Source organism: Myxocyprinus asiaticus, chromosome 13 (genome assembly GCF_019703515.2).
Source record: "Myxocyprinus asiaticus isolate MX2 ecotype Aquarium Trade chromosome 13, UBuf_Myxa_2, whole genome shotgun sequence".
Taxonomy (NCBI): domain Eukaryota; kingdom Metazoa; phylum Chordata; class Actinopteri; order Cypriniformes; family Catostomidae; genus Myxocyprinus; species Myxocyprinus asiaticus.
The window spans coordinates 23,947,835-24,174,787 of record NC_059356.1 but is presented as its reverse complement, the minus strand read 5'-3'; the positions used below and the strand labels follow the sequence as shown (position 1 = coordinate 24,174,787).

General features: G+C 38.9%; 2 protein-coding genes and 1 long non-coding RNA gene across 4 annotated transcripts; 2 read left to right on the top strand and 1 right to left on the bottom strand.

The window, feature by feature from the left end:
• Positions 1-4,857: 4,857 nt before the first annotated feature.
• LOC127450152 (formin-like protein 1) lies at positions 4,858-28,252 on the top strand. Its single transcript, XM_051713988.1, has 27 exons — positions 4,858-5,068; positions 5,441-5,741; positions 8,140-8,223; positions 11,240-11,326; positions 11,535-11,608; positions 11,930-12,013; positions 12,281-12,424; positions 12,691-12,802; positions 12,902-12,978; positions 13,086-13,179; positions 15,474-15,548; positions 15,638-15,748; positions 15,887-16,036; positions 16,153-16,254; positions 16,527-16,806; positions 17,600-17,845; positions 17,942-18,066; positions 18,528-18,730; positions 18,869-19,103; positions 19,209-19,277; positions 19,379-19,459; positions 23,612-23,741; positions 23,961-24,124; positions 24,228-24,329; positions 25,620-25,718; positions 25,838-25,943; positions 26,349-28,252. The coding sequence occupies exons 2-27, from the start codon at positions 5,577-5,579 to the stop codon at positions 26,411-26,413; spliced, it is 3,264 nt and encodes a 1,087-aa protein (XP_051569948.1). The 5' UTR covers positions 4,858-5,068; positions 5,441-5,576; the 3' UTR covers positions 26,414-28,252.
• An 859-nt stretch (positions 28,253-29,111) lies between these two features.
• On the bottom strand, positions 29,112-146,182 carry LOC127450151 (SRC kinase signaling inhibitor 1-like). Of its 2 annotated transcripts, XM_051713987.1 has the most exons (21): positions 146,108-146,182; positions 110,599-110,628; positions 108,689-109,005; positions 98,073-98,099; positions 93,644-93,839; positions 86,614-86,906; positions 78,971-79,776; positions 78,197-78,289; positions 76,659-76,786; positions 75,106-75,126; positions 68,664-68,824; positions 58,002-58,177; positions 55,864-55,994; positions 55,598-55,745; positions 54,440-54,755; positions 52,145-52,552; positions 50,233-50,382; positions 47,020-47,082; positions 46,091-46,915; positions 43,216-43,329; positions 29,112-33,849 (listed from the first exon to the last, which is right to left on the bottom strand). In XM_051713987.1, the coding sequence occupies exons 1-21, from the start codon at positions 146,133-146,135 to the stop codon at positions 33,385-33,387; spliced, it is 4,896 nt and encodes a 1,631-aa protein (XP_051569947.1). In that variant the 5' UTR covers positions 146,136-146,182; the 3' UTR covers positions 29,112-33,384. The 2 variants fall into 2 exon arrangements, with proteins under 2 accessions (XP_051569947.1, XP_051569946.1); XM_051713986.1 differs by lacking the exons at positions 29,112-33,849; positions 46,091-46,915; positions 47,020-47,082 and adding an exon at positions 33,898-34,202.
• A 28,448-nt stretch (positions 146,183-174,630) lies between these two features.
• Positions 174,631-179,410, top strand: LOC127450153 (uncharacterized). Its single transcript, XR_007898921.1, has 3 exons — positions 174,631-174,714; positions 177,297-177,333; positions 179,042-179,410. It is a non-coding gene; the product is annotated as an uncharacterized LOC127450153 (long non-coding RNA).
• Positions 179,411-226,953: the final 47,543 nt, after the last annotated feature.

The window sequence follows — 226,953 nt, the reverse complement described above, 5'->3', positions numbered from 1 at the left end:
AAAGTGATATCGTGTAGATACTGGGGCAATAGTTATAGTACACAATCTGTCAACTAATGCAAATAATTTTGAGACAGCAAGATGCTTTTTTGAGTAACAAATTAAGATGATGCTTACTCAAAATAACTACTTCAGAAAACATCAACCATTTCCTGTTAATATTAAACACATTTGGCATTTTGTTACATCTCAAGTATTATGTAAACAAACTAATCTCTATTATGATTGGATGAGTCAATGTGAGCCCACTTTAAAAAATAGGATAAAAAATAACATCTATTCACCCCACTTTAAGAAAAACAATGTGTTTTATAGGGGCCTTTAGCACCAGCAACAGGGGGACTTTTTACCCCAAATACTATCCTTTCACTTACTGGACAGTTACTGAAAACAGTTTGATTTAATGACCTTAAACAAAACTGAAAAGGATAAATAAGTATTTTGTCTCAGAAGAAATGTGTTTATTTCAAGGATTTTCATTAGCTACATAAATTTGCAACATTTAAAAAAAAATAACAAACATTGTATCAACCTATAGACACCACATGCAAAGATCTCATGGATCAGAAATATTTTGCCATTCATCGTCACAAACAGGTGTTTAGGAAAGTGATGTGGTAGTTTTTGTTGTTATTTAGTGTTTTTGGGAGAAATTAAAATCAATGGAGCCTTTTACTCCACTGGGCGCTCCACTTTTGCCCTGTTGTACCCTACTTCATTAACACAAACAAAATGTTTTGCACATTTTTGCAAGTTTTAAGGGGTTCTACCCATCAAAACTGTATACAATGCAATGTACAAACTAAAAAGCAAAAAAATCTATATTTACAAAATTTGACATTGAAAGAAATTCCAGAAATGATGAGGAAAAAGTTGATTGAAATACATCAGTCTGGGAAGGGTTACAAAGCTATTTCAAAGGCTCTGGGACTCCAAAGAACCACAGTGAGAGCCATTATCTCCAAATGGAGAAAACTTGGCACAGCAGTGAACCTTCCCAGAAGTGTGCGACCTTCCAAAATTCCTCCAAGAGCACAGCAACAACTCATCCAGGAAGTCACAAAAAAGCCAAGGACAACATCCAAGGAACTGCAGGCCTCTCTTGCATCAATAAAGGTCTGTTCATGATTCCACTATCAGAAAGACACTGGCCAAAAATGCCATCCATGGAAGAATGGTTAAAATGGAAACTACTGCTAACCCAGAAGAATATTAAAACTCATCTGAATTTTGCCAAAACACACCTTGATGATCCTGGACTGATGAGTCGAAAGTGGAACTGTTTGGAAGACCGGGGTCCCATTACATCTGGCATAAATCAAACACAGAATTCCACAAAAAGAACATCATACCTACGGTCAAGCATGGTGAGTGTAGGGTGATGGTGTGGGGATGCTTTGCTGCTTCAGGGTCAGGGTGTCTTGCAATAATTGAGGGAAACATGAATTCTGCTCTCTACCAGAAAATCCTAAAAGAGAACGTCCGGTCATCAATCTGTGAGTTGAAGCTCAAGCGCAACTGGATTATGCCGCAAGTCAATGATCCAACGCATAGGAGTAAGTCCACCTCTGAATGGCTCAAAATAATCTAAATTAAAGTTTTGGAGTGGCCTAGTCAAAGTCCTGACTTGAAAGCGATTGACATGCTGTGGCAGGAACTTAAACAGGCAGTTCATGCTTGAAAACCCTCCAGTGTGGCTGAACTAAAGCAGTTCTGCAAAGAAGAGTGGGCCAAAATTCCACCACAGCATTGTGAAAGACTGATCTCCAGTTATTGAAAGCATTTGGTTGCAGTTGTTGCTGCCAAAGGTGGCACAACTAGCTATTAAGTTTAAGGGGGCAGTTAGTTTTTCACATGGGTGTTATAGGTATTGGAAGACTTTTTTGCTTCAATAAAAAAATATACACTAGCAGCCAAAAGTTTGGAATAATGTACAGATTTTGCTCTTATGGAAAGAAATTGGTACTTTTAATCACTAAAGTGGCATTCAACTGATCTCAATGTGTAGTCAGGACATTAATAATGTGAAAAATTACTATTATAATTTCAGAACTTCTTAAACTACTTCAAAGAGTTCTCATCAAAAAATCCTCCATGTGCAGCAATGACAGCTTTGCAGATCCTTGGCATTCTAGCTGTCAGTTTGTCCAGATACTCAGGTGACATTTCACCCCACACTTCCTGTAGCACTTGCCATAGATGTGGCTGTCTTGTCGGGCACTTCTCATGCACCTTACAGTCTAGCTGATCCCACAAAAGCTGAATGGGGTTAAGATCCATAACACTTTTTTCCAATTATCTGTTGTTCAATGTCTGTTTCTTTGCCCACTCTAACCTTTCTTTTTTTTTTTTTTCTGTTTCAAAAGTGGCTTTTTCTTTGCAATTCTTCTCATAAGGCCTGCACCCCCGAGTCTTCTCTTTACTGTTGTACATGAAACTGCTGTTGAGCAGGTAGAATTCAATGAAGCTGTCAGCTGAGGACATTTGAGGCGTCTGAGACTCTGATGTACTTATCGTCTTGTTTAGTTGTACATCTGGCCTTCCACATCTCTTTCTGTCTTTGTTAGAGCCAGTTGTCTTTTGTCTTTGAAGATTGTAGTGTACACCTTTGAATGAAATCTTCAGTTTTTTTTTGGCAATTTCAAGCATTGTACAGCCTTCATACCTCAAAACAATGATTGACTGACAAGTTTCTAGAGAAAGCGGCTTCTATTTTGCCATTTTTGACCTAATGTTGATCTTAAGGCATGCCAGTCTATTGCATACTGTGGCAACTCAAAAACACAAAGACAATGTTAAGCTTCATTTAATGAACCAAATAGCTTTCAACTGTGTTTGATATAATGGCAAGTGATTTTCTAGTGCCAAATTATCAATTTAGCATGATTACTCAAGGATAATGTGTGGGAGTGATGGCAGCTGGAAATGGGGCCTGTCTAGATTTGATTAAAAATTACTTTTTCAAATAGTGATGGTGCTGTTTTTTACATCAATAATGTCCTGACTATACTTCGTGATCAGCTGAATGCCACTTTGGTGAATTAAAGTACCAATTTCCTTCCGAAACAGCAAAATCTGTACATTATTCCAAACTTTTGGCCGCCAGTGTATATTTTTGAAAACTGTATTTTGTGTTTACTCAGGCTGCCTTTGTTTTATGTTATATCTCGTTTGAAGATCTAAAACAATTTAGTATGAAAAATACACAAAAATAGAAGAAATCAAGATACTTTTTCACAGCACTGTACAAAAACTACTTTAATGTTCTAATAACAAACAATTTCCATTGAAAATGCATTGGACCTCTTGAACACATGACAGGCCAAAACGTTAGGAGAACCAAAATGGACGATAAATACCAGATAAAAAAGATTTAAAAAAATATATAAAATATAACAATTTATGTGGGGAAAAAAAGGTTATTTTGCACTTCTGTTTTTGCGGTTCTAAGCAATAGAAGTCACACTTTAAATATTATGATATTATGAATTATTATATTCGAATTCCTTTGATTTGTCAGATTTCATTTATTTTGGTAGGTATTTGTTTTATTTTACCCACAGAAAAATTATTATAAACTTAATGCAACACAATAAATGTATGTAATTAATTATAAATACATCATCGGTTTTTCACATCTGCCTTTTCATGCTTATGTGATCATATAAGCGGTTTATATCGGTGGTTATAGCTGATGGTTTTAGTTTGGTCAATAATTGGCCGATAAATATGGTGCATCCCTACAGATAATAAATATGGTGGCCGAAACATTGGTGCATCCTTTGATACAGATATAATTTTAACAAATTCTTTCTGCTTTGGTACAATAACAAAATAAAAGCGAATTATTTAAATTGTCTTTATAACATCACTTAAAAATTTTCTTAATTTGTTCTCTGGTTTTATACATAAAAATATACAGCATCTTTTATATTTTAGGAGGGGGTCCTTCGCAAGGTAATTGCCATATTTGGGGGTCCTTGGCATCAAAAATTTTGAGAACCCATGAACTAACATTGATGATGAAACAAGTTAAAATGAACATGAACTAATTAATTCCACATGGTGGTGTTCTAGTCTAACAAACAGAGAACCAAAGTTAATTTTAGGGTCCTCTCTAGAAGAGAATCCAGATGGACTGCTCTCTTTTTCATAACTTATTTTATTGTATTTTATTATTTTATTTTTTTATTGTGCAACTCTATGCACAATCACTGAACTTCAATTGGTATGGTATTTACTGTAAACATTTTGAAAGATTTGGTTTATTTCTTCCGGTGAGTTGATGGACTTCCCTGCTGTGTCTGTAATAACTGGGATTGTTGTTTTTTCCTTATTTCGGTTGATTTGATTTGCCAAATATTTACCAGATTTATTACTGTGATGGAAGTCTTCTTGTCTTAGCCTATGTATCAGGAATTGAGTATGTTTACTGATTATTTCATTTAGTTTAAATTTATATTTTCTTAGTTTATTCTGTGTTTCTTCTGTTGGGTTATTTATATTGATGTCTTCGAGTTGTTTGATGTTTTGTTCTAGTTCTACTTCTTGTTCCTTTTCTTTCTTTTTTTTTTTTTGGTAAATGGAAAATGAGATTATTTTCCCTCTTCGTACAGTATATACAGTAATAAAGGGTGGTAACATACAGTACACAACCTAAACTTGTGTTGTGTGACATCTTTCAGTAAAACACAAGGCCAAAGTATGTTTTCAAGTACAAACATTTTAGAATCTGTAACTACAAATGGACACACCTAGTTTTCTCTCTGTTTCTCTCTTGCTCTCTGTCTCTCTCTACTGCGAGGTGTCCAGGAAGCTGTGATGCTTCTGCTTTTTCGGTGGTTTCCTTCTGCTCATGCTTGCTTCTCATTTCTGTAACACACACTAGAGAGCTCGGACAGGTGCCTTTATGTCAACTTGCAAACATCTGCATTTTCTTTTGAAAGAAACTTTAGGCTTGATCAGAGGAAAGTGGTGGACATACAGACAGTTTTAGAAAGATGCTCCAACATCTGAGACCCTCACAAGACATGAGAGACAGACTGCTGGACAAAGACCTGTTAAACCGGTAATCAACAAGTTTAACACGTTCCCATACTGTGAGACTGGAGTAGCTAAGCTTTTTTTAAAGGACCTCTATTGTCTTTATTGTGAAAGTGTAAAGAGAGGCATTTCTTGTTCCATTTTTTTAACTAATCAAAGGTGCATGTGCGTTTTATTCTCCATTTTGAGATAGAAGGAGGTTTTCTGTTTGTGAGTTTGATAATTTTGAAGTCTCATTCTTATTGAGAACTTTTTCAAGACCAGTTGCACAATTCTGGAGTGGACGAGATTAAGAGCTTCACCAACTTGTGCTCAGTTGTTTTTTTCTAAACCCTAAACCTTGCAATACTAACAGCATGTCCTAAAGGAGAGAATCCATGTGCTTCCACTTACACAGGATCTGACTGGCTTGAGAACTGTGAACACTTCAGTGGATTGGATCGGGGAGCTGTGGACTGGGATTGGGCTTTTGGAATTGTCAGTGGTTGTTCCAGACTCAGTTCAGTGTCCTAGAATTCCTAAGGAAAGTTGTGATGGGTAACGCACCTGGTGGGATGGAGCAGGTGGAGGGGCAGGAGGCCAGAAGCTCAACAGGGGGGATTAACTCCACTCCCTCCATTCTAAAAAAGAAAAATGCCCCTTCTAAACTACCCATGCCCCCCGAGGAGGAGCTAGAAGAGCGCTTTAATGTGGTTTTGGTGAGTGCTTTATATACAGACATGTAAACATTCTATTGTGGGTATTGCAACACACCATTTAACTCCAAAACAGTTAAGCTCCATGTCAGCCAGTCATGACACTTCCTGTTCTGATATAAATAAGAGCCACCATGTTAGGAAGTACATTAACAGTTTGTCAATATTTATTTTCTCTTTTTGTATCTTACATACACACAAACAGACTCATATAGTGGCTGTACCAACAAAAACAAGGAACATCTTTTATTTGCAACGCAGAAACTGTAAGCCCTTTTGCAGAAAAGACTCATGTAAAAAAAAAAAAAAAAAATGCATTTGCCATTTAATTATCAGCATTTCAAAACTCACACACTGCCACCTGAAACATCCAATGTTGCATATGGATATGCAAATTTTGTAACATGGGAAAACACTGCTGACATCCATCTGTTTCAGCATTCTTACAAAGACTGGACAAAACGCAGTCCAATAACTGTCACATTAGTTTCACATGGGCTTTTCATTCAGAAAATGGCAGTGGTGGGATGACAAATTAGGCATTCTCTTAAGAGAAGTCATCAGACAAAAAGATGTCCTATGTATTCTTAGTGACAGCTGACCTTTGATTCGTCTTTCAATTCAGCACAAGACACCAGTGACATGTCATCTTATCAGTTTCATGAACTCACAATGAACAATATATTTTTAGACCATGCGTTAATCTTGGTTATTATAATACAGTGGTTAATTCATAATGTAATAACAAATATTTATTCATTTTAATTAGAAAAATTAATCAGTTATCATGTATTAGTTAAATTAACATTACCCAAGATTAGTAAGTGCTGTAAAAACATTGCTTATTGTTAGATCATGTTGTTTACTAATATTAACAGTATAACCTTATTGTAAAGTGTTACTGTGTAATTTAATTAATCATTAGTGGAAGATAAGATATCTTTTATTTGTTCCACTTCAGCAACAAATGGCCTTTTGATCCTTTTGAGATTATTATTATTTTTTTAAATACACAAAATATCATTAGTCAATTTCAAATTGCCATTACTTTGGTCTGTTTCTGCTCAGTTGCAACCATTTGTTCATACATGTACTATATGCTTATTAGAATATTAGAAGAAGGCAAACATGCAAAAGCATTGTATGTCATTGGATACATTCATCACACTTAGAGCCACACTTTTAGGATTCCTTAGTCATGAGTTTACGGAGATTTCCATATTAAAGTCCATAAGCCCAGAAATGTGCATTTGGTGCATTATATTAAGCAACATCAATACATTTCAGCCTCTACATTATTCACTCTTTTGTTCAGTACCAGTAGACCACAGTGGGCCCCCACCCGACACCACCCTAAACTTCTCATTCTTCCTCCAGTAACCGCCAAGTCTTTCTAAAAGCACTTTCATTATTTTTGCACACAACTTTTTTAAGAAAAAAAGAAGACCATGCTCAGAGCGGAAGCTTCTGTCTGCTTCAGGAGGAAACACCCAAGAACGCAAATTTTCTAGCCTGAACTTTACACCCATTTCCACAAACCTCACCCTCTTAATTTGGTTAACAGATGCAATTAGAGATGTTAGATGAAAGTATAAAACATAAAGCACAGGAGGATGGATATTAAATTGTTGCTAAAGTGTATTAAGAAATTTAACCCAGTGCCGGTCATTTCAGGAAGTGTCATTGCATCAGACTAATGACTGACATAGCATATGATCTACAAAAACTCTAAAGGGTAAATTAAGAAATGGGTTAAGCACAAAGAATCTATAAACAATACAAAGTCTAAAGAGGAACAAAAAGTGCTATAGAACACATTTGGTAATGACACAGGTCATATCTGATGTCAAGCATCAGTAATAAATAGTAAGTGGTTCCTTGGTTCCTTGTTCATAACATGAACTGCAGCCCAAATTTTAAATCAGAAACTGTGGAAGAGTTTAAATTACATCAGCAATACACACTTTGATAAAAGACACACCATACAGTATCTCATTCTCAAATCTTGCCAGAAGTTGCTAGTTGCGACAGAACCAAAAACATTAGCATCACGTAATTACTGACAAACGTCTTTTATTATTTTCATGCATTTGAGCTAAGTTCTGGATTTCATTCCACTGGCTGCAGCGATTAAAAGTTTTTAACGTCCACATTTAGGTTTAATCTGTCTATTGAAATCCAGCATTGTGTGATGGGTGCATATCTGCCAATACAAAAACAATATTTCATTACTCAAAGCAAATCCCACAATGTTTTTCCATATGTTCACATACAAGTTTATATTCAAAGCCTTAACACTCATACTGAAATCATTCAAATGCACAGATCTGCTAACATGTTTGTACTGCTTGAGGAGATTTCATCTGATGTCCAGGTCATCCCTCTCTCTCTCTCTTCCCAGAGCTCCATGAATCTGCCTCCAGATAAGATGAAGCTTCTGAGTCAGTATGACAATGAGAAGAAATGGGAGCTGGTTTGTGATCAGGTAAGATGCCACAGAGAGCTTTCTACTACCAATGCCATATAAAGATGAACTTTAACTTGATATAAATTTGAATAATTACTGTTAAGGTGAACTGAGAGTTTGCCTCATCAGACTCTTAGTTTGACTTGTAACGTTCCTATTCCTCTCATTTACTTTTTCAATATTAATTAGTCAAAATACGTTTTTCAGTTGTCTCTGTGCAGTTTCATGATATTGCACGTCTGCAGTATATGTGTGACTTCTAAGGGGTTGATTTCTGGTGGACTGTGTTTAGACATACCATAAGCTTTATAGTGCAGTGACTAGCTGAAATGTATACTAAAAAGATGTTAAGCACCTAAAAATGTGCTTCATGTGGAAACATCTAAATTAATTGGTTTGTTTCTGGGGTTAGATTAAGTAGAAACAGCTCCTTAAGGAAACAATTTCTGGTTACCACTTTTTACAATTTATTGTGACCAAGGCATATACAGATGTCCTTTAAAAGGACAAAGTGTATTTTTTTTATGTCATTTTATAATTTTTATACATTTTTATTGTGGATATTCTATTTTGCTGTCACTGTGTCTAATCTATATTAGTGTCTGAAAATCAAATAGAAATAAAAAAAAAATGTACACTGTAAAAAATGTCCGTAATTTTAACAGTAAAAGACTGTAAAAATAATAGTGAAAAAAAAAACGTAAATTTAAGTAATTACCATAATATATACGTAAAAAAATGTTTATATATTTGAAAAGACAATATGTAGTTTTGCTGTAAAATGTAAATGTAATTTAAAAGATGTAAAAAGTATTATTGTCCTTGTATAATTAACAGTAAAAATTATATTATATTATTAAGAGAGTACATGTATTTTACGGTAAAAAACAGTAATCGGGCATTCCCACAATTCCCTGCATGACCCATTACATTTCATTATATTTTATGGGAATAGTTATGTTTCTTCTAATTTTTAATATTAGTTACGTATTAAATACATTATATTTAATGTAGTTTAGTTAATGTTTATTGCATACTTTTATTATGGTGTTATCCTGATGGTGTTTAGTGTTTGTGTGAGTGACATGGAGCACTGTCTCTACATGTTTATTGGTCATTGCTCCTGGAAGAGCCACTATTGGTGAATTTCATGTCATTATGTCATCGCGACTCTGTAAAGTATCGGCACTGTGGAGCCACATGATTTATTTATTTTTTTTTACTGTTTTAACAAATTGTATACATTATTATCCACTGAGAAAATTTGCCGATGTGAGTAACAATGCTGGAGACCGGAAAACGAAAACAGGCTTCCGTTATGAATCATGGAACATTTATGCATTCAGGAAAAGGTGATCAGTGATCTGTTTAAGAGAATTCAACTTTATTAGGTTTAATACATTTACCAAGAAAAAAAGGTTGAAAAATAAAATTACTGGTATGATATTGAACTTATCTGAGCACTGACAAAATTACACTGACAAATCGGGGATTTTTGCAATAGAAGTGTGTGTTTATGTTATGCATTTAATTTAATCTTTTAATGACAGTATTGAAGAAATAATGTAGGGTACTAAAGGCACACCTTAAGGAAAATGTGATTTTTTTTCTGGTCACAAAGTGTCTCAAGATTCAAGAAATACATTATTATTAAATATTGATGGAGCACATAATTTATGGGAAAATAAATAACAACAGAAGGGGGCTTTCTATTGGGGCCAAATCTATTCGGCCCACTTAAGAAAAACAATGTGCTTAAAAGGGACATTTAGCCCCTGAAATAAGGGTGCTTTTTAGCCCAAATACTATCCTTTCACATATTGGACAGTTTATATAATCACCTTGAGCAAAACTGAAAATTCAAAATGAGTGTGATAATTTCCAGGATATTCATTAGCTACATAAATGTACAACATTTAAAAAAAAATTAAATATTAGATCAAATTGCTGCAAAATCAACCTATAGACATTACACACAAAGCTCTCATGGAAGAGGAACATTTTGCAGAGCATAGTGTCAAACAGGTGTTTAGGAAAGTGCTGTGGTAGTTTTTGATGCTTATTTAGTGTTTTGGGAAAAAATTCAATCAAGGGAGCCTTTTACCTCACAGAGCCTTTAGCCCTGTTGTACCCTATGATGCAAATGCTTAAAGAATTGTAAGTGAGGTAATATCAGAGCTGTGATGGTAGTGAGTAGGCAACTGCAAAAGACAGAAGACAGAGGGGGAAAACCACTGAGATATGAGGTCAAACTCTTAAGGTGATGGTGAAACCGTGGCTATACGCACTTCCTGTGTTAATATTTGTGTCTCTATGACAACTACGGAATGCAAGCGTTGTAGCTTTGCTTGCAAAGAATTACATTTGTTATGGCAACAGAGGCACAGAGCTCTAGGTTATATACCACCTTTAGAGGTATGTGTATAAATACAACCAAGTAAACATAAATAAATGCCAATGGAAAGAAATATGCTTTAGCAGCCATATAAACATAAATATCTCCATCCCATAAACTGTACATATACAGTATCTGAGGTCTAATCTAAAATAGAATCTAGTACTGATTAGAAATGACATAACTAAAATAGTAATGTTATCTTTTAGATGACACTTTTTAGGTAACCTAATCTGATTACTTTTGGATTACCCGCATGTTTTGATGAAAATCTTATTTTAAGTGTATTGTCTTATTTTAATTTACTTTTTCGCAGTTCCTAATTCTGTATATATATAAACAGTGCATTCATAAAGTATCCAGTCCCCTTCATTTATTTCACATTTTATGTTGTGTTTTGTTATTTTTTCACATCAATCTACACTCCATACCCCATAATGACAAAGCAAAAACCAGATTTTTGATAACTTTGCAAATATATTAAAAAGAAATACTGAAATATCACATTGACAAAAGTATTCAGAACCTTTGCTAGGACACTTGAAATTTAGCTCAGGTGCATCCCATTTATCTGGATCATCTTTGAGATGTTTCTCAAAGAGTCCATTCATTGTTTTTCTTCCTCCCTCTGTCCATCAGGAGCGATTCCAGGTGAAGAACCCTCCTTCAGCATACCTGACTAAAATCAGGAGCTTCTACCAGGACCAGGGTGGAGTGACACGCAGAGTTAGTACCATTACTCTTTACATCGCTCAATTTTTGTTCTTTCCCTCACACCTCCATACTCTCTCTCATTTCTGTTTCTGCATCATCAGTGCTGACACCCACCTTTAGAAAGGGCAGGTGGAAACACAGTTTGAAGTCTTGATGTGAGGCGAGTTATTTTCTTTTACCCATTCAATGAGCTCATCTCTCTGTGATCCCTTCTCTACAGTTCAAGAAGCGTGTGCAGGAGTCAACTCAAGTTCTGAGAGAGCTGGAGATTTCTCTGAGAACCAATCACATAGGGTTAGTGTGCATCTTTATAACAACCATTTTGCATTATTGAAACATTATGTGCTGATATCCAGTATGTCAAGGAAAACTCATTCAAAAGCAACTAGGTTTTTCATCTAAGCAGTTTCACCAGTTGTCTAATCGTGGGCAATCTCTGAAACTAAAACTAAATTAAATGTTTTATTTTGGTGAATTTGTGCTAAGATGACCTGAATTACCATAACCTTCATAAGACCCTTCATATTTCCTTATATAACTGCTTTTCTCTTTTTTATTCTTATTCCTTCATATTACATCCTTATCTCTTCTCTCTGTTTTCCTTTCTCACTGTAGGTGGGCTCAGGAGTTTCTGAATGAGGAAAACCAAGGCTTAGATGTCCTGGTGGACTATTTGTCCTATGCTCAGAGTGATGTGCCGTAAGTTTATCCTTTTGATTACTAACATCAACACCATTGCAGTCATATAATGAGTCTACAGTCATTCTCCATAAATACCTTATAACCAGCTCCAAGCTTTAAACTCTCAAGAAGTAAACAGAATTCACTCCTCACATTAACATTAAGTCTGTTAACTGCCTGAATAAATCGAAACAAAAATTGAGTTCAAATCGCTTTGGATAAAAGCATCTGCTGAATGAATAAATGTAAATGTAAATGTAAATCCTGTACTGACATGTTTCCCAGGTTTGAGGTGGAATCTGTGGAAAATGGTGTCTCAGTATCAGACAACAGGAGACTCTCGGAGAGATCGCTGGAGGATCTGGCCAAAAACGTGAACCATTCTCCCACACATGGAGTGTCCAAAGCGGCACGTGCATTCACTGTCAGGTGAGTCTCTATCAACACATTACACATACAAGGATCATTCAGTACAGAGAGATGACTGGTTCACCCTGCATTTCGCCTAAGGATTTATGGTCATGTTTGGCATGTTCTAAATTCACCTTGCACGGCTTCATGCACATGCGCTGCTTCATGGACTGAAATATTAGTCAAACAATGGTACAAGAGGTTCTGCATGTCATTCTTAGGTAGATGGGCATGTTTGTTCCCATTTTCATACTCATCTTTTGTTCATTCTGTGTCCATTTCAGAATAACCTCCTTGGCCAATAGCAGAAAAACTCTGCGAAATGCTCGTTTGGCCACCCAGAGGGATGATGTTCACTTATGCATTATGTGTCTGCGTGCTATCATGAATTATCAGGTATGTGAAATGTGGAGCGCATACAGACACAAGACAAAGCTACTTTAAATGTCATTTAAGGAGAATTTTATGTGACTCAGTTGTTCTTTTTTTTAAAAGTCTGGCTTCAACTTAGTCATGAATCACTCCAGATGTGTCAATGAAATCACACTTGGTCTCAACAACAAAAACCCCAGGTACAGTAAACAGTGCTTTTCTGTGATATGTGTGTGGGTCCTATGTGCTTGCGTCAGTGTTTGTGAATTCATAACACACTTTGATACACTGTGTATATATCATGCAGGACTAAAGCTCTTGTATTAGAGTTGTTGGCGGCAGTGTGTCTAGTTAGAGGTGGACATGACATCATCATCTCAGCCTTTGACAACTTTAAAGAGGTAAGATGATTGGCCGAACACACACACACACACACACGTTGGTGCAGCTATCATTATGAGGACTCTCCATAGACATAATGATTTTTATACTGTACGAACTATAGATTCTATCCCCTAACCCTACCCCTAAACCCTCACAAAAAACTTTCTATATTTTTACATTTTCAATAAAACATCATTTAGTATGTTTTTTTAAGCGATTTGAATTATGGGGACACTAGAAATGTCCTCATAAACCACATTTATAGCATAATACCCTTGTAATTACCAGTTTGTAACCTAAAAAAAAAAAGTCCTCGTAAACCACTTAAACCTGCCCACACACACACACACACACACACACACACATACACCATCTGCCTAATATTGTGTAGGTGCTCCTCGTGCCACCAAAACAGAACCAATCCGCGTCTCAGAATAGCATTCTGAGATTATATTCTTCTCACCACAATTGTACAGAGTGGTTATCTGAGTTACCATATAGTTTGTCAGTTCAAACCAGTCTGGCCATCTCCGTTGACCTCTCTCATCAACAAGACATTTCCATCCACAGAACTGTCGCTCACTGAAAGTTTTTTGTTTTTGGCACCATTCAGAGTAAATTCTAGAGACTGTTGTGTGTGAAAATCCCAGGAGATCAGCAGTTACAGAAATACTCAAACCAGCCCATCTGGCACCAACAATCATACATGCGATTATCTAATCAGTCAATCGTGTGGCAGCAGTGCAGTGCATAAAATCATTCAGATATGGGTCAGGAGCTTCAGTTAATGTTCACATCAACTATCAGAATGCGGAAAAATGTGATCTCAGTGATATGGACCATGGCATGATTGTTGGTGCCAGATGGGCTGGTTTGAGTATTTCTGTAACTGCTGATCTCCTGGGATTTTCACACACAACAGTCTCTAGAATTTATTCAGAATGGTGCCAAAAACCAAAAACATCCAGTGAGTCAGTTCTGTGGACAGAAATGCCTTGTTGATGAGAGAGGTCAACAGAGAATGGTCAGACTTGTTCGAACTGCTGAAGAATGCTATTCTGAGATGCGGGTTGGTGCTGTTTTTGTAGCACAATACCCTTGGGGGGGGACCTACAAAATATTAAGCTGGTGGTTTTGGGGGCCTGGGTATCTCAGTGGTAAAAGACTCTGGCTACCACCCCTGGAGTTCGCTAGTTCGAATCCCAGGGCATGCTGAATGACTCCAGCCAGGTCTCCTAAGCAACCAAATTAGCCCGGTTGCTAGGGAGGGTAGAGTCACATGGGGTAACCTCCTCATGGTCGCTATAATGTGGTTTGTTCTCGGTGGGATGCGTGATGGGTTGAGTGTGGATGCCGCGGTGGTTGGCGTGAAGCCTCCACACGCGCTATGTCTCCGTGGCAACGCGCTCAACAAGCCAAGTGATAAGATGCGTGGGTTGGCGGTCTCAGAAGCGGAGGCAGCTGGGATTCATCCTCCGCCACCCGGATTGAGGCGAATTACTACGCGACCACAAGGACTTAAAAGTGCATTGGGAATTGGGCATTCCAAATTGGGTGAAAAAGGGGAAAAATCCACAAAAAAAAGCAGGTGGTTTTAATGTTGTGGCTGATCGGTGTATATATACATATATATATATATATATATATATATATAAACTGCCTGTATATTATTGTCAATAATTTACTGTAGTTCTTGCTGAAAGTTTGTTATATGTTTGCAGTGTAGTTTCCTGAGGGAACCAATTTGTTTTTCTCCATTGTTTGGAAATTTTAGATGTGAATTAAGACATTATTAAGGTACTTTATGAACCTTTTGTACTTGTGGGTGTAATGGTTGCAAGCTGGTATGTGATAGCTGTGCGGTTATGTGTAAACTTCACTCCCCTGGCCTCAAGAGGCACACTAGCGACTGATGCTAGAGGCTGTAGCCTTTAGCCTCCTCGTTAGCACGCCCACCTCCCATGCCGGAGACGCCGGTTCGAATCCCACTTGGAGTGGGTCGAGCAGGACCGGTTACATAGGGAGGTCCCCACAAAATGGTTTGGTCAGGTCTTGCATTCATTCTTGGGCCATTGTTTTAATAGCACAGCCATGCAAATCTTCTCTTTTCCTTCCACTTCATCAATATCTGTGTCATCTATGACACACAGACATTAATACTTTCACCATCCCACAAATCGTGCGGGCTTTAACTACACAAATCCCCTCATACACAAATGGAAGTCTATGAATCCTTTCCTAGTTATAGAATAGGTTTGTGAATAGAGTATCATGCTAAACACTCACCTGTATGTGTGGCCCCCTTGGTCAGGTGAGTGGAGAGAAGAACCGCTTTGAGAAGCTCATGGAGTGCTTCATGAATGACGACAGCAACATAGACTTCATGGTGAGCTCTGACCTCTCAGCTAAATCACGCTCAGTATCACCTATGAATCAGATGAAAATAATCCTGCTAATCAACCATTTTGTTCATAGGTGGCTTGTATGCAGTTCATTAACATTGTGGTCCACTCAGTTGAGAACATGAACTTCCGTGTACATCTTCAGTATGAGTTTACACAGCTGGGCCTCGACCAGTATTTAGAAGTGAGTCTTCAACTGTACATTAATTTAAAAAAGCATAATAACCACTACATAACATACATAAATATATCCTAATAATAAAGCAAAAAATATCCTTCTATAGTAACAAAAAACTGTGCGTTTTTATGTGTGTGGCATCAGTCCTTAAAAAAGATGGAAAGTGAGAAGTTGCAAGTGCAGATCCAGGCATACTTGGATAATGTATTTGATGTTGGAGCTCTGCTCGAAGATGCAGAGAATAAAGCAGAAATAGTGGAGCATGTAACGGAACTGCAGGAAAGCAATGCCCAGGTCAGAAACACACATGCACTGTACACACAAACAGTTTTGCATGTAATCACCCATGGCACATATACTGTAAAACATAGCTGAAAGTATTGTAAGTAGGCTGTATTCTTGTATTATAGCTGAATGCTAGACTGCAAGAATATGAAAATGGAGCTGTGGAGAAAATGGCAGAACTGGAGCAACAACTAATGCAGGCCACTAAAGAGTCAGCATTGTTGAAGGTACCACACTGAATTTCCTTCTCATTCTTTCTTTCTCCATGTTCTAGCCCTGGCTGAATTGCAATTTAGGATTAGGATTGGTTTGCAAACCCATTAGGACTGGTTTGCAACAGTTGTCTGATGTACATCAAGACGCCATTGACACTGTAGTAGATCCAAATGCTGCCTAAATATACCACTTGATACCTAAAAGTATGTATTTTTTTTCCCCATCACATACTTTTTGTACTTGGAAGTGTGTCTCACTCTAAACCTTTATGTGTGTGTGGCAGGAGAGCTTGCGAGAGTCCTGCACCCAGGTGAGCACCCTGCAGCAGAGAGAACGGGAACGAGAGATTCAGAGAGAGAGAGAAAGAGAGCAGGAGTGGCTGTCAAAACCCTCACAGGTAGAAAGAGATAGAGACAGAGAGAAGGTGAGCGAGGAGTCCAAACTGGAGCTGAAGTTGAAGGAACTAGAGGAGAAGGGTTTAGTCCGACTGGAACGCACAGCCTCTGGAAGCCTGGACATTAAAGTCATTCCAGTCACCGTAGAGAAAATTGTCACTCAAACAGGTACAGTACGAGAACTTGTTCACAAAATCATAATTATATATTTACAGTATGTGTTTGAGTAAAATGAACATTTTTGTTTTATTCTATAAAGTACTAACAACATTTCTCCCAAATTTTCAATAAAAATATTGCAATTTAAAGCATTTATTTGCAGAAAATGACAACTGGACAAAATAACGATGCAGTGTTTTCAGACCTCGAATAATGCAAAGAAAACAAGTTCATATTCATTTTAAAAAACCAACAACACAATACTAATGTTTTAACTTAGGAAGAGTTCAGAAGTAAATATTTGGTGGAATAACCCTGATTTTCAATCACAGCTTTCATGCGTCTTGCCATGCTCTCTACCAGTCTTTCACATTGCTGTTGGGTGACTTTATGCTTTATGTTGTCAGTACTTTATAGAATAAAACAAAAATTTTCATTTTACTCAAACACATACCTATAGTTAGTAAATCCATAGAAACTGATCATTTTGCAGTGGTCTCATATTTTTTTGCACATTAGCTATACAAGCCAGGAAACATTTGGCCTTTTTTCTTTGCATAATATGAGGAGAAGAAGCACCATTTATGATACCAGTTTTGTCAGATTTTACTGTTCTTTGATTATAATCTTGACCAACCGTTTTTGAGATTTCAGTGTTCCTCCATTCAAGTAGACAGGAGCTGCACTGGCATGACTGGAAGTAGCCTCCCGAGATCGTTCCAAAGATGGCCGACAGTGGACTGACTTGCTATCATGATATCATGTCAGTGCAACACAAAAACTCTGTTTTTAATATTCACAGTGTCAGTGTCAGCACTAGCTCCTCAAGCCCCACCACCTCCAGCAGCAGCACCACCCCCACCTCCGCCCCTACCTGATGCAACCGTACCCCCACCTCCACCACCACCCCCTCTTCCTGGATCTGAAGCTCCTCCTCCTCCCCCTCCTCCTCCACCTCCTGGTGGAGGCCCACCACCACCCCCACCCCCACCTGGCTGTGGGCCACCGCCCCCTCCCGGAGCTCCTCCTGCCCCTGGGGCTGAGACAGGTGAAGGGACAAAACTTTTACAATTAAAGAGAGTATACAGAGACTTGCAGTAAGCTTGGAGGACCTTGTAAAAATTTTCTTGATTCTTTTACACAGAAGCGAAGAGTCGTAAGCCAATTCAAACAAAGTTCAGAATGCCTCTGTTGAACTGGCAGGCTCTGAAGCCCAATCAGGTGACAGGAACTGTGTTCAGCGAGCTGGATGATGAGCAAGTGTTAGGGGTAAGAGCAATTAAATCCTTCCATCCATCCAGGGCCGTTTCTAAGCATAGGCAAACTGCTGGGGGGGTTGCCAAAGAGGAGGCCGCCGCCATGCACCCCAATAACCCCCCCACCCCAACCCAATAGGGATCTCATCTAGGGCACCAGAATAGTCAGAAACGGCCCTGCATCCATCCTGCAGAAAAGACCAGCATTGCTTGTCACCAGCTAAATGTTGTGTTTTGGGCGCCGTTCTCCCAACAAGGGATGCCGGTGTACTGGTGATCCTAACAGGCTTTTAAACTAGTTTAACCATAAGAAAGAACATGCTTGTCAAACAGCTTCACCAGCTAGGTTTTGCTGGTGAAAAGCATGACTATGTTGGTCCCCTAATTAGACCTGCATTGGAATTGCATGCTGGCTAAGCTGGTCTGTGCAGCAGGGATATCTATCTACGTACCTAACATGCATTCCTTTCTCAGGAGCTGAATATGGACCTGTTTGCGGAGCAGTTTAAGACCAAGGCTCAGGGTCCTCCAACAAATCTTTCTAAGCTCAAAGTAAAGGTGGCTGAGAAGGCCCCCAGTAAGGTGTCTCTGCTGGAGGCGAACAAAGCCAAGAACCTTGCCATCACCCTCCGCAAGGGAGGCATGAGCCCCAATGACATCTGCACCGCTATTGAGAAGTATGTATCTCTCCTGATCGTTGACACATTCAGAGCTGTGCAGCTCAAGTTTTGCTGGTAAACAGCAAGCTAAGATAATAAAACAATCTGGAGCATTATGGAAATGCATGGATTTCTCACTTGCTTGTTTTTCTACAGATATGACCAACAGTCTCTGAGTCTAGACTTTCTGGAGCTGCTGGAACGTTTTATCCCATCAGAGTATGAGATGAAGCTACTCCAGAACTACGAGAAGGAAGGGCGCTCACTTGAGGACTTGAGTGAGGAGGACCGTTTCATGAGCCGCTTTGGCAAAATCCCACGCCTTGCTCAGCGAATCAACACCCTCACCTTCATGGGCAACTTCCCTGAGACTGTAAAACGTCTGCAGCCGGTCAGTTCGAATAACGGTTCAGGTGTTCTACAATCCCACAAAAATGCATGAGTTTTGGAACTGTTTTATTCAAAAACCATCCATTTGTCCCATTTGTTTCCATAGCAATTGGATGCCATCATTGCAGCATCTATGTCCCTCAAGTCTTCATCTAAGCTGAAAAAGATGTTAGAGGTGAGTAGCCCAGTCATCTGTCCCTCACATTTGGACTCAAAGGTATTAATGCTGTGCTCCTTCAATGCAGTTAAAGCTCACTTATCAATCTCCTTCTTCAGATCATCCTGGCATTTGGGAACTACATGAACAGCAGTAAAAAAGGAGCAGCATATGGGTTCCGTCTGCAGAGTCTTGACCTGGTGAGTGTGTTTGACAGTAACTAGAAAAAATGGCTGTTTTTTAGTTACATTAATAGTTCACCCAAAAATGAAATTCAGTCATTACTAACTCAAGCTGTTGTTGTACACCTGTATGACTTTCTTTCTTCCATGGAACACGAAAAAAGAGATGTTAGGTAGAATGTTAGACTCAGTCACCATTCCCTTTCATTGAATCTTTTTTTCTCCATGCAATGAAAGTGAATGGTGACTGGAGCTAACATTCTGCCTTGTATCTACTTTTGTGTTCAACAGAACAAAGAAAGTAATATGGTTATAAATGGGTAAAGTAAATATTGACAGAATTTACATTTTTTGGGGGAACCGTCCTTTTAAGAGTCATATTTTGTTCTGTAGGACTTCAGCATTATGTGCAACATACTATATTTTACAAGAGAAAGTTAAGTGCCCTGGGTAGGTTTGCACCAGCTGTGCGTAAGGTCTCACTTAAGCTGACACTAAGGGCTTAGTAACTACTAGTTAGTTTGTAACTAAGTCAGTACTTATTTTGGTTGCACCACCTGTTCTTAAGGCAAGACTTATCTAGTAGGTCGTAAGCTCTCCGTAAAGTAATGTTTATTCGCATAATAGGATGTTTACCTGTATTGATCCAATAAACAGCCTTCAAGTTTGTACACTGAAGTGTTAAAGGTGCAATATGTAAAATTTTTCATGTAATACTTGCCTTTTTTTTGCCAGTGTGTGAACAGCTTGTAACGCAACTTAAAAAATTAGCCCTTCCCGGACTTCCTAGGTTGCCTATTAAAGCCTGTAGACTGATTTTCATGTGAAGGGAGCGGGTCGCTTTTGCCGGGAAAATCCAAAGGATGTGACATTTATGCACGCTCCCGAGAGCTTTGCCTCAGACAGTAGCATCTCTTACGCTATTCAACAGCGACAACAAATTGCAACACTAGGTAACGTTACCTTAGAGATGGAATCCAGCAAACGTCCAACTCCTACACAAACTCAGAGTAAGCCAAAAAATGTAAAAAATAAATTATCTACTGAATCCCGTCTGACTAAGCGGAAATGTGATTGTGGTCGAGGGATAACTAGAGTGAACATCGGCAGGGCATTTGATTCCTGGAGGGACCTTCGTTTGGTTTTGGGGATCAAAAACCGACCCTGAATTGGTGTTCTTCTTATTGGACAGGTAAGCTTACATAACAGCAAAGCATGTGAAATATAGTGCCATAAGGATTGATCTGTGTAATTTGAGCTAACTTGATCTTGCATGCTAACGCTGATGAATTGCAAGCTACCTTGCTTCATAACTTTCAAATAATTTCAACGATCTTCTCTTCATACTAAAAGTCAGGTTAATGTCAATGTTAATCTGTAATTATTCAGCAAGGTAAACTACAATAACACATGAAATGAATGCTAGACAGTGTTCAAGATAATGCAAAAAGCTCTATTCATTAGTGTAAAGTAACTTGGTTATACAGAAAATATATACATTCTATTATTATAAAACAATAGCGCATCGATATATCAAAATGACTTGTGTCAACATATTTATAACGTACAGTCTATTTTATAAACAGCTACTGTCATCATCCACCAAATTTAGCTAACAGCTATTGATAAAGCTGGCTAGCAAGCTAACGCCGACATAGGCTATCGTATAAATGCAGTCAATGTATCATGCAAAGAAAAGTGATTACTTCAAACTACAGTCTTGCATAGCCAGACCTATATCCACACTTTGTTTTAGCCCTGTTCCAGCATTGGAGAGTCAAATATAATATACAGTCTCAAAGTTTGTAGTAAAACAATCATAACTGTGTAATTTTAATTATGCTACCTCATCTGTCAGCATGATGCCGGTGAATCATGTTCAGTCTCTTTGTACGTTACGTCATTGTTTTGGTCGATGCTCGTGTCCCTATGGAATGTGTGCACGAGCACGAGCAACAGGTAGCTGGCTGCAGTTCACTTAACGGCCACAGGTGTCATTAATAACAAGGGTTTCTGAATCTTACATACTGCACCTTTAAAAAGCCGTCAGTTTCAGTTTTATCTCGTTACGGTTGATGTTCAAACCTGGTTTGCTCACGTAACTGTCAGCTGTAATAAATAATATCCCCATTAAAATACGATACATAATAAAACAAAATTTCATTAATGATATAGGCTATTTATCTTATGTAAATAACAATATTCAATAACTGTATCTAAAATGAATAAGGGACAATAAATAAATACTAATACAACAGGCTGGAAAAATAGACATTTATTAATTTTAATACCTTATATTTTTCGTATATGTTGAAACTTGACACCGGGCGGCGTACACAGGAAAGTGCACCATTAGATCGGTTTCATGCTGAAGAGGTCATTTTTTTACATAATATGTTCTCCCGTAAATGTAAATGCCAACATCATCATATATGTTGAAAGGATTGAAGCCTGCCAAGCAAAACATGAGGTCACTGATGTCATTAAGTGAGTCTGCTTTTTTATTCCATCAGTTACTCCTGGTCAGAGGCTTCCGTAAATATTTAGTTTATACGTAGGGTTACATTCTACCTAAGTTTAATGGTGCAACGCTCAAACATTTAGTAGTGCGTAAATTGTGACTTAGTGCCCATTAATGCCACAACTTGGCTAAGTTGTAACGTACGTATAGATGGTGCAACCGGCCCCTGGTGAAAAAAAAATATTTTTGGAAAGCTAACTTTGTATAAGTTATGAAAGTAATGGCTAAACTGGTAAAACATTCTATCCTGAAGTCACATAAGGTATTGGCAGAGGGCTTTAATGAAGACATCATTGGGCTCTTGAGGTTTTTAGTAGAAACAAAAGTTAAACAAAAAGTCCTATGGGTTTTGAAAAGAAATAGGGACTGACTCTAAACTTTGCTTGTTGAGTGATTATTAATGTGTTCAGGGTTGGGGAGTAACAGAATACATGTATAGCGATTACGTATTTAAAATACTAAATATAAGTAACTGTATTCCACTACAGTTACAATTTAAATCATTGATAATTAGAATACAGTTACATTCAAAAAGTATTTTGATTACTGAACAGATTACTTTGCATTTTATTGTCATTTGTTTCATTTAATATTTAGTCCTTTCAGATGGAAAACATTTATCCATATAAATGATACGATCCAAAGTGCATTTGAACAGCAGTGAAACACTTTCTTATGATGTGTTACATTCATATGAGCAGACAGAGAAGTATGTTTGAAGTTTGGAGCAGAAGAAATAGAAATAAACCTTGTGTAAATTGTCAGCTTTACACTAAGCTAAAATGCTATTTCTAGCCATTTTACATGCACGTTCCAGGCACAATCATATTCACGTTAGATCATAATTTCTTTTTTCTAGTAAGATCTTTGATATTAGGGCAAAAATCATATTCTTGATAATAATTTTGTGTATTGTTTTCCTGTAAAAATATCTAAAAAATTGTTAAAACAAGATCAATTAGATTTATCTTGTTTTAGAAACAACACTGCATAAGATATTTGTGTTTTTCAGAGAATGTATTTTTAACATGTGTATATTGTATTACTGTACTGGTAGAGTTTTCATAGTCAAAACAAGTGAAAAAATCTACCAGTACTGAAGAAGTAATCCAAAGTATTTAGAATACGTTACTGACCTTGAGTAATCTAACGAAATATGTTACAAATGACATTTTACAGCATGTAATCTGTAATCTATAGTGGAATACATTTCAAAAGTATCCCTCCCAACCCTGAATGTGTTTTATTTGCCCATAAATTCCCTGTTTGGTCTAGCACTTCTAGCACTACATCTGCATCTATATGCTTACCAGGATTTCACCAAGTATAAGACATGTTCCTTGTTCAACATCCTGATTTAACCTGGAACTGCCTTCCTACTAACCAATCAGATTTTAGGATTGGGTTTAGGGGTTAGAGTAAGGCTTAAGACTGGGGTCGGGACTTCAACATTGCTCTTGAACCAATCAATTCCCTCTCATTTCAAGGATAGTTAATGGAATAGGGTTGGATTTAGGGATAGAGTTAAGAGACTATGTTTTTTTTAAAGGCCAAAATAACTATGACCATATGTACCTCTACATCTGCCTTTTGTGGCCACAGTAGAACTTACATGTGTCTTCACTCTCTCACTTTCTTGTGTTTTTCAGCTGTTGGACACAAAGTCCACAGACCGCTCCCAGACTTTGCTGCACTTTATTGTGACTGTGTTGCAGGAGAAATATCCAGAGCTTACCTCTTTCCACACTGAACTCCGCTTTGTAGACAAGGCTGGTCTGGGTATGACATACAGTGCATAGAGTATACATTACAATTAACTCCCACTACATACATACTAATGTTAGTAATATATTTATTGTAAAACACAAAAATAAATGTATAGATTAATATCTATAGCTATATAATAAAATACATAGATAATAAAGTAAACATAGTTTACAAATATACATTTTCAATTTAGTTTCCTCTTTCTCCTTTCTCACTCCATTGCTCCCTCAGTCTCTTTGGACGGTGTGCTGCAGGATGTGAGATCTCTGGAGAGAGGGATGGAAGGGACCAAGAAGGAATTCCTGGTGCAGGATGACATTCCAGCACTAAAAGAGTTTGTTAAAGCTAACAGTGACATACTAGATTCACTTGTTAAAGATGGCAAGACAGCACAGGTGAGACCACAGGAGTGTGCATTCACACAAATGCATTACATTTGCATGGCTGGTAATTATTTATTCTAATAGTCTTGCTGTCATTTTCTTTTCTGCAAACAAGGAGGCATACATTTCTGTAGTGGAGTACTTTGGAGAGAACCCCAAAACAACACAGCCTTCCATGTTCTTTCCACTCTTTGTCAGGTTCATCAAAGCTTATAAGGTGAACGTTATAGTAACATTTACATACAGTACACCTTTACACTGCTTATTCTGATACCATTGAAAATATTCATATCAAGATGTACACATTTTGATACATGCTTATGGAAGTTGTTTGAAGTATAAGAATAGAACGTTAAAGGATTATTTCACCCAAAAATGAAAATTATCTCATAATTTACTCACCCTCATGCCATCCCATATGTGTATGACTTTCTGTCTTCTTCAGAACACAAATGAAGATTTTTCGAAGAATATTTCTGCTCTGTAGTTCCATAAAATGCAAGTGACTGGGTGCCAAATTTTTGAAGCTCCAAAAAGCACATAAAGCCATCATAAATGTAATCTGTCTGACTCCTGTGGATTAATTAATGTCTTCTGAAGCGAATCGCTTGGTGTGTGTAAGAAATAGATCAATATTTAAAACTTTTTTTACAAAAAATTCACAAGGGTCGAGGTTAAGCACGTTGGCAAGTTCACGCGAGAACTGACGCGTGAAATACGGGAAAAATTGAAGCGCAGTGTTGTTTACAACAGAGGAGCATAGATAGTCATACATACACTATATGCCTCATTCAGCTGGTCTGAATACGTCAACTGTGGCGCCATCTTGGAACGGTGAACAAGGAGAACTGTTTGAATCGGTTTGAATGCAAGTGAGTGAATGGAGGAGATTCCTCAGACCGACCTCCTTGCTCAGACCGCTGCATAAACTGCTTTTGTGGAAACAGTATTGTGGTCTATAGAAACAGCTGTAATAAGGTATCTACGGATGAATATCTATGCAGAGGAGGCTTACGCGCTTATGTCACGCGAGAGGCAGTTTGAACTCCACCCTCCTCAATGTACAAACCTCAAGTTGGCCGGGGGTGAACATTTTTTGTAAAAAATGTTTTAAATATTGATCTATTTCTTAAACACACCAAGCGTTTCACTTCAGAGGACATTAATAAGACTACTGGAATCATATGGAGTATTTTTATGATGACTATATGTACCTTTTGGAGCTTCAAAAATGTGGCACCCATTCACTTGCATTTTATGGACCTACAGAGCAGAAATATTCTTCTAAAAATCTTAATTTGTGTTCTACTGAAGAAAGACAATCATACACACCTTGGATGGCATGAGGGTGAGTAAATTATGAGAGAATTATAATTTTTGGGTGAAATATTCCTTTAATTTGGCATGTTAAAGAAACTGAGATCTATACAAAGAGCAATGATAACGAGAGATTTACTGTTTGATTATTAATTACTGTGATGGTGTATATTTTTCTGTCACACAACAGCAAGCAGAACAGGATAACGAACTGAGGAAGAAACAGGAGAGTGCAGCAGAAGAACAGACAGCCCCCTCACCAAAGAAGAAAAATAGCTCTCCTCAAAAGGTGAGAAAAATCACTGAAATGTATTTTTATTTGTCCTGCATGACTAAATATATGACATTATCAATGGAACAGCACAACTGAAGTGAATCCTCTGAAATGCTTTGCTTTTCTCTGGTCAGGGCCCCATGATGCCCAAAATGCCTCAGATGGACATGATCGCAGAGCTGAAGAAGAGACAAGTGAAGCCCCAAATCACAGATGGAGCCATTGATGACATCATTACAGGTAAAGATGTGGTATTGATTGCCAAGATGAGAATTATTAAAGCATGGCAAAATAGGTAAAAAGGCATATTCACATTATTTTAATCTAGATTACAGCTACTTGTTACAGTTTAAACTGGCAAGGTAGATTTGCCACCTATTTAATGTTTATCCAGGTTCTTTTTACCCAGAAATATTATGCAAATTATGCATTAGGCTGTTCCATTGTTGACCTTAAGACAACATTAAATGCTGCAGTTTTTAATATTGAGTCATACTGTATTCCTGAAATCAGATCACAGACAAAATGTACTGTAATCTTCTGTTAGTGTCTGGAAATCATTCAGGCTTCATAAAAAAATAAATAAACAGAAAATAATCTGAATGATATAACCCCTAACTTGTGCATGTGTATGTGTGTTGTCAGATTTGAGAAATTCACCTTACAGAAGAGCTGATGGGCGGAGAACAGCGCCACGACAAGACAACTGAGTGTTACATGAAGAGACATTTCTTCTGTCCAGTCCACTGCACAGCCCTGTACATACATACTTACAGTGCATTCAGAAAGTATTCAGACCTTCATTTCATCCACCTGTGGCAAATTCAATTGATTAGACATGATTTGGAAAGGCACACACCTATTTATATAAGGTCTCACAGCTGAAAATGTATATCAGAGCAAAACCCAAGCCATGGGGTCAAAGGAACTGCCTGCAGAGCTCAGAGACAGGATTGTGGCGAGGCACAGAAAAAAATTTCAGCTGCATTGAAGGTTCTCCATAATTCTTAAATGGAAGAAGTTTGGAACAACCAGGACTCTTCCTAGAGCCGGCCGCCCAGCCAAACTGAGCAATCGGTGGAGAAGGGCCTTGGTAAGAGAGGTGACCAAGAACCTAATGGTCACTCTGGTTGAGCTCCAGAGATCATGTGTGGAGATGGGAGAAACTTGCAGAAGGACAACCATCACTGCAACACTCCACCGATCTGGGCTTTATGGCAGAGTGGCCAGATGAAAGTCTCTCCTCAGTGCAAGACACATGAAAACCCGCTTGGAATTTGCAAAAATGCACCATAAGAACTCTCAGACTGTGAGAAACAAGATTCTCTGGTCTGATGAAAGGAAGATTGAACTGTTTGGCCTCAATTCCAAATGTCATGTCTGGAGGAACCCAGGCACCGCTCATCACCTGCGCAATACCATCCCAACGTTGAAGCATGGTGGTGGTAGAATCATGCTGTGAGGGTGTTTTTCAGCGGCAGGGACTGGAGGACTGGTCAGGGTTGAAGGAAAGCCGAACGCAGCAATATACAGAGATATCCTTAATAAAAACCTGGTCCAGAGCACTCAGGACCTCAGACTGGGCCAAAGGTTCACCTTCCAACAGGACAATGACCCTAAGCACACAGCCAAGACAATGCAAGAGTGGCTTAGGGACAACTCTGTGAATGTCCAGCCAAAGCCAGGACTTGAACCCAATCGAACATCTCTGGAGAGACCTGAAAATGGCTGTCCACCAACGGTCCCCATCCAGCCTGACAGAGCTTGAGAGGATCTGCAGACAAGAATGGCAGAAACTCCCCAAATTCAGGTGTGCAAAGCTTGTCACATCATACCCAAAAAGACTTGAGGCTGTAATCGCTGCCAAAGGTGCTTCAACTAAGTACTGAGTTAAGGGTCTGAATACTTATGTCAATGTGATATTTCAGTTATTTTCTTTTTAATAAATTTGAAAAGTTATCAAAAATCTGTATTTTGCTTTGTCATTATGGGGTATGGAGTGTAGATTGATGTGAAAAATAAATAAATAATTTAAAGCATTTTAGCATAAGGCTGCAACATAACAAAATGTGAAAAAAATTAAGGTGTCTGAATACTTTCTGAATGCACTGTATAACCTTTCTACTCTTTATATAGTAAACATAAAGAACAACTCAATGCACAGCACCAGCAAACTCATTTACACATACATACAACCACATTGACAGATACGCAACAACAGATGGTGCACAAACACAAAAGAGTCACACTAACAAACACCCATCACACATGCTTACATATGCTTAGATGTGATTTAACCTTTGGACAGTCTGTTAAAACCATCCTGTGGAAACTGTACATAAGGCATAACATTTTTTACCATCACATTAGATCTTAAACATGCAAACAACTCTATTGGATTCCATGAACTTCAATTACTATTACTTTGTTTTTGCTGCGTGTTTATATTGCTAATGAAATTGTAAAAAAAATACAACAACTGTACTTTTATAATAATAAATAAAAAGAGTTTGCTTTGTGTTTTAATGATAAAAAAAAGTGAGAACATTGACACGTGTTTGATATTTTTTGTTCCCTGAAACAAGGAATGTTTCTAAAAAAGACAGTGGAACTTTTGTTGTAGAAGAGAGCTGTACTTTATTAGACACACAACCACAGCAAATATGTACAAAAGGTCTCAGCTCTCAATGTTTTCTCACAGGAAAAAAATGATAATAATAAAGTCACATTTCTCACAAAGTTATCATGGCATTCACCCTGATAAATTAATTTCTTTTTCTTCTGTTTCTATAGGTGTTTATATTTCTATGTCTTATTTGTATATAGAGCTATTCTCAGTTGGTATATTACTCTACTCTAGAGATGGGAGGGTCACAGCATGGGTAAAAGGGCTCACACCATTACTGCTGTGTTGATGGTTAGAGCTGTTCTATCTGCTCAATCACTCAGTAATACACACTCAGAGCTTGCCAATCAAGTCTGGTTACCACATCACCACAGATTACAGTAAGACATGCCTGAGCCACGAAGATATCAGACATATAAAAGCCACTTTTTCCTACTTAAACTCTACAGCTGTGAACGTCTTAAATCAGTATATTTGACCACACTATCTCTCCTTTGACTCTTTAAAAAAACAAAACAAAAAAAAACAGGTATATAACTTTGTTTTTAAAATTATCTGCACCGTGCAATTGTTTTTAGAATGTACATGCATTGTTATAATTGTTTTTTATTATTTTTGACATTTTAATATATACCTTATAACTCCCATCTTTTAAATAATTTTTTTCTTTTTTTTTCCTTTTCTGGACAGTATTTTTGTAGGACTCTCTAATAATAACGGTTTTTATTTACATGTTAAAGTCTTATTATTTATATTTTTATTTTATCTTTTTTCTCTTGTATTGTGTGTATATATATATATATATATATATATATATATATATATATATATATATATATTTCGTTTTTTAGTTCTATGATGCCAAAATTCACCCACAAATTCATGTATAAAAATCTCACATAAGGGACTAAAGAGCTCTGGTAAAATACATAATACATTTGACAGTTGTTCTAGCATTTAAAGAAGAATGTGCTTTCTTCAAAGGACTCTCAGTGTGCCATTTCTTTGCCTTATACACCAGACGTAACTAGCCAATAGCAGAAACATCCAGCAACTCTTCGTATTTATGTCTTTTTGGTAAACACTCAGAGGTCCCAAAACCTTCAACTCAAAATTAGCATTGCTGAGTGTAAAATAAGCATTAAAGTTGCGATTTGATTTACCAAGGCATTTGTACATTGACTCAGTTTGAACGAACAGTTGTTTATCAGTAGCGTTTTCATGAGGAACTAGCGTTAGCAATGCAGCTACGGTATTACTCGCTTCCACTAGAGGGCAGCCGAGTGACGTGCCTTCAAACTGTCAACATTTACATTACCTTCAGAGCCTTCTCTATTCCCGCCAAAACAACAAATGAACAACAGCTTGTAAATTACATTCTCAAGTCACAGTAGAGATTTAGAGCTTCATAAACATTGGCACTGGATCATAAATAACCTGATTTCACATAAATTCATCCAGTTACCTCGAAGATCAGAATAATTTGTCTGGATAGAGGCCCTTTTGGGTTATCCCAACACTTTACACTCAAAGTAAAACCACTCATAAAAATTATAATTAACAAAACTATTAATCTGTCCTTGGTTAAGATGCAGCTATATATTACAAATCAACTGGGCTGTACAGATTAATATTTTCAACTCAATATACAAAACACTTTCCTCGTGAATAAATAATTTTCTAGTATACTCTATGCATTACAAAAACAAAAATATGCAATATACAAAGAAATCTCAATATATATAAAATCATCAAAAAAATAAAAAAAATAAAAAAAATAAATAATACAAATGCAAAAATCGCATCATACATTTTTGACCAACCATGTTGAGTGAAAAATACAGTTTATGCCTAACTTTAATGAGCTGATATCTTACCATTTTTTTCTGAGAGCAAGATCCTACTTACATTTTTTTTTTAATTTCAGCACCTTCCTACTCACCCATACAGCCTCAGAAGGGTCAATGATTTTAAACATGTCTTTTCTTAGCTCTTATTTGCTTTACTTAAGAGGATGGAGTGTACCTTGACAGGAGGTGATGTATTTTCTCAGTTACTCCATCCGAGCATCAAACCCAATTCTGCTTTCTGAGAAACCTTAGCCATGATGGTAACAGTTTATTCATTTATGCTGCATGAATTGCTAAATTTGTCTCATTTGTTAGTTTTTCAAAAGTGGTTTTGGGTTCTTAAATAGGCCTTCAGCAATAGAGCTATAAATTTAAAGCTTGCTGGAATCTTTCCATTTGTCAAATATATTTGAACCTTGCATTTTTAGGGAATTAGTAATAGTGTATGGGTGCTTTGTATTCATCACAAAGTCAACAACACAGAAGCAAACCCAAGCCATGAACATAAAAAATTGCATTAAGCTGCTCAACTTTTTTGTGTAACCAAATCCACATTTTAAAAACAATGAATGAGTGGACAGAGTTTTAAATGAGTAACACAGTCATGCTTCATATGAAAGCATTGCCTTTCTCTTTCACTAAGATATGTTAACACATTTAAACAACACCATAGTCAAGCAAAGACATTAAGACTTGGTGCCTTAAATTAAGAAGATTCCATGCATGTAACAGCTAAAGCTCGACCTTTCTACCTCTCGCCAGGCCACCCACTTAAATCACTGAGCATTCCTGACATGAATTTCTGGCTGATTTGGCCAAAAGACACGGAGTTACACATCTAATCTCTCCTCTGGCCATATACTCTAGACATGACCCAGTGCTTAAACCATTATTTTAAACCCTGCACCACGAGCAATCAATTTCATGCATTCGTTTTTTTCAAAGCTGGAAAAATCTCCCCTCTCTCCCTATTCATCTTATTCTGTTCTAATCTCTCACACCTTTTCAAATTTAAATTCTCTGGACTTATTAGAAAATTGTCAGGTTGCGGCATCGACAGATCCAAAACATAGGAATACCCCTGTGAGAAAAAAACTGTGTGTGGTTGTGTTTATATATGTCATAGGGGCTGGAATGAGAATAGAAGAAGAGTGGGCCTAAACAGAGCCTCATTGTCAACAAACTCTACCCTACAGATATTCTCAGTATCATGACTGTGCTGCTGTGCAAAGGTAAAAAGCATAAACTTTATTTATTTTTTTCAAAATTGAGAAATCAGGTCTCTCAGACTATGATTTTGTCCTGCGTCAGATGGGTTTGGCTAAACTTTGCTCAGATTCAGGGACAACGGAGCATGCAGTTTGCATGAACTTAAAAAAAAAAAAAAGTGTTAGCATACTTATTACATTTTCCTTTGTAGTGTGGAGAACAATGAAACTACATGTGCTTATGTGCTTGTAACTGTTGCCATATTCATCTATTCATATTCATCTGGTCGCTAGTTTTGATACTAGTATGCTTATGTCCCTACCAGACTTCTTAACTAGCCACCATTGGTCAGACAGCTTTATCAGAAAGACCATGCTAAACTGCATGTCTACAGCTACACCAGCACCAAATCAGCATAAACCAGCTTGGACCAGCATGAAAATTCATGCTTGTTTAAGCTAATCTTATTAGCAGGATTTGGATCCACATTCTGGGTAATTGTACACAAATACCTAATTATGCAGTTCAAAATAACAAAAGTTGAACTTATGGTGCCTACTGGAAATGAATCTAAATATGAGAATCTGTGGTTTTGATAGCACTGTATGTGGAAGATATGATCGGCTCATTAGGTGAGAGGATGAGTTGGAATGTTCTACTGCACCGATGTCTTCCACTCGGTGGATCACTTCCACTGGCTCAGTCATCATGCCTTTATAACCCCTACATGGTGAACCTAACCATCTGTTTGTGCATTTCAAATCTGACTTAATTTTCTCAGTCTGGGAGTCCCAGAGTTTTTGTTTGTACAGTTTGTGCAGAAATTTTCATGATTGTCAGATCACTGTACTTTTTCATTCAAACACATTTCAGGCTCTTGGAATCCTCTCTAGTCTGAACAACCTGCCGTGCTTTTTAAATGATCTACCTGCAACTAGAAAGTAGCCTAAATATCTTTAAATAGCATTTGGGAAAACTGCGACTCTTAAGAATTTAAGAACAATAGCCTCAATACCAACCCATTAAGAAGTAAGCAGTCCTCCACTTTCCCATAATTCCTCTGCTGCCATGACAACATCCTAAGTTACAGAAAATATATGAAAATTGCTGTATGAAGACCTATTTGAGAGTTAATGAGAACAAGAATGGATTCTTAGGCAGTGTATGTGCATTGAGGGACTCAATAACTCAATAACCTGTAACCACATGTGATTTTTCTGTTCAAAAATGTTACTATAATCATAGCACCAATTTCAGTTATGCTCCTTAAGTAGTACAGCTGTTAGCCAGAAAACCTACATCAGAACAAGTGATACTGCTTTCCATTAAGGTTTTACTGTATTTTTTTAAACATTCTATTTGTTAATATAGATATATGAGCAATAAAAACTCTGAACAAACACAGACTACTACAGTACTCACTTCTCGATTATTGCAACTCTACTTGGTTTAACATAGTCTTACAGTCTTGATTTTACACTTGATGGACATCTACTGGACTCAGCTAGATCTCCAACATGTGAGATTTGGCAAACAAATGAGGGTTTGGGAAAAGAGTCCTTCCCCAGGCCTCCCGTGGGTGTTGTGATGCTGGCTGTATGGTGGAGCTGGAAACAAGCTTGTGGTGAGTGTCCAAGCCCATCTGTTGGCTCTCTGTTTGAGGAACTGCCAGGTCTGCAGGGTGGGTAAGGTTAAAAGTGTAGATCTGCTCACAAACTGGAGAAAATTAAACCTGGGATGGAGAATGGTAAATAAGATTGTTTGCTGTCTCCATGCACTACGTCACAGCTGTCCATATAGCATCTTGGAGAGGATGTCCAGGGAAATGTTGAGAGAACAAACTGCTACAAAACCTAAATCAATTTTTTTTCTTTTAACCAAGTGTTTAAATCAAATGTTCTTTCTCTTCTTCTCTCTTGAAGTTATCCTCTTTGTACTTGTTCTCCCAGCATCCTTTAAATATGTAGCATTTTCAACCATGTCTTCTTTTCTCTCCTTACTCACTGTCATTGGGGGTCACTGGCTTGGGTTCGGTCTTGTTCCGCTCCTTTTCAAACTCCAGGCTGCGGATAGTGGAAGGTTTCAGGGCTAGTGAGGATAGACTGAGGGAGGTGAGAGTAGAAGGGGAGGAAGGAGAGGAAGTGGGTGAGGTGGGGGAGGTAGGGGAGTGGCCGTTGGAGATGTGGAGAGGAAGGGTGGCGGAATTGATGCTCTGCTCTCGTAGTAAACGATGGTGTCTGATGGTGGAGGAGAGGAGTAGGGCCTCGGCCGAGAGGCTGGATGCAGAGAGGCTAGCAAGCAGTGCTTTGGCCTGGTTGGAGGAAGCAGTCAGGGAGGACAGTGCCCCCTCCTGGCGGTACTTGCGCAGCCTGGAGGGCAGCTGGCCGGAGAAGCTGGCAGCTCTGGTGCTTGTGAGGAGTGACTCGGTTGCTCTGGCTCTGCTGATGTTCAGACTCAGAGCCTGCAGGCCAGATGGTAAGGACAGGAGAGTGGGCAGAAAAGAAAAAGAATAAAGACACTGAAGTTTATGGAGGTGTTTAAGGTTTGGTTTGTCTTTGTTGTCTATGGTTTGTCTTCCCACACTTACTCTCAAAAACACAGACCTGAGGAATGAATGACACTCCAGTGAATATTGGCGACTGGATGATGTTAGAGGCTATTTAATTCCCTTAACGTATAAAGAACCATAGTAGGGGGGACAAGGGGAACCAGGTAAACTATTGTGGGCTTCAGTCAGGAGATGCTGATGAAGATGTGGTGAAAACGGAGGACAAGCCTTGGTCAGGTCAGGTTCGGGTTGCTCACTGCTGCTCACTGGGTCGTGGGTCAGACGTGATGGTTGCCACGGTGACACAGGGGGACAGAAAGGTGAGTGCATCAGGCCAACCAACAATGGCAGGTAACACGCAGGCAGGTAATGGTGAAGAAAAGGAAGAGGAAATGCAAAAGGTAGGGTAGGAGGGGGAGAAAGGGATGGAAGGATGAAGACAGGAGACAAACACAGGACAACGTTATTCAGGTTAGGATCATTCATGTATGATGAATGATAGCCAGGTACAGAACTCTATAGCTGTGTTCCAAAACCATGTGAGTTGCCTCGCTGTCTACTGCCTACACAGACAGCTGCCTTCTAAGAGGCTGTGCACAGTGAAAGCATATTTGCATCCATCTGTGCTGCTTTCCCATTGTTTTTCTATGTAAACATGCACTAGACGGACGTCTTTGTCAGCGATGTCTCGCTGTTCTTTCATCATCTCGCACAGAAGAGCCATATTTTTTTAGACGCAATGTCAGGTTAAAAAGACCACCAACTTTTAAAAGCATGTCTCAAGACACCTGCATTCTGTTATTTTTGTTGCTCTGCACCTAACTTTTTTGTGTAGTGCAAGGTCTGAATGGACCCTAAGGCAGCATCCGAACCATCATGGAACCTTATAAGTGACTAATCTGGAAAACTATACTCAGACAACAACTGTATGCACCACAATTGATTTCAATAGATTTAGCATGTTGCTAAATCTATTGCTAAACTGATTTAACATCTTTAATGTAAGCATTTTGCTAAGCCAACAGCACAATGCTTTAATGAGCATAAAAGCAGGCTAAACAGTACACAAATATTAGGTAAAATAGTAATTTTTTATTACCCTAAACTATTTGTATCTATACTTTTCATTACTTAATGTAATATAAGTCTCTCACTCTCAAATCTTGGATTTATTTTTTCATTTCGGAATGCATTCTGGGATTGCCTTCTACACAAACGATACAAGCGATGATGGCTTTAATTTTGGCTAAAATGAGGTATCTTAGGATCTTAGGCATTATTCACTTGCTTACCTTCAGCTATTAGGAGTGTGCAATTGATGCTTTAATATGCTGCCTCCTTAGGTAGCTCACTAGGTTTTGGAACAGAGCATATGTGTGGATTTCACCTCATGAGGGCAAATCCACCTTACATCAGAGACAAACATTACGTTTTTAACACTTACAAAGCTACAGTATATGCAAGAGGACTGTGGCGCCAGCAACTGACCATTCACCAAGAGCTTGGCAAGGATAATGAATGTAAGCATATACACGTCTCTATTTCCCTCAGTCACTCACAAACACCTTTTCGGTCTTTCCATATGACAGGATAAAAGAACAAAAGTTCAAACAAGTATTCCTCAGAGATCCAATCAAACTCTACTCTGTTTTGAGAGAGTTAGATGGACAGCACAGAGTGAAAGAGTGAACTGAGAGAGACAGGGTGAAGAAAGAGCCCAGAGAGCCAGGTCTTTCCACATGAAGTGCCAATTATTCCACCCTGATAGAGCAGAAAAAGACTCTCCATCTCTCTCGCCCATATCTCTCTTTCCTTTAACCTTCTCCCTCTCTTTTATTTCACTTACACTTTTCCAAACCCACTGGCCTATGGCCTTTTCACCCAGCCTTGTCAAAAAGCCACTGGAGAAAATAAAATGGATACTGCCTTTGCACAGTCAAAAGGAAACAATTTCTCATTGGGCCATTTCACATTTATGTTTTTTGAATTTTTGTAATTTCTCATTTGCCCTTTATAAAGTTGCCACAAACCAATGTAACTGAGTATAACAAAGCAGTTCAAAGAGGTCCTGCTCTGATCTGAGTTAGCCTATATGTTAAATGAACATTAGCATCTTCTTATTAATGTACCAAATGGGAGAGAGGAGATCCACAACAACACTTAGCAACAGTAGAAATAAAGGATCTGCCTGAGTGAGAGCTGAGGGTCTAACTAAGAGTGATCTGGGTCTCTGTCAAATGTATATCCTAAATGTCATGTATCCACAGTTTTCCTGAGCAACCACTGGGCGCCAAAGATGGGTAGAAACACGATACATTTACTTGAGTAACTTTTTGAAAAAACTTTTAGAGTAGGTTTAAAAGTGGGTACGTTTTACTCTCACTCAAGTAAATTTCTAATGAATCTGTTTTACTTTTACTTCTTTACAATGGGCGGCGTCCCTGTTGTGACATTACTGGGTTTAATTTTAGTTAATGTGTAATTTATTGAGAGATTATTGAATGGGACTTTTACAAGAGCAGAATTTCACACAGCTGCACGTGCTGACACAGACTCAAGTCATCAATGCTGCAGCATCAAGCTCTTTAAGGTGAAACAATTTCTTCGCTCTGCACAGTGAAAAAAGATTAGTTTCATCATGCAATGCCTTCTTTTAACAACAAGACAAGCGGATATTTCAAGATTAAAATCTCAGCTTCAATTTAAGGCAGCACACTGAGGTAAGTTTTGGCTCTAATGCTAACACGGGCTTTTCTGTGTAATGTGATGGTCATTTTCAGGGTGATAATGTAACTGGGCTCTTATGACATCAGTTTTCATCATTCAGCATTCACACGGTTCCACGACCGGGGTTGGTGCCCTACGCACTAGGCTGCATACTCTGCATTTAGAGAGCGGCGGTACTGCTGTACAGAACTAAAGATCTAAATTCTTTCAACACTGAAAACTGTAACTACACTGAAATAAGAATCCACGAAGGACTGTAAAAGCTATGAAATAGCAAAAGTAGGCATTAATAAAGCATGATCTTGCTTTGGTTTATATTTCAGCATTACATATAATGTCCTTGTGGGACATTTTCACGTTTTCACTGTAATAATTACTAGAAGTGTTTCCAAACCTCTCTTCTTATTGACAAATTCATCCAGATCTGACAAGAGCCCTTAAAGGGATAGTTCACCCAAAAATTTAAATTCTCATTATTTACTCACCCTCATGCCACCCCAGATGTGTATGACTTTCTTTCATCTGCTGAACTCAAATGAAGATTTTTAGAAGAATTTCTCAGCTCTGTAAATCCATACAATGCAAGTGAATGGGTGGCAACATTTTAAAGCTAAACAAATCACATAAACCAGCATAAAGTAATCCATAAGACTCCAGTGGTTAAATCAGTATCTTCAGAAGTGATTTGATAGGTGTGGATGAGAAACAGAGAAACAGATTACCTTCACATTCTTCTTCTTGTGTTTATGATGATTCACATTCTTCTCTGCATATCACACCCTGCTTGGCAGGGAGAAGAATGTCTAGCAAAAAAATGACAAATATTGATCTGTTTCTCACTCACACCTATTATGTCACTTCTGAAGATTTGGATTTAACTACTGGAGTCTTATGGATTACTTTTATGCTGCCTTTATGTGCTTTTTGGAGCATCAAATTTTAACCTACAGAGCTAAAATATTCTTCTGAAAATCTTAATTTGTGTTCTGCAGAAGAAAGGAAGTCATACATATCTGAGATGGCATGAGGGTGAGTAATTGATGAGAGAATATTCATTTTTGGGTGAACTATCCCTTTAAAGTGATAGCTCAGCCATAATTTAATGTTCTGTCATCCCGTGTGACCCTTTGTATTATGTAGAACACAAAATATGTTAGACAGAATGTTAGGGACTGACAGACTCGGTCAACATTCACTTTCAAAATATGGAGATAAAAAACATTCACTGAAAGTAAATAGTGACTATTAGACATTCTGTCTAAAATCTCCTTATTGTGTTGCATAGAAGAAAGAAAGTCATATGGGTTTGGAGCAACATGATGGTGAATGATGACAGAATTTCCATTAATAATAATAATAATTCTGTAATACATGTTAAATGTGTATTATGTAATGGAATATAGGGGAGTTAACGTCCATTATGTAATTTGTGAAAGTAAAGAGTTACTCACTACTTGAGTACTTTTTTAATTGGATGCTTTCTTACTCTTACTCAAGTAATTATTTATGTTAGTACTTTTAATTCTACTTGAATAATTTTTTTTTTTTTTAAGTAATTGTACTTCTACTTGAGTACAGTTTTTGGCTACTCTGCCCACCTCTGCTGGGCGCTGCCATTATGATTGTAATTGACTGTTTTCTGTTTCTGGTCTCGAGACGCAATGTAAAATATACCAGATGGAGAACAACAACCATTTAAGTTTTTATTGGAGTAAAAATGAATTTCAGACTCAAATTGTGCTGTTGTTGGCTGTCATAACAACTCAAAGTAGTTAATGATATCAACATAACTAACCTCAGACCATCTTTTCATGTCATCTACACACTCAGTTGAGGCACTGTCAATAAAAAAACAGTCATCTCAACTCTGTGAAGTATCGGTACTATACAGCCACATGTTTTTTGACAATTTTTACAAATGTAATACCTTAAACATAACATTACCTGCTAAGAATATAAGCTGATGCGAGTGAAAACACTGGAGACCGGAAATTGAAAACAGTTAGGAAAAAGGTGGATAGGTAACTACAAGTGGAGTTGAATAAACAGATTATATAGAATAAACTAAACATAAACTCAACATATAATGTACATGATGAGAGAGACAGGTTCTCTTTAATTTGTATTCTTATTTTTTACAGAGAGTGTTGAAAGAACCAGTGCAGTACACAGTTAAGCATATGGCCCTCTCTTAATCTAATTCAGATTGTCAAGTATTCACATTTAATTTGTACACAGTTCAGATTCAGTCAGATGAATTAAACAAAGTGAGAGAGAGAATGCGGTGAAATGGAGAGAGTCAGACAATAGAGATTATCTAAAGTCTTTGTGGAGATGATGTGTTGATTTATTTTCCATCTATGTGGGCAGCCAGGGAGAGCACTCTATTGTAAGATAAATACATTTAAGAGAGAAAGCTTGAAGAGAAATGAAATACAAAACGAAAGACCAAGAGGGGCAGTGAAAAGCACAGAAAGTAGAAAAAAGCATAAATAAAACAAGAGACTAAGCGAAAAGTGACTAGATTAAGACTAAGACTAGACTAAGATCAAGATGAAGGCTAGATCAAGACTAAGGCAAGAGCTAGACTAAGGCTTGACTGAGACTAAACTATGACCAAGTCTACGGCCAAGACTAAGACCAGAATAAGACTTACACTATCACCAAAACTAAGGCTAGACTAAGACCAAGATCAGACTAAGACTAAATCAAGACTAAGGCTTGACTATAACTAGATCAAAGCTAGTAAGACGAAGATGAAAACTAGATTAAGACTAAGTCTAGACTAAGACCAAGATGAAAGAAAGACCAAGACTAAGACCAGAACAAGACCAGACAGATAGACCATCCTTTGTTTGTCTCCTGCCTTCATCCTTCCATCAATTGTGACTATGTGTGCATAAATGTGTATGTTTTAGAGTGTTTGTATCCATTTGCTGCTATCAGAGTTAAGAGAAAAAGAATGCATATGCTGTCCACTTCAAAGGGAATAATTAGTGGTTGCACTGTCAAGACTAAGCTCTAATCATATCCATCTTAGCAGGAGTGCCTATAACAGCAGATATGCTCTTCTGTAATTATAGCTGCAATGAACTCTCTGATCTCTTTCTCTCTTGCCAATATCAGCCTCACTTTTCCTTCCCCATAAAAGACATTCTTGTCTAATATTCATGGCCTGTTGAACAGGGGCCAGATTTATTAAACACAGATTGAAGAGATTTACAGAGCATCAGCATATCTATCTTCAATTAACCTACAGCACTGAGGCCCTCAGCAGTCCATGTATGTGCAGCTTTTTCTTCCTGTAATCTATCTTTAAAACCTTCCTGTTTTCTCCACCGGTCTCTTTTACTTCAGTTATGTTTAAGCGCTCAAATTTTCCTTTACATTTCCTCTCCCCACCTTCTCCTGAGACCCTTCCATCTCTGGATTCTTTCTTCTGTTAGGGAATTTAAAGTGCACTTTAGAGTCTCAAATGTTCTGCGATTGGCACACCAAAAGCTTTTTCAAAGCACCACTCCCATCACTGTTATAAGTTCTCTCCTGGCCTCACTTCGCTTGTGACCTACATTCACGCACCTTTCCTATGAGAGAGCGCTTTGTACTAGTCTGAGCTGTGGGATGTTATTGAAATGCCCTTAGACAGACATTTTGAATCGGTTTCATTTTATATATGGATACAGATAATGATCTTCCTAGTTTCAGGAAAACACTAGACTTGGAAGACCAAGACTAAAATTACACTAAGACTAGACTAAAATTACTCTGTTAAAAATAAAACCAAGACCTAGACTGAGGCTAGACTAAGACTAAGACCAAGACTAAGACCAGACTATGACTAAACAAAAACTAAGACAAAAGTTAAACTAAGACTAGACTGGGACAAGACCACAACTAAGACCAGACTAAGACTAGACCAAGTCCAAGACTAAGTCCAAGATGAAGGCTAGACCAAGACTGTGACCAAGATAGAGACAGAGAAAGGTCTATTCACACCCAGACTGTAAAAAATAAAAACAAAAAACTATTAAACCCTTGTACAGTATGCGGCGCTTTTGCTGTTGTACAAACATTAATACTAGTTTCCTGCCTGGACCATTCAGCATTCAACAGTCAATGCTAGAGATTAATATATTGAATGATGTTAAAGCATTTATTTACCTAATCTGGCATAACTGTTTAGTGTTTCATTATGTTATTACCATGTTTTTGATGCATTTTGAGTAATATATAATCTGTGTTTTTCATGCACGTGTGATGAGTAAAGAGAGCTGTTGCATAAATATAGGCCTACATCCTGTGTCTTTATATTTGCACATCTATTTTGCCATGAGTATATTTCAAACGGATTCCAGAACACAAACTCTCTTTTAATAATGCCTGGTTTAATGCCTGGATAATATAACACAAGGTACAGTGTTATAAATACACATGGATGTACATTAAGAATAACAGGTATAGTATAAAATATTATACATAATATATATATATATATATATATATATATATATATACGTATATATACACACTACCGGTCAAAAGTTTTGAAACACTTGACTGAAATGTTTCTCATGATCTTAAAAATCTTTTGATCTGAAGGTGTATGCTTAAATGTTTGAAATTAGTTTAGTAGACAAAAATATATGTGTGCCAACATATTAATTGATTTAATTATAAAACTAAAATTGTATTACATTTTTTGTAAAAACAAATTTAAATGGATGACTTGGACCAAATAATAAAGAAAAGCAGCCAATAAGTGCCCAGTATATAGATGGGAACTCCTTCAATACTGTTTAAAAAGCATCCCAGGGTGATACCTCAAGAAGTTGGTTGAGAAAATGTCAAGAGTACATGTCTGCAGATTCTAGGCAAAGGGTGACTACTCTGAAGATGCTAAAATATAACACAGTTTTTATTTATTTTGGATTTTGTTTAGTCACAACATAATTCCCATAGTTCCATTTATGTTATTCCATAGTTTTAATGACTTTACTATTATTCTAAAATGTGAAAAAAAAAATAAAAATAAAAAATTATAATAAAGAATGAGTAAGTGTTTCAAAACTTTTGACTGGTAGTGTGTGTGTGTGTGTGTGTGTGTGTGTGTGTGTGTGTGTGTGTGTGTGTATATATATATATATATATATATATATATATATATATATATATATATATATATATATATTACAAGCAGACTTTCAAAAACAGACCAGGTTTATTTTTGCAGTACAAAGTGTTCATGAATTGCAACTATTTATTTTTAAGTATAGAATTCTCTGGGGTGTGTATCAGCTGCAAGTCAATGCCATTGTTTAAACTGCTGCAGACTCTGGAAAATTTACAAAAAGCTCATATCTCATTGGGCAGTCAGTTTTTATTGCAATCTGAAAAAGAAAAAAATTGTACTGCTCTCCGAAAAATGAACCTTCGGATTGTCAGCAGACGATTTGTCGGATCTGATGTGAATAGTGCCATATGAATCCATTGTTCCTATTCAACAGCTAACACACTTTCACTGAAAAAAGACTTTAGTTTTAGTTTAGTTCAGTTTGCAATTAAAGGTAGGGTTACAGGAATGCTTCACAAAAAAAAAAAAAAAAAACCCTGAAAGTTAAAATACAGAAACAATCAATAAATTAAGTCAACAAATAGAGAAGAGAAAATATAATTACACATAAAACACATAAATACACATAAAAAGTAAGTTAAAAGTCCATACTCGATAAATAAGTAAATACTGCTTTATCTATTACAATGGGGGATAGCCTCTGGCACAAAGGTGTATTTGTAGCGATTTGTAGATCTTTTACTCCATAATCGCTGCAAAAGGGCAACAGCTCCAACTGAGAATGTAAAGGATGTGTATCATCTTCCATAATACTCTAAGCCATCTTTGTCACCAACTGCTCATAAAATAAAGTTAAGCTACGCAAGGGTACACCAGTGATTTTTGAGCATGTTTTAACAATGCCTTGGAGGCTGTTCTTGTTCTTAAGGGACAGATGAAAACCAGCATACAAAAGAAAAACATACAACACTTTCAATAAATAAGGTACAGAGGGTTGTAAGGACAGACACTGAGTGAGTTGAGTTTCCTCAACAAATACAGTCTTTGTTGTGATTTTTTGAATAGAATTTGCTGGACTTGGTGTGAAACAGCCGTAAGACTAGACTAGGTTAAAAATACTAAGTCTGGACTGAGACTAGACTTAGACTATGACTACACTAAAACCAAGACAGAGTCTAGACCAAGACTAAGACTAAACTGGAACTAGACCACAACTAGGATTAAATCAAGTCAAAGACTAAGTCCAAGATGAAGGATAGATCGATCACATCACTTAAACTGAGACAGAGTCTATTCTACTCTAAACTAGACAAAGACAGGACTAAGACTAGACCAGGATTAAACCAAGAGTACGAATAGAGCAATGAACAGACAGACAGACAGAGAGAAAGATAGATAGACGGACAGATAGCTAGAAAGGAAGACAGCAAGACAGACAGATAGATAGATAGACAGACAGACAGAAAGACAGATACTCATACCTGCTGTTGACCCTGGCTCTTAAGGAAGTCATCTCTCTGTTTGCTTGTTTTGCTCTTGTCCGATCCACTTTGCTGCAGATGCTTCAGATGAAAGAGTGCTTTACCACCACCAGTCTCAGATAGAACAGAGAGGAGAGACAGATGTTATGTGCATGTTTTGTCATTTCCATCCAGATTTCATTTGCTAGCACAGTCAGAGGAAGTGCTGGAGGAAAACAGGATGCAGGCAGACAGGTTAATAGTGAAGTATTTTTAACAGAACACATGCAAGCATCTCCGAGGAATTCTCTCTTTCTTTCTCAGACACACAGATGTGTATTACCTGTAATTTCTTGTATAAAATTCCAAGACAATAAATCACGGGGATCTGCACAAATTTGACAAAAGCTCTCTGCACAAAACTTGCTAATTAACTCTATCTCTCTCCTGTGCTCTCTTTGCATACATTATCTACACGAGAACAAGCACTAGACCAAAGTCTAGAGTCACAACCAGCCAACAGCCCTTTTAAAGCTTCAAGGAGGCCCATTAGCGGCATTTTATTTCAATGAGAGTTTCACTGAATGCATGGATCTCTGTTCAAGGATCTAATGCCTGCAATCAGGTGGACTTGCAGTTGCCAGACTCTATTTGTCCAACGAAAGGGGCGTGCAATAGCAACCAAGATTGAGGACTCGAACACGACGAGAACAACACCATTGCTAGGACGAATGATGCAATGTTGGTTTGTATACAAATGCGTGGGCTGAAAGCAGCTCGACGCAGTGGAAAACACAAGTGACATCGTCCAAATCCTTCCCTGCTGTCACTCAGGAAAATCTGCCCTGTTCTCAGAGGAGCCGAGTAATACACATGACGTCTGGTGGATTGCTGCTTCATAGCACACTCACACAGAGTCAGTTTTACCCTGACAACTAATCTCTAAAGACGAATGAGGCTACAAGGCAAATTCAAGTGTAGAAACACAATTCTGCATAAATTATACTATACAATCACATTTGTGTAGTTTGGTTGTGCAGAGACAAAGAACTTCCCTGTGCTTTATCTTTTTTATTATATGAGGAAACCACATAAAAATTGTTTTATTGTCAAATGTACCAGAGAATATAAGACCGGTGAAAGTAATGCAATTGCAAAGTCATTTTAAGAGAAAAAGAGAAGTGTAGTACTGAAAGAAGAAACATGAAATAAGAAAATTTATTGTCAGAAAACACAATGATAGGTACTGTCTACAGAATACAAACATTAAAAGCTGGAGGCAAACAATTCGTCAAAGCATCAGCAAAATACACAAAACTGATATAGTTGAGGTGCAAAAGACAAAGATATTAAAGACCTTTCTTCAGAGCAGAGAGATAAGAAATATAGCTGAGAAGAAGCTAAAGGAATGGTTTGCTCAAAACGAAAGTCCTGTCCTAATTTGCTCATCCTTATTCCATTCCAAATCCATGACTTTCATTCTTCTACAGAACACAAAAAGAGGAATTAAAAAAAGTAAAATACAATAGCAGCTGATATTGACTCACTTTAAAGCATTGTTATAGATAATGAAAAAAAATGAAAACATTTGCTAACTGAAATAAAAATAAAAACTGAATTAATTGGACTTTGAATTAATTTTAGTTTTACATAGATTTGTTTTGTGTCACTTTTATGATAAAAATGCCATAGAACCTGACATTATACCTTTATAGAAAGCTTAGGATGTCTTCTACCTTAGTCAAAAGCAAATATTAAGAAATACTCGAGACTGGGAAAAACAACCTCTTGATCAAATCCCAGATTTTCTTTAGGCAGTATTTGGTGTAGTGGGACAGAGGAAAAATTATTCTACAGAAAATATCTACAAATTATTTGGAATTAATTTGTATAGTTTCTTTTACACTTTCATATCATAAATCATAACATAACATTTACAAACATTAAATCTACTTGTACTTTTTTATTGTTTCAGAAAGATTTGCCTCAAATTTCTGTCATTTTCTTTAGTATTGCTTTTCCCACTGGTTGTCATGAAATGAGCTCTGCCACACATTCCGATATAAATTCATAAATGTAAACCCCCAAAAGTTAACTGTTTACTTCCCAAAGATTAGTTTAGTAATGGTTGTTAGCCATTTAAGGAAACACACATGGATACGATAGGGGCCAAGCTTACTGTAACTGTCCAACTTTACCCATCTTCACCCTATGTTGTAAAATTTTAAACATTGACAATCTACCTTAAAATGACAAATTGAATATAAAATAGAAATAAAAACTAAAAAAAAAAATCCAACACTATAATAACCCTGCTTTAAAGCACCCAAAAGTGTCATAAAAGTGGCCCATGTGAAACCAAAATTTAAGTTGTCATTTACTCTCAAAAATAAAATCACTGACCAACTTGTGTACACAGAGCCCAAATTAAATATATGACATAATGATGTTAGGTCATAAGACACACTAGGTCTGATGTATTTGCCATGTCACCATTTGAAATTAGCTCTGTATACATGAATGATAAATGGTTTGATTGGATTTGATAGTAAATGATCACTTAAATTTTGGTCTTTTCATCATACAAAGTTATCGCATGCTTTCAGAAGTCTTGGAATATGACACACAAGTGATATGGACAACATTTATAACACTTTTGGGTGCGATTAATTAATCGGCATGTCATGTAATTTATTTGATAAAAAAATTGTAATCAGTTGACAGGCCTAAAATATATCCTTTTGGGTTCCATAGAAGAAAGTAAGTCACATCAGTTTGACTGACATGAGGGTGAGTAAATAATGACAGATTTTCCATTTTTGGGTGAAGTATCCCTTTAAGATGCAAACGACAGAAAGGCCAAGGTTGAAAATTTTTTTGGAAGGCGAGGCTGAACCTTGGCTGTTGATGTATTGATGAAACAAGGTTTGGGTGGGACAAGGGGTCTGTTTATTTCGCCTCCCTCTTCAGGGCTATGTGCTGTTTGTCGAGTGCTGCTGGATATCTTGAGGGAGCTGCTGATGGTGGAGGAGCTCTCTGGCTGGGCAGCAATGGGGAAGATGTTCCCAGTTTGAGGGTCAGTGCTGTACTCCATCAAGCTAAGCTCCAGCTCACGAATGGTTTCCTCTAGACTGTCTAGCCGACGGTAGGTTCTGTGACAGATGTCTTCCTTCTCCCCTCCAATGCCCTGAGTGCGGATCAAACCCACTTGAGATGTCTCAGAGGGGCCATTTTCCTGCAAGACAGACAATGTAGTTTCCAACTTTTGGCAGATTGTCCCAGGCCTCTGATATCTCGATGCCTTGTCTTTCGGCTCTCTCTCCGCCTCAAGAGACTCCTTAACCCTTGGCTCCCTCCTCAGGGGCTGTTTAATTGCTCTCTGCCTTGTGTGGCATGGCCAGGACTGGGTCACATCCTGAACAGGAGTCTGCCTCATCTGAGGCTCAATCTGGGCCACATCCAAGTCTTGTATCCGAGAGACTTTTTGGCCGTTTGTCAAGTCTTTTTTCCATAGCGACAGACTGGGAGTCCTGACAATGTGACAAAAGTAACTTACTCTAGTGTCATTGTCTTGTATTGTCGGTACACTTTCAGAACACTGAACCTCTGGTACAACAGATGGACTGGCCTCAACCGAATCCTCTGAAGGGGACATGGGGAGTGAGTTACACTCAGTTAAGACTATCTGGGGGACCGGAGTGGGGGATATTCCATGCTGCATCTGGAATATAAAAGCAGTAATTTGATGTATAATTCATAATTTCCGATGGTTCCCCTCTTCATTATGTTCATTGGTTAAAATGACAATATCTAAAATGAACTTACTGAAGATTCCTCTGTAAAATTGCTGGACTGTTCATGAAAACCAAACCGAGATATGGTCAGCTGCTGGTATAGACATACATACAGATGGAAAATTAAACAGAAAACACACACACAAATATGCACCCTTATAGAGATACTGTATGCTTCGAACACAAATAAAAAAATCAGCATTGTTCAGATTAAATCTGGGCGAGTCTTACCACATCCCAAAGTGTCATGATATATCAAACCTCTTTAAAGTCTAGTAGAGGAAAACTGGGCATTTCAAAACACTCAACTCACACTTCCACACAAAGCAGACATGCACTGGCTGGTGCACACTCACACACTTTGTGTAGTGACAGGCGACTGTGTAGTTGTAATTGTGATCTTTGTTTCTTTGTTTTTTTTGTGACTAAGAGCATTAAAATGCACCACTGAAGGTCTTTCGATTTAGTGCAGTGAGGTTTTGTCTATATATGTGCATGTCTAAAGATCTCTTACAGAATTTGGGGCAAACAAGTGATGCATATGAGTATGTGTGTTCGTGCATGAGTGTGCAGAGGGCAGCAGTCCACACTAGCTTGCAGTACAGGCTGTTACCTGTCTTGGCGAGGGCACATGGGGCAACAGTTGTAAACTAGAGGGTGGAGGGTATTTCCTGGGAGAGGGCACGGGGAGGGTGGGAGTCAGTAATCGCTCAAAAAGCTGAGCAGTCAGGGAGATTAAAGAGAATAAAAAATAAATAAATGGGTGCTCAATTTTAGTCCAGACAAACTCCTTACAGGACTCATCATGACACATTCTAGACACTTTGAATCTAACAGGTAAAGCATTTAAGAAACAGACTACACATTTAACACTGTAAATCTCATAATGCATTTAATCAAATATTCAAAGTCTTATTGATTTACAAGGCCTATCTCTATAGCTGTAAGATAAGATTACTTGAGGCACAGCAATCATTATAACCAGGGGTAAGGGACATGTCTCACCATCATTTAGAAATGCCACCCATGATTTGCAGTTTTTAAATGAAGTAAATGACATTTCAAGCTCACATGATGTGTTGCCGCTAGCATGTGTCCAACATTTATATCTCAAATAATGTACATATCCACACAGTGTAGGGTGATGGTAAATCTTTCAGCTCACATTTGCAAAGTGCTGTCTTGATGAAAGTTTTGGTAGTTGCCAAATTTACCATTAATTACAATTGTTTAGTCAGGCCAGCATTACAGCCAGGCAACTCTGCCCCTTCCACTACGTAGAGCAAGCCATGGCCTCTGAATGCATGAACGGACCTTATGGTGCGTCCAAGTCCTCCTGGGAAATTCGTACTTACAAGGTCGGAAATCGTAAATAAGATTTGATGTGTGTCAGAAAGAACGGACCCGTTTTGCATTTCATATTTCTTTCACTCTTTCTCAGTCAAAATACTCAAGTCATTGCAGTGACTAAACTGTTACCAATAACAATTAGCTTCCGCCATGATTCATAAATTGACAAGCCCCCCAACTCAGAAGTTGGGGCTCAGAGAAAATCCTGAGTTTCCCACTCATAATTATGACTTTGTGGTGGCGTTCATGTGCGCTCAACTCATAGATATTATTATTCCGACATTACTTTAACGTAACAGGTGTTCTAAATGGGTTTTAGTGTGTTTCTGTGCAGTTGTTAAGGTGTTTTGGTGGTTGTTATGGTGTTCTTGCCTGAGTGAAAGTCTCTATTATATTCTGGTCCCTAGATATGGCTCTGGTCCCGCCCTTATTATAAATGTGATTATTTCACTTGTTTTATTGTCCACTTTGTAGAAATCATAAGTGTGATTAGAATTATCGAGCACCACTAATTATTATGGAGTGATAAACAATTCTTGATGTGAATTATTAAGGAGTAAAAACCCTATTGCATGGAAATTCATGCTGGTGTAAGCTAGACATTTCAACAGCGAAATCCCTTTTGATGTTATTTTAATGTTCAAGAATGGGTTTGTACAGTGCATGTCAGTACTGTGTGAGTTTGTTTTGAGAGGCAGCTTGTGAGCCCTATTAGTTTTGATAGAAGGGTCGGCATGGTGTCACTGCAACAGAGCTCTGATATCTGCAAGTCTCCACAGGGTTTCCAACAGAGACACACAGGGGCATGGGGGACAGGAGACACCTGCTTGCTTCACCCCGTCACTCACTCAACCAAGAGAACAAAATCTGTCTGCTTGTTGGTGTTAATGAGCCTTGTAGTGAGTGAGTGTGTGTGTGTGTGCGTGTGTGTGTGTTGCTGCCCTATAGCGGGTCAAGCAAGCCTAAAATCAACACCAGCTCAGCTCAAGTGGTGTCAGTCTGTTGAAGCACACTGTACTGACCCCAGGGCAAAAAGATGTTAACATGTAAACTGAGACAGCAAGATGGGTTAAAATCAAACTGTGCACCATTAAAGATCTTAGAAAGACATTTGGCATGCACTCTTAAGTTGTTAAAGTGTTAATGCATGTCTGATCTAGACATAAGGTGCATGTTTAAGGAAGTATATCAAAACTTTTTAAGTTGGTATTTTATATACCAACATTTTACAAATGGTATACCATAATGCACATTATGTCATTTCTGTAACATAATAATTATTTATTACTTTTGGAAAGGCAAAAAATCTGAACACAAACTCATATTTTCCTCCTTTCAGTATAACCCTTTGTAGAGACTGCCAAGGCATTATTTGAAAGAACTTTTTCAATGCTGGCTTATTATTACAGTGACCCTGCTCCTAAACGGCCAGTAAAGACAAAACGAACTGTGGTTGGTTGCTTTATGTGTCAATCAAATGGTCTGTTCCTGTCCAAGTGGGCGATTCATAGCAGAAAAAGCTGCAATGAGGACCAGACTCTATGGTGTGAGTCAAAAGACTAGTGTCTAACTAACAGCATGACATCACTTTACAACAGTACTAGACAAGACATTCTAAAACCACTCATTTGCGCTTAATTGGTCATAAGCCAAAGAGCACAGACAGATATTCAGATCTCCTGCCTGTTAATGTCTGCTTAATGAATGAGCAAACCAGCCAATCGGTGGCACCCACCAATGTGTGTGTATGTATGAACATAATTGTGTTGCTCAGTGGGTGTGCACCAGACACATCTGGTGCTTGTGACATATGGACATTAATCTTGAACATTAACACCTCTGCTGTTTGGGTACAGACGGCTGATGTGTTTCCTCAGGTAAGACATGTGCTCACCTCCAATTCAGCAGCTAACTTCTCCTCGTCCCCCTCCTCTCTTTCACTAGCGATGGTCGGAGGGGTAGAGGCCGGCCGGGGGGCTTCAGATACACTCCTCCTCAGCTTCACGTGGGGCTTCTGAGACTCGTTCTCCTCTGATTCAGATTTCTGTTTAGATATACGCATATAGTGAAAAGACAAATCTGTACATATATGCTTTTAAGGCATCATGCTATAGAAAACAGAATTATTCTTGCACTTTTAACATAAAAGGGTTCAATTCTTAAGAGATCTAATTTTTAAGCTCTAATGTTCACAATGTAAAGCTCTCTGCCCGGTCCAAAAACACTGTTTATTCAGTATTTAGTAACTTGGCCAATTATAACAGAGGTTATTTACATTCAATACTCTTAAAGGTAAAGCAGCAAAAACAGCCTTTAATGGGTGAAAATGGTCAAGAAAAACTACTTTAGGTTCAAAAAGCATTGACAGGTGGATAAGTGGATTTCAAATCCACAGAAAATGCTACATGTGTAGAACATGTCCCCTTAATTTTAAAGTCAGTGAATGTGAATGTAACTCAGTCTCCCTCAAATTCACCTGTGACCCACAGGTGATTTATCACCATGGGAACAGCTGAGACCAGAGGTTGCACTAGAAAAATCTTTAGCCGTCACTATGACAAACTAAGTTGTAAAATTTCTATCATGGTCTATTTTTATCCATCATACTTGTATAGCATATAAACGTTCAGGGGCGTAGCATCCATTATAATGGCATATACATGACGAATAGGCTTAAATGATATATTTTTTACTCGCCAAGTGCAAGTCTGGCAAAACCAAGGAGTTCTAGGGTGAAAGTTCCACAAGTCAATCAACAGCACTTAAACAAGTTTTTTAAAATTTGCCGGTTACGTGCTGCTTAAAAAGGAAATTTACGTCCGATCGGAAATTTTGAAAATGAGCATACATACAAGCACAAGTTCACTGAACTTTTTCAGTGTGCCTGATATCACAAAAAAGATGAGAAGCACACACATCTCTGAAACACTACTACAGGTACTCTAAAATGACTGACAATTCTGCCCTTAACGTATGCGCTTAGATTAAATGCAAGTAATTGGCAGAAATGACACACATCTTTTTTCATGCTTTTATTTTGTTATTATTCTTTTTTGCAATTTATTTTAATAAAGTAACACCCTAATCATGCAGTAACACTAACGTAATGACTGATGTATGCAATCATTGATTTAGAGACCCTCTCCTCGAAATCCGAACACAATTGGTCAAAAGAGACACATATTACCAGGTGTTAATGGTGATGGTGCCTATTAATACACATCTTAATACAACCAGGCAATAAACAGGGCACACACACCCAGCAGGCTTTTATACACAGTCGGCTTTTATGAGATGCTCAACCTAAGCTTGACATTACTGAGACCCTGCACTCAATTAAATGTGATGTAGTGTGTTCCCTTTATTCTACTGGGAGCCTCTGTTCTTCCCTTTCAGTAAGAGTTTGCATGTGTGTGTGTTTGTGTACATAGTCTAGTCTTTAAAGACCCAATAAAATCAAAATAATTGTGTGGCTTATTGTCCATGTCTTATAGTTTTTAGGCCATCTATGCTAGTGTAATCCTAAGAGTTGACAAAATTAGCTTTTAACAGATAATAACTTTTAAAAGTGCACAGTATTTCTTTTCTGGTAAAATAGACAAAACATGTTGATGACTCATCTTACAATCAGGGGTGTATACAAATGTTTGTATGGTAAAACGCACGCAATAGGAAAAACATCAACACCGGTAAGAAAACTGTGTTTGTCAAGTAATTTCATGGGGTCTTTTAAGAAATATTGCATACATAGATTCCCCGCACATGTATAATCATTTGTGCATTGCTGTGTGTACGTCACCAGTCACCTTTACACTCTTTCCTGGAATGATCGTCTCTCCGCTGCGTGTAGTAAGACCAGAGGAGGAGGGGAAACTCCTGCGAGGAGGTGGAGGAGGGGGGGATTTTGAGGGCTTCTCCGTTCGATACCTTGCCACCGTCAGCTCATCAGAGCCCCGTCTGGATCCGCCCTCTTTACTGGAGAGTTTATGCTGAGGTTTATTAGGCCTGTGGTCTAGTGTGGCATTGGTGCTAGATGGGCTCTGGTTCTGGTTTTGGTTCTGATTCTGAGCAGGTTTGATTTGCTTGGCGGCAAAGTCCAAGTCTGGAATGGCCTTCATGAGCTCAGCTTGGGTCTCTTCCAACAGTCGATTAATGTCCTGAGCACTGTACTGAGTTAGACTGGCTCTCTTCTCCTCCCAGTCCCTCTCTGCTGCCTGAAGAGAGACACAAATGAAAAAAATTTAAGGTTCAAAACAGCTAGTAACTAGCTGAACTTTTAAGGCCTATTTACACCAAGCTCAAATTTTCAGCACATACTCTATATAACAAGATTTAAAAACAAGAACAGTCCATCCCTTTGAACTCCTACCTGTGATGATTCAATGTTCTTTACTTTTACATTTATTCATTTAACAGATGCATTCACCCAAGGTTGATTTTTAATTGCTTGATTGCCAATCAATTCATTCAGGTTTCCAAACTTCATTTAGAGAAAGATGAAAATGTGGCATTTGAGTGAATAGTTTTGGTGAAAAATTGTTGCCAATATTTTGTGTCATTTAGTTATTCAGCACCAGACTTGGTGTAAACCGGCCTTTATAGTGTATATATAACTGCCAATACTAGATGCCATTTTAAGCATACTAACAAAGGTGTAGTGTGTAATTATGGAGCCACAAGCTTCAAGACTTTCTAGACAAGTTTTCACAAATTTCCAAACATTCCCCATTTTCTTTTGTTCAAGCAAAACAGGTAGTCTTGCCAAAATTCATTCCATTGATTGAGCCAGAAGTTGACAATGTTTTGAGTAGTGATGTGCACGGTAACCATTTGTAACATTCGGATAACTGCTAGGGTTTACGAACGGTTATTCGGTAATTCATCGGGTGTCTGGAATAAAGAATGTTTATTACAATGAATATTTGTCAAACACTAATCAAAATCAGGCCTGGCTCCAGCTCTAAGATGTAAGGTGGGCCACAGGACCCGCCGGGTGGGCGGAACAGTTGGAGGGATGGGTGTAGGTGTAGTTCTCAAGGTGGGTCAAGTTCATGATTGGGTGGGCCAGGCCCGCCCAGGCCCCCAGTGGAGCCGGGCCTGATCAAAATAGCAGGGAATAAAGTGCACAGTGAGCTATGAGCCCAAACAGCACAACACATAGATCTGCAACTCATAAAATCACTCACATTAAAGTACAAAAAAAAAAAAAAAACGTTATTTAAGTGCTAAACCTGATATGTGCTCTGCCCGGGCAGGTTCCTATTTCCATGACTCACTGAATGCTGGTTCGCAACTATGTACGCCACAGCGAAAGGGAATTAAACATGGGCTTACTGTTTATCAAACATTGATACTTTGCCAGGTGAACAACAATCTGGAATCATGTGTAACAGTGTAATAGTTACATTAAGTCCTGTTTTCAACCTGAACGTCTTCAGAATGTCGAATCTTTGTGACATCTGCACACACACACACACACACACACACACACACACACACACACAAAAAGACGCAGCGCAACAAATTAAATGGAACGCATGTGTTTCTAGATACGTTTAGAAAAGTTTTTTTTTTAGCTTGACACCGTCTAAAAAATATTTCTAAAAATGATTCTGTGCTAGACGCTGAAAAAAATTACATTTCAGATATTGCTCAAAGGTAAAAGCTGTCCGTCCATCACGAGTTTACACAAAAAAACAACTGAAAAAAAAATGCAGTCGCACGCAAAAACACGTGTGAACAGCCCCTTACTCGCCATTTACTTGAATATCTGACCGAACCCCGCTCAACACCTGACGGTTTTGTCGGGTCCCATCGGGCTCGGGTCGGGTTGAAGACCTCTCTTGCACATGTAGAATTACCGAATATTGATTTTGGTATTTGAATACACGAGCATCAAATGGTTAACAGAATAATTACTCTTTTTGAGTGCCACATTGTTCACACTCTTCACGGAAATGAACCTACAAATTGCTCATAGTTGTCTCGGTAGACTGAAAAAATGACATATCATTTAATACAACTTAAATTACAATTTAAAACTAAAATCTTCAACAGTTTTCACACAGTAACTATTGGTCACTTTAATGCTTATCGCTCACCAGTCTCACTTCCACTGACGAGGCCTTATCAGAACCGCTTCGCCCACCCAGGTCCTCCAGGCCCCGCCCCTTTAATGACCCCACTCCTTGAGAGTCTTTCTCACGCTGTGAGGAAGGGTTAGAATGGGAGTGGCTGTGGGCGTGGCCTTGACTGGAATGAGGGCTCCAATTCGCCAGACTGTTCTCACTGAGGCTGAGCGGTGGGCTGGTTGAAATGTCAAAGTCTGTGTTCTTCCTGTACTCTTCCCCTCCTCCGTGTTTAGGGGAGGAACTTGAATACTCATCCTGGTTATTCCACACTCCCTCATTCACCTGCCTGCAGGGACCAAAACAACATCAATCAGAAAGATGCAGAACGAGTTGAGTTAAATTGATTTATATAGCACTTTTCACAATACTGTTCTAAAGCAACTTAACAAACAAATTGCCTTACAAACCCCCCAGAGAGCCAAAGGTAAAAGTGCCAATGAGAGTCCAATCACAAACTCACTACATTGGTTGAGCCAATTGCTGCTGTGTCTGACTGAGTTGCTCAAACAAACAGAACTGTTTTGATTGACGCACACAAAAACACGTGTGAACAGCCCCTAACTTGCCTAATACTTGAAAAAACTGACCTGAACCCGCCCCGAAACCCATCAGTTTGTCTCGTTCCGTCAAGCTCAGATCAGGTTGAAGAGCTCTATTGCACATGTAGAATAACCGAATAGTGATTTAGGTATTCGAAAGGCACGTTAACCGAATAATGATTATCCGTACAGATCCCTAGCTTTGAGTGCCAGAGTGTTTACACTTTTCAGAGAAATCAGGTTACTAATGGATTACTTATAGTTGTCTCTGCATATTAAGTCGGGATAGGTTTAAGTTAAATGTTACATTTAAAAAATTGGTGGCACTTTATTTTACAGTACTGTTCTACATTTACGTTCTAAATAATTCCAACAACTATAGTATTCACTAGGTCCTAAACCTAATTCTAACCCTAACCTTAACCCATATTAAATCTATGCAATATTCAAACATTAGGGCTGCAGGCTGTGTTGGATGAGAGTGAATTAAATTTGAAACCCATTCAGAATGTGTGGGTGGACAGTAAAAGTAATCTTTCAACAAAAAGTGCTCTGATTAAATGACTGCCGTCAGTAAGTGTTTGTGTACCTCCTCAGCGTGGTGAGAGTGTCTGTGATTGATTTGCATCGTTTAAGCAGAGCATCCAGTCTGTGCGGCTCCTCTTTCAGAAACTTCACCGCTTCCACTTCCACTCTCAGAACCACCCGCATTTTACTCTGCAGCCCTGGAAATTGATCTGAATTAGAGAGACAAAGAAGCAGTGAAGTGAGCAAGCGTCATTGACCCTCTTCTGTAACTAAACAGAGCTGCGGTTCAAGTGTGTGCCTGTGAAGGACAGGAATGAGCTGTCTCACTCTTCAGCTCTGTGAGCGTCTCTCCCAGTTTCCTCAGCAGGGAGGTTTTCTCTTCCAATTCCTGTACTGTCACATGCCGGTGATTGACAGACATCTCCTTGTGGATCTCCTCCACTGACTTCTCTAGATCACTGCCAACACAAACTTACTCTCATTAGTTTTCTTATACAGTCACTTAATGTAATTTTTGACTGAATCAATTTCAGTGAAAAGGTGATTTGAGAAATTGAAAAAGTTGAAAAATATGAATTTCAGTATTTTTGTTGCATGTACTTGAGTTGGCATGGACTCCACAATTTTGTGCAAAACCAGATAAACCATGTTATCCAGCATAATTTGAGAAAAGAGCTTGTGTGCTTTAATGTAAGCAAGAAAATCTGACATTTTGTTTAAAAGAGTTAAAATTATCAATTTCATAAATTTGCTTATTAGATTACCTAAAAATAGTGCATAATCTTAAATGTTTATTTTCATTTTACATCATAACATTCCTTTTTCTTTCCTTTTTTGAAATCATAAAACTTATCTCCTTATATCTGCTTATTTCCAGGTATAAATTATATTTTGAATCCTAGATTCTCAGTGTGAACTTTTGATGTACTGTATATTGACTGCTTCAGAAAGAGCGATTTTATAAAACTGTATGATCTGTTAAATGTCACTTGGTCATTTTTAATTTGAACTAATAGGTCAATAACAAACATTATTACATTCTGAACTTCCAAACAGATCATTAGTTAATGTGCATAGAAATGTCTTGAATTTGATGAATATATTTTCTTTTATATTTAAATGGTTATGAACTACTAAAGTGCTAAGAATATTTGTTAATGACTAACAGAATTAATGAAAGTAATTATAAAGTATTACTCTTCATTTTGTTAAAAAAAATTAAATTCTGCCATCATTTACTCACCTTCATGCTGTTCCAAACCTTTATGATTTTTTTTATGTTAGATGTTAGGAAGAATGTTAGGGACTGACAGCCTCAGTCACCATTCACTTTCATTGTATAGATAAATAAATAAATGATCCTTTTGTGAACAAAGAAGAAAGTAAGTCATATGGGTTTTGAGCAGGTGACAGAATTGTAATTTTTTGGGTGCAAACTATTCCTTTATATAGAAGGGAAGCTTGCTCTCTCTGATGTTTAGACATTTATAGTTTCAGTAATATAGAACAAGATGAGTGTGGAAAATCCACAGAGCACCTCCCCGTGCCACAGCATCAGTGCCTATTTAAATAAGTGTCAGTGCGGCAGGGTGCATTAGAGTTAAACGACTGAGACACAGCCGGAATGTTTACACTCAAAATCCAATTTAACCACGTCAAATAAATCCACCCCCCACAAAATGGTTTGTTACAACACCACCCCGTTAATAATTGAATCACATCAACTGGCTGTTAACTATACTTAATAACCACTATCAATTAAAACCAACATGGCTGATCTGGCGGCGAGTTGAAGAGACTGATGTAGTCACCCCCGTTGCTTTTAATTGGAACAAAATAAATAAATTAAATGCTGTCCTTTTCCATACAAACTATCTTTAAGATGTGAGTCTGCAGTTTCATAACTGAATGAATGCAGTGCTGAGCTTGAAAGGGCAGCACTGTGTGTTTATATGCTAGTTCAGTATTTTATACATTTTCAGGTATATGCTTATGAGGTTTGAGTTGAAAACAAAGACTATTTAGAAACTTTTATGCATTATGAACCCATGGCACTTTAAAGGGTAGTCAACCCAAAATATAAAATTCTCTGGTCCCCATTCACTTTTATTGTATGTAAAAGAGCAGCTTGAACATAAAGATTGCTAAATATTTCCATTTGTGTTCAATGAAAAAGAAAGTTTTACAGTAAATATTTGGTACAACGTAAGGGCAAATGACATAAAACTGACTATTTTAGCATTATTACATTCATACATCTGGCAGATGCTTTTATCCAAACTGACTTGTTAGTATTTCCAAGCTATACATTTTATCAGTTTATGTGCTCCATGGCAATCAAACCCATGACCTTGCCGTTGCTAGAGGCATGCTGTACCAGTTGAGCTGCAGGAACTCTCACAAAAAACAACCAAATCAACATTAAGAAAAATATTTTGTGTATGTGTGTGTATGATGAGGCATACTGTAATTGCTGTATTATGAGTTCCTCCTCATTGAGGTATTTGAGTCTCTCCTCTTCCACTAGCAGGCGCTGTCTCTGAAGAGGATCTTCTTGTTTTCTCAGGGCATCAGATAGACGCAGACTCAGTTCTGTTTCAGTTCTCTTCAGCAGAGTGTGCATGGAGTCCTGGTTCTGTAACTACACACACACACACACACACACACACACACACACACACACACACACACACACACACACGCACACACACACACACATTTTAAGAATGATTAATCATTGCAGTCTGCATTGCGTGACTTACATAATATCTTTTGTTCCTGGAGCAGCATTTCTTTCTTTCTTTCTTTCTGCCTGCCATTCAGTCAGTCAGTCAGTCAATCAATCAATCAATCAATCAATCACAGCCTTTGATTGGATGATTAGAAGGGTAATCCAGCAACATGTCTGAATTTGTCCGAATACAGTACACTTCAGGTATATTGAGATTCACATGCAGTCTGAGGTGAGTGTGGTAACTGTATAGTAGCTGTTTTATGGGTGGCTGTGCTGTTTAGGAGTTCAGCAGTTTATAGAAGGTCAACTGTCACAATACATCAAAACTAAACCATCACTGTCAGACCACTCATACTGTATACAGGTAAGTGTACATCTGTGTATGTGTGTGTAACATTGACCTGACTTTGACCATATGCAGCTGTCATATTGTGAGTGACGGCATGATTTTTCTGAGTGCTGAATTGTCCTTGGTAGAGAATAAGTGTGTGTTGGCATATATAAGCATGAATCTATTAGTACTGCCTGTTCTTGATAGCAGTGATGGCTTGTATCTGTTCTTGATCTCTTGAGTGCTTGTGAATGCACAAGTGTCCTTGAGTTTATTTTCTAATACACAGCTATGCTTTTGTGCATATTTGTGTTGCTGTGCATGTTGGATTTTGTGTGTATCACAAACTACCTCACAATACAATAAAAATTGCGATACATACAATATGTCACGATTCAGCACATAAATTTGCCCACTGTCAAATTCAACTTTCAGATTTTGTGCTTTAGACATCCTGAGCTGTAGGAACTGATGCTGTATGAATGCACACATAAACACTTTTATACAACAGTTTGAGAGTCCGACAAATGGGAGTCTTTTATGATGTAAATGAGTGATTGAATAATTGACTCAAGTGATTCATAAAACACGTCATGTCGTTAAAGATCCAAAAAATGGAAGTGGACGAAAACAATTTATTCACTTTAAAGATTCATTTAAAAAGTTCAATTTATGAACAAAACACTTCTAACTTCAACTACATTCATAGAAAACAATGGTTTTGAATTTCAGGACACTCTCTATAGTCTGCCTGAAGTGTCTGGTGTACAAAAAGTTTTATTTAAATAGGGCCTTCCTAACACTCAAGTTTGCTTAAACAAGAGACAGAAATATGAAAGCAAAAGCAAAACAAGCAGACTAAATTAATGACAAACAAAACTAAGAAAATAACCAAAAGGAATACATAACAAGGACATGTCAAATAATCGTAGAATCACAAAACAAAACAAATAATCAGTGACATGAAGCATGAGAATAGCAAAAAGAAAAGAGATGTGTTTTCAAAATCTTTCAGAAGAATGAAAGGGAAAAGACCTCCCAAAGATTCTGAGGAAGGGAGTCTAGGTGCAACAACACTTAATGACCTACCACCCATGGAAGATAATCTAAACTTGGGAACAACCAAAAGACCACACTCAGAAGAGCTCAATGAGCAAGCAGGGGAGTAGGGCATAAGAAGCTCAGATAAATACTGAGGAGCGAAATTATGAAGAGCCTTGTAGGTAAGAATGAGAATCCTAAACTGTGTGTGACAGTAGCAGATCCAGGCATGGGCGATATAGGCAGGCGCCTAGGGCAGCAACACGCTCTGGGGCAGCAAGATCATGATGGGAGAAAGATGCCCCGAATTGTGCCATCCCGCCCCTGGCTCGCAATGGGTGAATGATGCCCCAAATTGTGCCAACCCGCCCCTGCCCCGAGCTCGTAAGATCGTGATGGGAGAGAGGTGCCTCAAATAATGCCACCCCCACCCCACACAGAGCTCGCAAGATCGCGATGGGGAAAGGTACCCCGAGTTGTTCCTGACAGGCAACTCAGCCTAAATCAAATCATATCACTTTATTGTCACACAGCCATATACACAAGTGCAGTGGTGTGTGAAATTCTTGGGTGCAGTTCCGATCAACATAGCAGTCGTGACAGTGATGAGACATATACCAATTTACAATAACATCAAATTAACACAACACAATTTAAACATCTGTTATACATAATTACACTCAACAATATACAAATAATAACATACACTGTACAGTATACAATACGCACTATATAGATACACATTATTCAATAAAAATAAAAAATAAAAATATATAAAAAAGTATATATATATATAGAATGTACAGTATTGTACTGTATTGACATTCAGGCTGTCGGTTGATAGTCAGTTGTTAAGAGAGAATATAATATAATAATAATATAATTTATGACAGTCCGGTGTGAGATATAAGAGTAAGGGTAATAAAGTGCAGTGCTGATGTATTTTGATCATGGGAGATCAAGAGTTCAGAAGTCTGATTGCTTGGGGGAAGAAGCTGTCATGGAGTCGGCTGGTGCGGGTCCTGAGGCTGCGATACCGCCTACCTGATGGTAGCAGTGAGAACAGCCCATGGCTCGGGTGGCTGGAGTCTCTGATGCTCTAAATAGTTAGGATTATAGATGTTCATAATGCATTCTTACATTCTGAACAAACATAATCAACAGTATAGGCACACCGTGAGACAGGATCAACTCAGTGGTCTTGAGAAAATAAGAATCAACCATGTGATTGCTGGGCAGATTTGACAAAATATAGGAGGAGAGGGTTAAATTTGAAATTAGGAATTATATGTAATAGGACAAGCAGCAGTCTGTGACTCTATAATATAACTGTGCAATTTAAGTTCTGTATATATAATGTACATGTTAATATAACTTGCCAAATATATATATATATATATATATATATATATATATATATATATATATATATATATATATATATATATATATAATATATATATACATACACACACTGGCGGCCAAAAGTTCGGAATAATGTACAGATTTTGCTCTTATGGAAAGAAATTGGTACTTTTATTCACCAAAGTGGCATTCAACTTATCACTATGAATAGTCAGGACATTAATAACGTGAAAAATTACTTTTACAATTTGAAAAAAAAAAAAATTCAGAACTTAAACTACTTAAAAGGGTTCTCATTAAAAAATCCTCCACGTGCAGCAATGACAGCTTTGCAGATCCTTGGCATTCTAGCTGTCAGTTTGTCCAGATACTCAGGTGACATTTTACCTCACACTTCCTGTAGCACTTGCCATAGATGTGGCTGTCTTGTCGGGCACTTCTCACACACCTTACAGTCCAGCTGATCCCACAAAAGCTCAATGGAGTTAAGATCCATAACACTCTTTTCCAATTATCTGTTGTCCAATGTCTGTTTCTTTGCCCACTCTAACCTTTCTTTTTTTTTTTTCTGTTTCAAAAGTGGCTTTTTCTTTGCAATTCTTCTCATAAGGCCTGCACCCCTGAGTCTTCTCTTCACTGTTGTACAAGAAACTGGTGTTGAGTGAGTAGAATTCAATGAAGCTGTCAGCTGAGGACATGTGAAGCGTCTATTTCTCAAACTAGAGACTCTGATGTACTTATCCTCTTGTTTAGTTGTACATCTGGCCATGCACATCTCTTTCTGTCCTTGTTAGAGCCAGTTGTCCTTTGTCTTTGAAGACTGTAGGGTACACCTTTGTAAGAAATCTTCAGCTTTTTTGGCAATTTCAAGCATTGTATAGCCTTCATTCCTCAAAACAATGGTTGACTGACGAGTTTCTAGAGAAAGCCTTTTCTTTTTTGCCATTTTTGACCTAATATTGACCTTAAGACATGCCAGTCTATTGCATACTGTGGCAACTCAAAAACAGACACAAAGACAATGTTAAGCTTCATTTAACGAACCAAATAGCTTTCAGCAGTGTTTGATATAATGGCAAGTGATTTTCTAGTGCCAAATAGCAATTTAGCATGATTACTCAAGGATAAGGTGTTGGAGTGATGGCAGCTGGAAATGGGGCTTGTCTAGATTTGATCAAAAATGACTTTTTTCAAATAGTGATGGTGCTGTTTTTTACATCAGTAATGTCCTGACTATACTTTGTGATCAGTTGAATGCCACTTTGGTGAATTAAAGTACCAATTTCCTTCCAAAACAGCAAAATCTGTACATTATTCCAAACTTTTGGCTGCCAGTGTGTGTGTGTGTGTGTGTGTGTGTGTGTGTGTATATATATATATATATATGGGGGGCCACGTTGGAACTCACCTAGGGCACCAAGTAAGCCAGAACCGCCACTGGTGTGTGGTGTACAACAGGTAGCCAATGCAGATGCTGGAGAATGGGAGGAATGTAAGCTGATCTTCTAGAATGTGTAAGGAGACGGCAAGTTCTGAACATATTGTAGTCGTGAAAGTGATTTATTAGAAAGACCAGTTAACAGTGAGTTGCAATAATCCAAGCGTGAGGTGACAAAGGCATAAATGACAGTTTCTGCATCCTGCAAACTAAGAGGGGAACAAATATGAGAAATCTTGCAAAGGTGAAAGAAAGCTGTTTTAACAACAGTGAAGCATGTTGTACAATATTTAAACAGTCCAGTATTGACTGCAAGCACAGGCAACATCAGTATCAACATGAATATTAAAGTTTTCTAGTAGAATAACAGTGGAGTAGTGCTGATTATTAAGAAAGCTTTCATATATCCAGGAAGGGTAATGAGGTTAGTGCAACAGAGTTTAAAACAGGAAGGAAAAAAGTAAGAGTCCAAGATATTTAAATGATATGAAATCCAATAGTATGAAGTCCAGAGCAGTAAACAGTAGACAGCCAAAGACAAAAAGCAAAAACAAACCCGTCTCTGAGAAGCGACAGCCAGCCACATACAGCGTTCTCTTACAAAGCGGAAGCCTTTGAATAAGTTATTCAATATTATATCCTTTTTTGTTGATTACGTGCAATCACAGCTATGCTGATATTCAGAACAACAGCACTCTTGCTTGTGTGATATTGCTTCATTAAAAATCAATACAATGATCTAAAGTATCAATGCATTAATAATTATAAAAAATATTTGCCAACATATGATTGAATCAACATAGTCCTACTGTGTATGTGCATGTGGGAGTTCGAGTGCCACACATTACCATCATTTTGTGATGTGTAAGCATTATGCAGACAGTGTTTGCTTGCCCTCAGAGAAATACAGGTTGGACTTTGTCACTTGCAGAGAGCCCATAATGAGAAAAGTGTGTGAAACAGTGCTTTTGCACAATGTATGTGTGTGTGTGTGTGTACATTCCAAAAGGTTTTCTAGTATCGTTTTGCGGTAGTTCCTCCTCAGGCTGAATAATTTATGAGTCTCATGCATTATTCAACATATCCATGTCTCCTAGGTAACGGGAAGGGGGCAAGGGCTGTGTCTCGAGCTCCGGCATTCAGGCAGGTAATTGTCTAACTCAGCAATCTGCTGTTGTCATGACACCAGAGACTTGCCTCTCAACACCAAACAACTGACACCAATCTAGCCATTCCCTGGTCTCCACGCTCCCAGACTGTCGCAACTTACCCTCTACTTCCATTTCTCCATCCAATTGCTGCTTTTTCTTCCATCCTCACTCCTTCCCAAAAATGCCTCCCATTTCCTTGCTCTTTCTACATCTGAAATGTTAATTTCCTTTTTTTATACTCTTGTTTATCAAGCGTTCACATTTGAGATGCAGGTGTTCACTCGTGAATCACACGAGCAGCTCTCATTTCACAGTCATTTTTTATTAAAGCACTGCTGACTGAAAGTTGACTTGATTTCAGACTAGGTCAGGAATTACTCAGTTCTCTCTCTCTCTCTCTGATATGTCCCTGCTGGCCCATACCAGCTCATCAATGGCTATAATATTAAGACTTATTGTCTGCCATGCAATTGCAGTGAAGGGGCAGAAACGAATGACTACTTGGAACACTTGTACACATGCACATAAACACCAGTGTTCCCACAAATTTTTTTCAATGATTTTCCCAAATGTTTTAGTTATTTGAGATTCTGGATAAAAAAAAATATAAAAAATAATTAAAAAATATATTTTATAAAGAATGTACTCACAAAGAGCAATTTAGTACCGATTAAATGTTAAGATCTGAGCATAAATAGAAAATAATTTATTCGCTACAGAAAATACCCTGAATTTCCAATGACTTGCTAGAGACTTCATTAATTTCCATGACTTTCCAATGCCTTGAATTTTAAATTCCCTGATATTTCCAGGTTTTCCATGATTGTTGGAATCCTGTTTATACAGGAAAAGAGAAAACAGGATGACTGACAGATAATCCAACAGGATCTGTCAGTCTAGTGTGTTACCATGCTGGTTTTTTGTGTTTGCTTTCAGCCTTCCAAAATCCTCTTTATCAACACACATTCAATAACACAAACATATTCCTTTATCATAGCACTAATTAACCTGTCACTTTCACTAAGTCGCCATGGCAATCTGATAGCTGTCTGTGCACTGGAACATCTTGCAATCCATACAGTATGTATTTATTTCTTATATTTTGCCCTATCTATTTCATCAGATTTTATATCCATCCTTCCTGTCAGACATGACTGCTGTCTTGGGATAGTTGGTCCATATCAGAAAAAAATTGACATTTTAACAGATACTGTATATTTGATTAATATACGAATGTTGCTGTTATACAGTTGTGCTCAAAAGTTTGCATACCCTGGCAGAAATTGTGAAATTTTGGCATTGATTTTGAAAATATGACTGATCATGCAAAAAAACATATTTTATTTAAAGATAGTGATCATATGAAACCATTTATCATCACATAGTTATTTGGCTCCTTTTTAAATCATAATAATAACACAAATCACCTAAATGGCCATGATCAAAAGTTTACATACCCTTGAATGTTTGGCCATGTTACAGACACACAAGGTGACACACAGGTTTAAATGGCAATTAAAAGTTAATTTCCCACACCTGTGGCTTTTTAAATTGCAATTAGTGTCTGTGTATAAATAGTCAATGAGTTTGTTAGCTCTCACGTGGATGCACTGAGCAGGCTAGATACTGAGCCATGGGGAGCAGAAAAGAACTGTCAAAAGACCTGCGTAACAAGGTAATGGAACTTTATAAAGATGGAAAAGGATATAAAAAGATATCCAAAGCCTTGAAAATGCCAGCCAGTACTGTTAAATCACTTATTAAGAAGTGGAAAATTCAGGGATCTCTTGATACCAAGCCAAGGTCAGGTAGACAAAGAAAGATTTCAGCCACAACTGCCAGAAGAATTGTTCGGGATACAAAGAAAAACCCACAGGTAACCTCGGGAGAAATACAGGCTGCTCTGGAAAAAGACGGTGTGGTTGTTTCAAGGAGCACAATATGACGATACTTGAACAAAAATGAGCTGCATGGTCGATTTGCCAGAAATAAGCCTTTACTGCACCAATGCCACAAAAAGCCCAGTTACAATATGCCCGACAACACCTTGACACACCTCACAGCTTCTGGCACACTGTAATTTGGAGTGACGAGACCAAAATATAGCTTTATGGTCACAACCATAAGCGCTATGTTTGGAGAGGGGTCAACAAGGCCTATAGTGAAAAGAATACCATCCCCACTGTGAAGCATGGTGGTGGCTCACTGATGTTTTGGGGGTGTGTGAGCTCTAAAGGCATGGGGAATCTTGTGAAAATTGATGGCAAGATGAATGCAGCATGTTAATACTGGCAGACAATTTGCATTCTTCTGCACGAAAGCTGCGGATGGGACGCTCTTGGACTTTCCAGCACGACAATGACCCTAAGCACAAGGCCAAGTTGACCCTCCAGTGGTTACAGAAGAAAAAGGTGAAGGTTCTGGAGTGGCCATCACAGTCTCCTGACCTTAATATCATTGAGCCACTCTGGGGAGATCTCAAACGTGTGGTTCATGCAAGACGACCAAAGACTTTGCATGACCTGGAGGCATTTTGCCAAGACGAATGGGCAGCTATATCACCTGCAAGAATTTGGGGCCTCATAGACAACTATTACAAAAGACTGCACGCTATCATTGATGCTAAAGGGGGCAATACACAGTATTAAGAACTAAGGGTATGCAGACTTTTGAACAGGGGTAATTTCATTTTTTTCTTTGTTGCCATGTTTTGTTTTATGATTGTGCCATTCTGTTATAACCTACAGTTGAATATGAATCCCATAAGAAATAAAAGAAATGTGTTTTGCCTGCTCACTCATGTTTTCTTTAAAAATGGTACATATATTACCAATTCTCCAAGGGTATGCAAACTTTTGAGCACAACTGAGGCTTTCCTTGTTTCCAATGGAGTAAACTTTTCAAAGATCTCTCCTTCTCTCTCTACTTCTGACCTATGCAATAAAAATAACAATACCTTTAGAAATTTGTATTAAAAACAGCTACGCAATCAAAGACATCTAAACTCAACAAAGTCCCTTAAACATGTTTGAACAGGTTTGATTTTGAACAAGTCCTCTTGTTTAGCTAAATGAAAGTTTGGCTATGCCAGAGTGTGTGATGCAGCGTTTCCTGCACCGCTCAGCAATGGAGCCGCCATTGAGTGTGATGAGATAAAAAGGATTGTATACTGCAAAACAATACAAAGACAATAAATAGACAACATGTCTGTTGCATGGTCCTTACTGGCTGCATGCAAACAAACTTACAGCATGACCAGTTTTGTCCAGTTAATGAATGAATGACTCTTCTGAGTCAGGTTTTTTTAATGAATCAGTCAAAAAGACTCACAAAGACACAAGTTATCATTCTAACAAATAGCTGAATGAATTAGAGTGGCTACTTGACATCTGACTCAATGACTGGATGTTTGAGAACATGCAGTTTTTTTTAAATAATGAATAGCTATAGTTTGCTTTAATAAATCATATTTATTTATTTGTTACATATATAGTATACATATATAGTAGTATTACATAAATAGTATTGTTTTATTTAGTATGTAGTTTGGACCAATTATTGGGGGGATTCAGCAAACACAGAATTCTGTAGGATTATGTGCTGTACAGTATAGTGATGCAACTAGCTCTAAACAGAACTGAGATCAGTGCATCTCCTCCTCCACACCACACAGAGTTAAACAGCATCAGGAGCAACCGATCCACAATAAATACCAGGAGAAGCCGTTCAGCACCCTGCTCTTTGTTGTCACTATTTTGTGTAAGTGAGACTGAGTGAGATATTGTGAAGACTACAAACTGATGCTGTTGTTCTTGCCATTTATGCCTTCAGCAGCACCTTCTGTGACACTTCCTTTAATCTTCCTCTCTGTCAAAAGCCAAGCATCTTAATGGCTCACTGAGGTCCAGGTTTATTACAATAATTTACACCATAGCATTGTTGAATTCCAACGTGCATGTTCCAAACACATTCCACATGTGCTGTTTAATTTTATACAACTACACAACTACAGTATGAAATAGTTCCAGGTTTGTTGACTCCATTACAGTAGTACTTAGCCATGTTATTTTCAATTAACAGATGTAATCAGAGGGATGAGAAAGTATTTCAACACACAAGATCATTTAAGGGACGAAACCTGAAAAACACCTTAAGATGTTCACGTGACTTACTGAGGTATAAGCAGAATAATGGACTCTAAACTGCTGAATCACTGCAATTTTAATGCACAGCCGAAGTGTAATGGCCAATTTGCTTCACATCGTGGCCACATTACAACCTTAGGTGTGCATTGCATTTTCAATAATTCAACAGTCCATTGTCACTTATTCCTTGCCAAATTGTAACCTGTGTATGTTTCCATGACTATAAAACCAAGTAGTTCAAAATAGTGCCATCATTATTTATAGCTATCACATTTTTGTAAAATGTGCATTTGTGTTGTACTTCCTCCATTAGTGCTGTGTCAAAAGACAGGAAACACCTTGTAATAACTACACTGTAAAAAATATTTTGTCAGATAACCTAAAAATGTGCTTGCTTCAGTAACAGCAAAACCAACTGGCTTTATTTAAGTCAAAAATTTTATTTAATCTGACTAAATCAACCTGACAAATTAGGTTACACCAACAAAAGTGAATTTTTGGGTTAAATCCAGTAGAAATAGATCCTTGAAGTTACCACTGACCAAGTTTCAAGCGTCAAGTAATTTTCATGTCCTCAGTGAAAGCTAAATGCTTCACAAAGTGACAAAATCATAGCCAAACAATGCACATTTGATTTTGTTTATCATGCTGTTTTATATAGAGCAAGATATTGGACCAATGAGATTTCACTGTGGGTGGGACTACCCAGAGCGATGCAACAAAATAGAAACTAAGCAACTGACAAATTGTCTTGACATGCCACACTGTTGACGGTCACCCCTGGTGAGGACAAAAACTCAGATTAACATGGAAGAGATGTGATTTATCGCTTGGCATCTAATCGCGGCATACCTGGTTAGCATGCAGTGTTACCTGCTGTGTATCAAGATGTACGAGAGTGTGTTTGTGCATAACATGCTACCTGCATTTTCCGGAGCTGTGCGAGCTGTTTGCGCAGATCAGTGGTGTTCTGTTGTAAGTCGTGTAGGTGGAGCTGCATCTGTAGTCTGGAGATGGTTGAGGCCTGAGAGCTGCTAGATGAAGGTGGAGGCATCAGAGCCAGTGGAGCCGATGGAGTCAGCGCTAACAATCACAATACAGGACAAAGTCAACACTCTAGGGTCTAAAGACATGATATTGGTACTACACACAAGCTGATATACTACTGACATGCTACACAATCTGATGTATTATATAATAGTGTTGGGTTTGAGTCCACCTTAGTCGAGTCTGAGTCAAGTCCGAGTCTTTAAACAATCGAGTCAGAGTCCAAAAGGGGCCGAGTTGGACTCAAGACCAAATGAGTCCGAATGAATCTGTTCATGAATCTGAATTCAAATTGTAACCGTAAACTCAACATCAATATTTTAAGCTTATTTTAACTTTCACAACTAAAAAAACAAAATTGTCAATATTCAATATAAAATATAAAATAAAAATATATTTTATGATTACTTTCCAGCTGAACAAACTTCAAAGTGGTTTCAGAATGAAAGCATATGCTTTAGGTGTATGAAGACAAAACTGTCCTTCAACACAATTCTTATTGCGTTCTGTTGACATTTCAGTTATTTGTTGCTTTCCCCCTCCACTCAAACATAGACTAAAGAAAGTGAAAGCTGCATTAGTCATTAAAACCAGAGTTATTGTTTCGATTGTATTGTTTTTTATTTCTACTTAATTTTCAGTTTGTCCTTTCAATTTACTTTATCTAAAATTATCCCTATCAAAAAAATAATATATACTGAGATTTCTTTTTTGTCTCTATCTGCCGACTGGTTTGGGAAAATAATGAGTCTACACAGTAGTAATTAGCACTCACTGAGAAGTTACATTGGTGGCCAAAAGTTTGGAATAATGTACAGATTTTGCTGTTTCGGAAGGAAATTGGTACTTTAATTCACCAAAGTGGCATTCAACTGATCACAAAGTATAGTCAGGACATTACTGATGTAAAAAACAGCACCATCACTATTTGAAAAGAGTCATTTTTGATCAAATCTAGACAGGCCCCATTTCCAGCAGCCATCACTCCAATACCATATCCTTGAGTAATCGTGCTAAATTACTAATTTGGTACTAGAAAATCACTTGCCATTATATCAAACACAGTTTAAAGCTATGTGGTTCGTTAAATGAAGCTTAACATTGTCTTTGTGTTTGTTTTTGAACTGCCACAGTATGCAATAGACTGGCATCTCTTAAGATCAATATTAGGTCAAAAATGGCAAAAAAGAAACCGCTTTCTCTAGAAACTCATCAGTCAATCATTGTTTTTAGGAATGAAGGCTATACAATGCATGAAATTGCCAAAAAACTGAAGATGTCTTACAAAGGTGTACACTACAGTCTTCAAAGACAAAAGACAACTGGCTCTAACAAGGACAGAAAGAGATGTGGAAGGTCAGATGTACAACTAAACAAGAGGATAAGTACATCAGAGTCTCTACTTTCAGAAATAGACGCCTCACATGTCCTCAGCTGACAGCTTCATTGAATTCTACCCGCTCAACACCAGTTTCATGTACAACAGTAAAGAGAAGACTCAGGGGTGCAGGCCTTATGGGAAGAATTGCAAAGAAAAAGCCACTTTTGAAACAGAAAAACAAAAAGAAAAGGTTAGAGTGGGCAAAGAAACAGACATTGGACAACAGATAATTGGAAAAGAGTGTTATGGATCTTAACCCCATTGAGCTTAAGACAGCCACATCTATGGCAAGTGCTACAGGAAGTGTGGGGTGAAATGTCACCTGAGTATCTGGACAAACTGACAGCTAGAATGCCAAGGATCTGCAAAGCTGTCATTGCTGCACGTGGAGGATTTTTTTTATGAGAACTCTTTGAAGTATTTTAAGAAGTTCTAAACATTTTTTTTCTCAAATTGTAATAGTAATTTTTCACATTATTAATGTACTGACTATACATTGTGATCAGCTGAATGCCACTTTGGTGAATAAATGTACCAATTTCTTTCCATAAGAGCAAAATCTGTACATTATTCCAAACTTTTGGCCACCAGTGTAAATCTTACGATATGACTGCAAATGCTATATCCGAAAACACTGGTAAAGCCCACTGCTAATATTAGGGCCATTTAACACGGACATGATTGTTAATTTGCAGAAAACCTGGGGCAGTTCTACGCATTGCTTGTGCACCTAAAATCCTGATGCGTCTGTGTGTTATCGTTAAAAAAAAATACGATGTATCATAAAAATTTATTTAGTACTACCTTGAAGACACTATTTGACAACAGATACTCTCATTTATTCCACAAGACAAAAATAGTAACTGAATTTAAATAAATGATCCAGTTCAAAAGTTTACATTCCCTTGGTTCTAAAAGGATTAGTTTACCCAAAAATGAAAATTCAGTCATTGTTTACTCACCACTGTGTTGTTATAACTCCATATGAGACATTGTGGAGAAAAAAAATTGTGCTCAGTGATGTCACACAATGACAGTTTATGGTGACCACTTCTTCAAGCTTTAAAAGGTGCAGAAGTATAATTCAGAAGTCTAACAAATTATTGTATGTGACTCATGTCTTGTTCTGAAGGAATATGATAAAGTTTGGTGAGAAACAAACCAAAATCTGATGTATTATTAAGTGAAACACTTCATCGACTGTTGATCTCCTGTGCGCGTTCATGAGATAGACTGCACACGAGCTTTAGAGCTGCTGGCATGAGAGCAAAGCCTTTAATATGGTGTGTTGCTTTCTCTGTGATTAATGACTGTTTGTGTAATAATTGTTCATGAGTCCCTGCTTTGTCCTGAGCTGTGAAGCTTCCCACTTTTCTTAAGAAAAATACTGTACATTCTTTGGTTTCCCAGCATCTTCTGCACATTTCGGTTCTTCCCAACAGTGGCTAAATGATATAGACATCCAGCTTTTGACACTTAGGACAATTGATGGACACATACACAACTATTACAAAAGTTGCAAACATTCATTGATGCTCAAGAAGGCAACACAAGAAACAAGAACCAACAGGATGTTGGATGAACAGGATGATTTGTGTAAATTACAGTACATTTTGTGTAATGTAGCTTTTGAAGGGAAGTACTACATTAAATATATATTACTTATATTTGCATACATTCTGAAAGGGATGTGAAAACATATAGGCCTAAAACAAAAGGGGTATGCAAACTTCTGCAATATATAGTTTGTGAAAATGTATATTTTATTTTATATTTTGTTTTTCACCATTTAACCACATTTTAGCTTTTTTTACTTTACAAATTCCACGTAGCCTATTCTATCCATATAATTTCATATTGCATGTGTAATTATGAGTAGACTTGTCATGTCAGGCACACATTTTAACACAAAATTTACAACATTGGAACCTAAAATTCAAAATACAATCCCCAGATCTCAACATTTAAAGGAATGCTCCAGGTTCAATGCAAGTTAAGCTCAATCAACAGCATTTGTGGCATAATGTTGATTATCACAAAAATGTATTTCGACACGTCTCTCCTCTTCTTTAACAAAAGCAAAAATCTGTGTTACAGTGAGGCACTTACAATAGAAGAGACTGGGGAAAATGAAAGTGAATGTGGCCAATTTTTAGAGGATTTAAACAAAGAAATGTGAAGCTTAAAATTTTATAATAGCACTTACATTCTTCTGTTAAAACTTGTGTATTATTTGAGCTGTAAATTGTTTAAATCGCCAGTCGTTTTAGGGTTTGCTGACATTACAACATCATGGCAAAGAAGTTGTAAAATTGAATATAACTTTACATAGAAAAGTTTAGTAAGCGATTTTATCACACTAAAATCATGTTTACACACATATCCTTTATGTCTTGTGGCTATACTTCTGAAACAGTGAGTATTTTAATGTTCACAAATTGGCCCCCATTCACTTCCATTTTAAGTAACTCACAGGAACACAGATTTATGCTTTTTTTTAAAGAAAAGGAGGGACGAGTAAAAATGTATTTTTGTGGTAATCAGCATTATGCCAGAAATGCTACTGATTGAGCTTAACTTGTATTGAACCCAGAATATTCCTTTAAGTGCTTGTACGAAGTGTAAAAAGTGCAGTTTAGCTGTCTGAATGTGACACTTGTCTGATTTACCTCCGTGCTCGTGGGGAAAATGAACATTCAGAAAACACCCGGCTTACATTTCACATGTTGCACGAATACATGGATCGGCTTTTCAGCACGTTGTTTTTTGTATTATTTTGGGCATTTGCGCTGACTGACAGGACGACATAGAGCGCGAGCGCTAAGCACATGACGTCATTGCCATGGTAACCAGACACATTTCAGCTGATTTGCTGAAGACTAGAATGAATGTATCGTCAAATCAACGTGCGATGAAACAAAATTGATTTTCTTCTCTGCAAACGATACCAGAGACAATAGCGAGAAGGACAATGAGGAGATTTAATTTAAGAAGCTGACAGCAAATCTGTTTATCTGTTAGTTGCAGTCTGCTTTAGCAATAAAAAAAAAATTCCCGACTATTTAAAAACGTACAGTTAATTCATCAAGGACCAGTTTAAGTAAACAACACTGCGTGGGACACAAGAGACTACAGATGCATACATGTGTGGATACATTACGTCTAAAAAGACTTAACAGCCCAATATTAATAATATTTTTCTGAATTTTTATTTTTATATGTTGTTTCAGTAAACTGTGAGACAAATGATGTGAGTGACTTGACTTAATGAAGTTCTTAACCAGGATGAAACCGTGATGCGAGCACTGTCTTGGCTGCACAAATGTCACGTGCGATTTTACCAGTTGTCAGGTCCCGTGCCATGTGAAACTACCTTGTAGTTTCTAGCACATTGGCTACATACCTGTCTTTATGTGTTCATCATACCAGCCACCTCGGTAATGATGTTATACAGCAGTCTCCGTAGTAACATCCAAGCGTATTGGTTGACCGAGTGCCGTTCTGCAGGTGTGTTTGCTTAACACGGTGAAACAAACTCTGGCTACGTCTACGACATCAGGAGGTTCTACAACTGCTTGCAGACAGTGTCCATTTATTTCTGTTTCGTTATTTTTATTTATTTATTTTATTCATTGCATCACAAATCAAATGCCATGGACTCTGAAAAAAATCCTGAGTCCCAAAGGCTCGAGTCTGAGTTAAGTCTGAGTAAAAATGCATCCGAGTCCGTGGCAAGTCCAAGTCCATTAAAATTGGACTTGTGACTCAGTCTCGAGTCAGAGTCTGAACTCGAGTACCCCAACTCTACTATATAATTATTCTCATTTAAATGTAAAAGCTTCCCATCTACACCTTCTACACCAGTATTGCAATCCTGCTCCACGAGGTCAAGCTTCCTATAGAATTTAGTTCCAGTCCTGCTCTAACACAGCTGCCTGAAATTTCTGAAAACAAACTTCAAAAACTTATTTAGCAGCTAACGATGTGTTTGATTAGAGAAGCATCCAGGGGGTCAAGGTTTGGCTAACTAGCATGGGCAGTTAGCCCCTGCTGGTAGATGCTGTAACTACACCATTCTGTTTGTCCTTTGATAGCTACTCAAAATTAACTGTGTAATCTTACAAAATAAAGCACATAAATTGCATTTTTGACATCACAGCTCATGCGCTGGCAGCATAATCGCTAGTGAAGGGCTTGGGATTGTAAGAATTCTTGTGGTGGCATTAGCCAGTCAGCATTGACAGGAAGTTTATTTCTTGTAATAATTAGTCACATGGCTTTTACACCTCAGGTGATTGGCTCAAAAACAATTGTGTTGAGAGCTGAGTGCCCATTTACAAAAATGGCAGCATGAAGGTTGCATACTTCCCTGGGTGCAGGCACCAGCCAAGCAACTGCCATTGAGATGAATGGGAATGCTAATGGAAACCTCACTCCAGGTCCTATAGACCTCCTTGGTTGGATCTTAACTCTGCAGGAAGGTAGATCTCCAGGAACCCATCCTTTCTTGTTTTGTTTTAGAGACAGAGATAAACTAACTTGCTCACTAACAAAGCCTTTCCAAGAGTGAGCATGCTGTTAGTGTGGCATACAGAGAGATCATCAATCTCCAGTCAGTCGTTTTTAACAAAAGGGTACACACTGATTCCCCAAGATTCCCCAAGATTCAGGAAACATGAAAACCAACATATCCTCCTCACACATCATTTTCAGTGTGTGAATGTGTCAACTTTAGGAGTGAAAACAGACTGAGGGAGAGAAATATCCAAAGTGCAAGCAAACCACAGAGCAGATATACCATAAAAAGCTATAGTGGGAACAGGCATCAATTAATTAGGAGGGTTAAAATTTGGTAAATATAGACACGCACACTACATACACTGGGAAAGGAACATCAATTCACATTAAATATGAGAGAGAGTAGAGACCAAGCTACCTTTCTTCTTCAGCCGGCCAGCTGTAACATACAATAGAAGCTGTCAGCTCCCAGTTTCTTATTTTTCAGAAAAAAGTTAAATGCGCAGTGTGTAATTTCTGTGCCACTAGCATCACCAATGACTGTTTTCAAACAGGTTTCCAGAATGCTCCAACAATTTACCATTGGTCAGACAAAAACAGATAGTCCTGCCCTAAATTCACATCTCTGGTTGAGCCAGAAGTTTACAAGTTGGACCACTTTAGATAACCAAAAAGAAAAACGTTGAAAGTGTCACAGAGCCTCATTACTATAAAAATTCTGGGAAATAAACCTACAAATGGCTTACTTTTAGTTGTCTCTGCATATTAAGCTGGGATTGCAGGAAGTATTTTACCATACATTTTTTTTTTTTTTTTTTTACAAACGTCACCTTCATTAGATTTAAGGGTGAGACTAGGACTCATGGGAATCGTTTGTGATGGCCCTTTTACTGAGGCATGAGTCCATTTAGACTCACCTCTCTAAACTGTGGAGAACCTTCAAAGACAAATCTAGAAAATCAAAACTCTGGCTACAGCCTTTGAAGGGAAGGCCACTCAAAGGCATTCTCTGAGGATGCTGTTACTGATTTGAGAGGGATGTCATGAGAAAGAGAGGACATTGGGGAATTTGTCAAACCACTATACCTTGGGCCAGCATAAACATCTAAAGCCTATCAAAGTCCCTTTAAGGCAAGTCAGTTTACTTGACGGCCATATTGGTAATGCCTTCGGGCAGATTCTTTTTATGTAGGAAGTAGGTATACAAGTGCAGCTCCTACTTGAATGGAGAAAGTCCAAAAAAAAAAATAAAAAAAAAATAATTTCTTAAGCCCTTTTCAGATGGTAATTGTTTTGCAGGGTAACGTCTGTAAAAGTACATTTTCATGGCTCCTCTGTGATCAAATTCATGCGTTTGGATGACAATTAATTCATGGTGGAGGAGCGAGTTTGTGATCCTATGAACCCAAAAATTTGCTTCTCACTTGGTCAGTCACTTGTAATATTTGTAGGGGTTGCACAGTCTAGTAGACCAGATGGCTAGTTCTGCCACTAGTCAACGCATTAGGGTCCATGTCTACTAGTCGTGGATGATATTTCATTTAAGCGTATTGGTTGACTGAGTGCCGCTCTGCAGGTGAATATTTTGGATTCATATGGCAATAAAATCACTGAATAACCCCTGTAAATGCTGGAATCACCTCACGTTCCCATGTAAAACAATTACCATCTGAATGGGTTTTAGGCTGGTCCAGTTGATGGGCATGTGTGTTCTAGATTAAACAAACTATTCAAAAAGGTGGTTGGGTCTTCTAAATGAAAGAAGCCGCCATATTGAGCGTTACAACTTCTCACATTCATTTTTCTACAAGTGGCCCATCTTCTTCCCATATATTGTCTCTGATCCAACTCAATTACTAAAAGCACATAGGTGCAACACAGTATTAGACCATATCAGACACAATATTAAAAGTTTTATAGCCTGCCTGCATGACTGCTCTGGACAACCAAAAAGAATGTATTTTGACTCACTTTCTGTGGCGGAGCCGTCGCTGGTGGATTCGGTCTTCTCGCTGGAAGAGAAAGGGAAGGGCCGTGAAAACTCCGCCCCCTGGTCCGGAGGGCAGCCGGCCATCATGCAGAGACGCAGCAGGCCGCATCTGAGGATCATATAGCCATGATACTACCACTGTACTACAGCACCTAACACTACACTAAAACTATCCTACACTACCGCACCTCACACTGCACTCACACTAGACTACCCCTCTCTGTACTACAGTAGCTAAAACTATGCTAACAATGGGCTTCACTATCTTGCAGTACAATACTTAAGAGTATACTTTCAGAGGACAATTGTTCTTTTAGCCAAACACTCAACTAAATTTTTTTTTATGTTACCTATATGTTATGTTACTTAACTAACAATTGTGCTTAACAATGAATTAGCACTGTCCTGTACAACCTAACACTGCACTAACAAATCACTAAACTTTTCTGGCAGTGCACTACAAAATTGTACACTGTGTACTACAGTGTGTTATGCTCGTTTTACAATCCACAACACTCCCAATACTGTACTCCACAAGTCACTGGCTCTGATAATGACTCAGAGTGATCTGGTGTAATACCAACTCTTTTTATTTAACTCTTACTGCCAACTGTCTATTTAAGGCCTATTCACACGAAGATTTTAAAACAAAACAATGCATCCCTATTACAATTCACATTGTATAAGGACTCGTGAATAATTTTGGTGTGAAAAATTGTTTGTAATTTTCATCTGCAATTCGTGACATTTTATCTTGTACTTGGTGTGAATAGGCCTTTGCTTAACACTTTCTTTAATTAATGGTCTCTTTATGCCAACATTTTGTTTCTCAAGACTAGCTAAACTCAACACTCTCTTTATTTAACGCTTTTGTTTCTCAACACTATCTTTACTCAGCACTCTCTTTAATAAGCTTTCTCTTTACTCAACAAACTCCTTTTTCAACTCAGTCTTTTCTCAACACTCTCTTTTAGTTGTGAGAATCTCAGTTACTTTTATTCTCTTGATATGAATGACCAGTCACATCAAATATGAATGACTGTAAATGACCAGCAACATCAAAAGCACCGATACAAAGTGGAAGAAAGAGGAATAACCACAAGCAGACACAATTACAATACAAGCACTTTACATTTAGCAAGTGAATAAATGTTTGCATACCAAGCTTACTGTATATCAAGCAAGCTTATGAAACACATAAATGTATAGCCGATGGCTGTATTGCAAACATGAGAACACAGGATATTATCGCATGACAGCAAAATGGTACCACGCTAACAACAGTGTGATGAGTGAAATAGTTGAATGCATTATGTAAACAGGTTAGATACAGTATTGGTGTTATGTGTCAAATGACGGAATGCTATACGTAAATGGGGTTACAGTGACTGGATATCAGAAGATTATGAGAACCAGGACAGGGCTTATGGTCCATATGAGTTGATTTTGGTAATGTCAGTGGGCTCTGGTTCAATGTGAATGAGTTGTAGATGGCTCTGTGAATGTAATGAGGTCTTACGTGCTGTCGCTGTCTGGTGCCCGAGTTAGGACACTCTGAACCAGTCCAGTCAGACTGGCTATTTGCTTCTCCATTGCCTCCATACGATCCCTGCTAACAAGAGATACAGACAATGTGTGTGTTTACTACACAGATAAACACAAATATACACTTATAGTGTTTGTTGGAATGCTCTAAATGTGCATAAACACATTTGTGTGATTACAACTGCAGTAGTCTGCTTAAAAGACCAGCTTGTACCAGCATGAATTTCCATGTAGGTTCATATTGGTTTATGCTGGTTTGTGCTGGTTTGGTGCTGGTCTAGCTGGTGGACAAGCTCAGTCAAGACTTTTCGCCAGCTGGTGAAACTTGTCGACCAGCTTGGTCTGTCTGCAAAGCCGGTTGACCTGCTGGTCAAACTGGCCTGGTGGGGATACCAGTACACCAGCATCCCAAAAACAACATATATTGCTGACCAGCATGAATTTTCACTCTGGTTCAGGCTGGTTAATGCTGGTTAGTGCTGGTTTGGTGCTGGTCTAGCTGGTGAACCAGCATAGCCATGCCAAATGTAGCTGGTGAAGCTGGTCAACCAGCATGGTGTTTCTGATGAATCTGGTTCACCAAGGAAGTCTTGCTGGTTAGCTCGTTAAAAAATCTGACAGGGACACCAGCATACTAGCATACCATGCTGGGGGACCAGCACAAAAATCACAAGATAATCTAATGACCAGCAATGCTAGTCTTTTCAACAAGGCTGTACATGAACAAACACACTTTGCCAGTGCTTACCGTGTGTCTGTCTCATTCCCAGACAATGACGACCCAAACCCAGGTCCCTTGCTCCCATCTCCTAGAGGTTCTGAACTAGAGCTGGGTCTGGACTTCGGGCTCTCCACAAACACAGATGAGGAGGTGGAGTCCTTGCGGAAGGTCTGTCTCACGGGCGTCCCTCGGCTCGGAGACACGGTGAATGAATCTCTGTCACGTAACTGTACGTCGGGAATCTTCTGTGGGGAGGAAGGTGGCAGACGAAACCCCATGCCAAGTGTGGAGCTGGGGCCATAGGTATCAGAGTATAGAGAACCACCAGGTTTATAAAGGGAATCCTCCAGGTCACCTTGTAGCGCTGCGGCTGAGTATGTACTAAGAGACCGCATCGAACCCCTGCGGTAGAGTCCTCCTGACACCGGGAAACCAAAGGGGTCGGCGATGGTGGCCAGAGATTGAGTAGAGGCAATGCTAAGTCGACCCTCATGTACCAGGCTGTAGGGGTCAGCATACAGACCCTCATTCTTCAGAAGAACCATGTTCTTACCAGACATCTCCTCGTCTGGTTTGACATCACGACGCTCCAGGATGGCGGAGGAGGGTGTAAGGCCTTGAGCTTGTCCGTGCGAGGGTGAAGGGTGGTGGGATGGATGCTGAGGGCCCTGGGGGTGAGGGTGACCTGGACCAGCAAAAGATGGGGGGCGACCCCCGCTGTAGGACAGACGGGATCGTGATGGGGAACTGGAGGAGGGCGAGGCAGTGGAAGGAGGGAGGGTGTTGAGGCGATGGGTAGGTGACGAGTCCCGCGATGAGTAAACCATCTCTCTCTAAAATAAAAATGACAGATAAGTGCTTATCATTTTATGAACACATCATTCTGTGCCACTCTTCCAAATTATAATTTTTAAGGCTAAAGTTTACTTCAGTTGTCCATGTGCCACTACGTCTCACACACAGTGTGCATGATGTAAACTTGACAAACAAACAGGCCACGCACCGCCGAGTAATTCTAGACAGTCCATGTCTGTGCACTGTCTACGCATGACCCTGGTGTTGACTCTCCTAAAAAGTATCACAAAGCAGTCTTAGTGCGTATGCGATGAACATGTCCATATGGTGTTGCGGTCAAAAGAGTATACTTTGAAAGGCTAAGCAGGCGGAACGGCACATGGAAAAAGAAAGTATACTCTAGCCTTTAATCAGTATTTTAGTCTCGTTATCCAGTACAAAATTTCTAAGACTCCTTAAAACAATATACATTGAGAATTTACTTGAGAAGCTAAGTTTTTTTTTTCCAGAGAAATCTTGTATTCTTTCTTAATTTTTTAAAACAGGACAAAAATAAAAATAAAATTATTTTTCCATTCATGTTTCTTGTTTACAGCCATGAGACACCAACACATTGCTTAAGTTATCGCTAAGCCAATCATCACAATTACAAGAGTGAATCTTGTATTCTCTACACATACAGAGTGATAATTTTAATTTGGTTGTTAAATGCAGCTGTCACTCCCAAATCTTTGGCCTCATATGAACAATGCCTGTTCAAGTCCTAACAGAGGAACAAGATTGAAAACATGAACACAGAAGTGATTCACAGTTACATTCGTCTTCTCAAAAAGAAGTAGTGAGGGTTAGGGCACAGTTAACTGGAAAAGTGAATATGTACCAAAATCATTCAGAAGTGAAAATATGGAGCAGGCAAATAAACCTCAATGACAGCAGAAGCAAGAGAGATGTACTGAGGTTTAGTGAAAATCCAAGACTGGAACTCTAGGACTCATTGTCCTCATTCTCTCCTTCTTTCTCACTCGTTCTTTTCATGTGTCTGTAATTCAATTCTGGGGAGCTCTATTCAACCTATTCACTGCTTTCACCCAGCCTAGCTAAAGCTACTGGCATAACATTGGATTACATGACACCCGTATTCAGATTCTACCGCCACTTCTGAGCACATATACTTTACATAGTTACAATGAGCAGAGGAAGAGAGCTTAAACACAAGGGAAACAACACTCATTTAATATCTCCTTTTCTATTCCTCAATATCTTCGGTTTTCTTTTCACCACTCCTTTCCTACTTCCTGCATATTAATTAATAACTTTTACATCTCCATGTCACTTTACTTGCATTTATGACCAAAACTTTTTTTTTATTTTTTATCTTGAGCCACTCATCCATCCTTTTCTTAAGGCTTGATTTAAAAAAAAAATGTTTTACCTCTTCCCTTCTCTGCTTTCTTTTGTTCCCCTTACGTTGTCTAACAGTAGTCAGACTTACTGAGGCATTACAGGGGATATAGCTTGTTAGCCTGCATACACATAAAGCAAGTACACACTCCAGGGATCAGTTGACATGTTCTATAAAACATTCTGTTGACGACAAAGAATTGGTCTTTGTGTGTTCAGACACACATAGGTATACACATACTACACAATCACACAGACCGGAACACACACATAAATACAAAAAACAAAACATTTAAAAAGCCAACAATATGTAAATTGTTCAGAGCCTTGGGCTCCTATAGTGGTCAATTATTTTTTTTTAAATCCCTCCAATAGGAGAGTTTTTATGCCGTAATTTTTATTTAGCTATTTATTTTTAAGTGGTGCTTGTTTAGGCAAAGTGGTGCCAAAGTTACGCCCTGCAGTTATAAGTTCATTGCACTTTTTCGACCACTTGGAATTTAATTACAGATGAAGACAATCAAGTTGAAACTCTGAATAAATTATTGTGATAAGTTAAATGGATGGAATTAAAGATGTAACATAATGAAAATATCTGTGCTGTGTACTTAGGATAAGGGATTTGAACAAACCTTAAGTGTTAAAAGTAGGGATTTGAACTATCTTTAGTGTAAAACTTCGGTGCGTTGCTCCAGGCAAAAATAAAATAAAAAATAAAAATCCCTTAGACACATTGAAGCACAGACCTAAGCCATATCTAAGGATCATAGAGATTTTTCCACCAAGTAACCAACCAGAACTCCCTTGCAACCACTTATAAATGGCCTGTCAAGCACCATTAACTCCCTAGCAACTAGCAATGTGCACACTTGCAAAAAAATGTATACAAAAAATGTAAAAATCTAGATTAATTTTACAATAGGGAACTGAAAAAAACAAAACAAAAAAACAGTATGAACTAAAGTTACAGACATCAAGGTGCACACATACACGCCACACAAACAGACAATAATTGAATCATTTGCATACATCAACAGACTCATATCTAATATTAGCTGATTGAGTTGGTTTGACACTCTCCGAGGTATGAATGGTACAGACATCTCAGAAAAGATGTGTAAAAACATTTGATTTGATCGACAGAGTGACGCAACATAATTGCATTTCAAAGTCAAAGCACATCAAGCTCCTCTGGTAACACTAGCTCCCAAGTGATAAAAAAAAAAAAAAAGAAAATCTGCATATTTCAAAAACATTTGAGTTCAAGAACATTCAAACAGAAAAGATGGTACTCAGTGGATCAAACAACGGCAGTTTTAAAGGGTTCTTCCCTTTAAACACTCAAAGAGGACTGTGATGTTGAACTCAAGGTTGGGTTTGTCTCTGATGTTGCCACATACTGGATTTTAAACTCGTAACCTTGTGATTCTTTTCTTATTTTGACTTGAAACAGAAAACATTGTATAAATATGGATGGCTTGGTGCCTTCTTATTCACTTAAAAAACCCATGCTGGGGCAATGTAAGATGTGGCTTATGGCAAACAAACTCGAGTTGGGAATCAGCAGGGACCTGGCAATACAATATTACATTTGATATACAGTATAGGTCGCAACAGGATAATATTACAATTATTTATGCTTGGTGTACTGTGATTCTTTATGTTTAGTTTTATTTATTTATAAGTTTAGTTTAACACATTTATAAGTGTTCTTTTTTTCCAGGTGGGAGAGAGCAGTGTGTATTGTAGATGCAATGGCATCATCAGTGGAGCGGTTGTTGCGGTAAGCAAACTGCAATGGGTCAAGAGAGAGAGGCAGCACAGAGCAGATGTAATCTCTGATTAGTCTCTCAAAGCATTTGCTGATGATGGGGGTCAGAGCAACAGGACGCCAGTCATTTAAGCAAGTTATTTTTGATTGTTTTGGAACAGGCACAATGGTGGATGTTTTAAAGCATGTGGGGACTACAGACAAAGAGAGGGAAAGGTTGAAAATGTCCGTAAAAACACCAGCCAGCTGGTTTGCGCACACTCTGATGACGCGGCCCGGAATGCCGTCTGGGAGTTTATTACAATCTTTTAATCACTTGTTTCTCATTCATCTCCATTGGACTTCGGTGCTTTGTGCAACAAGTGTTAAGCTTTCTGCTTTACTTCATCGTAGAGTCATAGAATTAGCGAAGAGCATTGGCACATCAGTGTCAGTAGATTGTATCATTACGTAAAAACCTTTGCAGCAATCTATGCCAATAGCTGCAGAATTTGTATTTTTCATTTTTATTCAACCATGTTTCTATATATAGCCAATAAAAAGCTTAATTTGATAAATACCTAAAGGAATATTAAGGTTTCAACACAAGTTAAGCTCAGTTGATAGCATTTGTGGCATAATGTTGAGGAGGACAAAAATGTATTTTGACCTGTCCCTCGTTTTCTTTAAAAAATAAATAGAAAATACAAAAAATTGAGGTTACAGTGAGGCACTCACAATGAAAGTGAATGTGGCCAATTTTTGGAGGGTTTAAAGGCAGAAATTTAAAGCTGATAATTTTATAAAAGCAATTACATTAATTCTTCTATTAAAACTCATGTATTATTTGAGCTGTAAAGTTGTTTAAATTGTAATTTTTACAGTCATTGTAGGGTTGTAGGGTTTGTTGACATTACATCATCAAATTGGCTATAACTCCACACTGAAAAGGTTGTTTTTTTTGTTTTTTTCCCCCACACTAAAATCATGTTTACACACATATTGTTTACATTTTGTGGCTAAACTTTGGAAACAGTGATTTTTTTATTTTATTTTTTTTATTAAAAAATTGGCTCTCAATTCACTTCCATTAAAAGTGCCTCACTGTAACCCAGATTTTTAGTTTATTTATTTATTTATTTAAAGACAAAGAGGGGCAAGTCAAAATAATGTTTTGTGGTAATCAATATTATGCCACAAATGCTGTCGATTGAGCTTAACTTGTATTGAACCCCGAATATTCCTTTAAAGCTACACTATGTAACTTTTTTTTTGTTAAAAATAACAAAATGTTATTAATGAGAGAGTGCAACAAAAATCCATCTTCCCAACCATGTCTTTACCCAAATACACTTCGATAAACCTATAATAATGATATTATATTATAAATATCGGGATGGATTTTGCAGGAAATTGCATACATACGTCATTCGCCAGTGCATGTTGACGTCATATTCGTACTGTAGCGCGTGTATGGTGTGTGAGTAGCTGAAGCTGAAAGTTTGTTGTCACAACGAATGAGAAAAACTGACCATGGATCATTCAAAACGGCAAACCTCCAGGGAATCACTTTGTAAAAACAAAGAAACCTCGAACAGAGCAGAGTCTAATCGGTGCTAGCAATTGTTATGTCTAATGTTAACAAACATTGCCTACCTTTTGTAAGGTTATTTATTTCAAAACATCAATGTTTCCAATAAGTCAAAACAACAGCATAAGATACAGCACTTATCTGCTCTGATGACATGTTTTCAGATATCTGTCTTTTTCTTTCTTTTGTTATTTATTTGTCCATTCACTCTGATAAGATATCCTGTATTCATGTGTACACCGGTGCCTCGAACCACATTCATCCACACAGAGGAGCAGAGCCGAAGCACAGCCAAAACAATGTCCTTCTGCAAGACTCATACAGTTTTATTTTTTAACCGCTAGAGGGCCACAAGTTACATAGTGTAGCTTTAATTTTAGAGCATTGTAACAGAGCTAAGTCTCCATTGTTTCTAGATAAAAGTCCCTTGTGTGTTTTGGGCTAGTTTATATTTAAAAGCAGGGTTGGGAGGGATACTTTTGAAATGTATTCCACTACAGATTACAGATTACATGCTGTAAAATGTAATTTGTAATGTATTTCGTTAGATTACTCAAGGTCAGTAACGTATTCTAAATACTTTGGATTACTTCTTCAGCACTGGTTGATTTTTTCACTTGTTTTGACTATAAAAACTCTGCCAGTACAGTAAGACAAAATACACGTTAAAAATACATTCTCTGAAAAACCTAAATATCTTATGCAGTGTTGCTTCTAAAACAAGATAAATCAAAATGATCTTGTTTTAAGGATTTTTAGATATTTTTACAGGAAAACAATACAAAAATTATCATCAAGAATATGATTTTTGACCTAATATCAAAGATCTTACTAGAAAAAAAGAAATTATGATCTAACGTGAATATGATCGTGCCTGGTAACATGTGCATGTAAAATGGCTAGAAATAGCATTTTAGCTTAGTGTAAAGCTGACAATTTACACAAGGTTTATTTCTATTTCTTCTGCTCCAAACTTCAAACGTACTTCTCTGTCTGCTCGTATGAATGTAACACATCATAAGAAAGTGTTTCACTTCTGTTCAAATGCACTTTGGATCACATCCTTTATATGTATAAATGTTTTCCATCTGAAAGCACTAAATATTAAATGAAACAAATTACAGTAAAATGCAAAGTAATCTGTTCAGTAATCAAAATACTTTTTGAATGTAACTGTATTCTAATTATCAATGATTTAAATTGTAACTGTAGTGGAATACAGTTACTAATATTTAGTATTTTAAATACGTATTCCAGTTACTTGTATTTCGTTACTCCCCAACCCTGGTTAAAAGTCCCACATTATGCACCTAATTATCATTTTCTGTTGTTGATGTTATTATTATGATTGAATAATAAACTGTATCTGGGATTTTATTTATTTTTGACTCTTGTAGCCTTTGTGTCTGTGCCCATCATAGTAAGGAAAGACTAAGAAAAAAGATAATAATAATACATTGATTTTAAAAAATATGGCCAATTAATCTGTTATCAGCCTTTTCCACCACTTATCAGTATCGGCAAAATCCACTATCGGTTGACCTCTAGTTACTACATCATATATGATGAAGTATGTTCAGGAATGTATTCATACTACTCACCTGCATACCTATAGAACATACTTAATTAACGGCAGAGTTGCTCATCAAATGCAGTACATACTTTGAAAGTATGCAAACTTGGACAATGGACATACATATAGATTAATATTCTAAGCTTGTTCTGAGTTTGCATTTTTGTGGGTTACAAATAAGTGAGTATTTGTTGACCTAATGCCACAGTCACAGTACAGCAGTTTCATCTACTTAATATTGTAACTAAGGCCATGTCCACTCTAATCTGTTTTGGTTTGAAAACTCTTTTTTCAGTTTCCTAACATCATCATTTTCCATAGTATTCAGTATTGGAGAATGTTTTCAAAATGCTCAGTTTTCAGTGGAGAAAAATGCTGTTCAAATGTGGATGAGAAGCGTAAACAGCAAAATCAATGCATCTTCATATTAGTGTGGATGTGGCCTTAAAATTTCACTTCTTGGCATTAGTTCATCAATAAAGTATCATAAAGTAAAATTTTAGATTTCATTTTCCACTTTTAAAATAACTGAGGTACTGAATGAGGAAAGAAACACTCACCCTGAGGTCTCCATTGGCCAGATGTGCAGCAGGGTAGGAGGCATAAATGGGCTCTTTGCGATAGATTTTGATGATGCTGCGGTCCTGTATGTCTCTCACATCCTCCAGCTCGTAGAAGACGTTTCTTGCTTCGTCTTTGATCAAGATTGCGGTGTTGGGAGACTTCAACATTCCCGCTGTCAGCTTCTGAGGGAACATGTGCACGATGAGCGCATGCAAGGTCTCCAAACTGTTGAGATCGTGAGTAATGTGAACACGCCTGGTCTCATCTCCAAACTGCAGGAAGAGGACACCTGAGGAGAGACAGAGAGGTAAGAAGAAAGGCAGGAAAGAAACAATGATCAAGTAGGAAACAGTGAAGCATACTAAACAACTGTGTGAGAGAGTGATGGACAGATTTTAAAGTAAGAGAGAATAGGGGATGTCAGTGACAGTAAGCCTTTTTTCTGCTGCTGAACTCCTGCAGACTTTCTGTCATAATTTTCTGCCAGTTTATTCTTTGTGCACTTTACCTAATAGGACAGCAGGCGATGTTGAGCCTCCTGCTAAATGAACAATAATCTCCCTGTGGGGAACAGCTCAAAAAGAATTACTTTCAGCAAATATTTAGTGCTTACAGCTAACAGGCACTGTGCAACCAAGCTCACAAGAACACTGTATCATCATTGCCAAGAGATACTTCACGCCATGGTAACCGAAACTAAAAAATTTTTAGGTCAACTAATATGAATGCATTTTACTGCTGTTAATAAATCACTGCAATGAACTGTCAACAAGTAGAAAAACAGTTCACAGAATTTAATTGCAGCAAAGCAAAATGTTATCTTCAGCCAGCAGCCAATTAGCCAAACATTTTAAAGACACGTGGAAAACACAAGTAATGGAAATCCTATACCAATAACTGAGATACAGTCTACTTCTTAACTCTATCGTGACTTTCATTTATCCTTCATATATTTCATGAGGTTAATAATGTAGCATCTGGACCAATCAGACACACAGTTATTCATTATTTAATGAATAATCCAACAGATGTCTCAAGACCATAACAAGCAAAGGTCCAAGTAGGCCCAAGCAGACTCCGAGATGTTGGCTCTCCCACTAATCATGAGCTTTTACTCCCCCTTTGCTGACACTAGTCCAGCAACTAGTGGACCTCAGAGACATTCCAGGTGGGGGAAGGTAGCCACATGCAAAGCAAAGGAATGTGGGAAGAAGTAACTCACACCATTCCCCCATAGGAAAGACACATAAAGCCCATAAAACAGACTTTTCTTCATTAATTTATAGACAAACTGTTCTATAAATGAACATGCATATCCTCAGGACATTGTGTGTATGATTATTACAGTCTCGTATAGTGTCTTTTGTACTGTATACCGTTTTGTGCATGCTTTATGACAGAACCACTAGATAATGTAAAATTATTGGTATCATGCGTCCTATCAAATTAATCCTTGTGTGATGCCCTAAACATTGGAGTATAGCACCCCCTTCTAGCATGCATTGTATGCTTGTTATATTAATCAGAGCATAAAGGGGCACAAACTACTGGCTTACTCCAATGATGCAAATGAGTCAGCTTCCAAACAAAGGAACTTTTCCCGCTGGAAAATTGCACCTTTCCCATTGGTCAAGCCAAACTCGAGAGGAGTGACCTCCCTCAGGCTTTAAAGGGCACTGTCGGAGTGACCTCCCTCCTCTTCTCTCTCTCTCTCTTCCCTCTTCTCTTTCTCCCTTCTGCTCATGGATGCTGCTCGTGTGGGACCGGAAACACTTGGTCCGACCGCGAGGTAACGGGCTGGCAGGCCTTAACACATCAAGCCATGTGTAACTTCCTCGACCATAACGGAGTCAAACTAACACCGCAAGTTCATCATAATTTCTTCATTCAACACGGAAGAAATTGATTGCAACTTCAACACCATCGACTCCATCAAGACTTTCGGAACCATCAAGACTTTCTCCTGAGACTACATCCAGGCACTCTCTCAACCGCCAAGGCATTGCAAGTATCGTACAATTAACTAACTAAACAGAGGTTTAGTATAAGCTGTGAACCCCTTTGTTAACAAAGGTGCTTTGAAGTAAGAAACTGATGGTTCTTTCAGATGGTTAAATGACTCTTTTCATAGCTTTATTCCCCTGTACTGTTCCGGTTTCATTCACTTTCACTTCTCCATTTCCCATGTATGCGTGATTTGTGTGTATGTGTTTGTTTAGATTAGTTATGTGTTCGTAATTTAGTTAAATAAAGCTTTTGTGTACATTCTTGCGAGTTGATTCTGGTCTGCTTGTAAATCAATGTCAATTTAACGATTCGATCACAGCTACATGCTAAGAAAGAGTTATTTTTCGGTGGCCATGAAAAATATCCATTCTGAGAGTTGATAGATGATCAATACTGAGTATTCGCTGGATGAACAGATTAATTGATTGTAATGTTAATTTAGCTACATCAAGTTAATTCTATTAACTGATCCAAATGTTTATAATTAATTATAACGAGTTATGATAAATTATTCATATTTCCATTTTAAAGATAATCTGACTGTGGTATATTTTGATAAATAATCTCATCCCTGTTTTTAAAAGATTTCACTTCAAAGCTGTACCTAAATATGTGTAATATTATTTTCAATAAGCCATGAGAATAATATTACTCCAATAAGTGAATTAATCATAATACCCTTATTAAAGCTAATTCCTTACAACAGAAATTGTGAGCGGATACAACGAGACGTTGTATTACGATTTTAGTGGTGGAGAATTTTATTCAGACAAATAATCTAGTTATTTGTAATTTATCTAATTTATAATGGTTGTCGAACGTGACTAATTCCATTATAAATTTCCTTACATAAAAATGTAGAATAAGGATAGTTTAATTTAATTCCTAGCTCACACATACTGTTTCCCTACATATAATGGTGGCGGTACGCGGGCACTTTAACCCATCCCGTGTACATTTATACTACCAAATTCGCTACAATAACATTATTTAATTCATCTAGACTTTAAAAACTATTATTGTATTGTAACTTTATTTACAAGAAAATAAGGACCAACTTAAAGGAAAAGTTCCCCAAAAAATTATAATTCTCTCATCATTTACTCACCTTTATGTCTTCTCAAACTCTTATGACTTTGTTTCTTCAGCTGAACACAAACGAAGATATTTTGATGGAGATATGAAGTGTTTTTGTCCATACAATGTAAGTCAATAAGGTCCAACACAAGCTCCAAAAAAGGACATAAAGTGGTTTAATTCATATCTTCTGAAGCGATATGATCTGCTTTGGGTGAGAAAAAGACCAAAATGTAACTTGACAAATGCATTCTCCTTTGCAGAATCGACAAGTGCTTGACGCATTCACAGAGCGCAAGTGTTGGACCCCATTGACTTGAATTGTATGGAAAAAACACATATCTCCATCATAAAATCTTAATTTGTGTTCCACAGAAGACAGAGCGTCATATTGTGAGCATGCACGCTACTGTTGCGCTACAGCCCTAATACTAGTAAAAATTTTAAATCTAAAGTGTGTATTTTCTGTGCCACTAAGGTTGGCAAATGGAATTGTTAAAGTAATGACTGTATTCAAACAAGTTTCCTGAAAGCTCCCCATCTCCCAAACTCATGCCATTGGTCGAGCCAATGTTGCTGTGTCTGGCTGATCAGGATTCTCAAACTAACAGAGCAATGTTTTGAGTCACAGTATTTAAATTTTTCTTGGAAATCAACCTACAAACTGTTTACTTATAGTTGACTCTGCACATAAAAATGGGAAAGGATTACTGTATTTAAACATCGGAAAAATGACACACTTCATTTTTAACTTCTTGTGAATGTGTACATAAATGAATAAATATATACTTGTGGTGGCGGGGACGTGGTGGAGACAGGTTTTAAGAGCGAGCCAGACGCCAGTGAAGGGAGAGAGAGCTACCCATGCACACACACACCCAGAGAGAGCGTGTGTTGACAGTCCGCTGAAAGTGAGTTTTTGAGTGTAAAATAAATTACCTTTTGAGTTGAATTTCGCCATCTCCCGCTTCCTCCTTGCCCCTGTCACGAACTTTGTTACAGTGAGTTTTGCTGAGTTATGTTAATAAACCACCTTTTGAGTTGAACTTCAATGTTCTCCGCTTCCTCTATACAAACATGCCTTGAACTTGTTACACTGTTGCTGAAACCTGGGAGTTTGGAGGAAGTACACACCGGCATGGAGTCCTCGCCATTGGTGGAAGTCATTCAGTCCCTCTCCAATATGCACCATTTACAACATTAGGCCCTGCTTGAGCTTCGCAAGGACCAGGATCGCCGGTTCCAGGAGGTGCTCCAGGATCAAGCAGAGGATCAGCAGGCGATCCGGAGCTTACTGCACCAGGAGAAAGCCCCAGCCACGGCCCTGGACACAGCAGCCACTATGCATCTGGTCGCCCTCATGAAAATGGGGACAGAAGATGATCCGGAGGCATTCTTGGACTTATTCGAGCGAACAGCCGAGATCTGGAGGTGGCCGCGTGGCAGCTGGTGAATCCGCCGGCCACCCCAAGAGCGCCTTTGTGCCTGCTTCCTTTGATTGAGGCCCCCTTCGAAAGAATTAGCATGGACCTCGTTGGGCCATTAGAGCAGACAGCACGCAGACATCGCTTTGAATTGGTTCTGGTGGACTATGCAACGTGACATCCGGAAGCTCTGTGCAACATCTCAGCACATAGTGTTGCGGAAGCACTATTCAGAATAATCTCCCGAGTGGGGATTCCGAAAGAAATCCTCACTAACTACCACCCCTGGAGTCGCGAGTTCGAATCCAGGGTGTGCTGAGTGACTCCAGCCAGGTCTCCTAAGCAACCAAATTGGCCCGGTTGCTAGGGAGGGTAGAGTCACATGGGGTAACCTCCTTATGGTCGCTATAATGTGTTGCTCTCACTCTCGGTGGGGCGCGTGGTGAATTGTGCGTGGATGCCGCGAAGAATAGCGTGGGGACTCCACACGCGCTACGTCTCCGCGGTAACGTGCTCAACAAGCCATGTGATAAAATGCGCAGACTGACAGTCTCAGACACGAAGGCAACTGAGATTCGTCCTCTGCCACCTGGATTGAGGCGAGTCACTATGCCACCACAAGGACTTAGAGCGCATTGGGAATTCCAAATTGGGGAGAAAAAGATATCCTCACTGATCAGGGCACTACATTCATGTCACGTACACTTAGCAAACTATATGAATTATTGGGTATTAAATCGATTCACACCAGTGTTTACCATGCACAGTCAGACAGGTTGGTGGAACGGTTTAATAAAACCCTGAAAAATATGATTAATACGTTCGTACACGAGGACGCTAGAAATTGGGACAAGTGGCTCGATCCCCTGTTACTTGTAGTTCGAGAGGTCCCAAAAGCCTCCACAGGGTTTTCCCCATTCGAGCTGCTGAATGGGCTTTGACCGCGTGGTGCGCTCGACATCCTGCGGAAAGCTTGGGAGGAGGGACCTTCAAACAGCAAAAATGAAATTCAGTACATTCTTGATCTTAGAGCAAATCTCCACACTTTGGGTCAACTAACACAGCAAAATTTGCTCCAAGCTCAAGAACGTCAAAGCCGACTGTATGACAGGGGCACTCGGCTATGGAAATTTTAACCCAGGAGATAAAGTGCTTGTATTACTCCCAACATCGAGCTCTAAATTACTTGCCAAGTGGCAAGGGCCCTTTGAGGTCACACGGCATGTAGGAGATCTCGATTATGAGGTAAGGCAGACAGATAGAGGTGAAGCATGTCAAATATACCATCTCAACCTCCTGAAATTGGACAGAGGTTATCCCTGTGACATTGGCGACGGTGGTTCCGGAGAGGGAGGAGCTTGGGCCGGAGGTGAACTTAAAAGCCAATAATTACGGCAAACCCAAAGAAGTGCGCAATTGGACGGGCGGAGGTACGGTATCTGGGCTTCCACTTGGGTCATGGACAGATGCGTCCCCAAATTGATAAGACTGCAGCGATTGCAGCCTGCCCAAGACCCAAGACCAAAGACAGTTGAGACAGGTCCTGGGGATGGCTGGCTATTATAGAAGGTTTGTGCCTAATTATTCGGCTGCCACCAGCGCGCTGACTGATCTCACTAAAAAGGGAGCACCAGATCCGGTCAGATGGACAGAGAAGTGTCAACAGGCATTCACGCAGGTGAAAGCTGCACTTTGTGGCGGACTGCTTTTACATTCACCTGATTTCTCTCTGCCTTTCATTGTACAGATGGACGCTTCAGACAGGGGGCTGGGGCCGGTGCTGTACATTAATCGCAAGCTCTCTCTGAGGGAGACTAAGTACAGCACTATTGAAAAAGAGTGTTTTGCCATTATATAAAAATACGGAGTGTCTATTTATACCCCGGTGCAGCTATTTGCACCCCAATAGTCTGGCGGAACCACAGAAATATATGACAAACTGAAGAGTAGATGTCACTGCAGTGGCCTGGGGTATAAAGACGGTGTGTGAATGTGAAGTGTTTTTCATAGCGACAGCAGTTTGAGTCCGCCTTTTGTCCCACGCATTTTCCCATCTGATTTCCTGTTTCCACTCTAAATATTTCCTTTAATACTACTTAAATAAGGTTACAGGTTAAAAGGTTAAAAAAAGGTTAGTTTTAGGAGAAGGGGTTAATGTATTGTGTCTCTGGGACTCTAAATAAACACAACAAACAAACTGCAGTGATGCTCATACTGTATGTTAGTATTTAAATACGGGTGCAAATAGTATTTTACACTATTTGCACCAGGGTGCAATTAGTATCTACCATTACTTGCACCGGGGGTGGGGTGCAAATACTATCTACCACTATTTGCACTGGGGCATGCAAATAAAAATATTATATTATGATATATTAATATATTTAGGAGTAAGTAATATATATATATATATATATATATATATATATATATATATATATATATGAGAGAGAGAGAGAGAGAGAGAGAGAGAGAGAGAGAGAGAGAGAGAGAGAATAATTTGATATGAGGGTATTACCTGGAGAGCGTAGTTTGTTCTGGCTTGCCGAGCGGGAGAGTGGAAGGCTCTGACGGAAACGGTTCATGCGGTTGAAGCCCAGCGGCATGTCAGCCTCAGACATGGTCTCCAGAGACTCAGCAGAGGCAAAGGACAGCTTAGATGCCTGATCTGCCAAACCTGACTGAGTCGACTGGGAGTGGCGTGGGCTACGGCTCTAAGAGACAGAGAAAGAGAGATTTTCAGCATTTTTCACAAACATATTTCAGTATCAGAAATTATCTTTTTCAATCTTTGCCCACTAGATTTTATTTTTCAGGGGCATTTTTTACATCTTTTTTTCTAACCATTGCCCCATCTTTTATGTCACTTGCTAAAATTTAAACCATTCATTAACACAAATTCTCATTCTAAATAATTACATTGCGAGTACATTATCTCTACACATAAAATTAAATCAACAGCAATTAGAGTAAGAGATAATGTATTAAATTAAAAATATGTGTAACTAGGCTTACAATACAATAATAAGAACTACATCAGATGTTACAAATAAAAAACAGATATTCATTACAGGGGGAATTTTTAATTTTGGGGGCACTTTTGACACTTTTGGAGACAATTCTGCCCCAAGCGCCCTTCAATTTCTGAACCTGAGAAATATACAGTAACAGAGAACAAGGAGAAACTAAGGCCAGCTGCCAATAATCAGAGTAAATTACACCTGCACTCCCTAAGTCTCCACAACAAAACACACAGAGGATATGACATCACTGCTCCTGCTCAGGGTGGACAAGTAAGGTGGTGAAAATGTACCTGCTCCTCTATTTGTGTAATATGCCCATGTGCAAAGACATGAAACCAGAAAAACCTGTCTCTGTGGATGTGAATCTCAGCAAACAGACTGAGATTGCTAATGATTATGTGGAATAAACATCTGTATTTTTCTCTTACTCACTATAGAATACACACTAATTGTGGAATTGCAGAATGGTGGAACTGTTGTCAAATGTGTATGGTTATTTAACAGCATTTAATGAAGAGGATTCACACAAGCGCATCATGGTGAGCTTTAAAAGCTCTGAGACACCTGTAATGAGATCCCAGGAAGTCCTGGTAAAAGAGTTGCAAGCTGGTTTACAGTGCAGGACATGCACAGAGCGGCATCACCATACATCAAATCAATTCTCCTCCTCCAAAACAGACAAAAGAAGCTCTTTAATAGCCCAAGAAATTACCAAAGTTCATCCATGCAACTATATGTTGTGTAAGCTGACTGGTTCTCTGACTTGTTATCAGGTAGCCAATCAACTTGAGACTCACTCTTTGCCTAACATTTAAATTGCTCAGTTTTGCTGATGAGCTTGTTTCTCTGCAGCACACTGCTAGAGATTTCTCTGAAAATGCTATTTGCTCAGGTGGTTTGCTGGGGTTTTTCTTCTATCAGCTTGTACGGGAAGATCTGCTTTTGGCCATGACACATAGAAGCATGTCTTTAACAAGGTAAGCCTTGGCCAAATTTGGCTGGCACACATCGCTATCTTAGGTTATTAGATTAAATAAATTCACATATAGCTAGTCTGTGATACTAGTTAAATATTCTTCTGGATTTTTTGGCTCAGGTACACATTATGGGTCTGTTCCAAAACCTAATGAGCTTCCTTTGGAGGCAGCATTTTAAGACATCACAGGCATGCTCCCGACGCAAAGGCTGTTCAAAAAGCAAGGTATCTTAATTTTGCTGCCTCATAAGATACCTTGTTTTGCCCGAATTCTAAGGTAGCATCGTATGCATCCTTCTTCGTGTAGGCGATCAGAATGCACTGTGAGGAGCTTGGTGGAAAAATAAATCCAAAATGGTGGACGAAGTGAGACAAATTTAGATTATAAACACTCATAATCCACTCAATCTGGAAAAGTATCGATAAACATAGTTTAATATCATAGAAAACTGACTATTTTACCCAAAATATGTGTGTGTATTTATGCTCATTAGAGGATCGCATCTTTCCTCTCGCGTCACCTGTGTTGAAATCCATTGCGAGCCATATCTCTTGTGCGCTGCACGTGAGGAGGGCTTTTTGAAAGACGTGTGGAGTTGCCGCCTATATAGAGCGTTCCAAATCGCTCTCTTATGAGGCACCATCTCAGTAAGTATGCTGCCACAGAAAACAGCTGCCTATGTAGGCAGGAGACAGCAAGGCAGCTCACTAAGTTTTGGAACTGACCCTATTAGCTGACCCTATGAGCTGTTTAAGCTATTCGGCTAAGCAGGCCGAGGCACACATAGAAATTAGTACATTAGCATTACATCATTGGCCTGTGTGCCGAGGCACACCTAGCTAGCATACACTCGGTGCACGTGGCTCTTCAGAGCAGCAGCAGTACATATGTCTTGTGTTTGTGTTTATGTGTTATGCATTTTGTGCCACTTCCCTGCTTTGTTGAGGGATAGTCTGTTATGTCTATTTGTGCAGCAGCAGCAGCAGCAGCACGTTCACATGCTAACTCAGTATTTCTTTGTATTTTCTAGGAGTAGCAAGTCTCCGTACATGCTCTGCAACAGCAGCAGCAGCGTGAGTAGATCTAGTCCGCCAAGACCAATATTCTATTAATCTGTCATTCCCACATTAACATGCTAAATCTTTGTGAGAGTTGTCATGACTGAATTCCTCTGTAATGCCTATTTGCATTTATATACTCTTATATTACAAAAGTTAATGAAAAGTTTAGAGAAAGAAAGAGATGTTCACAAGTCTCTGATGCACAGTCCAGGTCAATTCTCAAGTCCAAGGCAAGTCTTAAATCTCTTTTGGTAACAGTTTTTTTATAAGCTGCATGTTAGTTTTATAAACCCTGTATCAGGACAAATAATTTCATATAGAAAAAGTGAGCAAATGATTGTACATTTTCACAATAAAAAGCAACAGAGAGTGCATAAGAGGTTCCCTTGTATCTAAACAGTGTTTCAACATTCAGAGAAAATATTTCTCCCTGTAGACATATCTACATATCTAGACATGTTATATCTATTGTTTTAATTCAAAAATGACAAACTTCTTTTTGTTAAATATTGTGCTTGAAAAGAGTGTTTGTGCTATATTTATTGCACATAAATACCACTCGGTATGATATTTTGTTAATAATGCAGTTTTAAATGCAAATTGTGTCCAAATAATTTTTATGATTAGCTGTATGATTAGCACCTGTTGTATGATTAGCACCTGTTTTTTTTAGGACAAATACTTCTAATGTCAAATCTCAAAAAACACCATACAGTGAGAATGACTGTGTGTCTGTTGACAGGAGTTTAATCTGAGTAAATAAGTGTGAGAGTGAATGAATGAACAGACAGAATCGAGAGCATCAGATTACTGCGTCTCACTCTAATGGCCCTGTTTACCACAGCCCGAGGCCATTTCATGTGTCCTTGTACAATTACACACACTGTTCTACAGCACTAATCACATCACAATATAATAGACATTTTCTTCATCTAGGATAATATATTTTTCTACATACTACAGGTTGACCAAGTGAATTTAGTTAATTTAGTTAAGTATACACATCAGCATTGCCACTAATTGAGTATGTTTACGATCTTTTATTCTCACTCAACAACCACAGAAATGATAAATAAATGCACACTCTTTAAGTTTATTGTAATTTTATCATAACTATGTTATAAGCTCTCTGTAGAGACTTTATAACTAACTGGCCAATGTCATGAAAGCATCGGAGCTATAAAGCATCTTGAGAGGCTTGAGAGTTTTATGAGTGGATATATAAGAGAATGGACGCAAGTGAATCAAAGAGAGATAAAGAGATAAAGAATGGGGTCATGAGATTTAGAAGGTAAAAGTCAGTGATGCAGATCATAGTACATCACTCATCAGCCTCATGCCCCCATGATCCATACATCAGTGACCTTAACACTCTCCTCAGGACTGGGAAACTCTTCACACACGGCTAAATAAGGACATAAACTTCTATTATTTATATATAAAGCTAATTATAACTTTATTACTACAGACTAACCTCAAACCAAATTTGAATCCTACTCTAACCTTTTTGAATTTTTAGAATAATAATAAAACAAAAACATTTACTCATGATTCATATAATTTATGAACAATTTTTATTTGTGAAGACATCCCAAATGTCTCCAAAAGAGGAGTTTTGTCAGTTATGAACATCAGAAGACATTTAATACAGAACATCTAATATAAAACCCCTCATACAGACCATTTACAGTGCATACAACATAAGAACCTTTAAAACACAGTAAAATTAAAAAAAACATTTCTTTAATTAAATTAAATTAAATTCATCTTTATTGTCCACTCACATGGAAATTTGTCTTTGGCCCCCCACATGGTAGTAAAAAAACATGAAGAGAGCACATGTACTTAGACACACACATACAGAACATAGTAATCAAAGCACTGACCTTAAAGCTCCAGTAGTTTGGCTGTTGCTATGGAGAGAGAAAAGAAAAGAAAAGAGTAAGTGTTACTTTGACAGTTATCTCTGTGTGTGAACACACCTTATGCACAGCCACCTTCTCCAACCAATTGACATCTTTTGTGATAAAAAAAAAAGAATGTGAAGAGAGAGAGAGCGACAGAGAGCGACAGAGAGAGAGAGAGAGAGAGAGAGAGAGACTACAGCACAAATAGGCAGAATCAGTGAGATCTCAGTATATCTGTGACAATTTTCACAGAATTTACACAGGACATACACAGACTAATTGCAACTCACTCAATTATAAGTAATACTGCATAACTTAAAACACAAGGTGACACAGAGGCAAATAATTCCATCAGTCTGAGTCCCTTTTCTGTATTGGCTGGCCATCTAAATGAGGTATTTAGAGGATTTACCCTAATTCATCTTGCAGCCGTCCATCAGCTGCCCTGACAGACTGACTGGACTGCAGCAAACAAGAAAAAATGTATTAAAAATATCCCCTCTGTCTCATTCCTTGGCCTCCTGCCCAGACATATCAATCATACCAAAATTGGTAAGCTGTCTGCAGCGCTCTCACCTACGTACCTTTCCATTTAATCTGTGAATTTCACTTTTACACAAAGTCAGAGATGTTATTAGCAACATCAGGATTCTAATTGTATAGACTTTCTCTCTGTCCCATTTTCCTGTCGCTTTTCCTCTAACTGTCTCTCTCTCTCTTATTGTCTGTCTCACTTCCTCTAAAAATGTAGAATTTAATAGAATATGACTGGTCTTGTGTGTGCGCTGTTGAGTGTTTTGTCGAGACCTGGAGGGTCAGAGAAGATCTTGTCTTCACAGGGAAAACAGATATAGTAAAGCCCATGACTTCAGGTTGGCTACCTACATGGGGACACAACATAGAATTATATTGTTTTTGTAGAAAGCTAATGATAGTCACTATAGACTTACCCTAACCCACACCCTAACCCAAAGAAAACTTAAAGTGTCCACAGAAGAAAGGAGGTTTTGTCAGATTTAGCTCACTTTTGTGGGCAATTTTGTCGGCAAACTATACTGTAGATAAGTACACACACAGACACACACAAACTAAAATGACAAAGTGTTAAACCATGCAAACACTCACAGACAAACATGTATTCCTAGAATAAAACACACTGACACTTATTTTAAAGGAATAGTTCAACCAAAAATGAAAATTCTCTCATCATTTACTCCCCCTCATACCATCCTATATGTGTATGACTTTCTTTCTTCTGCAAAACACAAAATGAAGATATTTAAAAGAATGTCTCAGCTCTGTAGGTCCATACAATGCAAGCAAATGGGTACCGAATTTTGAAACCCCAAAAGCACATAAAGGCAGTATAAAAGTAATCCAGTTGACATCAGTGGTTAAATCTACTGTATATCTTTAGAAGCGATATGATTGGTATGGGTGAGTAACAGATCAATATTAAAGTTGTTTTCTTCCTATAAATCTCCACTTTCACTTCCACATTCTTCTTTTGTTTTTGGCAATTTGCATTGTGTATATTGCCACCTATTGGGCAAGGAGGACAATTTATAGTAAAAAAGGAATATTGATCTGTTTCTCATCCACACTTATCATATCGCTTTTGATGACATGGATTAAAACGCTGGAGTCTTATGGATTACTTTTATGTTGGCTTAATGTGATTTTTGGAGCTTAAAAATTTTGCTACCCATTCACTTGCATTGTGAGGACCAACAGAGCTGAAATATTCTTCTAAAAATCTTCGCTTGTGTTCAGCAGAAGAAAGAAAGTCAAACACATCTGAGATGGCATGAGGATGAGAGAATTTTCATTTTTGGGTGAACTATCCCTTTAAGAACTCTACTCTGATCAATACCTTTAATATTTCTTTTGCAAGTCTAGACTACATAGTGAACTGACTAAAAGAGTGTGCATGTGTGTATCTGTTTGTGCACATATACAGTACATATGGAGAGGAAGACGTATACAATAATTGAAAAGCTCTTGACATTTTCAAATTTAAGATCACACTCAGCTCTACACTGAAGGAAAACAATGATAAAACTTGCAAAAAACTGATGTAACCATGCCCATCTCTTCTTGGAGATGATCAAAGCCAAGTTTCAGAGTGTTTTACTACATTAAACACCTCATTAGAAGACGTCCAGCCAGAGGAATGCCTTGAACACATTATTGATTGTCTTATTAGTTCAAAGAGAGTTAAAAATGAAACATAAGCAAAATATATTTCTAAACAAGGTCAAAATGCTCTGTAACCCACTTACAAGAATGTAAGCATACAGTTTAAAGGTGAATAGTTTAGAACTCAGAACTCATATTGCAGTTGTTCAGCCTTACACTCCTAGTCAAATATATTCAGTGTACAAATATATTCAGTGTATTCACCTGCTTTCCCCTGTGTGCAATTCATGCACTGAAAATTGCCCAACAGATCCCCACTGATAGAAAAATAAATGCAGCCCTATGCAGCACTACTACAAACCTGTCCTTCCTAGTTGTTTGCAAACACACACTACTAACACACATACACACACACCAAACACAAAACACATTGCAAAAGCTAAGACACCATCATATACACACATTGCACCAGGGTCAACCTTCTCCTCTCCAAAAAAGGAAATATCTTACAGTAGTGGGTGTGCTACTGCCCTGCTGAAAATACAACTTAAACCAGCCTAAGGTGTGTTGCTGTTTTAGCTGGTCTCCTAGCCTGGATAACAGTGTTAAGGTGGTCTAGTTGGTCTCCCAGTCTGACCAGCTGACAAGTGCCCAAACCTCCTCTCAACAGACCAGCCTGACCAGCTTGGCTTGTCTGGGAGACCAGCTAACCACCTCAGGATAATTTTTGGGAAACTGATCTGCCCTTCTCAGATGACCCAGTCTTTATTCTGTTATAAAGCAGGCTAAACAGTTTTTTGTGCCCTGGCTCTTGTAATGGTTGATTTTCTGTGCTCCTGCAGATAAAAGTGGGTCAGATAGAAGGACAGGGTTTTATTCTAGGTTACCTGATGTCAGGTACTACTGAGCGGCAGATGGATCCATTGCATTGCTGCCAGGAGGTGTTCTGGAACTGAGCTTCAGCCTGGACCAAGCCAAGCCTTTTGTACAGTTTTCAAAAATGGCCAATCCAGGGGGAAAGAGTGCATCTTGGGAACAGCTTGGGATTTAAGTGTCGCTCAAGGACGTAATATTAATGTCCCCCTAGCAGGATTTTCAAACCAAAGCAAGCTCAAAATCTTAATATGTGGGACTTGGATGAAATGCACAGAAGTGTAGCCAGTCTGTACACTCCTTCATTACAAACATATTTTTAACAGCTATCCAAATTAAAGGTGCACTAAGTATTTTTTGTGAATAAAACACTAAATAATACACTAAATATATATATATATATATATATATATATATATATATATATATATATATATATATATATATATATATATATATTTTTTTTTTTTTTTTTTTTTGGTGTAAAAACTTTATCTGTAAAAACTTTTAAACTAAAAATAATTGCTATAGATCAACCTTAACCCCAATCCTATCCCCCAAAAGAGTATTTTTTCAGATTTAAATAATTTCTGTGGACATTCTTCAGCAATTTCTCCCAAAAAAACCCACATATTTACTTTATTTAAATAGGGCCATTTAAACAAAAGAAAATAACTGCAGACCAAACCTAACCTCAAGCCTAACCTCAACCCTAACCCTAAAAGAATACTTCTTGCATTTTATTAATTTTAGGAAATTTTAGAAACATTATTTACCAGTATGTCCCCAAAAGGAGAATTTGTTAGATCTAGTTAACTCCTGGGAACATTTGTCTAAAAAAGTATGGCTAGGTTACACACACACACACACACACACACACAGACACACACAGACACACAAACACACAGAAACACACACACAGACACACACAGACACACACACACACACACACACACACACACACACACACACACAAACACACAGAAACACACACACAGACACACACACACACACACACACACACACACACACAGACACACAAACACACAGAAACACACATACAGACACACACACACACACACACACACACACACACAGACACACAAAGACACACACACACACATAAACACACCTGCAGACACACACACACACACACACACACACACACACAGACACACACACATGTTGGTGCAGCTATCATTATGAGGACTCTCCATAGACATAATGATTTTTATACTGTACAAACTATAGATTCTATCCCCTAACCCTAACCCTACCCCTAAACCTAACCATCACAAAAAACTTTCTGCATTTTTACATCTTCAAAAAAACATAGTTTAGTATGTTTTTTAAGCGATTTGAATTATGGGGACACTAGAAATTTCCTCATAAACCACATTTATAGCATAATACCCTTGTAATTACCAGTTTGTAACCTAAAAAAAAGTCCTCGTAAACCACTTAAACCTGCCCACACGCACACACACACACAGACACACGCACACACAGACACACGCACACACAGACACACGCACACACGCACAGACACACAGACAGACACGCGCACAGACACACAGACACACAGACACACACACACACACACACACACCTTCACACCTTCACACCTTCATGGTCATTTAATTTGTGCTGTACTCTCTTGCCAAACCACAGAGAAAGTGTATCCTTCACAGCTATGTAAAGTAAGCTGATTGCCTCTAAATCGTTTTGATGTGACAGCCATGATCCAGCTCTAAATTTCTCACTCTGATATTGCTTTTGATAAATAACTTAAATAACACAACTACTGACACCATCATATTAGATAATAATTGAAGGGCGGCTTAGGCGTCTAATAGATTTATGCACAGCAAGGGCAGTGAATTGTGGTTTGGTGATGTAATAACAAGCAGAAGTCCATGTAGCGGAGTGAGGCCAGCGTCCTCAGTTGCTAAGAAACAATCCTAAATGGAGCATAATTGGCTGTCTAAGCTGTGGCTGCCTTTGCCAGCCGAAAATCAACAGCATGATTAAGGGTTAATAAATGTTACAGGTTTGGCTTAAAGTAAAATTTATAAGGAGTATATCATGAAAAAATTATTTTCTTACTCTTTTGAGATACTTCAATGTTCCAACCCAGACTGTTTTTTGTTTTTTTTTAACTAAGCTGCACAAATTGGTCAGTAACACTTAACAATGAGTTTGTATTTGTTTACATTAGTACATACTGTACATTAGGTATCATGAACTAAAACAAAAGCTATTTTTATAACAGCATTTATAAATCTTAATTAATGTTAATTTATTAAAAAAAATACAATTGTTGATTGTAAATACAAGTTAGTTCATAATGCATCAAATAATGTTAACATTTACAATTTTCTATTATAAAAATGTATTAGGTCTAGTATAAAAATTGAAAAGATTATTAGTGGAAACGAACATTAACCAAAATTAATACTTGCTATAAAAGTATTGTTCACTGTTCATGTTAACTAATGTAGACTAATGTTAACAAATTCAACCTTATTGTAAAGCGCTTCCAATGGGCCATTCAGAAACCATAAGCGCATTAAAGATGCACTCAGTATGTTTTTTTAAATTTGTTTATTACTATTAAAGTGGTCATAACATGAGGAATGTTTTGGTTATCAATGCCATTGTAGAAATCCCCCATTTGCAAGCATATTTGTGGGTGTATGATTAATTTATTCCTTAATTAAAAGTTGCATTGTCATGTTATCTCATTTAAGTGTTTAAAAATGTATATGAAAACAAAATGTTAGCCCATCACAACAGATAATTTACATAAAGAAGTTGTAAAGGTATAAACAGGCTGGTTAAATCTAAGCGTCAGCGAGAGGCTAGAAAACGTTCACATAATTCTAAATTACAACTATCGGTGCGAGAAACCTTGACTAGAATTAAAAGTGCTCTTTAGCGTGAAAAAGTAAAATTCTTGTAAAGTGTACAATACGGCCCCTTTGAATTTTATTTAATCTGACAACATCTACCTGAACAATTAGGCTTCACCAATAAAATATTTTGTTATGTGTTAGATCAAGTAGGAATAGATCTTTTAGGTAGATTACCAACTTTACAGTGTAGCTCAAATGCCATCATACAGTACATCATCATAACAACACACTAACTAAACCCTAATGTGCACTACACACAACACTCAGGCCTAAATACCAGTTGCATCTGGTCCTGTAACCAGCATTAGTCTCCACCTGAGAAACATGTGTCTGCCCAGCAAGACTACATCCAGTGTTCACTGGAGCTGCAGGTTAACTGACAGAAAGGACAGAAGCCTAGTGAAGCTATACGCCACCTGATCCGCATGCAAAACAGCCCTCTCTTTCTCTCTCACTCACACATGCATGCTTGCATACAAATACATCCATTCATACATACATACATACATACTCTCTCCCTTACTTCTCTCACTAACACACATTTCACACACATATACACAGATACATTGTTTACCGGCAGTGTAACACACAGATCCAAGCACACACACATAAACTCCTACAACCTACAGCCAAACACACCTGCAACACCAACACAGGTACTTTCCATCTGCATGTAGTCACCATGCTCACAATAGCCAAACAAATAAAGCCATCAGTGTAAATATCACCTGCACCTGCGTGCGTGAGTGTGTGTGCGTGCGTCCTCCCTGCACACACACATGCACACTAGCGAGATGCCTTCAGTTAGTCAGTGTTGCCAGCTGGCTGTCAGGTGTACAGAATACTCATTCTCTCAGTCCTGTTCTCTCTCCCTCTCTCTCTCTGTCTCTCCAGCACATGCAACTGCAGGTTTCTTTATTTAATTCATTACAGCATCGGCTGGCTACTGGCTGCCTGCTTTAACTCTTCAGTGCTGGAGTCTCAGGAAAAACTGGCAGAGGGTAATTAACTCTCTTGCCGCTGTTTGTGCACCATTGCACTCATCTTTTCCCTCTCTTCTCGTCCACTTCCCCTCCCCCTTTCCATTTTCCCCCTGTGCCGAAGGCAAAGGCTGCATATAGGTACAAAAATGAGGAATTCCAGTGATGCGTCACGCTTCAGAGGTGAGGATATTCCGAAACCCTTTCCGTTCTCTCTGATATCTCTTTGCATTTAGGTTTTCACCCTCTCCGTCTCTCTCTCTCTATTTCTTCCTTGTTCTCTCTCTCTTTCTCTCTCCAGTCTGACCTTTGCAATATGATATCACCAGTTTCCATATAAGGGCGGTGTTGCCTTAGCAACCATGGACTCCACCTGTCTCTCACCCAACCTCCCCGTCACTCTCTCTCTCATTTGATCATATCCTCTCTCTTTCTCGCACATTCACTGATCATTTATGTCAAGCACAGGTATATACTGTGATCAGAATCATAGATATAAGGATGAAAGACCTGTATAATAGGTGACGAACATACCAAAAGACAGAGTGTTGAAACAGAGAGGAAACAAAAGCAGAATTGTTTGAACATACCATGAACAGATCTTTAAAGGAATCGTTCACCAGAAAATGACAATTCTCCAAACCTGTGTGACTTTCTTTTTTTCAGTGGAACACAAAAGGAGATGTTAGGCAGAAATTTACCCTCAGTCACCATTCATTTTTATTGTACGGAAAAAAGATGCAGTGAAAGTAAATAGTGACAGAGGCTAACATTCCGCCAAACATCTCCTTTTGTGTTCCAAAGAAGAGAGAAAGTGATACGGGTCTGGATTAACTTGAAGATGTGTAAATGAGGACAGAACTGTCCTTTTTGGATAAACTATCCTTTTGATAGCACTTCAGGGTGTGATGTTATATCCAAACTGTCATGTGTACATGTGACTACATGACTGTCCTCTTTATATGTCATTGTGTTATGCATTTATGACAACAAAATGCAACTTGGCTGATAAAAGTGGTGATGCAACAAGAACCCCGGGAATATCTGTCAACATCTTCTTTTGTAATGGACAGATGTGTACACTGAAAAGAAAATGTTAACCTAAGGATGTGCTTCATGTAGTAGCATCTACATTAATTGGTTTAATTCCAAAATATTATTTAACATGACTGAATCAACCAAGATTTATAAGGTTACACCAACAAAACATATTTTAAGGGTTTGATCAGACAGACATAGCTCCTTAAGGTAACAATTGCAGGTTACCACTTTTTACAGTATAAAAGTATATTTTTGAGAGAGAGAAAAAAAAGATAGGGAATGACTGTTTGTTTTGAAGTGTTTTGAAGCAAAAATAAGCATTAAGACAATATTAAGAATGAATAACTCAGTTTCATGCTTCAGAGGGCTAAATACAGTAATTTCCAGAGGGGATATATAAATGTAGAGATAAAGGGATGATCGGTATAATTAGAGGACTGAAGTAATAAAGTTTTCTCTAAAAAACATCAGTACAGCAGCATTTGATTGACTTTAGTGCATGTTACCTGTGTCTCTCTCCCTTTCTCATGAACACAGCTGATTGGATGATATTGGCTTGATGCAGTGACATCATCCATATTTGGAATCAACATTACGTCACCCTCTTCCATAAGAACCAGTTGTTCCATTCACAGTGTGACTGTGCTTTCTCTATCCTCCTGCATGCGACTGGGTTTTTTGCATAGCGGTACAAAATGTTTGTGTGTGTCTGTTTCAACATCATTTTGACAGCTTCTCTTGAGCTGTGTGTAAGTCTATACCACCAGTCACTGAGGCTCTATGTATCTCTTTGCCAATGGCCCTCTCCTAAAGAACACTAAGATGGGTATAATTTCAAAGCTACATGTTGGTATCTTTGTTTGTGTAAGAGTGTGTCCATGCATGCTTAATGTAATTTACACAAGACTTTACTGGTTCAACATCTTTTGTTGTTCCTGGAATAACAATCTTATCAGGCAATCAGGATAGGCAGCCCTAACCCCTACACCATGTCCTAACTAGGCGCGATGCTAAGCAATTTGTCAGTCCACAATGAATGCGAAACTGCTGCAACACTATGCAATCACTGCCAAACTTAAGATTTAAGATGTTTATTGTACAGGTATAAGTGTGAGGACCTTGGACCAATGAGATATCACAGATGTTGGGGCAACCCAATGCAACACCATGAGAAATAGTCATATGTATCCACATATACATGTATTTATAATAAATAATATGTTTAATATATGTATCCGTTTAAATAATATTTATAAATGATATTATATATATCACTCATCGCTTGTCACAGTTGCTGTTGGTTGGGACAAATAAGGCCACATCCACACTAATACATTTTTGTTTGAAAACACATAATTTCTCTAAGTTTTGGCCTTCTGTCCACACTGAGACTGCCTTTTTGTCTGTGAAAACCAAACATTTTGAAAACGCCATCTTCATGTTATAGTGTGGACTGGGAAAATGGAGATATCTGATGACTTATTTGTTGTCATGTGACACAGTCATTTTATCCATTGAACCAAAACAATCAAGATGGCGGTCCGTGTGATAGCGGCGCTGTTGTGCCTGATATTCACTTTGATAGCATTGTTAAATATAAATGTTACTTTGTACAACATTCACATTGCATTCCTTCAAAGGCGACGGGAAGTTTACTCGGAATTGGTGTCCGGTGACGGAACAAAAGGACAATTGCTTTTCGGACCATACATGTAACATCGATTTTTCGCATGCGCAGTAAGGGGATTTAAGTGTTTTCATATGTTTCAGTGTGGACGAACATTTTTTGGAAAATGCTTGAAATCAGCAGTGTGGACAGAGTGCATTTCAAAAATGAAATGTTGTTTTTAAGTGTATCTGTATAAATGTAGACATAGCCTAAATCTGATTCACATGGAAGAGATTTAATTGCTTGTTGCTTTATTGCACCTGGTTAGGACACAGTGTACCCTTAAATCAGAGGGCAAAGAGCAACCAATCATAGCCCTTGCCATAACCCTAACCTTAAAGTCAGATTGCAGTCATTGGTTAATAAAAATGTTGTTCTAACTTCATCCAGCAAAATGCCCTTATTGTGACAAGTAGGACGTGTTCTTGGATTAACATCTTTTGTTGGTCCTGAAACAAAATCACTTTCCAACCAAAAATAGTCCTATCCATGTCTGTGATCAAAACACTTACAAAACCCTTCTGAAAGACCTGCATATGTTGTGTTTTGGATGCTGGTTCCCATAATGAGATGCTGGTGTCCCCCATCTGGCTTCTTAACTAGCTAAACCAGAAATATTTCTTTATACATTACGCCTCAAGAGAAAGACAAAGCTGGACATTCAGCTTCATCAGCTAAGATTTGCTGGTGAGCAGCATGGCAATGCTGGTATACTGTACAATATAGATCAGCACCGAACCAGCACTAACCAGCATAAACCAACATAGGCCAACATGGAAATTCTTGCTGGTCTTAGCTGTTTTTTTCAGAATTAACTACCCCTAAAATTAGAAGGATGACAGGTTAATGAGAATGTCGTTCAAGCTCCAACCGCAGCTACCCCTTATATTAACTCTAAAATATAAACTGATTGATGGATTGTTTTCTAGACAACAGACATGTTGATCCAGGAACACATCTACTTGGCGAATCACATACCTGTTCTCGAGCACTCCTCTCGGAGGTGCCCCTCATGCTGCTGTGTGAGGGTGATGGAGAGGGTGGCAAGGAGTGCTGGGGTGGGTACTTGTTCTTCAGATGGTCCATGAAGACATCCCGCTTGCGTTCCATGTCAGCCTTGTGCAGGTTGCTGAGGGCCTCCAGGCTCTGGGCAGCAATAACCGTGTGCCGGTGCTCGGAGGTGTGGACCAGCCCCACATTAGAAAAGCGGCGTGTGCTGTTCCCCAGCGTCCGATATTCGCGGGGGTACTCCAAATCATCGGTGGAGATCATGTGACCTCCGCCACGCTCTGGGTCTGCTTTGGGAGAGGGGGGGTGAAAGGGTGCGAGGAGGAGTTGAGGAACGTGAGGGGTGTGGCATCAACACACACACATTCATTCAATCATGCACAACCACACACACATACATACAACAATGCAAACGCATTCAGGCAAACAGTGGAGGAGAGAGTGGGGTAGAGGGGAGAAAGAGAGAGAGAGAGATGGGATGAGATGTTAGACTTATTACAACAGAAAGAAGCACAAGAGCAAGTGGCTGCTTCCTGCAGAGCTATTGATCTCAGGTTTAGAGGAAAAGAGGGAACTAAGAAAAAGTAAAAGCACTGAGCTATATATGCTTTCCGAGGACACATGCTGGATCACATCCCACAAGCACACATACCTCTGCATGCACAATCGCTTCTGCACACATTTTTATACAAGCTAGGAGAAAAAAGCACTGAAAATAAATAACTACAGAGGAGCACAAATATGCGTAAACATCTCTCGTTCTCTCACTCTCTCACACTCATGAAGCAAGGCTGGTATATCACACCGGTAAAAGCTGTGAGACATGGTGCACAGACCAGAGTCAGAAGTGAACCAGGGTTGAGGCAAAAATGCCAATGAATGTGACAAAAACGGCACAGATATTTAAAAAGTAGGGACAAACATAGTGAATTATTCTGATGTTTTATTTTATCCAACGTTTTATATGCTTCATAGTATTCTATTAGGCCTATAGTTGTGGGTTTAGTGCCTCTGCAGACACTGTAATGTCCTGAAGCTGGTCTCATAGGCAAGTGTTGTTGAATGTGTTGCTGATATGAAGTGGTTTTTCATGAAAAATAAAATAAAATAACAAAAGCTCTGAAAACACAGCGTAAAGAAAATGCTGTCAAATACTGCAAATGCATTCTTGCATTACTGTGGCAGTAACAATCCTCAGAAATCAATGGGGCGATATAGTCACCTTAGAGTTAAAGATAGAGTCTGTCCTATTAAACTGGATTTTCTATTATTCAGACATGTTGTTATAAATACTGTATATTGACTATACCTTACTTGCTCAGCAACACACTTTTCAAGTTGTTGATCTGCCATGACAATGCATAAAGTCAAGCTTGCATTGCTATGAGTGTCTGTGTTCACATACTTACGGCCATTTATTTGATAGAAAACCATAATAAGAAGATTGAGATTTTTTTTATTATTATTATTTGAAATTCAATTACAGTATTTCACATAAATCAACGAATTGTTTAAAACTGATTAAAAATATGCAATCAATTCCAGGGGGCAGTTACTCCATAAACACTTTAAGTGAAATTGCTCCAATTAAATATATACAGTATATATTTTCAGTATATATATATATATATATATATATATATATATATATATATATATATATATATATATATATATACATATATATATATATATACTTGAAAAAAAAAAGATAAGTTCTGACACTGATGGAAACAACACACAAACCATTCATTTTGCAGTATGCAGAGACAGGACTTTGACATACAAGTGACGGCGAAGATAAGTGAAACAGTGCAAGGCTCTGATTGGCCAGAGGTAGGCTGAAATGAGGGGAAATGGGATGGGCAGGGCATGGTTACCTTGCTTCAGAAAGCTGGCCCCAACATTAGCTGAAAAAAAAAAAAAAAAAAATTGGCCAGTTAATCTTCCCACTCTCTCTCTCTCACTCTCTCTCTCTCTCTCTCTCTCTCTCTCTCACTCTCTCTCTCTCTCATGTCTACACACACGATAATTGCCTTTGGTGCTGCTGGCAAGAATTGATTCCCAAATCATCTCTCTCTTTTGTTTTATGCAAAGGAATAAGGAACATTTCTCAATCAATAATACAAAATAAAAATTTAATCCTATACTGAGGCCTGATACCTCTGGCTGTTGTTCACAAAATACAAAAAAGCTGCTTCTGTCATTTCTGTGTAAACAGAATCTTTTGGTAAACAGCCCCTAAAATTTGAAATATCAAAAAGGGGTTGGTGGGGCCTGGGTAGCTTAGCAAGTAAAGACACTGACTACCATCCCTGGAGTCGTGAGTTCGAATCCAGGGCGTGCTAAGTGACTCCAGCCAGGCCTGGGTGGGTAGAGTTACATGGGGTAACCTCCTCGTGGTTGCTATAATGTGGTTTGCTCTCGGTGGGGTGCGTGGTGAGTTGTGCGTGGATGCTGAGGAGAATAGCGTGAAGCCTCCACACGTGCTATGTCTCTGCGGTAATGCGCTCAACAAGCCACATGATAAGATGCTTGGATTGATGGTCTCAGACGTGGAGGCAACTGAGATTTGCCACCCGGATTGAGGCGAGTCACAACGCCACCACAAGGAATTCAAGCGCATTGGGCATTCCAAGTTGGGGAGAAAAGGGGAGAGAAAAAAAAGGGGTTGGAAGCAGTGGTGTAGTCGGTGCCATACGCACGTATACACCGCATGCTTCCTTTTTTCCAAGGGCTGCGTACGTATCATGACTTCTAAGGAGCAATATTTGCATATACCCTCGATATACATGTTTTGCTGCTTCAAAATACCGTAATCTACTGTCATGCTAGTTTCCATTTATCTGTATTTGATGCTGTTTTGTGAAACTGGAGATTCTTTGTTGTAATTGGTGCACTTGAATTTATCACTTGAATTCTGCCATTCCCCGCCCCTGACAACCGTTGTCACCGCCATCATCGACTGAGTGAGTGGAGAGAGAGAGTCACCCTCACGCTGAAGCAGTATCAGGTCAAATTAATTAACAAAATATGCCAAACGTCCAGTAAAATAAGGAATCATCTCGTAATTAAGGGAAAAAATTGTGTTCCGTATGAAATCCATACGCAATGCTGTTTGTCCCGTATTTTAGCATTGCACACCCAAACTGCTGAGAATGTTTCACAAAAAGCAAGAAATGGACCTGAAACACACACACCTTTCGCGCGAGTTGTGTGAGATACTGGATGTATCGGACGCTACACTTGACAGAAACGGCTGGGGGAAAGATCAATGACAATCAGCGCACATCTTCTGTCATGTTTTCTATCAGAAGCAAGATAATTTTGTCAAAATCATAGTGCATGTTAATTGTTTCCCACCATTGGGATTTTAAAACACCAGTAAACGCACCAATTCATGACATGCCATTACATTTTATTGCATATGTCAGAGCTCATTCTAATAGAGAGAGAGACAGAGAGAGAGAGAGGTAAGAAAAGCTGCATTACTGCATTAATTCAAAATAAAAGTACAGTAGTACAGGTGTAGATAAAACACTTAACGTGATTTTCTTACATTTCCTTTATGATAAACACTATTTACTGCCAAAACAATGACACTAATCCAAGGAGAAATACACTATTTTCATGTTTTTTCTTTTCTCTCCCTTTCTCTCTTCTTCCCGGTCATTGTATTAAAGCATTTTTCATTTTAAGTTTAGTAGGGGATGTTCGCACTGAATGCGTTTTTGCGTCCGTCTCTGCTGTTTTTTACTGCAATGCAGCATCTCATGCAGGAACGCCGGTAAATATGGGTCATTCCTACACTTCGGTGACTTTTAAGTCCCCCATTACAAGTGTGTGTGTGGTATTTATATTGTTTAATTTCACCCAATTACAATTTTGATACGTGTGATGCTCCTGTTCTACCCACTCCGTACGGGACTCAAACCGGCGTCTCCGGCATGGGAGGCGGGTGCGCTAACAAGGAGGCTAAAGTCTACAGCCCCTAGCGTCAGTCGCTAGTGCACCTCTTGAGGTCAGGAGAGTGAGGTTTATACACATTGCACAGCTACCTATCAGCTGGCCACTATTACACTCACCCCAATAAACCTAACTCCCATCCAGGTCACGGCACCATTGTGACGCTCCTGTTCTACCCACTCTGTATGGGACTCGAACCGGCATCTCCGGCATGGGAGGCGGGTGCACTAACAAGGAGGCTAAAGGCTACAGCCCCTAGCATCAGTCGCTAGTGCACCTCTTGAGGTCAGGAGAGTGAGGCTTATACACATTGCACAGCTATCTTTCAGCTGACCACCATTACATAGGCTTGTTAAAAAGAATAAAGACTTATTATAATGTTACACACTTCTGTTGACTTAAAAGTTAAATGTTAAATAATTGAAATTTTTTGTACCGTGTCATTTCCTCATGTCTCCAAAACTGCATGTCACTGCATGTCAAACTGCACCTCAAAAATAAATGTTAAATCATTGGATTTAATTTTTTTCCCCCATACATTTAAGAGTTTAGTGTTACATTCTCTAACTAACAAGTATTCATTTCTGGTAAATGTGTAATTTTAACACTGATAGTGGAGGTTTTTTGTGTGTCCCTTGATTTATTGTCCACCCTGTTATGTCATACTATGACTTTTCATTGAAGATATATGTTAGGAAATTACATCACACAAACAAAAAATTTTATTTGAAGTTTACAACTCTATTGTTTTATTTATGTTTTCCTTTATTTTGTGGTGTTAGTCATATGTGGTCAAGCATAACATGTCCAGCCTGTTATGTGAAGATATATGAGAAATTAAAATAATTTAAAAATTTCAACATACAGTATTTATGTTAAAAGAAATAAAATCATAAATATTAGTTTACAAATATGCTTGCTAGATATAAATCACAGACCATGTAGTGGCTAATGTATCCACTGAATGTCCACCCTGGATGGACATCTGAATTTTTTTGTAATTTAGCTTGACTAGTATTACTAATACAATCTTTAATATGTCCCTGTTATGATGAAACATGAAAAAACGTATAAAAGTGTGCTTGATTTTTCAAAAGTTTCAAAGCCGGAATGTCACTTAATTGTAGGAATGACCCATATATGATATGTACAGAGTTGCAGTTCCACCACTCTCTGTTTGCAGATTACACAATCTACAGTAACAGTAAAGTACAGTCTATAGTAACAGACAGTTTGTGTAGAGAATTAGAAACGTTTTCGGCAGGGATTGAGGTCAGAAAATTAGGTATTTAGTCCTGATCATTGGTGTGGAGCAATTTCACTTATAAAATGTTTACGTAACTGCAAGTTTTAGCAGAATAAATTCTAGCCTTAGGGTGCTGGAATACTCCATTAAAAACCCTGAAGCCAGATTACAGAAACTCTGACCATAGCATCACTCTAATAACAGGTTACTGTACTGCAGGTGTCTACATTGGACATTCATTCATTCAGTATCTCATAAATGTATTATTTCACATATCAATTCATTCCAAAGTCCCTTGCAAAACCATTTATTTGTCATTTTTACTTGCAGTTAATGTATGGTGAATTATTGGCAAAGGCTTGCAGCACTTCTGCAATTTGCCACTATTTGCCAAACAGTTCTATGGTAAACATTTGGCAAATATAAATGTCTGCCACTACTGTTAAACTGTTCTGTGGCAAACAGTAGGCTTACTATGTGGCAAACCTTTGACAGATATAAATGGCTGGCCCTATTGGCAAATACTACTATAGCAGTTAACATTTGATAGGTTTAAATATGTGTCACACTAAAACTGGAATTAAGAAGCTCCAAAATGACTTCTCACTGACTGCACTGTCACCATGGTCTCTCCATTGGCCCTTAACCCCCTTTCAGCGAGCTTGGTGCTAAAAATATTTTTACCATTCAATAAATTATTCACAAATGATTAAAAGTATTGAATCTGAAAGCTGCAGGTATTTGATTAAGCATAGATGGTGCGTTAAACAAACATCAGGGTTGCACTGCAATAAGAGACAGCAGCAGAGCACCTGAGTAGTGGCTAAATTTAATGACCGTGTGGTTAATGTTGTTAGCATTGAATACTTTAATAGCACACACTCTCCTGAGAAGCAGCATGATCTTTCAGAGAGTGGCCTGTTGAAGGACAGATGCAACCGATACACACTTGCCATGATACTTGCTCAAGGGAGTTTTAACCACTAATTTACCCTGACAATCTGACTAAACTGTGTTAGCATTAGCAATAAGCAGCATCAATGGCAAAAAGGCGGACATAATCAATTCCCTTTAACAGGCTAGGCTGCAAAACTGAGCGATATCTCTGTGTTAGTGTCGTTGGTGTTTTGTTTGGAGATCAACTGCTTTTTTGTGTGATATCGACCCTTACAAAAATGTACCATGGTTTTACTGCAGTACCACTAACTGTCCTGTATCAACAACTGTATTTTGGTGAAAAAATGCTTTATATTCATGACACATAGTAAAAATTCCATTAGGGGAGTATGGAATCTACTTTTTTCATTACAACAATAGAGATCAAACCAGAGTAATGAGGAGGCATCAGGGATGTTTTATAACATTGACATGCATAGTACATACTATAGTTAAACTAATTCTGTTATAATGTACTCATCCTCGTGTTGTTGCAAACCTGTTCTGTATTTCTTATGCAAAACCCAAAGTGAAAAATTGTAAGGAATATTCTGGTCCATTAAATATTTTCATTGAAAAATGACTTAAATTTCAGATGTTTCTCAACAAAACCTATAGTCTTCAAAAGACTTGGAATATGATGCATGTGTTGCATGGACTATTTTGATGTTTCTTTTGGTTTCTTTTTTAATCTTTAAGTGAGTTACTATCAACTGCCATTATATTGAAAAGATGGAGTGGGATATCCATTAAAGCATCTACTTTTATGTTACGCAGTGAGAAAGTCATACAGGTTTTGAATGACATTAGGTTGAGAAAATAATGACATCATTTCATTTTTGGTGAACAATTCTTTTAAGACTCCTATTGTCTTAGGGTCATTTTTGACCCGGACAGATAATGAATAAGTTATAAATACCTAATAGTTTTTGGAACTGCGACCAAACGTTGTTACTTTGTCAACATCTTCAAAACAAAACATACAATTTTTTTTTTAATTTTGTACATAATTGTTTAAGAGAAATAACAATTTAAAACAAATTCCATTGTGACCTTTCACTTACAAACTTTCTGGAAGTTATGCAGTTTGAAATATTATTTTGTAATCCCCCCTAATGGTAAAGGACCTATTAAATATAATTTTTCCCTTAAACTTTAGATGGATAAAATAACTATTATGGAACCTTCCTAAACTGCTGTAACACTGCAATAAATGGTTTGATATTAGTGGGAAGCAATGGATTTGTTGCAATGGATGTGCAAATTGGGCCCATTTTGATTGCTGGAAAAGGCAATAGAGATTAATTTGTACTAAAATTGTAACTTTAAAATGTACACTATTGATTTTATACAAACAGACTAAATAAGAAATTGTTGTAATATAGCTAAGATATTATAAAATGCAAAAAGTTTTGAAAAATGCCAAAACTAATTGAAATAATAAATTCAAAATTGTATTAAATTATGTCAAAACATAATTCAAGTTATTAAATAATGTTACTCCATTAATATTCCATATGTATCATTATACAATTTGGGACAACAATAAAACAGTGTGGCAGCGGGGGCGTGGTCAAGCATCTCTCCGGAGAGAGAGAAAGCGGTAAGGGCGCTTACACCTGAGCTAAATTATGTCTAACACCTGTCTCTAATTTCAGTGAGCACGGGGAGAGCGGCATAAATAGAGCCATACAGCACTTAGTCGGGGAGAGAGCCTGGGCACGACAGACCCGAATAAGAAGTAAAGAGTTTTTATTACAAATGATGAGAGTTTATTTTGTGGGACGGTGTGTGATTGTGGGTTAACTTAGTGCATGACGCCAAGACCGTGAGACTGTAATTTGTGCTGCAGAGAGAGAAAATAAATCCCTACCTGAACCAGGAAAGCTGCTTCTCGCCTCCTCTTTACACTGGTGCCGAAACCCAGGATTGAAGTTGGGTTGAAAATGGATGGAAGTCATCCCATAGAGTCCTCCCAGTTGGTGGAGATCCTCCAAGCCCTCGCTAGCCTACATCAGAGCCACCAACAGATACTGCTTGAGCTCCAACAAGACCAAGATCGCCGGTTTGTCGAGCTCCTGCACGCTCAAGCCGAGGACCGGCAGGCGATCCGGAGCCTCCTCAGCCAGGAGGCATCCTCAGCCGCGACCCCGGACGCTCCCACGCCGTTACCCCTGCCAGCTTTACAGAAAATGGGGGCGGCGGACGACCCCGAGGCCTTCCTGGATTTGTTTGAGTGGACCGCCGAGATCTGGGGCTGGCCACTCGGCCAATGGGCGGCCCGACTGATCCCACTATTGTCCGGGGAAGCCCAGCTCGCGGCTCAACAACTGCCAGCAACGAGCCTCCTGGCCTACGGAGATTTGAAGAGAGCCATCTTGCAACAGGTTGGTCGCACTCCGGAGGAAAGTCGTCAACTCTTCCGGAGCTTGAAGTTGGAAAGCTCCGACCGCCGTTTGCCTTCGCCCAGCGGCTCCGTGACGCCTGCCGAAGATGGCTGCTAGTGGGGGACCGCGACGTCGATTGAGTTATCGACCAGGTGGTACTGGAGCAATTCACACATCAACTGCCAAAAGGGATGGCGGAGTGGGTCCAGTGCCACCGCCCGGCGTCGTTGGAGGAAGCCGTCCGGCTTGCGGAGGACCACATGGCAGCGATCCCGAGGGCGGAAGAGCCTTGCTACATTTTTTCTCCTCCCTCTGTTTCTTCCCCCTCCCCTCTCTCCTCTCGTTCTGCTCTCTCTCCAGGTCCCGTTCCTGCCCCACGCAGACGAGGAGGACTTCAGCCCCTGAGACCAGTTCCCCGGGTGTGGGAGGCGACACCTACCCCTATCCCTATGCCCCGCCGCTCTCCCCCTCAGGGGGGGGTGCCCGCCGACGCAGGTGCGGGCATAGCGCCTGGGCCGGCCTGCTGGAGGTGCGGAGACCCGAACCACTTCCGAGATCAATGCCCTCTGATGGAGCTGGGGACGGTGGTGTGAGTCTCTGACCTCCCACAGGCTGCCCCCGACCGGGCCGGAGCGTACCGGATACCGGTAAGTGTCAAGGGGGGTACTCACCAAGCGTTGGTGGACACAGGGTGTAATCAAACCACTATCCACCAACACCTGGCTCAACCCGAGGCATTGGTCACTACTAAAATGGTGAAGGTGAAATGTGTACACGGGGATATTCACAAGTATCCGGTGGTGACCCTGACGATTAAATTTCAGGGGAAAAAGCATAGAGTGGAGGCCGCGGTTAGTTCCCGCCTCACCCATCCGCTGATTTTGGGGACTGATTGGCCTGATTTTAGAGTTTTATTAAAGGGAATTTGCGCGGATGGGTCCTGTACGAAAATAGGGAGATGTGTGATGTGCGATGCTCTGGCAGGGGATGCGGAGCCGGGGCCGTCCTCGACAGCTCCACGTCATGATGACGAGAGAGGGGGAGAGGCTGCAGCCCCTCCCCTTCTCAGGGAATTCCCTGACGGGGATTTCCCTTTGGAGCAGTCGCGAGACGAAACCATCAAACACACCTTTGACCAAGTGAGAGTCATCGATGGTCAACGACTCCAGCCTGACATCGCCCTTTCATACCCCTATTTTGCAATTATAAATGAGCGGTTGTATCGAGTGACACAGGACACTCGGACCAAGGAGGATACAACCCAACTTTTGATTCCAAGGAGCCGTCGGGAAATGGTATTCCAGGCGGCTCATTATAATCCCATGGCGGGTCACCTAGGAGAAAGGAAAACACTGAACCGTCTAATAGCCCATTTCTATTGGCCGGGCATTGGTGGCGATGTCCGTAGGTGGTGTGCGGCATGCCGCGAATGCCAGTTGGTTAACCCACCAGCCACCCCAAAAGTGTCATTGTGCCCTCTCCCTCTGATCGAGGTTCCCTTTGAGAGAATTGGAATGGACCTCGTCGGGCCATTAGAACGGTCAGCACGCGGACATCGCTTTGTATTGGTCCTAGTGGACTATGCAACGCGATATCCGGAAGCAGTGCCACTTCGCAACATCTCAGCACGCAGTGTTGCGGAGGCACTCTTCAAAATAATCTCCCGGGTGGGGATTCCGAAAGAAATCCTCACCGATCAAGGCACAACATTTATGTCACGAACACTACGCAAATTGTACGAGTTGTTAAATATTAAATCGATTCGCACCAGTGTATACCATCCTCAAACGGATGGCCTGGTGGAACGATTTAATAAAACCCTCAAAAACATGATTCGTAAGTTCGTGCACGATGATTCTAGAAATTGGGATAAATGGCTCGACCCCCTGTTATTTGCAGTACGAGAGGTCCCACAAGCCTCCACTGGATTCTCCCCATTCGAGCTGCTGTATGGGCGAAGCCCACGCGGCGTGCTTGATGTATTACGAGAGGCCTGGGAGGAAGGACCTTCAAACAGTAAAAATGAAATTCAGTATGTTCTTGATCTTCGGGCAAAACTCCACACTTTGGGGCAACTAACACAGGAGAATTTGCTCCAAGCTCAAGAACGACAGCGCCGACTGTATGACAGGGGAACTCAGCTAAGGGAATTTGCACCGGGAGATAAAGTACTTGTATTGCTTCCCACATCGAGCTCTAAATTACTCGCCAAGTGGCAAGGACCCTCTGAGGTCACACGATGAGTGGGGGATCTCGATTATGAGGTTAAATGAACCGATAGAGGGGACGCTCGTCAAATATACCACCTCAATCTCCTGAAATTGTGAAGGGAGGCGGTTCCCATGACTTTGGCTACAGTAGTTCCCGAGAAGGCAGAGCTAGGACCGGAGGTGAGTTCAAAACATAAACAGTTCACCCCACTCATTTGCGGAGACCACCTCTCACCGAGCCAACTCGCAGAGGTTGCTAGGTTGCAACAGGAGTTTGTAGATGTGTTCTCCCCTCTACCGGGACGTACAAACCTCATCCATCACCACATCGAGACCGAGCCGGGGGTGGTGGTACGTAGCCGCCCCTATCGATTACCCGAACACAAAAAGAAAATTGTTCGGGAAGAATTGGATGCGATGCTTGATATGGGGGTAATAGAAGAATCCCACAGCGATTGGTCCAGCCCAGTTGTTCTAGTGCCTAAGAGCGACGGGTCTGTGTGATTCTGTGTGGATTATAGAAAAGTCAATGCGGTGTCTAAATTTGATGCATATCCAATGCCTCGCGTTGATGAGTTGCTCGATCGGTTGGGCACTGCTCGTTTTTATTCGACATTGGATTTGACGAAGGGTTATTGGCAGATCCCCTTGACACCAATTTCCCGTGAGAAAACCGCCTTCTCCACACCGTTTGGATTACACCAATTTGTGACACTTCTGTTCGGTTTGTTTGGGGCCCCGGCTACGTTTCAGTGTCTCATGGACCGAATCCTCAGACCGCATGCAGCTTACGCCGCTGCCTATTTAGATGACATCATTTATAGCAATGATTGGCAGCGGCATATGCAACATCTGAGGGCGGTTCTGAGATCGCTGCGCCGAGCGGGACTCACAGCGAATCCGAAGAAGTGCGCGATTGGGCGGGTGGAGGTATGGTATCTAGGGTTCCACTTGGGCCATGGGCAGGTGCGTCCCCAAATTGACAAGACAGCGGCGATTGCGACCTGCCCGAGACCCAAGACCAAAAAGGCGGTGAGACAGTTCCTGGGGCTGGCTGGCAATTATAGAAGGTTTGTACCTAATTATTCGGACGTCACCAGCCCGCTGACTGATCTCACTAAAAAGGGAGCTCCAGATCCGGTCTAGTGGACGGAGCAGTGTCAACGGGCGTTCACGCAGGTTAAAGCTGCACTTTGCGGGGGGCCGCTTTTACATTCACCTGACTTCTCTCTCCCTTTTATTTTACAGACAGATGCTTCAGACAGGGGGCTGGGGGCCGTACTCTCGCAGGTGGTGGAGGGGGAGGAGCGCCCGGTGCTGTACATTAGCCGTAAGCTCTCGTTAAGGGAAACTAAGTACAGCACCGTGGAAAAGGAGTGTCTCGCCATCAAGTGGGCGGTCCTCACTCTCCGATACTACCTGCTGGGGCGGGCCTTCACCCTCTGCTCGGATCACGCCCCACTCCAGTGGCTCCACCGCATGAAAGATACTAACGCCCGGATCACCCGTTGGTATCTGGCTCTTCAGCCATTTAAGTTCAAGGTGGTCCACAGGCCGGGGGCGCAGATGGCTGTCGCCGACTTCTTTTCCAGGAATGGAGGGGTAGTGGTAGGCAGGCCGGATGCTGCCCCGGCCTGAGTCGGGCGGTGGGGATATGTGGCAGCGGGGGCGTGGTCAAGCATCTCCCCAGAGAGATGAAAGCAGTAAGGGCACTTACACCTGAGCTAAATTATGTCTAACACCTGTCTCTAATTTCAGTGAGCACGGGGAGAGCGGCATAAATAGAGCCATACAGCACTTAGTCGGGGAGAGAGCCTGGGCACGACAGACCCGAATAAGAAGTAAAGGGTTTTTATTACAAATGATGAGTTTATTTTGTGGAACGGTGTGTGATTGTGGGTTAACTTAGTGCATGACGCCAAGACCGTGAGACTGTAATTTGTGCTGCAGAGAGAGAAAATAAATCCCTACCTGAACCAGGAAAGCTGCTTCTCGCCTCCTCTTTACAAACAGATTTTCGTTAAAGGGGATCTTTAGTGTTGTTGTACAATAATCAAGAATTTATGCATTTTAAATGGTTTTCAATACGGGTCAAAAATGACCCGAAGGACAAAAGGAGGGTGCAGTTTCTTAAGACAATAGGAGGGTTAAACAATGATTACTGTGTAAGATAAACAGCACAGCCACATGTAGTTCTGTTCTGAGATGTACTAAACACCATGCAGAAAGTATGGCTGCATACTCTTAGATGGCATTGGTGTCCACTCAGTGCCAGATTAATGCAATAAATGGGCAATGGCCCTCACCCACAGGCAATACTTTCAAGAAAATGACATACAGGAATTCTGTCTCTTTCTATCTCTTTCTCTCACCTCAGATCATTTACCCACAGCTAACTTATTCCCTTAATAAAGATAAAAATGCTGAAGCAAAATAATTGTATTCAGTTTAAGCTGGTGGAAAGTGTCTTCCAAGGATCGAGAAGGCATTGATTTGACATGTGCATGGAAGCAGATATCATGAGCGAAGACAGTTCACTCGCCTGATGTGCTAAAGCAGGTAACTAACACGGGCAGAGAGACAGAGGGCGGAGAGAGCGAGAACACAGAACGCCGGAAGTGTAGACGGGTTGTTTGCCTCCATCCATCACAGAAGCCGAGGTAGAATTACTCTGACAGGCAAAATCAATGCAAAATAACAGCCAGGGAACTTGTTAGCGAGACCTTTTTAAAAAGTACAAGAGAACATTGATGTTTGGCAAGCAAGAGAGACAGAGAGAGAGAGAGAGAGAGAGAGAGAGAGAGAGAGAGAGAGCAAGAAAATGAGAGCTAACAAACTAAACACTAAAGCCATTTTTATCCCACTGTTATGAAGATTTGTAAATAGGGCTGCAACTAACGAATATTTTGATTATCTATTAATCTAACAATTATTAGAACGATTATTTCAACCATTATTAATTCGCTCTTAACCGATTATTCAGCTTGTGCCATGACATAAAAGGTTGTATTAAACATGCTTGCAAACAATAAAGCGGACAAAATCATATTTAAAAAATACCTCTAAATGACATTCACTGAATTAAAGGGAAAAAATACTTTTTATTAAGTTTAATTCAGTAAAAAAATTCAATGCAAAACGTTATATTGTTATCAAGTGTTTTTGTCTTGATTTCCATTTAAAATTGTCTAAAAATCCTTAAAACAAGACAAATTTACTTGAGAAGCAACATATAAGATATTTAGATTTGCTTTAAGAGAATGTATCTTAAATATAAGTGTATTTTGTATATAAGTGTATTTTTTCACTTGGTTATACTTCTGTGAGTGCAGTAAAGACAAAATACACTTATATTCAAGATCTATTCTCTAAAAGCAAGTCTAAATATCTTATATGCTGCTTCTCAGGTGAATGCATCTTTTTTTAAAGGATTTTTAGATATTTTAAAATATTTGAATTGTTAATATTATATTAAACATTCTCAGATAACCATTTTTTCTTCTGCAGTATAGCTGCTAAATAAAATGTATGTTGTTTTAAAGGAGTTTTAGATATTTATATTGGAAAACAAGCAAAACAAAAACAAATCAAAAACATATTGTTGCAGTGTATAATGGGGTGAAGACTACCTCTCTCACCTTTCTGTTCACTTCAATCCATCTTTAACTCACAAAAAAAAAAAAAAACTCTCTCTTATTAATAAAGCTGTGTATTGCCAATTTTCTCCACGATAAGAAATGCACAGTGACATATATTATGATTCAATAAGTCGCGAGCCATCATGTTATAATCTAGCTGTATCAAGTGTGCGTGAGAGGGACGAGCATTCCCGTGACAGAGTGTTCATCAGCTGGGTGCAGTTTCAATCTCTCCCCCTCAGATCTGGTCACTTCACGCAACTCATAGAAGAGGAGCTTTACATGATCTGCTTCTGTATTTTTTAAACTTTAATAAAGCTATAACACATTAAATATTACTGCATTAAAGATGTAACGCCGGGGTGTTTCCTTTAAAGAGCTCCGGCACCGCTTATTCCACAACGAGTGCGCTTCTGTATTTACTTATTTGGTATTTTTGTATAATTCCCTCATACTTTGCGATTTACATCACCTGAAGCTGTTTGGAAAGTTTAGAGTGCATCTGGACTGTGAGCTGCGTAATTCTTCCTCTCCTCAGTCAGGCATGAACTGCAGTGCTGCTCTCACGCGTCATCATTAGAGTATAATGTGATCTCATGTTACTTTAAATGAGTTGTCTATAACGTCGACTAATCGTTTCAGCCCTATTTGTAACATTATTGTGTGCATACAGGCAATACTTGTGCTGAATACACTTAATATAGACAATGAGTGTGAATTGAGGGGCAACTTTACAAACCACACCACTTCATTTACTGCATATCCATTTAAAAGCAATTAAATGTTTTACCACAAGGTCTGAACTATATAATTTACAGTTCCTAATTATAGTATAGTTAAAGAAGCAATTAAAAATTAAATGTTGTAATGCATCTTTTTGGCAACAGTGACATGTTAACAAAAAAAATGGTTTTGTGAAGGTAGCATAACTTTTATTCAACACCCCATGAAATGGCTTGATGAATGTTGTTTAGTTTTCTTTCAGCTTTTGACATTTTTCCTTTTGAAACAAGTTGGGACAGCACATATTAAAGGGCTCGTTCCTCTTTCAAATAGCCAATAGCCTTTAGTGCAAGTCACATATGTGAACCATGATTTGCTGCTAGTCAGGTGTGGTAACAGGGAAGGGACTTTCTCAGTTTACAGAGCATTTGATTGGACAGAAATTAACATATGCCTGTGAGAACAAGGTTCAAGATTCATCTATAATTTTGGTCTGTTTTCCAAGAAGAGAAAGACAAAATTTTAAATATGTACACTGGCGGCCAAAACTTTGGAATAATGTACATATTTTGTTGTTTTGGAAGGAAATTGGTACTTTAATTCACCAAAGTGGCATTCAACTGATCAAAGTATAGTCAGGACATTACTGATGTAAAAAAACAGCACCATCACTATTTGAAAGTCATTTTTGATCAAATCTAGACAGGCCCCATTTCCAGCAGCCATTACTCCAGCACTTTATCCTTGAGTAATCATGCTAAATTGCAAATTTGGCACTAGAAAATCACTTTCCATTATATCAAAGACAGTTGAAAGCTATTTGGTTCATTAAATGAAGCTTAACATTGTCTTTGTGTTTGTTTTTGGGTTGCCACAGTATGCAATAGACTGACATGTCTTAAGGTCAATATTAGGTCAAAAATGACAAGAAAGAAACAGCTTTCTCTAGAAACTCGTCAGTCAACCATTGTTTTGAGGAATGAAGGCTATACAATGCTTGAAATTGCCAAAAAAAAACTGAAGATTTCATACAAAGGTGTACACTACAGTCTTCAAAGACAAAGGACAACTGGCTCTAACAAGGACAGAAAGAGATGTGGAAGGCCCAGATGTACAACTAAACAAGAAGATAAGTACATCAGAGTCTCTAAAAAAATAGACACCTCACATGTCCTCAGCTGACAGCTTCATTGAATTCTACCTGCTCAACACCAGTTTCATGTACAACAGTAAAGAGAAGACTCAGGGGTGCAGGCCTTATGAGAAGAATTGCAAAGAAAAAGCCACTTTTGAAACAGAAAAACAAAAAAGAAAGGTTAGAGTGGGCAAAGAAACAGACATTGGACAAAAGATAATTGGAAAAGAGTGTTATGGATCTTAACCCCATTGAGCTTAAGACAGCCACATCTATGGCAAGTGCTACAGGAAGTGTGGGGTGAAATGTCACCTGAGTATCTGGACAAACTGACAGCTAGAATGCCAAGGATCTGCAAAGCTGTCATTGCTGCACATGGAGGATTTTTTGATGAGAACTCTTTGAAGTATTTTAAGAAGTTCTGAAAAAATTTTTTTTTTCAAATTGTAATAGTAATTTTTCACATTATTAATGTCCTGACTATACATTGTGATCAGTTGAATGCCACTTTGGTGAATAAAAGTACCAATTTCTTTCCATAAGAGCAAAATCTGTACATTATTCCAAACTGCAAGTGTATATTTGCTAAAAGCTAAAAGTTTCAACTTTTAGGAGCACACTAATATATATATATATATATATATATATATATATATATATATATATATATATATATATATATATATATATGGTTTCAGAGTAAGTGACGAGAAAGTGAGTGACAGCAACAAAGCCCAATCACAACACTCCTGGAAAAAATCAATAACATTACATTCTAGAACACTGAACAGTGAAGAATGCTCTCAGACATATTGAGACACAAACCAAAACAAAAACAATGAAGAGCGTGATTATAACAAAACACACACAGACATAGTACCTTAGATTTAGCACCCTGATTGCACATCCTCTAATGCCTCCCTCCTCATTTCCCTCCTGTCTTCTCACACACTTTCTCTCTCACTCTCTTTCTCTCTCACACACATGCATGGGCGCACGCACGCACACACAAACACGCACTCAGCTACACGTAGCTACTGTAATACACTTAAAGGGATAGCTCACCCAAAAATGAAAATTCTCTCATCATTTACTCATCCTTACACCATCCCAGATGTGTGACTTTCTTTCTTCTGCAAAACACAAAGATTTTTTACTAGAATGTCACAGCTTCTAAAGAAATAGATTTAACGACTAGACTCTGGATTACTTTCATGCTGCCTTTATGTCCTTTTTGGACCTTCTGAGTTTTGGTCACCATTCACTTGTTTTATATGGACCTACAGAGCAGAGATATTCTTCTACAAATCTTTGTTTGTATTCTGCTGAAGAAAGAAAGTCATACATCTGGGATGGCATGAGTGTGAGTAAATGAGAATTTTCATTTTTTTCATTTTCATACTACTGTATCCCTTTAAACTCACATCCACACTTTAAGACAAACTCCAACAAATTCACTAATACAAACACAAATGAGAAACAACCATGCAGAAAAAAATAAATAAAATAAAAAAATCACTCATTACCAATGGAAATAAAGCATAAAATTGTATGTAATATAAAATGTCAAATGTGCTTATTGATAAGACAAATTTTAGGCCAATTCTATTTAAATGAGTCACTCATGAAAACCCAACCAGTTAAAGTTATGATAATTTCTCAATTCAATGAGTTAGATTCAGTGCTGAAATGAGACTCCCTAAAACGGCTCAGCTGAGACAAATACAGTAGTTTTCTTACATGTCACTTTTTGTTCACTGTTATACCTTTAGATTTGCAATAAAAGACAAAGGTCTACAAACACCCATAAAGACATTAGATCTGTTTATCAAACGTAAACACATATGCATAGACACAAACACAGTTTTAAGCTGCATTTCAAACAGACTGGAGAGGCACTTTATCATTTCTTCATTTTATCAGTGTTTTAATGTGCGCTCAAAAGCAACGGCCTGTTTAAAAGTGGCCTCTAGAGGCCAGCTCACCAACAACACTGGCTGCATTGCCTTTCATCCCCTTTCACCCCGGGACCCAAAGTGACTGCCCACCCTGCACTGCATGTAGTTACGCTACTATTCCGGCCACTAACATGCAGTTGGTTGACTCAGTGTTGCTGTGTCAGACTGGTCAGAATCCTCAAACAAACAGAGCAATGTTTTGATAACACTACAGAGCCAGAGTGTTACACTTTCTGGAGAATCCTGTTATGGGATGGAGACAGATGTAAGGACTCAAACGCAGAGTTCAAAAACCAGAGTACTTTAATAAACTCCCACGAGAGGGAACAAAAACATAAACAACCCCGAAGGGGACAAGGGAAAACCGGGGTGGAAACAGGGGTACAGGACTGAGCGTACCAAGCAGGCCAGAACCGGACTGACAGGATAAATGAACATGACTGAAATCAAGATGACCTGACAACAGACAGCAAACATGAGGAGTCTAATATAGGGAGAGAAATCAAGTGGGTTAACAGACGGGGCAGGTGTGACTAAAGAAACAATAATGAGCAAACAAGGAGGCGGGGTATGATGTCAGACAGAGAAACACGTGGTGATACAGAAACAATAAAAAAGCCTCGTATTCTCACAAGACAGCAAACAACCAAATGACATGAGCGCATATCGCCAAGACAATCGAGGCGATATACTCATGCCAATTGACAAACAGGATGCGAGAATGTGTAGCAACACTAAACAAAGTGATGCCACGCATTCTCACACAAAACAAAACCTGAGCCTACATCACGAGGCAAACACCACGCGATGTACACAACAGGCAACAAAACAAGACCGGACACGTGTGAGAGTTCGGCCACACATACCCCCAAAACTGAAGACCGAAGTGACCAAACCTCAGCACAACATGAAGACCGCTCACGACCTGGGTGTGCAGCGCAAAGCGCGTGCCCACGGCCACAAGAGACAGTCAAAAAGACAGACATAAGTTATTGATGCGAGAGCATGCAGCCAGATGACACAGTCGCAATGCACCCATGTCAATAACAGACAGACAAGGAGTATGGATGTCCGGGTCCCGACACAGACCGGAACCGAACTAGACAGGAAGTCAGGACCAGACACCATACTCCAGACATGAAACACAGACAGAAGAGCATGCGGCAGGAAATAAAACAGAGACCGCGCACTCACACAAAGACAGACATGGGCGGATAATGCCACGGTCCCGTCAGACCAAAACCAAGACTGACAAAGTGACAGGAACTGTGACAAAACCAACCTAACAATGGCTTATTTATCAGGGTTCAATGATAAGGATTTTTTTTGCTGGCCTGATCCTGTCCAGTAGTAAGGTTTTACTTACCTTGCCAACATTTTTGCTGGCCCTACCACAAAAACAAAAAAACAAAAAACAAAAAAAAAAGAAAGAAAGAAAGAAGAAAAAAAAACATTTACTATGCTTTTAATTTACAATAACAGCTGGACACTATGATGCTATAATTTATTTCCATGTAAGCTTTAAATGTACTAGCACACTTTTGCAGGAAAATGAGCTCATTTAGTTGGCTCTGCATATTAAACTGGAATAGGAGAAAGTATTTTAATATCAAAAAAATGTCACACTTCAACTTTAGTTTACCCAAAAATGAAAATTCTGAAAATTCACATTCTGGTGTGGAAGTGACTTTTATTTTCACATTCAGCCACCTATTTGTTGGGGCTGGTCAAAGGTGGAGATTTATAGTGAAAAAAAGGACATATATTGATCTGTTTCTCACCCACACCTATCATATCACTTCTGAAGACATGCATTTAACCACTGGAGTCTTATGGATTACTTTTATGCTGCCTTTTTTGACCTTCTGAGATCTGGTCACCATTCACTTGCATTGTGATGTCCAACAGAGCTTAAATATTCTTCTAAAAATCTTTGTGTTCTGCTGAAGAAAGAGTTTTTGGGTGAACTATCCCTTTAACAATCAAAAGATGGGAATTACTTAATCAAGCCAAAGGCATGTTGAAATGGACCCTATCAAGTGTAATGAGCAATTCAGGAGGAACAGAGTGAGTGAATCAGTCTGGTGGAAAAAAATGCAACAAATTGGCCAATCATAGGCTATATGAAAAATCCATCCTTTGGGAGGTATCAACGATCAGATGTTATTAAACAAAGCTAAACAACTGCAAATGTTCAATCATTTCACTTAATTCTCTCTCTCTTTCTCTCTCTCTCTCTCTCTCTCTCTCTCTCTTTGTCTTTCTGACAAATATATGACAAAGCATAGCAACCTTTCCTCGCTGCTGTATAATTGCTATTATCGCCTAGGGGCCATCAAACTGACTAAGAAACAACTCTTTCTCTAACAAGTCCATTATGGATGAGTCACACACACACACACACACACACACACACACACACACACACAGCCAACTCTATGTGTGGCATGCTCTTTTTCCTATCTCTCCTTAAGATCTTAACAAACATCTGATGTTTGAGAAGTGTTCATTGTTCAGCACTGCCTTTGAAAACTTGATTAAACTCACACAGTAAGATTGAAAAGCAATCTGGTTTTTGCCCTTGGTGTTCAGAATACACACTCTCACCTTTAGACACAAAAACACACACGCCATGGCTAGGGCAGATTGCTAGCTTGTTTGTTTCCCCTGGTGTTAACAGCATCATTTTTAATTAAACAACAAGAGATCGCCAACCCACCACCTCCCTCCCCTCTCTCTGACACAGTGGAGATGCATCCCATGTGTCTGTAATTACAATAAAAAGGCTGCTAACAATGTCAAAAGACAGAGTAAGCTAATGTTTTGTTAGACATATGTGTTTCTATGTGTGCTTTTGGCCTATGTGTGTGTATCAGTGTGTCACATTTTTCTTTAATGTGATTCTGGAAACCATAAGAGACATAATTAAAAGAGCTGAGAGACAGAGTGAGAAACACAACATCATCTGCTTGCAGTTCTGCTCGTTCCACAGGCCTTCAGTCTAGCAGAACATTTTCACTGTCAAATGCTTTTAGATAATTGCCAACATCAGAGATGAGCAGTAATGTCACATCAAATAAAACCTAACAGAAATTCCTGCTGAGCAAAAAAAAATAAAATAAAAAACAAAAAAGGCATAAAAGGAATATTTCACGCCAAAATGAAAATTATATAATTTACTCACTCTCATGCCATCCCAGATGAGTATGACTTTCTTTCTTCTGCTGAACACAAACAAAGATTTTTAGAAAAATATTTCAGCTCTGTTGGTCCATACAATGCAAGTGAATGGTGGCCAGAACTTTGAAGCTCCAAAAAGCACATAAGGCAGAATAAAAGTTATCCATATGACTCCAGTAGTTAAATCCATAACTTCAGAAGCAATATGATTGGTGCGGGTGAGAAACAGATCAATTTTAAGTCCTTTTTTACTATAAATATCCACCTTATACAAACCCCGACCAGTAGGTGGTGATATGCACGAAGAATGCGAATCAACCAAAAAAAAAAAAAAAAAGAAGGAAAGAAGTAGAATGTGGAAGTGAAAGTGGATATATATATATATATATATATCCACTTTCATAAAAATGATGTCCTTTATGATTTTTGGAGTTCTGGTCATATGGACCAACAGAGCTGAAATATTCTTCTAAAAATCTTTGTTTGTGTTCTGCAGAGTGGCCTGAGAGTGAACTATTCATTTAAACCGGCCTGGTCAGAGCTGGTTTAAGCTGGTCTCCAGGCCTGCCCTGCTGGAAAGTGCCCAAAACCCCTCTAAAACTAGCCAAATGATAAGGCTGGGAGACCAGCTAAAACCAGCCAACCAGCATCTAGTTTTAGTTTAGGAGGAAACATAATATAATGGTTTTGCTAACTATCTTGTTGAAAAGACCAGTTTAGACCAGCATTATTTACCATGCTGGTCCAGGCTTATACTGGTTTGGTGTTGTTCGGACTAGTGGACCAGCATAGCCATGTAGTTCAATAGCAATAAATAAATAAATAAATAAAGCTGCTCAACTATTTTTATTATAAATTATTTTTGTAAATATTTTATGTTTTAATTTAAGGTATACTTGCTTTGTGCCCACGAACACACCTTTATTCATCTTTGAAATCGAGCTTAGTGAGCTGTTGGCTTGCAGAATCAGTGCATCTAGGTCTATTTGCTTAGAGAGAAAATAAAACAAGAACAATTGCAGGTTTGGTCAAGCGATTTGACAGAACCGGTCAGGCTGGATCAGGTCACAGCCTTTGATGCCACTGAAGACCTTTTAATTCCTAACCCTATGACTAAAATCAGGGATAATAAAATTATGTGAGAGTAACATTTTTTATATTTTTATGTGCATTTTTTTCAAACACACATTTTTTTAGCCTTAGAGTTAATAAAGCCGTAGAGTTTGAGCAAAGAAATAGTGCTGCCTTTTGTGAATAAGGTGCATGCTGCAGAAGCCTCATTTGCCTGGAAATGAGGCATGTTTGCGATGAAAAGAATGACAGTGAATGCCTTTTTATGCACAATCTTACACCGCTTATGCTTAATAGACAAACAGACAAACTTAATATCAAACAGCTTTGCTTTATCAGGGTATGGTCATAAACGTTTAGGCTAAAACTGATCAGCATATGTAGATTTATGCCCATTTTGCATAGCTTGTAAACACCTTTACCGCCGTTCTTACTTCTTACCAGCTTATCCAATGTGCACTTTTGCTGTGTGCTGTGTGCATGCCTGTTTACGTTTTAAAGTCAAAAGCAGAGAATAATGTGATTTCATATCTCATGTAAACAAGTTTTTTTGCTTTGTCTGATTTTTGGAATATGCTGATTTTTGGTAGTTATCAGCATACTGGTGTGCTTGTAAACACACTTAGCATGTTTACATGCACGATCATACAGTACATCTATTATGTTTAAGCCGACAACATGTAAGGTCATGTAAATGTCTTAAAGGGTTTTCCTTTATTGGGGTAAGGTCATGAATAGTTTAAGCAAAAATGATTGAAACACAGATTTCAGCCCATTACCCCGATTTCGCTCTGCATGTAAACAACTTTACCGGCCTTCTTACAGGCTTACAGGCAACAAATGTTGTGCACATGCCTGTTTACCACCTGACATAAAAAGCAGAGAATAAATGGATGATTTCAAGTAAACACATTTTTCTTGCGTTTAACAGATGTATGTTTTATAAGCAGATTTTTGGAAGTCATCTGTGTTTTGGTTTGCATACAAATTCACTCAGTGCCTTAATTGAAATATGCCTGGTGCAGTGCTAAAGCTGGACTATGAGTGGTTAGTGAATAAGACTAAGGTTTTGTGCTTTATGTGGACAGATATCGGTGGATGGACAAAAAAAAAATGGTGAGGCTTTGGGTTGTTTTCCACAATTCACACATACTGTACAAGTTAAAGCAAAAGAAAAAGAATCTCGATCAATTCTTTAAACATCTTCAAAGATCACCTCCACAGATCATTTCTAAAGGTTCAAGAACAAAAGCAAAAAGCAGGATGGAAGGAGGCACAGGCATTTTTTTTTTATCCCAGCTGAGTCACACAGGATTTTGCATCTCCAGTTATTTAACTGTTATACAATACCAGCAAAGAGCAGGAGGGTCCAGCACAAAAACCTAGGTTTATTTTGGATGAGATTGCTACCAGCGGCAAAGTTTTTCATCTCTCTTTCTTTCGTTCTCTCTCTTTGTTGCATGCTGAAATAACAGGTTCAGCCAGGTCAGCTGTATTGGAGCTCTACGCGTGCTTTTCTACTCATCTCTGTACCTCACAGCAAAGAAGCAAGCAGAAGGATCGACCCACTTTCAAGTTCTCTCAAGAAAGACAAGCAGTCCTGCTCCACACTGACCACTATACACACACACACACACACACACACGAGAGAGAGAGAGAGAGAGAGAGAGAGAGAGAGAGAGAGAGAGAGAGAGAGAGAGAGAGAGAGAGAGAGCGAGAGAGGTTTAGGTCTTCATAATTCCTTTAAAAATCCTTAAGATTTCTATGAAACATGATTAGCTCTCAATTTAATTTAGCCATATATTGCTTTTCCATCCATTACATGATGGATTTAATTTCAAAACAGCCAAAATTAATGACTTAAGTGGATGATTATTCTATTCCTTCATTTGATTTGAGGCGGCAGATGTTAAGCCTGTTATTGTAAGGCTGCAGCTTTGAAATGATGATGTCATAATGATGTATAACTTGATGAAACCTGATTATGCTATTGATTGTTCAATTAAATTCAATTTGTCCTTTGAAACTATATAACAAAGCAATTGGAATATGCATATAAATCCATCAAACATCCTTTCACTGTTCAGCACACACTCACAATCCCCCACACATTTTCAGTTTCATGTAAACATAAACATGTAATATGTAAGCCAATGTCTCACAATTAGAGCTGAACAAGCCTTACATAAATTTGCATCATAAACCACCCTGCAGTTTTTTCTGGCTGACCTCTCTGCTGGCAGAGAAGAAAGGTTGCGCGACATTAGATTAAACCCAGATCTTACCTTTCCATATGCACACATGCTGTTTGCCATTATTAAATCCAGTCTATTTCTGCACACAGCCCAGAGTCATGACAAATGGCTGAATGTAAACAAAATACTGTAAATCCAAATTTAAAAACTTTAAAAAACAAGCAGAACAGGAGTTCAGCTCAGACTGAGTCATGGTGAACCCATGACAAGAAAGAGTAGGAAGAGTGTTCTGTATGAAAATGAAAGAAAAAAGTCAGTTCTAAATAGTGAAAGGTTGATGCAAATATTGCATACAGTGCAAAAGCGTGTGTGCAAAATGCTTGTGACCTCAGATTACATCTAATATCACTTGACAATGCTCTAGTAAACCTGTACGCACAAAAGAACAGTTTTGTCTGCACAGAATCATTACATGATGAGTAATGCATTCTGGGGAGAACAAATATTGGTACAGGGAAAAAGTAAAGGAGAAGAAGAGACTTGTTCGGTCACCATGACAACCCAGTGAATTCTGAAATAACTTTCTCTGTCCCTTTCTAGCTCATACACGTATAAAACAGAAAAGCTTGTTATGAACTATTATGAATTACAGTCTATGACTCAGGTTGACAAATAGGCCTGGTATATGTTACTGTAAGACTTAAAGATACCATAAAGACGACTGCAAAGAAGGACAAACAAATAGTGGATATTAATGGAGAAGTGTGACATTTCTGAAAATGGGAGTGGTGCTTGCTGTGGCAAAACTGGCTGACACAATGTCCCATCAAGGGCCTCGGCACACCATCCCGAGTCAAAAGAGCCAAACCCATGTCTCTACGTTGTTTTTGTGCCAAGATATGGTGTTCTGGGTGGTTGCTACGACATTGCTAGAAAGTGAAAAAAAAGGTACGGGCTAGTTAAGTGCCACATTTTGGAGGAAAAAGAAGAACTGGTTTAGGGATTTTTAAAAAAAACTAAACGAAAGTCAGATCAGTAATAGTAGTAGCTCCTTGCTAAAGCAAGCACCACTAACTACTGTTTCTCCCTGCATATTAAACTGAGATAGGAGAACAGCGATAGATTTCAACACGTACTAAATTAAACAATTAACCAGTACTGTAAGTACTTGCGTGAGGGGTAAAGTAATGGTTAAGGACCTTCGTTTCTAAGACAAAGTTCCCAGGTTTGGTCTCAGGTAGAGGTGACCTAGAATACAAGCTAAGAGTTAAATCCCCTAGTCTTATTTATGATCACTGTACCCTTGAATAGGACCCTTAACTCTTGGTTGCTCAAGGGGAGCTGTCCCTGCTATAAAATTTACAGTAATTCACTTTGGATAAGGTACATCAACTAAATGACAAGTTAGAGGAGATTAGTTTTTAAACAAGAGTCATCTCCCAAGGAAAAAAAAAACAGAGCAAGCTAAATTCTTTGTAATAAAGGGCCTTTCAATACATCTTCAAAATGACAGCTTTAGGAAAGATCTATGTCATTAACTTAAGTCGCATTTCCCAGATTTCCAGTGGAAACAGTGTTTCCCATTAATTACCTAGACTGTGGCGGCCTACCACAGTCTAATTTGTCCCACTACAGTTTCACAATGAACTCAAAATATTTTTTCACTTCTCATAATATCATAAAAGATCTCTAATGTTGTGTTTTGTGCTGTTACTTCGGCAAAGCATCTCTCACTCCCAGTCTGTCAGCATGCCCCCCCCCCAACGTTAACCGTTTGGTAACATTAACGTTAGCTAACGTTACCAAAGCATCAGCTGTCAGTCTCTTCGCTTATGTCGACTGACATATCTGGCTGCTTGTCGTGAAAAACTATGTATAACGGATGTAACGTTATATCTAGCTAGCTAACGTTAGCTAATTATCTAACGTTAACATTATTACCAGTGGCTCTGACAACGTAACTATTTTCAGCATCTGAGGAGCAAGTTGGCTCATCATATAACGTGAGGCTATTTGTAACGTTAACTAATCAATTTGAAGTAATGCTTCTGTTTTAAGCTTAATGTTTGTACTCTTGATTTTCAGATCATGAACATTTTTTAATATTTCAAGAAGAGAGAGCAAAATCCACCACCAGATGAGGAAGAAACAGCTAAAGAGGTAGCTAGCTAGGACAGCTAGCATAGTTAGATGGCAAGTCAATAGCCAAACAGATTATTCATAGGCTTTTGTCAAGAAATAAACTGGAGTAACAGTGGAATTTTAATGTTACTTGTTTCTTTGTGGCAGAAGAGACAGCTTCTCCAGGTAACAGAAGAGATAGCAGGGGCAGCAGGAGAGACAGCCTCAGCTGACTCTCATAGAGGGACAGACATTCAGAGAGGGGCAGCAGGGCAGGTACTTCCCATAGTGGCAGCAGGAGAGATAGCCTCCCCTGAAGGAGGGACAGCAGATGATTTTAATAGCAGAGAAAGGCGCAGTAGGTCAGAATATTTTCAGTAGTTGTTGGTGTATGTGGGAAATATTTATTTTGTTTATGCCATCTAGGTGCAGGCAAACACTGGAAATCAGGGTGGAATCCTGAATGGCTGCAATTGCCCCAGTTTAAACACTGGCTTTATGTTACTCCACATGGTAAGTTTAATTCAACCAATGTGTTTATGATTAAATTACTACTAGAGCACAAAATTGTTTACAAGAGCACAAAGTTCTTCATAGATCTAGCCTTTTAATTTTGCTCTCAAAGTGCACCAGATTGATGCATTTAACTTTAAAATGTACAAAATTTTCTTACGGGGGAGCATGTCCCTGGATCCCCCTAGAGGGTCCGAGGTTCATCCACCACAGTCTCACAAAATCCTGTGGGAAACACTGGGAAATGATCCGTCATTGATGTACTTGCTGATATAGTTTATCTAGAATGGGAGCATTGTGTTTTACCATGTGTGTTTGCTTATTTGTTTCTGGATAGAGTGCGTTTCCTCCATTGATCCGGCTGTATTGACTTTGGCTCAAAGACTCCCAGTTGTTATACATGAACACCTCATGTGAAGATATTATTGAGAGGTGAAGATTAAATTGAACAGAGGGCATTTTTTACACAGTGCGAGAGAGATGTGAAATATATTATGCACCCTTCTCTTCCTCTGCCAATTTAAATCTGCAACGAATTAAACATTATTTCTTTATAAAAGGTGGACAGAGGGCCACAACTCCCAAAGGTTAAACAGCAAATATTCCCCTTGGGGACTAATCAGAATCAGAATCAGCTTTACTGCCAAGTATGCTTACACATACAAGGGATTTGTCTTGGTGACAGGAGCTTCCAGTGTACATCAATACAAAAACAAAACAAAAACAGCAGCAAGACATAGATAATAATAAAAAATAAAAAATAGTTATACACATACGTACATACACACACAGACACACACATACATACATACACACATATACATACACACACGTAGTGCAATCTAATACAAATCTGTTATCTGTTATGTACAGTGCAAATACAAATCTGTTATGTACAGTGCAAATGTTTTTTTTTTTTTTTTTTTCAGAGGAATGAAATGGCAGAAGAGATTGGATGTGTTGGATAAATATATAAAAAAAGACTAAACTGTGTATTGCACATAGTTATTACTCAATGGGGCAGTTTAACTGTTCATGAGATGGATAGCCTGAGGGAAAAAACTGTTCCTGTGCCTGACGGTTCTGGTGCTCAGAGCTCTGAAGCGTCGGCCAGAAGGCAACAGTTCCAAAAGGTAATGGGCAGGGTGAGTGGGGTCCAGAGTGATTTTTCCAGCCTTTTTCCTCACTCTGGAAGTGTATAGTTCTTGAAGGGGGGCAGGGGGCAACCAATAATCCTCTCAGCAGTCCGAATTGTCCTTTGTAGTCTTCTGATGTCTGATTTCATAGCTGAACCAAACCAGACAGTTATTGAAGTGCAGAGGACAGACTCAATGACCGCTGAGTAGAACTGTATCAGCAACGCCTGTGGCAGGTTGAACTTCCTCAGCTGGCGAAGGAAGTACAACCTCTGCTGGGACTTTTTCACAATGGAGTCAATGTGGGTCTCCCACTTCAGGTCCTGTGAGATGGTAGTGCCCAGGAACCTGAATGACTCCACTGCTGCCACAGTGCTGTTTAGAATGGTGAGTGTTGGGGTGTTCACAAAGTCCACAATCAACTCCACCGTTTTGAGCGTGTTCAGCTCAATGTTGTTTTGACTGCACCAGACAGCCAGCTGTTTAACCTCCCTTCTGTATGCAGACTCATCGTCATCTCGGATGAGGCCGATGATAGTGGTGTCATCTGCAAACTTCAGGAGCTTGACAGAGGGGTCCTTGGCAATGCAGTCATTGGTGTAGAGGGAGAAGAGTAGTGGGGAGAGCACACATCCCTGGGGGGCACCAGTGCTGATTGTACAGGTGCTTGAAGTAAGTTTCCCCTGTCTCACAAGCTGCTGCCTGTCCGTCAGAAAGCTGGTAATCCACTGACAGATAGACAGGGAACAGAGAGTTGGTGTAATTTATTCTGGAGTATAGCTGGGATGATGGTGTTGAAAGCCGAACTGAAGTCCACAAAAAGGATCCTTGCATATGTCGCCGGTCTGTCCAGATGTTGCAGGATATGATGCAATCCCATGTTGACTGCATCATCCACAGACCTGTTTGCTCGATAAGCAAATTGAAGGGGATCTAGAAAGGGTCCAGTGATGTTCTTCAGGTGGGCCAACACCAGTCTCTCAAATGATTTCATGACCACAGACATCAGGGCGACAGGTCTGTAGTCATTAAGTCCTGTGATTTTTGGTGTCTTTGGGACAGGAATAATGATTGAGTGTTTGAAGCAGCATGGGACTTCACACTGCTCCAATGATCTTATGAAGATCTATTGAAGATGGGGGCCAGCTGGATAGCACAGAATCGAAGACATGCTGGTGAGATGGCATCTGGGCCTGAAGATTTCCTCGTCTTTTGTTTCCTCACATCATCTTCACAGATCTTAAGTGGAGGTTGAGTAGCAGGAGGGGGGAGGAAGGGGGTTGCAGGAGGTGTTGGTGTTTGTGAAAAGTGAAGGTCAGAGTGGGTGTGGGGTGTGAGATTGGGCCTTTCAAATCTGCAGTAGAATACATTCAGGTCGTCAGCCAGTTGTTGGTCAACCACAGGTTGGGGGAGTCCTGTAATTTGTGAGTTGTTTCATGCCACTCCACACTGATGCAGGGTCGTTAGCTGAAAACTTGTTTTTCAGCTTCTCAGAGTATCTTCTTTTAGCCACTCTGATTTCCTTGTTCAGTGTGTTCCTGGCCTGATTGTACAAGACTTTATCCCCACCCCTGTAAGCATCCTCTTTGGCCTGACGAAGCTGCCTGAGCTCTGCTGTAAACCACGGTTCATCGTTGTTGAACTTGAAATAAGTCCTAGTAGGAATGCACATATCCTCACATAAACTGATATATGATGTAACAGTATCTGTGAGCTTGTCCAGGTCCAGGTCTGTGGCTGCAGCCTCAAAAACACTCCAATCCATGCAATCGAAGCAGGCTTGTAGTTCCCGCTCTGCTTCATTGGTCCATCTCTTTACAGTCCTTACTACTGGCTTGGTTGATTTTAATTTCTGCCTGTAGGTTGGAAGAAGATGAACCAGACAGTGATCAGAGAGTCCCAAAGCTGCTCTAGGGACAGAGCGATATGCATCCTTTATTGTTGTTAATGATCCAGTATGTTCCTGTCTCTGATGGGGCATGTAATGTGCTGTTTGTATTTGGGCAGTTCATGTGTGAGATTTGCTTTGTTAAAATCCCCAAGAATAATAATAACTGAGTCTGGGTATTGTTGTTCCATGTCTGTGATTTGATCAGCCAGCTGTTGCAGGGCTGCATTCAAACACGCATTTGACGTGATATACACACTCACCAGAATAAACGAGGAAAACTCCTGCGGCGAGTAGAAAGGCTTACAGTTAATAAAGAGCGCTTCCAAATTAGGACAGCACATCCTCTTTAACGTTGTTACATCTGAACACCAACTTTCATTGATGTAAAAGCATGTTCCAAAGCCTCTCGTTTTCCCCATTAACTCCGCGATGCGATCCGCTCTGAACAGCTGGAAACCTGGCAGATGTAACACGCTGTCCGGAATGGCTTCACTCAACCAGGTTTCTGTGAAGCACAAGGCAACAGAGGTTGAAAAGTCCTTGTTTGTGCGGGTGAGGAGATGTAGTTCGTCCGTTTTGTTAGGAAGAGAGCGGAGATTCGCAAGATGAATGCTCAGCAGCGTTGTTCGAAAGCCCCGCCGACGGAGTTTGACCAGCGCACCGGCTCGTCGAACAACAAAGCCGTGCCTCCAACTAAAATGTCTAGCAAAACGTCTGAATATTCAAAAACCGGGAAAAGACTGTCTGGTATAAGCTGTTGAATGTTCAGCAGTTCGTCTCTGGTAAAACTAACTGGAAAAAGATTACTAAACACTGGACAAACAAACAAAAACAACAAAACAATAGGAGCGCTCCACACCGAGGCGGCCATCCACGGTGCCATCATGATATTTATATAATAAATTATTTATCAATCAATCAGGAAGGATTTAACAGAGCTTTAGTCCCCAGGAGCCCTCTCTAAATCTCATTCTTATTCTCATTCTCTCTGGATCATTTTCTCTCTTTCTCAGTCCCTCACTGTAGCCCATAGGGAGTGGTTGCATGGAAGGAGGAATGGGTGGGACAGCCTCACAGATGGGCTAGTGGGAAGGTTTCTGTGGTTACAGGCGAGGAAGACGAGGAAGAGGAGCCATCTGGCAGTGGTTTGTGAGATGACGTGTCTTGCTCCTCACCCACAAGACCCTCAACCGAAAAGGCAACTTGCCTACAGCTCCACCAACTGTCATACAAACTATAGGTTATAACAGTACAGATACAGCTACAGATAATTATACCACCTGCTATACCAACTGGATGGAATCACACCAATTAAACATAATCAGACCACAGTTATCCCACTACCTGTTTAATAAACTACAGCAAATATATAACTACTGGTAGTTTTGCCTATTATTATGTTGGCTTGCCAAAGCCAACATACTGATCTACTATTTAAGTTTCTTCTTCTTCTTCTTCTTCTGAGCCAAAATTTAAACAGTATCTCCTCCTAGAGCTTTCAAGCTACAAACACCAAACTCACCACATGCTTTCAGACTGGTCTGACTCGGGTTGCTATCTCTTTTCTAACTGATCGGACTTCCGATATTCCCGTATCAGACTTCCGAACAGGACTGATTTTAAATTGACTCCCATTCAAGGTGTGAAAACTTTTCCCTGTAATAACTCCTTTAGAGGATTCAATCTACTTACTATCACTCTACCACTCATACTTTCTATCTATCACTCTCTTTCTATCTTTCCACCACTCCACTCTTTTTATTCTTTCTTTCACTCCATCACTTTAACACCCTAGCAACTGCATACAACCTAGCAACTATTTAGTGCACCCTAGCAACCAAAACTAATTGACTGCCATTCAAAATGGCTTAGATGGATATCTTCAGATCAGAATGTCCTACAGACATGAGAGTTGGCTTGTTTGAATTGGGTGAGCAATCAGTCTTCAAGTATCATCATGGAAACTACTTAGCCACGCCCTTGCAACCATTTAGAGCACCCTAGCAACCAAACCCCTTTGACTTCCATTCAAAAAGGCTGCGTGTGATATATTCAGATCAGAATGTCCTACAGACATGAGAGTTGGCTTGTTTGAATTGGGTGAGCAATCAGTCTTCAAGTATCATTATATAAACTATTTAGCCACGCCCTAGCAACCATTTAGAGCACCCTAGCAACCAAACCCCACTGACTTCACCTGACCCCACCTACTTATATGGGTATCTCAGGATCAGAATGTCGTAGAGACTTCATTGTTGGCTTGTATGACTCAGAACAGCAAGCAGCCTTCTTGGTACCACACTGGTAACTGCTTAGCAACCACATGGGCATACCCTAGCAACCAAGTAACAAATCACATATCTCTGCATCAGAACATCGTGGAGACTTCCGGGTTGACTTATTTCACTGAGGATGGCAAGGAGCCATGTTAAGTATCCCCTTGGTAACTTCCTAGCAACCAGATGGGGTTACCCTAGCAACCAAGTAACAAATCACATATCTCTGCACCAGAGCATTGTAGAGACTTCCGGGTTGACTTATTTCACTCAGGATGGCAAGGAGCCTTGATAAGTATCATCCTGGTAACTGCTCAGCAACCAGATGGAGTTACCCTAGCAATCAAGTAACAAATCACATATCTCTGCATCAGAGCATCGTAGAGACTTCCGGGTTGACTTATTTCACTCAGGATGGCAAGGAGCCTTGATAAGTATCATCCTGGTAACTTCTTAGCAACCAGATGGAGTTACCCTAGCAACCAAGTAACAAATCACATATCTCTGCACCAGAACATCGTAGAGACATCCAGGTTGATTTATTTCACTGAGGATGGCAAGGAGCCTTGATAAGTATCACCCTGGTAACTTCTTAGCAACCAGATGGGGTTACCCTAGCAACCAAGTAACAAATCACATATCTCTGCACCAGAACATCGTAGAGACTTCCGGGTTGACTGATTTCACTCAGGATGGAAGGAGGCTTGATAAGTATCACCCTGGTAACTTCCTTGCAACCAGATGGTGTTATCCTAGCAACCAAGTAGCAAATAACATATCTCTGCATTAGAACATCATAGAGACTTCTGGGTTGACTTATTTCACTCAGGATGGCAAGGAGCCTTGCTAAGTATCACCTTGGTAAATGCCTAGCAACCATATGTGGTTACCCTAGCAACCATGTAACAAATCACATATCTCTGCACCAGAACATCGTAGAGATTTCTGGTTTCATTCATTTGACTCAGGGTAGCAAGGAGCCTTTTAAGTATCACCTTGGTAACTGCCTAGCAACCAAATGGGGTTACCCTAGCAACCAATTTGCCATTCAGGAAAACAAGCAAGGGGTAGGGTTGCATAGGACTTTTTGCAGCTGGCTGTCTATCTGTATGATGTTCCTTCTGTCTGTCTGACTGTAAGACCTTCAAACTTCCAACCTTTCAAACTATTTTAAACTTTCAGACAAGGCTTTGTCAAGCCAACATAAAGTTTGTCTTCAAACTTTACTATCTAGCTGTATTTATTAGGTGATTATAGCAACAGGTGTACGAAGAGTTAACCAGCATGCATTGTAACAGTAAATACTGCCAGCAACAGACATCACTTGTGACTTTCACTACAGCATGCACTTAACAGATATATATGACAAGTTTTAGCCTGCCCAATCCAAGGGGGTCGAGTTATGGCTGGTCAGCACGAGCAGTTTGCCCCTGGTGTTAGATGCTGTAACTATACCATTCTGCAGGTAAAATTTCTGTTTCTCTATTGATGGCCATTCTAAAGTTGAAGTTATTTAATTATTTATATTTTGCAATCAAAGTAAATGTTTTACCAGAGCCCAATTATTTTGGAGGGCTTTTAAAACCATGAAATAGAGTTGTTATTTCCCTGTCTACTACTCTTGATGTCACAGATTGTGCACCATCAGGATAGTCCCAAATGAAAGGCCTGGCACTGTGCATGTTCTTGTAGTGCCACCAGTCAATCAGTTTTTTCAGGACATCGTTTTCCAGAATAATTAGTCACATGGCATTTTTGGATTTATATCCGTCTTGAATCCTACTTGTAGGACATTTACACCTGGTCTTTTCATGATCGGATAGCAATCCGTTCAGCAAAAATGCATGAAGTGACCAAGTGTAAATACCCCCACGATAACTATCTGTATTTTTTCTTTAAAGTGGATATTCTATTATTGTGTGTGTGCATGTTGTAAGGAAAGATAAAAGGGATAGTTCATCCTGTAATTCTGTAATTTTTCACTCACCCTCATGTTGTTCCAAGCCTGTATGACTTTCCATAAAACACAAAAGGAGAGTTAGCTTCTGAAGTTGTCATTCTGTCAAACATCTCCTTTTGTGTTCCACATAAGAAATAAAGGCATATAGCTTTGGGAAAAAAACGGGGTTGAGTAATTATAGAATTTTCATTTTTGAGTGAACAATCCCTTTAACTGCTACTGTTGTGAGAGAGCAGTGGGTAAATCAATTTATATCGATTTAGGACCATCGTTCAATATCCAAATCCCAACCTCATTTTAAGTGAGATTCCAAAATTGGTCATGCATCTGTGTGTGGGACAGACAACAGTCCATGTTATCAAGAAATTTCAAATTGTCAGCTCTGAAACCACATGGCAGTTAGAAAGGGTGTACAAACACAGGGACAGAAAAACATAATGGATAGAACATAAAATTGGGGCAAGGGAAGAGGTGGTCAGAAGAGGAGAGTAGGAGGAAATCGGAAACAGAAGACAGTCATGAATTATGAGCAGCTCGAGCTGCTGGAATGAGGTGTGACCGAGGGAGGCTTGAGGGATTTTGTGGAGCACTTGATGTCTTGTTAGCCTTCACCTTCCTGACTCTGTGATTGGCTAAAAATATCACATAGCTCATGTTGAACAAGGTGCATTCTGGTATGTGGTACTGGACCATTTATCATAACATGGCCCCTAAAGTGCCAATGCAACCTTTCGTTCTTTGTCTCTCTTCGTCTCTCTTCGTCTCTCTCATTCCCCAAAACCAACACAGCCATATGCCTCCTCTTTTCCTGTCCATTTCTGCTGAAATCTAGCACAAACTCAAAATGCTAATCATACCATTCTATGCCCTAATATTCTGATATTCTTCATAAAGTACCTTCTACATTGCCTTAATGATCCACACTCTTCTTTTTATACTTGAACATAATTCATCAGGTCATAATCTGCATACATAAAGCATCCTTGACCCTTTTATAGCTACATATGACATCTACAGCAGTGTTGTTTTACGTATCCTATATATTTACGTATATTTACGTATATATATATATATATATATATATATATATATATATATATATACACACACACACACACACACACACACACAACCATTCAAAAGTTTAGGGTCACTTACTCATTCTTTATTTTATTTTTTATTTTTTTTACATTTTAGAATAATAGTAAAGTCATCACAACTATGGAATAATAGAAATGGAACTATGGGAATTCTGTTGTAACTAAAAAAATCCAAAATAAATCAAAACTGTGTTATATTTTAGCATCTTCAAAGTGGCCACACTTTGCCTAGATATATATATATATATCTCCTCTCTCCTCTTCTTTACACTACACATGTACTACCTCACTCTGACTCTCATAAACGCTCTTCCCCTTTTCTAGCCCATTTCCATTTTATTTTGTCCTTTCTTTCCCTCTAGATATAATCTCAAATACCTACACTCTATTATCAGGCTTCCATTTTTATTTGTCTCTCATGTTCTGTCCTTCCTTTTCTATTAATTTTTTCTGCCTCCAGCATCAATGCTACTTTGCTTCAGTTGTGTCTTTTATCTAATACACTGATTGGTAGGGTGGGGGAAATGCTCTCTCTCTTTCTACAGATACACATACAACCATAACAGGCACTTTGAGTCTCTTCCTCAACCCTTCAATTTAGGACAGCAAGTGAAATCTGCTGTTGTCTACCTTTTTCTAATATCAGAGGTTCCAAAACTTTTTTCAACTGAACCCCATTGAACATAATTATTTACTACTACCCCCTGCAATTCCGAGTAATGTGAGCCTATAAGCTTACAAAAAATAGAATGAATTTCACAAATATGCATGTTCAATTGGGAAATATTTTCTTACAACTACATATTAATGAACATTTTTACATTTATTTAAAAATCAAATTGGAATTGGAATTTCTATCACAATCTGGTAAACCTCCTGCAGTTCCCTCAGGAACCCTTCGATATGATCAAACAGGATATAGACATGCTTGCATACTAAAGTTCATGTACTGCACTCTGAAATAAACCCCATTCAACCGAATTTTGACAAGCGCCATGCCCCATCGGTCCTTTTTGTGAATACGTTCTCTAGTGTGGGCAACCTCAGAGACACCTGTTCTAATTTCAGGGATGGTAGTAATCGCTTTCACATAAACAATGTTGACCGCAATTTGAAGGTTACTTTCAGTTTGAAAGTATTTTTTTAATAAGTGAAAATTAAATGTATACTCCACTGAGGGCCTGGTTTAGGGTTGGGGTTTAGGGATTTAGTAAGTAAAATATGCATTCCTGTTGACTGTACATCATTTACAACTAAAAACACAACTCACTTTTGGTGCCATGTTTCACTTAGGAACTGGAGTTTACTCATGCCTATACATTCAACAGAACTTCCAGCTTCGGCCACTGGGGGCACTGATTAGAATTTCGATCAGTAGAGATCAATTTCAGCAGCAGAATTTTTGACATCCTGTTGTCAGATTCACAGTGTGATCAGTCTGAACCCCTAGAAGTTCACAAACCCTGGTTAGAAAAGCCTGGATTATATGATTACCAGTAAACCCTCAGTGAATTGAAGCTCCACTATCATCACACTGTGCATCAAAACTAAAGACTCTCAGAGCAAAATTCATAACTAGTAATTACATAAAAGACAAACCCAGGAAAAAAGCAAACATACAAAATACCATTATCCTCCCACTGGTAAAGACATACTGTGAGCTAAAAACCATTAAAAAAGGGAAAGAGGGAACGATTTGGGGGTAACTTGTTTAAAGATGAATAAGAAGAGAATTATTTAATCCAACCTGGCTCTTCATGTTCCTCATTTTTCATCACCTTCACAATCTCTTCTGTCCAGATTTAGTCCAACATCATTCCTTACATTTATCCATTCCCAAAATGGTAAACCGTGCCACTGAATACTTCTATGGCAATGACAGAACAGACAGAGAGAGAAGGATGGAAATAGAAAACTATGGTCCTAGTGTGTTGGGTTGGTTACAAAAACCTGCTACTTCCTGACTCTCTCTCTCTCTCTCTCTCTCTCTCTCTCTCTCTCTCTCTCTCTCTCTCTCTCTCTCTCTCTCTCGCTCTCTCTCTCTCTCTCTCTCTCTGTCTGACTGTGTGTTCCTTTCTGTCCATCTCTCTCACTTTCATTATCTACAGCTCACTGCATAGAGGACAGAACAGAGGGGGAAATAAGCCATTACCAACTTAAAACTCTGCTGCAGTTTATGTGCTTATGAGAGTGTGTGAGGTATAGAGGGAGAAATATTTAGTGTGGGTATGTTCATGTCTGTGTGTGTGTGTGTGTGAGTGTGTGTGTTTGTGTGTGTGTGGGCAGGTTTGGGTGGTTTACAAGGACTTTTTTAGGTTACAAACTGGTAATTACAAGGGTATTATGCTATAAATGTGGTTTATGAGGACATTTCTAGTGTCCCCATAATTCAAATCACTTAAAAAAAAAAAAAACACACTAAACGATGTTTTTTTGATGATGTAAAAATGCAGAAAGTTTTTTTTGTTAGGGTTAGGTTTAGGGGTAGGGTTAGGGTTAGGGGATAGAATCTATAGTTTGTACAGTATAAAAATCATTATGTCTATGGAGAGTCCTCATAATGTTAGCTGCACCAACGTGTGTGTGTGTGTGTGTGTGTGTGTGTGAGTGTGTGTGAGTGAGAGAAAGATAGAGAATGAGCAGACGGTGGTGTTGTTAAGTCAGTGGGTGATAGATAAGGTGGGATGTGTCACTGAGGTATCAATAATACCTAACCTGGCTACCTGACAGTCCTACTGAGAAAACACACTTGCATTTGTTTTTCTATCATGGTATGAAGTTTCCAAATAATTGGATTATTATTTTTATACTGAGCTAATGAAATGTTCTATCCCCTAACACCATGTAAACCTAACCCTCACAAAAACCTTTTTGCATTTTAAGACTTTAACACACATGTATAGCTATTGAAATGAGAACATATTAAACTGTCCAGCAAAGGCAAAATGCAGTAACTGCACATTTTGTCAAAACTGAGTTATGACTGAAATTTGGTCACTATGATTTGTCCTGTGACAGCTGGGTATACTTTGGACATGTCATCAGAAATGACAGATCGCTAGAAAAAGACATCATGTTTGGTAAAGTTGAGGGTCAGCAAAAAAGAGGGAACCCTTAATGCGATGGTCTGACACAATAGCCGCAACAACGGAAACAAATACAAAAAAAAAAAATCAGGAAAATGGCACAGGACCGGACAACATTTCGTTCTGTTACACATAGGGTCGCCTTTAGTTGTAGATGACTCGACGGCAATTAACATAACATTTAGGGAAAAAGAGTGGGACTATTTTATAATCCACATTTGGCTGGACAGTCAACAAAAAAAATTAAAGCCATTTCTCTAAATTTCAGTAATGGTATAGTTGTTTATACCGTGTTTTGGCTTTGTAGAACAGCAATGACTTAAATTATTTTTAAATAAATAGTTTTTCTTTAAAGCCAGTTATTTTAACTATAATAACAAGCCTTTATGCATTTTTTGAATATTTAATATATAAATATTATGCATTATATATTAATGTTTTTTTGTTTGTTTTTTTCACTAGAAAATCTCTAGAATGCCACCATATGGAAGTTTTGTTCAAGATGTAGCTCACATTTTAGAACAATTTTGTCCCTAAACTATAGCTAAGCATGTACATTTTCACAATGGACTTTCAGTCTTTATGGAACTCAGAAGACTGACAATCTCTTGGCTTAAAAACATTTCCAAGAATCAGACGATTACCTTGTAGCACTGTTTTTTATCAGCATGACCTTGAAAAGCATAAAGATTCTCATTTTTCTCACTGACAAGCACCATCTCCTATCAGACATGTTTGCATCGGCTCCAGCATGTTTACCTTCACCTGTGGCACGACCGGAAGCACATTGCACCAGCAGCCTGGGAGACCTGGCTTCAGTGACTGCATTGAAACCATGAAGTAATCGTGTTTGCATAATCAGTGACAAGCACGATTCAGAGATTGCATATTTCCCTCTTTAATCCACTGATGGTTAGGTTTAGGTTTGGGATTTGGGTTGGAGGGTAGAGATTATAAAATATGTATTCCTCTTCACTGTATTACAGCCTGTACAGCTGAAAACAACTCGCTTTTGGCGCCTTCAAACGTTATTGACAACGTTGACAATAAAAAATTGTCAACAAAAATGTTCGTTGTTGAATAGTCGTTTGATCTCATTTAACGTAACATGAGATCACATTAAACTCTAATTATGACGCGTGAGAGCAGCACTGCAGTTCATGCCTGACTGAGGAGAGGAAGAATTACGCAGCTCACAGTCCAGATGCACTGTAAGCTTTCCAAACAGCTTCAGGTGATGTAGATAGCAAAGTATGAGGGAATTATACAAAAATACCAAATAAGTAAATACAGAAGCGCACTCGTTGTGGAATAAGCGGTGCCGGAGCTCTTTAAAGGAAACACCCCGGCATTACATCTCTAATGCAGTTATATTTAATGCGCTATAGCTTTATTAAAGTTCAAATAATACGGAAGCAGATCATGTAAATAACTACAAACTCAGAAACTGGCATTTCTCTGTGCGGTCAGTGCCTCTTCTATGAGCTGCGTGAATGTCCCGATCTAATGGGGAGAGATTGAAACTGCACCCAGCTGATGAACACTCTGTCACGGGAATGCTCGTCCCTCTCATGCACACTTGATACAGCTAGATTATAACATGATGGCTTGTGACTTATTGAATCATAATTTATGTGTCACTGTGCATTTCTTATTGTGGAGAAAATTGACAATACACAGCTTTATTAATAAGAGAGAGTTTGTTTTTTTGTGAGTTAAAGATGGATTGAAGTGAACAGAAAGGTGAGAGGTAGTCTTCACCCCATTATACACTGCAACAATATGTTTTTGATTTGTTTTTGTTTTGCTTGTTTTCCAATATAAATATCTAAAACTCCTTTAAAACAACATACATTTTATTTAGCAGCTATACTGCAGAAGAAAAAATGGTTATCTGAGAATGTTTAATATAATATTAAAAATACAAATATTTTAAAATATCTAAAAATCCTTTAAAAAAAAGATGCTTTCATCTGAGAAGCAGCATATAAGATATTTAGACTTGCTTTTAGAGAATAGATCTTGAATATAAGTGTATTTTGTCTTACACATATATTTAAGATACATTCTCTTACAGCAAGTCTAAATATGATATCTTATATGTTGCTTCTCAAGTAAATCTACAGTAAATCTCAAGTACCTTATACTGTACACAATTGTAATCTGTCTTAAGCATCACTAAATTGCTGACATTCATTTTTAGGCAAAACAATTTTGTAATAATAGCATAAAAAAAACAAGAGAAATTACCCGAAACTCTGACATTCCACAGATGCGAATGATATACTGTATTCCAGAGCTGGCGTGGGCAGCAGAGACAATAATGTTGTTTCCACGTCAATAGGTGTCAGTTTAGAGTCTAAAACCACTGCCACATTGGTAAAAAGGAAGACGAATAAGAGCCATGCTAACGCTCGCAAAAAATCACTTAGTGCACCTTTTAGCATGAATGCACAGACAGCTCACTGTCCAGAGGTTCAGACCCTCTGCTCCCCTGTGCTGTGTTTTAAATGGCTTCTGTCAGGACCTTTGTACCAAGGAACTACATTTTAATTACCCACCGAGTAATTAGACAGAATTTGGAAAATTTCCAGACAGCTTACTCCTGTAACAGTTACACATCTGCCCACTTTTAACGTGTTCAAGTTTAAATGTGTGTATTCTTTTTTTCTGTTCTATCTTTAAAGGTAAAGTGTGTATTTTTTTCAATGCTGAAATACTTTTTTCTATCCCAGCTTTATATGGAGAGATCATTATTAGTAAGCTGTTCATATTGATTCCCCCAAAAAGTGAAAACACTGAGACTCTGTTGTTAAAGCATACTCTGCTTGTTTTAAGAATCCCGACCAGCCCTACACAGCAACAATGGCTCAACCAATTACGTGAATTTGGGATGGGATCTGTTTGTACAACCAAAGTAAGATGGGGGGAGTTTTCGGCAATCCTATTTGAACACAGTCATTATTGTTGCAATTTTGTTTGATAACAGTAGTGGTACAGAAAACACACACTTCATCTTTAAGTACATACATCCCATATTTCACCAGATTTCCAGAAATATTCAAAACACACACACTTTCTACTCACACTGTTCAACACACACACTTTTTTTGGACTCACACTGTTTCAGCCATGCACTAAATAAATAATCATGTGTTATTTCTGTTGAAAGCCTGGAGACATCAGTGCTCAGAAAACACAACGGCAGGATACACATAAATTACAGAAATTTACTCTTGCAACCCCCAGGCTGTTTCACTTAATATATATCACTTGATGAATATTCAAACCCAGAATATTTTTTTCCTTAAAAGCATGAGATTATATAGCCAACGACCCTAAGAAACCTAGAGAGTTAGTTCCCTAAAGTGATATTATTTACTTGTGGAAAAGTGAGAAGAAACAGGAGTCATGATTTCCAGAGTTGGCCAAGGTTTTGAGAGGGTTTTCATGCTTTTTATTCCACAACATAAACACACACACACATACAGAACTTTCTTCATGAAGTACAACTTTTGAAATAATTGCTCTTTTTCTTGCCACCTCCAACCCAATTAAAAACAAACACTTAATCACAAGTTTCTGTCAAAAAATAGCTGAACTGTCTCTTTCCTTTTCTATCTCTCACATATGCACACACACAGACATACAGTATTAGCACTTATTAGAACAACAGAACGAACCACAAACAGATGTCTTTCCAGCTCCAACCAAACAGTACATACTACATATATGAGAACATATAAAGGACTTTAATATTTCTGTTTGTGAGAAGCGTGAGAAAGAGGGAGATATGATCTAATGTGTTTTCACGACTGTTTTCAGACCAGGACTACAGGGACGATAAGTAAGAATACAAGCAAAATAAAAGCCGAATTTTACAATCATGTAAGCTATTAACAAACACTTTTATCCAAAGCAACTTACAGTGTATTTAAAAGGTATACATTTTATCATTCAGTGCATTCCCTGGGAATCAACCCCATGACCTTGGCATTGCAAGTGCCATGCTCTGCCAGCTGCTGTTTGGGGTTATAGAGTGTTAGATGGAGTCAAACAAGAGACACACTATGGTATGGCATGAGAGACATAAACAGAGAGACAGATACTGACCATGTTTACATTTAGCAAAACTGATGGCGGACAAAAAATGTACATTTTTGGGTGAACTATCCCTATAAGGAAACAGTTTATTCCAGGGTTTTAGCAGAAAGAGGCATTCTGAAACATCATGTAAACTAGAACACTGATTTCCTTACACCGTTTAAGGGATTAAGAGAAAGCGGTTTAACACACCTAGGTTTCTCTCTGAGAAAGCGGCTTAACGTGGACATGTAAATGCATAAGCGCCATTCTGATGGTTGTCTGAAGAGTGCACATGTGTGGAACAGACCAGATAACAAACGTCATAGGATGGAGCCCTTCAACAAGTCAACACAGTGGAAAGAATTCAACATTTCTGGGAGTACCATGAGAAAATCACATACACTATAAACTATACCCATTTATATACACCAGTGTAAAATATCGACGGTCCCTGATGTGCTCATACATTGGGGGAATCCCGGAGTTTTACGTAAGAGGGAAACCCAACTACTGCATTGCAATTCCACTGCAGGTCATGATAGAAAGTTAAGGAAACAAACACAACAACAACTCTGAAATATCTGGAAATAAAGCAAAGCAACAGAGAATAAAATAGCAAAGTCTTGCTCGGATCCCATGTTTGTTATTTACACCAGCATCGCAGGGAAAGTACATCGCCATGGAGAAAGCTGCTTAATGAACAAGCCGCATTTATACGGGAGTAAAGAGTACGCCACTTATACAGTGCATGTAAACAGGAAAGCTGCTTTCTAGAAATAACCCACTTTCTCGCAATAAGCTGCTTTCAGGTGTCCATGTAAATGTAGTGAGTATGTCTAAGCTGTGTAGGCGGGTGTAATGTCAAAGCATATCTAGAAATGGCTTCCTATGTAAATGTATATAGTTTTATGTGTGTGCACACACTGTATGCACATCAGGAAACACATATGTTTATGCTCTTGGCATAGGCTGAATTACATATACACAGATAAACACCCATGAGATTATTAAGGGTGAGATAAAGGCCTGGTAGCAGAGGGGCAGCTTTGCATTTCACACCAGGGGTAAAAATGGAATTATGTTTGGGAAAATTTCAATATAATCTACAGCTCCCAGACACTATTATCATCACATTCAACAACTACGAATCAAGTAAACAAACTTTAATGACAGATTTTGTGCATGTGTATATGCACAGCAACAGAGTAGTTTGGGTATGTGTCTTGGCTGATACTGATAAGCTGGATGTATTCTAGAATGTCTCATCCTTTTTAAATGTTTTCCCAAGAATTCTGTTGTATAAAAATTAAAATTTCATGGCAAGATGCACAAGCACACACTCACACTAACATGCATATGCACAATGTCTCTGAAGGCTAAGAATGACAAATTCAGCACAGAAACAGAATGTCACACATGGATATCTCTCATGTAATGCATCAGTCACACATCGAAACAGATTCACGAGCAAACATACACACAGTCTAACAACATGATGACAAGGCCTGGACAAATTTCAAACTGGCAAAAGAAGAATAGCCTGAATACAAAGAAACAGAGGAAAAGAAAGAGCACTATCTGTTTAACCTTTGGGAAAAATGTACATTTGTCCAAATGTCCAAACACTTCTTTTGCAGATTTTAAGGGCATTGAAGACAACCTTTGAGTGTTTTTATACTGAACGTGGAAATGTCAGGTCTATGTTTAACAATCTCTCTCTCTCTCTCTCTCTCTCTCTCTCTGTGTGTGTGAGTGTGTACAAAGCCCCAATGTGCATTAAATGCATCCATGTGCTCACCATCTGTGTGTAACCTCTCTTATCTGACACCTTCAGACTAGTGCCACAGAACAATGTGTCAAGAAATCATAATTTTCACACCTCAGCTTGAAAAATAATGGTGGCACTAACAGTGGAAAATCCTCACTGAGCAGCACTTGACACACATAAAGCCAGACAGCTCAAAATAGTTGAGCTGAATTACCAAAGGACCGAAAGCACACAAACTAGAGCTTGTTCATAGTTTAATTCAGTTAGCCAGCTAGACAACCATGTCAGCTCACACCAACACAACGAAATCACAATGTCAGAATAGTAATTAGCTTTTAATATGACATGTTTTACACAGATGCTGTACAATTTAAAAGTTTGTTTGGTTTCTTAGCAACAAAACAAGAACTTTGTAGAAAGGTCCAAGGAGTTATTAGACTGATGAAATTAAAATTATAATTATATTACTCTATAAAAAGACACAGAAAGGGAGAAAATGAGAAAGAAGTAAGGAGAGGAAGGATCAGATGGTGAGAAAATCAATGAGGATATTGAGACATAGGATAAGTTTGTTAAAAGATAAAAATTCCAAATAATTTTGTATCTTAATATTTTTTTTTTTTTTTTTTTACCAAAATAAGCATCTAGTCACCCTCATCTTGTTCAAAACCTGTATGTCTTTCTTGCATGGAACACAAAAATAGATGTTAGGCAGAATGTTAGGGACTTCAGTCACTATTCACTTTCATTGCATCTGGTTTTCCATTCAATTAAAGTGAAAGGTGACTGAGACAACATTCTGCCAACATCTCCTGGCGTGTAACAGCATTATGGTGAGTATATAATGATAGAATTTTCATTTTGGGGTTACCTATCCATTTAAAACAACTACAGTGAGAAATAATTGCCAGCCAAAGTTACAATTAACAAGGAATACAGAGAGGAAGGAAAGATTAAGAAAGAAAGGGGAAGTACGGAAGAAGGATTGAGGATGAGTGACAGAAACCAAGACATGAAAGGGAAGAAAAGAGGATGTAAAAAAGCGTAACATAAATACCTATTAAATATTGTATACGCAAATGCACCGATAAAAGCTTGGCCAAACAACAGACTTGCCAGCATATCACAACAGAATACATCTCTATTCAAACCCCCACACACATTAACAGAAGAATATGTAAGAAACAGGCATCTTTATAGAAGAATGCACTGTCACTTACTCATTTGAACAGAAAAGGATGATAGTTAGTCCATTATCTTTAGATAAGAACAGGCTGAAATAATCCACTGTAAGTAAGCCATTATTCCAGCGGTGTCCAGCATGAGTGAGCGTGCATTAGAGTGTTACACTCATGTGAGGATGATGACGATGCGTGTACATGTGAAGAGGGCAGAATCTGACACCAGCGGGATGAGCAGCCAATCGGAGCGTGCGATCAGATAGCGGGGCACTCTGTGACTTTCTCTCATTCCTTACTCCTCTCTTACCTGCTTTGCCTTTCTTATTTTCTTCCCTCTTCCTCACTCTTGCTTTAGGGGAGTGGGTGATAATGGGAGACTGTCCGTCATGCTAGTGAATGACCCAGATTCACAACAAGAGAGGGGGAAAGGGAAAAGGGACTGGACAGAGTGAAAGTGAGAAAGCAAGAAAAGGAGAGAAAGAGTGGAGGAAGAGGGGCGATGGCCGTGATGATTTGATTAGACGCACTGATCATGAAGCGGAAGAGATGAAAGATCCTCATCAGATAGTGGAAAGAGGGAGTGAGAGAGAAATAAATAGAGAAAGAGGAACAGGGTGAGAAAGAGTGTGTGGAAAGGGGGAGGGGGAGTTCTGCCACAACATAGAGCGCCTGGCTGTGGCTAGCATGTGATGCCCACATGCATACTCATATTTACTTAGCTATCATAGTAAGGAGATTAGGGCTGCAGAATTCACTGAAAAATAATCAAGATTACAATTACAGCCTTTACAATTATATAATTGTGAAAAGTGTCAATTACAGCATTCCATTTGGCGTGCTCCCTGTGCGGCAAAATGTTCTATTTACAACATGTTTTTTGGCCAGTTGTTTGCATGAATACAAAGGCAAATCACAGGTGTTTAAATACATAATATATATTTATATAATATAATATAACATATAATATATAAATATATAATATAAAGACATATCATAATCTAAATTGTGTATAATGTATTCAAAATGTGAATAACTCTTTGTTTTTCATGCAATTATATAATTATAAAAATAATAATGCAATTTAAGAACATAGTTCTCAGCTTGTTTAGATGGAAAGCCCACATAAAGAATATGGCATGCAGCTGCACCAAACAAAAATAAGTATTTTAATGTAAATTCTAGTAATCGAAATGAATAATCGCAATTACATTAGCAAAGGTAATAATAGGCAATTATGAGACATGTAAGCTAATAATAACAACTACAGACTAAACCTAGCCCAAACCCTACCCCTAAAAGAACATTTTGGCATTTTTAGAATTATTTATATATAGCCCCAATTCCAAACAATTTGGGACAGTATGCAAAATGGCAATAAAATTCACCCTTTGCTATACTGAAAGCACTACAACTAAACATTATATGATGTTTTACCTTGTGAATTTCATTGTTGTTTTTTTTATGTACAGTAATTTCAAATCAGATGATTGCAACACACTCCAAAAAAGTTGGGACAGTCGAGTGTTTCCCACTGTGAAACATCACCATTTCTTCTAACAACACTTATTAAGCATTTAGGCACTGAAGACACAAGTTTGTTAAGTTTAAAAAGTGGAATTTTCCCCCATTCATCCATTATGCAGGTCTTCAGCTGCACAATTGTATGGGCTCTTCGTTGCCGTATTGTACGCTTCATAATGCCACCACACATTTTCAATTGGAGATGGTCAGGACTGCAGACAGGCCAATCTAGCACCCACACTCACTGCTTATTTGGCCAGTATGTGGTTTGAAGTTGTCCTGCTGAAAATGCCAGGACATTCCTGGAAAAGATGATGCTGGATGGAAGTATATGCTGCTCCAAAATGTGAACATATCTGTTTGCATTAATGGTGCCCTCTCAAATGTGCGAGTTACCCATGTCATGGGCACTGACACACCCCTGGCCCATACAGGGGTCATACCTGACACTGTTAACAGTTTAGATGGTCCTTTTCCTCTTTGGCCCGGAGAACATGATGGCTGTGTTTTTCAAAAACTATTTGAAATGTGGACTCTTCAGACCAAAAAACACAGTTCCACTGTTCTACTTTACATCTAAGATGAGACCGAGCTCAGAGAAGTCGGCAGCGCTTCTGGATAGTGTTGATGTAGGGCTTCTGCTTTGCATAGTAAAGTCTTAACTTTGTTTAACTTTAAGTGTCCCCGGAGGGAGGTTTTGTCAGATTTAACTAACTTCTGGAGACTAAATTTGTCCCCAAATATTTGCATTAAAAAGAAAGTTTTAAGATTTGAAACACTTAAGAATTTTTTTACAAATGAATTAGACATTTTTAAGATTCGGCACTTTAGGTCACTAATCAAATATACAAATTTGTGACAATGACCATGTTAACTCATTTGTACAAAAGGTCAGATTTCCTTTTTTTCCACTGAAGCGCACAAGATGCTCTTTGGGAAATTATGAAATCAAGCTGGATAACATGGATCATTAGGTTTTGCACAAACTTGTAAAGTCCATGCCAGCTCAAGGACATGCTGTCATTAAAGCAAAAGAGGGACAAACCAAATCCTAAACAAACTGCAACTTTTCACTTAAATTGTTATGCTGATAATATATTTGGAATAAAAAACTGTATTAAATTAGAAAAAAGCAAAATAGGAGCATTTTCACAAGTGGACTTTTGAACCCCTCTGTACATAAACATACATAGACGCATGTACACACATACACAAGCGAAGGAACTTATTCAGAATAATTTGGTAATTCCAGCTAAAATTCAGAACACAAACTGCAGAAAGAGTTTATGATCTTTAGTGTCATTTAAAAGAAAAATGAAACAAACTTTGTTTGTAAAGGAATGCAAGCTTTAAGAAAGCCAAGTCTCACTCAGCCGAGACCAACACTGACCTCCTCCAACCAACAAGGTCTCATCAGCATTAACATACTGTAAGACTTACATTAAACACATTCACAGGCTTTCAGAACAGAATCACTGCAGCCAACACAGTCTGTACCATTCTAGACAGCAACAATACAAAACATGCATTAAATGGAAGCATTTATGGTAACAGGAGAGTCAGCATTGTTTTCAGCACCAAAGACAGTTCCAGGTTAGCCCTGCTTATCAGAACCATGGATAGCACCAGTTTGTACAGCTTTTCTAAATCCAACAGCCAACTTTAGAATCACTTAAATTTTGGTGTTTGTTGGGGGCAGTTTGAAACTGACAGTTGAAATATGTTTCTCAATATACTAAAACCAACAGAAAGCTTCAGTGTTTTGAATGCTGGTGTTTGTTGGGACAGTGTGAACCATCATACCACAGTGCTCTTGTACAAGGGGAATACTGCACACATCTGTAGCTGACAAACATTCTGATATGAGACACTAAGACATTGTGAAAAAAAAATCTGATAAAAGGAGGAATGACTAAAAAGAAGTGGTGTTATGAAGTTTCAGACTGTAGAGGGGTGGCGAGGGTGAGCAGTATTTACAGTCTGATGTAAACATCGGTTGATTGCACTCTCAGTGGAGAGTAAGAGAGCAGTACTTCTCAAGCGCTGTCTTTCACTCACCCTTCAAACCACTGCATCTTTGAACAGCTCTTGTTCTCTTTCCTTATGCTCTTTAAAGCACTTTTTAAAGAAGCTATGTCATTTAAATCAAGATTTTTCTTGCTCTTTTGAAATAAAATTGTTTGATGTACTATTCAGACAACGATCACAGCGCAAAGCTCTCGCTCTTATGTGCTTGACTCTTTATGAAGATTAAGCTACAAAAATGGGTTATTCAACCATCTTTATTGCTGTGATGTCACAGCCATAAACAAAGTATGACCAGTGGCATTAGTGCAGGCAGTGCAGGGTGTGCAGCCGCACTGTGATCCGGGGAGAGAGGGGGGCCGCAGGCCCGACGGGTCATGAAAACGACCAAGGGGGACCCAGACTGCCACCGCATATGACTTCCCAGGCTTATGAGTTTCAGTTTATACTTAATCCGTTTTCAACAGCATTGCCCACCCAGTCACAGTGAAGTAAAAAGAGGGAAGCAGGAAACATACTATTATTCCTAAACACCAGAGGAAAAAGATTATATTATTCCTGGTGACTCTTTCATATACTGTAGGTCAGTGCTTTACTGACCAGTTATATTTTGAGGAAAACCTCCAAAATTTGTGCTGTTTCTGACTGTGGGGTAGCACCTGTATCTCTACATATCCTACCAAAGAATTCCAATGTTAGAAGTAACTATAGTTTATTTTGATCAGAGTCCCTGATCATTTCAGTCTTACAACTGTTTGTTTGAGACATTTCAGCACAGCTTGCTCTATGAACCTGTCACAATGTAATGCAGGCTTTGGAAAGAGAATGGAGCAGTGCCAACAATATTGGACCCGATATCACTTACTTCACATGTGAAGAGCCAATAGCCAATAATAATAGGGGTAATTTACATTTACTGTAAGTCCTAAAGGTATTGTAACAAAAACAACCTGTTTAATTTTAATAGTCAGAGAGGATGGAAAATGGACATGTAAAACTACATTCTGACTGTTTTGGTGCATTCACAATTAATGCACCATTTTTTTTTTTTTAAATGGATTCCATTTAAAAAATAAATTAAATGATAAAAGTGTAGGATGTGGCCCCTTTAAAGTGGTTCTGTCTGGTTTGTTCTCAAATAGAGAAATATATTGTCAAATCCTACATCAGAGAAAATGTTTTCATGTCCTCTGTGAGATAAGAAATCAATGATTGTTCACTAAGTGGAATTTATTTAAGGCTGAAAAAAAATGGAACACCTGACTGATTCTTTCTTTTCCAGGTTGTACTATTCTTATGCTTACACTTTCTTCTCTCTAACTATCTATCTTTTTCTTTCTAGCTTTCTTTCTAATTAAGAAATCCTCTCTGCACTAAAAAAAAAAAAAAAAAGAAAGAAAAGTTAACTGAACTTAATTAAACTGAGGGAAACTTTTCCACACATTTAAATGAAATTTGTCAAAAAAAAAAAAAAAAAAAACAGGTTTGAACTGACATGTTCTAGTTCTACAAACTTAAATTCATCTTGTCAGACCAACCAGATAAGATCTAACTAACTGTCTTAAAGATGCAATATGTAATATTTTTACTGTACTAAAATCATAAAATGACCATAATATGTCATTAGAGAATTAGGAAACATGCTAAATTGAAATACTGGCTTCTCCGATAACAATGCTACAGCCAGTATATTCTACTTTGAAATTTCCATTCCGGGCCGGAATTTCTGTTTATGTTTTGGCCTGTGTGATCCCGCCCACTGCCCACTCACCAATAGTATTTTCCAGATTTGAACAAGTTTGCAGGCAAACAACTCTGCGTGCTGCAGCCATGGAAGCCAGCAAATGAACTGATCAGAGATAACAGATTCCACCCGACCTAAAAAGCCTCACCATTCGTCTAAAAACCACCATGACCAGAGGTGTAGTAAAACAAGGATAAATATTGGAGATGCCTTTGGAAGATAGAGACAGCTTAAAGCCCAGAAATCCTTTAAAACGGATGCTGAGTTGGCTAATTTGCATGTCAACATTCTGGCAACCCGCATGAGCTTTGAGTCTGGGGCGGGGCAGACAACTCTCCAATATTTTGAATTTGGACTGCAGTACCCATTTCAAATGCTTGTTTGTCAATCTTACATATAGCACCTTTAAGTTGATCCAACTAAATAAATTGCATTAACCATTAGTATATGCCAGGTGAACAAGTGTAATGACAATTAAACTGTTGCCCTGTCAGTTTGATAGCAACTGCTTATAGAGCTTATCAGCACTCAAGTCAAACTTCACTGAAAGTGAGAGTCCATCCTCAACCTAAGAACAAGTGCCATTCTTCACCACAATAATAACTCCAAAAACTCCAGCCTAACAAACAATCCTTTTACATGCCAATATAACACAATATTAAAAATGAACAAATCTCATCCTATTCTTATCTTACTCAAAAATGCATAACATAACACTTAGTTTCAACATTTGTTCACCCTATCCAGTCCCCTGCAAAGCATGCTGGGAAATGGAAATCCCCTGCCCAGTTTCATCAATGCTACAAAAAGTATTAATGTAGTCCTAACTCAAATCTTAAAAATTTAATTGGACAGAACATAATGAAATCAAAACAAAATGTTCTTGAATTGTGTTACTTTAGTTAATTTTAATGAAGTAAACTAAACAACCTGCAAAAATAATTTTTTGAGTGTGTGTCTATCTTTCTTTTCTCTATTACACATACTTCTGTCCCCCCTTCTCCGCCTGAACCAAATATCGCTCCTTTCATTTTCCCTCCCCTCCTTCGCTTTGTTTTTTGTTCACTTTGGAGACAAAGAATAAGTAATCTGTCACTCAGCCGGTGAATGGCAGAGGAGCGGAAGAGAGAGAGAGAGAGAAAGATGGATGGGGTCTTTTCATTTTAGAGTGCTTGTTAATTTCCCCCAGCTGTCGTTCACTCAGAGCAGTGCACGCACTGCTATAGATAGAAGCTGAACAGTTTAACGCTGTGGCATACTTTCATGACTCATTATGCTGAACAGAGGCAAGAGTTCGCAGAAAGCTGCTGAAATATTTTGTGGCCTTGAAACCTTAAATCTGACATGAGCAGTTTACGGTCTCAATCTGATGTCAGGAAACAGATTAGGCTTGCTGTCCGATATCAAAACGATAAACAATAAACAACCATCGCAATAACCACTGATTGCACAATATACAAGCACAATAAGTATGTAATAAGTACTGGTAATAGGTACCCTAAGGGATAATGTAGTCATTAAGGTTTTGATGTCTTAACAAATGATTCTGTTGGCAGGCAGTGTTGGTAAGCGTGTTTGTATGTGTGTGTGTGTGTGTGTGTGTGTGAGTGGGTGGGTTTGGGTGGTTTATGAGGAAAAATGTTTAGGTTACAAACCGGTTATTACAAGGGTATTATGCTATAAATGTGGCTTATGAGGACATTTCTAGTGTCCCCATAATTCAAATTGCTTTAAAAAAAACATACTAAACAATGTTTTTTTTGAAAATGTAAAAATGCAGAAAGTTTTTTGTGAGGGTTAGGTTTAAGGGATAGAATCTATAGTTCGTACAGTATAAAAATAATTATGTCTATGGAGAGACCTCATAAGGATAGCCGCACCAACATGTGTGTGTGTGTGTGTGTGTGTGTGTGTGTGTGTGTGTGTGTACGCACTTAGTTAATATTTGGGGACAACACTGTCCCCAAAAGTGAGCTTAATCTGACAAAATCTCTTTTTGAGGACATTCGGGTACATCCTCAATTAAATAATCGGATAAAAAATAAAGCAAATACTTTTTCTTTCAGAGGTATAGTTAGGGTTAGGGTTAGGGTTAGACCTGTGATTGCTAAACTTAGTGTAAATCTAAAAATGCAAAATGTTAGGGGTTTGCGAGGGTTAGGGGACTAAACATATCAATAGTGCAGGATAAAAACAATAAAAGTCAATGGAAAGTCCTCACCATGATAGAAAAACAAATGTGTGTGTGTGAGTGACAGAAGGACATTGGCATAAAGATGGAGAGAGACCGAGCATGTAAATCAAGACTTATGATCTGCAGAAGCACTGATTTTCTGGCAGCAAGGCCCACTAACCCCACACACTCCTGAAATCCATTTAACACAATGTGCCACGTTATGCTGAATCACTTAGCCTTTGCAAATTTGAGAACCTTTAAAAACACATTAAACACACACCAGATTAGCTCAAGACAATCCTCGCTATTTTTTCTCCATTCACACAAAACACGAAAAGTGCACTGGAAGGGAATTTATGTAGAGGTACATTAGTTAAGTCTTACTGAGCTCAGTAATGCTCTCTGACAGTTATAACCAGTCCGTTTCCTGCCCAGAATGCTTGCAGAACTAAAGCATGACTCATTCCTCACAGCTTGGAGAGACCACAGGGTAGATGAGGTCCATGCAATACCATTCAGCAGAAGTTAGCTTAAACCAAGTGAAATCATGGGATCTGACAGGGCTCCATGAATACATGAAAAAAAAATAAAAAAATTTCCACACTACACTTCATACCCCATAATGACAAAGCAAAAACCAGATTTTTGATAACTTTCAAATTTATTAATAAGAAAAAAATGAAATATCACACTGACATAAGTATTCAGACCCTTAACTCAGTACTTAGTTGAAGCCCCTTTGGCAGCGATTACAGCCTCAAGTCTTTGGATTTGGGAATTTTCTGCCATTCTTCTCTGCAGATCCTCTCAAGCTCTGTCAGGTTGGATGGGGACCGTCAGTGGACAGCCATTTTCAGGTCTCTACAGAGATGTTTGATTGCGTTCAAGTCCTGGCTCTGGCTGGGCCACTCAAGGACATTCACAGAGTTGTCGCTAAGCCACTCTTGCTTGTGCTTAGGGTCATTATCCTGTTGGAAGGTGAACCTTTGGCCCAGTCTGAGGTCCTGAGCATTCTGGACCTGGTTTTCATTAAGGATATCTCTGTATTTTGCTGCATTCAGCTTTCCTTCAACCCTGACCAGTCCCCCAGTCCCTGCCGCTGAAAAACACCCTCACAGCATGATTCTACCACCACCATGCTTCAACGTTGGGATAGTATTGTGCAGGTGATGAGCCGTGCCTGGTTTCCTTCAGACATGATGCTTAGAATTGAGGCCAAACAGTTCAATCTTCATTTCATCAGACCACAGGATCTTGTTTCTCACAGTCTGAGAGTTCTTTAGGTGCTTTTTTGCAAATTCCAAGCAGGCTTTCATGTGTCTTGCACTGAGGAGAGGCATCCGTCTGGCCACTCTGCCATAAAGCCCTGATCGGTTGAGTGTTGCAGTGATGGTTGCTCAGTTTGGCCAGGTGAGGCCAGCTCTAGGAAGATTCCTGGTTGTTCCAAACTTCTTCCATTTAGGAATTATGGAGGCCACTGTGCTCTTGGGAACCTTCAATGCAACTGAAAAAAATTTGTAGCCTTCCCCAGATCTGTGCCTCGACATAATCTTGTCTCTGAGCTCTGCAGGCAGTTCCTTTGACCTCATGGCTTGGTTTTTGCTCTGATATGCATTTTCAGCTGTGAGACCTTATATAAATAGGTGTGTGCCTTTCCAAATCATATTCAATCAATTGAATTTGCAATAGGTGGACTCAAAAACATCTCAAAGATGATTCAGAGAAATGGGATGCACCTGAGCTAAATTTCAAGTGTCATAGCAAAGGGTCTGAATACTAATGTCAATGTGAAATTTCAGTTTTTTCTTTTTAATATATTTTCAAAGTTATCAACAATCTGGTTTTTGCTTTGTCATTATGGGGGTATGGATTGTAGTTGATGTGAAAAAAGTAAGCATTTTAGCATAAGGCTGCAACATAACAAAATGTGAAAAAATTAAGGGGTCTGAATACCTTCTGAATGCACTGAAACTCGCTGTGGATTGTTTCATGGTTTCCCATGATAGTTTTGCTCTACCGTGCTCTTCTGATGTACTGCACTAATTGGCTAGGGCTGTCAAAGGCCACAGTGCATAATATGAAAGGAGAAAGTGCCAGCATCAAAAGAAATCAGCCAGAATGCCTGCAGAGAGAAACCTGTTCCATCTCTCTCCTCTCTTTTTTCACTGTCAAAATCATTCCATCATTCTTCCAGATCACTGTTACACATATTTTATTTTCTATTAAAAATTCTCTAATAAAATAAAGCATTTTTAAAATGATTTTTAATCCTTCTCTTATTAAGAACAATTTTATTGTCTAGTCTAGTTGACTATATGGCTATTCTGAGACCAAAAAAGAATAGGTAATAATTGGTTCTTCAGATTAGCATAATATTTTCTGGGATCTTTAAATCAATATTACAAAAACAGTGTGCTCACATGTCAGAAATTATACTGGAAATCGGAAAATCTATTTTTCTTTTATGAATATGTTCTTCTTTTAAACCAGGAAATAAACAGAAAGCTTGAGGATTTAAAATAATAATAATAAAATGAAGAAACATTTACAGTTTTTCACTATAGGACACTAATCAAAGGTATGCAAATTTGTGACATTGTTAACTCATATAAAAAAGGTAAAAAAAATTTTAAAAAAAAAGGCCAGATTTCCTTGCTTCCATTAAAGCACACAAGATACTCTTTGAAATGTTTTAAAAGCATGCTGGGAATAACATGGACCATCTGTTTTTCCAGAAACATGTGGAATCCATGTAATCTTGAATGCATGCTGGCATTAAAGCAAAAAAAAAAAAATAAATGTTCTATAAAATAAAAAATAAAACAAATCAAGAAATAACAAAAAAATTATACAAATTTTTACATTTAGCTTTTCATTCAAATTGCTATGCTGATATAATAATTTGTAATGAAAAAATAACAGAATTTGCAAAATGCAAATTGCAGAACCAAAGAAAAACAAAGAAAGAATAAAAAGTTCTTAACTCAACAATAGTTCATCTGTGGCATCAGGCTATATATTTGTGGTTCTAATTGGAACCTTTATTTTGAAGAGTGTTTATCTACCATTCTCTCTCAGATTTGTCATTTTCCAGTTTTTTTTCTTTCTCACAAAGAAACTCTCCTTTTCACTTAAAGGATTAGTTCACCCAAAAATTAAAATTCTCTCATCATCAAGTCAGCCTTATGCCATCCCAGATGTGTATGACTTTCTTTTTCTTAACATAAATGAAGATTTGTAGAAGAATATTTCTGCTCTGTAGTTCCATAAAATGCAAGTGAATGGGTGCCATATATCTGAAGCGCCAAAAAGCACATAGTGCCATCATAAAAGTAATCCATACGACTCCAGTGGATTAATTAATGTCTTCTGAAGCAAGACGCTAAGTGTGTAAGAAAAAGACCAATATTTAAAGCATTTTTAAATACAGATTTTCTCTTCTGCCCAGCTCGGTCACGCGTAAGCGAAAAGCGACATGTGAAATCTGAAAAAATATGGAAGCACAGTGTTGTTAACAGCAGAGAAGCATTAATAATCATACACAGATGCCTCATTCGGCTGGTTTGGATACGTCAACCTCAGCGCCATCTTGGAATGGTAAACAAGAAGAATTGTTTGAATCATTCTGAATCAGGGAGGAGCCAGGAGTTTTTCACAGGTGTGGCCGGGCAGGGGCCAGCGATCAGTCTGTGGTGGCACAGAATTTGCGGGCAGCATTTTCCTATCGTCGTAAGTGGGGGATGGTGGTTGTTGGTGTAGAAAGCTGAGGTGCGTGGATACAAAAACAGAGGGGAGTGGATACAGTGACACCCGGGACGGAGAGGTGCGGTGACCTTGGTGTGCACACGTTAAGTCTCCTGTGTGTTGCGGTTGTACAGAGACGGTTCCACCTCTAAAAAACTACACTGTGCACAAGACAAAAAAATGACCAAAATGGCAATTGTGAGTGGGCATGGCCACCCCCTAGCTCCGCCACCGGTCTGAATGCAGTTGAATGGAGGAGATGCCTCACAGCTCCTTGGTCAGAGCGCCGCATAAACAGCTTTTGTGTGGAAACAGTATCGTTGTCCATAGGAACAGCTACTAATAAGGTATCTACGCATGAACATCAATGCAGAGGAGGTCTTCGCACTTACGTCACGCAAGAGGTAGTTTGAATTCCACCCTCGTCAATGAGCTGGCCGGAAGCGAACATTTTTAGTAAAAAAAGATTTTAAATATTGATCTATTTCTTACACGCACCTTGCGTTTTGCTTTTAAAAACATTAATTAATCCACTGGAATCGTATGGATTACTTTTATGATGGCTATGTGTTTTTTTTTTTAGGGCTTCTAAATGTTGGCACAGATTCAATTGCATTTTGTGGATCTACAGAGCTGAAATATTCTTCTACAAATCTTATTGTTCTGCTGAAGAAAGACAGTCATACATATCTGGGATGGCATGAGTTTGAGTAAATGATGAGAATTTTTTTTTTTTTTTTTGGGGTGAACTATTCCTTTAATTTTTCTCTAAACCTGTACTAATTTAAGTATCTATCCCAAATTTACAGTCATACTCTCCTGAAATTTCAGATCAGAGAGTCTCTTATAAGGGGATTATACTGCACCAAATATGCAAGCTGCACCACACACAGACACACTCACAATAAAAATGCCATTTGTGCATTTATCTTAGGCATCCTAATGATGTGAGCAAACAATGAAGAAAATACAAAAGCTTTTCATTTCTTTGTCTATGTGATCCAAACACAGCACTATCTAATCTGATCTAATCTGAACAGCAGGCAGAGGGAATACAGCTGCTGTCTGCATTAAAGGCTTTAGGATCTCTATGAATTAAAATACTATTTTGCATGTAAGCCAAGCCAGCCTGCAGTTCTCCATGGAAGGGAAAACCTCAAGGATTATACCTTTATAAAAAGCTTGGACCAAATCCAGACACACCCCGGCCAAAACTTACTGCATGGAGATGAGTCCGGTGAGCAGAAGCCCTCCCCATCCAGCTCAAACATCAGGTAATCTTCCTGCAGCATGACTATATCAGCCAAAGAAGAGCACAATGTGTCCACTGTGATGGCTGCTAGAGCTTACTGTTCAAATATACATACTGCACCATTCCTCACTGTGTTTGTGTGTCCACAGTATATGTGTGAAAATGTATTAGGAATGGCCAATGGTATACATAATTGTATACATAAATGCCTCTGGTTATGAATGCGCAAACGCACAGACACACATGCACACACGCACGTGCAGGCACACACATACACACACACTTTAAGTTACTTTTGTCTGCACACTTAAGAGTATGTCTATTCAAGATCTGAAAAGAGCTCCAGAGGGCATGAAAGCATTTCATTTCCTCTTTCCAATCTCTCTCTCTCCCTCTCTATCTCTTCTTTACCCTCTACCTGTCTTATAACAAATATTGCTGCCACATTTGCTTAAAGGAACAGTTCACCCAAAAATGAAAATTTGCTGATAATTTACTCACCCTCAGGCCATCCAAAACGTATCTGAGTTTCTTTCTTCATCAAAACAGAATTTAAGATTTTTAGGATTTCATTTCAGGCCTCCTCCTTTAAACAATGCAAGTGAATGTCGGTTTGATGGTTCAAAATGCATATTTAGGGTGCATCAACATAATCCACACGACTCCAGTCAACAAATAAAGTTCTTCTGAACCCAAATGATTGATTATTTTTATAAACAAAACAATACTTGTATACTTTTTAACTACAAATGTTCGCTTCCGTACATCTCTGTGACACGTGCTTATGAGAGTGATGACGTAAGCTCATTGGTAAGGTCACGCGTGGAGGAGGAGGCAGGAAGCGCATCATTGTTTACAAGAGAAGTAGCGCTGAACAAAAGTTTAATTGTCTTTGCTGTAGATTTGTATTTGTATAAATGTATTGTTCAAAATGGTCGTTTGGTGTGTGTATCCTGGATGCTTCAACCTTCAGAAACCCCAAAGAAAATGCACGCCGGGAAAAATATTGACTTTTCATGGATTGCCTATACATGATCTTGAGCGATTGAAGCTCTGGCTTATCGCGCTGAACCTGGGTATCAGTACACCCCTACATTCTCTCAAATATTGGAGGGTGTGCAGTGAACATTTTACCCCTGAGGATTTCAGACCATCGAAAGAAACAAAGGGTCGATATCTGAATTCATAGGCTGTGCCTGTGCTGTTTTTCCAGCTAACTCAGGTATGTGTGAAAACTTTGTCATTGTCACGCCTCCCTCGGGCTCTGCACCTCCCTCAGTGCTCCGCTCCTCATCACCCGATTTCTAATTCACCGCACCTGCACTCAATTCACTCACTCATCTCGTTTGTGAAGCTTCTCTTCTGTGTGATATCACCTGTACCATTGATCTCACTGTGTAAACCTTTAAATCCTGTGAATTTCAGTAATGCTCTCGCACTTGGTTTCACTAACTACAACTTGTGTGGCTTGAATTCCTGACAGTCATATGGCCTATATATTTCGGCTAAAGAAAAAGCACAAGTAGATAACGCAATGGCATTGCTCCGAAATAAAGGATGGTTATTTACTGCAGTAATGTTTATTTTTATTATTATTTGGAAATGTATATATATATATATATATATATATATATATATATATATATATATATATATATATATATATATATATTGTTTTGAAATTGTTTTGGACTGTTTTGGTTTGTGAACGGCGCTTGGTCTGTGCAAGTTTCTCTTGTAAACCATGACGTGCTTCCTGTCTCCTCCTCCACGTGACGTGTGACCTTACCAACGAGCAAATTAAGCTTTTAAGGCTTTTTTTTTTTCTGGTCACAAAATGTATCGAGGTCAAAAAATAGATGTATTTTTATTTAAAATTGATGGAGCAACATAATTTGTGAGAAAAGAAATAATAACGGAAGGTTGTTTCAATTAAAATTCAGTTTAAAAAAAAAAAGTTTAAAAGGCTGCCTCACTTGAGGTAAAAGGCTCCCTCACTTGGGGTAAAAGGCCCCTAGGGGGTTTAAAGTGATATCGTGTAGATACTGGGGCAATAGTTATAGTACACAATTTGTCAACTAATGCAAATAATTTTGAGACAGCAAGATGCTTTTTTGAGTAACAAATTAAGATGATGCTTACTCAAAATAAATACTTCAGAAAACATCAACCATTTCCTGTTAATATTAAACACATTTGGCATTTTGTTACAGCTCAAGTATTATGTAAACAAACTAATCTCTATTATGATTGGATGAGTCAATGTGAGCCCACTTTAAAAAATAGGATAAAAAATAACATCTATTCACCCCACTTTAAGAAAAACAATGTGTTTTATAGGGGCCTTTAGCACCAGCAACAGGGGGACTTTTTACCCCAAATACTATCCTTTCACTTACTGGACAGTTTTTGAAAACGGTTTGATTTAATGACCTTAAACAAAACTGTAGTGTTTTAAAAAATAATAAAAAATTAGATCAAATTGCCTAAAAATCAACCTATAGACACCACATGATCTCATGGAACAGGAAAATGTTGCAGTGTATAGTGACAAACGGGTGTTTAGGAAAGTGCTGTGGTAGTTTTTGTTGCTATTTAGTGTTTTGGGAGAAAATAAAATCAATGGAGCCTATTACCCCGCGAAGCCTTTAGCCCCGATGTACCTTACAAGGTTTTCTATCATGGTGGGGACTTTCCATTGACTTTAAAAAATTATATATTGATATTTTCTATCTTCTAATTCTACCCCTAAACTTTAATTATGACTAGCACCTTTCACACATGCAACCTGCTAAATTGCAGTTTCAATCTTTTTTTCTCTTTTTTTATTTTTGCATTCACACATCAGCACAAAAATGTCATTAAACTCTGATATGTAGTTAGTTATGTTATCAGTCGACAAATTTCTTCATCCACTCTGATAAAGAGAAGTGCTTTGAGGCTGGATTACACTCCACCACTTCTAAAATCTGAACAGAATCTAAAAGTAGGTATCACACACTTACCGACTATGTAAATGGATACAGAAAAAAACTGGGCATCAGACACAAAACGACTGAGGATCACTCCGGCTGTAAAGTCGATCCAATCACAAACTCACATGGAAACACACGCCCCCATTCTAGGAGACAAATGACAGATGTAAACAAACGTGGAAGTATGGGAGCGCTGCCGTTGATGTTGCTGTTTCTCTGTTCTGAGTCTCAAAAGAAACAGGCCGAGAGCATTTGGGTGCAGTCTTGGATGGAAAGACGAAGACTGCGATGTGAGTTGGAGGCGAGTGCCATTAAATGTATTCTCCATTTTAAGCACTTGTTCACCATCTTCATTTCTTCATGGTCCAGTGTTGTGGCGGCGAGCGGTCAATATCCATTGGGTGCTCAGCATGTGACCTCAGATTTGAGTCGTGGAGCATCACTACAATATTTCCTTTATAGTCAGCTCTAAAATATCAAACATGTTTTGTATCATCTGACTAAATGTAATAATTTAACTACCTCTCCAAATTGATGACATTTTTTGGACCCCAGAGTAACTGAATCATCTCTGTCTTACGCCAGCACGCCCTGATCTGGAACGTGCTCAAACGGTTAATCTTACGACTCTGTTCAGACATAGCATAACAACTGAACTTTTCAGGAAATGTTACAGCTTCTCACTCACTGAAATAGCCAATGCTAAATTTATTTTTGAACGGGTCATGTTCAGAAATGACGCTTAACTGAAAATTGCTAATAATTTTCTGGAAAGGGCTGTATGTGTGAAAGCAACTATTAAGTAGTATGTTTATTACGTAAGATGTTTTCCTCATCTGGATGGTTGGCTGGTCCCTATAATGTATATGATTTCAGGTTTCACTATCCTTGTAGAAGGCATTAGGCCCCAGTCAATTCCTGACCCACACACACAAATGTGTGTGCTAAAGGTTGCTCCTTGCTTTTAAATGACGTAATTAACCTCTATTCAACCCTAGAGACAATGCTGAAAACACATCAACAAAAACAGCAGACAAAAGCCAGTCATCGGTTTCTCAGTAAACACAGCTCTTCAATCCTGCTCTATTTCTCTCTCTTTTCACTCTCTCTCTTTCTCTCCTCTTCCACTCTCTGCCAAATTACCTCCTTTCTACTGCCTCTAGTTAAAGTGATTACGAGTGTGCCATGCTATATGTGTGTGTATGCAGAGAAAAGAGTAATAACATACTTAGAAAACGTGCATGTGTGGCTGTGGCAGTCAGTGTCTTGAAAGGATGTATGAGAATTTGTGTACCTATCATTCCTCTGTGTGTGTGTGCATGTGTAAACATTTGTGTGTGTATTGTGAAAACAACATGATTTAGCATTTACAACATTTTTAAATTCTGTGAAGTGAAACAGAATATTTGCGCAAAAAAATGTTAGCCAAGACTTGATTTTATCAATTGGGATTTGATTGGATCATGAAAACTTGAAATAATGAAAGATTATGAAAACAAATGTTTTTTTTTATTTTTTACAATTATGTTCACTAATGAATCATGCAGTAACACCAGGGACATTTATTAAGTAAATAAACAATTTTAAATGACAAGGGTGTAATAGTGGCAGACTGGAAAAGGAAGGATCCAATTGCAGTTTTAAATAAAAACTCTTATTTAAAAGAGACAATGAAAAACAAGAACACAAAGCACATTACAGACTGAATTAACAGAACAAGAACTGACCATGAACAGAGGAAAACACAGGGATTAAATACACAGAGAACTAATGATGAAATGAGGGACACCAGATCTAATGAACACAAGGACCAATGAACAAAGAACATGAAAAAAACTACAAAACCCATAAACAAATGAAAGACATGAAATGAACAATAAACATACACAGCTACCCCTGGTGGTCGCCCGGGTAATCCTTACAGAGCCCCCCATCTAAGCAGCGGCTCCAGAAGCTCCTGAACTCATAAAAACAAAAAGTTCATGGGAGGAGCAGGAGGCGGAGGCCAAGAGGGCGGAGCCACAGAAGTCTCAGGAAATAGAGTCCCAGGGGGCAGAGCTGCAGGAGGTGGGGACTCAGAGAGCTAGGCACTAGAGGACTCAGAAAGCAAGGCACTAGGGGACTAGGGGGTGGAGGCACAGGGGGAGGAATCTCTGGGGGGGTGGAGGCTCAGGGGGTGGAGCCTAAGGAGTCTCAGGGAATGTAGTCCCAAGAGGCGGTGTCAGAGAGCAAGGCACTAGGGGATTCAAGGGGCAGAGTCATAGAAGACTCGAGAAGCAGAGACATGGAAGACTCAGAGAGCGGAGCCACTGGTCAGGGGTCAGCAGACTAGGCAGCATCCACTGGAGAGCTGTCATACTGGAAGTGGGCGGCCGCTGGGCACTGAACAGACTGGTAGCTTGTGTCTGACAGGTGCTGGCCACTGGACTGAGCAACAGACAGGTCGACAGTCACAGGGAACAGGACTGGCTCGTCGACGGCCTCAGGGTTCCTGACAGTCTCGGCGACGGCCTCAGGGTTCCTGACAGGCTCGGCGACGGCCTCAGGGTTCAGGACAGGCTCGGCGACGGCCTCAGGGAACAGGACAGGCTCGGCGACGGCCTCAGGGAACAGGACAGGCTCGGCGACGGCCTCAGGGAACAGGACAGGCTCGGCGACGGCCTCAGGGAACAGGACAGGCTCGGCGACGGCCTCAGGGAACAGGACAGGCTCGGCGACGGCCTCAGGGAACTGGACAGGCTCGGCGACGGCCTCAGGGAACTGGACAGGCTCGGCGACGGCCTCAGGGAACTGGACAGGCTCATCGATGGCCCCAGGGAACAGGACAGGCTCGTCAACAGCCTCCGTGGCCGGGATAGCTGGCAGAGACTGGGGAATGACCAACGTGACTGTGAGTGCTGGCAACGGCAGGGGAGCACTGGCAGTGACTGAAAAGCAGGAGCCCTTCTCCTCCTCCTCCTCCTCTTCCAGACGGCCGGGAGCACTGCTGTGGGAATAACCTCCATACCCGAGGACGCTGGCACTGGGATGGACAAGGCCTCAGGCGCTGTCTCTGGGATGGACCAGGCTTCAGGCGCTGGTCTCTGGGACGGACGAGGCCTCAGGCGCTGGCTCTGGGACGGACGAGGCCTCAGGCGCTGGCTCTGGGACGGACGAGGCCTCAGGCGCTGGCTCTGGGACGGACGAGGCCTCAGGCGCTGGCTCTGGGACGGACGAGGCCTCAGGTGCTGGCTAGTTAACCGTGGCAGACGTGGGCACTAGCTAGTTGACCATGGTAGGTGTGGCCGCTGGCTCGTTGACCGTGGCAGGCGTGGTCAGCTGGCCCACTGAGTTGGGAACCACTGGGACCTCCATTATGGGAATCTCTGAGGAGGAAGCCTTGAGAGCCACATGGGGACTGGAGCAGTACCACACTGTATAGGGGGAGGAATTTAGCAGTAGGGCATAATCTATGTACTGTTCCAAAGTACAGTTAAAGCTGCCTCCTAGCATCCATGACTTGATGGGCTTGTGAGCCCAAATCGAAATAGGTCCTTTAACACGTGCTCTCCCCAGTTTACACAATCTGTGAGGGCACAAAAAAGCTCAGTGAACTCTTCAGTTGTGTCACCCTCCTGCTTCAGATAAATCAGTTCCACTGCTGGATCCTTTTATTTGGTCAGTTCTTCTATAATGGTGGCAGACTGGTGAAGGCAGGATCCAATTGCAGTTTTTAATAAAAACACAAAACACTAGAGAAAATGCAAAACTAGAACACAAAGCACATTACAGACTGAATTAACAGAACAAGAACTGACCATGAACAGAGGAAAACACAGGGATTAAATACACAGAGAACTAATGATGAAAGAAGGACACCTGACACTAATGAACAAAAGGGCCAATGAACAAAGACCATGAAAAAGAACTACAAAACCAATAAACAAACGAAAGACCCGAAATGAATAATAAACATTCATAGTGACCCCTGGTGGTCGCCTGGGTAATCCTTACAAAGGGGTAGTATGGGCCCTTTTTAGATTACCATAAAGTAAACTATAGGGGGGTTAACTTCTATAGCGGTGAATGGGAGACCACACAAAATATTATTTTTGTGTTCGTATTTGCTCAAACAGCAAAAGAAAAAAAATCTCTTTTACATTTCCACGACTTTACTAATAGGAGTATCCATAAAGAGAGATGGATTATGGCAGTCAGAAAAGAGAAAGATGCAAAATGTACTCTTATTCCCTCAGCAGATATTTAAAACACTATCACAGCAGTGTTGACTGCTTTTACTTTTTTTTTTTTTTATTTTGCTAGATTTATACTGCTAAATTAAAAAAAGGATCATTCGGCAAACCTGTTTGAAACTTGCATTTTCCAGTGATGCTAGTGACACAAAAACCCACCTTTTTTTTTACACATTAAATAACTTTTCTCACCTTTAAACACACACAGCAGCATTATTGATGTTAAACAAGTAAAGCACTAACTTTATAAAACCCTATGCATAGAAATGCAAGGCCTCATTCACCACAGCACTTTGTATGCCGATCAGATTGAAGGTCGTGTTAATGGAGCACAGCTCACAACCAGAGCAGAGAACAGCAGGATCTGTGGCTTAGGGCTCCATGCTGTAGAGTGGATGGTGGGGCTGTCAATAGCCTTTATGCACACTGAACAAAAGATGGAAAGAATAATCCAGAGGGAGAGAGGAGAGAAAGAAAAAGATAGAACTGAGGAGGGAGGGCGCAATATCACAGCGATATGTCAAACAGACAGAGGAACAGGAAGGAGAGCAGAAAAGATGAGAGGTAAATCAATACTGTTTCATATGCCTAGCATGTAAAAATGAGATAATGCAGGACATAAGGGGTGGGATAAGTGGAGAGGAGAGGAAATTACGGGCACAAATAGGTACTGTGATGATTATTTGACTCTGTTTCTTTCTCTTTCACACTCATTGAGCGCTGTGAATACCACTGCCTCAATTAGATCTTGAATTATTCACAATGCGCTAAATCCCAACTGAATAACGCAATTGTCCAGTATTACTACTGTCTGTCTGTCTGTGTGTGTGTGTGTGTGTGTGTGTGTGTGTGTGTGTGTGTGTGTGTGTGTGTGTGTGTGTGTGTGTGTGTGTGTGTGTGTGTTTTTAAATAAGAGAGTTGCAGGAGTGGATCTAGATTTTTTTTATTTTTTATGGGGTGGCAAGTGAGTGGCATGAGGACTGTGAGGGGTGGCAATGCCAAAGCAAGCCTTAGCTTGACAGCAAGCAGAACTGGTTACCTAATGTCACTGAACAGATCACACTTATTAACCATCATTGGGCTAGAAACTGGGAAAGGCACAATCACAGGGCAAAAAGAGAAACAAACTATGCAGATTAATAATGACAGATTATTTAAAGCAGGGTTGTAAACCTCATTTTAAATTGAGGGCCAGGTTGGACTAAACACAAGCGTGTAGATTCCAGGGGGATGCGGGTGAGGTAATCCCTCCAATAATCAGAATTACCAAATATAACCCCCCATGATCAATGGAACCACATTATGGATTCATTTAGTTTATTTGTTAACAATACTGGTATATCTAATCAACTGTTAGTCATAATAAGACAAAAAACTCAAGAAATGACATACAGACTGAGGGATGTATTGTGATTGCTTTTCACCCATTTTAAAATATCCATACCCATTTTAAAAGCAACTTTACAGAAAGTTGTGCCTAAATGTATAAAAACATTTTAAAGCACCCAGTCAACAGTTTTATAGAAATAAGTTTACGTGCATGTTAAAGGTGTTCATAGAAATGATTAGTTGTTTAATCTGGTTTATGTGGATATATCACAGTGAGGGACAGGATGAGGACAGGGAAAAATATTTTATGATGCACAATATGTAATAGGTGCATTTGGATAAACATTACACAAATAGAAACATTAGTGTTTAGGTGAAAGCCAATAAGGTTTGATAATTTGGGCATTTAGGATACAGTTGGGTCCCTCAAGTCCCTCAACTGTCATTGTAACAAATTAGCAAAAACACTATTTTAGTTTGGAACTTTAAATGATCAGTTACTTAATTAAGAATTAAACATTTCTAATAGGGAAGAATGTTTGATGATACACAATCTATAAAAGAGTACACTATGAAAGTGGAGTTGTATTTAATGAGATGTATTTGGTTTGTAAGGACAAGATGTATTTAGATGTGTTTGGGGAGTTGTTTGGTGTGTGACAGTGTTTCTTGTCATGTCAGTTTCAGAAATCATCACCTGCTTAAAGCCTGCACATCCTGCTGCTACATTCACCTTGATTCTGATAGATGACACTACAGATGTTACCAAGTTTATAAAAAAAATCTCATTTTCAAGCGAAATCTATGCTTTTGACTAGCAATCACAGCAATGGTCAGCAATCACAGACATTAGCATTTGGATGCTATTAGATTTCTCAGAGGAATCTTGAGTTAGCCAGAGATGGGTAGTAATGCACTACATTTATTCCGCTACATTTACCTGAGTAACTTTTAGGAAAATATTTACTTTTATGAGTTTTATGTTTTATGGTGGGTACTTTTCACTCTTAAGTAAATTTCTGATAAAAAATTTTTAACTTTCACTTCGTTACAATGGGCAACGTTCCTGTCATTACATTACTGGTTTTAATTTAATAAGTGTTAATAAAAGCCTAATTTATTGAGATTTTTGAATGGGACTCTTATGACAGTGGAACTTCACAGCTGCACGCTGTCACTCGAGTCACGTTCAACACAGCAGAAGCGTGCAAAACAAACATTTCGTCACTCCACACAATGCCTTCATTTTACACCTAGACAAGGATATATTTCAAGATTAAAATTGCAGCTCCAATTTAAGAAAACACAGTGAGGCAAGCTTTAGAGATTGTGATAATGTGGGCTTGTCTGTGTCATGGTGATACTCATTCATTTTCAGTGTGATTCTGTAACCATGGTGTAACAGTATAAGGATGGGCAAGGAGGAGGCGGGAACCGGCTGAACAGTAAACAAAGTTTTTATGACAAACTTAATTAAAACCAATATAAACAAACATGCAGCGTGGCCGCGTGCGTCTCTCTCTCTCGAAATGGTGCCTCTTCTTGTGTCTTCTTGTGCATATCGCCACCTACTGGGCAGGGAGTAAAAAATTAATAGTAAAAAAAAGGACTTTATATATTATAAAGTTATAGATATTTATCTGTTTCTCACCCACACCAATCATATTGCTTCTGAAAATCACTGGAGTCATATTAATTACTTGTATGCTGCATTATGTGCTTTTTGGAGCTTCAAAGTTCTGGTCACCATTCACTTGCATTGTATGGACCAACAGAGCTGAGATATTCTTCTAAAAATCTTTATTTGTGTTCTGCAGAAGAAAGAAAGTCATACACATCTGGGATTGCATGAGGGTGAGTAAATGAGAGCATTGTAAAAAATGTTTAACTATTCCTTTAATTTGATGCATGGAAGAAAGAAGTCATTTGGGTTTGGAACAACATGGTGGTGAATGATGACAATTTCCATTATTAACAATATTATTATTATTAATCATTCTGTAATGTATGTTAAATGTGTATAATGTACTGGAATGGAGAGTAAACATCCATTACGTTAAATGCGAAAGTAACTAGTTACTCACTACTTGAGTATTCTTTTTATTGGATACTTTCTTACTCGAGTCATTTTTAACATTATTAATTGTACTTTTACTTGAGTAAAGTTTTTGGCTACTCTACCCACCTCTGGAATTAGCAGAAAAACAGTAGGTTATTTGCTCTGAAATGTTTACAGAGGTTTTTGAGAAAAACACAGAAATGTCAGATTTGGACAGGATTCAAATCACAAAGGATGTCTGTGAAACACAAATTTTCCTAACCTCCTCAGGGAAAACTAGTCCCATCCGAATAGGGCTTTGCAGTGATATTTAAGTTAGTTTTTACAAAGTGTTTAGGTTTAGCGCAGAGATGTTTAGGTTAGTGTTTAGAGTTTAGTGTATTGATGTTTGGGTTAGCGTTTAGAGATCTAGGTTTAGTGCAGTGATGCTTAGGTTGGTTTTCACAGAGTGTTTTCGTTTAGCGTAGTGATGTTTAGGCAGGGCTGTTTTTAGGCATAGGCGAACTAGGTGGCCGGCGATTAGATTAGTGTTTAGAGACCTAGGTTTAGTGTTTTAGAAACCTAGGTCTAGTGCAGTGATGTTTTTAAAGGTTAGTTTTTAAAGACTGTTTAGGTTTCATATTTAGATTAGTTTTTTAAAGAGTGTTTAGGTTTATTGTAGTGATGTTCAGGTTAGGTTTAGTGCAGATACATTCAGTTTAGCCTTTAAAGAGTGTTTAGGTTTAGTGCAGTGATTTTTAGGTTAGCTTTTAAAGAGTTTGTAGGCTCAATGCAATGGTGTTAAGGTTAGTATTTAGGAGAAAAGCATATGTTTGTGCAAGTTCCCTCAATATTGCTAAAAGCTCCTGATCATTCCCTGTTGCATGGCCTTCCATTCAATCCCTCTTTACTCTCATTGTTTCTCAAATATTGGACACAGGTGGACATCGGTTTTCATTTTGTTTTTTGATTGTTTGTGGTTGTTTAATTTTGTTGAAATCACTCTAGGTGAAATCTCATAAGCGGTGTCTGTCAAGCAGTATTTTTCTCAGTGTATAAACACACACACACTCAGTCTAACACACATATTTTCACACTCTCTCGCATTTCATACTGTCCGAACAAAACAGGCTCCTTAAATAAAAGCTGTAAAACATAGAAGCCCTCCCATGGGAAACACTCACGCTCTGCAGCAATAATTCCAGAAGTTCATGTATATTTGAGGATTCCATACCTGAGATGGTTACAGGAACTAAGGATGCAGAAGAGAAATATAACTGAGTGCACAATAGAGATTTAGAGCTTGAGTGCATGTGTTTGACAGAGAGAAAGCGAGAGAGGGGGACAGAGAGGGAGGTGCCAATGCTTTTGTCACCATGTGAATATCTAAGAGGATCTTTAAGTGACAGCAGTGGTGGACTGTTATTGATGGTGTTTCAGGACGGACAAAAAGAGTAAAACTGCAACAACTCTTCAGTTACTGAAAGTTCACTGTGTGTTTGTGTGTGTGTGTGTGTCTAACAGCTAAACAACACACAGAGCAACTTGCCCAGACAGATGCCAGGCTGCAGAGAAGCCAGCTCTTTGATACCTGTCCAACAGTGACGACGTCACATCCTATCCACACAGCAGGGGGCAACAGATGGTTTGTGTCATCCGCTATCTTACTTGGGTGCTTTCTAAAACATCTTTCACTCCCCAAAAAGGGTTGTGATGGAAGATGAATAGGAGAACACATAAGAGGTTGAAAATGAAAGAGATGGAAGACTGTTTCAAGCGTCTCCATGACTACAGTATCTGTCTGGCCAAATGTGGTTAGTCATTTTAAGTGTGTCTCTAAGTGTATATGTATGTCGACACATTATTTCTGTTGTATTCTGGAGTCTGGATTAAACAAACATTATACATGATAGTGTGTCTGTGTGTTTGGCTATCTACATCATATCTATATCTTTCTACTGTACATCTATATGTGATGTCAACATGAGGACCCCATCCTATTTATTGTTGTCTCAGTAGAAAGGCTATAGAGAGGTTAACTCCTGTTTGTTATCCTGTTGAGCAAATAAATAACCATAGCACATAGGAACATATGGATCCCACTTACACACCACTGTGTCAGAGCATTACGTACCATATTATTTATGTATCTTTGCTGCTATGTTTGTTCTCTCTCTCTCTTCGTCTGTGTGTGTGATTTATTTTACTGTGTGTTCATTCCAGGTTCATCTGATTCGCAAATTGGTCATTTCACCTATGCGAAGGCGATTGAATCAATGGGCATTTAAATGCAATATAAATATATTTACCAATATAATGCAGCTATGTTTAATTCATTTTGGGGGTGTGTGGATCAGGTTTTGCCAACATTGTGACTAAATGTTTCCACATGGATAGGAAAACCTAAAATCAGCTACATTGTGGGGACCAGCCAAAATAAATGGCTAAATAAACATACTAGATCATGTCTTCTTTTCATGAAAATATAAAAAGGCAGAAAGTTGTCTATGAGGATTAGGTTTAAGGTTGGGTTTACAGGATAGAAAATATAATTCGCTTGGTATAAAACCAATAGAAATCAATGCAAAATCCCCACCATGAAAGAAAGAGAGAAAAAGGGAGTGTGTGCCAGCATCTTTGTCGCACTCTTCCTTCTGATTTTGGTGATGAAGGTCAAACAATAGGAGGTTAAACATGCTAAGACATAAAAAATGTGACACACTCTCTCTCACACACACACTCACATCTTCTCTAACACTCACTCCCTCCTTTACTTTACTTCTTTCCATCATTTCACTCCTCATCAGTGTTCCTGGCTGCCAGCATTTCCTTCTTCGTTTCTGCCTTTCTACGTCCTCACGTCACAAAAGCATTAGCAATTCAGCAGGCAAATTACCATGATACAGTGGACAAGAAAAACATTAGCCGACCTGCTAATTAAACTCATTTTCAAATCTATGTAACACACTCTTTCAAATTTGCATGTGTTATTACGCAACATCTAAATGTGCATCACATATTTTTTTTCCAGTTGTTCATTGTAGTACACCACTATTGTTCTGCTTGTAAATAAAACCCTGGTGTTCTTATTACTGAGCTTAAATGCTAGCAATTACTGCCAACAAACTGAACACACAAACAGTCTCTGACATACACATACATATACAAAATTGTTGAGCATTTTAGACATATTAAACTGTGCTGCTCATGGGAGAGTGTCGTGTTTGGCCCAGGTAATTTTCCCATCCCATGCTGCTCACTCTCTGCCCCGATTTCTTATACTCCTCTTTTTACTACTGTGTAAAAAATGCCTTAATAATGCCAACAAGCTATTTAAAAACATCTCAAAGTGCAATTCAGCGCCTGTGTTATACAGAGACTATTATTATGAGAAGGTAGCAAGGTGTCATCAGTGCATCACCTCATCCCGACCCATAACCCTCCACCACCCCCGCACACTTCTACATCATCTTTCGCTTGCTTTGTATTCTGGAGCCGCTGCCGTGTGCACCATCTCTCTCTCTCTCCAGCAGTGATGGCTGAAGAACAGAGGGAGACCAGGCGATTACCATTTCAGTGCAAACACACACTTTCACAGTTTCAGAAAGACACAACAAACGCAAGCACACATGCAACAGCAAATACAAACACATATGAAGGGTGTGCCAGGAATTCACATGGATCCTTAACTTTGTTCTGAAAGCCATTATTTAAATATTTATAGATTAGTTACAGCTGTGTGAATGTGTGTGTGCAATTGTGCATATGTGTGAGTCAAGTAAATCCAGGGGTAAAAGTCACACATTAGTGTGACGAGGAGGAGGGCGTGGCAGAGCCATGATGATGCATGGCCGGCGCTGAATCAGCTGATCAGCGGGAGAGCGAGATAAATGGGAGCCGGAGGCGCCAGTTCGAGAGAGACGCACGCGGCCGCGTTGCATGCATGTCTGTGTTTATGTTTGTTTTATGCAGAACACTTTATGTTTACCATTCAGCCAGTTCCCGCCTCCTCCTTGCCCGTCCTTTAACAGTTACAGTGGTGCCAAAACCCGGGAGGGAGGTGGGATGCGCTGTCGCAGAGTCCTCACCGTTGCCATCCGCCAGGGGAGCAGCCGTGGCCATCTGCCTGGGGCTGGAGGTGAAGGGGAGGAGCGGTTCCGTCCGCCAGGGGCTGGAGGACTCGCTGCCGTCCACTGTGGGAAGAGCGAGCTGGCGTCTGCCAGAGGATGGAGGAGCGGTTGAGGAACAGGCGACAGCGCGTCCAGGAGTCAGCAAGCAAGTTCTTGTCTCTCTCTCTCTCTCTCTCTCTCTCTCTCTGTGTCTCCACTCGCCCTTTCTCTCCCCACACCTCCCCTTGTCTCTCCCTCAGGTTCACAGAAGGCGGGGTGGACCACCGGCTGACAGAATGGCTGGAAGTGCAGCGTCACCCCTCCAGAGATGGGGGGGGGGTGTTGGTCAGACCGGTGGCGCCCCGGCTTGAATTGGGCGGGGGAGAAGTGTGACGAGGGGGAGGGCGTGGCCAAGCCATGATGATGCACAGCCGGCGCTGAATCAGCTGATCAGCGGGAGAGCGAGTTAAAGGGTTTATGTTTGTTTTATGTTGAGTTTCTTATTAAACTTTATGTTTACTGTTCAGCTGGTTCCCGCCTCCTCCTTGCCTGTCCTTTAACTATTACAGTTAGACAATTTAATCGTATCTGGGTGGATCTTCAATTTTATGCTTTTTATGACCATCTGTGTTAACATATGTGGCTGGATGTTTCCCTCCCTAATTTTTTTTGCATTTCCTGCACTGATTTTGAGGGGAATTCTGCAGAATTCTGCAGAAGGGATTTAAATAATGTGAAATGTGTTAAACTGAGCTGAAATACTGCACTCTTACTGTATTAGTAACTGAAAACATCATAAAAATAGCCAAAATATTTAATAAACAAACAAGCAAGTGGTGAGGAATGCGTAGAACTTTTATGAATGACAGATGTCGCAATTCTGCGGAAATCTGTAATCTCTAAATTTGTACATACATTTTAGATGCTGTCAATATAGTCACATTGTTTGTTGCAGTGTCAATCCAAATATGTAAAAATGTACATGTACACTTTACATATAAATCCCTAGTATGAATACAAATGATATCACCATGATATTAAACACCTTCCTGCAAACACATATGGCTATTAGATGGGCAACTTTGCTCTCTTCCTCGTCTCCCACTCTGTGCTTTGACCTCACACATGGCAGACATCTGTAATGATATTGGCAATGTTCCACTTCCAACTATCTATAAATAATACATTTACTAACACCTGGTCAGGAGCGAGTGTAAGGATTAGTGAGACTTTAAAAGTAGATATACAGTTGTGCTCAAAAGTTTGCATACCCTGGCGGAAATTGTAAAATTTTGGCATTGATTTTGAAAATATGACTGATCATTCAAAAAACTGTCATTTATTTAAGGATAGTGAGTCTGCATGGAATGATTCATTTAATGTGTTTATTGAATTGAGTGATGGAGCTCAGTGCTGATAGTGCCTCATTGTTTGCTACTAATGGCTAACTGCAAAGAACTATGGGTTCCCCATGCCAGATAAAGTTGCGATTGCTTGTTTCTGTCTGCAGACTCAGACTGCAACTCGCCAAGTCTGACCTAGTTCTGCTGCTGACAGAAAAGAATGACTGTTTTCCTGAATTGGTAAGACGCCTTTACTGGAACTTATAACGTAAAACACATTTCTCAAAATTCTTGCCATAGGATCAATACTAAACTCAACTGAACAAACCTCTAACTTCTTAAATATTCAACACTTTATTCAAAACTATATTATCCTAAAACTAAAAAAATCTGCATGGAGAAATTCTTTGCCGATTGAGCGGATTCCAACTGAGATGACTGATTTTCGCCTGCAGAATTTCGCAGTGCAAAGGTAAACGTGACCACACCTTTATATGTCATTTTATACATAAAGTTCTTTGCCTACAAGAATTCACATGGAGAGAACTGTGCTTAACTAACACAAGAATAACAATGTGATGGTTTTTAAATGCTGTGTGATGATATAGTGTAAATGTTGAATTTGTGAAAGTTTTTTTACAAATTTGCAACTTGTGTGACATGCTGGAAAAGTGTTTATAGTGAGAGAGAAAGGTAGAGTGAGCAAGAGAGAGAGAGAGAGAGAGAGAGAGAGATCAACAGACAGAGAGATTAATTTGCAGTTTGTGTTGGTAATGTGAGATTCCTAAAGACAAAGCTACTAAAACATGAACACCAAGAATATTAGACAGAAAAAAGTAGAATAGAAAAAAAAACAAAACAAACAACAACAACATCAGATAAAAAAAGATCATTACATGTTATCCGAAGACAAAATAGATAAGGTAAGACAAAAACGATTGAATATTATCTCTGGCAGTTATTAATATCAATGAGATCTGATCTCTTTGAAACTAGAAACCCACTAGACTCGAACATACTGCATAAGGTGTATATGGTAATATATATCACAATAATACATAATAATACATTATAATACATAAGGTATATATGAATGATATATGGGTAAATTGTTTTTTGGAGCACATAGATGAGAACAGAAAAAAAAAAGAGAGAGTCAGAGAAGAGTCAAGCAACAGCCAAGTGATATTGAAAAAGGTAGTGGGCTCAATAACTGCAGGAGAGAAAGAACAGGCTCAGGCACCTATGTGGCATCTGTGGAGCAGTGTGATTGCCTCACTGTTTGAATTATATCAGGTAATAAGAATCAATGAAGAACGACATGGAGAGAATTTTTTCCAGGAGTAACAGCTTCTAAAAGCCAGTTTTCATATTATAACTGAACATCAGAGACAACTGTGAATCTGAACAACAAATGTTAGACATAATTTAATCATATCTGGGTGGATTTTCGAATAGGGTAACCCCTACTGATTTCAAAGAAAAACATTTAGAAAAAGAATTTTAGGCTACAGTAATTACATAAACAGCCTTGAATAGCCTTAAACCTTTTTGATGTTTCTCCTTTATTGCTTTTCCTAATTTTTCGGAGTGCCAAAAAGTTACATTTGCCAGTTTGGACAATTTGGAGAAGTTTGGACTTGCCCCCTAAATTTATAACAAGTTTTTAGAAAAAACTTTGCTCTTTTATAAGAAAGTTCCTTCCTCCTAAGAGCTTAAACAATATATATTTTGTATATATATTATTTCAATTTATTTGATGTTTATGTGTAAAAACAAATAAGGTATGTTTTTTTATTGTAAATTAATTTAGAACACAAGACAACTGTTTTAACATAGATTTACATGAATGCATTTAGCAGACACTTTTAACCAAAGGGAATTATCAAATATTCAAGGTATACATTTGATCAGTGATCAAACTTACAACCTTGGTGTTGCTAGAACCAACATTATCATGTTCCAGTGATGAAACTTCAATCACTTCTTAATAAGTGATTGAACAGTACTGACTGGCATTTTCAAGGCTTTGGATATCTTTTTATATCCTTTTTCATCTTTATAAAGTTCCATTACCTTGTTACGCAGGTCTTTTGACAGTTCTTTTCTGCTCCCCATGGCTCAGTATCTAGCCTGCTCAGTGCATCCACGTGAGAGCTAACAAACTCATTGACTATTTATACACAGACACTAATTGCAATTTAAAAAGTCACAGCTGTGGGAAATTAACCTTTAATGGCTATTTAAACCTGTGTGTGTCACCTCGTGTGTCTGTAACAAGGCCAAACATTAAAGGGTATGTAAACTTTTGATCAGGGCCATTTGGGTGATTTCTGTTATCATTATGATTTAAAAAGGAGCCAAACATGTTCCTGTGATGAAACTTTTTATTTTTTTAATTTTTTTATATTCAATAAAGTATGTTTCCAATTAAAGAATCCCTAATATATAAATATACTGTAGACTATCTAGACTAGCATGACAAAATATGTCAATCAACACAGTAAGTGACCGAGAAAGCAGTGGTCTGTTCTGATCAAAGCAAAAAATGATCAGATATAGGTTCAAGTCCATATCTACACAGACAGGCCGAAAAAGAGAGAGCAAAAGTAAGAGATGTAAAAATGGAGAAAATGGCAGAAGGGGGACACATTGGACAAGAGGAATTTCGAAGGGTATCTGGCTGTTCATTCATATAGACTAATCGAGCCACATAAACAAAGAAAACATTTTGTGGACTTTATTAGCTCCCCAGCAAATGACACACTGATCGATATATATCCTGCATAGATAAGGCAGCCAAGTACTGAATTTATGATGTAAATATGTAGAAATGGCCACACACGTTCAAAAGTGCTGCACATTTAGTACACACAGTCGTGTTCAGGGGTGTAATATTCTGATTTATTTTATGGTTTATCTCGTGAGCCAACAGCCAAGACCTAACGCCCCCAGTAAATCCTCTCTTATACAGATAAATAAACACATATACTCAAATAGACACGTGTATGATCGTGCAAGCTTGCACACAAATGCTGCCAATGTACTGAAGGTATCACAGGCATATATTAGCAATTCCTGCCCTGGTAATACCGGCCAGGCACTGACATATCAAAAAAAACTAAAAGTAAAATCAAAACACTCCAATTAATTCAGATTGAGCCTGGAAAGAAATAACTGACATTAAAGCAGCCCTGCTATTACAAAACCCCAATGAATACCAGCAGCACCTGTTTGTATGTGTGTTTGTACCAGAGTGAAGAATTGAGAGAAACAAGAAGAGAATGAGTTAAAGGGAAGGATGCATGGATGTCAGGGTTACCTGTCACAGCAATGTCATTGCCAGAGAACTTGCATGTTGCCCTATACTGCGGATTAGAGCTCTAGCTGATTTAAGTGTAACAGCAGTGACACTACATCCAATCATCAACACACTGTCACAAAAACATTGTCATCAAAAGCAAATCACAGTGAAATTCATATAAAAACTCTCCAGAGGACACAGTCAAATGCACTCAGATTAACATGCAAAAATTAGTATTTTTATTTTTTCCTGGGAAATTTGTATTAAAAAATAAATCATGATATGATGGCAGGGCTCTCCTGAGGACATGTCTACACACACACATATACACATACACAGTCAAATGCATTCCTATTAGCATGCAAAAACTTCATTTTGATAGGAACACTGGCCTAATATCACACAGCTATTAAAATGTCATAAGTTTCACTTCTACTGGAAATATATCCCTGATTATTTTAATGTTGCAGCAATAAATTCATTATTCAATATGCCGGGTGTTAAAGTGGGTGTTAGCAGTTAACCACAATGCAAATATCTAAACATCTAAAAAAAAAAATCCAGAACAAAATTAATCTAATTTAAATGCTCTGCCCATCTCCTCAAATAAGACTATTGATTCACTCCTACCCAACTGCACAAAGACTCATACTGAAGACCTGCTGATAGCTTGACATCTGTCAATGCAGCTGTTGGAATTTAAGTTCTAAGTAGCCCAAAATCAATTCATTTGTTATACATGCTTAAATTATTTGAAATTATAACACCCAACAAGGAGTCTGAATATTTGTGCATCATAGTGTAGCCACTGTAAGAAAGCATAATTCCGACAATCAAGAGTGAATTGTCATGCCGTGGGATATAAATTCACATATACTGTATATGCTTATACAGCCATTTATTTAGGCAGTAATATTAAGGCCTGTTACCTTCCCTGATGTAACACAGAGTCAAGACTTGTTCTGTCAAAAAAAAAAAAACACCCTGACATAAACACATACGTTCACACAAAGTATCACCAGCACAATATTACAACACCTTTGGGCAACGTTCACACAGCAGCCTGTTCCAGTCGTGATAGGGTGGCCAGACATCCTGTTTTTCCCAGGACAGTCCCGTATTTAAGCACTTTTTCTAGTGTCCCAATTTTTCTGAAAAATTGTGTTTTGTCCCATATTTCCCCTCTCCTAAAATTGTTCTATCGCCTATGCGGCTTTCTCAGGCACGTGAGTATTCTAATCAAAGGAAGCAAAGGACACAGTTTGTAAAACCAATAAAATCATACCGTGTTATTTTAAGTACATGATTGGATTAAACTGTCCAATCACAATCCCCTATCAACAGACGTCGAGTTAGTGAACTGATTGAAGATTCAGTTTGAAAAAGCACACCGATGAAATTGCAGCTGCAAAAATGTCAATGAAGCGTGCATGTACATTTAATAAGGATCTTCAAAAAGAGTTTACATTTCTAAAAAAGGAGTCACAGACAGAGCCTAGTAAAGTGAGGTGTGAGATTTGTGGAGCTCGCTTTTCCATCGCCCATGGAGGCCATGTGTGCCACACCAAATATTAGTGATTTTTTTGTGAAGCAAAGTTCCAAATCTGACAAGGTGCATGCAAATGAAGGACTTTCTGCTTATCATTCTGTTGTGCCTGGCCATAGTTTTCAGTCGGCTGACTGTCCTGCGAAACTGATCAAGAAATTGTATGATCCGAAATTGTCTTCTGCCCGCACCAAATCTGAAGCTGTCATATGCAACGTACTCAATTTTGTGCAGCTGGACTATCAGAAATTACTGCAGCATGGTGTGACGAGGAGGAGGGCGTGGCCGGGCCGTGAGGATGCACGCTCAGTGCTGAGTTGTCCTAATCAGCCGGGAGGGGGATAAAGATGAGCCTGAGGCGCCAGATCGAGAGAGAGAGAGAGAGAGACACACACACAGCCGCTGTGTGTTTAAGTTGATTTATGTCATTGAAGTTATGCTAACTGTTCTGCCAGTTCCTGCCTCCTCCTTGTCCGTCCTGTGAACCCCATTACACTGGTGCCGAAACCCGGAAAGGAGGAGGGATGCGCTGTCATGGAGTCCTCGCCGCTGCCATCTACCAGGAAGCAGAGGAGCCGAGGTCTTCCAGCGGGGACGGAGGAGTCGCTGCCGACCGCTGGGAGTCGGAGGAGCTACTGCCGTCCGCCAGGGATCAGAGGAGTGGCTGAGGACCAGGCGACCATGTGTCCGGGGACCGGCGAGCGAGTTTTTCTCTCTCTCTCTCTCTCTCTCTCTCTCTCTCTCTCTCTCTCTCTCTGTCTCTCCCCCTCGCTCTTTCCCTCTCCATCCCCTCGTTTCACCCAGGGCTCCAGAGAGGCGGGGAAGACCTGCCAGCAGAAGGGCAGCCAGAAGGGCAGCCAGAAGGGCAAAACCTCCCCTCCAGGAAGGGACAGGAGTATGTCAAGCCAGAGGTTTCCCTGGCCTGAGTAGGGTGGTGGAGGAGTGTGAGGGATGCCCTGGTTGAAGCTGGTGACATGCGAGCGGATGATTTATTTTGTGCAGTGAGCAAATTTTATTTTAAGTTAAAAGTTTTAAGGAAGGCTTGGAGTATTATGGCAGATGACACACATCTTTGCATCCCCATTTTGAGTTATTGCCCTCAGGCAGACGGTTACGAAGTGTCAAGTGTCTAACTAATTGTCATAAATTTACTTTTGTGCCCGAGGCTATCAGCCTATGTAATTCATAAAATGTGCCAAAGTATTTTTCAAATGTTAATTGTTTTAAGAACGTATTTGTATACAGAAACGTGCTTCAATATGTCTCCGGGGGGGGGGGGGGGGGTGAAGCACTTAAGTCAAGCACTTAAATGTTAGATCTGGAATTCTGTTTTCATTTTTAGATTCTTGTAAATATTTTAGGTTAAAAATGTGTAGCAGACACATGAAATTTCAAACAGTAACAAAAGAATTTATATATTTTTAAAAAGCTAAAATGTGAGTAAAATTATCTCCAATGTGTCTGTAGAGGGTTGCAATGTAATGTACACATTAGAAAATTGTTTTAATTTTTACTTCATTGTAAATTACCCAGTGTCAAATTGTAAATACCTGTCACAACCACTATAATATGATTATACCGTTTTATGTAAAAAAAAATAAAAATAAAAAAAAATACCAATCTAATTCTTTCAAATATTCACACTGCTTTAATGGCTATTTCTGAAGGCTATTTGACGCTAGGTCTTTTACATATTAGTCCAACCAACTGTATAAAACCAGGAGACAGTTTAGCAGAGACGGACTATGGGTAATACAATGAATCGGAGAAACTGGAATGCCCAACGGCCAATGGATGTATAGTAGAAAAGAAAGTCCTGCCTTACAGACCAAAGAGCCAATCAACTTTCGGATACAGACATCGCTTATCAATCAACTCAAGAATGCGCATGCACATTAGATGGACCAGCCTGAAAAATAGTGTTTTTTTAGTGTGGTCTGAGCTAAAGCAGCATAATTTATGATACCATTGTTGTAAGATTTTAATGCAGATTTTAAAAATATTCTTTGATCGTAATCTTTTTTTAAATTTTTGTATTTAGATTTTTTTATCCCCTTTTCTCTCCAATTTGGAATGCCCAATTCCCACTACTTAGTAGGTCCTAGTGGTGGCGCAGTTACTCACCTCAATCCGGGTGGCGGAGGACAAGTCTCAGTTGCCTCCACTTCTGAGACAGTCAATCCGCATATTTTATCACGTGGCTCGCTGTGCATGACACCGCGGTGACTTACAGCATGTGGAGACTCATGCTACTCTCTGCGATCCACACACAACTTACCACACGCCCCATTGAGAGCGAGAACCACTAATTGCGACCACGAGGAGGTTACCCCATGTGACTCTACCCTCTCTAGCAACCGGGCCAATTTGGTTGCTTAGGAGACCTATGCTGGAGTCACTCAGCACACCCTGGATTCGATCTCGCGACTTCAGGGGTGGTAGTCATCTTTGATCGTAATCTTGAAATTTTGGAAATGGCTGCCCAGCCTGCCCAGGAGCATTTCAAAGATGGCCGCCGAGTGGACTGACTTGCCTTAAAAGGGACATTGATAACTAATTGATAATCAAATATACTTTGATTTTTCCATCAAAGTACCCTGCAAAGGCATCATTTACAAAAACCCCTACACCTACATTACACCGATGGAATATTCAAGTGAGCCGAGTTTGTTTTGGAATGTTCATGATTTCTCTCCAAACTCACACATGAGCCCTTTAATCTACTTTAAGATGTCCGTCCGTCCTTCTGTCCTTCCTTCCTCTCTCTCTCTCTCTCTCTCTCTCTAAACCTCCTAATCCAAGCTATTTTTTAATGTAGGCAAACATTCAGTTATAATAAAGAATAGTATAATATACTTTTTTGTTCAACAACACCTTTCATACAAAGAATAAAGCTAAAATGGAACTCAAAAAATTTAATTAGAAATAGGGAGGCAAAAGTGTCCTGGGCACTGGCCCTATTGGCCTGGTCCATAATTCACCTATGTTTGGAGTGCTAAATATGATTCTGTTAATAAACAGTTTGGTTATGAAAGAGTGTGACAACTGCATTCTACAACTGAAGTGACTACCTTAAATTTACAGGTGTCAAACCCAAATTAAGAGAGTGAGTTCGATTGATGTGTGTTGTATGAATGGAACTGCAATTGACAACTAATAGTCTGTCATGTTGTCATATGACATAAGTCTGCGCATTGCAGGTTATATTTATGCTGTCAGTCACTAATGTTAGGGCTATCACCATCTCCAGTTATTAAAAAAAGGTAGAAATTGGTCATAGAATAAGAAAAACTCCTGTACTCCAGGTGGAGGAGGGAATACAAGGACTAAAATGAAACCTGAGTATTTTTGGCCACAAAGCTGAGAGAAAGCTGAACAGTTTAGAATAAATATTTAATCGTAAAAGACAATGCAAAGTCTTCATATTTAATTGTTAACTGTCACTATGGAAAGAGGCATTAAAAGAGGTTAGGAATTAGAGTGTTGAAGAATGGAACTGCCTCCTGTTGTATATTCAGTACAATTCGAGAGTCAAACCTGTTAGTAAAGACATTTTTTAATCGCAAATACTGACTGTGAATGTAGGCCTTGTGACACACGTGATTAACAAATTTTACAATGCCACACACAAATAAAGGGGTAGTCCTTTCAGGGGAATCACAATATTTTGAATAATTGTCTAATCTCCTGACTGAGTATATGATACATCCCTTTGAATAACTGTTTGGCTGAACTGTAAAATGTCATTTTGTAACCATTCCTTTAACTGCCATTCAACCCAAAAGACATTACATGCTGACACTCAAATCAAGCACAAATCACCTCAACAGCTCTCAAACAATCAGAGAGCAGAAAATTGGTGCAGTGTCAGGATGACTATTTTTACCTTGTAGCTCACACTACACAATTGTTTCTTTCACGCTATGAAAATCCTATCCCTATCCGAACTGTTTCAGAATTGTTTGTGTGATAGGCAACATGTTACATACTAGGGCTGCACAATTAATCGAAAAACTAATCTTGATTACGATTACGGCTGCCTCGGTTATGTAATCGTAAAAATTGACGATTACAGCATTGAATTTAAGTCTGCTCCTGTTGCATCAATGGTTTCTATTTACAACGTGTTTTTGCAGCGGTTGAGTGTTCTAACCAATCACTAACATGTTCGTTGAGCAATGAAACGGCAATGGCCAATCAGAGTAGCTTAAATTATTCCTCCGTCCTATCAGTAATGACAACTGATCCTAATGCGCAAGTTTTAAACCGTCTGAATACCTAGATGCTTACTTTATGTTCCACCTCTGTTCCCGGTGGATTATACTATTAATACTGAAGAAACATCACCTGACACTTGAAAAGAAGCTGTAGAACAAGAGCGAAAACCACTTTGGAATTATTTTTGATTCATTGCATATTGCACCGCTGGCTTTGAACGTAGATGTTAAATACACTGCAAATGAGCAACACGACAAAACTAAAACACTCCCGTTCTAATCAGGGCATAGATGCGGTGTAAATAACTTGATTTATTATGTTGATTAGACAGCTTTGTTTTTAATGAGAGCATTCGCGAGAGTGTAGAACTTTGTGCGGAGCATCATTGAGCTCGTGTTGAAATGCAGGTCTCAAATAGTGTAAACCTGCAGTGAGTGACAGCAGTCATTGTAATGGGAGAGTTTGTCGCGTTGCTCGATTTCTGTGTACAATTTATTAAAAATGTAATAACAGTTTTGTTTTGCCATGTTAGTAATTAGGTCAATGTGAATTTGATTTGTACAAAATAGCAATAAAGTAAATCAGCTTAACTGTTCTAAGTTTGTTTTGGAGGTGTATCCAACATAAAGAATATGGCATGAATAGCATATTTCAGGAATCACCATCATTGTTATCGCATCTGCTGTAATAATACTCATTTGCCACGCAGCTGGTATTAGTAGATTTAACATGAATCGCACAAACTCTGATCGCAAATGACTGTTTTTATTTTCCAAAGTGCAACCACTGAGGCCAAAAATGATATAACGATGATCTTACATGAACAAGATCACCATTGAAGATCTAACGGGATGAATGGTCCCGTCTCACCACCAAAGGGCTTACTGAATGCAGTAAGTAACTTGGTCAATTTAAATCGGCTGTTAATAAGTTTGAATATTGAATATGTCTGATTATTTACTGTAGGTAGACTAATAATTTAAGCAGTAATTCAGCAATAATTTAATTTATTCTATACCATACATATCCAATTAAAATCATTTCTATTTGGCCTAACATTAACAAATATTATTACAATATTTAATGCTTAAAAGATGCTTAAAAGAAACTGGAGTGCAGCTCATATCCACCATTGAAATCTGCTACTTTGCTTACTTTGTGACGTCACGGTAATTTAATATTTTAATCAACATTAATAATCATGATTACAATATCAAGGGCAATAATCGACAATTATGATTTTTGCTATAATCGTGCAGCCCTATTATATAGAATATCTTCTCCATTTGAACATATATTTTGAACTGCAAATAAATTAAATGGGAATGTTTACAACAGTGTGGAGTGGGGCAGGAAGATAATATAAAAATCGGTTTGTGTGTCATGAGTATTCATTCATGATCACAGGAAGTGTCACAAAGTGTCACACACAAAGAAGTCACAAATAATAACCTTTTGTGATGGATCTTATCCACATATCACATCCTCGAGTGAAAGTTAAATGTAATAAACCTTAGACCAATGGAAGGGGAACAATCAACTGGAACAGACATATGATCAGATATAAGAATATAGAGCCACAATACTGATAAATTAATGATATCATTACTTAATGGTCATTTTTTTTTAGATAAGCCTACAGTATATAAGGGTATGAGATCTAACCCGGAGAAGACACTGATGATGTGCATTCAGTCAGATTATAGATACTTCAGGAACTATACACGTTTTAATTATACTATATATATTGTAACTGCTACAAGAGATTGGCTCTAGCTACTCTTAAAGTTATTAAAGATACTTTACGTCACGTGACGGCATGCAAGAAGCAGACGTGTGAGCGACGAGCTCTGCGCACTTTGCTAAATTTTTAATTATTTTCATGTTATAATCCGGTGAAATTTGATACACCCAGTTACACATTTGCTCTCTGAGGCAAAACATGGCAAAGAAGTCAAAATCCTTGGGCTCTGGAGACATTAAAAACACTTACGTGTTCAGGATGAAAGCCCCGACAGGCCTAAAGACTCGATTTGGATGGCGCGGCGGGAGAGGTGATCCAGCGTCAGTTGTCCAACATGTCAGTGATGCTGACGAAGGTTCTTGCTGACTTGGATCTCGCTGTAATACGTCGATCGATTACGGCAATGGAAATAAAATTATCTGAGTTAGTTACAAGAGTGACTGATGTTGAGAGACGAATCGATTTTCTGGAGTCTTCAGAGAGGGAATTAACTGCTAATTCGCCCTCGACCAAAGTTGATTTGGAACATCTCCTTAAAAAGCTTGAAGATCTTGAGAATAGAAGCCGCAGGAATAACATTCAAATTGTTGGAATTCCTGAGCATGAGGAGGGCAGAGATATGGTGAAATTCCTAGATGAGCTTTTCCCGAGTCTGCTCGACATAACAGGCCATTAACTGGAAATTGAGTGAGCTCACAGAGTCCCAGCTCACAGATTTGCTGAGGGAGAAAGGCCCCGATCAATCCTGGCCAAATTTCTGAGATCATCCGATAAAGATCTTGTGTTGTGCCAGGCAAGGAGCAAAGGGAAGCTTTCTTGGAAGAACCATAATATTTTCTTGTTCCCGGACTTTGCGAGTTCGACAAGAGAGAAACGCGATTGGTTCAAGGAATGTAAGAAACTCTTACATCAGCGAAAGATCACTTTTGCTCTGATGTTTCTGGCCAAACTGAGAATAGAAATGAAGGACGGTCGCAAAGTATTTACATGTCCCAGTCAGGCAATGTCTTTTATAGAATCAATGGGTGAGTAAACCATTGGGTGTTTCTCATGTGAGTGGGTCGACTCGCTGTACTTACTCTGGCTTTTGAGGAAGCTGGGCGTCATTTTGGTTTTTTTTTCTTTTTACATTGGCTCCGCCGAGCGGCTGGAGTTTGTTTTGTGAATAACACTTTTCCTTAAAGAAACTTTTGTATTGACGAAAAATTACTTTTGCATTGAAGTTCCCGGCCAGTTTGAGAGTGGACATTACGGATGACCACACTACATGCTCACACAAAGGATGTCTTTTATAAAGTCGACGGATTGTGTAAGTCATGGTATATACTTTTATGCGGCCTCCGAGTGAATTGACTCGACCATCCGGGGAACCGGGATGCCAGTTTTGTTTCTTTTTGTATTGGTTCCGCCTAGCGGCTGGAGCTTGATCTATTGAATAACACTCCTTTGGAACAGCTGTGGATTAATCTGTTCGTTCTTTGTGCTTATTCCTTCTGCTGGCTGGAGTTTGTTTTGTTGAGTATTTTTACGGGACATTGGAATGATTACGTCATCCACTGAACTCATAACAGCTGGCTCACTGAATATTCATTTGACTGTCCGAGGAATCTGAACAGTTTTATATCAGCTGGAATTTGTTTTGTGGAAGATCACACCTTTGAGACAGTTCTGTGAATAAATCTACACATTCTTTGTGTTCATTCTTCCTATTGGCTGATGTTTATTTTACAAAGTATTTTCATTTGTGAGGCAAAATTGAGCAGTCTGATGGCAAAGTTGTCGTGGGGGCTCGTGGGCGTTCATGGACCTTTTGAGTTTAGAGGGATTGTCGCCGGTTGGTGCTTTCGTGTGCAGGATTAATGCGCACGTTTTTCTTTTTTCTGTTTCTTTTGTTCGGGGGGAAGTTCGGGGTTTGATCGTTTCACTAATGGGGAATGTGGTCTGTATAATTTTGTTTGTGACACACAATTAATTTTTTCTACTATATCAAAATGTCAAATGTTAATATGAGTGGATTGTCTCTCTCCACATGGAATGTAAATGGGTTGGGGCACCCCATAAAAAGAAGGAAGGTTATTACTTTTCTTAAACATAAGAAATATGATATAGTGTTTCTTCAAGAAACACATCCCTCCCCACAGGAAGCTGAAAAATTTGGGAAGATATGGGGTGGACATGTTTTCTTCAGCGCTGGCTCAAGTAAGAGCAAGGGATTCATTATATTGATTAATAAACATCTACAATTCAAATGTCTCAAACAGACTAAAGATAAATTAGGGAGAGTCGTTATTGTTTTAGCTGAAATTCAAGGGCAAAGGTTGATTTTGGTTAATATTTACACACCTAACGCTGATGATCAGGGCTTTTTTATATATCTTGAAGGGATGCTGCATACCGCTGGCACCCCTCATGATATAATATTGGGAGGAGACTTCAATCTTTTGATGGACTCAGTCCTTGATCATAGTGAAGCAAAAGTGTGTAAACCCCCTAGAGCAACATTGACGCTTCACAGGATGTGTAAAAATCTTGGTCTTACAGATATTTGGAGACTTTTGAACCATCTGGTTGGGACTATACATTTTTTTCATCAGTCCATAAGATTTATTCTAGAATAGATTTTTTTTTTTTTTTATCCAATTCCCTCATTTCATCTGTTGTTGATTGCTCATTTGGAAATTTCTTAGTCTCAGATCATGCCCTGGTGAGTTTAGAGATGTAGCCATATACAGAGAAAAAGAAATCATATAGTTGGCGCCTTAATGTGTCTCTTCTGCGAAATCCTGATTTCCAACAAATGTTAAAGACTGAAATCAATGTTTATATAGAGACCAACTGGTCCTCAGTATCCTCTGTGGGCATGGCTTGGGAGGCACTTAAGGCGGTTCTTAGGGGTCGGATCATACAGTATGCCTCATTCACCAAAACATTTGGAGTTGGAAGTAAATATTAAAAGTGCCGAGGCAGAGCTGAAGCACCATATGTCATCTGATGGCCTCAGAGAATTGACCCGATTGAAATATAGATATAATACTATTTTGTCACGGAAAGTGGAGTTTTGGTTATTCAGGGCAAGACAGTCATACTTTGAGTCAGGGGACAAAGCAGGAAAACTATTGGCTTAGATATATAAAGCAGAGAGAGTCTTTTTCTACCATTCCCTCTGTGAAATCTGCGGGTGGTGAAATATTTACCTCGGCCATTGATATTAATAATGCTTTTGAAGAATTATACTTTGATCTCTATAGTTCCACGTCTTCGTCAACTGATGAAGATATTAGGAACTTTGTGGAACCATTAGATCTTCCTAAACTGACAACTAAGCAAAAAAATTATCTTGATTCTGAGATAACATTAGAGGAGCTTGATGAGGTAATTAAGGCCACGCCGCCTCTGCCTTGCATGCCATGGCCATCCTGCAGGCCCACCAGGCCAAGGCTCTGAAAGAGCTGCACAAGGGTAATCCTGACCCGGGATTGATAAAGGAGCTGCACCCAGCGACCGACTTTGCCCTGCAGGTGATCATGGTCACAGCGCGGGCTCTCGGGCAGGCAATGTCCACTATGGTGGTATGGTGGTGTCACAACAGACGTGATTCAGTGGCGTCCGTTTTGCCTCACTAGCAGGCAAGGACACTGCTGTTCTGCATGCGGAAATCGCATTCCTTCTAGGGAAGATGAAGAAGGTCCCTCCAGCTGAGATGAAGAAGGGGTTTTACAACCCCTACTTCATTATACCCAAAAAAAGAAAAAAAGAAAAGCGGGGCAGTGGGTTGCGGCCAATCTTAGACCTGCAAGCTTTGAGTCGGGACCTTCACAAGCTCCCGTTCAAAATGCTGGCGCAGAAGCGCATTCTGTTATGCGTCCGTCGTCAAGATTGGTTCGTGGCAGTAGACCTGAAGGACACGTACTTTCATGTCTCAATTCTGCCTTGACACAGACCGTTCCTGCCGGTTTGCCGTCGGGGTCAGTCATACCAGTACGAGGTCCTCCCCTTCAGTCTGTCCCTGTCACCTCGCATCTTTTCGAAAGTCGAAGAGGCATCCTCCTGTGCTCTGGAGAACGGTGCCTCTCTAACAGACATCTGTAGAGCAGCAGGCTGGGCGACACCCAATACCTTTGCGGGATTTTAAATTCTTCGGGTTGAGCCAGTTTCATCCCGTGTGTTAGCAGGTATGAACAGGTAAGTATGCGGAGAGCTAGCCGGGTGTACCGCTTGCACACAGCGCCTTTCCCCTCCCTGAGGGGATAACGTGCTTTTTTGTCCACGTAAGTTCCCGGGACCGGCGAACCCTGGATGTATTTCTTCCCCCAGCACCCTGCAGCAGGCAAATTTGGTGGAGGAATTCGATGCCAGGCCCAGTACTCGTGAAGTATGCCTTGTCAGGTCAGCCCGTGTACTTGGGATAGGTGCTCCATATGTGGTGGTTCCCTGTCGGTAATCCCATATGAGGTATTTTCCATGGTACAGTTTCCCTGACAGTAAACCCGTGTCTTCCCTTGGGCAGAGTTCTGCTCTGCCACCAGTCGTTGCACTTGTAGAGCTCCTCCCTTCCAGGTAGGACCTACCGTGGTGACTTCTTTCCATGTGTGGTACTTCCCGGTTGGTAAGTCCATGTGATGTATTCTCCACATGTTAACCGCCCCTTTGGGTAGGATGTGGTCTCCGCGGTGTATTTTCTCCATGGGGAAAAAAGCACCTTCCCTTTTGCAAATATATCTTGGTTCCAGCTATGAATTTTTCATTTTCAAAGAGGAAAAGAGAAAAGTACAAAACGGCTGATGTGACCTATTCCCATTGTAAGTACGTCTGTCCCCCGCTTGGGGTACGGGAGACTATGCAACTTATCTGGGGTATTGGGAAGGTTACGACGGGGCTGTGTGCACTTGTTACTAGGCACGCGGTAGCTTGCCTGCATCTGCACCGCCGATCCGTGTAACACAGTTCAGCTGGTTGTGGCATTCTGTATAGGGACCCCTAGTGTCACTACATCGACACAACGTCGAGCGAGTGACAGATAGGGAACATCTTGGTTACTGTTAGGAAACGAGATGTTGTGTCCCTCCTGCCACAACACTGAACTACCTGCTGAAATGGCCAGGACACTGTCTCGGCTCCTCAGCATAAACCTGAATGAGTGGATGCAAGCCATCTCCTTTTATACCCGTATGTCCGGGGGAGTGCCATGCAAATTCCACTCGCCAATTCTCATTGGCCTTTTCTTAAATAGCAGGTGTTTGGGGCTCCCAAGTTCGACCCCTAGTGTCACTATATTGACACAACGTCTCGTTCCCTCCATAAGGGAATGGAGGTTACGACAGTAACAAAAACATTTTTTACCCAAAATACTATACTATTGATATTATGACTTTTACTAGAGATATTATACGTCTGCTATAACATTATAATTTTTACCAGAGGTAATGTACTCTAGATACATTTATATGTAACTTTTACAACATAAATACAACAGATACTGTAACTTCTAGAGATGGTAAAGTACAGATATTTTTACTTTTACTACAAATACTGTACTACATCACAGATACAATACCTTTGCAAGAGACAAACTACAAATATATACATTTTGTTTCTCACCAGATATACTGTATTATAGATATTGTAACTTTTACCAGAGATGCAAAAGGCCTAGGCCTATTTAAAATAGTATAGTTTTTTCCAAGAGATATTGTACTATAAATACCATAACTTTTACTGGAATTGCTTTTATATGATTTTGTAAATGTTACTAGAGAATTACAATAGATACTGTAACTGTTACTAGAGATGGTGTACCGATAACTTTTACTAAAGATGATATTCTATAGATTTGTAACTTCAACTAGAGATGGTACTATAATACAGATCCTATAGATACTACAAATATTTTTACTGTAGATACTGTTTTATACACTATATCAATGATTCTCAATCATGGGCCTGGAGGACCCCAGCATTTGCCTTATCTGACACACCTATTTCAGGTCTTAGAGACTTTACTAATGAGATAATCGGTTGAATCAGGTATGTTATATATGTAAGAGATTTGTAAAATAAGTTAGGTTTGTAGGAGACATCCAGAATGTGCATTGCTGGGGTCCTCCAGGACCAGGATTGTGAACTACTCTACTCTAGATACTATGACCTTTTCAAGAGATAATATAAATTAAGATATTAAGATATCACACAACCATCAAACACAAACATACAATCAGCATCCGATTGAACCTAGACCTGACCAGATATTGCAATGTCTCACCTTCAAGTTTCATCCTGGAACCTTTTCTCCTTCATGTCATCTCTCTATCCCTCTCTTTCATCGTAGTGTTGCTTTCATCCTCTCGCTTTCCTTTCATCTCCACACTGTACTCTCACTACACCCACCTGTCTTGACATTTCCATTTCTCAGAGCAATGTTCTTACCCTCTCCTTCCTCCACACCTTCTACACCTCCACTTTCTGCACTTTTCACATTAGTATGTTTTGTTAGAATTTCACTCATTTTATCTGTTAAAGCTGAACTGTGTAATTTTTCTCAATATTTTTTTTTCTTTCTTCTAATTATATCCCCTTTTCTCCCCAATTTGGCATGCCCAATTCCCACTACTTACTAGATCCTCGTCGTGGCGCAGTTACTCACCTCAATCCAGGTGGCAGAGAACAAGTCCCTGTTGCCTCTGCTTCTGAGACAGTCAATCCGCGCATCTTATCATGTGGCTCGCTGTGCATGACATCGCGGAGACTCACAGCATGTGGAGGCTCATGCTATTCTCCGCGATCCACACACAACTTACCACATGCTCCATTGAGAGCGAGAACCACTAGCTTGTGGATCGCGGAGAATAGCATGAGCCTCCACATGCTGGGAGTCTCTGCGGTGTCATGCACAACGAGCCACGTGATAAGATGCGCGGATTGACTGTCTCAGAAGCAGAGGCAACTGAGACTTGTCCTCCGCCACCCGGGTTGAGGTGAGTAACCGTGCCATGACGAGGACCTACTAAGTAGTGGGAAATGGGCATTTCAAATTGGGGAGAAAAGGGGATAAAAAAAAAAAAAGAAAAAAGAATGGGATATTATAAAGGAGACCTCATTAAATCGAAGAACTGCAGGAAAAATGGCAATATGTATGTAAGGTAAGAGTTGTTATCTGTTGCCTGCATTCGTGTTGTGATAAGCAGTTGCGAAACGAGTGTTACATTTCATGCACATTTTTTTCTATGTGAAATTCAAACAAACTGCTGAACCCAACTGTTAAATCGTATATATTTTTTTTTTTCTTTTCCCAAATAGGAACTGAATGCATTAAAGGAATGTTCGGGGTTCAATACAAGTTAAGCTCAATAGACAGCATTTGTGGCATTATGTTGATTACCACAAAAATTCATTTCGACTCGTTCCTCCTTTTCTTTAAAAAAAAAAAAGCACAAATCTGTATTACAGTGAGGCACATACAATGAAAGTGAATGGGGGCCAATTGTTTTATGTTAAAATATTCACTGTTTCAAAAGTATAGCCACAAGACATAAATTATGTGTGTATAAAATCACTTACTATCCTTTTCTGTGTAGAGTTATAGCCAATTTTACAACTTCGTTACCATGAAGATGTAATGTCAACAAACCCTAAAACCCTGTAAAAATTATGATTTAAACAACTTTACAACTCAAATAATACACAAGTCTTAACAGAAGACTTAATTAATGCAAGTGCATTAATAAAATTATAAGCTTAATATTTCTGTGTTTAAACCCTCCAAAAATTGGCTACAGTCACTTTCATTGTCCCTATTCACTTCCATTATAAGTTCCTCACTGTAATCTCGATTTTTGCTTTTTTTAAAGAAAAGGAGGAACGAGTCGAAATGAATTTTTTGTGATAATCAACATTATGCTACAAATGCTGTTGACTGAGTTTAACTTGTATTGAATCCAGAACATTCCTTTAACTAGAAAATATGTTATTTAAAATGAAAGGTTTTAAACCATAACAGGCATATCTTGTGGTAAATAATGCGCGCAAGTGGCGAATGTTCAGTTAGATTGATGAAAAAAAAAATCACATTAAATCTCGCCTGGCTATTCAGACTGAAGGCACATTGTAAAAAATCAGATAGGTATCGAATTTATTTCAACATATGAAAGTGGCCCAGATCGGATTTGAAAATGTCAGATTCAAAGCACTTGTGGCTGTTTACACGGTCATCCAATTAATAGGTCTGTCACATGTGTGAAAAAAATCATAATTGGGCCACATTCAGCTGTAGTGTGAACGTAGCCATTGCTTCAAACAATGATGTGCTTTTGGGGCAGGACTATCAGTCTGGCCGAACAGTGGCCAGACTGATAGCTTTGATTACGCACACATTTGTCGTAGCATTGTTGACAACATTATGCAAAGTCACAACATTCAGTCCAGACTTGCATTCATTTTTGGTCGAACCACTTCGTAAAGTCTTCTCCAGCACATCCCAAAGACTTTCAATGGGGTTAAGGTCAGGTCACTGTGGTGGCCAATTCATGTGTGAAAATGATTCCTCATGCTCCCTGAACCACTCTTTCAAAATTTGAGCCTGATGAATCTTGGCATTGTCATCCTGGAATATGCCCGTGCCGTCAGGGAAGAAAAAAATCCATTGATGGGATAACCTGGTCATTCAGTACATTCAGGTAGTCAGCTGATTTCATTTTATTGCTGCATAACGTTGCTAAAACTAGACCTGACCAATTGAAGCAACCCAAGATCATAACACTGCCTCCAGAGGCTTGTACAGTGGGCATTATGCATGATGGGAGCATCCTTTCATGCACTTCCCTTCTTACCCCGACGTGCCCATCGCTTTGGTATAGGGTAAATCTGGACTCATCAGACCACATGACCTTTTTCCATTGCTGCACAGTCCAATCTTTATGCTCCCTAGCAAATTGAAGTCATTTTTCCACGACCACGGGATAAGTCTTCTGTTGTTAAACACTGCATCAGTTAGGGTTAAGAGAATTGTTGCCAGCTGAAACATATTAATCACTGCAATAATGATCCAATCATTGGCTCTTAAGTATCTGCTTATTTAAATCCAAACAGCGACTGCCAAGCAGTGTATTTGGTGTCAACAAAGGCAGAAGTTATATACTTCACTGATTTTTAATTAGCTTTCTTCAAATACTTGCTGTCCTTTTATAAAGAGAGAATGAGAAAAGATGAAAAGGAAAGCTCTTGTTCTCCTGTTCTCAGCTAAATATTAGTGATGTTCTCCAATCTCTTTCTCACCCATCCTTCTGTCCCTCCCTCTCTTTGCATCCTTCCGTACTGTTTAACTCCATGTAAGCATTGCCTGGTTAATGTCCTTCTCTCCAACTCCCATCTAATCTGCCATATGTTCTTCACTCTTCTGAAGAATTTCCTTGTCTTCTTTTGTACCATTCCTGTCCCAGGCCTCATATGAAATGTTTCTATCATTCTTGTGATCCTTTATTTCTTGCTCTCCTCCAAGCAGACTTCAGGGTTCAAAAGCCTCTAAGCCCATCTCTGTTTCACTGGCAGTCTTCATTTCTCAGTCTTCTTCCTTGAGGAGTTACTTTAAGGGTAATGACATACAAGACAAAAGAGGAATTTAAAACTAGATTTTTACATTTTCTGAGAAAAATGTGAGTTGTGCTTGCCTATGCAAAACTCACCACCAGGGTGTTGCTATGCCATTGCTACCTGTTTTGAATTTTTTTGTGCCTTGCTCTGTAGTTACTAGGTGGTTGCTTAGTGGCCCAAGCCAAATGTTAGCATGCCCTTCTGTTTTGGAGAAAACTATTAACAACTGTTCTGTTTGGGTCAAAAATGACCTGGTATAGTGCAGCAAATGTATAGCACACCTCCCTTGCAATTATAAACATGAAAATTGACATAGGCTTGTTTTTCCACACTGAACACAAGCTTTCATAGTAGTATTTAATCTGAAACTAGTTCCACCTATATGTCTGTGGTGGTACAATTCTCTTAATTTACAGTACTAGATATACAGTAAAACCTTAAAAACAAAACAAATACAGAATCATGGTTTATATTCTAAAATACTTTTATTTCAGAATATAAATGACTGCCTGGCAGACAAAAAATGATCAAAAACTCCCACAGTCCCCACACATATCTAGGGACCATAATATCATTGAGGTTTGGGGATTGTCTCTGTTGACTTGGGCCAGCAAGCAACCATTTAGCAGTCATTTAGTAATGCCTAAGCCACCTAGCAGTGGCTTAGCAAATAGCAACCCCATAGTAAACACTCAAAAAAAAAAAAAAAAAACATACTTTGCATAAACGTAAGCAAGTATCCTAAAAATGTAATACAATATTTTTTACTTTATTCATTGTTGTGGAGAATACAAAGGAATTTTGACCAAATACAAGATTAAGATTAGTTGTTCACCTATTTTAACTATTAAACAGATCAAAAATGACCCAGACACAACAGGAGGGTTAAGTCTCAATATTATTGTGGTCCCAAGAATGGCTTGAGTCCCTCGCTCAGTGAACGTGATGATTTTATCATTATGGAATATTTTTATTTAATCATTCAGTTAATCCATTTTTGCTAATTGAATTAATATGTATGCAATATGCAATGACCTAAAAATGACAATGTGTAATCAATGTACTATGAATAACTGCATTATGAATGTTATTCAATATGTTAGATATTTAATCGTTAATTTATTGATTTAATTATCATTTACTCAGTTTAATATTCAAAGTGCAAATCAATGGAAAAATGCAGCTTGATGGAGAATTACAGCCTCTCTTTGTATCTCTGTGTATGACCCTTTCTGTGAATGACCCAGAAAAAATGTGTGTATTGATACTAAAGGGATGATCTAATGTTTTAATTAGAACAGAGCCAGGCACTGTCTGGAACCTGCCTGAAAGTGGCAGAGGATACATGTGCGTTAATTAGTGCAAGAAACGTGATGAAACGAATATATGTGGGTGTGTGCCCATTTCCCATCTTACACGAATGTGTGTAACCAACAACTGTAATAAGGGAAATCATTTAATATACTAATCAAATTAATGCAGGAAGTAAGGATAGTTAGTCAATATAAAATATGTAACCATATGAAGTGATTACAGTGTGTTTTATGCATATAAAATGAAATATTCATGCTTTTGCCATCATTGAAGCTAGAAGGGAGACGGTGATGATGAAACTAGGGGGGCATAAGATGAATTGTTTGGATGAAGAGGCCATCACTCACAGAGATAAGGTGGAACAGAAACTGTATAAAAGAAAATGCATGATTCTGAAGTGTAATTTTAGATGCTCCATGGAACACCTCAGCTTTGTTACTCTGTAATAAAAGTCTATTTTTGGAATCAGAACTTTGCATCTCCGAGAAATCTTTGACTCGACTGTGCTTCGCTGGCTGTTGTGGGGAATCTGCCACGACATCATCCACCAGGCGAAAACCCTAATGTGAACACTTTGAAAAGTAATGGCACCCCTCTCCTCAACAAGCTGTCAAATTTGAGGTATCATTCATGTACGCAGCACAAACGGTACAGGACGATTTACACAGCAAAAGTTTAATACGGCAGGTAAGGGGTTTGTTTAAAATCCCTTACCTGCATATAGTCATTGCCTTAACCACCACTAATAAATCTCACCACATGCTTACCGGTATTCCTACATCACCATCAAATGCTCAGACAATACAAATGCATCATAGATTGTTTTCTCTCCCTCCCTCTTTCCAGCCTCCCATGTCTCTCCAGGCATGGATCCACACCCACTGAGGCAGCCTCCCCACCTCCATCTCTCCCATCCCTAGATACCCTCTTCACCAGCACAGCCTTGGAGCCCAAAGCTACAGAGCAATCAGTCCGAACAACCAAAAAGAGTACTACACACAGAAACACACATACACACCTTCCTACCTCACCTTGCCCCACCTCCCTCTCCAAAGAAAAAAACAACAGCAGATGAGGGGGAAAAAACAAACACGTAAAACCAAAAAAATACCTGCTACACAGGAATGAATGGAGATACGATTGACTTACCTTGAGATGGTGCATTTCCCATAATGCATTCACTGTGCTCCGCTGCCTACGAGAGAGAGCCACCAGCCTGCTTCCTGATCCACCCTCCTGTCCTCCTCCTCTCACCTCTTCACTCCGTGCTGTTAGCCTCTCCCGGAGCTGGCCGCGCTTCTACTCGCTCCTCTTCTCCTTCCGTTCCTGCCTGCCTTCGTCTCTCTCTTGCTCTCTCAGCGTGCGAGATGGGCTTTCTCCAGCCGATTCTTGCACGCAGTGCTATACGTGCTCGAGGCGATATGTGAGACAAGTCAAGGAGAACAAGCGCGTGCGGTCGTGTGTGCGTGCGTGTGTATGTGTCCTTGCTCAGCGCAGTGGAATGGAGCTGGTTTGCGCGTGCTGGGGAAGCTGCAAAGAGCTTTCGCTAAACACGGCTTGGACTACGCAAAAAAAAAAAAAAAAAAAAAATCAATCCATGATAGATTAGCATGCTCTTGTTCTTCCTCTCTCTCTCTCTCTCTCTCTCTCTCTCTCTCTCTCTCTCTCTTAAAGGTACAGTCTCTTCTATGCAGCGATTGTGCATTGGGCTGTGGGATAATCTGTCTCTCTTTTCTCTTTGCCACTCTCTCATTCACTGTCTCTCTGCAGAATTCTTTGTAGAGCAATATTGGAAGCTCTAGGGATCGGAGCTCTCTGTGGTGCTGAAAGTCACAAGAAGGACCTGTGGGATTGTCGATGAGACTGGTGAGAGATGATGAGACATGGGGGTTCCTCCATACACTCAGAGAGACCGCAAGAGATGACGGAGAGGAAAGCGTCTAAAATGTAACATGGACCCTGTTTATACCTGGTAGTAAGATCCATCTCGGGTGATCCAATTTCAGGTTAAAAGCAATAAATACATTGTAAACAGGGTTTAAAACATTATCCAAAAGAGACTCAGGATTCAACGGATCACTGGTTTGCTTATAAATGGGAGGAATCATGACGCTGAATATGGTGGCTGTAGGAATGGAATGGCCTTACAAATAAGTGACTCAATCACCATTTTGATAGAGACATTACCTGTCAGTTTTCATCGAGAATTTGAAATCTGTTGCTTGCTTGTAATCTTGACCAACCGTTTTAGAGATTTCAGTCTATCTGTCCCATTCAGTAAACAAAAGCTGTATTTTCCTGTATCCATTGAAAATATTGTCCAACAGGCTCTCCAGAGGCGTTACAAACATGGCTGCTGAGTGACCTGACTTGCCTTTAAGGAACGTTTTTTGATCACTCAAATCACATTCGGAAGAAGTAAAAAACACATATGTCCACATCACATTGTGGTGTAAATGCTAATCCATTTTGATGCATTCTGGGCAATACTGAAGAATTGCCTGCTTACCTGTCCTTCAACCATTGCACAAAAACAATAGTTTCAAACTTTGATGGTTACGCATTTTTATAGAAAATAATCATCCAAAAAATTGGTAAAGCGCATATATATACAGTACATGCACAAGACTTCACAGAACTTCTTCAGTAGGCCTGATTTCAACATGCAATGACACAAGGAATAATTTACCCAAAAATGAAAATTCTCTCATGATTTACTCTCCCTCATGCCATCCCAGATGTGTATGACTTTCTTTCTTCTGCAGAACACAAACAAAGGTTTTTAGAAAAGTATTTCAGCTCTGTTGGTCCATAAAATGCAAGCGAATGGGTACCAAAACTTTGAAGCTCCAAAAGCACATAAAGGCAGCATAAAAGTAATCCATAACACTCCAGTGGTTAAATCAATGTCTTCAGAAGTGATATGACAGGTGTGGGTGAAAAAGATCAATATTAAATTTGTTTTAGCTATAAATCTCCACTTTCACTGCCACATTCTTCTTCTTTTGTTTTTGGCAATTCACATTCTGTGTGCATATTGGCACCTACTAGGCACCTACTAGGCAGGGATAACAATTTATTGTAAAAAAAAAAAAAGCATTTACATTTTGATCTGTTTCTCACCCACACCTATCATATCTATCAAATATATTTAACCACTGGAGCCTTGTGGATTACTTTTATTCTGCCTTTATGTGCTTTTTCGGGCTTCAAAATTTTGGTTACCATTACCTTGCATTGTGAGGATCAAAAGAGCTGAAAAATTCTTTTGAAAATCTTTAATTGTGTTCAGCAGAAGAAAGTCATACACATGGTGTGATGGTGAGTAAATGATGAGAGAATTGTTATTTTTGGGGGAACTATCCCTTTCTGACCTAAGACAGGGAATGTTTTCTACGATTAAATGTCAGGAATTGTGAAAAACTGAGTTTGAATGTATTTGGCTAAGGTTTATGTAAATTTCTGAGTACAGCTGTAAATACTAGGTGTAAACAGCGGTCTATCTCTGTTGAGCAGATGTTAACAGCATGGAGCATGGAGATGAAGGTAAGATGGAGTTAAAAAAAGGATGATAATGACAGCAATTTACAGCCTGAGAGTGACAAGAGGAAAAGGTGTTGACACTGACAATTTCAGACAAGGGAGGATGGAAGTGTGATGGTGTGAGCGTATTTAGCATAAGGAAACATAATGAAGAGTGATCCTGAGTGTTTGTCAGGAGCTCAATGTAGAATAGCAATGCTGAAGTGTTAAGGAAGTGTTTCATGATTGCGACGAAACATGCAGAGGTTGCCATGACAGCAGCATGTCCTTCTGCATGGGAAGTTTTTTTTTGTTTTTTTTTTGCCAAAGTTAGCAGATAAGCGAAGCCGGTGAAGGACAGGACTCCACGTCCTTCAGCCACCACATGTACAAACACACTCTCAAACACACACACACGCTCAAAGACAAACATACAGTGATGACATTGATAATTAGTCTAACAGTCATACACACTCTTTCAAATCACTGCCAGACATTGTGGACAAAGCTAAACATGATGTTTTTGGACCAAAGCAGAGATATATGCCCAGTGTGAGGATTCTACACCAATTGCTTTGCCTGTGATCACACACTATAGGTCAATCCACCTCCTCCACATCATACTGACCATGAAAATCATCAAGGGCATCCTAAGGTCACATAAAATAACTGTGGACAAACTATGACATCATGCACTACAGGTTTAAAGCAAGGTTATTTTCGTAAACTAAAACTGAAATGAAAATGAAAATTATTGATTAAAAAACATTTTTGTAAACTAAACTAAAATAAATATTTCCAAATAAATGAAAAACTAAACTAACAGCAGTTATTAAAAAACTAACTGAAATAAAATAAAAATTATCAAAAATAAATGATCATTTTTGTAATCAACGAGCTCTCACATGCTGGAAAAATCTGACCTGTGTGTGTGTTTGAGATGTGTTCATCTTCAGAGCCGCAGAGCCATACACTATCGGGCTGTTTAGGTGAACACCTGCAGATGGCGTAGTGGCATGTAATGCACATGAGGATAGCCCTATAAAGCCTATATTAAATAATAGTCAGAAAATTCACTTTTCAAATTTTTAAAGAGTGGCTAAAAAAAAAAATTCAATTAGCAACACGAAGGTAAAAGGGTCCTATAAGCGGGCTGGGGGCCCTCACAGTCACAGGGCCCTATTGAGGGGGCCTTGTATAAGCTGACAGCTGTGGGGGCCACATATTCATGCATATATAAACATTTGCTTTCAAAGTTGATGGGCTGCCAGACCTCGCAGCCCAGGGCCCCCCTGGGCCCCTGGTAGTCAAGGGCCCCTGAGCACTAGCCCCACTGGCCCGGTCTGTAATACAACTATGCCAAAAAGTGCTGTTTGTGGGGTTGAAACACCCTGTTTTCCACATATTATTGGCGATTAGTGCTTCTTCAAATTTCCACATGATCGTTGCATCAGGAAAAACATTTTACATAAATGATGATATTTCACGGGTCACCATCACTGACCCGCAGCAGCTGTTGGTTGATATTATCTTTTTTAATCAAAGAAATCACGCAAACTCTGTTTCGCAAATGTTCTAAAACTGTTTTTAATTTCCAGAGTGCTGTTGCTTTGACAGATATGAGGTCAAATATGATCTAACGATGATCACACTGCAAAAAATGACTTTCAAGACAAGTATTTTTATCTTGTTTTCCAGTAAAAATATCCAAACATTCTTAAAACATGATTTACAGTACTTGACGAGCAAACTGGAATAAGATTTTAAGTCTTGTTTTGAGAGAAATCTAATCAAATTTAGTGAGATTTATGTTTAAAACAAGAAAAACCGTTGGCCAATGGAGTAAGAAAAATAAACTTAATTTAAAGAGAACAAGCTTATTTTGCTTACCCCATTGGCAGATTTTTTTTTCTTGTTTTGAGTCTGAAGTTCACTAAATTTTGTCAGATTTGTCTTAAAACAAGACTTAATATCTTATCCCATTTTGCTTGACAAGTAAATAAATCACGTTTTAAGAATGTTTAGATAATTTTACAGGAAAACAAGACAAAAACACTTGTCCTGAAAATTATTTTTAGCAGTGCAAGACCACCGTATAAGACGTAACAGGAGGAACAGATCCCGTCTCCACCACCGTAGTCTTTGTGAAAGGATAAGTGAATAAAAATAATACAGCGAAAAATGATGTCTTTGCATTTATTTTGAATGCAGTACATAATATTGTTCTATCGAAAATTGCGGTTATTAAGTGTTGATATGGAATATGATCATACTGAAGAATATTATTATTTATTGTATGTGGGTTAATAATTTAAGCAGTTAAGACACATACTGTATTTCTGATGGTAGTTTTAATTTCTAAGTACACAAATTCTTAGTTTTAGAAGTGTGTTAAACATGTGAGGATGTGTATTCACCAACCTGTTACATGTCCGGCATAATCACACAGGCTCACTGAACCAAGTTTAAACTTGTTTTGCCGATAATTCCGAAAATAACCCACATAATTTCTTCACTGTAAACCATAGATATTCCTTTATAATAACTTTTATTAACATTAACAGATATTATTACATTCTATAAAGTTTAAAAGATTATTAAAACTGCAGTGCTGCCTATTTCCACTATTAAAATCTGCAGCTCGAAAGAACCCGAAAGCGCGGTTTCCTGCAGTGTGACATCAGAGTAATTTCAGCTATAAATATTTTCAGGTCCTACTGTGGCGAAGGCTGACATACTGAGGTAACAGCTGCAATACTATGGCAAAGGCGCTATCGTTAGCATTAGCCCATGTAAACATTACAAATTACGCAATCTAATGCAAATATCTTACTTTCAATCATCATCGAGTTGCTATAACAGCTTCTTTTACTGATTTCATGTGGATTCCATTCATAGAAAAAAGCAGAAAGCATAATATTTCTAGAATTTGCAGCCTGAGTCCAGTGCCAGATACAGAACTGTTCAATAAACCTATACAAAAACAAGCGATCACCTGGAAAATATTGACAAACCATACATTTTCGTAGTCATCTATTTATTCATGACATCTTTCATCAGACTAAACATTATTTTTTCACTTTACACAGAGTTTATACATATTGATCCAAATGAGGAAGTCTGTTCATGTGGTCTCTGATGTGATACACTTTTTTTCTTCATGTCCATATTTGGATAATTTCTGCACTGCAGCTGCTTCTCGCTTCGTGGTTGAGCCAGTGGTGTGTAATTACATGCTAAGGAGACACAAAATTGTAAATGGACATACTGTATGATAAGCAATAACACTTCTGATCATAACTAAAGGCAAAAGAAGGGACCATGGACGTGTGGGAGAGTTTGCAGTTTTTTGCAAGGGTCTGTTTGTGTGTGTGTGTTTTTATGTATGCTTCACAGAAAGGGGCTGTTAGACTGACAGATAAAGGGATGGCAAGGGAGAGAGCGAGAGTTCTTAATGATTTGTCTCATTAATAATGTATGGCCAGGCAGGCTCAGACTCAGGGAACACGACTGCCTGCCTGCAGTCCATCTGCTAAATGACAGCAAAAAAACAGAAGAGGACAGCTTCAACCTGCTGCTATACCTTTATTAAAAAGAGGGAGATTACAGGACATCTCAGGAAAAGTGGCAGGCAGTTATGCATAGTTCAGTATATTACTTGCATGTCCAAGATCAGTTTAGCCAATACACTCCTAGGCATGTTATAATGAGATGGGTCAGATCTGATTGCAAATCAACCTCAGTGCAGTTCCTTTTAATGGTTCTTACAGAGCAAAACGATGGATGACTCAGATCAGAAGCACACACATATACACACACACTCATTAATATGCAGTACTGCACAAGGTACAGTTAGACCACAGGGGTCTATCACGCTCAAACACAAGTGCATGATTAAACACACTCAAACACACACTCTCAATCATGCTCAACTTGCACTGTCTCTAATTTAGCACATAGGCACCATGACGATGATGATGATGGGGATGATTATAATAGCCAGGACTTTTCAAGGTCATTACGATTATGATGGAGAAAAGCAAGGGAAGGGAGAGAAAAAGAAGTAATTGGGGAAAGGGGAACCGCAAGCATGAGAAAGTGAGAGGGAAATATGGATTTATCAGAAATAACGACCACACAGGTCAAGTTAGTCCTTGGACCCCTACCAAGCCTGGAGCCAGAGAGATCTACAATAAACAGGCACAACCCGTACACAACAATACAATACAACTGAGATATTGATGGGGCAGAAATAGCACTCTAGTTTGCTACATTTGGGACAAAGCATTCAACTAAAAAAAATAAAAATAATAATAATAATAAAAAAAGACATTTCAGAATGTGTTTGTGGTTGATTGTACCTGCACTGTTTGAGAGGTCTGGCAGTGACAGTGGGCTGTCTACAAAATTGCATTAAATGCATTCAGTCCTGAATCTGCTGTCTCTGGTTCCCTAATCACATGATTACTGCACCTCTTATTACAACAACCACATTAATCAATGTGCAACCTGATTAGACAAACAACTTGGGGTCCCTTAGATGATATACATTTCTGATTGGGGTGTTGCATCTATTATCTGGCAACCCTGAGCATATTAAAAGCTTGAGGATGCGCGATAGGTCCCAAAGCCAGATAATTGAAAGATCTAATAAAAAACGTTCATGATAAATCAACCCGCGGGCAGTAGTTTGCCCTGGTCTGCAATTGAGGGTGTGCTAAGGTTCATTTGAGGGTGCCGTAGAACCGGGCCTGGGGCAACGTGCTAATGGGCTGGGTGCCTGGGTCAAGTGCAATTTATTAGTTAGTAATTCTTAGGTTCTTCTCCAGTTATTGAAATGTCTACGTCCTATCATATTGTCCATTCCCTCAAGCACCAGAGATAAAAACAAAGACAGCGCATTCATATGAAGTTGGTAGCGTAAACGGACTGTATGCAATGAATTAGAATAATAGAAATATGGACTCGCTCCTTTTATATGCTTAGAAAATTTGATTCTCGTCAGGATTTGGATGTCCGTATTAATCTACAAGGGGCCTGGGTAGCCACCCCTGGAGTTCGCTAGTTTGCTAGTTCAAATCCCAGGGTGTGCTGAGTGACTCCAGCTAGGTCTCCTAAGCAACCAAATTGGCCCGGTTGCTAGGGAAGGTAGAGTCACATGGGGTAACCTCCTTGTGGTCACTATATTGTGGTTTGTTCTCGGTGGGGCACGTGGTGCGTTGAGCGCAGATGCCGCGGTGGATGACATCTCTGTGGCAATGCGCTCAACAAGCCACGTGATGAGATGCACGGGATGATGGTCTCAGACATGGAGGCAACTGGGATTCGTCCTCCGCCACCCGGATTGAGGCGAATCACAATGCGACCACGAGGACTTAAAAGCACACTGGGAATTGGGCATTCCAAATTGGGTGAAAAAGAAAAAAATAATATTAATCTACTGACACACAAATCATGGCTAGCATTAAGTGATTGTATCGGCATGCACTTCACTTCTACCGGTTGATTTTGATTTTGAATAATTAAATTAATTTATTGAAACAAAAATATTTCTAAATTCAAATTACACTATTCAAAATAATGAAGTGGTCAAAAAATCATACCAAATCCAAACATTTTACTCTTCTTTCACCAGCACATTTTGCAGTGAGTAAAAATCACTCTATGACAAATTAGATCATAAATACATTTGTAAATATAATAATAATTGAAAAATAAATCATGACCAATATATGGTTTAACACAGTCTCATACATTTTTGTTTCATAAGATGGCTATACAACTCTGATTGTCGGGGACATATTCCACAATATTTTCAGACTTTGGACATTAAATTTATTACCACCTACTGGTGGAATCTCCGAACTGCAAATTCTTGAACAGAGTTTAAACTTTGCACTGAAATCAGACCTGCTTTTGAAACGTTTTAGCGCAATGACCTATTTCTCAGGAAAATAGCAAATTGCGCTTAGCGCCACTTCATTAACATATAATACACCCAGAGTTTGCACGCAAACACCCACAGTAGCGCAAACACTTCCACCCGCGGCCACTTGCGTTTTGCACTGCCATGAAAATTGCGCTTAGAATTAGCGCTTTCACAAAAATTGGATGAGACATAGAGCACAGTCGTTGTGCGTAGCGCTGCGCTTTGCGCACTCACAAAAACAGAGCCCATTAAGTATCAGCCCATTATTAATTATGAGATTTAAAGTCATAATTGAGATATTAAGTAATTAAAGGAGCAATATGTAACACTGACATCAAGAGTTTAAAATGGGAACTGCAGTCCAAATTATTAGAGAAAGTTGTCTCCCCTGCCCCCTCCTACCCAGACTCGAAGCTCACGCGGGTTGCCAGGTTGAGGACACGCAACAGGAATGAGCAAACTGGCAATGGCAAGTGACAAGCCTTACACTGTAAGTTGATCAGCTAATGTATACGTTTGCAATGTTTTTATTGTTTGCAAATTATAAACCAGCTCATGTGGAGTTTTTTTTTTTATAACTCTGTCAATGTTAGCTAGATGTATAGCTGGCTTCCATGGATGCAGCGCGCTGTGTTTGCCTGCTAACTTGTTTCTGGCAACCCAGGGTGTCGAAATACTATTGGGAAATGGGCAGTGGGCGGGATCACCAGGCCAAAACACAAACAGAAATTCCGGTCCGGAACGGACATTTCAAAGTAGAATATACTGACTGTAGCATTGTTTTCGGAGAAGCCAGTATTTCAACTTAGCATGTTTCCTATATCTCTAATAACATATCATGATAATTTTATGCTTTAGTACAGTAAATATATTACATATTGCACCTTTAAATAATAAAAAGTCCAAACTGAGATAATAAGTCATAATAATGAGATTAATAGTCATATTTCAATTTTAAAGGGTTAGTTCACCCAAAAATTTAAATTTGCTCATCATTTACTCCCCCTCATGCCATCCCAGATGTGTATGGCCATGTACACACTACAAAGTTTCAGGAGAGACAACCCCATTTAAATGCTGGAGTGAATCCGCTAAATCAGAGGTGCACAATTGGTAGACCTCGGTCCGGGTCTGGACCGAGTGAAGGTTCTATCTGGACCTCGACACATTTCTCATAAATAATTGTTAAATTAAATACTGATGAAGCAACCCTTTTTTTCAATGTACACATACTGCGCTGGTGCAGCTAGGAAGGTCCCAGACAGCGCCCCATACTACTGTGTGTTGTCCAATCACGTGCGTTATTTAAATCACTTCACAAAACTCAGCCAGTCAAAGCGAATGTTTATGCAGTGCATGTTAGGAGACTGATGTTGTCAGAGAGAGAGACAGCGAGAGAAGCAAAAGTGGAAGCGAGAGGAGAAATTATAGAATGGCGTGCGCAAAAGTCAGTAAAGTCGATACAGGAAATCGAGCTTTCAAAGAGGAGTGGACAGACAAATATGCCTTTATCCTTCCCGCAGAAAGTGTCAAACCACTCTGCCTGATATGTTCAGAGACTGTGGCTCTAATAAAAAGTGCCAACGTGAAGCACAAAGCACAGATCTTTTGAGCAAACATAGCCACAGCAGTCTGATGTGAGGGCACGCAAAATAAACTAACTCAAAGCCCAGTATGATCGGTCCACCAGAGTCCTCTCCCATGCATTCACTGCCAAACAACGTTTAAACGAATGTTCACTGAAAATAGCTTGGATTTTGGGTCAACACCAAAAGCCATTTACTGACGGGTGAGTGGTGATGGAGTGCAAGAATGCTGTTGCTGAAACTTTACTTGACGGTAAACAAAAAGAAGAGCTGTGTGAAAAGATCAAGCAAATCCCAATGTCACGTACAACAACAGCAAGAAAGAGTGAAATACTAACAGAGGATGCATTAACACAGCTTGATGAAGCTATTCGGAGTGCACCATGCATAGCATTAGCCGTTGATGAATCTATTGATGTGAGTAATAATGCCCAGCTTCTGGTGTATGTTAGATTTTACCACACAGAGAAGAAGGAATTCTGTGAAGACCTGTTAGGTGTAACACCACTCGAGATACATACAAGAGGAAAGGACATATACATGGCCATAAAGGAGATGCTGAGAAAGAGGGGGATAGATCTCAAACTAGTGGTCTCTATCACCTCAGACGGGGCCCCTGCCATGATAGGAAGAGAGAGAGGAGCTGTGGCACGGCTGAAAGAGGACAACCCTGATCTCACAGCTTACCACTGCATCATTCATCAGTCTGTCCTGTGTGCCAATCTGTCAGAAGAGTATGCTGAAGTGCTGAATACAATGATGAAACATTTCAACTTCCTCAGGGCATCCTCGTCTCATCAACATCGCCTGCTGAGAGAATTCCTGAAAGAAGTTGAGGCAAATGCAAATGACCTACTGCTGCACAACAACGTAAGATGGCTCAGTAAAGGCAAGGTGTTGGAATGCTTTTGGTCCATTCGAAAGGAAATAACAGCTTTCCTAGTACAGCTCATGAGTCAGAAGGCAACACAGTTTTCACTTTTTTTTTGCAAGACGAGAGCAAAATGGATATTGTTGCTTTTTTGGTAGACATCACATCACACCTTAATGAGCTCAACGTGAAAATATAGGGCAAGAACAATTCAGTTTGTGATTTGACGACAGCTGTCTGCTCCTTCCAGAGGAAACTGGAAGTGTTCAAGGAAGATCTTAAAGGAGACTGCACACTTCCCAAAAGTACAGGAACAGATTCAGGGTGAGAGAGATGTTTCTCCTCATGTTGACTTCATAGATAAGCTGATTGGAAACTTCGCATTGACAGCTTCAGCCTTGGACAGCAGCTTTTTCTTCTCATTGAGAATCCATTCCTCATCACAAATGTCAGGGGATTTTCAAAGGAGGTGACACAGACCTTCAAGTGGGCACATGCTGGATCTCTACAGATGGAACTGATTGATCTGCAAGCAAATGTTGCACTAAGAGATCACTTTCACCTAACTGATCATGACACTTTCTGGCTGCAGGGTGTGTCTGAGATTGTTTTCCCTGGTCTAACCAAAGTAGCACTACACACCTTGACCATGTTTGGCTCCACATACAGTTGTGAGTCCTCTGTCTCCACTATGAACATCATTAAAAATAAGTACCATTCTAGACTCACCAATGAGCACCTACATATGTGCATGAGAATGGCACTCACTCCATTCCAGCCAAGGTTGAAATTACTGGCAGGGCAAGCAAAAGCCCATTTCTCTCACTAAAGAAGAGAGATGGAGAAGTGAAGTTGGAGAGAGTATGAAAGATAAATATTAAACCTGTGTTTTCTTATTTGTTCAAAAATCAAAGCGCTTTTTTCAGAAACAGGCACTTTTGTTATTTTTTTGTGAAGAAATGAGAACATTTGTGATAGGCCTACTTTTATTTATGATTAGGCTGCATATTTATTTTACCTCGTGTTTAATGTGTCTGCATTGAAAATGTGCAATAAATATTGTTGAAATGTTATTGAGATGTAGTACTTTGTTTATTAGCTATACATATACAAGAACGACATATGCCCCCAAATCATAGCGCACGTTAGACATTTTAATGGTTTGGACCTTTGGGGGTAGAAAATGTTAGTCACTGGAACTCTTTGAATTCTAATTGTGCACCCCTGCCCTAAATCATCGCTTTATGTGTGTATGGAATAAAAGACTGATACCCGCAATTGCGATGATTGACAAGTGTCGCCATAGCAATGCTGCAGTGTCTTGCGCGGCTGTGCAACATGAATGCCATCAGTTTAACTCGTTTTTCGTTCACTATTTTTGAGCAGATTATCCACCACAGATGTTTTATCATCCATCAATGTTTAGTTAGCTGCTGTCGACAGAGTCGCTGTGTTTTGTTTATGCACGTATTATAAACGGCTGAGTGCGCACACTCTCTGTACTGTAATGTACGGGTTATTCCGAGACCGCAGGACTGAGAGAAACTACAGTGGAGAGAAAAAGACTGGAATAGATGAATGAATGAAGACACATACCTCTGTAAGTGTGATTTACACCAGGAAAAGACAGACAAATCTTACATGCGCTATTAATCACATCATTAACAACTAGTTGTTCAGTTCGGTTCCATACACACTGCATGACATTTTTGAAAATGCGGTTGTCACTACCTGAATTTTATCGATTTGTGTGTGTACACAGAACAGGATTAAGCACTTAAAGGTGAACTGACAACTGAAATTAGCTGCAGTGTGTACGTGGCCTATAACTTTCTTTCTTCTGCAAACACAAACAAAGATTTTTTGAAGAATACCTCAGCAGAATGCACCTCAACCATGACATCATCAGGAGTAGAAATACCTCTGAAATGCTTCCGGGATTTGCTTCCAGCAACTTTGTTCGCCGTGTATAGACGCAGCTCATCGCTGCTCTCAGGTGCAACCTCGTGGCACAAGGAAGTAACGTCTGACTTGAAACTGTGGCCATACAGTCTCCATCTCGCTGGACGAGTTGAGATTACTCTGTGTTCAACCGAACACTCCAACGGATCCAAAGGAGACCACCGAGCAATCCGCATCTTCATCCGTTTGCCTGCAGAAGTGAAGAGATTAAAGATTTCTTTTCCATCTTCAATCAAGTCGAAATTTCTGATTTCTCCGCCAGCCCGCCAAGAATCAGCAGCCATACCGCCCGCCGACAGAGCGAGGAAACGGCCTCCCGTCATCACCCGAGCCTCGAGGAACCGAGTCTGAGTTAAAGGACGGATGAACACACATTCTGCATCCTCATGCGATTCAAGTAAGAGGTTTACGTCTGGGCAGAGATAGAATATTATAGCGTGTTATTCTTGTGTTTCAAGGTTTTTGCTTGTACAGTTTACGGACCGCCATGTCCGCTCATTATTAATACTCAGGGTATTAATTATCACGAATTTGATTTGCTGTATTGTGGTCCAACCAAATTGGACTGTTGTGCATTTTCGCCATCACGGGTGAGACCGGCAAACTGAGTTTATCCATTAAAGAATCAAAGAACGCGGGACTGAGTGATAAACTAACAGCTGCTTTCTCTCCCACGATCGCGAAATCGGCTTTGGGGCCATCGCTTAATCTCTCTCTCTCTCTCTCTCTCTCTCTCTCTCTCTCTCTCTCTCTCATACTAACCACACACACACACACTCTCATGTGTTATAGGATTATTTTGATTTCCATATCTAATCATATCACTGTTTAGTTTGTAGTTGTAAGTCGGAAGTTTATTGACTGCATTGTATTAATTATTAATTGATATTACTGCATAAATAAACTTTGTTTATATTACAAAGAGAAGTGTTTTGGTTTGTTTCGCATACGCCTGTGTCATGCTGACGGGATGTCAGTGCTCGGATTCAAGCCTTCATTCATTGTTTTTTTCCCTGAAAATCGATATTCTTCGGATGTCGATTTTCCTAAGAAAACAATCTAATATTGAGACTGTTATACTATCTGGTTATTAGTTCCTGATTCCAGGGTGGTGCCCTGTCAATGTTAATCCTTATTAATATTTTATTGATCTTTAATAATTGATAATTATCTTGGATGATTGTTGAATTTGAATGATCAATAAGCTAGTGTTAATTTTTAATTAATGTTTCATCTGTTAATGATTAGTGATTATCTTTGATAATTGTTGATTTAAAGGATTAAAAAAAGCTAACATTGATTCTCATCAATGTTCTATTGATTTTAATAATTAATAACTGTCTTTGATAATTATTAATTATTGCTGATAACCAAACCCGCTCCTAAACATAGCGCACTACATTTACTGGAGCCCCATATGAGGTTTTAATGAGTTAGATTCAATTAATTAATTTAAATATTAATTAATAACTAAAGAAATAATTATTAATTATTTCTGATAGTAACACTGATCTAAACAACCAGTAAAGCCCTACATTTAAATAATTTTTTAACTGTAAATCTACACTTTCACTTCCACATACAGCCACCTACTGGTTGAGGCTGGTCAAAGGTGGAGATTGATATTGAAAAAGGACTATTGATTTGTTTTTCACCCACACCTATCATATTGCTTCAGAAGACATGGATTTAACAACTGGAGTCTTATGGATTACTTTTATGATGCCTTTTGGCCTTCTGGTCACTGGTCACCATTCATTTGCATTGTATGGACCTATAGAGCTGAGATATTCTTCTAAAAATCTTAATTTGTGTTCTGCAGAAGAAAGAAAGTCTTACACATCTGGGATGGCATGAGGGTGAGGAATTGATGAGAGTTTTCATTTTGGGTGAACTATCCCTTTAAAAAAAATGCTCATATCCCAAATTAAAATGAAGAGTCAACTATAAGCCATTTGTAGGCTGAGCCCAACACAGCAACACTGGCTTAATCAATAGTGTGAGTTTGGGGCGGGACTATCTGTTTGTACAACCAATGGAAGACAGGGGGAGTTCTGTAGACTCTGTATAAAAACAATGGTTATTTTTGAAATTCCGTTTGGTGATGCTAATGGTGCAGAAATTACACACTTCAGCTTTAACCATTAAAAAAAAAAATAACTGAAAAAAGAAAATGTAACACTAGTAACATCAACAAGAATTATGTTGTCACTTTTTTCTAACTGAGCATCCCAAGTCTGAAATTCGATTCGTCCTGCCATCAACTGTCAAACCATCACTGCTCTTCTCAAAATGTATAAATTATCAATGACTCAAAGAAACAATACCAATACGCCTTTAAAAATGTCAAATGGAATGTCAGCATGAACAGCTTGTCTTCTGAAACCAACAGAATCATCACAAAGCAAATTTTACAGTGACTTTTGGGATGACATTGAATGTATTCATCTACAGTATAAAGAGTTTATTTGTTGCTCATTTAATCAATGTCATTTTGTTAAAAATTCCCATTTCCTTAAGGCAGCCTTTATGATGTTATGAGAAAATGACTCATGACTTCCTGTCTTTGTGAGTTTTTTTGAAAGAAAACAGCGCATAATTAAGTCTATGAGCACTAATCAGTGGAGGCATGCTGAGACCAACTGAGGGATTTGATTACTGCAATTTAAATATCACCAGGGCTTGTGAGCTCTACCGACCAGCACTGAAATTATTTTCCCTGAGAATTCTAGTAAGTGGTTATGACATCTTTTTCTGAGGCAGAATTTGCAGTTTCACAGTTTTTAATCTCTTCCTTCTAAAGCTGCACAAATTATAGGGCCATGCAATACTGAGTTCTTAGCTGGATGAGACCATCCACTGCTGACCATGTTTATTTCCCCGTGAGCTCTTTGACAATTAATGTATTCATGTTGTCTGAGTTTAACCTTAATCATAAGGGGGTCAGTGAATGTGAATGCTTACAGGAGTTCTTTTGTAGCTGCACCTACCTATCTATCCTGTGCTCTCACTTATATACTTGTTTTCCTGACACTTATGAGTTCGTGTCATGGTTATAAACATATTAACCTTTTAATTCAGTTTTCTTTATCTCTTTATTTTCAATTTGTTCTTTCAGTTTAGTATTGTTTTTTTTTTAGTTTTCACTCTTTGACTTTTGTTTTAGTTTATTCATTGTTTTCTAATTTCAGATAAATTCTGTTTTTCATTCGTTTTTATTTTAGGTTTTGTTTAGCATTTTGGGGCTGCTAAAGTTAATGTGTTAACTGATACGATCTAAATATGATTTAAGGAATAGTTTACCCCAACAAAAAAAAAAATTGTTGAGTTATTCACAGTGGCACGAGTACAAGGGAAAACTTGCATTGTTTTGAACACCTGAGCAGCTGTGAATGAGCTTCTCTTACAATGCTCCTGAATGTGCAACAGACATCAAGACTTTCACTGAACAGTGTTTTCATAATTGGGTTGTTTCTTAATAAAAACCAATTGTATGCCATCAGAGGAATATGGAATATGACGTGCAAGTCATATGGACTCATTTTGATACTTATCTACTGTGAGCTTTAAAGTGAAACACTATCTATTCATTAAAATGTATCTTTTTGTGTTCCAAAAAAAAAAAAAAAAAAAAAAAAAAAAGTTATATGGGTTTGGAACAGCAAACGGATTAGTAAATTATGACAGACTTTTCATTTTTTGGGTGAACTTCTCCTTTAAAGCCATTAAACTTCTCAAGGCTGTTTTTGCTTTCAACTGACATTTTTATGCGGGTTTTAAAAGTTACATATTTTCTAACACAGTGTATCAAAAACTAAAACAATTTTATTTGTGGTTATTTTTATGATTTTTAGTTCAGTTTCAGTTTACTGTTGCGTTTACAGTTTGTTACTTTTTATTTTTATTTCAGTTAACAAATGTTTTAATTTAGATAACACTGATTTTCCCATGCAGCTTTTTGACTATTCATGTATTCTAGGTTTCACCTTAATCATAAGTGGATGTGTATCCTTACAGAAGACTTTTTGTGTCTCTACCTCCTAACTCAATTTATCCTGTGCCTTTCACTTCTATACTTGCTTTCTGTGTGTGTGTGTGTGTGTGTGTGTGTGTGTGTGTGGGTGGGTGGGTGGGTTTAAGTGGTTTACAAAGACTTTTTTTAAGGTTACAAACTGGTAATTACAAGGGTATTATAATATAAATGTGGTTTATGAGGACATTTCTGGTGTCCCCATAATTCAAATCGCTTAAACTTACTAAACAATGTTTTATTGAAAATGTAAAATTGCAGAGCGTTTTTTGTGAGGGTTAGGTTTAGGGGTAGGGTTAGGGTTAGGAGATAGAATCTATAGTTTGTACAGTATAAAAATCATTATGTCTATGGAGAGTCCTCACAAAGTTAGCTGCACCAACGTGTGTATGTGTGTGTGTGCCTCATTAGTGAGCTGGTAAAGCACTGAGCAGCTTCCTCCAATGCACTCAATCCTCTCTTCCCTCAGGCACTGTGCTGCACTCCTCCTTTGCCTCCTGCTCTCTAATAACATGTTATCCCCCTTCACTGCTCTGACTGCACAGTAAAGCTGATGAGGACAGATTCAAATGCCTGTGTTTCTTTAACCTTCCTCATCTCTGCTCTCCTTTCATTTTCTCCACCTGCCATTTCCCTCAGAAAGGCCACTGACCACTCAACACAGTTGATCTCTTTCTCTGTGTGCATGTGTGTTTGTGTGTGTGTGTGTGTGAGAGTAACTGGGTTTTCACAACTGTTCTCCTTGTCGTCTGTTTCCAGCAATGCCCCTCAGAGCAGACAGCAGCTCAACTAAAATATTTTTTCCTGCGCTCCAGTGACAGCATTGCTATATGGCAATTCTTACCCTATTGGAGGTGGAGATGTCAATTTGATATGTGAGGCTAGTGGCTTGAGAAGACAGGATCAGACAGGGCTGTTGAGTGGGACAGTAATCACAAAGACACTCGCACATTTCCACTTTCCACACATACACATATTTCTGGTGGGCCAGCGGTTGAAACCAAATTTAGATAAATCAACAAGGCACACAACCCACAGACATGCACTTCACTAGTCTATCACAGATTCACAGCAGTTTTAGAAGATTGCCTGCCCTTTTCATTGAAAATAAATTATGCTCAGTACAGTCTTGTAAAATACAGGTCAAGTTAATCAAGTTATTAAAATCACAAAATAAATTCAATCAAATGTCTGCACCCCAATTCCTTGTTTATTGAAAATGCAGGTTTTATTATTAAGAACTGTGTTAAAGAATAATTATGAATATTATTACAATGGACTTCACAGAAGATGAACTGCTGCCAACTCCAATCATATAACAAAGGATACTTTACTGTCCACTGCCTGCACCTCGGACTTAGGATGGGCTTTACCAGAAATGAACCTAATGACTGTGGACTTTGCTGACCTCTGCCAGTATCATGTTGGTCATAGGATGGACTACACTCTCCTTAAATGGAATACATTGACAATAAATTAATGCCAACTAAAGCCTATGTCAGCCACATAAAATGGACACTTCTTTAATGTGCACTTCGACAGAAAAGTTGGGATGGACTTCAAAGACACTTAATCATTACTCTTACAGTTCATACAAAATCCTTTAGTTTTAAACATTGCCCTTCAACATCTACCCAGTTTACTCACATAAAACAAAACTTGTCCTAGATATAGATATCGAATATTGGCATTATATGCATACAGTTTAGCCAATGGGGTTCTGGCTGCCCCCAGCTGAGCCTGGTTTCTCCCAAGGTTATTTTTCTCCTTAAACTAATATCTTATGGAGTTTTGTGTTCCTTGCCACAGTTGCCTTTGGCTTGCTCCTGGGGGCCTAAAGACAATAATTTTTAAGGCATCATTTTCATCAGTTCCAAAGATGCTTTGAAACGATGCATTTTGTGAAAAGCACTATACAAATAAAAATGGCTTGACTTGATTTATGATTAACTATGAATCTGTGATTACGTCACATTATTTTTTCCTCTAAACCAACTAAGTAATTAACATTAATAGCTAATGTTTGCTGTCAATTTAGTTGCACTGTTTTTGCAATGCAAAAACGGCAATTTGAGTCATATCAAAATACAGTTGCAATCAATATGAACTAGAAGAGGCAGATGATAGTTTGTAGACTGGAATAGGTCCTGAGCTGTTTTTAAGTCCCAACCCATACCTGCACACTTCTCAAACTGTGCATGGGGAAAAACTGAACTAGTTATTGCACATTTATCACAGCTTCCCCCAGTTCTATTTCCATATACAAAAACACCTACACAGGACACATGCCATGTAAACACTCATGGATATGTTTTCACACATCCCCGGGCCTTTGCAACAGCCTTTCAATGGAAGGATACACTTGTATATCTACTTTCACTCCTTTCATGGGTACAGAAACAAACACAAAAATACCTCAAATTTAACCTGCACATTTTTGCACCTAGCATTAAGGACTTATTGAATTGTGTGTCATGGAACGGTGATGTAGAGCTGGGTTGATGGATAACTCTGTAAGACAGCACACAGGCACAAAAGATTCAATAACCTCTATTCTTCATCACACATTGACATTCCATCTTCTCCCCATCTTGCTGGATTTTTAATAAAAACATCTTATCTTTTACAAATAATTCTCCTTAAAATGTCCCTCTCTAAACAAAGGAGCTCTATTATATCTGGAGAAAGCTATCCGAAATCATTCCTATTCACCTCATTCACACAGTTCGAAATCTGCCATCATTGCTCATAGAAGCCAATTATGTTTTTGGGTCAATCACATAATCACAGGTTAGGGATGTTCCCACGAAGTCCACGAGACCGCAGGGTATCCAGTTGGACATTTTAGCACTCAGAATGGTGCTTACGAGTGCCTCTTTCTTGACCCTGATGCGCCCTTCTGGTGAGCCTGCATCAATGCAAGCTATCCAGTGGTCTATTACCAACGGTCCAGCTGCTGATCCTCTTGACCAGTCACATCGTACTGAAGTCATCGTGCCGGAGGAAAAATCAAGGCAGACAAGGTGATGTCAAATGCCTGCTTTTTATTAGCCACATGGCCTTGGTGACTAGTGCCCCATCGGTCTGCACTTGCTTAAGTCACCAATGTCTGGACCACAACGGCGTAGGGTGCCATTTGGGACAGGGCCTTGAAGATTGCATTTTTTACTCCATTGACGTTAAGTTTAGGATTAGGGTTTGGGTTAGAGTTAATAAAATATGCATTCCTGTTGACTCTAGCTGTCTCGTTTCGAAGACATTTGCTAGGAAGGACATATCCTTTGTAGGCAGCGGTAAAGTGAGTGTCCTCAAATTTTCTTAGCTTTGTTTAAATGAAAAGGCCTTCGAAAACAAAAACAGAATGTATACGGTTGCAATGACAGGATGCATCGCTCTCAAACTGCACAAGTGTTCTGAGTGAGAAGGGAAATTCTGAGATAAACTTTGAGTTATAATGATATAGAGATTTTGCTGCTGTACTTTTATATTTACTTAATTATACTTTATTTTACATTATATATTATTATAATTTTACATTTCATATATTTTAGACCCATCTACTGAGGTACTTCAACTTGGGAGTTAACATTACTTGCATTTTAACATCATATGAGTAATTCAACATAATTGTTTCAGAGAAATTATGTATATATTTGTTGAAGCAAAGAATTGTGGATTGTGAGTGCCAAGGAAGAGACCACCTCTTGCATTCTCCGAAAAACTGAAAGTTGCATTCGAAGGTTGCATTTGGAATGTCCTACTTGCTTTTCTGAAACGAGACCCTAATGCCTGGTTTATACTTTGGAAGAAGCCAAACTTTTTTCTCCTGGACGAACTAAAGCACCCTAGGTGAATGAAGCCGCCATTTATACTACGCACAAAGTCGTTTTAAAATTAGTTTGTTTAGGGTGATGTCACAGTGTTTAATGTACTGTTTCAGCCACAAGTAAAGACAATAATGCAGGTTTTTCTCTCCGTGGACCACCGCTTTTAGCACTGATGGAGAGGGATGGATGGACAGATGGATGGACGGATGAATGAACAGATGGATGGATGGAGACGGATGGATGGACAGATGAATTAACAGATGGATGGATGGACGGATGAACATATGGATGGATTTAGCACTGCTTTTAGCACTTTCACTTTTAAAAACTCAAATCTCTCTCCACTCATTTGTCGTGGCCATGCTGTCTTTGTAGAGTTTGTGTTGCAAATTATGTAAAAAAAGAATACTTCCGCACTATCTGAGAGACGGGCTTCAAAGTTATCAATTTTAACGATAGTAACCTAAGTAACAACTCTTTAGCTGGCATGTGCGATTGTAAATAGAAGGGGAAAAAAAGCGTCATGTCTAAACCATACCCACGAATAGT

Coding starts and splice junctions, on each gene's coding strand:
- LOC127450152 (XM_051713988.1), top strand. CDS start 5,577: ATGGGTAACGCACCTGGTGGGATGGAGCAGGTGGAGGGGCAGGAGGCC. Junction 18,731..18,868: donor ATCTGCACCGCTATTGAGAA/GTATGTATCTCT, acceptor GTTTTTCTACAG/ATATGACCAACAGTCTCTGA. Junction 25,719..25,837: donor AAAATAGCTCTCCTCAAAAG/GTGAGAAAAATC, acceptor TTCTCTGGTCAG/GGCCCCATGATGCCCAAAAT.
- LOC127450151 (XM_051713987.1), bottom strand. CDS start 146,135: ATGAAAAATGAGGAACATGAAGAGCCAG. Junction 58,178..68,663: donor CACAGCTCCGGAAAATGCAG/GTAGCATGTTAT, acceptor GTGTGTGTGTAG/TTACAGAACCAGGACTCCAT. Junction 52,553..54,439: donor CGTCAGTGGAAGTGAGACTG/GTGAGCGATAAG, acceptor GTCTCTCTTCAG/GCAGCAGAGAGGGACTGGGA.